Below are 276,236 nucleotides of genomic sequence, written 5' to 3'. Positions count from 1 at the left end.
CTGTTCCCGACTGCCATATGTTGCAGGTTTGGAGCTCAGTTAGAACTAAGCTGAAATACGCATTGTTTTACCCCACCAAGATCTTGGATACATTTTGGATACATCATCTTCATATTATAAGGATACCTTGTTCTTTTCAGCACTTTTCATCCAATGATCTCAAAGCATTTTGCAAAAGTGAGTAAGCATTATGAGCCAATATTACAGAAATACATAGGTTATGTGACTTACCCTTGGTAAGCTAGAAGCACTGGGAATGGAACCAGTGATGCACTGGAGGGAGCTTGTCCTAACTCCTTGTTAAAATTCCAGTCCCCAAATGATCAAGATAGTTATAGCATGGTGGGATTGGGGAGATTTCTCATGCGATGGAGCTCTTCCCTCTCTGGATACTACTAAAATATTCCTGCCTCAGATGATTTACTTCTGAGCCTCTAAAATACTCATAAAGAGCAAGATTTTTGCCTTTGGAATGCAGCAGTTTTCACTGCCAGGTATTTAAAAAACATTCCCTGAGGAGTCTATGTGCATCTTTCTTCTCCCCAATCTTAAATTGCAGAAGTCAATCAACATAATCAGTACACTTCTCAGAACAAAGCTATAAATGTTTCAGGCACTTTCCACTTAACACAGTGATTGCCATTAAAATCTTTACAGTTTTGCCTAATTAACATTACTTGATAGAGGGAATTCAATAGTAATGTTACTTGCAAATAGCAGTTGTACAGATTTTAATTGAGATGAGATCACAGTCTAAGCTTGCCAAATGGGTTTGCGCTATTCCTTTGGAGTGTTTTTGTTTGTCAAACTGAAGTGGGGTTCATCTTACTCCACAGACCTGTTCCTGGTGTGTTATTCAGAGTCTTCTGTTCAGTGACTAATGTTTCCCCCCTCCCCAGCTTTTTAGCCCTGCCGAGGAAACATAGCTGTGGGGGAGTGAGCTGGATTCTATGCCTTCTTGTGTGTCAAACAGAATTGCTTATTGTGTTCCAATTGGTTACATGTGTGCAAGTGAAGTCAGTGGGATTACACAGCTATTGCTAGGGGAATAATTTGGTTGGCAGAAACCTTATTACTAGTGATGATGGATCGATTGGAAAGAATGCAGCTTGGGTGCCAGAACCCAGGTGAGCTAGCAGGACTAACAAGTAGAAAAAGCAATCTCTGCTTGCAGATGGAACATATGTGGTACAGAAATCATTGGGAGACAGAAGAGAGGAAACCCCACCGTCACTTTTTTTTTTTTTTAACCTTTTCCAACTAGTACGACAATTCAAAAGATTGCAACCTGGTACCAGTGAAAAAGTTTGCAGTCTTCCCTTGTGGTGTCTGACAGTTTAGAGACGGCTGTATGTATGGTCTCACTTTTACCTGAAGATACAGTGGTTCCTGAGAGATGTCCACTTTTGCTGCTTTGTGCACCCTCTCTCCTACCCCATCAGTGAAGTCCCTTCCGTGTCTCAATGCGCTGCCAAGTTGCAAAGTCAGCCAACACCTATGCATTTAAAACTGAGCTATTTGTAGGTGAACACTGCAGTTTCAGTGAAGACAATGTGATGGGATTTTGCCTTCATAGCAGGGTGATCCAGTCAGTGGGGATTTGAAGGGAAGAGGTGGGATGTGGGTGGGTTTTTATATTATTCTGCTTTCTCGTGTTGTTGTTTGTTTTAAGAGTTAGCTTAGATAAAGCTAGTTAGGGTGGATCACTTGCCGCCTGTGGTTTTATGCTTGGATTTTCCTGGGAGACTAAGAAAATTAGATGCCCAGCTCCCATTGACATTTAGTGGATGTTGGGTGCCTAACTCCCTTGGGCTGCACAGCCTTATAATCTGCTTGACAGGAGGCAGTGTGTTCTAGTTAGTGCACTGGCCTGGGACTCATAAGAGTGAGGTTCAATTCCTAGCTCTGCCACTGGTTTGCTGGGTGACCTTGGACAAGTCACTTTCCCTCTCTGAACCTTGGTTTCCCCATCTGTAAAACTGGGATAATGATACTGATCTCCTTTGTAAAGCATTTTGGGATCTAGGGATGAAAAGTGCCATCTGTATAACAGCTGTGTCAGATTGTTGTTGTGTTTTGTTGGCCTCCCACTGTACAAACAGCCGCCACTAATGTAAGTGAGTTACCCTGGCTTTTCTCTGTACAGCTTCCGGGGGGATAGTGGCCTGCACTCACTATTTCCCCGGGGGGGAAGCACTGTGCATTCTTTATCCTCTGTATCCAGACTTATCCTCTTGGAGAGCCCCCACATGGCTCCAGCAGCCCCATCGTTCTGCTTAAAGCCTGGAGACTACTATCCTGAAGAGGGTCCCCTTGTGCCAAAGGCAAGTGGATGGGATCTCTTTGAGGGAGGCATTGCATTTCCATTTTCACAACAGTTTTAAAATACTTAGCATGAACTTGCTGTGGCTGCTAGTGAGCATTGTCATTTTACTGACTGTTTTCAACAGCAAACCCAGTCTAAGGGCAGTTCTATAGCAGTGGTTCTCAACCAGGGGGACACATACCCCTGGGGGTACTCAGAGGTCTTCCAGGGGGTACATCAACTCATCTAGATAGTTGCCTAGTTTTACAACAGGCTACATAAAAAGCACTAGTGAAGTCAGTACAAAGTCATATTTCATACAGACAATGAAGTTGTTTACGCTGAATTGTTTACGCTGCTCCATATACCCTACTCGGAAAAGTAAGTACAGTATTTATATTCCAACTGATTTATTTTATAACTATATGGTAAAAATGAGAAAGTCAGCAATTTTTTCAGTAAGAGTGTTCTGTGACACTTTTGTATTTTTATGTCTGATTTTGTAAGCAAGTAATTTTTAAGTGAGGTGAAACTTGGGGGTATGCAAGACAAATCGGACTCCTGAAAGAGGTACAGGAGTCTAAAAAGGTTGAGAGCCACTGCACTATAGCACCTCTTAGGGTATGTCTACACTACGGAATAAGGTCGAATTTATAGAAGTCGGTTTTTTAGAAATCAGTTTTATATATTCGAGTGTGTGTGTCCCCACAGAAAATGCTCTAAGTGCATTAAGTGCATTAACTCAGCGGAGTGCTTCCACAGTACCGAGGCTAGAGTCGACTTCCGGAGCGTTGCACTGTGGGTAGCTATCCCACAGTTCCCGCAGTCTCCGCTGCCCATTGGAATTCTGGGTTGAGATCCCAATGCCTGATGGGGCTAAAACATTGTCGTGGGTGGTTCTGGGTACATATCGTCAGGCCCCCGTTCCCTCCCTCCCTCCATGAAAGCAAGGGCAGACAATCGTTTCGCGCCTTTTTTCCTGAGTTACCTGTGCAGACGCCATACCACGGCAAGCATGGAGCCCGCTCAGGTAACCATCACCCTATGACTCCTGGGTGCTGGCAGACGCAGTACGGCATTGCTACACAGTAGCAGCAACCCCTTGCCTTCTGGCAGCAGATGGTACAGTACGACTGGTAGCCGTCATCGTCATGTCCGAGGTGCTCCTGACCACGTCGGCTGGGAGCGCCTGGACAGACATGGGCGCAGGGACTAAATTTGGAGTGACTTGACCAGGTCATTCTCTTTAGTCCTGCAGTCAGTCCTATTGAACCGTCTTATGGTGAGCAGGCAGGCGATACGGATTGCTAGCAGTCGTACTGTACCATCTTCTGCCGAGCAGCCATGAGATGTGGATGGCATGCAGTCCTTCTGCACCGTCTGCTGCCAGCCAAAGATGTAAAAGATAGATGGAGTGGATCAAAACAAGAAATAGACCAGATTTGTTTTGTACTCATTTGCCTCCTCCCCTGTCTAGGGGACTCATTCCTCTAGGTCACACTGCAGTCACTCACAGAGAAGGTGCAGCGAGGTAAATCTAGCCATGTATCAATCAGAGGCCAGGCTAACCTCCTTGTTCCAATAAGAATGATAACTTAGGTGCACCATTTCTTATTGGAACCCTCTGTGAAGTCCTGCCTGAAATACTCCTTGATGTAAAGACACCCCCTTTGTTGATTTTAGCTCCCTGAAGCCAACCCTGTAAGCCATGTCGTCAGTCACCCCTCCCTCCATCAGAGCAATGGCAGACAATCGTTCCGCGCCTTTTTTCTGTGCGGACGCCATACCAAGGCAAGCATGGAGGCCACTCAGCTCACTTTGGCAATTAGGAGCACATTAAACACCACACGCATTATCCAGCAGTATATGCAGCACCGGAACCTGGCAAAGCGATACCGGGCGAGGAGGCGACGTCAGCGCGGTCACGTGAGTGATCAGGACATGGACACAGATTTCTCTGAAAGCATGGGCCCTGCCAAGGCATGCATCATGGTGCTAATGGGGCAGGTTCATGCTGTGGAACGCCGATTCTGGGCTTGGGAAACAAGCACAGACTGGTGGGACCGCATAGTGTTGCAGGTCTGGGACGATTCCCAGTGGCTGCGAAACTTTCGCATGCATAAGGGCACTTTCATGGAACTTTGTGACTTGCTTTCCCCTGCCCTGAGGCGCATGAATACCAAGATGAGAGCAGCCCTCACAGTTGAGAAGCGAGTGACGATAGCCCTGTGGAAGCTTGCAACGCCAGACAGCTACCGGTCAGTTGGGAATCAATTTGGAGTGGGCAAATCTACTGTGGGGGCTGCTGTGATGCAAGTAGCCCACGCAATCAAAGATCTGCTGATATCAAGGGTAGTGACCCTGGGAAATGTGCAGGTCATAGTGGATGGCTTTGCTGCAATGGGATTCCCTAACTGTGGTGGGGCCATAGACAGAACCCATATCCCTATCTTGGCACCGGAGCACCAAGCCGCCGAGTACATAAACCGCAAGGGGTACTTTTCAATAGTGCTGCAAGCTCTGGTGGATCACAAGGGACGTTTCACCAACATCAACGTGGGATGGCCGGGAAAGGTGCATGACACTCGCATCTTCAGGAACTCTGGTCTGTTTCAAAAGCTGCAGGAAGGGACTTTATTCCCAGACCAGAAAATAACTGTTGGGGATGTTGAAATGCCTATATGTATCCTTGGGGACCCAGCCTACCCCTTAATGCCATGGCTCATGAAACCATATACAGGCAGCCTGGACAGTAGTCAGGAGCTGTTCAACTACAGGCTGAGCAAGTGCAGAATGGTGGTAGAATGTGCATTTGGACGTTTAAAGGCGCGCTGGCGCAGTTTACTGACTCGCTTAGACCTCAGCGAAACCAATATTCCCACTGTTATTACTGCTTGCTTGCTGTGTGCTCCACAATATCTGTGAGAGTAAGGGGGAGACGTTTATGGCGGGGTGGGAGGTTGAGGCAAATCGCCTGGCTGCTGGTTACGAGCAGCCAGACACCAGGGCAGTTAGAAGAGCACAGGAGGGCGTGGTACGCATCAGAGAAGCTTTGAAAACCAGTTTCATGACTGGCCAGGCTACAGTGTGAAAGTTCTGTTTGTTTCTCCTTGATGAAACCCCCCGCCCCTTGGTTCACTCTACTTCCCTGTAAGCTAACCACTCGCCCCTTCTCCCTTCAATCACTGCTTGCAGAGGCAATAAAGTCATTGTTGCTTCACATTCATGCATTCTTTATTCATTCATCACAGAAATAGGGGTTTCTATTTCTATTTAAGCACAGCACTTTAAAAGTTTACAACTTTAAAATTTATTGAATGACAGCCTTCTTTTTTTTGGGCAATTCTCTGTGGTGGAGTGGCTGGTTGGCCGGAGGCCCCCCCACCGCGTTCTTGGGCATCTGGGTGTGGAGGCTATGGAACTTGGGGAGGAGGGCGGTTGTGCTCCAGCTGCCTTTGCTGCAGCTCAACCATACACTGGAGCACACTGGTTTGGTCCCCAGCAGCCTCAGCATTGAATCCTGCCTTCTCTCATCACGCTGCCGCCACATTTGAGCTTCAGCCCTGTCTTCAGCCCGCCACTTACTCTCTTTAGCCCGCCACTTACTCTCTTCAGCCCGCCACCTCTCCTCCCGGTCATTTTGTGCTTTCCTGCACTCTGACATTATTTGCCTCCACGCATTCGTCTGTACTCTGTCAGTGTGGGAGGACAGTATGAGCTCGGAGAACATTTAATCACGAGTGCGGTTTTTTTTCTTTCTAAGCTTCACTATCCTCTGGGAAGGAGAAGATCCTGTGATCATTGAAACACATGCAGCTGGTGGAGAAAAAAAAAAGGGACAGCAGTATTTAAAAAGACATATTTTATAAAACAGTGGCTACACTCTTTCAGGGTAAACCTTGCTGTTAACATTACATATATAGCACATGTGCTTTCGTTACAAGGTCGCATTTTGCCTCCCCCCACCGCGTGACTACCCCCTCAACCTTCCCCCCTCCCTGTGACTAACAGCGGGGAACATTTCTTTTTAGCCACAGGCAAACAGCCCAGCAGGAATGGGTTCCTCTGAGTGTCCCCTGAAGAAAAGCACTCTATTTCAACCAGGTGACCATGAATTATATCTCACTCTCCTGAGGATAACACAGAGAGATAAAGAACGGATGTTGTTTGAATGCCAGCAAACATACACTGCAATGCTTTGTTGTACAATGATTCCCGAGTACGTGTTACTGGCCTGGAGTGGTAAAGTGTCCTACCATGAAGGACGCAATAAGGCTGCCCTCCCCAGAAACCTTTTGCAAAGGCTTTAGGACTACATCTAGGAGAACCGCGAATGCCAGGGCAAAGTAATCCTTTCACATGCTTGCTTTTAAACCATGTATAGTATTTTAAAAGGTACACTCACCAGAGGTCCCTTCTCCGCTTGCTGGGTCCAGGAGGCAGCCTTGGGTGGGTTCGGGGGGTACTGGCTCCAGGTCCAGGGTGAGAAACAGTTCCTGGCTGTCTGGAAAACCGGTTTCTCCGCTTGCTTGCTGTGAGCTATCTACAACCTCCTCCTCCTCATCATCTTCTTCGTCCCCAAAACCTGCTTCCGTATTGCCTCCATCTCCATTGAAGGAGTCAAACAACACGGCTGGGGTAGTGGTGGCTGAACCCCCTAAAATGGCATGCAGCTCATCATAGAAGCGGCATGTTTGGGGCTCTGACCCGGAGCGGCCGTTCGCCTCTCTGGTTTTCTGGTAGGCTTGCCTCAGCTCCTTCAGTTTCACGCGGCACTGCTTCGGGTCCCTGTTATGTCCTCTGTCCTTCATGCCCTGGGAGATTTTGACAAAGGTTTTGGCATTTTGAAAACTGGAACGGAGTTCTGATAGCACGGATTCCTCTCCCCAAACAGCGATCAGATCCCGTACCTCCCGTTCGGTCCATGCTGGAGCTCTTTTGCTATTCTGGGACTCCATCATGGTCACCTGTGCTGATGACCTCTGCATGGTCACCTGCAGCTTGCCACACTGGCCAAACAGGAAATGAGATTCAAAAGTTCGCGGTTCTTTTCCTGTCTACCTGGCCAGTGCATCTGAGTTGAGAGTGCTGTCCAGAGCGGTCACAATGGAGCACTCTGGGATAGCTCCCGGAGGCCAATACCATCGAATTGTGTCCACAGTACCCCAAATTCGAGCCGGCAAGGTCGATTTAAGCGCTAATCCACTTGTCAGGGGTGGAGTAAGGAAATCGATTTTAAGAGCCCTTTAAGTCGAAATAAAGGGCTTCATTGTGTGGACGGGTGCAGGTTTACTTCGATTTAACGCTGCTAAATTCGACCTAAAGTCCTAGTGTAGACCAGGGCTTAGGAAAGGAAGAGGGGAAGTTGGGGCGGGAGGAGCTCTTTTCTTCAAACCATTGTTGCCTTATCTAAAAATTGAAACAGTTGCACTGTCTATAAAACATGGATTATTGGACAATTTCATGGTTTGTATGCTGATAAGCTGTTTGTGATTCTTGAGCCTCAGGCTGTCACAATGGCACTTTCCTTCTTCACAGTAAATGTTGTTTTCATTGATGCTACATCAATACTCCTTTGTAAGCAGTTGCAATGATTACAGTCTCACACTTATTTTTTAAGCCCACTTGCAAGTATTGAAACTTTTTGCTGATCATTTTTTTATTAGAGTTAAGGCTGACTGCTATACCCTCTGCAGTGGGCTACCAAAAAGACAGATCCAGCAGAAGCAGCTCTTACAGTGCATGGTAGCTCTGTGGTTGGGGTAAGCAAGATATATTTGCTTTAGCAGGATAAGCATGGTTTAATACTCAAAACTGGGATCAGGAACCTGAGTTCTGTTCCTAGCTCTGTCATTGACTCTGTGTAGCAATAATGGAAATCAATTAAACCCTTCTATAAAGGGGGATGCTTTCCTAGCTCAGACAGACAAAGAGTTAATGTGACCATTATTGCAGTTACATAACATATATGCTTGCGTGTACCAAAAATTCAAAGCAACCTTTCGAAGGTATCTGCCTTTAAGCAGGTCATGCTGAGGAACAGGGTTTTGACTGCTTCTGCATTTGGTCAGAGAGTAGTTCCTAAAGTTTCTCTGGGACTGGGGTTAAAGAAGCCACCCCAAATGTTTATCTCAGAAGATCTGCAACTCAGATCCTATGGAGAGCTGCATGAGCAGATCAGATGTACGTTAATTGAGGCATCTTTTACTTCATGAGTTAGGAAGGGCAGGTTAGTTTACAGATATTGTCATGCTGGAAGTTGTTAATGGCTGCCAGCAAGCATGTGTTTGACCTGTGGGGAATCACAGACATCGTTAAAGCTGATGAACATCCTAGCCACCCTTAATTCAGGGTAAATGGAAGACTCTATTAAACTCCTTTATGGAGTAAGATAGCTGAAACAATAGAAACTGCTACAAAAGGTGCTGGGTCACAGGATGGCCTGAGCAAGAACTAACTCTGGAGAATAGGAGGTGTTTCCCTGGGGACTAGTAGCAAGCGCAGTGGATGGGTCACTGATGGGTTGGAGCTGTGTTACTCCTGGGGAAATTCTGTGCCAAAAAATTAAAAATTCTGCTAAAAAAAAAATCCTGCATACAATATTTTAAAATTCTGCAAATTTTTTTTGTCAAAATAACACTACATAATCACACCAGTTTCAATTATTTTGGTAATTTATTTCAAAATACCTGTCAGCAAGTATGTGTGTAACAATACAGACACACACAAAATTTCCCCCGGAGTAGAAAGTTAAAGAAACCCCTATGACAACCCATTTCCTGTTTCTCTGCCCTCTCCCCCCCTCAGAGCCCAGCCGCAGGGTTCCCCCTTGCCCAAACACATGTCCCCTCCCCTACCAGAGCCCAGACATCGCCCGCCCTAGCCCAGACATCCACCCCTGTACCCCTCAGAGCCCAGGGATCCAGAGGGAGAAATAGCCTGATGCTTGGTCCCAGGCTTGCATGGAGTTTCCTGCATGTCTGCTGTCTCCTTCCCTCAGGGTGCTTGGGGAACTGTAGCTGCTGGAAACCCTCTAACTCCCTCCCACTCCCCCCAGCAGTGTCTTCTATGTGCGAGCGGGGCTCTGCTGGGTCATGGTGGCCAGCAGCACTGCAGCCCATTTTGAGGGTGGGGGGAGAATTCTGCACGCAAAACATTAATTTCTACAAATTTCTGCATTGCGCAATGGCACAGAATTCCCCCAGGAATAGTGTGTGTGTCTGATACAACAGTGATGAGTGCAGTATAAGAACTTGAATAGAATAGAATAGAATAGATCAGTGGTTCTCAAACTTCATTGCACTGTGACCCCTTCTCACAACAAAAATTACTACATGACCCCAGGATGGGGGACCAAAGCCTGAGCCTGCCTGAGCCCTGCCACTCTGAATGGGGGCGGGGGCAAAGCCAAAACTCGAGCCCCACCACCCTAGGTGTGTGTGGGGCAAAGCTGAAGCCCAAGTGCTTCAACCACAGGCAGGGGGTCGGTACCCTGAGCCGCACCACCCAGGGCTGAAGCTGAAGCCTGAGCCCCACCACCCAAGGCTGAAGCTCTCAGGCTTTGGCTTCGGTTCCAGGTGGTAGGGCTCGAACTTCGGCCCTGGACACTAGCTAGTCTAGACACCAGCCCTGGTGACCCCACTAAAATGAGGCAGCAACCCACTTTGGTGTCCCAGCCCACAGTATGAGAACCCCTGGAACAGATTAAACAGAAAGCCCGAGAAGCAGCTGTGCGTATGGCCCTGAGAGGGAGCGCTAGGGCACAGGAGTGGCTGGAAAGGCAGTTTGGAAACTGTAAGCAAGGAAGCTCGCTGCTGTTGTTTGTTCCTATTGCATTCAGGGAAACAAGACTTTGAGTACATTCTTTGTAAATAAACAGGATTGCACTTAAAAAAAACCCCTGACTGTTATCGATTTCGCCTTCTAACTGAAACAGTCCAGCAGGGCCCTGAATATTGGCCAGCTGTTCAAGCCAAGGAGCAACAATACCCACAGAGAGAGTCACACACATTTTTTTTAGCATCTAGATGGAAAATAATGGAATCTGCTTTCACTATCTGGGACTGACTCTGAGCTGTGATAAGGACTCTTTGTGTCTGTTCTGTTCCAGAGACAGACAAATCATGATTCTCTTAGTCAGGGCCATTCTTCTTTAGACCTCCTTTAACGGCAGCCTCAAGTTAAACCCAGTCACTATTTTCTGAATTAGCTTATTGTACAGCTGTCCAAATCAGCTATAGATAGACTTTGCTGTGGTGCTTTGTAGACTCTAATAGGGCAGTATTTTATCCTTGTTTTACACATGGGGGTGAGGGGTGGAGGGAATAGGAAAATGAGGTACAGAGAATCCTTGCCCAAACATGGGGTTTGTAGCAGAGCCCGGAATAAAGCTCAGATCTGCTGCGTTCCAGTTAGTAGAGTTTTAACCATCTGTGTTGAAAGATGAAATATAAAGCAGAAATGCACATGTAATTCTATTTCTAGTATAGGTGTAATCGAGAAAAGCTCAGCAATATAGGGCTCTGGAGTGCTAGTATCCTTGGGTTCATCTAACACCTTAATTCATATTAAATGCCATTTTAAAATGCTGTTAGGTGCACCTCAACCTTTGTCCAGAAGAAAGAGATTCCACCCACTGTAGTCTGTCCAGTCAGCAGCGATCTGTTTTGGACAAGTCTGAACTCCGGACCATTACTGATTTTTATCTTCTGCTACTTCTGCTGCAATATTATGAAACTGCTGCACTGTTTGAAACCGCTAAGCAAGATATTACACTTGCAGAGCAGGTCCCGGTCAGGGCCGGCTCTAGGGTTTTTGCCACCCCAAGCAAAAAATTTGCCGCCCCAAGCTCCGAGAGCGCAACTGCCCAAGCCAAAAAAAAAAAGGGTGGCCGGATTGTGCCACCTCTGGAATTGTGCTGCCCCACGCACGTGCTTGCTTTGCTGGTGCCTAGAGCCGGCCCTGGGCCCGGTACAGTGAATGAGGACAGACAGCCTACTGTGAATCCTTTGAGACTGAAGGTCCCTGTTGCTGTGAAGAAACAGAGAGCTTGTATTCATAGGAGGAGCACACTGTTTCATTGTACTTACAATGGCATATCCAAGCCCATGCTCACATGAGTGAGTTATTGTCAGATTTTAAATTAACAGTTGTGCTTCATTAGTGCAAGGCTGATGTTAATACACCTTGTAGGTGATACCTGCTATATTCTTCTAGTAATGATTTCTAGCATTAGTCACAAAACCAGAGTAAAAGCACTTGGAAAACTTTTCAGAGGAACAGCCGTGTTAGTCTGTATTCGCAAAAAGAAAAGGAGTACTTGTGGCACCTTAGAGACTAACCAATTTATTTGAGCATGAGCTTTCGTGAGCTACAGCTCACTTCATCTGATGAAGTGAGCTGTAGCTCACGAAAGCTCATGCTCAAATAAATTGGTTAGTCTCGGTGAGCTGTAGCTCACGAAAGCTCATGCTCAAATAAATTGGTTAGTCTCTAAGGTGCCACAAGTACTCCTTTTCTTTTTGGAAAACTTTTGACATCGTGGAAATAAGGCTGTTTGCTAATGGTTGGCTGCTTTTAAAAAATATTTATGTTTAAAATACAGATACAGAATAGCAAACAGGATGGGGAGAATGTAGATTTTTATCAACTGTTTCATTTGTTTCTGTATTGCCTTGTTTTATTGTTGGCATAAATTTGATCCAGGCTGTGTGAGAAGAAAGTAAAATGCTGTAGGAAGGAATGAACTGCCACTAATCTTTAGAGACATGCAAAGAATTAGGAGCTTGTCAAGACATGTCTTTCCCTGAGGTGAAACTGTCACTTAAACCTACTCAATAATGTTTCAAATCTTCAAAAATAGAATCAACCCCCTCATCCCCTACCGCTTTACCCTTCTGCATCCCCCCATCCCCAACTTGTACTGTTGAAGGACTAATCCCCCTCCACATCCCTGCTATCTACCCTGCCCCTGGCATCCTCACTATGTATTATTAAAGCCCTTCCCTCCCCAGCCCCTTCCCCACTATGTATTGTTAAAGGCCTAAACATCTTGATTGCTTCATTTTCTGCACCCCTCAGCTAGCCCGTGGTGCTTCCTCCTTAGCCCACAACCCTTTGGGAAATGTTGGGGTAGCGGTAGATCTTAGTAATATACTTCTCCTTTCTTATATGCTTTAAAATATGTTACACATCAACATCATTAACTATCATTGATGGCATTTACATGAAAGAGGCAGGTTTCAGAGTAACAGCCGTGTTAGTCTGCATTCGCAAAAAGAAAAGGAGTACTTGTGGCACCTTAGAGACTAACCAATTTATTTGAGTATAAGCTTTCGTGAGCTACAGCTGACTTCATCGGATGCATACTGTGGAAACTGCAGAAGACATTATATACACAGAGACCATGAAACAATACCTCCTCCCACCCCACTCTCCTGCTGGTAATAGCTTATCTAAAGTGATCACTCTCCTTACAATGTGTATGATAATCAAGGTGGGCCATTTCCAGCACAAATCCAGGTTCTCTCACCCCCCACCCCTCCCCTCCAAAAACACACACACACAAACTCACTCTCCTGCTGGTAATAGCTCATCTAAAGTGACCACTCTCCCTACAATGTGCATGATAATCAAGGTGGGCCATTTCCAGCACAAATCCAGGTTTTCTCACCCCCCCCCCCCCCACACACATACACACACAAACTCACTCTCCTGCTGGTAATAGCTCATCCAAACTGACCACTCTCCTTACAATGTGCATGATTATCAAGGTGGGCCATTTCCAGCACAAATCCAGGGTTTAACAAGAACGTCTGGGGGGGGGGGGGGGCGGGTAGGAAAAAACAAGGAAAAAAACAATATGCAAGGTAGCCTATTTCCCCTTGTTTTCCCCTTGTGTGCACCCAGCTCCAGGAGGAGACACTGCTCTCCAGCAGCAACAGCTCCAATTCCACTGCCCCACGCTGGGCCTGGCTCCCCAAGTGGCAGGCCTACCTTTTTTGAAGATTCCTCTGCCGCCACTGGGTCACCTGAAGCTTGCCCTCCTCCCAGTAGCAGATTAGCCACTGAGCCAAAGGTGTGCCCAGGGGCTCCAGCCAATTGGGGGACCTTGGCAAAATGGGGACCCTGGCAAAATGGGCACCCTGACCCCACTCCCTGGCTGGAGCGCCGGGCTGGCTGATGGAGCTGGGCAAGCCCCTGACCGCACTCCCTGGCTGGAGCACCAGGCTGGTGGACAGAGCTGGGCAAGCCCCTGACCACACTCCCTGGCTGGAGCACTGGGCGGGTGGATGAAGCTGGGCAAGCCTCCACGCCCTGATCCAGCTCATGGCTGGAGCGCCGGGTAGAGCAGGGCAAGCTGGGGTCAGAACAGAGTCCGGGCTGGGGGCCTGGGTGCTAAATGGGCCACAGCCCAACCATGCCCACCCCTGGCTATGCCCCTGCTGTCCTCCCCCATTCTGGGGGGACCTGCAGTCCACTGTTCAGCCACTTCCCTTAGTGGCATCCAGCAAATTGTCTGGCCAGTTCCTCGTGGCCCTTGCTTCAGGGTCTAGCCAGGAGCTCTCTGGCTCCCCCAGTCCCTGCTCTGTCCTGGGTGCTGGCAGTTCTCTTAGCCCTCCAGAGACTACCCTCCTCTGCCCTGCAGCTCCTTTTTTATATGGGCCTGCTCGGTCCTGATTGGCAGCTCTCTTCAGCTCTTCAGCCCTTCTGTGATTGGCTGCGCCTTAGATCCCAGTATGGGGCAGGTGCCCCATCACAAGCTGGTTTTGTGAAAGCTAGTCTGGGAATGCCCACATGTGCTGCAGTCATTGCAGCTTGTGCTAGAGGGAGGAGTAAAAGCAACTCTAAGCAACTTCTTGATACCAATCCCTCATTCCTGAGCCAAACAGATGCCAAATTGGCCCCCAGACCAAGTTTGAAGGGACATCAGTAGGAAGGGTCCCAAAAGAATAGTTCTGCTGGCTGGGGATCAGGAGAACACATTGCATGGCAGCTCTACCCGCTCCAGCCCCTGTCACAACTCAAGAAGCCTCAACACACCTGCATCAAGAAGTGGCTGGTTGAGAGCTGGGGGAATCTTTAGTGCCCCCCGCTTTAAATACCTTTAAGGCTTGTTCTGGCAGTGCAAAGTGACCTTACAGATCAACCCCTGAGGCTGTAAGCCTGCTGGCACAGGGCCTTTTAGTATGTTTATTTGTCTGTACAATGCCTAGCACAACAAGGCCTTAGGATGCGGGATAGCAAGGCTATTTTCAAGCATCAGCTTTAAGCAGATTCTACTGGAAAGGTGTTCCATCACCTCTGGCTAAAGTCTGCTGGGAAATGCCATAATGTAACCATGTAATGCAACCTAGAACCCTGTATCAAACAGGCAATAACATTTTACCCTCCAGTGTGGTCAGTTCCCATTATTAAATATTGATAACGATTTTGTATGGGACTCTACATATAAAGTCTGTAAACTTTAAGCTAGGGTCAAATTGTATCAGCCAAATGTAGAAGAAGAGAATGAATAAGGAAAATTAAAGAGCAGAAACAGAGAAAGGCCAGGGTGAGACTTAAGAATAAATGTACTGTGTATTGAGTGCATTTATATTCTGACCTTTTCAAATGAGAGCTACATATGAGCAAAGTGGAGGAGTCAGCCAGGAGTGGTGCCTTGCAGTGGCAAGCAATGCTACAGAACTCTGTTTTGAGGCAGGATTTATAGAATGATGGAAAGACACTTGGCCCACTGAAAGAGTGAAATCAGGGCAAAGTCTGCCATGGAACTTCGATAGAAGTTAGACCAGACCCATAGAGGGCAGTTGACAAGACTAGAAGGAAGAGATTAAAGGAACAAGGTGAAGAGAGTGGGAAGAGCACAGGGTGTGAGGTAGAGAGTGACAGGAGAGGAAAAGAAGCTGTAGGCTGGGCAGAATTGTACAGAGCCTTAAATTAGGGCAATCTGATTTGTATATGGAAAGAGATGGAGTCTGGGGAGAGGTTGTAGAGAGACGGGGAGAGGGAAGGGTGCTCTGGTAAGAAGTGAGACAGAATGATTGCTTTTGCTGGGAAGAACTGATAAAAGGACTCAGTAGTCCAGAGGGAGTGTTCCCTGGTCTGTGTCAGGTTTTTGCTGTGGAGATGGGGAGGAAGGTGTGAATTTTAGATGATTTATAGAAGAAGTAGTAATAAAATGTATCAAGGGCTTGGAGGTGAAGAGAGAAAGAAAGGGAGTTGTCCAGAATAATCCTAACTTGTGAGATTGTATGACTGGGAGGATATGATACATGATAAAATGTTTATGAAGCCTGTGAGGAAAGGTTAAGAAAACAGAGCAGGTTTAGCCTTGAGAAAAGGAGACAGAGGGGGGACCTTCAAATATGTTAAGGAATGTTATAAAGAGGACAGTGATCAATTGTTCTCCATGTCCATTGAAGGGAGGACAAGAAGTAATAACCTATATCTCCCTTGCTGGGGATTTAGCTCATCTATTAGAAATACCTTTCTAACTATAAGAACAGGTAAGCACAGGAATAGGCTTCCAAGGGAGGTTGTGGAATCCCCATCATTGGAGGTTTTTAAGAACAGGTTAGACACACACCTGCCAGGGATGGTCTCGGTTTACTTGGTCTTGTCTCAGCACAGGGGGGATGGACTAGATGACCAAGGTCCATTTCAGCCCTACATTTCTCTGAGGCAGAACAAGGAAAGATGAGAAGTTCCATTTTGCTACCCTTAGTTCAAGGAAGGGGCAGGACATTCTTGAGGACATATTGGATGGTCAGAAAAATATGTGATGAGGCAAGGAGGGAGCAAGGGATGGTAGGGGGTGGATGAGATGGGGTAAAGTTGTCAAAGTAAGGGGTCTGAAGCAGACAAAGATCAAAGAGCTCAGTGGCAGATATATGAATAAAGGACAAATCAAGGGGCAGGATGGGGGAAGGAAGGAGAAGTTGGTGGAGAGCTCCTGCTGAACCCTGACAATTTTGCTTTAACTAAATTGAGCTTGAGCAGAAAAGAGGGAAGGGGCAGGAGTGGAAGGGAAATATGTCTTGAGTGGGCATGAAAAATCTGCTATGGATTAGAGTCATGAGTGGCTAAAGGCTTGGCTGTACCATTGCACTTGGCTGGCACACAAGTGAACAGTCCTTATTCCTACCTAGCATTACTTGGGATGGAATCTTTCCTCCTCTCTCATCCTGTGTCAGACAGCTGTGCTTTCACCATCCCTCAGATCATAATTCTACAATCCAGAGCCCAGTGCTCTGGATTAACACGTTTAAAGCAAGACAGCTCCCTCATGGAGACTCTTCAGTGTTGCTCAGTGCTGCAGAACTTATTCTTCCTCCCATCTGCCCCACAATCTCTCTTGAGAATTCTCTTTTCATTCCAGTGTATCTACCAGCTCTGCAGCTGTTCCTCTGGATTAGGATGGCACCTTCTTGGCCTCAATGGAACATAATCTGCATCCTGCCCACACATTGTTCCACTCCTGTTTCTGCCTTACTCCAGGCAATGAAATTTGAGTGTCCATTCCGTCTTCTTTGCACACCTGGATTTCCGCTTTCCAAATGTTAACAGATGGAGCCACTTTTTTCTGTAGCCTCTTAGATCCTTCATCAGTGAGGAATTCCTTACAGGCCTGGAAACTGATCTGCTACTGCGTTCCTCATTGAGAGATGCCTATTCATCTTAATCACAGAATTATTTAGTTACACTTACCTTCCATATATCTTCCCCCTTAATCCATCCAGGCTGAAGTTCCCTGCAGGTTCTTTCTGGAAATGAGCTAAATTGTTCAGCCACTTAGTTCAGCTTTTAGTTCATGTCTGATGTTCACATCCAAGTGGGAGGAAACGATCCGTTTTCTCCTCAAATTCTTTGAATGAAGCAATGCTAATCTTATACCAATTACAGTAATACTTGCTAACTGCAGGATCTTTCTCACCACTTGGACTCCTAAACATGGTTAGGTTTTCCTAGTCAAAATATTTAAAATAAAAACTAAACCCTCTGCACCTCCACCCCATTCGGTGCTCTGTTTCTGTAATAACTATTGCATTCCCTGTCACCTCATAATGGTAAAATAGTTCATGTAAGAATAGCTAGAAAGAGGGACCAGTAGTATAAGTATTATGCTTATAGAATAATTATTTTTTAACAGTGAGACCAGGCTCTCTTATTTAGTTGGAGTATTCTTTACTTGCATTAGAAAACTGTCAGTGGACACCACTTAAAAGTCCTTTTTTTTTTTTAAAGCAAAGAGTTTGTGGATCCAGTGGCATAAACATTCCTCCTTCCAAAAGGAAAATCTATAGCATGAGGATCTGCTAATGGAAAACCTTTAATATTCTTAAGGTTTACCACATCCCAGTCACTGCTCATTCAACCAATCACAACACAGTGCTGCAAAAAGAAAATGTTTATTACCAGGCAGCACCAGTCTATCAGTCATCTAACCAGCACCAGTTATCACCCTGTATCAGTGTCTGAGATTAATCCTAATTTGTTAGTCTCTAAGGTGCCACAAGTACTCTTTTTCTTTTTGTGGATACAGACTAACGCGGCTGCTACCCTGAAACCTTATTAACTTGTAATGCTCTGATGTTGTCCACCACACCAAATAGAAGATTTTGAGCTTTGCCTCTTACTGAATACAAAAAGGATTTAGATGAAAAGACTACATGAGACTTGCAAGATAATTCCTCTCTTCTTTGCTTCTGATAGATTAACTGCCATCATTAGAGAATCAGACATGGATTTTAAAAAAGTATTTTATTAAACACTTGGTAGGAATTGAGAAGTGCCCAGTTAGCCAAAACATATAAAATAATGCAAATGTTTCACAGATAGTGGCAGCAAGAGAAAAGACACCACGATTAGTGGCCTAAATAAGTATGATTATGGTTACACACTTCCATATTTGAAAACAGAGTTCAAAGGGCCAGATTTTTAAAGGTGTTTAGGCATTGCTCCATTCTTACTGTATTGAGTTTATGTATCATTGTGAGTCAAGGACTATATGTAATTCCTGGGGTTAGTAGCCACATAGATTTCCACTGCAGTGCTGTGATGAGTGCTGCATATGGGTCTCAAACTGTTTTGACAACTTCTTGATCTAGTGGACAGAATTAGGCAATTAAGATATAGTGTCATTGTTCCTCTCACCTTTCTCTTGCCACACAACACCCATAGTTACCACAATTGAATTGTCTTCAGCATCAGCCATGAAACCAGCAAGTGGCCCAATTGCCATACATGGGCTTGGGCTATTTATAATGACATTCTTCAGCTTAGCCAGCACTTCAGAATGGAGGAGCCTCTGTTTTGCTACCAATGAGAGCTTCCTGTGCATGCCAACACTCTGCCATCACCCTGAGCGTCATTTATCAACCTCTCTTCATTCCAGCCAGTAGCTCAAAAAATAAGGTTGTTTTAACCAGTTAAGTGCTATTGTTAGAAAAAGGCAATTTTCTTAAGTGCTTTATAAATAATGTTCTTTTGTTCTAATACTATAACAGTAGCCACGAGAACCTGTGTCACATAACAGAGATAGCAACCTTTGTGACCCTGACCCATGTTGGATGGCTGAATAAAGTTCAGGCTTGTACATCCAGACATCTTTATTACAAATTCTACTCTTTTTATTAATACAGCAAATAAGCTTTGTTTAATATAATTCATTCAAAATAAAACTATAGTTGTGAAGCCATTTGTAGAACATGTATATAGCTTCTTTCATCCCAGGAAGTTCAAAATATTTTGATATTTTAGGATCTACGGTACACTCTCCAAAAATGCAGTGGATTTCAAACCCGATAGTTTGCACCAGGGGGACGGAGTGGAGGAATAGGTGGGTGTTTAAAAACAACAAAAAACACTTGGGCAGCTGCTGCAACTGGACTTTTCTTTTCTCCACATCCATGCAGGCACGTGGGATGTGGGCATCTAACATTATCATAGATTTATAACTCCACAAGCCCAAGATATTAGAGAAAACTCTGCAGGGAAGAGACATGAGGCCTCATTAACAGATGCTCTCTCCTCCTTGGTATTACTGCAGCCCAGAAATTGGAGTGAAAACAGACTAGGCTCTTGCAGGCTGTCTGGCCTTACCGCTGAGTATGTCAGGAACCCATGGAAAAGACTCGCACAGCCTTCATCAAACAAAAGGGCCTACTTTAAATTGCATTTGAACAAACAGAGATCTAATTGTGTCACTTCATTTCCTTCTGTAGATATTGTGCATACTCTTAAAAACCTAAGAATACAAGAAAGTAAGTGACCTTGGATCCAAGTACATTACTACTAGAAATTACAAATTGGCTCAATAATGTTTTAAAAGACAGAGAGGAAAAAAATAGTAAAAGACATAACTGATTCTTTTATACAGTAGAAAAATAGGCCCAGACTCTGCCTTCCTTAATCCAAGCAAGCAGAGAGTTCACTGTGGAGGTCAGGCATATGATTTCCTTTCTTTACAGAAACATCAGAGTTTGTAGATGATAAAAGGCTGGACTGTAATGAAAACGGTAGGAAGAAATGGTTTCAGAGAACATACATGAGTTACCATGTAGTGATGTAATCTCCAGTTGGCTTTTTGTTTCCTGTCTAAAAAGTCCTTGTACAAACTTCCCGCAGAGATTGTAGTTATGCTGAGATTTGGGTGAACCCTTGTTAAAGAAGGTAATAGTCACCCTTCATTCAGGATAAATGTAAGGAGCAGTTAAACTCTTTTTTGGAGTAAGCTAGTTGAAACAATTGGAGCCACCACCCAAAACACAGGCCATGTGCAAAGCCAGTCAGGAGCTAGCTATGTTGGAGGAGGTGGTTCACTGGGGGCTGATTGGAAAATCAGGGAGCTGGGTATTGTTTTGGTGGAGCTATGTGAACAGGTTCAGTCAGAAATCCCACAGAAACAGATAGGGAAGTCAGCAGAAAGCCAAGAGAAGCACTTGTAGCATATATATATGAGAGACAGCTAGTTAGCTAGCTCGCTTGCTCGCTCTTGGGTAGAGTACTGCCTGGGAAAAATGGCTTAGAATTTTGAGCAAGGAAACTGTCTCCTGCTGTTTGAATCCTTCTGTGTTTAGGGAAATGGTACTTTGTACATTCTTTTTTTGTAAATAACAAAGGATTGCATCAAAGATACATGGCTCCCTCATCAATTTTTCTCCCAACAGAAACAGCCTGCAAACCCCTGAACATTGGCTAACCGCTTGAATCAAAAAGGGTAACGTTATAGTTAGTCTGATCCCAAATGGAAGAGGATTTCTGTGGTGGTCTAAAAATTATTTGTTAAGGTTTTCATTATTCTTCGAGATTAATTCGGCTCGGGCCAGAAAACTGTATGTCCCCTCCTGGGCAGGCATGTTTTCATGGGTTTGTGATATTGATGCATAATTTAATTCAGCAAGAAATCTAGTAGTAGGGAATGAGATTGAGGCATCTGGGACAGGGGATGTGTTCAGTGACAAATGGAAGATTGGTTGGAAGCATCTGGTGAAGGGACTGAGTCTTACAATGCTCCAGGACAGGTATGAGATAACTGGAGAGGCTTGGGGCCCAGAGGCTGCCATATCCTTTTTGGTTGTACTCAATCCGAATACAAACATAGCTGGGGTTATTTTGTTTCCTTTTCAGATAGCCCATCTGCTGGTGTTCTTCTTTGGAGAGGGCTCCTGTATAAAAGGTGAACCTAGTTATCATCTGTAACTGAAGATTTCTAATGTTATGACATTTTTCCATTATGTTCCTTTAGGCCCTATCAATCCACTAAGTACCATTGTGTTTTTCTACACAGCTCATCTGACCCATTTACAACAAACAAGGCTGGGGAGTATCCACAGAGCAGCTTTCCCCTGCCCCCCCAGCTCAGCTATGTATCTGCTATGTCTATACAACCACACCTGCCATGCTGCCTAATCCTATTTGAATGAGTGCTTTCTGGGAAAATCCAGGCAGCTATCCCATAATATGTCAGCAGGGCAACAGAGTGCCCATACAACATCCAACAGTGCTTGGGGCAGTGTGGAGAGGCAACCATGTCATGATGTACTTACAAAGACAGTTAAAGACTGTAGTGCAGACAGGACCTTACCCTTAGTTCCATCGGTCTTGAATTTGAACAAAGACTTCACCTTTATTTGTCACAACTTTATGCGTCATTTCTAACTTGGAAGTTACTTTGTGAGCTTTCCAGTGAAATCCTGGCTATGCTGAAGTTGACAACAAAATTCCCTTTGACTCCAATGGGGCCAGGATTTCACTGTTCATCTTTAAACTGGTGTCATGCATATGCCATCAGCTATGTTTTCAAAAATAGATGCCTTTAGGCTGATTGCAAAATGTTTCTGTGTGTCCTTCGATATGATCTTTCTCCTATGGACTAAACCTCCCTTCATCTATGAAACAAGAAGCTATGCTATAATTTATCATTAAACTCATTTTTCCCCTTATCCATCACTGGTTTGCTTTGGTCCTTTATGAAACATTGTGGCATCATTGCCACCAGACTGTTGGCTTGCACTGCTATGCCTTGCAACAGGCATGAGTTCTTTTCCTTTGGCCATATGTCCTCCCTTTGAAAACTGCTTACTTTCTGTGTGAATGGAAATTATTCCTTTTCTAAATCCTTGGACCAAGGGAAGTCTCTCCCGACCCCACACCCAATGAATTCCCACTGACAGAAGCCACTAGAGCAGACATGCAAAACAGGCTTACTTAAATTGGAAATAGCAAATCCTAAAATGCTGCGTGCTTTGGTTTATAGTGAATGGATCAGACAACCTGGTATAAACTGGTTTTACAATTCAACAATGCAATCAGTGACATAGTTATCAACTTTCCAAGGGATCTGCAGCATAGTTTCTTTTCAGTTTAGGTATCACTGATCCGCTGCCCACCCCGTAAAATCCCTGAACACCGCTTCCTACTCTTCTGTCTTTGTTACAATACAATTTCATACCAATAAGCTTTACCGTCTGTTCAATGAGTCCTACAGTAGGGTCATCCAACCCTGATTCAGCTCCTTTGGAAAAGAGTTTGGCAGTGGTTTCCAAATTTCATAAAAATTCAGCACTTCATCTCTCTCCAAAGCTGCATATTTATCCCTGTTCAGATCTCCACAAAGTTATTAGTGTGGGTGGATGTCTCCAAAGTCCAGGATTAGACATTTCCAGGCAGCAACAAGCCACATGCTGATGCCATTACCCAGATGCAAGAGTATAAACAGAAGGAATGTATGTTAATTTCAAAGCAATCAGAGCCCAATCCTGCAGCCCTTACTGGACAGCTCCAGAGCAACTTTTCATTGGGTTACAATTGATTGACATGTGACCCACCAATGCAGTCAGCTGGCTCTCTTTTTTGCATTTCAATTAACTTGGGTGTAAATTTGGAACAAACATTCTAGGCAAAGCTGGAGTAGTAACACATGGTTGGTGTGATGCAAAAGATCATCTAGGGCTCTTACATTTCAAATGCATCAGAAATGTTTTTAAGATCCAAAAATTTCCTGCTACATTAATCATGCACACTTTCATCTCTGCTCCTAGAGCTTCTCCGCTTGTCCCCGTCAATTGAAACAGACTTACTTAACTTTTTCATCTTCTAAAAATATTTATTTTTTTCTCTTAAAGATGTATTTAATTTCTGCCCCTGTTTATACTGTCATTGCTTCCCCTCATTTCCTCTCTCTTCTCTAATCTTTATCTTCTATCACCTTTTACTCCCCCTCCTTCATCCATTGATCCTCTCTGATCCACTTTCCCCTTCCTTTGGGTCTTCTCTCTGCTCCTTTTCTCTCTCCTTATCCCTTAAGCCTCTTTGAACAGAGCCAGGGGATTAGTCTTTTCACCTCACAATCAGTGCTGTGTTAAATGATTTTGCCACAACTGCAGCTATTGATGGCTGCTTGTTATGTAGGCCCATCTGCACTAGTGTGACATTTGCTACTCGTGGTCCTAAGCCAGAAGTGGGCAACCTGCAGCCTGCAGGCCGCATGCAGCCCGTCAGGGTAATCCGCGGACGGGCCATGAGGCAGTTTGTTTAACTGACCATCCCCAGGCATGCTGCCCACAGCTCCCAGTGGCCATGGTTCGCCGTTCCCGGCCAATGGGAACTGCGGGAAGCAGCAGCCAGCATGTCCCTGCAGCCCAGGCCACTTTCTGCAGCTCCCATTGGCCAGTTTCTCTGCAACTATGAGGATGAGAAACCAACTTTATATATATTTTTTTTTAATGAAAGCTGAGATTCTCCCTGAGGCCCATGGCTGTAGGAGCTGGGTCTTTAAGAAAAACAGCAAATATTGAAAGCCTCTTGATAAAATCTCAAAAGTTGTCAACACTCAACTTTGAAGAGAGTTTGAAGAGAGATGGGCTAGAAAGTCACACACTCAATCTTGGGCTTTGATTTGGGTGAGGGCCATCAAAGGGCTTTTCAGTCCCTCCCTCGTGGTCTGATTGATCTGACCGGGATCAAAACGCAGATGAAAAGTGTGCTTTGGGGGGAGCAAAAGTAACAGTGTGAATTTAGATCACCAGACCCATTTTCTTCCATGCTTCACTTGTTTAAGTTTCTGCTGCTGCAATTACATTGGAATTTTTCTGTCTTGTGGCCTGATCCAAAGCCCATTTGAGTCAATGAGACTCTTTTGACTGAGTTCAATGGACTTTGGATCAGATGCTAGGTGGGGAGGTGTTTCCTCTTAGTTCTACTTTAAAAGGAAATGTTAATAATTAAGGCCAGCTCTGTCGCTGACTTCATAAATGACTGACAAGATATTTTTTCATAAGGATGACATGACAAATCATGTGTGTGCAACTTTTCTGTATACATTGTTAATGAAAATCACAAGTTCTCAGTGACTAGGGCTGTTTCTTTCGTGCCTTGTTTACAAATTTAATGTGTAGGGTTGTGAAGCTGCATATCTGAGTGGCACACTTTAGTACAGACCCAAAATATTTACAAATGAAGGGCTCAAAGACCCACAGGTCCCTTCCAAATCCAGTCCTAATGCCTCTGGCTACTGTAGATTTTCAGCACTGGGAGACACTGTTCATGCCTCATTTAAGCAATAAGATAAGACAGACAATACATTTCACAAACAGCTGAAAATGTGACCTTATCTCTACTAGAGTCTCCCTCTCATCCATCTACCTGACATCCCTGAATGGGTCAAACATAAGTGTTAAAATGAACTGTGAGTGTCACCAACATAAAACCATTTTTAAGACAGGAGGTACAGTAGATATTTTGCTGTCAGCAGTGATGACTTTTCAGAACATTCTGGCTACCACTAGCACTCCCAGGAATGGGGCATTGCAATATCAGAAACACTAACGTAGTTAAAACCAAAATGACATTCTTGGTGCAATTGACTTCCAGAGGGAATAAGGCCACACTCTTCTAGTCTGGTTTGCCCATATTTTTTTAATACCCAAAGGTACCAGGTTAGCAGCTGTTTAGATTCCATCTTCTCGCTAATGTTAATGGTATTTGCATCAGCGTATAAAACAGAAATCTGTAACCCGGGATTCTCAAGCTGCATGCAGCTCTTTCAATGTGTCTGGCTCAGTGGAATGTTGGCAAATGGTCGAACACATTGTGTTTATAGCATCTGCTGGTATCTTTACTGTGTGCAACCAGCTGCTGAGATGTAATTCTTTATACAGCAAAACAAAACAAAGAAAACCTCAACCCAAAAGAACTTTACTATATATATATATATACATATATATATATATATATGTTAAAACATTGTAGTGATTTGTTTATCCTTTCAATTAATTCACAGAAACCTTTTAACACTCTACTTGAAATCAAACTCTATCTACATTTTAAAAAAGTGATAATGCAATTCTACTGGCACTAATGCATCTGTTCCATGCACAGGTGTAAGGCAGATGGTGGAAATAAGTGGTATTGCGCAAAAAAGAGATGTTTCAAACTCCTGATGTGAACAGAGCTTGGGTGGGAATGCACTGGTTTGACTCCAGCTTTTGATTCTAGGTGCAATGGATTTGATCTTAACCCAGCACCTATTTAGAGTATTTACATCACAATGAATCATTTGTTACAGTTGGGGTAGCTGCCAATTTCAGTTTAGAAGATACCCAGGAGAAGGTAAGTATGGAAACTGAATTGCTGTTTACCTGTTTCTCAAGTCTCAGCTATGGATGTTTTGCAGTAACTGGTGCTGCAGCTGACAATACAGCCATCTGGACTTCTGTTAATGACAAAATGTCATAGCAGTCCTCTCTATCCCCTTTTATCATAAAAAACACAGCCACCCCATCTATGTCTAAGTATAGGCCAGATCCTGCTTTTATTAAATCAATGGAAAATGTCAAGTTAAAAAAAAAAGAAGCAAAGCAGTTTTATTCAGCATGGTTTTGGTTAGCTGATTCTAGTGGAGTCTGAATGCAACTCGCTAAAGAAAATTACATGTATAAGCAGGCAAAGATGGCTTATGCAGTGGAGCTGCTGCTTTTGGACAATGAAGTTCCCAGCTGGAATGTCAGCTGTGATCATATTTAAGATAAACAAGCAGTGAATGGCCGGGGAATGGGGGAAAGACACAATTGAAGAAGACCTCATTTTTCAAAATGGCCACCGATTTTGAATGCCTATCAAAAAACATTTTGAGGACTGGAAAAGATGCCTCACCATGAGAGATGCAAGGTGACCAGTCTATTTAGCTTAGTTTTGAAGGAAAGCTTAATAGGTAACTTGATAATGGTATGTAAGTGTCTTCTTCTTCTTAGCATATGCGCAACATGCCTCAGATGGCATGTGACCAGAATACATCACCGAATTTGGTCTGTTGGTTAGATCATTTGTTTCCCTGGTTTGGGCCAGGTACAGATGGGGAGTGCTACATGAACTCTGATCCATGCCCACCCACATAAGTATCTACATGGTGAGATGATTTCTGAGATGATTGATTTTAATTCCCTGTAACCCAACCACATTCCCCCCTTCGAAATAAAGTAACTATTGTTTTGAAACCATGCATCCTTTCTAGTAGGAAAAGGCAATAGAACCTACATGGTGAGATGAAACCATGCATTCTTTCTTTATTAATTAAAAAAAAAATGAGATAACAGACAAGGTAGCCCGGGTGGGGTGGGGGAGGAGGGAAGGACAAGGCCACATTGCTTATTGTAGCCACACTACAAATCAAACCGTTTGAATGACGCATTCTTGGGCATCTGGGTGAGGACGCTATGGAACATGGGGAGGAGGGTAGGCGGTTATACAGTGGACGCAGCGAGGGTCTGTGCTCTTGTTGGATTTCCTGCAACTCCAACAGACACTTCATCATGTCTGTTTGCTACTGCATTAGCCTCAGCATTGCGTCCTGCCTCCGTTCTTCGTGCTCACTTAATTCTTTCCTGGCCTCTGCCACTGAATGCCTCCATGCATTAAGCTGTGCCCTATCAGTGCGGGAGGACTGCATGAGCTCGGAAAACATGTCATCCCGAGTACGGTTTTTTCGTCTTCTAATCTGCAATAACCTTAAGGACGGAGATGATAGGGGGAGCATAGAAACATTCTACGCGCTACGATTCGGGGGGACTGCATCGTCACCTGTGCTGCTGAGTGCTGCTGCGTTCACCACGCTGACCAAACAGGAAATGAAATTCAAAAGTTCCCTGGGCTTTTCCTGTGTACCTGGCTAGTGCATTGGAGTTGAAAGTGCTGTCCAGAGCGGTCACAATGGAGCACTCTGGGATAGCTCCTAGAGGCCAGTACCATCGATTTGCATCCGCAGTATCCCAAATTCGACCCAGCAAGGTTGATTTTAGTGCAACTCCCTCATCAAGAAGGAGTACAGAAGTTGATTTTAAGAGCCCTTTAGGTCAATGGAACAGAGTTGGTTGTGTGGACACAGTCATTTTTAAATTGACCTAACAAGATTAAATTCGACATAACCCTATAGTGTAGACGAGGCCTTAGAAATCTGTGTGTTTTCAGAGGTGCTGAGTACCTGCAACTCCCATTGACTTCAGTTATAGTTTTCTCTGCTCAATACCTCAAGTCTTTAGGCCCAAGGTCTCAAGCCAGTCATCCAAAATCAGTGGCCATTAGAAAACAATAATAATAATAATATTGGCCTAAAACCTCTTTAGACTCTATAGTGGTGCAGACAGAACACAAAATATTTGGGAGAAGCTGTCAGCTGGTGCAAAGCTGATGTTCTGGTTCATGCACCATTACATTCACCCCAAACTGATGCTCATATATCAGGGAAAGTGGTGTGTCAGGCAGGCGGCTGGATCATGCTGAGCATAGGTTATCCCCAACTAGTGTATGGCCCTGTTAGGCCCATTGACCATGAGCTTAGGTCAGAGCAGCTCTAGGCTGCTCTAACCCATGCCCTGAGAATCAGGGAGCCATAACCAGATCCCTGATGTCTTCATTTCTCCCACTTCCCTCTCCCTGTGCTAAATGTAAACTCTTCAAGGCAGAGAATCTGTGCCACAGATTTTATTCAGGCACTAAGTGAAGATGATGGATCTGGCAAAAGAGATCCATTTTTTCTCCATTGACAATATTTCCCAGATCACAGTTTCACAAATCAGGAGCATTTTAACCCCATTACTGCTAGTGATACCTTCTGACCTTTGAAGATGAATACAGTGAAAGTGTCTCTCAAAGTCTGGTTCTACAAATATGGTGGCTAATTGCTTCTCTTCAGTGACATGAGATTGTTCCTTTTTAAATGATTTCAGGAGCAGTAAAAGAAAAGGGGGCGTACCTTGCCTACAATAGTGCTGAGAAACATGCAGCTTGGGATACAATATTTCAGTCCTGCAGGGCAGGTGGCAGGTATGTCCTTCACAATGGACTGTCAGCGAGCCAAATTCTGTGCTCTATGAAATGGGTGTGCAATCAGACTAACTTCACTGACTTCCAGAGATTCCTTCCTATCTAACTGCAAGCAGAATTTGGCTCTGTACCATCATTTCTGGGGAGCATAAAGGGTAAAATATTACTTAACATTCTCAGATAAACTAAAACATTAATGACAGGTTTCAGAGTAGCAGCTGTGTTAGTCTGTATCCGCAAAAAGAACAGGAGTACTTGTGGCACCTTAGAGACTAACAAATTTATTTGAGCATAGGCTTTCGTGGGCTACAGCCCACTTCATTGGATGCATAGAATGGAACATATAGTAAGAAGATATATATACATACAGAGAAGGTGGAAGTTGCCATACAAACTGTAAGAGGCTAATTAATTAAAATGAGCTATTATCAGCAGGAGAAAAACAAAAACAAAAAAACCACTGGCCAAACCAGACAGTCTCTACGTGAAAGAATAAATGGACACAAATCTGACATCAGGAATCATAACATTCAAAAACCGGTAGGAGAACACTTCAATCTCTCTGGCCACTCAGTAAAAGACTTAAGGGTGGCAATTTTGCAACAGAAAAGCTTCAAAAACAGACTCCAATGAGAAACTGCTGAGCTTGAATTAATATGCAAACTAGATACCATTAACTTGGGTTTGAATAGAGCCTGGGAGTGGCTGGGTCATTACACATATTGAATCTATTTCCCCATGTTAAGTATCCTCACACCTTCTTGTCAACTGTCGAAATGGGCCATCTTGATTATCACCTACAAAAGTTTTTTCTCCTGCTGATAATAGCTCATCTTAATTAAATATCCTTTTACAGTTTGTATGGCAACTTCCACTTTCTCTGTATGTGTGTGTATATATATATATATATATACCCATATATATATCTATATATATATCTTCTTACTATATGTTCAATTCTATGCATCCGATGAAGTGGGCTGGAGCCCACGAAAGCTTATGCTCTAATAAATTTGTTAGTCTCTAAGGTGCCACAAGTACTCCTGTTCTTAAAACATTAATGTACATTTAAATATTCAAATACTTTACAAATCAATGTAATCAATCAATGTAATGTCATCACTCAAACACTTTTGCAAAATATGCATGTTAGTTAAATATGCATGCACAATTTTGAAAACTCATTACATTCACAGGTTGCAGTGGGCTAGAAAGCAGATACAGAGTTCAGTTGATCCATGTAAAAAATTGTGATTTTTTTTCAGGTGAAATTTTTGTTATTCTGTTCTAGATTATTTTGCAATTCATAAATTTAGTTTTTCATGAAACCTTAAAGCACTGGTCATTCACACACTCAAAGGATGCAAAATATTAAACCTGGTAAGTTTTGCTGTAATTTTTGTTAAGCGTTAGAACAGGGTCGAAGCAAACGTTTTGCTGCCAGGACGAAAAACATTTTTGGTGCCTCTTCCTGCCCCCTCCCAAAGCAGCTGAGCCACAAAAAAAAAACAAAAACCTGAGCTGCACAGCAATTCAGCACCCCGTGTGAGTTGGTGCCCAGGATGTCCACCCTGCTTACCTGCTTCTAAAACCGTCCCTAAATTTGCAAAAGGAATAATCAACAACTGGTGGAAGTCTGAAAAAGGAATTTGAAAAAGGAACAATCAACGATTGATGGAAGCCTGTCTAACTTAATACTTAAGGCTAAAATCAGATCTCACTTAAACCAGTTTAAATATAGAATCAGAGTACCAAAGGGTTAGAAGGGACTTCAAGGGTCATCTTGTCTAACCCATTACCAAGATGCAGGATTTTTTTTATATGAGCAATCCAAGACAGATGGCTATCCAGCTTCTTTTTTTAAAACCTTCAGTGAAGGAGCTTCCACAACCTCCTTAGGCAAACTGGTCAGAAGATCTCTGACGTGTTCTTTACTTATGCCTTCTCCTTTATTGTCTATGGTAACTTCGCTAGTCATCTGGTCATGTGTTATTTTTTGTGAGAAAACTGAAGCAAAGTTAGGCATTGAGCAACTCTGCCTTCCTATCATCTTCCATTACTAGCTCACCTTCTGCACTGAGTAGCAGACCCACACAATCTCTGATCTTTCTTTTTTGTCTGACGTATTTGACGAACCCATTCTTGTTGTCTCTAACCTTCCTTGCCAGCTGTAACTCATTCTTTGACTTGGCTTTCCTGATTTTGTCCCTGCATGCTCATGCGATTCCCATGTATACTTCATTGGTGACATGCCCTTCCTTCGATTCCCTATATGTATCCCTTTTTGGGTTATAGATAGCTAAAAAGCTCCTTGTGCAGCCACATTAGCCTCCTGTAGCTTTTTAAAAAAAATTTCCTCTGCATCGGAATAGCTTGATGTTGAGACTCTAGTACTACATCTTTTAGGAACTGCCAGCCCCCTTCGACTCCTTTTTTTCCTAATTGGTCTTTCCATGGGACCTTGCCTACTATTTCTCTGAGGTGGCTGAAATCCGCCTTTCAGAAGTCCAGTGTTCTTGTTTTGCTGTTCTCATGTCCTCCTTTCCATAGGATCTTGAATTCTATCAGTCAAGATCACTTCCTCCAAAGTTCATGACCACCTTCATGTTCACAACTAATTCATCCTTGTTGCTGAAAACCAGATCAAAAGGGATGATCCCCGAGTTGTTTCCTCTACTTTCTCAATCAGAAAGTTATCCCCTGCACATGCTAAGAATTTGTAGGACATATTATATTTTGCTGTAATAGTCTTCCAACGGATATCAGGGAAGTCAAAATCCCTCATTAATACTATCCCAAGTGTGTTAGCTAATCTTGTTACTTGCTTGTAGAATGACTCATCCACTTCCTCTTCCTGATTTGGTGATCTATAATAGACCTCCATCATAACATTGCTACTGTTCTTTTCCCTTTTTATCTTTACCCAGAGACTCTCAGTAGGTCAATTGCTCACTTCCTCTTGGACCTCAGAGCAAGAATATACATTCTTGACAGACAGCTCAACACCTTCTCCTTTTCCCCATACCAATCCTTCTAGAACAATTTATATCCCTCAATGCTGGTACTCTAATCAGGGGAGTTGTTCCACCAAGTCTCAGAAATGCAGATTAAGTCAATTTTTTTCATATACCATGACTTCCAGTTCATCTTGCTTGTTCCCCATACTCCTTGCATTTGTATAAAGGCATCGAAGATATTTTGCAGACTGCCCTGTTACTTTTCTTCTCGACTTTGTAATGCAGCTGTGGTTTCTAGTCCCTTCTCCAGAAATTAACTCCTTCCCCTTGTCTTTGTTACTTGAGCCTAGATGCTCATTGGCCAGATTTTTGTCACCATCCCCCATAAGACCTAGTTTAAAGCCAATGTCCAAAAATGTTCTTCCCAGTATTTGGTAGATGGAGCCCATCCCAGCACACTAATCCTTTCCTGGAACATCAGCTCATTGTCAAAGAAGCCAAAGTCCTCTCTCGGACACCACCTGTGTAGCCACGCATTTACTTCCATGATTTGGTGGTCCCTGCCTGGGCCTTTTCCTTCAACAGGGATGATAAACGAGAACACCACTTGTACTCCAAACTCTTTTATCCTTCTTGCCAGAGCCACATAGTCTGCAATGATCTGCTCCAGGTTATTCTTTGCAATATTGTTGGTGCCCACATGGAGAAGTAGGAAGAAATAGCGGTCCAAGGGGTTGATGAGTCTCGGCAGACCCAGTTGCATCCTAAATTCTAGCTCCAAGCAAGCAGCACGCTTCTCAGGATTCCCGTTCTGGACAGCAGGTGGATGACAGTCCCCCTTAGAAGGGAGTCCCCAATAATCACCAAACTTCTTTTTCTCTTGGGAGCGGTGGTTGTAGACCCCCCCATCCCTAGGACAATGACATGCCTTCTGGTCTATCTGATCCCTCACCCTGGATGACTCTTCCAAGGCATTCGCAGCAGTAGTACCTGTGCAGAGAGCCTGAGACTGGTTGTTTACTTCTCTCTACACTGGGGGTATATTGGTTCTCCTCCGCCTTCTTCTGGATGTCAGACGCTGCCAGTTTTCTTCCCTATTCTTCAGTATCCTCTGCAATGCCCGCTCTGATTCTTTGGCATGCTGTGCCCGCAGTACCAAATCCTGACTTCATTTTCTTCATTTACTTCAAGTCTTCATTTTCTCTGAGGCAATGCAGGGTCAATACTTGTGTCTCTAACCCTTTAACCTTTTCTTCCAGTATGGAGACCAGCTTGTGCTTCGCACAGATGAAGTCACTTCTGTTCTCCGGGAGAAAGATAAACATGGCATATCCTGTGCAGGTCACGACAGCTATCCATATTTTGTTCCTTATAATGTATCCAGAGCCTCTTCAGATGATGTATTTACTGCTCTCAGAAGTCTGAAAGGCAAAATCTCTGTGGGGTTTATGGAGTAACTCAGCTTAAATCAGCATACATACCAAATAGATTTACACCAGCATGCCTGAGATAAGAAATAGGCCTCTAACCTTTAGATGTTAGAATGACAGATCAAAACAGTACTATTTGTGAAACTTTTGGGACCCAGTCAGGGGAGCTATAAAGGTAGCTCAGAGTCACCTTTTCCTCCCTGCATGAGCTCTGCTCAGCATGAGCTCAGTACAGCTCAGGATTGAGCCCAGGGTATCTAAAAGTTAACTTGGTTGACCTTTAGGTTCATAGATCCGCTATGAAACAGGGGACAGCTAAATTAAACTAAACAAAGTTTGGCCTGTACTAGTACAAAACCTATCAAACCATACAAAAACAAACTGCGTATTTTTGCATTTGCAGTATATCAATGTAATACTTTAACAGACAGCACTGTTGTCTAATGTTAATGGATAACTACTCAAACATTCAGCACTAAAACTTTAAAAACAAGCTACTTGGGGCTGACAGCACACATTAGGAGTAACTGAATTGAAGCCAATGAAATCACACCAGAGGTCAGACTGATTTAAGTGAGCAGAGGGTGAGGCCTTTTGTATGGTTTTGTTTGTATTTAAAAGGACAAGAGGCACTTTACAATGATGTATTGGTTGAGCTGGTTGGGAATTTTTTTCACTGGAAAATGCCAATTTGTCAAAAGTGAAAAGACTTGTGGAAGCGGAACAAATTTCCAGTTAGAAAAAATGACATGAAGCATTTCAGTAATGTTATTCTGTTTCAACATTTTTGGAATGTAATGCTTAGATATTTGTTTTGAAATTCTTTCTATTTCAATTTTTTTTTAAATTGAACATTAAATGTCAATATTGGAACAAAACATTAAATGTTATGGAAATGAAACATTTAAATCGCCTTGACACAAAAATGGCTTTGAACTTCATTTTGTGAGGAATTTTGAAAGTTTTGTGTTTGTCCCATTCCAGAAAAAAATTCAGACTTGTGAATTCCCCACAAAAAGATGCAATGCCACTCAGCTCTATTGTTGGAATCATGTAGTACTGTGCAACAGGGCCAGTTTGACCTAAACTCCTGCCCCCAGTTATGAGATGCAGCACCCCCAAGCCTCGCCTGAGCAGAAGATACTAATTGTGTCAAAGTAAAGAAGCACTTTTGGGATTTGTGACCAAAAGCATCCCTGTATTCACACCCTATTGTAATAATTTTTGTGCAAAATATGGCTTGTGAGGTATAATTTAAACATTAATAACACAATGATCATCAATATTCTTGTGTAACATATGTACAAAAAGCATATTAAGAGATATGAAAATAAGCTGAAATTATGACTACAGTGTGTTTGCCAGACAAGTCTAGTGAGGGGGCAAACAGATTTCTCAAAGACAAAGGACAGGCTGAGTCTTCTAGCCAGGTGTCATCAACATTGATTGGCAATCACCTGTCAAGTGGTCATTCTTTAGCAATGAAGGGGGGAAGGAGCAGATCGATCTGCATTTTAGCAAACAACAGCATGGAAGCTCTTTCACCAGGAGACTCCATATCTCTGCCCTTACAGCTGGAAGGAACTTTATCTAGGGGTAACCCTCAGGAAAATGCATTTTACACAGTGACTGGAGCATAAGACTGAGGGGCAAAAACACCCCAAGCTGTCTGTCTCTCTTTCACCTAAGAAGACAGAGGAACCAGCCCTTTGACTTTGGAAAGAGATTCTGACCTGAGAATTTGGTCAATGATGTTGCTGGGATACTGAGGAAAGGATTTTACCTTGAATCAAGTCTAGCTTGTTAAGTTTTAGCTACTATCTTTACTTTTCTTGTAACCATTTTTTACTTTAATACCATAAACTTGCACTCAATTAAAATCTATCTTTTGTAGTTAAACTTGTTTTATTTTCAGTCTAAACTGATCCAGTATTGTGTTTAAACTGAACTGTTTGTAACTCCAGTTAAAGTAGCAAACAGTTGCATATTGACCTTTTACAGGAGCAGCAAACCTTTAATATCTGAACTGTCCAGGAAAGGGCTGGGCAGTGTAGAACACACGTTTTTGGAAACAATATTCAGGCCTGGGAGTGTGTTGGGGGTCCCCCTGCAAGCGGTAATCAAGGCTGGTGGAAGCCAGAGTGTGACTGGAGTGTTGCTGACAGGCGGCTGGAGTCACAGTTGCTGGACCAGGGCTGCAGCTATACACAGACACTCAGGGTGTGACCTGCATACTGTTAGGCTGTTTGTGAGTGGCCCTGGTTGGGAGCTACAACAGCAAAGCATTGTTAGGCACCCAAGGTTGTGGTGACACAGCATCTTGGAATGTGAGAGATATGGACAAATGCCCACTAATACTGATATGAGGCTTCCCCCATCCCAAACCCTTATGTGGAAACCATAGATGGACCCTTTTATCCTAGGGACCAGTGACTCAGGAGACCGTGCCCTTGGAAGTGGTAATCCAGGGCCACTGGGAGGTGATGCAGTTCAGTATGATTTGTTCCCCACATTTCCCCTGATCCTTGGGGCCACATGGTTGGCAAAGCATGACCCCCACTTTCTCTGGTGGGAATGGAAAGTTAGATTTCTTTTTGAGCATTGCCAACAAGTCTGCCTATGTGTTGTCAAAGTTTGACTCAGACTCACAATTTATCAGACCACTCTGTTTTATTAGCAAAGCTGCTCTGCTAATACATTTAGAAGTGAGCCCCCCGAGTGGGGCTTGTGTCTTTTAATTTATACAGTTTTTTGGAGAACAAGTTACAGAGAAGTTACAGACAAAAGAAGAAAAAGATTTTAGTCACCACCCTTCGAGATCCCTGAGACCAGTCACGTATCTTCAATTACCTGCCACCCTTAACAATCTCCTTTAACAGCTTCCAGTTAACTTAACTAATTGCTCTTCACACCTTCCATTCTGATGCCTGCTTCTTAGACGTGCTGGCTCCGTCTTAATTGCTTCTCCATTCAAAAGCTAACTGTCCCTACGTGTGCTCCCTCAGATACTTTGTAACATGTTTTGGCATGCCCTCTCATATACAATGTATCCAGCATGTCCCCTTATACAATGTTATACTTCCACAGTGTCATCAGTGATGAGTCATTGGATCTGGGAGCCCACTCCACTTAGTGTCAAACCCACCCTTGACCAAATCCCAGATTGCAGCAGTTGGCGAGTGGGGGCCACCCCCAGCTTCAGCCCTCCTACATCCCTGATAAAAACATCATCTTAATCTTGGTGTTTATAAAAAAGAAATGCGGACATGCGACCTCCAGGCTGGGATTACAACCGGCCCATTGATCTGCAGCCCAGAGCAAAGGTCCCCTATGGTTGGATTTACACAATGTCTGAACTGGAACTGGCAGCCCTTCATGTGTACATCCAAGAAAATCTGGCTAAAGGCTTTATCTCTTAACATCCCGCACTGGGGTCCCAGTCCTTTTCGTGAGGCAAAAAGATGGGATGTTGTGCCTTTGTGTGGACTATTGGGCATTGTATCAGGTAATGATTCAGAACTGGTATCCCTTGTCCTTAACCTCAGAACTATTAGATTGTGTGTGAGCCACATGGATATTTATCAAACTGGACCTATCGGTGGGGAAAGCTACAACCTAGTGTATATCCAGGCAGGGGATGAGCAGAAGGCCACCTTTTGGACCCATTATGGACACTGAATACTTGGTGATGCCGTCAGACTGACTAATATCCCTGCAATCCTTCAACGCTTTGTTAATGATATGTTCAGGGACACTTTGGACCAGTATGTAGTTGTCTACCTCGACTATATACAAGTCTTTTCAGAAAAACATAAGCAGCACAAGTGAAAGGTTAAGTCTGTCCTGGAGAGGCTCTGACAGCATGGCCTGTTCACAAAATTAGAGAAATGTACCTTTGACCAAACCACCACAGAGTTTTTGGGGTACACCCTTTCCCCAGAAGACATTAAGACTGACCCATAAACGGTGGAACCATTTGCAACTTGGCAGTCACTTGGAGTACTCAGGAGGAGCAATGTTTTCTAGGCTTTGTAAATTTTTACTGGCATTTTATCCCAAATTTCTCAGGGCAAATAACCCCTGTGACAGCCCTCCTCCACAAAACCGCCAAATCTGTCTGGTTGCTTGAAGTCAGCATGCCTTTGAACAGCTCAAAGTTGCCTTAACCATTGCACTCATTCTGGTGCACCCAGACTCAGTTTGAGCATTTATTGTGGGGGCTGAAGCATCCAACATAGCCACTGGGGCTATGCTTTCCCAGAAACACGGACCCCAGAAATTGCTGTACCTGTGTGCTTACTATTCTTGTAAGCTCACTCCAGAGGAGCAAAATTTTGAGATCCTTGACAAATAATTGCTTGTGATCAAGACCGCATTTGAGGAGTGGTGCCATTACCTTGAGGGAACCCAATACACAGTGAAAGTGTACACAGATCACAAAAACATAGAGTATTTACACAAGACCAGGGCACTGAACCAACAACAGCTCAGGTGGGCCTTATTTTTCTCTCACTTTGATTTTATGATCACCTACCACCTGGGAACCGAAAACAGTAAGGCCGATGCTCTGTTCTGCAAGGGGGGATGTTACAAAGGAGAAGAAGGCACTAACCAGAAACAACCTTAGCTCCTCAAGCCTTGCAATTTCCTTAATGTCTCACTACATAAAGATCTGGTCACCACAATTCTGTCGGCTTTAGGGTATGACCTACTAGTCAAAGAGGTGACATACCCCCTAGAATGGTCAAGAACCAAGACCAAGAGGCAATATTTCAAGTGGGGTGGAATAATATATGGTGATGGTCACATGTATGTTTTGCCGGGGCATCCCTGGTTCGAGGTCCTGCAACTGTGTCATGACAACACCTTAGTAGGCCATTTTAGACACCTCAAAACCCATCTTCTAGACTCCTGCTTCTTTTTTATGTTGACACTTGTTATAAGGATCAAAGGGTGGAGATTTGCGGTTTTGGTAGGCTAAGAACCCAGGGTTGTTGGGGTGTTGGGGCTCTGGCACTCCCTTGTCACCCCCAGTGGAGCCAGACGAAGCAACACTTCATCAATCTTGGAAGGTCAGGCCCCATAGAAAGTCCTATTAGAACACCACAGGCATGCAGTTGCCTGATTGGCTTGCACCCACTACTTAAGCCAGGAAGTGACCCAGAAGGGCTGTCTGAGCAACCATGCAGACTGTTCTTGCCACATCAGACTGCAGTCTTGCCTGAATCCTGCAATCTGCTTCTAACTCCTTTTTTCCAGATCCTGCTCTGCTTCCATTCTTTTCATGGTTCTTGCCTCATTTCTGCCCTTGCTCTCAGTTCCTGCCTTGCTCCTGCTGCATGCCTGATCCTTGCCTTGTCTCTGGCTCCAGCCCCTACGCTCCAGTCCTGTCCATTGTCTTCCAATCCTGCCTCATCTTCTGGTTACCAACTCCAACTTGACTCCCAGCCACTTCTCCCAGCCCCTCCCAATAGGCCAGACCACCTACACCCTGGTTCCTAACACTAGCTATCTGTGCGCTGTACCAAGTTTCCATGCACTAAGTTGCTCAGCACCCTTGTGCCCCTAGAAACCCTGTCCAGGCTTTGCGCCACTGTCACCAGGTACTTCATTGTAGAACTCTCTGAATCCAATGGTTATATGCCAGCATTGATGGTCATGGATCAATTGATCAAGAGGGTACATTTTGTCCCTTGTGACCATTTGCTTTCCGCCAAGAAGGCTGCTCAGCTCCTAATGATTCAGGTCATCTGCCTCCATGGGCTTCCTGACAGTGTAGGTTCAGATTGAGGGCCACAGTTCATTTCATGCTTCTGGTGTGAGGCACTCTGATTACTAGATGTCCACGCCTGTGCCCCTTTCACATATTGCCCTCAGAGGGATGGCTGGACAGGGAGAGTGAATCAAATCTTAGAGCAATATCTAGAATGGTCTGTTAACTACCACCAACATGACCGGTCTATCCTCACCCTGAGTTTACACACAATAATGCCAGCCATGCTTCCACTGGGCAGAGCACATTTTTCCCAGTTAAGGGTTCCACCTGCTATTCCATCCTGTGCTGCTGATGGCCTCCCTGAACTCGGAAGCAGCCAACTTGGTTCAGCAGATTTACCATATTCAGGAAGAGGTAAGAGGCCACGTCAAGGATGCTAAGAAAGCTTACAAACTATACGCGGACCATAGAAGATAGGAGAGACCAACTTTTTCAGTGGGCCAGGAAAGATTGGCTATCTGCCAAAAATCTCCACACGAACAGGCCATCTCACAAATTAGACCATCAGTTCCTCAAACCTTATTGAATTTATCAGAAAATCAATCCCATTATGTTCAACCTCTCCTTACCTAGGTCTCTCAAGATGCATCCTGTCTTTCATGTTTCCCTCCTAAAGCCACACATGGAAAACCCATTCCCCAACAGGATGCAGCCACTGCTGCTGCTGGTTCCAGTTCAAGATCACAAAGAATATCACATCCAAGCCATACTGGACTCCAAATTGAAATGGGGCAGGCTGTGGAATTTCACAGATTGGGGAGGCTGTGGCCCCGAAAAGTGGTCCTGAGAACCTGCTAGTTATGTCCATACCTCTGAACTGGTGGATAATTTTTACAGGGCCCATCCAAACAAACCTGGTCCGGTGACACTTGAAGCAGTGGGGAGATGTAAGGATCCGGTGGGCTAGAACCCAGTCAGGGCTCTGGGTGACTGACACTTTCACCAGACCGCCATCTGGCAGCCACGGCACAGCCATGATCAATGCACAGTAAACCCTAGGAACCACAGAAAGACCCAATTGGCAGCACCTCCCGCACTTCATAATTTAAGCCTGGAGGGAGTTTCAGGAAGCTGTCTGTGCAACAAGGCACAGGTCCCTAGCCTGCTGAGGAGACAGACCTTGCCTTGTTCCTGCATTCTTGCTTGGTTCCAGCCCTGTCCCAGCCTTGCTGCTGCCCCAGACTCAGCTCTGCTATTGCTTTCCCTGACTCAGGTACCCCGGTTCTGACTCTTGGTTCCGATTTCTGGCTCTGACTCTTGTTTGACCTTTGGCTCAGGCATTTTGCCTCTGCCTCTGATTCTCAGCTCCATCACTACCTCGCATAAATCACTAATCTCTGTGGAAAGAGAATGCAAAACATATCCATTCTGATCTGGAAACATTTTACACCCGCTTTGCACAAAAGCAAATGTCACTAAAAGAGCCAAGACACTGGAAAATCAGTCCCTGTATGTGGCACCATTATTTGCATGTGTAACCCACTGGTCACCGAGAGTTACAAGTCCCCCTCAGTCTAATCCACTATCATGTGCACTCTTACTCTCATCAATAGCCAGCCCAGGAGCAGTTTCTAACTATACTGTGTATTTCTGAAATAGAAGACTGTGAACAATATTTGGTAACTTTTAGCATTGGGATGCTGAAAGGTAAAGATCGAAGGAAGGAGCCATCAGATAGTTGTAATAAGCACTGTAGAAACAGAATTGTTAAGCGTCTTGAATTTGAATGTAAAACCATATAATCTGTCACCTGAATGATAAATGCACTGCAGTATATATGAAAATATATTTTTAAATGTCTTAAATTATTGTTTTTATAAACATCATTATGCTCCATGAAATAAAGCACAGGACCAATCTTTTGGGAGTAAATAAACCTCTTTGCTCATCTGTAGCATTATAGGAGGCTAAGAGAGAGAAATCTTTTTATAAGCTGTTGCCCAATAAGTCATAATGTGTTAGAGCCATTGGCCCCAATCCAAGTCAAATGCACTGCTCCAGCCGTGCAAAGCAGTCCTAAAGCCTTTAAGAATTTCACTGAGTAGGTGGTGAATCCTTGGGGATTCCCCTGGCACATGGGAAACTCTGAGTCATATAGAGCAGCTGTATTTGCTTCTACACTGACCTCACCTGGTCCACTTTCTTGTAGTGAGGTGATGAAGAGGAAAGGACAATGTAACTGGCCATCATTACACTCTGTAGATCCCCAGCTGCAAAACAACTACTCATGAACAAAGGATAACTATCTTGAAGCTCCAGGACAATGCAGATTGGACCACCGTACTGGGGCCACAAAGGTAGCTTAAAAATACCTGTGATGGGTTATTCCCATCATCTGTTAGACGAGGGATTAAGCACCCATTAGTGTACCTGTGACTGATTGCTTCCTGGCCAGAGGAGATGGAGCTAGGTAAAGATAATTAGGTACCTGGGCTTTATAAGGAACTGATGGGAACTCAGCAGGGAGAGCTTGCAAAGGAGATAGCATTCTGCTATAGAGAGAAACTTCCCAGGGAGCAGGTCAATGGAGAACTCTGAGATGGGGCTTAAACAGACAAGAAGCTAACTAGGAGGATCCACAGGAAGTAGGTTAGTTTCCTGTAAGGGAGGCCCTGACCTGAGATGGGGGAAGACTTATGAATTCAGTAGAGAAGAGAAAAGCTAGAGGCCTGAGAACCAAAATAAGGCTGTGTTAAGCACAGACTGTGGGGAAGCAGCACAAGGAGGCATGGAGGTAAGGAAGCAGCCCAGGGAAACGCAGCATATTTGGAGAAGCAGACCTTGCTGCTTTCTACAGGGTCTCTGCGCTGGAACCCTGGGTTCCTCTACCAGCCCTCAAAGCAGGGGTATGCAAGTCCAACATAAGCAATATTAAGCCCAGGGAGTACCTGAAGACTGACACCCTCCCCCACCCCCAAAGGATGCGCTGAGGAGAGGCTGAAGGCTCTTTCATGTTGGACCTTCTTGTTCTCTTGGAAGGAGACTGAACTTTACATGACTTGGCTGGAGGACAGAGCCACAGAAGACCCAATGAGCGGCAGATGGCCTGCAAGAAGTGCCAAAGATGAAGTTCCCCTTGCAGCATTGCACCCTGACATCAGTGGGCTCTATGGGTGGTAAGTATTGTATGTTACAAAATCTTTGCCATCTCTCCTAGCCCTTAGCTGTGCTGAGCACAGCGTAGCTGGACTAGAGGATCTGTCCCACAGCCTTACTCTGTATAAGGTTTCTGTTTCTAGACTTCAGTACTCTTCTCCTCTGTTTTGTTATAAAGGTTTAGGGTGAAATCCTGGCTCTAAAGTCAGTGGAGCCAGGATTTCACCCCTATTGTTCCTCTGAGGTAGATCCAACACTAGAGCCTATTACAGTCTATCTTTGTGCACTGTTTCTGTCAAATTTAAATATTTCTAATTTAAATGTTCAACTTAATTCTTTTGTTGATCAGTAGTCCTATGAGGTATTAGTGAGTTCTGCAATTATTGATTGCTATTGTGTGAATTAATAAAGAGCCTTACTTACAACCTGGCTTTTCTGCTTTTGAGAGTTCAATTTTGGAGAATACTTTCTGGCTTCTTTACAGTGTGGCGACTGTAGGGAGTGAAGAAGATGAAAGCAGGAACTCAGTTCCATCTACTACAAGGAAAGAAAAAAAAAAAAAACCAAAGAGTACTCCTGTCTTTTTTTTTTTTTTTTTTTTTTCTGATACAGACTAACACGGCTACCACTCTGAAAGGGAAAACTATCACATCAAACAATAACTTTTTCAAGCCTTTTCTTAGCACAATAAGCAAAAAACGATCAAAAGTGTTAGCAAATACAGCAGAACCTGAGAAGTATGAACACCAGAGTTACAAACTGACCAGTCAACCACACACTTTGTTTGGAACCGGAAGTACAGAATCAGGCAGCAGTAGAGACCAAAAATAAAAAAAAATGCAAGTGTTGTACTGGTGTTAAACATAAACTACTAAAAAAATAAAAGGAAATCAGCATTTTTTCTTCTGCATAGTAAAATTTCAAAGCTGTATTGAGTCACTGTTCAGTTGTAAATGTTTGTTTGAAAGCACAACCATAATGTTTTGTTCAGAGTTGTGAACACCATTCCCGAGGTGTTCATAACTCTGAGGTTCTACTGTAATGCCTATATCAAATGCTTCACCTGTCACCGAAATGCAGTCTGTTCTGGGTTGGAATGTGGCAGCTGTTTAACAGTCAACACAACCACTTTAAGACAGGCAGTGATTTAAGAATACCATATCAAGTGGAAACCCAAGGGCAATTTTGCTTGGTAGAATTTAATTGTAACATGCCTTATACAAGAGAGGATACAGGACTCTTTTATAATACATAGTAAAGAGGATTCTTTATTGAGACCACTGGTCTCAGACAAGAGCATGTAGTTGTCTCTGACTCCCAGACTATTTCATTTCAGAGTGGTAGCTGTGTTAGTCTGTATTGTGGCACATTAGAGACTAACACGTTTATTTGAGCATAAGCTTTCGTGGGCTAAAGTCCACTTCATCAGATGCATGCAATGGAAAATACAGTAGGAAGATACATACCCACAGAACACATGAGAAAATGGGGGTTACCATACCAATTCTAATAAGAGTAATCGATTAAGGTGGAGAAAAAAAACTTTTGTAGTGATAATCAGGATGGCCCATTTCAAACAGTTGACAAGAAGGTGTGAATAACAGTAGGGGAAATTAGCATGGGGAAATAGTTTTTAGTTGATGTAATGACTCATCCATTCCTAGTGTTTATTCATACAGCACACACAAAGACACTAACCCAGGAACCTATCCTTGCAACCAAAGCCCGTTGCCAACTATGTCCACACATCTATTCAAGGGACATCATCATAGGACCTAATCACATCAGCCACACTATCAGAGGCTCATTCACCTGCACATCTACCAATGTGATATGTGCCAGCAATGCCCCTCTGCCATGTACATTTGCGTAGGGAGACTGTCTGGTTTGGCCAAAGACTAAATGGACACAAATCAGACGTCAAGAATTATAACATTCAAAAACCAGTAGGAGAACACTTCAGCCTCCCTGGACACTCAATTACAGACCTAAAAGTTGCAATTATTCAACAAAAAAACCCTTCAAAACCAGACTCCAACAAGAAACTGCAGAACTGGAGTTAATTTGCAAACTGGACACCATTAAATTGGCTTGAATAAAGACTGGGAGTGGATGAGTCATTACACCAACTAAAAACTATTTCCCCATGCTAATTTCCCCTACTGTTACTCACACCTTCTTGTCAACTGTTTGAAATGGGCCATCCTGATTATCACTACAAAAGTTTTTTTTTCTTCTGCTGATAATAGCCCACCTTAATCGATTACTCTTGTTAGAGTTGGTATGACAACCCCATTTTTTCGTGTGTGTGCATGTGTATATATAATATTCCTACTGTATTTTCCACTTCCTCAGATGTATGCAGTGGGCTTCGGCCCACGAAAGCTTATGCTCAAATAAATGTGTTAGTCTCTAAGGTGCCACATGTACTCCTCAGACTATTTAGTGCAGCTTGTGCTACATAGTGTCACTATACTGAATCTCCTGGACTAAGCAGTCATGGAAAGGCATGTTGACTGCAGTACAGTAACTACACATGCTGTGATTTGACCTAGACATCTGGATTACAATCCCTACTGTTGGGAAAACTAATCTAAAGCATACTGGTTCAGTCATTGCCTTGACAAACAAGGGCTGTGTTCACTTCTCAGAAGAACAAAGCTGTGAAGATGGTACAAGATAGAAAATGGTGGAAAGACTTCATTCAGCCCCATTGTCACTGCTGAGCTGACAGGTGAAATCAAAGAGCGTCTTGAAAAAAGTGAAGAGACATTTAATGACCACAAGTGCTCAGGACTCTAGTTTTAGGTCTTACCCAAAACTGAACAATTCCACCATGGTGCCTCCTGACACTATGTAGTGGTTTTGAGTTGGTAGCTGACTCAGAAGAAAGTGGTGTTTTAATAGGAGGCACTCAATTATTATCCCCTGCTGGCAACATGATGACATTGAGATAGGACTCCATTCAAGCTTCCAACCTGCTCATTGTGTGGTGAGATCTGACGAGCTCATAACACCAAAGCCACAGCAAACCTTGTTAGATGGAAGATATGAATCCATCTTGCTTTTCCATGTTTATATTTGTTTGATTATTAAGCAGCGACAAATTTCTCTTGCTTGACTTAAATCCTCCAGAGCATCTGAGATAGTTAATATCCTCTAACATTGTTCTAGTTTCATAACTTCATTGGTCCAGATCTAAATGTTCTTGATGGGACTCTCTTTTTTGTTTTTTTAATCTGAAACAAGTGATGTTAAAATGCCCCTAACAGAAGCATATAAATTTATCCTAGAAATGGGTGAGTTGTTCCAATAAAATAGAACTAACAGGTACATTCTCACAGAACATGAGTCCGACTTGAACTTGTACAAGGACTGAGAAGTTTAGTTTGTTTTGCTTGGCACTTTCATTCCTTGTGTGTTTCCTTAGTTTCATCTGGGATGGAAGTACCACTAGACATGTCGTCCCACTGTTCTGGACCTAAGATGAAAGCAGGGAATATTGGCTTCTAGCTAATACATTGTGATACCAGGTATTTTATATTGTGATAGTGCCATGGGGCACTGTACAGAAATCATACAAAGAAAGTCCCTGCTCCAAAGAGCTTACAGTCTAAATAGACAAGACAGCCTAGTGGTGTGGGAATGGGACAGACAGGCAAGCCAAGTGGTTTTAGTTCCATGTTATGTTTTTAATATAAAGCCCTTTTCTCTTCCCATATGCCCTGCTGCTCAATCTAAACACTTCCCCCCCCCCATCTTGCTAGCTGCCTCAGCTTCCCCTCTTCTGTACAGCAAGCCCTCCTTCCACCCTTCCCTCCTCTTCTCTCCCCCCCACCCAAAACAAACAAATCCAAAAACCCTGAGGGGTGAGTGTGAAAACCAAAAAAAAAAAAGAAAGAAACTAGCGCCTTCTGGTTGTCGGTCTTAATTCAACATTAAAAAGATGGGATAGGGCAGTAGCCTTCCTGATGGCTCTGTCCTGGAGTCTGACTTGAATTTAACCTAAAGGGCTAGAAGCCTCTACATAAGAGGCTGTACTTCCATAATTTCAGCATAAGTGAACCTCCTCACCTGCTTAGATTTGCCCATCACTGGCAACCTGAACCAGCCCCTGACTATAGCTGCACCTCTCCTCAGGAGCAATAAGTCTCACTTAGATGCACCTGGAGGCTTGTCTACATGGTGGGGTAATGGGGGCTAAGAGGTGTGATTTCTAAAGCACGCTAAGATGTTTCAGAGTAACAGCCGTGTTAGTCAGTATTCGCAAAAAGAAAAGGAGTACTTGTGGCACCTTAGAGACTAACCAATTTATTTGAGCATGAGCTTTCGATGAAGTGAGCTGTAGCTCACGAAAGCTCATGCTCAAATAAATTGGTTAGTCTCTAAGGTGCCACAAGTACTCCTTTTCTTTTTGCTAAGATGTTGTGCACTAATTGGTCTCTATAGACCCTGCTAGTGCACTTTTATGTAGTGCTGTTTGAAACATTACTATGTCAATGCATGCTAGGGAACCTTCAGAGTTCACACAGGGTCTATGTGGACTAATGAATTTGCAGCCCATTAGAGTGCTTTAGAAATCACAGCCCTGCAAAGTGCATTTACCCCACTGTGTAGACAAGCCCTGAGCAATGTTATGATTCCTGATGTGTGTGTCCCTTGAATAGATATGTGGACAGAGTTGGCACCGGCTAGTGACTTCTCGATACTCTTCTGGCTCTGTTAATCTGTTTCTTCACTTCACCAGATGGGTATTGGAGTTTTAAGAATGCTTGACAGAGATTCTGTAGTGTTTGTGCCTATCTGAGGGATCGGAGCAAATGCAGTTGTATCTTAGAGCTTAGCTGTAACAGAGCCAGAAGGGTACCGAGAAGGAACTGGCTTGGTGCCAACTCTGTCCACATATCTATTCAAGGGACACACATCAGGAATCATAACATTCAAAAACCAGTAGGAGAACACTTCAGTCTCTCTGGTCACTCAATAATGACCTAAAAGTGGCAATTCTTCAACCAAAAAAACCTTCAAAAACAGACTCCAATGTGAAGCTGCAGAACTGGAATTAATGTGCAAACTGGATACCATCAGATTAGGTCTGAATAGAGACTGGGAGTGGTTGGGTCATTACAAAACCTAAACTTAATTTCCCCAATACTAATTTCTCCCTCCTGTTACTCACACCTTCTTGTCAACTATCTGTAATGGGCCACTCTCTTACCACTTCAAAAGTTACTTTTCCTCCTGTGGTATTCTGCTGTTGATTGATTTATCTCATTAGGTCAGTCTAACGCTTGGTAAAGCAACCCACATCCTTTCATGTATTTATACCTGCTCCTGTATCTTTTACTTCATACATCTGATGAAGTGGGTTCTAGCCCACAAAAGCTTATGCCTAAATAAATCTGTTAGTCTGTAAGGTGCCACAAGGACTCCTCATTTTTGCTGATACAGACTAACACAGCTACCATTGAAACCTGTCAGTTAACATATTTGCTTCAAGGGCAATATAAATATTACAAAGATTAATCCTTTTCCAAGAGCAATCCAGCTGCAATAAACTATCTGCTCTTGAGGTCAGTTGGGGCTTTATCAACTGCTTCAGTAAGAGAGCTATACCCAAGTGTGCGTGCACACACTGGAATGTGTGAGGAAAATGAGTCAGATAAATCCAGCCTCTTCAGTTCCATTTTTATACCTATTTACTTGCTGAACTCTGACAGGCTGCTTAGTCCTGTATGGATCTGAATGGAGAAGTAATTTTAAATGTTCAGTGTTACAAATGTGTCTCCTTTGAAAGAGAGCCATTTCCAGCTGGCTTTTGTTCAAGAGACCCACCTTTCTAATGTTTTTGAGCATAGTGCAGTCTTTAGACTTTCTACCTATAAATATTAGTTGCCTCTTTCATCTTCATAAATTAAAAAAATTCCAGCTATCTACAACTACGAGCACTCTTAACAATCCCTCTCCTTTTCCTTTGTGCCCAGCAATGATTGCCACGGGGGTTTTGCAGTTGTACTGGAAGTCCAAAGAGACGTGTGGTGTCAGGGGACACCCTGAAGACACACTATTCATTACACAAACTCATTATCAAACAGAACAAGGAAACAAAAATACAACACACAGCTGCAACATTCCTATGTCTGATTATTCTCAGCCTCTTACCATACTTTAGACCAAGCACAGTCCTTCACCCTCTATTGTAGTCATGTTATTACCAGTCAAGGGCTTGAATACCACAGGGATAGATATTCACAGTATAAAACCTTAAAGAGGAAAAAAATGTATCTAGACTTATCAGTTTTCCTATCACTCACTTATGAGCACTCTTTGCACCCCTTTCCTGATGTGAGCCTGAGTCCAGGCCTTAGGTTGGATTTATGTTCAGACCCATTTGATTGCAAAATCCAGTCTGAATTAATATCAAATGCTTAAAATGGCTGCCCCTGTTCACATTCAGGAGCCATGTTGACCCTCTCCCCACTCCCTCCTGCCCTTTTAACTGGATGCAATCTAGAACTGGTTGGAAAAACTTTTGAAGTTCAAAAATTTGTGGTGGAAGGGAAAAAAGTTCCCATTTTCCCCCAAGCCTTTGCTGCCTGTGTCCTTCCAGTGCCTAGCTACTTCCTCCCTTCCTGTCCCTAACTATAAAGCAAAAGGGAAGAGGGCGAGCCTCCTTTACTTCATCCTTATCCGTATGCCGAGTCTCTTTCCCATCTTGTCCAGCTTTCGCCCTTGGCCTTCACTCCTCCATAGCAGTGCTCAATATCTGGATTGGCACTAGGTCTGTCAAGCACTTGTGACAGATAGATGGCACCCAACAATTCTGAAAAAAACAACTTGTCAAATCTGTAATGGATTTCCTAGATTTCTTTGCTGTTTTTCATTAATTACCATGGATATTTGCATTTCAACCAATTTTGCACACTCAAGGTTCATTTCCTTGTCTGATTTGATCCTGCAATGAAATCTTAATGGTAGAGTTGATATGTCTCTTGAAGGAGAGTGATTTCCAGCTCTCCTTCACAAAAAGACTGTCACAATCCTTTTTTTTTTTTTTTTATAGCTCTGCATTTCAAAAGATAATGGACCTTAGCCTAGGACTCTGGATCCATCTTTTATGCATAACCCTGCACCACTGATGCACTGGGGGACTTGACTAGGACCAGGACCAAGCCTTTTCTCAGGAAGTGTGCTGTGTGTGCTAGTGATCTTCGCAAGGCACTGGATGGGAGAAGAACTTGCCATCAACTCTGGAGTACCTGTGGTGGTGCAGCATGAGCCCCTGATCTGCCGACAGGAAGGCAGAGATGTGGATTGATCCATGTAGCCCTGGCCTCACCCCTGCTGTACCCCCAATCCTGTGACAATGAGGGCACTCTGATGGAATCAGGCTTTACCACACAAACCATGAGTATTTGCTGTGTACCCTTCACAAAATCCTAGCCTTGCCTCTGTGCAGTAGAACCCACCCTGGCTCAGCCATGCAGAGGCCCTTCATACTGCCAAGGAAGGAGCTGAAAACTAGAAAAATATCTCCCACTGTTTTGTTGTGTATAGGGTGGTGGGGTTTTTTTTGTTTGTTTTTTTCTTCCCAGCTTGGCTCCAGTACATGAATTCTGTCTGACATCTGGGGATCTAACATCATTAACTAAGCAATAAACTGCTGAGCCCTAGAACATGTTTAGCCTTTCAGATTAAGGGTTCTCCTATCACACCCTCTGCTTTCTAAGTAGTCTGCATCTTGATACCCTCCCCAGGAACAGTGGTGTTTAAGAGTGTCCTCCTTCCAAATTAGAGATGGGCTAAGTCAGACACTTGAAGTCAAACTCATTCATATAGTGAGGGGGACTGGGTTTCAGATTTGATTCCCTTCCTGTTTTGGCTCTGGGTCAGATCCTAGACTGGATGAGGTCTCTCTTCTGGTCCCAGTATTTTATGTGGCTAGCAGGAGAAACTTGTAAGATCTCACTGTCATGAGATCTATACTGAAGCCCTGATCTGGCCTTCAACCCAAATGATAGGCTCTGGATTAGATTTGGGCTAGCACCAAACCTACCCAGACCATCTCTAGCTGAGACATGGGAGGGTTTCCGGACTGGAAAACTATTTTGGAAATTGAAGAGCTTCTCTTCCATAAAGGAAGTACAGACTATACCTCTTAAATCTTTTCCTTTCTCATGCAGTTCCCTCCTCCATCACATATCTTTACTTTATCTGCCATAGTGGTGGGGCGGGGTGCCCAAATTCTAAGTGGAGCTTATGCTAACACTGTGGGTGATGGATTTCTTCTTCCTTTTCACCCTTGGATTCTTAGTCAGGAGCCAGTGTTAGAAATGTTTCCATGGGCAAATCAGAAAGCATTTCCTTTAAAAACAGAATCTAACTGCAGTTAGATTAATGAAAACCCAAACGCTGGGTGGTTTATGGAGCACACAAATGAAGCAGTCACATCCGAACATGTCAAGTGCGTTTTCAAAGTAGAGCAGAGGGTTTTAGCCACATGACTCCCCATTAAAGTTAATAGGAACTGCACAGCCAAATCCCTGCACGCTGCTTTGATAATGTAGTGGCAAATGTTTAAGATGTGCAGATTGAGTTGACATGGACTCTTATCTCTTCAGTGTTTCTACTGCCTCCTTCACTAGTATATTTATTGAAACACCATGTACTTGTCCCTTTCATTTTTGTTCAAATCCCATGGTGGTGTATATTCAATTAAACCAATCTGAAAATCAAATGACTAGAGATACAAGAGATGGGTGGTGGGGGGACATCTGCTGGGTTTACTACAGGCACCACACAGTTTTCAGCAGAGATTTCTGCACTGAGTAAATAAATCATCTCCATAAGCAAAATGCCCTTCTGGGCTGATTACTATCATTCTCTTAGTGGTTTGAGCATTGGCCTGCTGAACCCAGGGTTGTGAGTTCAATCCTTGAGGGGGCCATTTAGGGATCTGGGGTAAAAATTGGGGATTGGTCCTGCATTGAGCAGGGGGTTGGACTAGATGACCTCCTGAGGTCCCTTCCAACCCTGATATTCTATGATTCTTTGCCAGGATCTGCTAATGTATTCTGAAAACTGCTCTGAAATCCTTTCTGCAGAGGGCCAGATTCTGCAACCCATACTTATGTTAAGTAATCCCTTGCTCTAGTCCCACTGAAATCAGTGGGATTACTGTCAGAATAATGTGTACTCCCAGATTTGAACAGGGAGCCATACTCTGGTGCAGAGATATTACTGTAATTTTTAGTAACGCCCCTTTCAAGTCAACCACCTAACATAATACTAATAATGGCTGTTAGCTCTTTGGATACACAGTTCTGTCACTGGGCTTTTGCTTGTTTGACAATTTTACCCCAGGTGTTGATGTAAGCAGTGTCAGGATGAGCTCCACCCTGACATCTGGTGGTGAGGTGTGGCAAGTTGTGGAAAAGAACTTCAGGGGCCGATCTCATTTGCATAGGCACACCCACCCCGCCTAGAATGAGGCCATAGCTGCCCAAATGGTCACTTTGGCTGCTGTGGGATCCCCAGTGTCTCTGTTATTGGGGCAGGAAGAATAAATTGTTATTACGCTGATTATGGGAACTGTGCTTGGAACTGTACTTGGCCTTTTGTTATGATGGAGGGACTCACCATCAACTAAGTAGCACTCGCTAGGCAAGGGTCATGGGTTTTAAAACTCTGTGACTGGAGAGAGGTTGGGACAAGTATTAATACTTGGTGGCATGGGCCCCTTGGTGAGGGCCTTACATGTTAATTGTACTTCCTCCTCTCTCCACTGTGGAACATCAGAGCTAATTTTGATTCCATTAGGAGTCTAGTTACAGGCTGCTGAGCTCACTTTGGGCTAATAGTGCACCAGCACTGAGGCTCCCCTACTACAAGCTGAATTCACCAAAGAGCTGAACTGACTAAGAGCTGAAATCACTGAGTGTTGTGTTAAGTAGTGGGGGAGCCTGAAGATATATTGTGGAGCAGTTTGCGGGACGGCTGGAGTGCCTTGTGGACAGGCTGGTGGAGCAGTTCGTGGGACAGCGGGAGCTGCTTGTGGGCCGCAGAGCAGAGCGGAGCTGAGCGAAGGAGTTCGTGGGGCAGCTGGCAGAGCGGAGTGGAGTGGAGCAGAGGCCTATGGAGCTGTGGGGCGGTCAGCTTCAGATCATATAAGGTGCCTCTTACCCCCATCCCATCTCTACCCAGGTTGGGAGGTAAAGCTCCACAGATAAACTTTCGAACACTGGGGCTGCCCTGACCAGGGACAGAGACTTTTGGGTTATTGGACTTTTGGGACTTTGGGTGATTTGGGGTTGCCGGACTCAAGAACCAAAGGGAAAGGGGCATGCCCCAATTTGCTTGGGGTGGGTTTTTTGCTCATGGGTTGTGTTATGAATCCTGTTGGTGGTGTTTCCCCAACATAATGCCACATTGTTTCTCTCTGTTATTAAAAGGCTTTTTGCTACACTCAGACTATGTGCTTGCGAGAGGGGAAGTATTGCCTCTTGGAGGCGCCCAGTGGGGGTGGTATATATTTGTCCCAGGTCACTGAGTGGGGGCTTGAGCCGGTTTGCATTGTGTTATTGGAATGGATCCCCTAGATATTGAACCCGGCCCTTGTTGCTGCCAACTCTGACGGGCAGAAGGGTTACATTACTATAAAAAATCCTAGTTGCTTTTATAAACTAAAGATTTTATGTAATTGGAGTATAAGGAAACTTTTAGTATTGCTTAATTTGATAAGGGCAGCAATTTTTCTGTGTGTGACAAGCCTAGCTCCAGTCTTTTTTCCATGCCCTGCTTTTCGGGACCACTCTTCTTTTTAAGACCTAAAGTATTTTAAAACCCAAGATATGGTCATTTAACATGATACACTATACAGGGTGTTTGCAATGCAGCCTCATTTAAACGGATGCTAAAGCTTGCCATCTTGTGGTCTATATGATAACTGCTATCACTTCTGTGTTTTGAATATGTATTGACATTTTTACGCACCAGTGTAAGGAACTAATACTGGTGCCTTGAACTAGGACCAGCAGGAACATATTGTGCAAGTTTTCTCCACACAGCTATGCCAGTCCCTCTGTATCCTGTCCCCTGCTGTTAGTCCTTGGCCTACCTTGCCACCTATTGTACTAAATTGTGTAGTAGTATTTGATGGTGATCTCCTCTTCAATCCACGTTTTCTTGTGACCAGGTGCCTCGCTTCTGCACTGCTGCATTCCTTGTGCAGTCACATGTGTGCAAATTGACGCAAACTGCTACCAAACCCAGATGACTGCATTTTACACTGACTCTGCATAGATGCAGATGACTACCCAAAATGTAAAGCAGTGAAGAAGCAGTTCCCAGGTCACCATAAGTGCGAAGCAAGTATGCTAACGTATTGCACTGGATGCTACTATCTAGTGGATCAAAACTAAGCAAATTCTCACTGCTTATCGAAAACCTACTTCTCTAATTTTCTGGAGAAAGAGAGACATACATAAGTTTTTTAAAATGTAGTTTGAATCTTAAATACATCTATTATGATTTTTGCCTTGAAATTCCATATACCCCTGCATATGCCTGCAATGCTTTTTCTCTGCATCCTTTTTGGATTAAGGCAGGGGTTCACTGAAACTGAGGATGTAGCACTGGGAGGTGGAGGGGTGGAGTGTTTGTCTCTCAAAGTTGGAAACCCTTTTTGAAAGGTAGGAAAATAAGCTGCAGCAGCAAATTAATGAACTAAATTAAAATATGTATTAAAGACCTTAGGTACCCAATCTTACAATACGTATAAGAAAAATTGTAAGGATTTTTTTTTTTATAACTTCGGTCAAAGACTTGCGGGTCACCTTCCCTCCAATCACGGGATCTTTAGTTGGGCAGATTGGAAAAAATGGGGCAAGTCACAATGGATCAAGTAAAGATATGCCTTTGTGCACAAAATAGAACCATGGGCTGCATGTGGCACACTGCAGCCTATAATGCCTTGACAAATCACATCTGGCACTTGGAAAATGACCCTGCCTCCTTCTGCAACTCTTTCAGTGTCTATGGCAATGAAGAGTGTCATGGATCATGTAAGCAACCCAGCTTTCTGAGGCTACTCTTACTGTAGTGTGGAGATGCTGCCAAGAGATCAAATCTTATTCGAGGCTTATTACATGTACGGGTGAATCCGCTAGATGGAAAAGACAAGGGAAAGAGAGGGACACAGGTAAAATAAAAATTATGTCATCATTCCCATCTTCCAAGCTTTCAAACTCAGTATAATCTTTGGTTCATCTTTCTCCTTCCCTCTTTATATTCAGTCTGTCTGATTAAGGCTTGTCACTTCTTATCTTCCTCTTGAACATCAACAAATATGCCCTTTCCTGACCACTCTTTCTGTTAAGTCCCTTGTCCTTGCTCTGGTTAGCAAATGCTTCTTTCTAGCTCCTCTTCCTCTTTCCAGTCTAGTCAAAACACAGCTGCTAAAGCCATCTTTCTCCTGCCACTCAGTGCACACCCGCTGCCTCAAATCCCTTCCTGTCTCATACTACATTAAATCTGAGGTCCTTCTGATCACCTTAAAGCTTCACCCCGCACACCTCCCGCCCTGATGTCATTTCCTTCTGCTCTCTCGCTCACTATTTACTCCTCCCATACATGTCACCACCTCTTAATTCTTTCTTGCACTCTTGCTTTTGCATGGAGCAATCACCCAATTCCTGTCTCTGTCTTCCCCTCCCAATCCATTTCTTTCTCTTCCTTCAGATCCTGGGTTCTGTTCCTGGCTCTGCCACTGGCTTGCTGACCTTGAACAAGTCATTTCCCCTCCTGTTAAAAAATGGAGATAATGATACAGACCACCTCTGTAAGATGCTTTAAGAACTGCATATGAAAAGTGCTCTGTAAGAGCTAGGTGGTGGAATTTTATTTATTTCTATTAAAATCCACCTTTGCCAAGCAGCCTTTCTTCTCCTCTTCATCTATAAGCTCTCCTTACTTGGGCTGTTCTCCCAGGTCTAGTCTTGTACTTGTTTGTTGTATTTATCTTAGTTTGTAAATTCCTTTGGGCAGGGGATGTGCCAAGCACCTTGAACATTTACTGTGCTAAATAGATTAATTTCAATAACAAATTTGTGAGATTGACCAGAAATTCCCTCATCTTTGGGGGGAAAGAAAAATCATCTAGGCTGGATATTTCTGAAACAGAAAGCAAGCTGAGAACTAACCAAACTGCTGCTAGGGTGCTACCACTTGCATTAACAAAATCCAGGATTTCTGGCTCTCTATTTTTAATGCACTCACCAGCATGGTATGTGACTGCATGTATCAATCTGTACATGAAATGTGACTTCTCAACCCTGTGTTCACTCCTTCAGATCATGCTGCCTCCCACAATGGTGGTTATGTCTCATCTGGAATGCCAGTCAGTACACATAGTTTTCAGCTCTTAAGGTAAGCTTGACCAAAAAATATTTTTGTGAGAAAAAGAAGGTGCTTTATTAGCTAGTTTGGATCATATAAATGAATTATTGTTTAAATTATTTCCTCACAACTATAGTCATCTCAAATTTTATTCAGATGGTGAATTTATTAGTTATTATATTATTACTTAATATAAAAAAGTAGCAAAGAAAATTCTGACAGACAATCCAGTAGAAGATCACAGGTGCAATCTTTGGGCAATACAGAATAAAATATAGGCCTGCTACATAAACTTGAAGGGATACAGTCAAAGTAATTTTCATACCTTCTAGATCGGGGTAGGCCACCTATGGCACGCGTGCCAAAGGTGGCATGTGAGTTGATTTTCAGTGGCACTCACACTGCCCTGTCCTCGCCACCGGTCCGGGGGGCTCTGCATTTTAATATAATTTTTTAAATGACGCTTCTTAAACATTTTAAAAACCTTATTTACTTTACATACAACAATAGTTTAGTGTTATATTATAGACTTATAGAAAGAGACCACCTAAAAATGTTAAAATGTATTACTGGCATGCGAAACCTTAAATTAGAGTGAATAAATGAAGACTTGGCACACCACTTCTGAAAGAAAAGGAGTACTAGTGGCACCTTAGAGACTAACCAATTTATCTGAGAGTGATCAAATACCCAGCTGGTAATAGCTCATCTTAAGTGATCGCTCTCCTTACAGTGTGTATGATAACACCCATTTTTTCATGTTGTGTGTGTATATAAATCTCCTCACTGTATTTTCCACTGAATGCATCTGATGAAGTGAGCTGTAGCTCATGAAAGCTTATGCTCAAATAAATTGGTTAGTCTCTAAGGTGCCACTAGTACTCCTTTTCTTTTTGTGAATACAGACTAACACGGCTGCTACTCTGAAACATGTCACTTCTGAAAGGTTGCCGACCCCTATTTTAGAAAAAAGGTTTTCATATGGTTAGCATGAATTGCCCCAAAAACTTGAAAACTGCAATCTCCTTTTCCCCAACACAATACACATCTTTGACACTGGCAGATTGCTCGTGACTTCTGAACTCTTGGTGTTTCTTAATTATTTGTATTACAGAGGTGCCTAGAGGCCCAACTGAGATCAGAGCCTCTGGGCTAAATGTTGTACATACACATAGTAAGAGACAACCTCGGCACTGAAGAACTTACTATAGGTTTTTCTTTTGAAACAAGAGTATGGCTCTCTTTCTTTTTTTTTTTTTTTTTTTTTTAAAGCAAAACCAACCCCCTCCCATGTAATTCTTTATAAATAATCATACTTTGATCTGGCAAACAAAGTAAGAATGTTAATCATACTTTGGTCCATACCAAACTTGTGGTGTATCTGTAAATCTACAAACAGGTTAATTGATAAATATTTACATTCACTCTACAGCACTAACAGTAAATATTTTATCTAGATGATAAAGAACATCCTTTAAAAAAGGAAGGCACACTGACATGTATATTACAAACAGATATAAAAATTAATTTAAAAATAATGCACAAGTTGAATATAGATCAGTGGTTTTTAAACTTTTTTCATTTACGGACCCCTAAAAAATTTCAAATGGAGGTGCGGGACCCTTTGGAAATTCAACCTGTAGTCCGTGAACCCCTTCCATGGAAATCTAAGACTGAAAACTGACTGAACAGAATTAAACGATAAATGTTGTTGCACGTGCTTGCCATGGCATCTATCGCAGCGTGAGAAAGGGCGTTAAACTGTGGGCTTCTATGTTAATGACAACACTTCCGGGTTTTGACCTGTAGGTGGGGGTATTCACATACTTTTGATTGATCAGAAAAATGGAATGCCTTTTCTGTGACCTGAAATGTTATTTTCATAGTCACCTTTCATAGACCCCTTAGATATAGTCTGCGGACCCCTGAGGTCCGTGGACCACAGGTTGAAAATCACTGCTATAGATCATTCTATTCATTCAGGCATCTATCCTGTGCTAATCACTATGGAATAGATATGCCTTTCATTACAGTATATTAAAAGAAATATATACAAGTTACCAAATCACATTGTTTTCATAAGGGGGCAAGAGAAGATATTCAGAGCTTGAGTTAAAATTAAAACAGCTAGAAAGGGCAGTGAGTCTCAGATGGTCAATGCCAATTTAAAGGGATCAGTAAATGTTACCTATGTTGAATTAATAAAATAAAAGATCTGCAGCCTCCAGTAACCAAACACAAAAGACAAAGTGACTGCTTCCTAAATATTAGCTTAGTCTAATATTGGGTATAATACAGTATTGCTAGACTGAGCTCTAATGTATTTCTGAGGTTAAGGGCCAGATGCTCAGTTACGGCTTGAGTCTGCAAAATTCTTTGCTCTCTGGTCCTGCTCCAGCAAAGCATATGCGCAAAACGTAACATTTTGCCAGCTGAGTACCAGGCACCTGGGGCTTTTGATCCCTGGGAAGGATTAGGGGGCAGACTGGAATTGTGGTATAAGTAAATTCAATTAATATATCCATTTTAAAGATCAGCATTGTTAACTCTGAAACCTAAAGATGACAATTTAAATGTCAACATTGTTCATTATTTCAGTCTATTAAAATGAATGGGGCAGTTGAGACTTGTCATAGCTGTTGTTTCAAGCTGCCTGTAGACTCTGGCAGTCACCACAGTTTAATGTTAGTACACGTTTTCAAGGTTATATTTGTTACTAACTGGGCTAGAAATATACATACTCCTATATCAGTGGTTCTCAAACTTAAACAACCCGTGAACCCCTTTCACTAAAATGTGAAAACTTGTGAATGAATAAAAATGAATATTTCCAGGGCTTTAAATGTAAATCTCCTCAGCATGATGCTAACAACCAACAAACTAGAAAATGAAAAGATTCACTTACCTCTCACTGAAGCAAAACAGCACTCCAGAGAAAATGACTTGGTATTAAATTAGTGAGACATCTTATCGCTGCTACACTGACTATAACGTAGTCAATGGTTCTGGCTGGTTTGGCGCACAAACACCTTTTCTTCCACCACTAGGGCCATCCCTAGGGGAGTGCCCCATGAGGGACAAATTAGCCTGGACCACCCCCTACATATAGCATGGCCCACCGCTCACTATGCCACTCATGCCACCCAACTTCCCCTGCCTGACAAGGACAGGGGTCTGAGCTGCCACCTGCATGCCTGGGGTCCCAGCTGCCTCACTGCCCGCAACAGGGCTCGGGCTGCTGGCCCTAACTGTCCGGCCCCAAGCTCCATGGGGCTCAGGCTGCCAGCCCCAACTGCCGTGGGCTCAGGCTGCCAGCCGCTCCGCTGACTGGGGCTCGGCTGCACACTCCGTGGGGCTCGAATGGCTCACCCCAACTGCCCGGCCCCATGCTGCATAGGGCTTGGGCTGCCGGCGCCTCCGCTGACCGGGACTCGACTGCCCTCTCAGCACTCCACAGGGCTCGGGCTGTCTGCTCTGCAACTGGGTCCCACCTGCTGCCTCCTATGCCTGAGGTCCTCTGGCTGTCATTAAAGAAATTTTTCTGGCAAACCCCCTGTAACATTGTGTAAACCCCCAGGGGGCAAACCCCAGTTTGGGACCCACTGACCTATACAAATGAAAGATTAGATTCTGAAGTACAGTTCCACAGTGGGGATGGGTTCTGCTTCTGATGTGAACTATGGAGGGCCCTGGTTATAAGGATAGCCTTGTGGTTCTCTGTGGTGAAAAATCAACACCCCTGAGAGATGTACCTGCACTGACCTAACTCCCAGTGTAGATGTCTCTTAATCAACAGAAAAATTCTTCCATTAGTCTCGTTATCGCCTCCCTCCCGTTGGCATAGGTAGTGTCTATACTGAAGCACTGCAGCGGCGTAACTGCACCCTAGACTTGATTTTTGAGGGAAGCTGAGCACCCTCAAACTCCTGTTGACTACAGTGGGAACTACAGGTGTTCAGTACCCTTCAGGATCATGCCCTTGTTTAGGCAGAACACTGTTATGTGTGGGAGGTAGATTTGTGTCATTCTTGTTATTTGTATATACTGCTTTATAAAATACATCATTCATCCCCACCCCAACTCCAAGCATGCTGGAAAATGGTTTCAGAGGGCTCTGGTATCTGTATTTGTTGTACCCCTTACAGCAGAGGTCCCCAAACTGTGGGGCGTGCCCCCCAGGTCAGCCCCCATAGGGGTGGGAAGGGAGCACCACCCAGTTCTGCTGTGGACCCACCCCCAGCCGCAGCCCCTGACCACAGCTCCGTTCCCGGCCCTGGCCCTACTCTCAGACCCACCCCCAGCTTCAGCCTTAGCTTTAGCCCCCTTACCCCGGTCTGTGTCCCTCCCCCGCCCCAGTACTGTGGCCCTGCTCCTGGCCCCGGCTCTTGGGGGGAGGGGCGTGAACAGGAGTAAGGGGGGGCGTGACCCTCAAAAGTTTGGGGATCACTGCCTTAGAGGCTCAGTCCAGAGTTCCTGGAGCTGGAAAACTCCAAATGGGGGTTACATTTGCTGCCGGATTTAAATTCAGTTTGCTAGGGAGAACATGGGGTCTTGCTTTACCCCACTCTCTAAGCAGACAAATCCTTGTCTTACAAGTGCGGTTTAGAGATTGGGGAATGGACTCAGGATGTGTAAGAATTATACATGAACAGGTCAAGTAATATAATTTGCCCTACTCAAATACTCCTATTGGTTATCCCCAAAGCATTGCTTCAGCCATCATGAGCATCAATGGGCTTGGCTACACGTGCGAGTTAGAGTGCGTTAAAGCAGCCCCGGGCTCACTATCTCACTACCCATCCACACTGGCAAGGCACGTAGAGCGCTCCTGGTACTCCACCTCGGCGAGAAGATTAACGCTTGTTGCGCCTTGGCTGAAACGCCTGGGTGTCAGTGAACGAGGTGTTGCTTTACTGTGCTCTGATCAGCCTCCGGAAACATCCCATAATCCCCTTAAGTCAAGTGGCCACTCATCTCATTGTTTTGAACTTGCTGTAGGAATGCGGATATGCCCTTTCAAAGTTCCATTTCTGACAGCCGACATGCTTATCTGTTCCAAGACAAATCAACCATTACTGTGGAATGCTGTGTGAGAGAGAGAGGCGGAGCGGAGGGGAGGAGGGTCTGCTGCTGTCTGAACTTACAAGACAGCATGCTGACATGCTCTCAGCCCCCCCAAAACCCACTCTTTTTCCCCCCACATACACACAACACACTCCCTGTCACACTCCACTCTATCCCACTCCCACCCCCATTTGAAAAGCATGTTGCAGCCACTTGCATGCTGGGATAGCTACCACAATGCATTGTTCTCTGTGGCCATTGCAAAAGCTGCTAATGTGGCTACGCCAGTGCACTTGTAGCTGTCAGTGTGGACAGATTGCAGCGCTTTCCCTACTGCGCTCTCCGAAGGCTGGTTTAACTCAAAGTGCTCTACCTCTGCAAGTGTAGCCATGCCGTATGAAAGGCTATGTACAGGAAAGATATGTTCCAACTCTCTAGTGCTGCAAGGTTTTCAGATGCCTCTGCTAGTTATGTGAAAACATGTCCGGCTGGTTCTGAGTGGGAATTACCTCACTGTAATAGCCTTAATTCATCACCCACGTGGCAGTGTGGTGGTTGGATGGCTGCTCTGAGGAGGAGGTCCAGATTGGTGTGAAGGGGAATAATCTTGCTCCTGTTTAAATCAGTAGGAGGAGGATTGGCTCAGACTGACCTGGAATCTTAGATACTGCATATACCTTGGTGTAGATAGCCCGGCTGGGGTCCGTGAGGATGGAGTGAAGTTCCCTGGGGATGCCCAGGTAGCAGGAGTTTGAGGGCGAGTGCTCCCAGCACCTTCCTCAACATTGAAATCTCTACCCGGTGTCACAAGGGGAACCGTGCAGAGTTTCTCAAGTCTTCAATCCCTTCCCATGTAGTTTTCTGTGGGAGGGTGGGGTACAGTCCTTGGATAATGTGGTCCTGGGAAAAGGAGCAGTTCAAGCAAATTTGGATCCCCCTGCAAAGCTAGTGGATTCAGATCTGCAGCTGCAAGGGTTATGATCCAGACCAGCTGCCATTCCATGCCATATGGCTGCAGGGGGAGACATGGCTGGGTGGATCTATGGAGTTGAGGGGGAGGGGATAGGTAATATGCTCAAAATGGCATGGGGAGGAATGGTGTGGAGCAAGAGAATAAGGGCTATATTCCGCTTCCCTATTAAACAGAAGAGGGTAACCACCACTGATGTGTCCCACCCGGGTCTGGGAAAGACATGCCGATTCCTAAGGGAGCCCACACAGCTCTCAGCATTAAATAAACTCCTGCTCCACATCATGCAGCACCTATTGAAGTGGAAGTAGTGAACAGCACAACAACACAGGCGGACTCGGTGACCCGAGAGTCTGAAGCATCCTTATCTGGAAAACTAACTCACTAGCCCTACTGCAACTAAAAACCAAAAGTGGTCTAGGGAGAAGAACATATCATAACTGAAATAAAAAATGAGGGATTTTTCCTAATCTGAATACACTAACATGGATTAATAAATAAACCAATAACACAGCAGATCCTATCTTGTTAGCAAGGGAAAAGATCAAGAGTGGTCAAGGCAGGGTTTGCACATGAGACTCTTACAAAGCCATTTGTGAAACTGAGAGCAAAGTTCATGTTTGTTCACCTATCAAGCATATATTGCATATGTATCTCAGTTATTGTAAAACAATGATATTTCACTTCAGTTTCAATACATAAACAACAGCACAACAAAGCCATTGACTCTCTAAATAGTCTACCTATCAAATGTCAATTTAATTTTTTTAATTAAAGGGCTATCAAATGATTAAAAAAATCAATTGTGATTAATAGCACTGTTAATAATGGAATACCATTTATTTAAATATTTTTGGATGTTTTCTACATTTTCAAATATATTGATTTCACTTACAACACAGAATACAAAGTGTATAGTGCTCACTTTATATTTATTTTTTATTACAAATATTTGCACTGTAAATAACAAAAGAAATAGTATTTTTCAATTCACCAACAAGTACTGTAATGCAATCTCTTTATCATGAAAGTTGAACTTACAAATGTAGAATTATGTGCAAAAAATAACTGCATTGTTTTATTTTTCAATGTAAAGCTTCAAAGCCTATAAGTCCACTCAGTCCTACTTCAGCCAATCACTCAGACAACCAAATGTGGTTACAATTTACAGGAGATAATGCTGCCCGCTTCTTGTTTACAATGTCACCTGAAAGGGAGAACAGGCATTTGCATGGCACTGTTGTAGCCGGCGTTGCAAGGTATTTACGTGCCAGATGCACTAAAAATTCATATATCTCTTCATGCTTCACTCATCATTCCAGAGAACATGCGTCCATGCTGATGACGGGTTCTGCTCAGTAACGATCCAAAGCAGTGCAGACCGACGCATGTTCATTTTCATCATCCGAGTCAGATGCCACCAGCAGAAGGTTGATTTTCTTTTTTGGTGGTTCGAGTTCTGTAGTTTCCGCATTATGGAGTGTTGCTCTTTTAAGACTTCTGAAAACATGCTCCACACCCCACGCCTCTCAGATTTTGGAAGGCTTTTCAGATTCTTAAATCTTGGGTCGAGTGCTGTAGATATCTTTAGAAATCTCACATTGGAATCTTCTTTGCATTTTGTCAAATCTGCAGTGAAAGTATTCTTAAAACGAACATGTGCTGGGTTATCATCCGAGACTGCAATAACATAAAATATATGGTAGGATGTGTGTAAAACACAGAGCAGGAGACATACAATTCTCCCCCAAGGAGTTCAGTCATAAATTTAATTAACGCATTATTTTTAAACAAGCATCATCAGCATGGAAGCATGTCCTCTGGAAAGGTGGCAGAAGCATGAAGGAGCATACAAATGTTTAGCATATCTGGCACGTAAATACCATACAACGCCGACTACAAAAGTGCCATGCAAGTGCCTGTTCTCACTTTCAGGTGACGTTTTAAATAAGAAGCAGGCAGCAGCATCTCCTGTAAATGTAAACAAACTTGTTTGTCTTAACGTTTGGCTGAACAAGAAGTAGGACTGAGTGGACTTGTAGGTTCTAAAGATTTACATTGTTTTGTTTTTGAGAGCAGTTATGTAACAACAAAAAAATCCGCATTTGTAAATTCAACTTTCATGATAAAGAGATTACACTACAGTGCTTGTATGAGGTTAATTGAAAAATACTATTTATTTTATAATTTTTACAATGCAAATATTTGTAATAAAAATAATATAAAGTGAGCACTGTACACTTTGTATTCTGTGGAGTAACAGAAATTAATATATTTTAAAATGTAGAAAAACATCCAAAAATATTTAATAAATTTCAATTGGTATTCTATGGTTAACAGTGTGATTCATCATGATTAACTTTTTAAATTGCAATTAATTCTTTTGAGTTAATCACGTGAGTTAACTGCGATTAATTGACACTCTAGTAATTACGAATTTTGAGGAAACATTCATTTTTCTGCTTGTTTTTTACCTTAAGAATACTAGGGAAGTCAAATATGATTCCCCCTTTCTTGTTTTTGTTTTTGATATGAGCTTTCTCTGGCTTTTTGATGGAGTAGAAATGTTGAATCTTTATCAAAGACATCTTTTCTCCTAAGAGTTTCCCAAGCATCTGAGTTAAATATGTTAACAAAAATAAGGAAAAAACATTTCACAAAGTCTGAATGAAAGTTGCTTCCCCTCACAATTCATCAGGTTTCATTTTTAATTATTTAATAATGTTGCTAGTTCTCTCCCTGCAGAAAAATTGTGCAAACAAGACCTGCATTTTTTAAAAAGGCAGAACCCTTAACCATCCTTTGCCTTGGCTCCCAATGTCCTTAAACAAACCTCTCAGGTCTTCATACATCATAAAAGGGGGAAATGGTACAAGCTTATTCCCCTCTGCGGATCTCCTTAAGAACCAATGAAAGGTTAACTGGAAAGCTATGTCTATCACCAATGGTTTGGTTTTTTTAATTAAAAATTGCAGCTGATTAAAAGCCTGCTCTTACATTCTAGAGCTTTACAGCCTACAAACCTCTGCCTCTCCTCCACCTATGTTAGTGGCAGTGGAAAAAATACTTAAAGTAGGCCCTGTTATGGCATCTTATTGCTGCTGATGACCTGGACTGTGGCCTGAAATTACTGTACTGCTTGTATCAAATTGAAACACAAAAAAACTGTGCTGAAGTTCTATTCGGATTCTAATTAAATGGATCAAAGTTACAGAAGAGATTCATCCAGGAAAGCTCTTGGCTTTTATTTTCTTCCCCCCCACTTCCTCAATTTTAGTGTATATTAGTCAGCATCCAGCCTTCTCCAGCTACAACCAATTGTTTACCCTTCAGCTCTAAGCAAATGTAGTTGCTGCTGGCTACCATAGCAACATTAGCTTAGATTTCACTGCTGCTGTCCCTATTCAATATTATTTCTTTTTCATAACTAATTTCAGAACTGCTGGTGCCCAAATACCAGGGAAGGGTTCATGACTGACCGGGGTTTTAAGTATCTATCCAGTCAAAAATATCAATAATTATCATCAGAAAATGAGGAAAGAAAAGAGTTTGCTGGCAGAAACCAGACCAGACCGACAAACTGTGAAGGAATTTAAACATGATTTCCTTAGATAGAAAAGAGGATTATTCATACTGGGCAGGTCCTATCTACCAGGAGGGCCAGCTCAGGAGGGAGATGGGAGAGCTCTTCCAAGTATGCCCAGCTTGCCTAGTGCTATATTTTTGTCAGATCCCAAAAGCGAAGCAGAGTTTGGCCTGGGGTGGGAGGACTCCAAGGAAAATTTAGGGGCTAGATGAAGTGGAGTGGGTGAGTCAAAAAATGACACTCCTCCTTCTTTGTCAGTACTGGACAGGAGTTGCGTTGGAGGTGGTATGTTTGAGACACAAAACTGAGCTTCTAGCCATCTGTGGTCATTTAATATTCCAATATTAATAAAGTTCCTAGTGTCCCAGCTAAATTCCAGTGCAGCCTTTCTTCCTATTAAACTGTAGGTCTTCATGTGAACATAGTACTCTTTTAAAATTCACATAATTGTGCAGTGTGCTGTGATGTCGAGGGGTGTCGCTGTGCTCTGTAAGGCTGTGTCCACCACTGGCCTTTTTCTTACATTCAAAAGCTATGAATACTGTGTATTACTGTATTGTATATATGAGGAAAACTATGGGGAGATAAGGATCAAGGGAGATAAGAACAAACCAACAAATGCTACATCCCATCCTGAACAAGCAAATAATTAAAAATAATTTAAAAGTCATAATTTTTAAAAAGTGGCCTTTGCTGTACCCTGCTTAGGCTGCAGCAAAGGCTCATGTCACTCCCTGACATGATTATGAGAGTGGGACTACCAATGAATTGCTCTGCAGTGACTGCCACCCTCCTGTCTTAATGGGTGGGACTGGGAGACTTGATTGGATCTGCAGGGTTCAGGAAAGTCTCACACTGGGGTGGGGGATGGAGTGGGAATTGTATGCAGGGCCTACTAGTGGGTGCTTTGCCACCGACTGGCCAGCCAGAAGGAGATGGGATTCAGCTTGGCTCCTTGCTCCCCACTATCATTAATTTAAACCCTTGCCTGGGTTTTTCTGAGTACTCTTGCTCCATTTTAGCTGATTGGGTGAACGATCAATTAATCAAGGTGGCTCATACAATCTATTAATCATTTATTCGCTAATGGTCCCAGCACTGAACTCTTGATTGCATGGTCTGTTGTCCTTTTAGCCCCCATCCTAGTTTGGGTGGGCTGTACCATTTTCTTTCTCCTTTTGTCTTGGAGCTGAAGGAATTCTGCAGAAGGTAAAATGAGCATGGAATTAAACAAGCACCTTCACTCACTTCCAAAGGTACAGTTTGGATTTCAGTGGGCAGGTGAATACCTCCATTTTGGCTACACTTAGGAAAGCTTGGTGCTGCTGTGGTCAAACCACCAATCCTTCTTAATAAAGTTTCTCATGCACAAACAGTCAAGTCAAAATGAACCTTCCTTTTAACCTGGAAGGTTAAATGAATCCTGTCTGACTGTGTGCATGGTAGAGGGGCTTAGGTCTAAACCCAGGGTAAGAGCCCAGATTATCTCTGCAGGGTAGACTTACTCCAGAATCAGTGATGCCAACTCTTACAATGTTCTCACAAGTCTTGTAATATTTGGTATATTCCTTTAAACCCCATCTCCTGGACTCATGCCAATAATTGAGAATGTCAGCTCTTTTTTTTAAAGTACATTTTTAGCCCTTATGGTTGTGGAGAAAAGCTTGAAAACATGTCCCTGGTGTATCCTTAAAAAAAAATTTTTTTTTAAATGAAGGTAAATGAAAAGAGACCAAAATGTATTGTGGATTTTTTAATTTTGTGATTCTTAAGCCAATCTCAAGATTTTCGGGGTCCTGACTTGTAGTTTTTGAATGCTTGGGGTGGACAGTACTGTATTTTGGCACAGGCATGCGGTCTCCACTGCCGTCTTCGTGGAGGAGATACATCACAATGCAAAGCTAGTAAGAAAAGGGTAGGAAGAAGCTCCTTTTGCATATCCACTCATCACCATTGAACAAGATTCATGTTGAGCTGGCCCTCTGAACTTTGGTGAGTGGTCGGAATTATGTATCTGTTACCCCAGTTTCACTCTGGTACAACCAGGGCCGGCTCCAGGCACCAGCGAAGAAAGCAGGTGCCTGAGGCGGCCAATAGAAAGGGGCGGCACGTCCGGGTCTTTGGCGGCAATTCGGCAGGCCCTGCAGTCCCTCTTTTCCTCTTCGGCGGCTGTTCAACCAGGCTTGGTTTGTTTGTTTTTTTCCTTCACCGCTTGGGGTGGCAAACAAGCTGGAGCGGGCCCTGGGTACAACTCCATTGGCTCAAATATCTCAGGACCCATATTTCATTTCATGGAATGAATCAAAGGTAATTTCATTATGTATGTCAGCACCAAAACTGATATCCTACAAATGAATCCACAGAGGAGCTTTAGTCACGCTGATCCCAACACTTGCAACATAACATAACCCATATTAGACAGAATATCTGGACAACTTCTATATGAGCTGCTAACTCCTCTGATTCCCAAGCATTCTATCACTTAGGGTTGCAATGTGGTAATGGTATTAAGAGTGTATGTAGTATATTTTTTCTGCATCTGTTCTCATACACCTCTTGGTTGACTAAAATTGGAAGTGGCTTCTCATTTAGTACTGTGGTTTTAGCACCCAGGTGTGTCCCATGTTTAAACCAAAATGCATAAGGTTTCTGATTACTTTATAAGAATAAGCCTAAGGCAAATAAATCTCTGTAAAACTAGTGGAGCAAAACATCCCGTTTGACAGAGATGATCTGGATCCATTACTTCTTTCATGCTGACATTCCTATCTGCTTCAAACAGCTGCCCTGCTGAGGAGATGCTATATAGCTGTTTATAACCACTCCCCCGATCCTCTCTGTTCAGCTCACTCAAATACCTTTCACAGCTAAGTTGTAGCAGTGATAGTTTGGTATAGACCGCAGTATATTTAAACCATGCTCTACCAGGCATGCAACAATTACACTACCAAAAAAGGGTCCTATTGGATTATATAAAGATAGCTGCCTGCTAGATCATTTTGGGCTACTCCGAGAGAGCGACTTAATCAAGGCTATAACCAGGTATGTGCCAGTCACAGAAGATTTACAGAAATCTTGGACCTTCCATCTCACTTTAAATAAAGTATAATAATATCTCACAGCAGGCTCTACCCCCTTAGCTAGTTTACTCTGTCTGCCTTTTGATATACTGCTGGGTTATTTTTGACATGTCCAATATTAAATTAGTAACAGAGATTTTATCTCTTTTCTTTTCCAGCTGTTCAGAAACATCACGGCAAGCAGACTTCAGTTTCTTGTCCCTAGTCAGATGACAAATTACATTTCTTCCTTTTGCCAGCTACTTAATCAGCTACTGGAGAGAAGAAAATAAAAATGGCGTCTGAGTGATTTGATTTATAATGACTCTCTTCTCAGTGGAGTTCATTCTCTTCTTATACTTTACTTCATCCAGAGACGTTGGGGAGTTTTACTCTATTTGCCTGAACCCAAACCTTGTACTTTGGAGATATTTGAACCTGAATCCAAATTTGACAGAAGCCTCAGGTCACTATAATGAGATGCACCATGCCCCTGTATCTGATTTTCTTCCCCCACCCCCAGCTCCTAGGTCCAAACCTAACAGCTTTGGTCCATTTCTCTTTTTCATGCCTCCTTTTTCAAAATGAAGAGACAGTGTCAAGAACTGTTTCCAATCACACTGAGGTTGCTTTCAGAACATGCAGTGCAGGTTGTGCTCATCTTGTGCACAGTGGAATAAGGTCAGTGCTTTATAGCAGAAGGAATCGTAAGCTAGCTGGAAGAGTTTGCCATTGTCTGAAGATCTGTCCCTGTGACAATGAGACAGCAGGCCATTAATGGCTCTTTCTATCCCCAAGAATTTCTAGGATGGATTAATCGATGGAAAAAGGGCTTTAGCAGCCAGGATCCCTAGTGATTCCTGCTGCTTCAGTGGGAGTGGTTTCAGTAACACCAACTTCAAGTGCTCAGAGATCATGAGTCAGGCCCCCAAAATCAGGAGATTGGCTTAAAAAATATGAGATTTTTAGACAGTTGCATTCTGGGTTTTGAGCCTTTAGGGTTCATGTTTTTCAAGCTTTTCTCCGCAACTGAGACCATGTATACCCTAGAGAGCTTACAGCAGCATTGCTGTACCGATGCAGCTGTGCTGCTGTAAGATCTCCCGAGTAGCTGCTTTAAGCTGATGGGAGAGTTTTCCTGTTGATGTAATTAAGCCACCCCCAAATGAGCGGCGGTAGCTATGTCAGTGGGAGAAGCTCTCCTGCTGACATAGTGCTGTTGACACCAGCGCTTCTGTTGCTGTAACTTGTGTCACTCGGTGTGTGTTTTTACACACCCCTGAGCGACATAAGTTATACTGACAAAAGTGCTAGTGTAGACATAGCCTGAGGGCCAGAACCTTTTTTTTTTTTTTTAATTTAAATGAAGGCTGTGGTTGTCACCTAATCAAATGACTCCAGGACCTGGGGCTTTAAGAAAATTGCTAAGTATGATAGCTCCCATTGTTCATCTTGTTTCATGGGCTGTCAGAGGGGAGCAAGCTGTGTGCAGTACTGACATTCCTCTGGAGGCATGGTCCAGCAGGGGAAGGAAGCTGGACATTGGGTTCCATTTCTCCCTGAGGAATTTTTTAAAGATCATAATTTGATTATTCCTATTCAAGCTTTCACAGAGTAAGGCTATGGCTGTTGACACCAATACTGCTCCGAAGTGATGGCATTGTTTTAAACTTACCACATATCACAAGCAACAACATCTGCAACAGATTTTATTTTTAAACCTAAAGCGAAGAAGAAATATAGTGAACTGAGCAGTAAAATTCGGATATGGTTCTAGACTTTCTCGAAATCATGGGGTATTTGGATCAGAAGTTCCATTTCAGAACTGCTGCTAAGAAAGGTCATGTGGCCGTGAAGACTAGGGAAGCAGTAAATAAATTGTGACTGAGCTTGTGATTTTTGTTTGTTACTTAAGTACTTTGGCCCAGAGTCTGTCCTCTGTAAAGTCTGCTCTGGGCCAAGCCCCCTGATACATCAAGACCAGCGGCAGATGGCTGAGAACACTTTGGAAAATCCCAAATGAGTCTCTTAACCATGTCCTTGACTAGCTGTCTGTGAAAACTCTGTCCCTAGAGCACACAGCACTCTGTTCTGAAAATCCCCACAGCCCCCAAACATACACAGAGCTGCAGCTGTAGCTACTTGTGCCTGCACAAGCTTTTTCAAATTCTGGCATAATGACTAAGGACATAATCCCACTCCCACAGAAGTCAGTGGAAGACTTTCCCTTGAATTTAATAGGAGATGGACTGGGACCTTACAGTGCAACAATGAGTTACGCCTTTAACAGGAAGAACAGAAATAATAACAAAACAAAGCAATTCTCTTGCAACATTTTTGTAATCTTGACTTCACCACTTCAGTGTTGCATGAACATAGGTTGGGTTTTGGGTTTTTGTTTTGCTTTTAATTTCATTGCTAGGTTTTTGTTTTAATTTTTTTAAAAGAAAAGAATAATTCTAGAGCTATTTGGAGCTCACAAGTTCTGCTGGCTTCATACCAGAGGCTGTCAGTGCTATCCACCAGAACAAGTCTGCAGACCTGCAGTGTGTATGAACTCTGTTAGCAACACCATTGGAACCGGTAAGTTCTTTGAACCGATCTTTGTATGCTTAACTTGTGCAAACCTGCACAGTGTGCATCACTTCTGAAGAGTACTGTGCGACTGCAGACTTTGGAATTGATCATAGATATCTTTGTACCATACACAGATGGGTGTGTAAGCTTGGTTCAAAGAATTTACAAGCTGCAGTGGTGAAGCCAAAAGATCTCATATGCAGCACAGGGATGCATTGCAGCCCTGCTCCAGATCAAAGCTCCCTTCTATGGTCATGGCCAGTTAAAATGTTTTAAAAGGTATTAAACACTGCTTTAAAATGTGTGTGTTAGTGGGTTGGTAAATATGACCTGCTTTTCTAGTCTAGACATAGTTTGTGTATATATGTGAGTGTATGCATGTGCTGGCTGAAAGACCAATATTCACACACTGGAGTGACTAACATGTTATAATTTAGATACAATACTCTACTTTTTTAAACAAGTGCCCTTGTCCATTTGTTACTAAGTATTTGTGAGGGGTGTTGTTATCTCTTTTTTTATCTACACCCTCACTATTTTCTCTAACAACCCTGCATAGATTAGATGACCGTAAATCTTTTCCAGCTCCAGTTTCTCTGACTGTGAACTTGGTTTGCCTAAGGTTGCCTGGCCTCTCCTAAAGGAAGCCATCTGACAACTTGGAACTCACTTTTCATCCATTCAGCGCTTCCCTGCTGTGTCTTGATTAGTGTTAGACTGTGCTACAACAGGGGAGCCCGTCCCTGGTTTGATGGCATTTATGAAACTGCAAAAAGCAGCATCTCCTTATTCACTGTTGATTATCTTAATTGCTTCTTAAGTGAACTGGCCTGTCCTTCACTATGGGTTATCCTTTAAGATTTTAACTCTTTGTTGGGAGATTGCTTCCTAATCTAAAATGAACAAACTCTCTGTTTCTTCCACAACACTGAGTCTGTCTCCACTTTTAAGGAATAAACCCTACATATCTTGTGCTCTGGTGCACAAGGAATGCAGGATCAGATCCTAGATCATGAATCGCATGGAGTAAGGGTTTGTGTATGCTACAGCAGCACAGCTATGGAACTGCAGCTGTACCATTGTGGTGGCATAGCTTAGTCATGTCTTACATCAATGGAAGTTCAGAACAGTTGTTCTGTCAATATAGTTAATCAACCTCTCTGTGAGAAGTGTCAGCTAGGTCAATGAAAGAATCCTTTAGTTAACTAGCCACATGTACACTGGGGGCTAGGTTGACCTAACTGTGGTGCTCGTTGTGTGAAATTTTTCACAGCCCTGAGTGACTTAGCTAGGTTGATCTAATTTTTAAGCGTAGACCAGGTCACCAACTAGTTAGTTGCCACTACCACTCCTATGACCTATGATAAGAGAGGCTTTCATAAACATTATCAAAGCAGTTTGGGAATGACATAATCATCTCAATAACCTCTTCAGCCTGTTGGTCTAGATAAAGTTGTATCAGCAATCCTGGCAGTTGGTTTATAAAGCAGGATAAGGGCAATCCATATTCAAGAGATACTCGAACAAAACCATGGAAAACCTGGCTTGCTGTTGTGGGCCTCCTGGTGTTTTCTATAGGTGATTTGTTACTTCTGTTTTATATACCACCTGTCTTGCCATCATATATATTATTACTGTGTTGTTTGGTTGATTACCAAATAGCACATTGGATAGGGCACTCACCTGGGATATGGGTCTTTGACAGACATTGTACCAGGGTCAGGAACCTGGGTCTCCCAAGTGAGCGGGCTATGCAGTCATTCTCACTCATTCTCTGGCCCAATGACTATTTAAGTGTTTCATACAAAGTGGAACAGTTTCAATAGAGTTATGGAGAGAGTCCAGCCCCCCAAAATAGCCTATAATCCAGTGATTAGAAGAGTAACCTGCAAAGTAGGAGGCCTGGGTTCAAGTCCCTCTTCCATATCAGGTGACTTAAACATCCATTGTGAGTGCTCTGACCACTGGGCTATTGGGTAAAGTGCTCCATCACCCTCCCATCACTGTGATAAAGGAATGACTTGGCTTGGGCACCCAACTCCAGGGGAGGGTTCATGACTGTGAATCCCAAGCAGAGGGGAGCACCTCCTATTAGGTACCTAACTTGTTTTGAGGGTGGGGCTTTTCCCATTGGCTAGTTTAGGTGGTTCCCCACACAAATTGTTGGCTTTTGTGAATCTCATTCTTAGGAGTCTAACTCTTCCCATGCATTTTATAGGGAGTTTAGGCACCTAAACCACAGGTATGGATTCCACTGTGTAGCAGAGCACCTAAGTTAGGTGTTGTGCAGCGCTGAGTCTAAGTTCTCTTTGTGGATCTAGTCCAATAGTTTCTGATGAGTCCCTTAAAAGTGTCCTAGGTTTCAGCACCCATTGAATGGGGTGATATACTGGTGAACTACTAATCAGAAATAACCACTTCTGCCAACTCTTACTTATCATGATATAACTAAAGATGAAGTTCTGTTTGATGACAAGGATCATAAGTGAATACAGAGATCAATTTATGGGACTTTCAGCTGTGCTTGGCAATGGGACACTAAAAACATGTGTTCGAAGCCTTAGACCCTAAATATTTTGCTCCTGTAAATGTTACCAATGAGAGATCTAGTGCATGTTTAAATGCCAAATGATAGAAGCAGTAGCCAAAGAAAGCACCTTCTTTAGCCAAGTTGGAATGGGAATGGGCATGACTAAGCCAAAAGGACTAGAGGTAAACAAACAGTGCATGCTGAGTTGGAATTGGACAGTGCACAGAATATACACCTTCAGGAACAAACAAGGCGAGGCTGACCACATCCCTAAGTACCACAGAGCCCCATAAAGCAATGGGTTTCGTTCTGCTCTTCAAAAGCATTCTGTTGATGTAGGATGTCCTCTGAAAACTCCATGTAAAGGAAAACAGTGTCCTGTTAATTTTACACTGCAAGCTGCTGATGGAGAAGAAGTTTGTAAGTGCAGAATTTTGCTATATAGTGAGTCTTGCCCTATTACTTTTAGCAGATATTAAGTTAGTTCTAAGCGATCAGATCCCTAGTATTATAGACTAGTTGTTTCCAATGGTAAAAAGTTTGTTACTGTTTTCATTATAACCCCATATTTTCAGCAGCATATACTGTGACTCAACTGTATGAATTCTCGTACCCAGCGGGGGAACAATTTTAATCATTTATTTTTTGACATAATTTCAATAAATTACATTTGGCTGTTCCTGCATAACACCAAGAACATAAAAAAGAGAAGGTGTATAGCTTTGTAGAGAAAACTTCTATAGTTATAGAACTTGAATGCATTTTGGGGAGTGTTTTCGTAAAAACAAAATATGGTCTGTGATGAGTCTATAAAGCAAAGCAAGTGTTATTTTAAAAAATGGAATGAAAATGACAGTTATTCTGCTAATGTTATGAGAACATGGTTTTGCTTAATTTAATAATAAGTGCCATTTTTGCAAAGCAAAGGTGAATTAAGAACAATCACAGATTATCGTTATTATTTATTTATTATTTGGAGTCTAATTCTGCCCCCATGCTCAGATTGAATTGTTCCTTACTCCTCAAGTAGTTCCACTGAAATCAGTGGCACTACTCACATAAGTAAAGCTACTCAGATGGATAAGTGCTTGCAGTATCAGGGTCTAAGATACTATTCAACATGAGCAAAGGTGGCAAAATCAGCCCCTATATATTTGTATTACCATCTACCTTAGGACCCCATTGTGCTTCATAAACCCTATATGAAGACAGTGGCCCAGATCCTCAAAGTTATTTGTGGGAGTCAGGCATCTTTTGAGGTTCTGGGCCTGCCCTGAAAGCTCCTCAGTGCTTTTGGGGCCTGATGAATATTATAACATTTTAAATTTGAAACAATATTGAGAAAACATTGGGAACTAATAAAAACTGTGGAAGCACAGACACCTCACCTGATTTAATAAAGTTTGTTATTCTTGAATGGCCTGATCCTGCTTCTGTTAAATTCTATGGAATTTTTGTCATTTGTTTCAGAGGGACCAGAGCTGGGCCCATATAGTAACAATTAAGGATAATACACGTTAGAAATGCTAAATATTAATAGTGGGAAAATTTGGAAACATTTCTTCTCCACTATTATAACTCCACCAGTTCTTGTGTATGCAAAACTTCCACTAATTTCATTGAGGATTATAAATCTATAAGCCGGGGATCCAGCAAATATATGTGAAAAGGGGCAGGGCTGGATTAACCTTTGGTGAGCTCAGCGCCAAACATGTGGGCTCCCCCATGGGGGCAATGGAGTATGGCGCAGGGAGGGGGGGGGGGTCGGTCCCCAGAGCGAGGGGCCAGTCAGGGGCAATATGGCATGGCAAGGGCAGCCTCGCTCCACCCAGCGCAAAGGCACTATTTACAAACCAGCAGTTGTCAGAAGCAGAGTGGTCAGCCCAGCCCTGTCCTGCCAGCGTGCCCCTTCCCCTCAGGGGTGGGCCCATGCCATGCCACACAGCCCAACACCAGAACACACATACACCCCCGATTCCCTATGGCCAAAGCCCTCCCTCCCCCCCGGACCCTGCCACAAATGCCCAGCACAACACCACAACTGTCCAGCACCCCGCACAGAACCTCCACTCCCTGGTGCCCCAACACACAGATCTTCCCCGCCCCCTCACAGCCCAGCACCCTCTCCAGGCCCTCTAGAGACCCACTCCCCCAAGCCCTGCCTCCCGGCCCCATTCACCGGCCCTGCTGGGAGGTAACTGTGTTTGCCGGGCTGAACTGCCAGTGCAGCCAGAGCTGGACACGGGGTGGGGAATCACTCCAGCCCCTCGGAAGTGGCGCGATCAGCCAGGCCAGGGCCTGCCCCTGCCGGGCTCCATCAGGACCCATTTGTCTGGAGGGGTCCAACTAAGCCCCCCACACTGCCCTCCCCCAACCGGCCGAGACTGGCCAGGCTTCTCCGGGGAAACAGGTGGGGCCCCACAGGCCTGCAGCTGGAGGTGCAGTGGGGTCCGGCCAGGGGGAAGAGAGAAGCTGGCAGGGAGGCCATGGGGTGGAGAGGAGCCCTTGGCCAGCTGCCAGGCAGGTCAAGAGGAAAAAATGGTGGGTGGGGGTGGGGAGCCAGTGCAAGCGGAGGAGGCTAGGGCCCCTTCTGAGCATAGGCCCAGCTCCATGGAGCCCCTGGCGCCATTGTAAACCCGGCACTGAAAAGAGGTGTGATCCTGCACTTGTTCTGCACATGAAGTCAATACAGTTTTGCACGTGAAAATACTACAGGATTGTGGACGTGATGCCACAGCAAAATGTAAGTAGTGACATCCTGTTTGAAGTTGTTTTCTAGGGGTTATATAGCTCTAAGCAATATAACAGCTGCAGTAAAATTAGTGGGGCTGTTCTGAACTCATTGAATGGGAATTTTAGTACCCCTTTCACATCTATATACCATTATTAAACCCTTAGGAATGCAAACATTCTGTAGGAGAAAGTGATGTACAGAACACTGTGTGGGAAAAAAAGGATTATCTTCAAGGGACATTGTCAAGGTTGAGAGATACAGAATTTAATCTTGCCTTTTATTCTCTCTTTGTGATTGAAAAGTCCATGTACACACACTGCAAATTTACAGAACCTTTCATCAAAGGATCTACAAAATTATTATCATTATCCCCATTTTACTAGCGAGGAAAATGAGGCATGGAGAGATTGTGAGTTTGCCTAGGATCACAAAGCAAATAAGTGGCAGACTCCGGAACACATCTCCTGACTCCAAGCCATTTTCTCTGGCCACTGAATACATGGGTGATTTGTGATTTTTTAACATAGGTTTCAATGCTGTTTTTTCTAAGGAAAGAAAAAAAAAAAATAATAATCAAATATGTAATAACAGCTGAGCACTTTTGATCAACCCTAATGCAATAATAAGTCACATCAATAGAGGAAAAACTTTCAGGAGTCAAAATTTAGTTTCAAATTTCTAGGGAGTTATCGATAATGATGTGTAGAAAGTTATACTCAAAGGAACGATAAATACCATACCTGTATATGGCTTATGCTGAGATTCATTCACCTACATATTTCTTTCTTCCACTCTACTATTCACTATAAAATCAGCTGGATGTAAATGACATGTGATCTAGTTACACTAGATAGCAAGCCAGAAACCGCTGAGTTCTAATTCTGGTTCTAACACCAATTCCTTACTTGGCTTTGAATAAGTCACTTAACCTCAGTTTTCCCCTGCAATGGTGTAGCTGTGAAAATAGAAGTGGGTAAGCTGACCAAAGGAGAAGTGGGTACATTGTTTACTCTCGACTATAGGACTGTTTCCCGCACAGTTGTGCTGTGTGGATTAGCTGGTTATCAATGTCTGTGAACCTCCAGTCAATCTACTAAAAGCCAAAAGTGAATGGAAACTCCATCATGCAAAATTTTTCTTACTAGCTGCAGTTCCCACTTTTCATAGGAAATCTCTTGAAACCTGTCATTCGGCAGAAGTGGTTTTTAATCCAAGACTATTACCCTGTTTATTACAAGCACGTTAAGCTCTTCAACCAAGATTTTGAAAAACAAGTTCCTGAAGTTAGGCTCCTAAATAAGTAGCCAGATTTTCAAAAGTGCTGAGTAGCCAACAGCTCCCGTGGAACCTCGCTGGGAGCTACTGAACTCTTGGAGACACTGGGTGCTTTTGAAAATGTGGCTATTTACTTTGGTGCCTAAATATGGATGTAGGAGCCTAACTTTAGGTTATTTTTGAAAATTATCTGTGCTGGAGTTGTATTTTCTCATCTGGGACGTGCGCACACAACCTACTTGAATATCACACCCTGCAATATTTGGCAGTGTATTATGGAAAATTACTGGCTTTTACCTGAAATCTAGACTTACCTGTATTGATTTTAAAGGCATTATTAGCAATTTCTCTATTAAAACATATTTGGTTCCAGTCAGAGTACAGGGAAATGGGCTGAACACAAAGGAACTACATAGGGAAAGGAAGGACAAAATCGTTCTCCCAGCTATGGGCCAAGCCATGGAACACCTCTGCAGCCTTTCTGCCCTTGTCTAAACTTGGAAAATTGGAACCTGAATTTCTCCACCAGTGCAGCCCTAATGGTAGTAGGTATAGTGTAGACAGGGCTCAGACTTTTTTTTAATCACTGTGACAGGTTAGACAGCACAGTGGTAAAAACCCCTGAATCCTGTCTACCCTACAACTTACCCATCACCCATTCTATGACCCATGAAGAATCAGAGGCCTGAATTTTCCCACTGTAGACAGCCTCAGAGGTTGCCTCTATAGGTCCGCATATACAATAGACCTGCTGCTTCTGTTCTAGGGCCTGGTCTACATTTAAAACTTATACCAATGTAGCTATGTCAGTCAGAGGTGTGAAAAACACCTTTCTCCCCACCAGGAACATGGCTGTAACAACAAAATCGACATAGCTAATGTTGTTTAGGGACATGGTGTTTCGTTCCTACACTGACACAAAAAAAACCCCCTTCTATTGAAGTACGCTGTGTTTAAATTGGGAGTTATGCCGGTATAGTCTCAGTAGTGTAGACATATTCATTGCCTGGATTTTGGCCAGTGGATCTATGTAGTTGTTTTAAAACCCTATATACTTCTCTTAGCAACAGAATCATGTTAGCTATGACTGAACTAGGGCTAGGAAGATACATGGAGTGCAAAAAGGAGGATAGTAGTGTTTGGGGCATTCCTGCCATTTTGTCTGCTCCGAGTCTTTCAGATTTGTTTAATACTTTGTATTTTGTTTCCCCCTTCACTTTCAAGTGCTTCACTGGTATTAATTAAGTGTAGCTAAGATCAACATCTAGTTCATTTAGGTTTGTGTTTTAAAGAGTTAACCCTGTCTACACTACAAACTTCTGTCAGTATAACGAGGTCGCTCAGGGGTGTGGGAAGTCCACACCCCCCTGAGCGACCTAGTTATACTGACCTAATCCCTGGTGGAGACAGTGTTATGTTACTGGGAGTGCTTTTCCTTTTGACATAGCTACCACCCCTCGGGAAGGTGGATTAACTACGCCAACAGGAGAAGCTAAGGGCATGTCTACACTGGCAGTTACAGTGCCAGCAGTTACAGCGCCGCTCAGAGAGCGCAAAAGGAAAACCTTTTGTTGTGTGTATACACTGACAGCTGCCTGCGCAATAGCGTGTTCACACTTGCGGCACTTGCAGTGGTGCACTCTGGGCAGCTAACCCACAGAGCACCTCTTTCTCTTTTGCTGCTAAGACTTATGGGAAGGCGGAGGGGGTCGTGGGGCATCCTGGGTCATGTCCCAATGCCCCGTGATGCATTGCTTCACATCCCGGCAATCCCTGTGCTTTCATCCACATTTGGCGCCATCTTTCAACGGTTTGTGTACTGCACACCCTGCCTCTTCGGGCTGCAGGAGTGGATCCTGAACTGCTGACCAGTATGCTGCTCGCTCTGACCAACACGTTACAAATGGCAGTGGAGTTATTCCTTAAACTACAAAGGCAAGAGGAGTGTGACGTTGATCTCGCCATGCAGAGTAGCTACGACACTAGATTGCTTGTGGCATTCATGGCGGTGCTGACCACAGTGGAATGACGTTTTTGGGTCGGGAAACAAGCACTGAGTGGTGGGGTCACGTCTGGGATGATGAGAGTGGCTGCAGAACTTTCGCATGAGGAAAGCCACATTCATGGGACTGTGTGATGAGCTCGCCCCAGCCCTGTGGCGCAAGGACATGAGAATGAGAGCTGCCCTGTCACTGGAGAAGAGCATGGTGAGTACACTGTGGAAGCTGGCTACTCCAAACTGCTACCGATTGGTCGCTAACCAGTTCGAAGTGGGAAATTCGACCGTTAGAGTTGTGTTGATGGACTTGTGCAGGGCCATTAATCGCATCCTGCTCCAAAAGATCATGACTCTGGGCAACATGCATGACATTGTGGATGATTTTGCACAAATGGGCTTCCCTAATTGCAGAGGGGCGATAGATGTCATGCATATTCCAATTCTGGCACCAGACAACCTAGCCACTGAGTACATTAATTGCAAGGGATATTTCTCAATGGTTCTCCAGGCGCTTGTGGATCACAGTGGGCATTTCACGTACATTAACACAGGCTGGTCCGGAAAGGTGCACGATGCACGCATCTTTCAGAACACTGGCCTGTTCAAGAAGCTCCAAGCGGGGACCTTCTTCCTGGACCAGAACATCACCGTAGGGGAAGTCGAAATGCCTATTGTGATCCTCGGAGACCCCGCCTACCCCTTAACGCCATGGCTTATGAAGCCATACACGGGGCAACTTGACAGCAGCAAGGAGCGGTTCAACAACAGGTTGAGCAAGTGCAGAATATTGAGTGTGCATTTGATTGTTTAAAAGCCCGCTGGTGATGCCTGTATGGGAATTGGGCCGATGACAATATTCCTATGCTTATAGCCACATGCTGTACGCTCCATAATATTTGTGAAGGGAAGGGTGAAGGCTTCACTCAGGGCTGGACCAGAGAGGCTCAGCGCCTGGAGGCTGAGTTTGAACAGCCAGAGATCAGGGCTATTAGAGGGGCACAGTGCGGGGCCATAAGTGTCAGGGATGCCTTGAGGCAGCAATTTGAAGCTGAAAGCCACTAATATTTGCTGCTATGCTCAGGATTGCAGTGCTTGTAATGCTAGGAGGTGATTGGTGCACATGATGCAATAAGGGGGTTTAATATAATTGTATGTTGCTTTGCAGTGCTCTTTTTGCTCTCACTTAATAGAATAAAGATTGCTTTCAAAATAACACAATTCTTTTATTAAAAGACAACAACCAGAGGAGAGAGTCAAACAACAAAAATACATCAGCAGGGTGAGGAATGGGGGAAGAGAAGGTCTCCAGAGGAGGAGTGGTCCCAGGATGGCTACAGATTTGTGTATGTCCAGGGATAACACCCAACCTTCTCCTTTGGAGCACAATGCAGCGGGTGCTGTATTTCAGCAGGGCCAAACCGCAGAGGGATGGGTGTGGAGTGCAGTGGGTTGTGGGAGTACACACTGCCGGACTGTGAGGAGGGAGGAGTGGAATGCTGTGGGTAGAGAGTGGAGCCAGGAAGTTGATAACAGTGTGTTGGCGGTGTGTGTGTGTGGGAGGCACATGGGAAAGAGTTTTGTGACAGTGGCTGCAGGGAAGGGCGGGCGCGGAGTTGCTCAGTTTGAAGAGCTAGTATCTCCTGGAGCGTGTCTACTTGGCGCTCCATAACATTTATGAGCCGCTCCATGGCTTCATTCTGGTGTGCCACGTTCTCCTTTGGGTCCCTCTTCTCGTTGTCCTGCCACTCCTTCAATTCCTGTTTCTCAGCAGCGGAGTGCATCATAACCTCATGCAGAAGGTCCTCCTTAGTTCTTCGTGGCTGCTTTCTAATTCTGCACAGCCGTTCTACCACCGATAAGGGAGGCTGGCCTCCCAAGGTCATCTCTGTGAAGTTTAAATGCATCATTTTACAGAAGCAGTATTGTTTGCAACATACACAACACTGATTCAGTGCTTTAAAACACAGGCAGTACTCACACACCTGTCACTAACTGGCTGACCCCAGGCAAGCACACAAGAGCCACAAGCCCCCCAAAATGGTGAGTAGCTGCAGGGGCAGGGTGAATCACTCTTCTCGGACCCTGCTGTATGCTGGGCATGTGGCTCTTGGGGAGAGCTAGCACTGTATGGGGGGGGGGGGGGCTTTGATAATCATTCCTGTCTCCACACTTTCCACAGGGTGTGATCATTATGGAAGATATCTCACTGCTGAGGGTGAGCAGGGAATCAAAGGAGGATCTTCTCCAAGCCTGTGGCTTCCGCCCTGGCCCCTATGTGGCTCACCTGTGTGCAGCAATGGTCGTCCCCCCCTCCCCCGCCCCCCGTGATGGCACAGTGGCATGGGAAAGTTACTGTTAATGGGGCAAGAAACAAAGCAGCTCTGCCAAGGAACCTGCAGCGGCGGATTGCCCAGTATCTCCAAGAGAGTTTCCTGGAGATCTCTGAGGGAGATTCCCATGAAGTGAGGGAGTCTATCAACAGCTTGTTCCACCACTCAGACTAGGCATGTGGTGGGAGACAAGCCTGCTTTCTGCAACTCTCCTGCCCCCAACAAATCGCTTTAGCAATTCCCCAAATCAGATCCACTTACCAGGGGCCTCCTCTCCACTTTGTGCTTCACCAAGATCCGACTGCTGTGACTGGCTAGGCTCCTCCGGGGTAGAAAAGAGTTCCTGACTGCATGCATCTCTGGCCCCTGAGCCATCCTCTGCCTCTGGGACCCCCTTCCCCTCTTCATCCAAGATTTCCTCCTCCTGGCTTGGTCCACTCTCGACTAGCACATGAGCCAATGAAGTATCCACAGGGGCCTTCGCAGTGGAGGTGGGGTCGCCACCGAGTATCATGTCCAGCTTTTTGTAGAACTGGCAGCTCGTGGTAGGCGTTCCGCAGCTCTTTCACTTTTACCCTACACTGCAGTGTGTCCCAGTCATGGCCCCTTTCTGTCATGCATCGTGAAATCTGTCCCTAGGTATCATAATTCCTATGGCTGGAGCGCAGCTGGGACTGGACAGCCTCCTCTCCCCAAATTCCCGATCAGGTCCAGCAGCTTGGCATTGCTCCAAGCGGGGAATCACCTGGTGCGTGGAGCAGGCATGGCCACCTGGAAAGATGCGCTAAGACCACTGCATGCATCACCGAGCAAACAGGAAGGGGACTTCCAAATTTGCAAAGGAATGTACGGGGTGGGGATGACTGTTGGTCACCTGAGGGCAGTAGAGTTCAAATCAATGACCAGAGAGGTGAGAACAGGCATTGTGGGACACCTCCTGGAGGCCAATCGCAGCGCTGTAATCGCCATGGTGTCTACACTGGCACTGCAGCGCTGTAGCCTACGCCTCTCGTCGGGGTGGTTTTTTTAGAGTGCTACAACTGCACAGTTTCTGCGCACTAAGTGGCTTGGCAGCATGTACACCTCGGGAGTTACAGGGCAGAAACCCGTTTTACTGTACAGAAACTTGCCAGTGTAGACGGGGCCTAAGCGTTACAGCTGCACTGGTGCAGCTGCACCGCTGCAGTGCTATAAGTGTAGACAAGCCCTTAGTTAGTCAGAGATCTCCCAGTACAGATACTGATCTGTGCTTAACATGTAGGCCTGGTCTAGGCTCAGATTTTGCACCAATTAAATCAGTAGCAAAACTGATTTAGTTAAATTGGTGCCACCCATTGGTGTGGACACAGTTGTATCAATATAAAGGTATTTATATTGTTGTAGTTTGAGCCTGACCTACATTGGTGTAAAAACTGAGCATAGACCAGGCCATGTGAACAAGTAATCCTTGGCATCATTAAGTTATGTGTTTTTCTCCTCTTTGGATTAACACTCTTACTTGAAGAGTTCTCAGAGGATTATGAATAATAAAAACAGACCTGGTGACATGATACATCATAGTTTCCTCGCATTTTAATTTTCCAAATTGTGCAAGCATGTGTAGTGCGTGTGAGTTCATGCTGCCTCGCTGGGGGTTAATCCACTTAAACATTCAGGGAAATTAGCTATAATGTTTTGTCTGACATTTGTTTGCATGTCAGAGGATTTTCTATACCAGCTTCTACATAATTCAGGTTTTGTGGGCCTCACTACTGAGCATAAAAGCACCTTTCTCCAGAGTCTGCTGCAATTTAAAGTGAATTAAAATAAGTTATCTGATGTTTACAGAAACAGATCAAAGTATATTATTATTTATAGAAAGAAACATTAAGGACTCATTTCAGAAATTAAAACTGGTTACTGTTCTGTAACCATAGTAAAAGTATCTTTGTTATTTGTTACAGAGCAGGTCGAACTATTGAGTATGAATTGTATTTGTTATGAAGTAAGCCTCATGGTTTAGTGAACCATTAACAAAACTGAGCTCAATTCTCTTTGTATTAGTTATCCATATGTGTATTCGCTGGATAGTTTGGACAATTATTTTTCAGACTATGGGTAATTTGCAAACTTTTCACTTTGACAATTCAATATCTGTATTGTGTGGTTGGTCACCTAAATAAATGTTAGTGTTTCCACTCTGTGGGTGACAAACATTTTAAATGGGAGAATAATTTACAAATAAATAACACACTTCTGCTACAAATACTCGTGAATAATATTCATGCTAAAATTCATCTAACTTTCATGATTCATGTGAGTATTCAGTGATTGTAAAACTACCCAGAAATGACATAAACCCAGAAACCAAACTTGTCTTTTTTATTTACAAAAATATCCATGAATCAATTTATTTTCCTATTCAGTCACTTCAGTGCATTACCATGAGGCAGACATATGGATCAACTGATTGGATGAATTAAACTAGGATCCTCTATGATCTTACTAAAGAACAACATAACTGCCAGAATCTCCAGCATAACTGTTGGTAGAATATTTTGTTGTTATAAATACATTTAATTCTGTGGTGAAGTTCATTATATATGTTTTATTAATATTTATTAATTTATTTTTCATGTCTACAGTGACAAGATGGAAGAAACTAAGAAATAATTTGCCAGCAACAGATGACAGTCAAAAGATGAATCCAACTTTTGCATATTTCATTCTTTAGTACAGAGATTATGAAAACAGAAAACAATCAACAAAGTGGCTCATATTATTCTTATGATTGTGTCTACTTACCGCTAATCGAAAACATTATACTGCACATTTTATAATGGTATGATTTTTAGTTGATCGTTGCCTGTTAAAGCAATTAGTTGTGAGATTCCAGAGAGAGTCCAGATGAGCAATTTTTTTCATTAGCACCAAAACCTCTTCCCCATCCTGAGTTTGTAAACTGCCTCTTGTGATGAGCCCCAGATGTTGCATTTTCCTACTTTCCAAACTGTCTCCTGAACTACAGCCAACATTTCCATTTTGCTCTACAAATTCCATCTTTATTTGATTACTCTCCCATATATCAAATCTAAGTTTAATAAAAAACATTTTTTATTGAGGAAATATCACTGAGACCTTGTCTATACTAGAAAGGGTTTGCTGGTATAGCAATATAGTGGTACAGCTATGTTGGTAAAACTCTCCAGTGTGGGTGCAGCTTAATGTGGCCAACTGGTATAGCTTATGCCAGTTTTCTGAGCAAAATAAGTTATGCCAGCACAGGAACTTTTTTGCTGGCACAACTGTGTTTGCCCTAGAGCTTCTGCCAGAGTGACTATGTTGGTTAGGGATGTGTTGTTTTCACACTCCTGACATAGCTAGGCCAGCAAAATGTTAAGTGTAGAATGGCCATGAGTAACAATATTAGGGGCCAGATTCTGCTTTTAATTTATGTGGTTGTATCTCCCTGAGATGAACCTGGGTAACAGAGCAGCCTATGGAATTGTCTATTAGATTCTTCCAGGTATAAACTCATACCTGAAAGAATCTGAGTGCAGAGCAATATGACAAGCTTTTGTCAGCATAGTTAAATTGGTCAGGGTTGTGACAAGGTGGAATTGTCATGCCAGCGAAAGCTGCTAGTGTGGATATAGATATACTGGCAATTTTATCTTTTGCCAATTATAGCTTGTTTTGCTCAGTGGGACTGGAATAAGCTAGACTGCCAAAATTGTTTTTGCTGGTCTAAGCTGTGTCCACATGTGGAGCGCTTCGCCAGTATAATATACAAGTATAGGTATAATGGCAAAGCACTCTTAAGGTATGTCTACACTCCAAAGAAAAACCTGTGACACCAAGTCTTGGAGTCTGAGTCAATTGATTCAGGCTTGCAAGGCTCAGGCTGTGGGGCTAAAAAGAGCAGTGCAGACATTCGGGCTTAGATTGGAGCCTGGGCTCTGGAACCCTCCCCACTCCCCGAGTTTCAGAGCCCAGGCTCCAGCTCAAGCCCAGATATCTTCACTGCAATTTTAGCCTTGCAGCCTGAGTCCATTGACCCAGGCTCTGAGAGTTGGTGTTGCAGGTTTTTCTTTGCAGTTTAGACATACCCTTAGTGTAGACCTGACCTAACATGTTGAGACTTTATATTGAATGTAGAAAAAGAGAGAAAATGTGGCACCTGATGTTTCTTGGCTAAATCTAATGTAATAGAGGTGCAGACACTATTTCCTTAACCTGTATATTATATAATTTTAACATTAGCTTTAATAAAATTTTTAAATCAGTTCAGAGCCAGTCCAAGGCATGTTGAGTAACCAGCTGAATAGTCCTGCCCTCCTTCCCCACACTTTGTGGGTATTACCTCCTAACATGCTCCTATGTCCTCCCCCTCCATCCTGAGCGATGAATTGGGGGAGGGACCATCCTTTTCTGTTTCCTAATGACAAAACCTTCTAGATTTCCCTGTCATATGCTAAAGCTCCTGGCTCCCAAGTAGTAACAACCAACCAAGTGTACTACTCAAAAATGACATCCTATACCCCCATAAATATATCCTGTTCTTTGTGGCAGTTATCCTGAGTTTACCATACATCTTGCCTCACGCATGGCCCTATAAACTTTACTGCACATCCTGCACCAAATTATCTGATGTGTCTTTTATGGGGGGCTGTAACCTGTGCTTGCCAGTGGAACAGACTCATTGGTCTAGTGATTCTTTCCCCAATTATAGCTCAGCTCCCCAAGCCCATTGCACAGTACCTTTAATAGGGATGCAGGCGTACCTGAGGGCAGAAATTGGCCAAATGTTCCTAAGTTAGTTCACAGAAACATGGACGAATGCTGACTTTGTACCCTCACCTTCCCTCTTGTCCCTCCTCCTCACCCACTGCCTCCTGAATGTCAAGAAATGCAGCTCTGAATGCACAATTTCAACGCATCCTGTGATTTAGGATAGTTGCATGTACTATGTATTATTTCTTCCGTTCAATTTGCAGTACATTTTGCGGGAGCCAGAGAGGAGCAGGATCTTTAACAGGGGCAAGAGGAGCAGAAAGGAATCCAAAGCTGAAGGAGTAAAGGGAAACAAGATCTGTGATGACACTGTCTGTACTGTTGGGGCTCATTGCCTCAAAAGTTTTCTACTTGTCTCTCTGGTATGAATACTTGTGACACCTTAGAGACTAACCAATTTATTTGAGCATAAGCTTTTGTGAGCTACATCGTGAGCATCTGATGAAGTGAGCTGTAGCTCACGAAAGCTTATGCTCAAATAAATTGGTTAGTCTCTAAGGTGCCACAAGTACTCCTTTTCTTTTTGCGAATACAGACTAACACGGTTGCTACTCTGAAACCTGTCATCTGGTATGAATGTGCATGAGCACAACAGAATATCTCTGGCAGCTCCCTGGTGTGAGTGTGTACTCTCGAGCTATCAGGTGCCCCTGACCTGCTCTCTGGTGGAGGTGCTGTCGGAGCAGTTCTATGGGTGCCCTCTCTGGGGACTTGTCTGTAGCCAAAGTTGCATCTGTGTAACATTAAATCAGTTTTTAAGAGATGTAGTTAAACTGGAGCAAAACACAGTGTGGTTGTGTGGCCAGCTCTTGCCATTTCAGGCTGAGTCATGGAATAGTTGGCGCTTTGCTTAAAGTCACGGCTCCTGGAGTCCTGGCAATACACCTCCACTTTTAAAAAAGCGGGTTTCTAGCCCTCCTGATTGCAGAGGAAAGCTGGAGCGTGTGACCAAAGTGCATCCTAATGGCTCAGACATGGGAGGCCGCTAAAGTTATTACTTTTCAAGTCAATGTCATGACTTCTGGTGGGGGTCTGACTCAACGCTTCTGACTGCTGGGGGCTGGCAGGGGCACTCTTAAACCAGGCGGCGCCGCCTATGGCTGCAGGCGGGCTGCATTAAACTCAATCCACATCAGCCGGGTTTACACCGCATTCCGCGTCTGCCCTGGGGCCGGCACCGGCGACTTTACACTCACCCGGGGCGCGGAGGGGCCGGCCGGGCGCCGGGCTGCGAACATGGCCGGGCAGGGTGCGCCGCGCCGGCCGGCCGGCAGGGGGCGAGGCGGGGCAGCGCGCCGGGCTGGAGCCGGGAGGAAATGATGTGCCTGGTTATTAATTACAGCGCCGGGCGTCCATTGGCAGAGCGGGGAGCAGCCACTTCCTCCTCCCACTCCCGCCGCAGGAGCCGCATCCCGGCCCCTCCTGCCGCCGCGGGGAACTTTGGCTCTCCGGCGTCTCGTCCCTCTGTGCGCTTCCCCCGTCGTCGTCCGCCGCCGAGTCCCCGCGGGCAGGGCTGGGGGGATGCGGCCGGGCTTGGCCCAGGGGAAGCGCCGTGATTAGAGCGCAGCGGCGCGGGGAGGTCTCGCCGCCGCCCCATGGCGAGGGCTGCCCGCCTCTAGCGCCCCGGGCCCGCCGCCGCCCCGCGCCTCCTCCCTCCGCGCTGCCATGAGACGGTGAGTGGCCTGGGCGGCCTCGCGCTGCGGCGGGCGGCCCTGCGGAGCCCCCTGGGCCGGGCGCTGCCTCTGGCGGTGGGGGTCCTGCCCGGCGCGGGAGGGGACGCGCTGCCTGCGGCGGCTCGGTCCTGCCTGCAGTGGGGCCCGGCGGGGAAGTCCTGGCTCCCTGCAGTGCGTGCAGGGGCGTCGGTGCGGGCACCTCGCTACCTACCTCCGCCTGGGAGGCGCCTTCGGGGGCGCTGGCAGCCAAAACATGACATCTGCCCTCTGCTCGCCGCGGCCCTACGTGTCTCCCTCCGCGGGGAGTTCTCGGGCCCGGCTCGGCAGGAAAGAGCCAGGAAACTCCTCTCCGAGCTCCCTGCCTTGCGAGCTGCCGTTTGGATAGCTTCAAAGGCAGGAATGTGGGATTCATCGTCTTCCGATGCCCACAAGGCAAATGTGGTTACAGATGCTACATGTTACTTTGCCAAGTTTAAACCCTTCCCTCTGCGCTGTAACCATAACAGTAAAAAGAGAAGCTTGGGAATCTTTAAATGGGTGAAGGGCGGAGGGGGGGGGGATGATCTGGGTAGATGAATGCTGCGTTTAAATGGAGGAATTGCTATTTTCAGTGGTTCTGCTGTCACTGCTTTAAGCCCAAAAACACTTTGTAGAAAGGCTGGAGTTCCCACTAGTTTTCAAGCTTCTTTTGTAATGTAGAAATGATTGGTGAACAAGACTGACACTTTCTTGTTTGGTTTCAGTTGCCTCATGCTGATTGATAAACATTACAATGAGTATCACACATAAAAAGCCATTAATTTAGGCCTTTGAAGAATGCAGCTATCTTTTGGGGTCTGGTTTCTTAAGTCTCTTTCCTGTTAGAAGAAAAGTAGTACTTGTGGCACCTTAGAGACTAACAAATTAGCAATATTAAAACTCTGCTAGCAGAGTTTTAAAACATATGAGCAAAAAATAGAACTTGTTTCAAAATTGCTTTTCTATACCCTTTATAAATATTTTAAAATATTTATCAAACATGATTTAAAGTACACAACTGTTTTTCCAAAACATAGTCCAAATGTTACAAAGCTGTTCCTGTCATGTGCTCACTACGAATAATCAAGACTCCCTTTCCAAATGCATTGAAGTCATAGGATCAACTTGAAAATGGTTGAGGTATGGTATTTCATGGTGGAAAAACCCTGCAAGATAAATATCTATTACCAGGACTTTTGGGATGCGTGCTGATAACTTAAATCAAAACAAACTGAAAATATCACAGTTCAGAAATGTAGAACGTGTCCTGTTGAGTGTTCCACACAGGTGTGTGGGAGATAGATACAGCCTTGATTCCTGGTCTCTCTCAAACTAGCAAGTGCTTTTGATTTAGTCTGCTCAGCTCTGTGAGACAAGGGTGACTTGTATTGCTCAACAGCAATCCCATTAGCCTGATGGAGAGTGGTATTAACACAGTCTAAGGAGTCTTGTCTGGTCTATTCTTCAGCCTTGAGAAAATTATCTTACAGTCATCTTTCTCCTTCTCCCCCAAGCCCCCAACTCTGAAAATTGTGGAGAAATTGGTATTTTAAAAATGAGGAAGGAAAATGTCTCAATTGTTGGGAATGTGAATAATTATACCGCTCAGGGGAAGGAAAAAGTTAAGTGAAATAAACTACATGTGTGTGTTTTTTTTTTTTTTTTTAAAAAAGGTCACTTTTCTAGCCTTATCCACTTAGGATAGGCATAATAATAGCAAACTGTCTCAATCTGGAGATTGCAGGGGGAGGAGGGGATGCTCTTGCTAATAATCCAGTCCCAATGACTCTGCCTTTTTAAGAGAAGAATACTAGATATCAATTTCCACCCTATTTCTCTTACAGCTCTTGTTGTTTAGTATTTATATACAAACAACCATATCTTTGAATCACTGACTCTAGAAGAAATTTTCTGAACTATATACAATGCAGTCATCATGGGAGATGTTTATAATGGTTAATATTTTTCTCATTCTCTAGTATATGAGAAAGAAGGCAACAGCGAAAGCCGGTGTAGCAAAAGCCAGTTTAGAGAAGGCTGAAGTTTTGACAGGAAACTGATGAAGTCACGGGGCCAAAAATCCTGTGTGCATTTGAATCTCTTGAGGCCACTTCATTCATTTCCTGATTTGCTGGTGTTTAGTCAATGCATTTGTGGGAGACTAAATCAAACCACCTATTTTATGTGGTATTAATGGGCTCATATCTATATATTAACGATCCTAAAGATTTTTTATTAACACTCATTGCTTTGTGAAATTTAGGGCATAAGCATGGTGTTAGCCTTTCCAATAACATAATTTGTAGCAATGCTCTGTGGAGGTCAAAAATGATCTATTTCAGAGGTTTTCAAACTGTGGTCCACAGACAGTTCGCACTAAGGTACGTGCCTGGGTGTCCGTACACAAGAGAACGAAGGGCCACTCACCTAATTAGTGGAGCTGTGCAGGCGTGATTCCACTAATTAGGTGCCTGGACCCTGGAGAAGACACACATGTAAGGTGAGGTGGTGGCCTTGGTGGGGGGGGGAATAGGAGGGTAGGTGGGAGGGGCAATGGGATGAGAAGAGGGGGTGGGGAAAACTGGGACGTGTGGGGCTGTGGCAGCCAGAAAAAGGTGACTTTCCCCAGCTCCGGGACTGTGACTGCCGGGAAGAGGAAGCCCTCTTTTCCAGCCCTAGCTTGGGGGCTGCTGCTTTGGGGGAGAGAGGGAGTGACCCTCCCCCACTTCCCAGCCCAGCGGGCTGCCATGGTGGGGGACAGAGGGCACATCCATCAAATTAGAAAGGTAAGGTACTGATATTAAAATGAGTTGTGCCCTTTTATTTGTAGAACACAAAAATGTTTAAGATTTTTTTGTATAGCGCTCTTATCTAAAGCGCTTTACAATAGTTAGCTAACAGTACAAAGAACATTTGGAAAGATCATTAAGTGGTCTGCCAAGACCCTCAGCAATTTTCAAGTGGCCCGTCAGTTTTGAGAACCACTGATCTATTTACAGCAGTACCTTTTTATAGTAAACTGGAAGAAGAATGCTTCACTTTCTTTTGACTTCATGCCTCCAGGGACATACCCTGCTTAAACCTACTGAAGACTGTAGGCTTGTACAGTTATCGCTGAGGGCATAATCTGTCCTAGAGAACCTTTTGTTGTTTCAGAGTAGCAGCTGTGTTAGTCTGTATTCGCAAAAAGAAAAGGCGTCCTTGTGGCACCTTAGAGACTAACAAATTTATTTGAGCATAAGCTTACGTGAGCTACAGCTCACTTCATCGGATGCATTCAGTGGAAAATACAGTGGGGAGATTTATATACATAGAGAACATGAAACAATGGGTGTTACCATACATGCTGTAACCAGAGTGATCACTTAAGGTGAGCTATTACCAGCGGAGGGGAGGGGGCGAAGGAGGAACGGGACACCTTTTTGTAGTGATAATCAAGGTGGGCCATTTCCAGCAGTTGACAATGGCTCACCTTGATTATCACTACAAAAGGTCCCTCCCACCCCACTCCTGCTGGTAATAGCTCACCTTAATACCAGAGGTGGGCAAACTACAGCCTGTGGGACCGTCCTGCCTGGCCCCTGAGCTCCTGGCCCCAGAGGCTAGCCCCCGGCCCCTCCCCCGCAGCCACTCAGGCAGCACTCTGGGCGACAGGGCTGCACGCTCATGCAGGGCAGCGTATCTGGCTCTGGCCGCAGTGCGGCTGCCAGACATGCTGCTCTGAGCAGCATGGTAAGGGGGCTGGGGCACAGGGTCCCGGGGAGCTGTCAGGGGATGGGGAACAGGGAGTGGTTGGATAGGGCAGAGGTTCTGGGGGGGACAGGGTACGGGGGGGTTAGATAGGGGTTGGGTCCTGGGGGGCGGTTAGGGGTGGGGGACCTGGGAGGGGGCGGTCAGGGGACAAGGAGCGGGGTGGGGTTGGATGGGTGGGAAGTTCTGAGGGGGGCAGTCAGGGGGTGGGAAGTAGTGGGAGCCTTCTATATCTGGCCCTCCATACAGTTTCGCACCCCAGTGTGGCCCTTGGGCCAAAAAGTTTGCCCACCCCTGCCTTATGCTTCTTATCCATGGAGGCCATAGTGACCATATCAAATAATTTATAAATACCCTCCAAGTGCCATCTGTAAAGGTCTAATGTTTGAGAATAATGCCCTTCCCAAGAAGGATATGCAATTGAAGGCAGTAAAAAGGCAAAGCACCCAAATGAAGCTGCTTATAAATGCATTGCTGCTTCCTTGGATGGTTCGAACATATTTTTGGATATTACAGATTAGAGCCTATTTTTTAGACCAGATTCTCCAAAATGAAAGTAACCCACCTCATCCCCTACATTTTAACAAACAGTGATGTGTTCCATACTGTTGTTTTGAGTCCCTTGGCCCCCACCTCAATATTCCTTCTTAATATGAAAAAAGAAAAGGAGTACTTGTGGCACCTTAGAGACATAAATTGGTTGGTCTCTAAGGTGCCACAAGTACTCCTTTTCTTTTTGCGAATACAGACTAACACGGCTGTTATTCTGAAACCTGTTAATATGAAAAACGCTTCTGTCTTGTGTTATAATTAACTTAGTAAAGGGCACTTGGCATGCCATATACTTTGGGAATTGCCTGTTGACCCAGATGGCCAAAGATTTATGGGTAATCCTTGCTTGTAGTTCTTCCCACTACTCATATGCCCTTTTGTAACCTAATGACAAAGTGGTCTTTTCCCCTCTGTCTCCATTTCAGGACATGCTTCAAGGCATACTGCAGTGACTCAGATAATTTCTGCAGCCATTTCACTTTATACATCATCAGCCTTTATGTGATGAATCGTAGTCCGTCCAAAAATATAAAAGGTGGGGCTGTTTATTTAAAAAAAGAATGCCTGGGGGAAAGGGACCATTTATCTGTGTCTAATTATAATTCATGTAAATATAACACATTTCAAAGTTAGAAGCAGAGAAATGGAAATCCTGTTTGGATATTATTGATGGTGGCAGTACCAGTCGCTTTCAGTTGTATCAGCTGCTCTGTTTTACAGGGAGATCCAGTGGCAGTCACCTTGTATTTTCACTCAGTTCTTTATAAATAGACATGGCAGAACTTGATTTTTATTTTTTAAAACAATTTTGATGGATAATATTGATGGTTTTTAAGCACTCTTGCAGTTTTTTATCAGTTTTAAATCTTCACAGTTGCCCACAATTTTGCCTTTTTTTAGGTTTTTATTGACTTAAATTTTGGCAGTTGTGTGAAGTTATGGAGAGGAGTGGTGGTCAGACAATTTATTTAATGGTGTTAGACATTGAGACTCAAAGCTTTAATGGTTAAAACACAAATTGTCAACATCACATGCCCAAATATATGAAATAAATAGCCTTAAATCATACTCCTAAGTTCTCAAGCAACATTTGTCTGTCTTTGCCTATCTGTAAATTTCAACTATAATTGTGGGAACACTTTTTTCATTGTGTGTGGTGAAATCAGCACTTACTGACATAAGTCTAATTCTTCCAAGCCTGTTTATAATGTACTTACAACAGTCATCGTTAACATCTTTCTAGTTTTGCTTTTGTGAGAAATGAATGTAACCGTCATATTTCATAGAATATCAGGGTTGGAAGGGACCTCAGGAAGTCATCTAGTCCAACCCCCTGCTCAAAGCAGGACCAATCCCCAACTAAATCATCCCAGCCAGGGCTTTGTCAAGCCTGACCTTAAAAACTTCTAAGGAAGGAGATTCCACCACCTCCCTAGGTAATGCATTCCAGTGTTTCACCACCCTCCTAGTGAAAAAGTTTTTCCTAATATCCAACCTAAACCTCCCCCACTGCAACTTGAGACCATTACTCCTCGTTCTGTCATCTGCCACCACTGAGAACAGTCTAGATCCATCCTCTTTGGAACCCCCTTTCAGGTAGTTGAAAGAAGCTATCAAATCCTCCCTCATTCTTCTTTTCCGCAGACTAAACAATCCCAGTTCCCTCAGCCTCTCCTCATAAGTCATGTGTTCCAGTCCACTAATCATTTTTGTTGCCCTCCGCTGGACGTTTTCCAATTTTTCCCCATCCTTCTTGTAGTGTGAGGCCCAAAACTGGACACAGTACTCCAGATGAGGCCTCGCTAATATCGAATAGAGGGGAACGATCATGTCCCTCGATCTGCTGGCAATGCCCCTACTTACACATCCCAAAATGCCATTGGCCTTCTTGGCAACAAGGGCACACTGTCGACTCATATCCAGCTTCTTGTCCACTGTCACCCCTAGGTCCTTTTCTGCAGAACTGCTGCCGAGCCATTCAGTCCCTAGTTTGTAGGGGTGCATTGGATTCTTCCGTCCTAAGTGCAGGACTCTGCACTTGTCTTTGTTGAACCTCATCAGATTTCTTTTGGCCCAATCCTCTAATTTGTCTAGGTCCCTCTGTATCCTATCCCTACCCTCCAGCGTATCTACCTCTCCTCCCAGTTTAGTGTCATCTGCAAACTTGCTGAGGGTGCAATCCACACCATCCTCCAGATCATTTATGAAGATATTGAACAAAACGGGCCCCAGGACCGATCCTTGGGGCACTCCACTTGATACCGGCTGCCAGCTAGACATGGAGCCATTGATCACTACCTGTTGAGCCCAACAATCTAGCCAGCTTTCTACCCACCTTATAGTCCATTCATCCAGCCCATACTACTTTAACTTGCTGGCAAGAATACTGTGGGAGACAGTGTCAAAAGCTTTGCTAAAGTCAAGGAATAACACGTCCACTGCTTTCCCTTCATCCACAGAACCAGTTATCTCGTCATAGAAGGCAATTAGATTAGTCAGGCATGACTTTCCCTTGGTGAATCCATGCTGACTGTTCCTGATCACTTTCCTCTCCTCTAAGTGCTTCAGAATTGATTCCTTGAGGCCTGTTCCATGATTTTTCCAGGGATTTTTCCTTCATTTTTTGTAAGGAATATAGATAGCAGCATATTGGTTGCTTTGCCTTTGTAAATGAATCATGTTACCTAGTGTTTGTTACTTAGTATATGGAATATTGTAGTCACATTCATTACTTACAAAGGGGTTTGTAACAGTTTTAATGGTGACCACAGAAGTTCAGTCTGTGTCTCTGCAGACCTTCCTCAGAGCATTTTCAGCTATATTATTTCCTGAAGCTAGTTATTAACAAACTTCCACTTAATACAAAACACATTCCTCCTATTTGTGTATCAACTATAATTCTTGATGTTCTGATGACTGTCTGTTGCTGTTTAGCCTGATATGGGGGGAGGGATAGCACAGTGGTTGGAGCACTGGCCTGCTAAACCCAGGGTTGTGAGTTCAATCCTTGAGGGGGCCATTTAGGGATCTGGGGCAAAAAATGGGGATTGGTCCTGCTTTGAGCAGGGGGTTGGACTAGATGACCTCCTGTGGTCCCTTCCGACCCTAATATTCTATGTCAAGTTGGGTAAGATTTGTTTTTTTTTCTTTTTTCCAGGCTGTCTGTCCATCCAAGTTAAGGTAACCAGGTGCTTTTAAGAAGTAGAGCAGGTCTCCACTTCCTCATTCTTAGCAGCTAAGGTACTCTTGGAGGTAGGAGGAGATGGAAAACCCTCTTCTCCCTTTCAGCAGGAACAGTGGCAACTTAGAGTGGAGCTTAAATTTTATGTGAAGTTGATGTAGGAGCAGGATCTAAGGACAGGATCCTTGTAGAAATCCCTGGATCCTTTCTCTTTCCTAGCAGCTTGACATTAGAAGTGGGGTTCCTGTAACCTGTGCTTGTAGATCTACCTCTGTCTAACAAATATCTGGTAAAAACGTAATTCACTTCAGTCTACACAGCAAGAAAGAGCTGTGTTTTAACCTTGTGGTGGGAATTGTGGTGGGACTGGGTACCCAGACAATGCTTAATGTGGATCCTATCCTGCCAACCCTTAAGCATGTGATAACTAATGGGGATTCTGCTAGGCTTTTGGTGTGTTTTGACTGGGAGTTAAAGGCGTGGTGTTCTAAAACAGTACTGTAGACAAGGCGGTGTAGATCTTAACACAGTTTAAGAACATGTTAGGATGAGTTATCCAATATCTCCTAAAACCATAATTTTAAATCCTACTCTAGACAAGCCCTTAGTGTGTAGCTGGGGTCTTAATCTTTCTGTGCTTCAGTCTACCACATCTGTAAATAGTGATGATGCTTCCAGGCACGTTGGAAGGCGTAATTTCCAAACGCTTGTAAAGTGCTTTGAGATCCTCAGATGGAAGGAGCTATATAAACACACAGTTTTGTTGTTAAATTTAATAGAAATGCTTTAAAGAAATACCCAAGTGAATTTTTATTACATGTAAACTATTCCCCTGTAATATTTGCAACCATTAAATAGCAACACAGTCTTAGAATAATATTTTCAAAAGTACGTAAGGTGACTTAGGGGCCCAAGTCCCTGAAGTGACTAAGGGTATGTCTACACTGTAGAGGAAAAACCTGTGGCACCAAGTCTCAGAACCGAGGTCAGTTTACTTTGGTTTGCGGGGTACGGGCTGCAGGACTAAAAATAGCGCTGTAGGCTCTGATGCCTGGTAAGGGGAAATGATCTCGGAGCTCGGGTTCCAGCCCGAGCAGGAACATATACGCTGCTATTTTTGGTCCTGCAGCCTGAGCCCAAGTCAGTTGATCCTTGCTCTGAGACTCAGTGCTGTGGGTTTTTCTTTGCAGTGTAGACATACCTTTAGGCTCCGAAGGCCCATTGACTTTCAGTGTATGTTTTTGCAAGTGCTACCCTGTATTACATAAGAATCAAAATGAACTGAGTGGAATCACAAAGATGACACTGTTTTTTTTTATTGGATAAGCTGAGTGAGATGATATTATAGAAGATGAAAGAGATTAAGTCAGATAACATGAAGATATGACTAATATGTGTAAGATATATATATATATATATATATATAAATTTTATAAATCTGTTACCCATTTAGCAGTGGGTTTAAATATGCTGACTCAGATAGAAAGCCAAAATCAGAAATGACCAACGATTCATCAGCTAGTGTATGAAGGATATCAAGTGCTGCATCTCATTATCATAGCTATTAGGGGGGAGCGTTTTCAACCTCTGATTTGGAGTTTCATTTCAGATTAGATTCATCTTAACCCTTTGCTAGTCCTCCACTTTAACTGCTGTGCTACTGTTACCTGTTAACATTTCACTGAAGTCAATGGAGCATTGGGGTATGCATGGCAGCTGAGCAGTGCATTGGAACTAGGCATTGTACCTGCTATTGGTCAGAACCAGCCTTAAATAATCTTTGCTGGCCCTGCCAAACGGTTACCAACTCCAAAAAATCCTGACTCATCCACTGTAATCACATCCTATTCTGCATTAGTGTAAATGAACAACACTGTCAATCTTCATAAATAATTAGGGTATCCATGGGTCTCTGAAATTAGAAATGTCTGTTTTTCAGGACCTACCCTCGCTAGTCTTACACCAGTGTTTAGTCTAGTACGCTTTAGCTGACTGGTCACCTGAAGGATGTGCTAGCCAAGTGTCCTTGTGAAGCAGACATCAGGCTGGATGAACATGTATCTTCCTTGGGGGCAAGTGCTAGGTCTGTCATAAAATTATGTTTCTGCCCTGTTCTCCACAGTGTCTTCTGGGATAAGTCTGCCCAAGGACTGTTAACAAGAGTTAACATTATGCAGTATCCATCTATCAAGTACAAATATGTTAGTTGACAAACTTGTGGCTTTCCGTAGGGCTCAGCATCCCTACTGTCCTTTTTTCTGCATTTATTATTTAGGTTTGCCTATCTACGTTGCTCAGGGATATGAAAAAATTCACACTCCTGAACACTGTAGTTAAGGCAAGGTGTAGATGTGACTAGATGGAATTCTTCCATCGACTAGCTACCAGAGCTTGGGTTTACATAAAATGGATGGGGGGGAAAAAACCCCTTACATAAACGTAGGAAGTGTCTACGCTATGGTACTACAGTGGCATAGTTGTGGCGAATTCTGTAATGTAGACTGCCTTTGGGGGTTTGGCTAGACCAGTGGTTCCCAAACTGGGGTGTGCAAAATGTTACAGGGGGAACATTCTCGGGGGAAAAAATTCCCTAATGGTGGAAAGAGCTGTCCGTAGGGACCCTGGGCAGCACAGGGCCAGCAGCCTGGAGCCCCTGGACTTCCAAGAGCTAAGCAGATCAAAGCAAGCGTATCTATCACACTGAGGAGATTTAAACATCAAGACTCCTTATGAGAAATGGAAAGGGAGGTGGATTTTTTTTTGCTGTTTTTAAAATTAAATAGGCAAGTATTGTGTTTTAAAATTATTATGAAGAACAAGTTTAAGCTTTGTTGTAACCTGAGTTATTTGCCTGGACTGCTCAAGACCTGACTGCTTGTGTAGGAGGGACTCTTTGAGTTGGCTTCTTAAATACCTTCATGCTGTTTCACATCTGATACTCTTTGATGAAATATAGAAGCCTTCTCTTATAACAGGCTTATTCAAAGTGATACAAGCTATGAAAGTAAGATCTTGGAAGAGTGTTGCCTTTTTCATAATGTAATACAAATACTGTAATGATTAATAATAGTGTGTAATCATGTATTTTTTTTATATTTCCAAGATCACTGCTTTTTATAACTTATACTAAGGTAAAGGAGAAAATTCCTGGAAGTATTCCTTTTGGGGGGGGGGGGGGGGTTGTGAGACTTGACATTTTAGTGAAAGGGGTTCACAGGTTGTTAAAGTTTGCGAACCACTGGTCTAGACTGAGGAAAATTATCTACCCCATGTTGTCAAAGCACAATTTAATCTTGTACTTCTGCAAGGGGTGACTGCAAACAGCTAAACGCAGCTTGCCTTGTCTGTGCTTGTGCAAAGTGGTGATAGGTGCATGTTTTTAAATTATGTATTTTCCCAGTCTAGGCAAACCAATAGTCAGATCCTGTGGCATCAGGCTCTGGACACTACTACAACACTATTGTTCCTGTCCTGGCATATAAAAGAGGATTTGAGACGATGGCTAAGAGGGCGAGACTCAGGCCAAGTCTACTCTCAGAAATTAGGTATATCTGTCAGTATATCTGTCGGGTGTGAAAAATCAACACCCTGGATGGACACAGTTCAATTGACCTATTCCCTGGTGTAAACAGCACCAAGCTGATGGGAGAAGTCTCCTGTTGAGATAGCTACCACCTCTTGGGGAGGTTGGGTAGTATGCTAATGGGAGAAGGTTGGCGTAGGTAGCATCTTCAGTCAGGTGTGACAGTGGCACTTTTAGTGCAGACGTGCCCATGTTTCTGAAGTGCTAATTGGCACAGAGCCTAGCTACTGAGTATGGCATGAGTCTGGTAGCAAGTTTGAGATCTGGAATCGGTGGCTTTTTACTTGTGTGTTTTGAGCTCCTTCTAGTGGGGAATGTTTCCTTTTTTTACCCTATCCAGACTGAAAACAAACTTGGTTAAGAAGGAGGAAGAGGAGTCTGGTTTAGGTATTGGGGAGATAGTGGTGGGAGGAGCATGCAATCACCACTTTCTTAATAGAGTTCATTAACAACATACCTCTCTATTCTAGGCTTATTTTCTGAATTAAGAAGCTAACTGGGGTTGGTAAAGTTGTTCAAGTTAATCTGATACCTTCGGCTTCCTCCAGCCACCGCGCTGCGCTTCCCTTCTTCCCCCCCTCCACCCCCTTTTCGTTCTACCCTGTCTCTTGCCCTCTTTGGGTGTGGGAGGAAGGGAGGTGGACCTGCTTTTGCAGACTGCTTGAGAGGAAGAGAGGGTGCTGTGACTCCTAACAATACAAGAATTCTCCACCCTGGTGATCTAAGCAGGACCAAATGAGTGAGGAAGGGCAGATCCTTCAGCACTCTGAAGGTACAGAAAGGGGGTGAGTAGAGGTACTAAGGCCCTCTCTTAGGTATTTCAGTGCAGTTGGAGCCAGCTGCCATACCCCTCTGGGGTCAGACATTTCTTGCTTTGGCTATGAACCTTAGTAGCTTGTTAAAAGGCAAACTGCAGAGGAGGGTCCAAGAGGCAGGTAGATCAGGCACCCGTTCTTCTAATTGGAGCTCTTTTTTTTTTTTTTTTGACTGGCAAGTATCCTGCAGCTAGTGAAGCAGGTGGGTAGCTGCTGCTGTTTGTACAAATGAACAGGAGACTACTAATGGCTCTCTTTTGAAGTCATGCAAGCTGCTGATCAGCAGTAGGGGGAGAAGTCGGGGGTTTCACTTACCTCAGCAAACCATCAAATCCTGTGCTAGATCAGTGGTTCTCAAACTTGTACTGGTGACCCCTTTCACATAGCAAGCCTCTGAGTGTGACTCCTCTTCACCCCCTCTCCTCCCCTCCCCCCCCAAAATTAAAACCACTTTTAAAATTATATTTAATACCATTATAAATGCTGGAGGCAAAGCTGCGTTTGGGGTGGAGGTTGACCACTTGTGACCTGCCATGTAATAACCTTGTGACTCCCTGAGGAGTCCTGACCCCCAGTCTCAGAACCCCTGGTCTAGATGATCCTCTGAACACTAGCTTAAGGAAGGCATATAGTTACCTTCAGCAGTATAGGCTGTGGGTGTACTGATCTTCCTGGCCACTTCTCACTAGGGAAACTTCTCAAAAATTGTCTTTGGCTTCCTTTCCATTTAAGAGTCTTGTTCTTTAGTCTCATGGAACAGATCCTGAAGCTATATGTAGCTTCTTGTTGGTGTTTCCAGTTACTCTGTCTTTGTTGTAGTGGGATCCTCTTTCCCATGTTGTACAAGCTTGAACATGAAACTCTCAAGGATTTGAAAGTTCCACAAACCATAGCTTAGACATGATTGTTTTAAAGTCCCTGTTTTCTTTGTTTTTGTCAGAGGCACAGCTGGTATGTCTAGCAATCCATTCCTTGATATCAGTTGATATGGCTGTGTGCTACCTATACTATTGGGATTAGATCATTCTCTCCAATTTCAACTAATACTGAATAGAAATGGAAGGCAGAAGAGAGGCATGAGGGTCCCTAGGAAACAATTGTGAAATTAAAAAAAACTGCACATGTATTACTCTTTTCAGAACAGACTATGCTATTTAGAGTTCTTCACTGAATTATGAGACAATTTTACTGAAGCTTTTTTATGTGGGTGGCCTGGAACTACTAGATTGTTTTAAGACTGAATTTTTTTCTGTTAATTTTTTTTTCCGTGTAAATTAGAAGCTTAAAATATTGGGTGCTGGTAGAATTCTCACTTTACCATTAAAATTATCAATAAGACAGAAGATAAGCCACTAATGGAAGTATTAGTTTGGCAATAAAACTGGCAAATACAAAAAGAGAGTAGCTCAGATACTTTTTTTGGAATTGCAGATTTTTACCAGAATATATATTCTCTTCCTCACTATGCAGATGGTGGATTATTTCCTGTGTTAAGCATTTGGGAAGGGCTGATCAGATGATACATATATTACTTAACTGAGTCATGTGTTTAAGAAACTGCAAGTCTTACTGGAACTCTCTCCTGTTACAATTTATTGAGTGTCTGGACTGTGCCCACTTAAATACCTGATCATCAGTTTAAGTAAGGATAATTCTACAAAAGGATGATGTGGAGCATAGCAATAGAGTAGTTGGTGCCTTGTATGTATGTAGCATGGGTGATATTCTGGCCCCCCTGAATGGCAAATCTGCTAATGACTTCACTAGGCTCAGGATTTTACCATATGGAATTATATTTCTTTGGATATAAAAGCAGTTATACATGAGCACTAATCCAGGTCCTTCACTTCAAAAACTACCGTGGGTGACTGAGTTACATTGGGGTAGGGCCTCCAACATTGCTAAAACAGACTGGTTTTGGTTGTGTGGACAAGACCAAACTCTCTATTGATCATGCTACAGCCTGAGACTTGACAAGGGTGCAGTATGATTTGGTAGCATGTTACTGGGGCCATTGGTCTCGTAAAATGCTTGTATTGTAGGTGGGTCCTTATTCTCTCCCATCTTACCTAAACAAAATTTACAGCTTGTAGTTCACTAGACAGGGTACTAAATTGGGCAATTCATATCTATTTTGGAATTGAATTATGGTCTGATTCTCACATTAAAGAACTTGCTTTAATTTTACTTTAAACTCTGTTACCCTGTAACTTTAGCCATACATCAGATGTAGTATTAGTCATTTGAAAAAAAAATGTTTTGTTAGATTTGTTAAGTAAAATATTGCTTGTGGTTTTGACAAATGATTATAAATGATGGAAGAATACACGAAAGCTGTTGAAGTATGCACTGAAAGAAAATACCTCCTGTGAAGTTGTTTGTAGTGATTTAGGGTATTCGTAGGGGTGCTGTATTAACTGATTGTAAAATAATAGGCAGCATAAGGTATGCCTAAATTAATCAACTATAACACAAGTATTCTAGATTTCCTTTGTATAATTTTTTTTCATACAGCTAAAATTTTTGTCCAGACCCATATCCTTTCACTGAACATTATCTAAGCACAGTTTTTTGTACTGCTCCATCATTTCTGCTTGCCCCCTGGTATAAAATTATATCTGTTACAGAGGTGCTTACTCTTGTATAACTAGTGGGAATAGCTCAAATAGGCTGATCCCTAGGGTAAAGAAGAAATGCTTGTAACCTGGAATAAACATGGGGGTTGCCTCTCTAGCTTCTCCTAAGGGTATGTCTTCACTGCAGAGTTCACCTGGGCTCTTACCTAGATGTTACCCCGACTACTCTCCGATCCACACACCCAAGTTCAGTGGTGCTTTCAAACTAGGCTAGCTGGCTTGTCCGGAGGTATGGGTTAGAGCGCAGGTGCCACTTTACTCGGGCTAGTCACGTCAGTGCTGATAGTCTTCCAATGCTTTCCCACAATTCCCCCTTGGGACCATAAGATCAGACTAGTTCTCCCAGTTCACCCGGCAAGAATCAGTGGCTCAGCTGACTGCAGGACAAAGAACCATGGGATGTGTCCCCAGAAATGCTAGCAACACACACAGTGCAGCACCAGTGAGGATGCATTAACTGATGTAAGGGGTTTGCAGTGTTGCTGCTCATATCCAGACTAGGCTAACTCAGGTACTGCTCACCTGGCAGGGAAGATATCCTTTAGTACCTCAAGTTCAGTCGCAATCACCAAGCAGCGTGAAGGCAAGCCCTTGGAGTTTATCCATTGGCTTCCCATTTTCTATCACATCAGGTGCTGCTTTCAAGGCCCTTCACAGCTCTGAATAACTGCTCTCATATATTGTCCCTCCAACTTCAGCCTTGACTATCCCTACCCCTTTTTTTGCACTTGTGTTTGCTAGCTAGCCTTTTTATTTTTAAACCTCTAGTTAACAACTTTGTCAGTGAACTTGAGATACTTGGTTCATTTGTGAAGTCTGGTTTGGACGCTCCTCATGTATGTTCCAAGTTGTAAATATTTGTCCTTTACTTCAGCCTATGGTAATGCAAATTAATAACATGTTCTAACTTAACTGGTAGGATATTTGTTCCATTTTGGCTAGACTCAATGCAGACATGTAAAACTCCATGTTCATACCTCTGGTAGAAAGCTGCATATAATACTCCTGGGGGAATTCTGCACCAAAACTCAGTGCACAATATTTTAAAATTCTGTGTATTTTATTTGTCAAAAACCACAATATAATCTCACTAGTTTCAACTATTTTGGTAATTTATTTCTAAATACCTGTCAGCAAGTATGTCTGTGACAATACAGACAACAAAAATATTCAGGAAAATGTTTTTGACAAATAGATTCCTGACTAGGCATATCAATACAGAACTTTGAGTAATACATTTTTGTATTGTAATTGAAATGAATTGCCTACACCCCTCAGCAACAGTTCAAAGGATTGGGGGAGTCAGAGGTGATGGAGGAGCTGAGGGAGAGGGAAGTAATTGCTGGGAAGGAGCTTGGGAGTGGACCTGGCAGGTAGTTGGGTGTAGGTGGGAGAAGTATGAAACTGTTTGTTTTTTTGGGAGTGGGGATTGTTAAGGAGTTGGAGCCTCCCCCATACAGACCCCTAGCCTCTCCCATTCAGGCTGGCTGCTCCAGTCCATGAGCCAGCCGCCCTCTCTCCCTGTGCCACATCCACCTTTTAGTGGGCGAAAGGTGTAACTGCAGCTTCCCTTCACTTCTCTGTCAGAATCAATTATTCTCCAGGAGGAAAAAAAAATCTGTAGAGGACATTAATTCTGCCCTTTAGCAGTGGTGCGGAATTCCTTCAGGAGTAATATAATTATTCTGCCAGACCTATGCTAAAATCTGAGGCACCCAGCATGCATTCATTTTACCTCTCTTTCACTCTCACATACATATTTATTGTGTCCAAAATGACTTTCTGGAGAATGATTGATTGCATCAATGTAACCAGTTCAAAACTATGAAATAAAGCTCCCTTATGTTAAAATATCTTTCTGACAACGGTATGGTATTTCTGTGCTTTGTACATAAATGGTAATTTGTAGGAGAAAAGTATTTCTGCCTTTTTAATTAGAATTGGCTCCTCAATGATTGTTTTATACATTATTTTCCAAGAACTATGTATTACTCTAATGTAGAGTCCAAGGGTCTAAGAAGAGATTTTACTTCTCCAATGGTAGGAGAAGCAGCATGCAGTCCCTGGCCAAAGACTAAACTGACTTGCAGAGTTGCCAGAGTCCTGGGCACCTGCCTGGTGAGAAGTTAAATGTGCAGGGAGATAGCAAAGCTCAGTCTTTCCTTGTTTGGTTTGGTTGCCACTCAATGTGCAGTGGCATCTGAAAAAGCTAACAATGTTGGGAATCCATGGTATGCCCACATCTTGAAGACTGAGTGCAGATGTGGTGACCACATCTCAAAAAAGATATATTGGATTTGGAAAAGGGCAACAAAAATGATTAGGGGTCTGGAACAGCTTCTGTATGAGGAGAGATTAATAAGATTGGGACTTTTCAGTCAGGAAAAGAGATGATTTGGGGGCGATATATAGAGGCCTAAAATCATGACTGGTATGGAAAAAGCAAATATGAGAAGGAGTAAATAATACTTCCTTAACCCAAGAACTAGGGGTCACCAAATGAAATTAATAGGCAGCAGGTTTAAAACAAACAAAAGGAAGTATTTCTGCACACAACACATAGTCAACCTGTGGAACACTTTGCCAGAGGATGTGGTGAAGGCCAAGACTATAACAGGGTTCAAAAAAGAACTAGATAAGTCATGGAGGATAGATCCATCAACGGCTATTAGCTGGAAATGGGTTGCAGGGGATGGATCACTTGATGATTACCTGTTCTGTTCATTCCCTCTGGGGCACCTGGCATTGGCCACTGTTGGAAGACAGAATACTGGGCTATATGGACCTGTGGTCTGACCCAGTATGGCCATTCTTACGTTTAGCTTACTTTGCATTCAAAGTGCCAAAGCTAAATTAAAAAAAACCCTCTTATACTGAAGAAAGGAAACCTCCACACAGGAAGTTTTATCAGTAGAATTTTTTTGATTTTACAGTCACATCTTAGCTTATGCCAGTATGAGTTTCCCTGTAGATGAGCGCTGACAATGATCTGCTGTGTGACTTTGCACGAGTCACTAAGGGTCAGTCCTACATGGGGAACTTGTCCGCATAGCTATGGTAGAATAGGCTAGTCTGGAAAAGCTCTCCATGTTGACATTCTATTCCAGAATAAAAATCACTGTTCCAATTAATCTGCACCGTAATTCCTGAATAAGTGTGTCGACGCAAGGAGCCATTCCAGAATAGTTTGTCATATGGCTATGATTGTCATTTTCCCCATGTAGACAAGTCCTTGTTGTGTGTGTTTCTGTCTATCTGCAAATTGGGGCTAGTGATGTTTATAGTGTACTTTGAGAACTATAGATTCAGAGTGCTGTTCAGACGTGCAAAGTATTATCCTTTCTTACAAACTCGTCTTCACTCTCTGGTGAGTAATAGCTTGTTTGAATGTTCCTACTCACTTCCCCTTTTCTTCTGCAGGAGAAGCTCCTGTGGGAACTTCTAAAATTAGGCAGGCTGAGTGCAGCTAATTAACGGGACCATGTATTGAGCAATGCTTTCACACCACAGGGCTATACTGACTCAGACAACAAGTGGTCTTGCAGTGGGTATAGTACTCAAGGGTGACTTAAAAAAAAAAAGCGAGTGGGGGAAGAGAAGAAAAGAAAAATCAGTGAGATTACATTTACTTGGAGACGAAACTTGCTCTACAAACACTAGAAATCAGGAGGCACTTCCCCAATATCTGTAGGAGTGTTTGATGGGGTGTACCAGACCTTTGTGGTACCCTATTTTATTCCTCCTCAGGAAAGGAGCACTGAAGGTGGATCCCCCCAGAGAGACTGCATGGGAGCAGCCAATCCGAGCCCAACAGGCTCAGATAAAAGGAACTGCAGCGCCTTTTTCAGTTCAGTTCCTGGCTGGGACCAGTGGGATGAGGAAGGGTGTTCCTCTTCTCTGGACACAGGAGGGGACTGGCTGCATTTGCATAAGCTGTGGGACAGAGGACTTGAGAATTTTAACCTAAGCTAAAGGGTAAAGATAAAGGGGGCAGGTAGGAAGTGACCCAGAGAAGTTGCAGCAACTAACTGAAGGAAGTGGTACATGGCTGCTGTTTATAGTGCCCCTGGGCTGGAACCTGGACTTCCTAGGTTCCCCTGCTGGCATAGTTACCGACGACGGGAGAAGGGGACAAGGGTGGCTTAGAAGCCTGAGCAAAGGGCTGAATTTAAAGGGCCCAGAGCCATGGCTGAAGACTGATGAGAGCAGACAACTTTTTTGGACTCTTTTACTACCCCAGAAGGGGTTCGTTTTAACTGTGACACTTAGTCAGAGGGCTGAGCTCGGGGGGAGGGATAGCTCAGTGGTTTGAGCATTGGCCTGCTAAACCCAGGGTTGTGAGTTCAATCCTTGAGGGGGCCATTTAGGGATCTGGGGCAAAAATTGGGGACTGGTCCTGCTTTGAGCAGGGGGTTGGACTAGATTATCTCCTGAGGTCCCTTCCAACCCCGATATTCTATGAAAACCCACCAAACAAAGTTGACAACCTTTAGGGGGTGCAAGGAGCAGGGAAAGACATGCAGTAGGAGGCACTTCAGGTGAGTGCTCCATTTACTGGAGGCAGTTCAGCAATTAATCCTTTCTGTATTTTATTTAAAATTAAAAGCTTGTTGGTTCATGCTAAAACCCTTTGCAGTTGCTTGTGGAAAAGAATATTGTATCAGTCTTTTCTACAGTTGTGCAGTAGGAGACCTAATCATTGGCTAGAAAAGAGTGACTATGGGATGAAACATCCAAAGGGAAGAAGCTATAGGGGAAAAAAAAGAGTATGATAGATAATTTGCTTTTGAAGTGTAATAGATATTTTTTCTCTTTTTGCAGGCTGATGGTCCATAATGATACTAGGCCCACTATAAATACAGCGAAACCCTGCTATTGCGCAATAGTTGGGGTCCAAAAAATTTGATCGTGATAAATGGGGGGTTGCTTTATAGTAGGGTTATGAAAATTTACCATTTTGAGCCTGTCAGTTTAAGTCTTGTAAAAAAAAAAACAACAAAACTGTTATCCCAGCGTGTGTTAAACACAAAAATAGTAATTTAATTACATGTACATGAAAGAAACGTGAAATTGACTATACTAATCATTGTGCAGAGTGCAAAGTCAGTCTGGTTGCATGACTCCATAGCGTTTTTTAAGAAGTGATTGAAATTTAAAATTATCTAGTGTGGTCTACTTATTTGCTGCATACTGTTGGCTTCTAGCAAAGTCAAGAATGCTTCTGAGTTGGAGGATTTTGACGCTGTCCACATCTTGAGTTTCCAGCCACCTCAAACTGGCTTCTAGTTGCTTTACTGCCTCGGACACTTTTGGTGGGGGAGTTCAGGTGCCATCATCATTGTCATCGTCATTAGCGCCATTGGTTTTGGGCTCTGGTGGTGCAGCTTCATTCTTCCTGCTAACATTTGCAACAATTTCATCATCTGAGCTGTGTTCCTATTATGGGGCAGATGTCATCTGCTGAAAACCAGTTGAGGATATCATGATGACTGTGCTTATATTGTCTGAGTGCTTCTTTGGCTAAACGTACGTTGTCTTCAATGAATCTTGTAAATTCAGGCTTGTTGTCGTTACCATCATCATGTGTAGATGACGGAAAAGCTGGACCAAGACCCTTTATTCAGCATCGTTCAAAGCAATGTGCAGAGTTAGCATCCCAGGCTTTCCTGCGGAGGTGACAGACTTCTTTCAAGTTGAGTGACACCAGTGATGTGTCGACGGAGGAGTTGTTAGCCACTACCATCCGCTTGATCATTTCGTGATGACAGTTTTGCTTAAATACCGATATGCCTTGGTCCAGTGGCTGGATTTCTGACGTAGCATTCTTCGGGAGATAAGAGACTTACTTACAAGATTTTCCTCTGGGGGGTGGGCCGGGCAGTTATCCAGCGGGAGGAGAGCTTTTTCCTCCTGCTTGAGTTTTCACAAATGAGCCCAAATGGCTGGCACAAGTTTTATGGAACTAGTCTTCAAATATGGAGCTATTCATCCATGTGTTCTTGCTGTTAATGTATTCAAAGGGAAGGGCCTTCATATTAACATGATGAAAACATTTGCACTGCGGAGAGCTCACTTTTTCCGATCATCAGAGGTCTGACTTTGTGGCTGCCAGACTTGTTGATGCAAAACAAGAGAGTGATTTGGTCCTTCGTCTGCTTAAAGCCTTCTCATTTGTGACTATCAGCCCTGGTTGCAAGGGTGCGATCGGGTAACATTTTAAAACATAAACCAGTCTTGTCGCAGTTGTAAACTTGATCGGCTGTGTAGCAACCTTCCTCCAGCAACTTTTTTAAGCTCCATTGGGTAGGAATCGGCAGCATCTTTATCAGCTGAGCGGATTTCCCCAGACACAAGAACTTGGCTTATAGCGTGCCTTTTCTTGAATCTGTCCAGTCAGCCATCACTCACCTTAAATTTGGATTCATTTCCATTGGTAAGGTGATCAAATTTCTCTGCTTGAGCTTTCTGAATAGGGCCAGAAATGGGAACTCCTGAGTGAGCCTGGACAAACCATTGGTACAAGGCTGAATCTAGGCTTTTGTCATTAACAAACTTGACCTTTTTACGCTGTAAACCAGTTTCCTCTTCAAGAATGCAGGGTAGGCTATGGAGCTTTTCTTCTTTTTTCCAGCCTCGCAGAGTGGACTCGCTAATTCCTAGATCTCTAGCAAGCTGAGTTTGTTGTTTGCCCTTCTTTAGTTGATCCAGGGCATACAATTTCTCTTGGGCAGAAAACGACTTGCATTTGTGAACTGGAACAGAAAAATGTTTTTTAAAATATAAGAGATTAATAACAAGTTCATAGACAAACACCATACACATGTACAACCAGAGAACGAAGTGCAATGGGCCTGCAATGGCCACGAGTCAGTTTATCCTATAAGACCAGAAGAACGTGGTTTATTTATAAATGTCGTAAAAATATTCTGGCAAAAGGCAAACAGTATTATGCCTTAAAGGGGAGCCAACTTATGATCGCGTTATATCCGAATTCACATTCTCGTGGGGTGTGCTATTGCGAGGTTTCACTGTAATTTAAATTCTTGTGTCATAGTATTGGTTGAAGCTAGTTCAATTTCTCCAGTGTAAACAAGTGCTCAATTTGGTAGAGTAGCTTTGCCTAGTCTAGGTTTCAGAGTAGCAGCCGTGTTAGTCTGTATTCGCAAAAAGAAAAGGAGTCCTAGTGGCACCTTAGAGACTAACCAATTTATTTGAGCATAAGCTTTCGTGAGCTACAGCTCACTTCATCGGATGCATGCCTAGTCTAGGTTCTTACATCATGCTTTGTTACTCTTAATCACTCCTGCAGTACTCAGACCTCTTTTTTTTTCTTCAGTCTCAAGTTTGGGCGTCAACTGTGCTACTTCAGTGGCTGATTGTGCACCTCATGTCAAGTTAATGCAATAAAATAGGAATGTAGCTTAATGGATAGAAAGGGAATGCAATGTTGAGGTTCAGAATAACTTACTTGCCTTTCCCACACACGGTATTTATTCGTTTGATTATTAGGTTATTAAACTTGTAAGAAAAACTAATGTTGTTCTGTGAGGTTTCCCTCTTTCATTCCTTGACTCTTTTGTGGCTTTATGCAAATAAGTTACATATTTAAGGTAAAGTTTTGGTGTCTTTGCATTTATTGCCATTTCTCATAAAGCAACTTGGGGGTTTGCCCAGGCCTGTTAGAATTTAAATAGTTTTGGCTTATCTTTGAAATTGGGCTCTGAGCAGTGGAGTGGATGGGGTTGGAAGGGGTGGGTTAATACCTAGCTGTTCTGCAAGGTTGGGTAACATGGCTGTAGCACATCAGTGAACGAAGTAGATGAGGGCAGGAGAAAAACTTAATTTGCACATTTTGGAGAACAGCAGGATTGCCAGGTCATTATTTTATTGTGAATTTTGTGGTATTTATGCTCTTTTCTCGCTCCCCCCCCCCCCCGGCTCCCCCAAACGCAGCTGCTGGAATTGAGAGATTTATTTCTTAAAAGTAGGTTTTTAGTCGTCTTGGTGGTAAAGAAAAGCTGGGAAACACGAAGCAAGTGACCCTAAGGCCCAGTAACCAGAAAACAAATTAAAAATACTCAAAATGTATTAAAAAATCTCATGACTTTTGGGGCCCAACTCATGATTTTCTTTCATGCTTGGATTTGGAATTTGGCAATACCAAGAGTTTGCTGTTTGGCACCAAATGTCTTATTTAGATACTCCCACCCTAAGCTATAACTGCACACAGGCATGGTTAGAGACATTTATGTTTTAACTGGTTTCTTTTTTATTATTGCAAGTGTGGAGGGACAGAAAGTTACTACAGAACAATGTTAAGGGGCTGAAGGCTAATGTGAAAGCTGTGATGTGCTGCCCCCATGAACCTGGGGAAGGGGAAGAGGGTCCCTGTCTAACTGTACTTGCACGTGGTTAACTATTGAGTGAGTCTGGCTCTTAAGCTTTGCTTATTCTACAATTATAATAGAGTTGGGGGACCCTGATCAGGTTTTAGCATAAACCTCGCCAAAACACATAGAGTAGATGGGCTCAGTGTCTAGCATAAAGTCTGATTAAAGACACGTGATAAATGGCTCTATGTTGCAACCTGTTTAGGGGTCAGCTCTTAACTGTCCCTTCTGCATTATGGGTGCTACAGCAGTTCAGCTGCAGCACCATAATATAGGTGCACACCACAGTGACCAAAGAAGTTTTTCCATTGCTGCAGTAACTCCACCTCCCTGACCAAAGCTAGCTAAAAGCATTCTTCCGTCAACCTAGCTGCATCTAGGCTGGCATAGCTGTTGTGCTTAGGGTGTGGATTCTTCACACCCTTGAGCACCGTAGTTATGTTGGCTTAACTCATAGTTACAGTTCTGGTATAGCAGTGGCCTCAGTCTCCTTCTATAGACTGTCCTAACAACCACCCTGTGCAGGCTAGGGAACTGCAGTAGGTTGGTATTGCAGAGCGTGCAGGACTTTGGGATCTGCTAAAATTCTTACATGATAGTTGAGTGTGCACAGAAATGATTTTTTCCCCTGATTATCTATGGATGTTGATCCTTTTTTTCCTACCCCTAAAAATCAATGTTAAACAAAAAAGGGCTGACTGGGTACCTGTAAACTTGAGATCACTTTCCTCAGTCGTTTGAGTTCTCTGGTGACTCTTAAAATGCTGAAAGTGTATTTCACCCCTAAACAAATGATTGCAAAAATTCTTCCAAAAAAAGTTCGGGCTCTGGACTCAGGCCAGACTTGATGTTTCAGCCCCAAAGGTTAGTGTCACACAATACGTTAAATGGTGGGTTCTAATGAAAGTCCTGACATAGCTTGAACTAGCTATAGCCATAAAAGCTTTAATGTGCTGGCACATATACAATATGACATATGTTTACCCTCAATTTTTGTAAGATACTTGCTTTGAGAAGTGTCCTATTGATTTTACTGTAGCTCATAGGCAGCAGTATTTGCTTCATTGGAACAAGTTTACAAATGAAGAACCACTTGGTTCTTTTCATTTGCATATTTGAGTTTAATTGTCCTTTGCAGGGCCACACAAATTCTGTGTGCTGTGTTCCAGAGAGCTCAGAGCTGCAGTGTCACTGGAATTCTTACTTTGTTTTTGTTTACTGTTTACATTCTGAAAGGGTCATTACATTACATTACATACTATTTACATTCAGATAGGATTCACAATATTATGTTGGTTAGAAGCTTTATTTTTCAGAGAGGTTGTTTAAAGCTTCTCCTTTCAGTTACACTGCCTATTAAAACCCACTAATCCCAGTTAATATTAAAAATAGCGTTGATCACAAGTTGGTAAAGTTTTATAAACTTTACCTGAAATGTCCTTGGCGTTACACCTTAGGGTTTGTTTACACTACTGCTTATGGCGATGTAAATTCCATCATTTGGGCGGGGAGGGACCTTTTTACACCCCTGAGTGATGTAAATTAATAGACTTAGGGCTTGTCTACACTTACATTTTATAGCGCTCTAACTTGCTGGCTCAGGGGTGTGAAAAATCACCCCGCTGACTGCAGCAAGTCTGAGCGCTTTAAAGGTGGAGGTGGATTACTAGGAGCACTGGGAGAGCTCTCTCCCAGCACTCACGCAGGACCACACTTCAAAGTTTCCAGTGTAGCCATGTTCTTAAAAAACAGTGTGGACACCGCCTTATGTCAATGGGAGATGTTGTCCCACCAACATAGCTTCTGCCTCTTGTTGAGGTGGAGTAATTATGCTGACGGGAGCGCTTTCCCATTGGCATAGCGCAGGGGTTCTCAAACTGTGGGTCGGGACCCCTCGGGGTCACGATGTTATTACATGGGGGGTCGCGAGCTGTCAACCTTCACCCTAAACCCCGCTTTGCCTCCAGCATTTATAATGGTGTTAAATATATTAAAAAAAATTTAATTTATAAGGGGGGGGTCACGCTCAGACTTGCTATGTGAAAGGGGTCACCAGTAAAAAAAATTTGAGAGCCACTGGCCTAGCGCATCAGTGCAGCTGTGCCAACGTAGCACGAAAAAGTAGTGTAGATTTTACATTAACTTCCCTAAAGTTATTTCTTCACTTTTAATAACAACATGAAACATACAGAATGTTTAATGTTAATTTACAGTCCTTTGCCTTACAGTAGACTAACAATCAAGTAAACTACTTGATTTGGTATAGTAGATAAACGCCGAAAGAAAGTCGGGGAACTTTCGTAGTTAACAAGGAATTGTCGGTTACTTTAATATCAGTAATAAAGTAAAAATAGATGTTCTTGTACAGTATACTGAAATATTTCTTCACACAGTTTTGAAGTACATATAATGGCAAACCTTGTGTGAAAGAGACTACTGGTTCTGTTGTTCTTAAACAATCCTCTTCAAAAATTTAGTCTCCTATACTTGGGATTAAGCATAAACAATAGACTGTGTGCTGTATAAACATTCTCCGTATAAATCATGGAAAATCAGTGTTAAAGAAACATTAAAAGGTTGATTTAACTGTGATTGCTTTGTAGTGTAAGTTTAAAATTAATCCTTAATTTGTATCACAAATTTCTAGGAAAACAGATGATTATTCTGATCAGTTTTGACACATGGGATTTTAACCCCTTAATTGACTGACCCAAAGAGACTTTTAAAAGTAACTTACTCTGACTGTATCTCTTTACTTAAATTTTGACATGTTGAAATCATTTTAATGGTGAAGAATAAACTAAGTTTACATGCTCGTCTCACTATATATTCTGTTCACTTTCTGGTTTTCACATGCTACCATAGTACTACAATGGTTTGATTGGAAGGAAATATGGGGAATTGTTTAACTACTATTACCAGGAGAACCAAACTGTTCATTAAATATAAATGTGAAACCTATTCCAGAAACATTATTTTTAAGAAGGCTGGGTAAAGTTTAGAATAGTGTTTGCTAAACTTTTAAATTCCATTTAATCTTTCTCTGAATCAGCTTAATTTTGACATTACTAATAAGAGATGTTCTCAAAGTTAGCTGCTTAATACTTCAAATAAAGTCTACTCTGTATTTCCTTTTCTTTGCCTAGTTCACTTCAGCTGTACTATAGAGCAGTGGTTCTCAACCTTTCCAGACTATTGTACTCCTATCAGGAGTCTGATTTGTCTTGCATACCCTCAGGTTTCACCTCACTTAAAAACTATTTGCTTACAAAATCAGACATAAAAATACAAAAGTATCACAATACACTGTTACTGAAAAATTGCTTGCTTTGTCATTTTTTACCATAATAAAATAGATCAATTTGAATATAAATATTGTACTTTTCAGTGTATATAGAGCAGTATAAACAAGTCATTGTCTGAAATTTTAGTTCGTACTGACTTTACTAATGCTTTTTATGTAACCTGTTGTAAAACTAGGCAAATATCTAGAGGAGTTGGTGTGCCCCCAGCAGACCTCTGCCTACCCCCAAGGGTTACGTGCAGTGGTGAGCTGGAGCCGGTTCGCACGAACCGGTTGTTAAATTTTGAAGCAGTTTTAGAACTGGTTGTTAACCCACTTCCCTGCAGGGGGTGCTGAGGCTTTGATGGGCTCTGGCTGAGAAGTGATGTAATTCCTCCTCTGGCCGCCAGGGGCGCTGTGCTGCGGGAGCCATGTGGGCTGCCCCCTGGCCCTGGGCATGAGCTCTGTTGCTGCTCCCCTGGCCCTGGGGCTCCTGCTGCTGCCTGGTGGGTCCCTGGCTGCTCTGCTGGGCCTGGGCTGCATCCTGCTGCTTGGGCTGTTCCGAGCCACTTTCCCTGTGAGTACCCACCACCCTGCCTGCAGCCAGCCCGTCTCCAGCCCCTGCCGCGCGCACCCGCCCTGCTCGAAGCTAGCCAGCCCCACACCCCCTGTCTCCAGCCAACCCTGCACCCCCCTGCCCTGCCTGCAGCCAGCCCCTACCTCCCCTTGCCTGTCAGCCCCTGCCCTGCCTCCAGCCAGCCCCACACCCCCTTACCTCCAGCCAACCCCGCATCCTCCTGTCTCCAGCCAGCTCCGCACCCCCTGCCTCCAGCTAGCCCTGCCCTACGCCCCTGTCTGCAGCTGGCCCCACGTCCACTGGTGCCCTGCAGTTTCCAGGGCAGTAACCCTGCACACCTGCTTCAATGAGGGGGGCAGGGAGCAGCTGGGACCCACACGTGCACACCCTAGGGTGACAAATCAGGACAAGGGGGTGGGGAGTAATAGGACCCTAAAAAGAGAGAGACTCCAAAATCGGGACTGTCCCTATAAAATCTGGACATCTGGTCACCCTAGCACACCCCCAGGGAGTGGCGGGGACCCACACATGTGAATCGGAGCTCATTTCTAGTTCAGGCCCATCTTTTTAAAAAAGAACTTACATCCGTATTTTCCCGGACATGTCATACTTTTTGGTTCTTAAATCGCCGTTCCGGGATTTTTAAAATTTTTAAATTTTAAGAATTCCTCCTGGGAAAATATGGACGTATGGTAACCCTACTGGTACAAAAAATATATACTGTGGCACATCCCATAAATCAGAACTTTTTATAGGGAACAGGTTGTTAAGATTTTGGCAGCTCATCGCTGGGTACGTGTACTCCTGGTCGAGAACCACTGCTATAGAGAAGTGCCCCTTCAGTGCTCCACTGGTTGACCAACACCTGGCTCTGTACCCTATTCAAGTAAAGTGGCTACAGCAGAGGGAGTCAAAAAGAATGTTGCTCCCTCCATGGCAAATTGATGTAGCACTAATTTATGCAAAGTGCCCCCGTGCAATGGTAAGAGATGTATTAGAATTGTGTGCAGTGGGTGACATTCTATTCTAAATGGGCACTGCTGCTGTTCACTTTATTTTGATCATTCCTGCGCTACCCTGACCTGAGTAAAAATTCTTCAGATAAATAAGCAAATAAAACCTATGAGTCTATATAGTCCACTTACTCTTACTAGCATCAAAAGAAAATACAGGCTTTGAATCTGAATTTTACACATTTCATTTTATGAAAATGATCAGGTGCATGAAGTGCTGAGCTATGATGGGTTAAAATGCCACTTAAGGTACAGCTCCCCGACCCTGGATGCTGCTGCAGCAACAGGCAGGGACTGTAAAAGCCTGGAACCATCTGATGGAGCATTCCCCCTAGTATAGGCATTATGTAAGGTAGTCAGCAGCTGTCCTATGAAGCTTTCCCTGTCAAGCCCTGGTGTAGGGGGAAGGACTGACTGGGGTGGGAATGTAATGTCTAGCACTATGAGGATTCTGGGCCCTGTTGCTGCCCTCATGTAGTTCAGGTTGAGCTTCCATAATGATCCATAAGCAGGGATCATTTTAGCTCTTGGAGTAGACCAGAATGGGGAGAGCCCAGAGGTGGTACAAAAGTGGCATAATGCCACCTTTTTATTCCCACCTTCCTCTGGGCTGAAAGGTTGGTACTCCTGCCTCTGAGAGGTGCGACTACAACTCGTACAGACGTACCTAGCTAGCTCAATAGCTCAAATAACAATTGCATGAAACTGTGGCAGCACAAGCAAGCCACTTGAGTACATAATCAGGGTCCTGGGTGGGTTCGCACAGCTCCTTTGCTGCAGCATCACTGCTACTGTTACTTGGGTATGTCTACCCAGGCTGCAGTCAATTTCTGGTTGCAGTATATACAACCCTGTAAGGCTCGGTGACGAATCTCCCCTGAGCTTGTGCTTGTTAACGCCTTAGTAGTTTCGCTGGTGGGAATGCTAATACACAGACAGCTGTTGGCATTTAAGTAAATACAGTCTAGACTTGCTCTGAGACAGATTGCACAATGTGGTAAAATGCTGGAGATCAGCCTGAACTAGCACTCCCATTAATGCAGGTGCACTTGTGGTAAGGGCATAGGAAATCTTATGGAAGGAGAAGAGGACAGCAGTTGTTCTGCACTCTACCCTTTCATCCACAGCTGGGATGGGTGTAGGCTTTGTGATGCAAATTAAAAATTCAGACAGCAATATTAGGAGAAGTGAGAGGGTGAGGCAGCTAGTTGGTTGGACTAATGCCCCTTGCAGGGGGATTTGGAAGGAAGCTGACAATCACAACCCAGAAGTGTGGGACCCTTTGCAGCAACATGCTTCACACCAGCCTATGGCCTGCCCTGCCAAGATCTGTTACCAGTGTAAGATTTTATTATTTAGAGCCATACTAGCAATGTAAGTTTTTAAGCTCCTGAAATAGTAGGCATTAGAAGCTAACACTAAAAGGCTCTTCCCTTAAAAATGCAGGTGCTGTGTTGTTAATTGTTTAACATAGGTATTGGGATGTTACTTACAGGACACAGCCAGGCTGGGTCCTGTTGTGCTAGGCACTTACAAACACATCAGAAAGGACAGTTCCTACCTTTGTGTATCCCTAAACTGGTTGGCAAGTAGCCTGAATCTGACTCTGAAACACTGGGGGAAGGAGAATTATAAATTAATAAGTGAGATTTGACTTCAACTCCTTCAGGCCTGATCTTTATCCCATTGGGACTGATGGGGAGTTTTGCACCTGACTCCTGTGGAAGTGGGATGGGGCATTAACTGGAAGGCAGTACCACTGCTTGTGTGTTTTATGTAGTACTCACAAATAGAACAAGTTGAAACAAAGGATGAGATGGTTGCAAGATAGAGCACTTATTAATGCTGCCATGGTTGTTCAATCTTTTTTTTTGTCATCTCTTCCCAAAATTGTTAAACTATTAAGCTCACATTATTCAGCAGATAACTTGTCATATTATTCAGCCAGCTCCCCAGGCTGGATAAAAGTTAATTAAGTAACTTATTTGATGCAGGAGTGCAATCAATGAATAACGTTAAAAGGAAATAACTCCTTTAGTCAGCTGTAATCTTCAGCCTCTGCTTGAGAGGTCCCCATCTTTAGAATACCAGAGTCTTTCCTGACTGGCCTGAGATGCGCTGGCAGAGTTGGGTGGGATCCCAAGTCTGGAAGAGCAGGGGGCGTTGCATGACACATTACGCTCTGCACTGGCAGAGCTGCATGAGTGGGGGAAACTATCAGGGAGTTCTCCTCATGCTGTAATGGATTTAGCTAGTGCTCTAAGTTCTGCAACTTCGTGTGTACCCATTTAAGAGTGATATTAAAATAAAAATGGCTACTTAAAATGCAAGGTACTTCCTAAGTAACTGTTGAGTAGTGAGGAGGCTACAGATTAAATATTTGATAGACTGTTGGGTTTCTTTGCCTTATACAACATAAAGCAGTCATTCCTTAAGCATCACAAACAGAAAAACTATGTATGTTTCCAATATCAAATTATCATTTGGGTGTATGCAGTTGTTGGTTCCCAGACTGAAGCTGGCACAAGACACTTCTTCAGAGCTCACAGTCACTGCAGAGAGGCTTTGGTAAGATAGTTGTACTATATAATGGTTGGCATCCTGTCCTTCCATTGGATTGTGTTTAACAGGAACTCTTTTAATTGGTTTCCACTGTCATTCTGTTAAAACTCTATTGCTAGACATAGACATTCTTGACATACGTTTGTTCTTGAAAACATACACTCTGTGCTGCTTTGGTCATTAGATTCATTTTATGTGATTGTCAGCTTAAAAAACCTCCAAACCCCTACATTTGGCAGCCTTTCAACAGCAAAGCTGCTTCCTGCAGCCTAGGACTATAAACTGTATAATTTGTCCATGGAGGCCTATGCATTACAGAAATGAAAATTCTTTCTCTGACAGCATTCATTGCTTAGTACACAGCAATTTGGCTGTTAGAAACAGCTGGTACAGTAGGATGGGACAATAGGAAGGGGAGAGAAGGAAGTACTTACTCAGAGCACCAACTGAGACGATCAAGTTACACAGTCTGTCATTAACAGAGGACACCATGTTCTAAGATATAGCTTCATGTCTGAGCAGGAGTCTGGCTCAGACAGTAGGTGTTTTACTAAACAATTGAAGAAAAATCTTTACTCTGCAGCGATTGCCCAATGCTGGCTTTCTTCAATGTTAAGTTGGGCTAAGTGTGTCCTCTGTTAGATGGAGCTATGCATTAAAGTACCTAATCTAGGGAAGTGTTTAAAAAAAAAAAAAAAAAAAAGTGTCTTGCTGTCCCCCCTCTTTCTTATATGTGAGGTGGGGTGGGGGATTGGTCAAACACTTGTGAAAGTATTGCTCAGAGGGCTTGTTCCAGCCCACAGTTCTCTTCAGTCTGGTTGCTGGTTAAGAAATTGACTATCTACTAATTAAATACTAAGTTAAACAGGTGATGATGGAAAAACAAGTGTTTTATAAAAACGAGGAGTCGGTGCATCTGAAGAAGTGGGGTTTTTTTACCCATGAAAGCTTATGCCCAAATAAATCTGTTAGTCTTTAAGGTGCCACCGGACTCCTCGTTGTTTTTGTGGTTAAAGACTAACACGGCTACCCCTCTGATACTTGGCACCATGCAAGTGTTTTATGTGGCATGCCTGTCTCCAGTAGGTCTTTCTTCCAAAAAAACAGAGTGGTGCTGTTTGGTACATGCTTGAATTCTGTGTCTCCAGCGTGGCTTTGTGTTTCCTCTGTATTGATTTTCATGATTCATTGAACATGAGTTAAGCAAAAAGCATACTTAAATAATGCTGGAGACAGCTGTCTGTTAAAGTAGGAGATCTACTCATGGTGTAATGGCGCCAGATTTTTCTTCCATTATTTTCTCCAGTAAGGTACACAATAATAATATTTCCCTAAAAGCTTTTTCATTTCCTCTTAAGTCTCTGGTGTCTTACCTTAAAATATACTATGTTTCAAAGAACTCATATGTACTACAAACTTTAGTATGATTTCTGTTCCTGAAGACCTAACTACTGTATTTCTGTGATGATCTATCTCTTCTAATTATTTTAGTTGGAAAGATTTTTGTGGGTTTGAGTCCTTATCAAAAATGTGCAGAGGGAAGAAGGAAAAAAGATTTATATTTTTAAAAGCTGATTAGCTAGCAGAACTGTTGAAAATGTACATATGGAGAATTTTAGATAAAAGCAGAAACTTATAATGGTCTGGAAGCTGCTATGTGGTTTTTTTTGGTTTGTTTTTTGTTTGTTTTTAATCTGTTTGTTTGCCTTTATACAACAGAAGCTGAAATTCCAGATGTTGTTTTGGATTAAAGATAGTGAATGGAAAAATAAGCTTTCTTAATGATGATAACAGAGTCAGACTGGCTGGTTCTGTACTGACAGGAATATGGAGAGATAAAAACTCCATTAATGGTGCATGCACTGCTGAAGAAGCCAATAAAACAATGCCGTCTTCACTGGAAAAAAGCCTCCATATTGGCAATGTTCAGTGCCAACTGCAGGAGGAGGCAGCTGCAGACAAACAAAAGTATCAAAATAAAAACTGTTAAATGATTTGGGGGGACTGGGTTTTTTGTTTGAGTTTTTTCTTCTCTTGCAGTTAAAGGTTACTGATCAATACTTCATGGAAAGAGAACAGGATCTTAAAATGCTTTAGCCATGAATAGAGTTTGTGGTGGGAAGGAGCAGGGGACAGAGGATGGGGAGAAGTTAATAAATCTGTCTCTGAAAGGGGTCAAGTGGCTTCTTGGTGGCTTACCACTCTGAAGGCACCTAAGATAATTCTCAGAAACTAACTGCTTACCATCACTTCTGTTGGTGTGTAGAATGCCTTTTTTAAAAAAAAAAAACAAAAAACTGTTTTCTACAATCCATGAGGAAGATTTGTTTTTAAATAATGTGTTCTGCTCATTTCATCCTCTTGATCTCAGTTGCATCCTTCTCCTGGGTCCTGGCAAATCTTACTAACAATGAATGTAGGCTTTCCATTCAGTGGAATGCCCTCCCCATCCAGTATCTGATAACATACTGTGCTATTTAACTGCTTCAGGCCTCTAACAAAACCCTCATTCTCCAGCTTCTCTGACCTTGGAGTGCAGCTGTTGTAAGGTAGTTACTTCAGCTATGCTGATTCATGGCATAGTACTAATAGTTACAGGAGGCAATATCAACCATCCTCATGTAGTGTGGAGCTAAGCCATTGCTGATCACCAGGGATTCTAGTTTTAAGTGATACACCCCCCTCCCAAAAAAAAATTCTCCGATTTAAAAAGCAAAGCAAACAAAAAAAAGAAAACCCCATAAAAATCTGCAATTTAAAATGAAACTCAACTTTAGTTTCCATAGCCACAGTATATATAGTTATCAGCTGAACGCAATTTTTTATTGATATACTGTAGAACCCTGTTTATCCAAGCCTCCATTATCTGGCTCTCCATATTAACTGAACTACTGGCTGCAGCTGACTGTCCAAGCCCCTCACCCTGTCTTAAAATAAGGGGGAGAAAGCTCTTTGCCAATTCTTTGAATTTTTGATACCCCCCCCAATCCCAGTCCCAATTAGATTGGATAAATGGGGTTCAGCTGTAAACTTAGTGTATTAAAAAATCAGTCACAAGAGGGGGAGGTTGCGCGCATTAAATAAGTGTCACTGGTATTTTCAGTAAAATTTAGTTTATTTTATTTTTTCACTTGTAAAAACTTAGATTCTCTGTAAAAACATACATTTTGCAATTTTCTGTGGCAAATGGATTTCTAGGATCCCTGCTGATCACTCAGGATCTAAAGCCATGTCTTTGTGACTGACTGACTGCTATTGCTTGAAATGGGGGTAAACTTCCTCAGGGCAAATAAAGGCTTTCTTTGTCTATGGTAATGGCTTGCACCAGTGTAGCTATGCTAGCCCTGCATTTCTGGCTGCAAATTTCCACTGCAAACAAGGCCTTATTCCCTGTCTACATTAGGGGATCTTTAGTGTCCTCCCTCCCCGCTTTCTCTGTCTGCCCCCCCCCCCCCCGGCCCCAATGTGGCTTATCAAGGCTTTTGCCATTTTTCTCTGGACCTTGCTCCTGCCGTTGATCTGGTTTGTACTCTGACTCTCAATTTCTTGCTCCGTTTAAGTTGAGTATTGGTTTACTTCATGCCCCTTCTAGGATGGGCTTTGCTAAGCTTATGTCTATGAGAGGCTTTCCCTGCCCCATGGGCTGTGGTTGAGATCATAGAATATCTGGGTTGGAAGGGACCTCAAGAGGTCATCTAGTCCAACCCCCTGCTCAAAGCAGGACCAGTCCCCCAACTAAATCATCCCAGCCAGGGCTTTGTCAAGCCTGACCTTGGGAAAAACTCTAAGGAAGGAGATTCTACCACCTCCCTAGGTAACCCATTCCAGTGTTTCACCACCCTCCTAGTGAAAAAGTTTTTCCTAGCATCCAGCCTAGACCTCCCCCACTGCAACTTGAGACCATTACTCCTGTTCTGTCATCTGCTACCACTGGGAACAGTCTAGATCCATGCTCTTTGGAATCCTCTTTCAGGTAGTTGAAAACAGCTATCAAATCCCCCCTCATTCTTCTCTTCTGCAGACTAAACAATCCCAGTTCCCTGAGCCTCTCCTCATAAGTCATGTGCTTCAGCCCCTAATCATTTTTGTTGCCCTCTGTTGGACTCTTTCCAGTTTTTCCACATCCTTGTAGTGCGAGGCCCAAAACTGGACACAGTACTCCAGATGAGGCCTCACCAATGTCGAATAGAGGGGAACGATCATGTCCCTCGATCTGCTGGCAATGCACCTACTTATACAGCCCAAAATGCCGTTTGCCTTCTTGGCAACAAGGGCACACGGTCGACTCATATCCAGCTTCTCGTCCACTGTAACCCCTAGGTCCTTTTCTGCAGAACTGCTGCCTAGCCATTCGGTCCCTAGTCTGTAGCAGTGCATGAGATTCTTCCATCCTAAGTGCATGACTCTGCATTTGTCTTTGTTGAACCTCATCAGATTTCTTTTGGCCCAATCCTCTAATTTGTCTAGGTCCCTCTGTATCCTATCCCTACCCTCCAGCGTATCTGCCTCTTCTCCCAGTTTAGTGTCATTTGCAAACTTGCTGAGGGTGCAGTCCACGCCATTCTCCAGACTATTAATGAAAATATTGAGCAAAACTGGCCCCAAGACTGACCCTTGGGGCACTCCGCTTGATACCGGCTGCTAGCTAGACATGGAGCCATTGATCATTACCCTTTGAGCCCGACAATCTAGTCAGCTTTCTATCCACCTTATAGTCCATTCATCCAGCCCATACTACTTTAACTTGCTGGCAAGAATACTGTGGGAGAATTCCTTGTGCTAAAGTCAAGGAATAACACATTCACTGCTTTCCCCTCATCCCCAGAGCCAGTTACCTTGTCATAGGAGGCAATCAGGTTAGTCAGGCATGACTTGCCCTTGGTGAATCCATGCTGACTGTTCCTGATCACTTTCCTCTCCTCTAAGTGCTTCAGAATGGATTCCTTGAGGACCTGCTCCATGATTTTTCCAGGGACTGAAGTGAGGCTGACTGGCCTGTAGTTCCCAGGATCCTCCTCCTTCCCTTTTTTAAAGATGGGCACTACATTAGCCTTTTTCTAGTCTTCCGGGACCTCCCCTGATCGCCATGAGTTTTCAAAGATCATGGCCAATAGCTCTGCAATCACATCTGCCAACTTGTTTAGCACGCTCGGATGCAGTGCATCCGGTCCCATGGGCTTGTGCTCGTCCAGCTTTTCTGAATAGTCCTGAGCCACTTCTTTCTCTACAGAGGGCTGGTCGTCCTCTCCCCATGCTGTGCTGCCCAGTGCAGCAGTCTGGGAGCTGACCTTATTCAATGCTTTTTTTGCCTCTGTCTTCATGAACATGTTAGCTTTTTCCACATCCTCTGTCACTAGGTTGCCTCCCTCATTCAGTAAGGGGCCCGCACTTTCCGTGACTTTCTTCTTGTTGCTAACATACCTGAAGAAACTCTTCTTGTTACTCTTAACATCTCTTGCTCGCTGCAACTCCAGGTGTGATTTGGCCTTCCTGATTTCACTCCTGCATGCATGAGCAATAGTTTTATACTCCTCCCTGGTCATTTGTCCAATCTTCCACTACTTGTAAGCTTCTTTTTTGTATTTAAGATCAGCAAGGATTTCACTGTTAAGCCAAGCTGGTTGCCTGCCATATTTACTGTTCTTTCTACACATTGGGATGGTTTGTTTCAGTAACCTCAATAAGGATTCTTTAAAATACAGCCAGTGATCTTTACGGAGGAATTCATCTCCAGCCCTGCACATGCTGGTGTAGCCCCATTTTGAGGGAGTAGGGTACTCCTTTGAGGGAATTACAGACTAAAAGGCTGACAGTCCTGACACAGCTGGGGCAAAGTGGAGGGTATAGAAGGAGCTGGGAAAGAGTTCCCTTATTTTATCACCTGTTTATCATGTGCGCTGCATTACATTCTTTCCCTCTATTGCCTGGAGGTGGCAGTGGGACCACGATGCCCCTGTTGCTGATGTTTCAGTTCCCCCCCAAGTATTTTTTGCCCCTTCTAGCCTGTTTAGCTGCAGTTCCTCTCTGAGAATTAACTTAGGTGTCTCAGTTCATTTTCTACATTGCAGCTTCCTGGACCTTTACGCTGACTCAGCTCTCCTCCAGCTGAGGTTTTTCCTGCCTAGCTTGCACCTCCATAGACCAGTGTAGTTTCTTGTCTGCTACTGAGTCAGAATAAGACTTGGGCTCTTGTGGAGATGGGTTACCTGTCTTGCCAATGACTGAGAGATCTAGGTCATGTCCGTCTGTCCCCCAACACACACAGTAAGTGCAAGAAGAAACTGGAGTGTCAAACTCATTCTGCCAGAGGACTGGATTAATCTTCTAAGTGTAGTGGGGTGAAGCGTACGTTTAGGGCTACATACATATTCTTAGTGAAACTTCCTCTGATCTCATTAGACTTGCACAAAGACCATTGCTAGAGTATGGCCTTTTATATAATACTGTAACTTTATAATTTTTATATGTCTTATTTGTTAGTACCTTTATAGTGGCATTCAGTATCACGGATTGGGAAAGTAAGCTTACCTTTCAGCTTTTTCTCCCTTTTTTCTCTTATCTTCCACAATCTGTTTCTTTTCTCTGTCCTTTCTGTATCACTGTAGGCTTCTCCCCATTCCTTATCTCTGTGCTGATCATTTTAGTGGATGAATTAATGCTGAAAGCATAATCAGGCTTTAGTTACTTTACTGAGGGAGTTTTGATAGGAGATACGAGTTCAGAACCCCTCAAACTATTGCTGTCTTCCTGAGTCTGCAGACAGACAAACACTGCATTGGTTTACACCTGGTTTGGAAGGCTTTCTTCACAACTGTCACTGCTAGAAACTTAATACTTAAAGTGAAAGTGTATATTCTGGTAAGGTGGGTCACATAAATATATCACAAAAAGAAAAGGAGGACTTGTGGCACCGCAGAGACTAACCAATTTATTTGAGCATAAGCTTTCGTGAGCGACAGCTCACTTCATTGGATGCATCCGATGAAGTGAGCTGTCGCTCACGAAAGCTTATGCTCAAATAAATTGGTTAGTCTCTGAGGTGCCACAAGTCCTCCTTTTCTTTTTGCGAATACAGACTAACACGGCTGTTACTCTGAAACCTATAAATATATCACGTTAGCCTGGTGTTTGACTCCCTCTACTAGAAAAGACAATTTTCACAGGTGAAGAATGATGTATTCTTCTGTTTTGGAAGAATCCCCTCTTGTAAATTACAATGTTTGTTTGGTCACTTCACCCACTTCTTTACTTTTCCATAGAATCTTATGGTTTTCAGTCAGTCTTTTAAGGCTGTTTTGGAAAGAAACTACTTACAGGATTTAAAGAAGATTCTGATGGGTTTATGGGTCTTACCTTACCGTAAAGATCAATAGCTAAGCTACTGCTTTAGAATATCCATGATCTATGAATTATTTGTCATCTTAAAACTGAGTGACCTTAAAATATTCTAGAAATGATAAGTAGTCTTTGTTTCTAAACATAAAAGTAGATACGATTTAAGCTGTGTGTGGTGTAGTGTTTTTTTTTTTCCTTTTTCTTTTCTTTTTCTTTGCTATTTAGCTGCATCCAGGGCCAAGCAAACTTTGCAAAATCTCATTGGGGGAAGGAAGTATGTGGCATGGCGGAGTGGGGGGACGAGTTCCCTTGAAGTATTCTTGGATATGCTGTAGTTCAGCAAATCTACGAAGGTGTTTATTGTGTTACAAGATGGTGGTCCCTAGTCCTATTGTACCATAGTTTGACCTTGCCTGTACCTAAGATCCTACAAGTTTGGTGACCAGGTTTGTTCCTGGCCAAACAGGCAAAACCAAATGTAGTCAAGGCTCTGTCTGTGGTATTGTAATACAGTCTTCTGAGAACTAAACTTGCTTGTGTAGCTGGATCCTTCTCCTTTGCCTGGATAACTAATTGCATTCAGCTGTTTGCCTTTCAAGAGGGTAGTTAAGGAAAGAATTTAATGAAAACTCCTTAAATGACACACACATCCTAATGTTTGTGTGTAGACCAGCAGGAGAGCGAGAGAGAGGATTTTTAATCAGATTGTTTTTTTAAAAAAAAAAAAAGTCTTTTAAACCAACATCTACTAAATTTCTATGACTGGCTGCTCTTTTGGAGGAAAGGGGGAAAGTTTAATCTGTTGACCTTCCCCACCCCCTGGCCTCCAAACTCTTCCTACCTCAGAGCAACACCCCCCCTCCCCCCCCCCCCCCCCCGCAAAACCACAGCCTTTCTAGCCTTAACCATCATAAAGAAGCTAAGAAGGGTGATCAGCCCAATTTAAAAACTGCCTTCAAGTTGCCTTCTTGAAAAACACACAAATATGTGGCTTGTTCCCTCACATTTGTAGAGGGCCAACTGTCCAGGGATATTGTTGATGACTTGAAGCTGTGATCTTCCTTTTCTGCTTTCATCCTAACTAACTTGTGTGGAGTCCCTTTGGACATCTTACTCTCCTGCCCTGCTCATATTTGTTTGGTGAATATATTTTAATGAACAGCTGTGCATGTGTTGAGTCACATTGCAATTATCTGATTCTGCCATAGCAGTGAGATGGGCAAAAACATGTTTCAATCTGAGTTGCTGGAAAATTCCATTAATCGCATTCTAGTTAGGAGGCTTGGGATGAGGGGAACAAAGCAAAGTGTGTTTGTATATTAAGTATTTATTATAGTTCTCTTTCCTCCCCCACCTCTTGATTTAGTGGGTAATGTGATTTGCTGTTAACATTATAGACCCTGGGAAAATAATTACAGAGGTTCAGCTTTACCCTGGCAGGTAAAATGGTGCTGGGATTATTGATGTGCAAATGAAGTTAGTTACTTGTGGTAGAGCATTTAAATAGATAAGGGGTCACTGAAAAAGTTCTGTCTATAATGACAGTGCTTGCAATAGCATTCCATGAATTCATTTACTAGGTATTCAGTTTGAAATGCTCCAACCTGATAATATCACAGGCTGAAAATAAGAAACATTTGCACCTTCTAAGTTCCATGCATGTGTGAAAACACAGAACTAACCACTAGTGAGACTGTATTTAATTAGTACATTTAGCAGTCTGTAGAATCTAGACTAGCTTGCTCTTCTCTTTCTCTCACCGCCCCCTCCCCCACTTGGTGATAGAGGCTCATTTTGAACTATGGGTCTCTAAATAGTATTTAATTATTAGTCAGATTTTGGGGGCATAGAACTACTCTCCTACACTTTTGATAGATGAGCAACTCCCCCCTGCTTTTGCTTAGACTAGGATAAAAGGTGTATCTTTAAAATGTATTAGCCATGACATTTTTAACTAACACATTTCAAAAGAAAAGGAGGACTTGTGGCATCTTGGAGACTAACCAATTTATTTGAGCATAAGCTTTCGTGAGCTACAGCTCACTTCATAGGACGCATACTGTGGAAAATACAGAAGATGTTTGTTTTTATACACACAAACCATGAAAAAATGGGTGATTATCACTACAAAAGGTTTTCTCTGCCCCCCCACCCCACTCTCCTGCTGGTAATGCATCCGATGAAGTGAGCTGTAGCTCACAAAAGCTTATGCTCAAATAAATTGGTTAGTCTCTAAGGTGCCACAAGTACTCCTTTTCTTTTTGCGAATACAGACTAACACGGCTGTTACTCTGAAACCTGACATTTCAAAAGGTGATTCTGTGAAGAGGTGGTGAATCAATGTTAAAATCCAACTTTCCCTGTCCATGCAAAAATTTTCAAGTTTTAGTTAAAATGTTGAATGAATGTTTTAAAAATACATCTTTCCCGAGTAAAAAGAAAAGGAGGATATGTGGTACCTTCGAGACTAACAAATTTATTTGAGCATAAGCTTTCGTGAGCTACAGCTCACTTCACCTGAATGCATCCAATGAAGTGAGCTGTAGCTCACAAAAGCTTATGCTCAAATAAATTTGTTAGTCTCGAAGGTACCACAAGTCCTCCTTTTCTTTTTGCGGATACAGACTAACACGGGTGCTACTCTGAAATCTTTCCCTAGTGTTCGCAAAAACAAAAGGAGTACTTGTGGCACCTTAGAGACTAACTAATTTATTTGAGCATAAGCTTTCTTGAGCTACAGCTCACTTCATTGGATGCATACTGTGGAAACTACAGAAGACATTATATACACAGAGACCATGAAACAATACTTCCTCTCACCCCTCTCTCCTGCTGGTAATAGCTTATCTAAAGTGATCACTCTCCTTACAATGTGTATGATAATCAAGGTGGGCCATTTCCAGCATAAATCCAAGTTTAACCAGAACGTCTGAGGGGGGGCGGGAGGGTAGGAAAAAACAAGGGGAAATAGGCTACCTTGCATAATGACTTAGCCACTCCCAGTCTCTATTTAAGCCTAAATTAATAGTATCCAATTTGCAAATGAATTCCAATCCAGCAGTTTCTTGCTGGAGTCTGGATTTGAAGTTTTTTTGTTGTAAGATAGCGACCTTCATGTCTGTAATTGCGTGACCAGAGAGATTGAAGTGTTCTCCGACTGGTTTATGAATGTTATAATTCTTGACATCTGATTTGTGTCCATTTATTCTTTTACGTAGAGACTGTCCTGTTTGACCAATGTACATGGCAGAGGGGCATTGCTGGCACATGATGGCATATATCACATTGGTGGATGTGCAGGTGAACGAGCCTCTGATAGTGTGGCTGATGTGATTAGGCCCTGTGATGGTGTCCCCTGAATAGATATGTGGGCACAGTTGTCAACGGGCTTTGTTGCAAGGATAGGTTCCTGGGTTAGTGGTTCTGTTGTGTGGTATGTGGTTGCTGGTGAGTATTTGCTTCAGGTTGGGGGGCTGTCTGTAAGCAAGGACTGGCCTGTCTCCCAAGATTTGTGAGAGTGTTGGGTCATCCTTCAGGATAGGTTGTAGATCCTTAATAATGCGTTGGAGGGGTTTTAGTTGGGGGCTGAAGGTGACGGCTAGTGGCGTTCTGTTGTTTTCTTTGTTAGGCCTGTCCTGTAGTAGGTGACTTCTGGGAACTCTTCTGGCTCTGTCAATCTGTTTCTTCACTTCTGCAGGTGGATGTTGTAGTTGTAAGAAGGCTTGATAGAGATCTTGTAGGTGTTTGTCTCTGTCTGAGGGGTTGGAGCAAATGCGGTTGTATCGCAGAGCTTGGCTGTAGACGATGGATCGTGTGGTGTGGTCAGGGTGAAAGCTGGAGGCATGTAGGTGGGAATAGCAGTCAGTAGGTTTCCGGTATCGGGTGGTGTTTGTGACCATTGTTTCTTAGCACTGTAGTGTCCAGGAAGTGGATCTCTTGTGTGGACTGGACCAGGCTGAGGTTGATGGTGGGATGGAAATTGTTGAAATCATGGTGGAATTCCTCAAGAGCTTCTTTTCCATGGGTCCAGATGATGATGTCATCAATATAGCGCAAGTATAGCGTTAGGGGATGAGAGCTGAGGAAGCGTTGTTCTAAGTCAGCCATAAAAATGTTGGCATACTGTGGGGCCATGCGGGTACCCATAGCAGTGCCGCTGATCTGAAGGTATACATTGTCCCCAAATGTGAAATAGTTATGGGTGAGGACAAAGTCACAAAGTTCAGCCACCAGGTTTGCTGTGACATTATCGGGGATAGTGTTCCTGACGGCTTATAGTCCATCTTTGTGTGGAATGTTGGTGTAGAGGGCTTCTACATCCATAGTGGCCAGGATGGTGTTATCAGGAAGATCATCGATGGATTGTAGTTTCCTCAGGAAGTCAGTGGTGTCTCAAAGGTAGCTGGGAGTGCTGGTAGCGTAGGGCCTGAGGGGGGAGTCTACATAGCCAGACAATCCTGCTGTCAGGGTGCCAATGCCTGAGATGATGGGGCGCCCAGGATTTCCAGGTTTATGGATCTTGGGTAGTAGATAGAATATCCCAGGTCAGGGTTCCAGGGGTGTGTCTGTGCGGATTTGATCTTGTGCTTTTTCAGGAAGTTTCTTGAGCAAATGCTGTAGTTGCTTTTGGTAACTCTCAGTGGGATCAGAGGGTAATGGCTTGTAGAAAGTGGTGTTGGAGAGCTGCCGAGCAGCCTCTTGTTCATATTCCGATCTGTTCATGACGACAACAGCACCTCCTTTGTCAGCCTTTTTGATTATGATGTCAGAGTTGTTGCTGAGGCTGTGGATGGCATTGTGTTCTGCACGGCTGAGGTTATGGGGCAAGTGATGCTGCTTTTCCACAATTTCAGCCCGTGCACGTCGACGGAAGCACTCTATGTAGAAGTCCAGTCTGCTTTTCGACCTTCAGGAGGAGTCCACCTAGAATCCTTCTTTTTGTAATGTTGGTAGGGAGGCCTCTGTGGATTAGTATGTTGTTCAGAGGTATTTTGGAAATATTCCTTGAGTCGGAGACGTCGAAAATAGGATTCTAGGTCACCACAGAACTGTATCATGTTCGTGGGGGTGGAGGGGCAGAAGGAGAGGCCCCGAGATAGGACAGCTGCTTCTGCTGGGCTGAGAGTATAGTTGGATAGGTTAATGATATTGCTGGGTGGGTTGAGGGAACCATTGTTGTGGCCCCTTGTAGCATGTAGTAGTTTAGAAAGTTTAGTGTCCTTTTTCTTTTGTAGAGAAGCAAAGTATGCGTTGTAAATGGCTTGTCTAGTTTTAGTAAATTCCAGCCATGAGGAAGTTTGTGTGGAAGGTTGTTTTTTTTATGAGAGTATCCATTTTTGAGAGCTCATTCTTAATCTTTCCCTGTTTGCTGTAGAGGATGTTGATCAGGTGATTCTGCAGTTTCTCTGAGAGCATGTGGCACAAGCTGTCAGCATACTCTGTGTGGTATGTAGATTGTAATGGATTTTTTACCTTCAGTCCTTTTGGTACGATGTCCATCTGTTTGCATTTGGAAAGGAAGATGATGTCTGTCTGTATCTGTACAAGTTTTTTCATGCAGTTGATAGATTTCCACTCCATACGGCTAAATGCAGTGCCTTGCATAATGACATAGTGTGATAATACAATGTGGATACAGTGTGCATGATAATCAAGATGGGCCATCCCTAGTGTTGTCATATGTTGACATTGGTCCTCTATCTACATTATAACTTCTAATCAGGTCTTGAACGCAGTAGAATATGGGTTAAAATACAGATCCATCATGCAGCATAGGTGGGGCTATCCTCTGCTTTTATGGTGTACAAAAATCATCATACAGCCTTCAAGTTCTGTAGGGCTGGAAGCACAACACAAGTACACTTTTTAAAACATGGGCCCGTACTGTGCTGTATTATGTTCCCCCAGTATGGTGAAATTACAGTGCAGAGACAGGACCTTTGTCAGACTTTGCTTGCAACCATTATTCTAAACATCCTCTAAAATGGGTTCTCAAACTGGGGGTCGGGACCCCTCATGGGGTCATGAGGTTATTGCATGGGGAGTCATGAGATGTCAGCCTCTACCCCAAACCCCACTTTGCATCCAGCATTTATAATGGTGTTAAATATGTGTTTTTAATGTATAAGGGCGGGGGGGGGGTAGGGGGTCGCACTCAGGCTTGCTATTTGAACGGGATTACCAGTACAAAAGTTTAAGAACCACTGCTCTAAAACTAGCCCAAAACTCTTAATGGTATGTTTTGATTTGCAAGAACAAAATACTGTTTGATCTTTAATGGTCTTGTAAAGTTACAAGAACTAGTTTGTCAGGAAAATTCTTGCAATGTCTTTTCTGAAGCAAATCCATTTCAGGGAGGGCAGCTTCTTGGAAAGGGGAATGCAGAAGTACCTCATCATCTAGAAAATTCCTTCTTCTGTCTTTATTTATGGCTGCGAAGTATAAACACCATCTAGTTTAAGTGTTCAAGTAATTTGGTGGTCAGAATATCAGCATCTGCATATTCATCCTTAATGGTATTTAGCAGGCTTAATTTAAAAAAAAGAAATTCTACAAGCTAAAGAATGTTGTTCTGTCATCAAAACAGACACATTTTCATGTAAAGACTAATAAATATTCCACTTTTATATTCTGACAAGCCCTGTGTTCTTTTCTGTAGGGAAGCAAGTTAAGATTAGAGTTTCTCTTCCCTCGTCATCTGTCACTTTGTAGCACACACCTTTAATGTGACTTAAACACTTTTTTAATAACTAATTTTGAAAAGCCTACAGACTAACAGATTTATTTGGGCATAAGCTTTCGTGGGTAAAAAACCCCAGTTCTTCAGATGCATGAAGTCGCTCCATGCATCTGAAGAATTGGGGTTTTTTACCCACAAAAGCTTATGTCTAAATAAATCTGTTAGCCTTAAAGGTGCCACCGGACTCCTAGTTTTTGTGGATACATGGCTACCCCTCTGATACTTGTTTATCCCTGAATCTGGTTGAACAAATACTAAAGGTATTTAGAGCTAATATTACACAAGTAGAAAAGGAGTACTTGTGGCACCTTAGAGACTAACAAATTTATTTGAGCATAAGCTCTCATGAGCTACAGTTCACTTCATCAGATGCATTCAGTGGGGAGATTTATATACATAGAGAACATGAAACAATGGGTGTTACCATACACCCTGTAAGGAGAGTGATCAGGAAAGGTGAGCTCTTGCCAGCAGGAGAGCAGGGGGAGGGGGACCTTTTGTAGTGATAATCAAGGTGGACCATTTCCAGCAGTTGACAAGAACCTTTGAGGAACAGTAGGGGATGGAGGGGGGGAATAAACATGGGGAAATAGTTTTACTTTGTGTAATGACCCATCCACTCCCAGTCTCTATTCAAGCCTAAGTTAATTGTATCCAGTTTGCAAATTAATTCTAATTCAGCAGTCTCTCATGGGAGTCTGTTTTTGAAGTATTTTTTGTTGAAGAATTGCCACTTTTAGGTCTGTAATCGAGTGACCAAAGAGACTGAAGTGTTCTCCGTCTGGTTTTTGAATGTTATAATTCTTGATGTCTGATTTGTGTCGATTTATTCTTTTACGTAGAGACTGTCCAGTTTGGCCAATGTACATGGCAGAGGGGCATTGCTGGCACATGATGGCATATATCACATTGGTAGATGTGCAGGTGAACGAGCCCCTGATGGCATCGCTAATGTGATTAGGTCCTATGATGGTGTCACTTGAATAAATATGTTTACTAAGTTGGCATCAGGCTTTGTTGCAAGACTAGGTTTTTGGGTTAGTGTTTTTGTTGTGTGGTGTGTGGTTGCCGGTGAGTATTTGCTTCAGGTTAGGGGGCTGTCTGTAAGCGAGGACTGGTCTATCTCCCAAGATATGTGAGAGTGAGGGATCATTTTTCAGGATAGGCTGTAGATCTTTGATGTGCTGGAGAGGTTTTAGTTGGGGGCTGAAGGTGACAGCGTGTGGTGTTCTGTAATTCTCTTTGTTGAGCCTGTCCTGTAGTAGGTAACTTCTGGGTACTCTTCTGGCTCTGTCAATCTGTTTCTTCACTTCAGCAGGTGGGTATTGTAGTTGTAAGAACACTTGATAGAGATCTTGCTGGGGTTTGTCTTCTGTCTGAGGGGTTGGAGCAAATGCGGTTGTATCTTAGAGCTTGGCTGTACACAATGGATCGTGTGGTGTGGTCTGGATGAAAGCTAGAGGCATGTAGGTAATATAGCAGTCCATAGGTTTCTGGTGTAGGGTGATGTTTATGTGACCATCCCTTATTAGCACCATAGTGTCCAGGAAGTGGATCTGTTGTGTGGACTGGTCCAGGCTGAGGTTGATGGTGGGATGGAAATTGTTGAAATCATGGTGGAATTCCTCAAGGGTTTCTTCTCCATGGGTCCAGATGATGAAGATGTCATCAATATAGCGCAAGTATAGCGTTAGGGGATGAGAACTGAGGAAGCGTTGTTCTAAGTCAGCCATAAAAATGTTGGCATACTGTGGGGCCATGCGGGTACCCATAGCAGTGCTGCTGATTTGAAGGTATAGATTGTTCCCAAATGTGAAATAGTTATGGGTGAGGACAAAGTCACAAAGTTCAGCCACCAGGTTTGCCATGACATTATCGGGGATAGTGTTCCTGATGGCTTGTAGTCCATCTTTGTGTGGAATGTTGGTGTAGAGGGCGTCTACATCCATAGTGGCCAGGATGGTGTTTTCAGGAAGATCACTGATGGATTGTAGTTTCCTCGGGAAGTCAGTGGTGTCTCGAAGATAGCTGGGAGTGCTGGTAGCGTCGGACTTGAGGAGAGAGCCTATGTAGCCAGACAGTTCTGCTGTCAGGGTGCCAATACCTGAGATGATGGGACGTCCAGGATTTCCAGTTTTATGGATCTTGGGTAACAGAATATCCCAGGTCAGGGTTCCGGGGGTGTGTCTGTGCGGATTTGTTCTTGTGCTTTTTCAAGGAGTTTCTTGAGCAAATGCTGTAGTTGCTTTTGGTAACCCTCAGTGGGATCAGAGGGTAATGGCTTGTAGAAAGTGGTGTTGGAGAACTGCCGAGCAGCCTCTTGCTCATATTCCGACCTATTTATGACGACGAGAGCACCTCCTTTGTCAGCCTTTTTGATTATGATGTCAGAGTTGTTTCTGAGGCTGTGGGTGGCATTGTGTTCTGCACGGCTGAGGTTATAGGGCAAGTGATGCTGCTTTTCCACAATTTCAGCCCGTGCACGTCGACGGAAGCACTCTATGTAGAAGTCCAGTCTGTTGTTTCGACCGTCGGGAGGAGTCCACCCAGAATCCTTCTTTTTGTACACAAGTATAAACCTCATTAAAAGTATTTGCTACACACACAAGGTCACTTCCCAAAGTTAAAATCTTTACTATTTGCCTCTTAAAATAATGTCTGTCTGTCTGTCTCTTTCCACACAACTCCTTGGTTGTCATAACAATCTGACTTGTGATTGGCTTTTGTTTACAGTTGTGCCACTAACAATGGTCAAGCTAAGCTTTCTCTTAAAATAAGTAAGCCCTCCTTTCCCTGAAGCTCTGTGCTGCGATCTTAAGCAGCAGGGCCAGGATATTGCAGACACTTGTGATTGGATCAGAAGCATTATAGTAGGTGAGTTCAATATCTGGCATATTTGCAGGATTGGGCCCTATGTTTTCCTCTTCTGTAACAGAATCTTCATTCTAAACTGGTTCTGGTGTTAATTAAAATGCCTCTGATTATGGAGGTGTATTGATATGAGCAATGGTTTGGCGTGGCTTCAGCAGAATTCAGGATTACCCAAACCAGTTTAAAAATATACTGTTGAGATTATTTTTAAAAAGGGGAAAAGTATTCAAGAAGGAGCTCTGTCTTGCAGTAGCAGCATATCTCCAGCATGCCTGTTGGCTTCAGCAAGCAGGCTGCAATCCTCCCCTTCCCTAGGAGCATAAAAGTGTAACCCAGTAACATTTTGAATATTAAATAAGGATATTTACATTAATGAGCTGCTGAAATATGTGGGAAGCAGCAATAATGTGTGTACTTATTGTTAAATGTCTTGCTTAATTGATGTTTAGTTTGTGTGCCTGGGGTAAATTGATAAGATGCACAAAGCCAGTGCATACTCAAGTTGTTGAGCCTAACTTTCTCATGCAATTACTTGTGAATGTTTGTTATTTGTCAATACAAATGATAGATCAGTATCTATGTGGCTGTTTTGCATACATAGAATTGTGCACAGTTTTTAAATGTTCAGGGGTGATGTCACCAGTGAACCAGATTTCAGAGTAACAGCCGTGTTAGTCTGTATTCGCAAAAAGAAAAGGAGTACTTGTGGCACCTTAGAGACTAACCAATTTATTTGAGCATGAGCTTTCGTGAGCTACACTAAGGGTATGTCTTCGCTGCCCATGTTACAGTGCTTTATCAGAGAGCTCTCCCAGCGATTAAAAAAAAACCACCCCGAATGAGCGCTCCTGGCGATAGTGCTGTCGATGAGCTAGTCTACACTGGCAATGCTAAAGCGCTTTAATATGCTCTAAAACCCACCTCATTGAGAGGCATAGCTCCCAGCGCTGTTGCATTGTCTACACTGGCACTTTACAGTGCTGAAACTTGCTGCGTTCGGGGGGTGGTTTTTCACACCCCGAGCGAGAAAGTTGCAGCGCTGTAAATTGCCAGTGTAGACAAGCCCTGTACTGGCGCTTTTCAGCACTAAAACTTCTGTTGGGGGCGGGGGGGGGAATGTTTTCACACCACTGAACGATGTTTTAGCGCTAAAAGTGGCTGTGTAGACACAGCCTTAGTTATTGAATGAGCATTTTTAAGAAACATTATTTTGTGTGAAAGGAAGAAGGCTCTTCAGCCTCTTCCTCTTTCATCATAGTGCTGTATTAGGCCTTGAGGTCAGTAAAAATGCAGTGAACTTGGCTACTGTTTGAGTGGAGTATGGCTTTGGCTTCTGTGAAAGGCAGTAAACCATATATAGTAACATACAGAGAGGCTTAAAAGGCACAAGTAGAGTGTAATGTGTCTTGACTCTTTGAAAGGGCTTGAAGAAAATTCTTTGACAATTCCTCACCTACTATCCTGGGTGAAAAGTACCTGCACTGCCAAACCCCCCCCCCCCCCCCAACCTTTCTCCACAGGCTGTACCTATTTAACTTGCCACATCTTCACTGTTCTATAAACTGTGTAACTTACCCCACACCCAATATAAAATCCTGAAGCTGCACATACCAGTTAATGAATGGTAGGCTCCCTGAATAAATGAGTTTTTGGGCTTTCCCCTTTGTGGGGAGAGGTGGGAATTGGGCCCAAGCCTCTTACAAGACTCCTCCTGGGTCTGCTCTTCTCCTGGACACACTTGAGACTCCTCTTAAAGGAGCTTCACTGACATTATTCCCTGCCCACCTCTTCCCCCTTCATATGGAAAGCAATTAGTGCTGCCTGTTCAGCTTTGTTCCTTTGGAGCCTCCCTCACCTCAAAAAAGGAGGGGCGGGAGAGGAAAGAGCCAGGGGTTCTCTGCCTCCATTCAGTCCACTTACCCGGGCAGAATTTCTCCTGTGTGAGTAGGTTGTTCCAAGCCCTGTAGTTGATACTTACTTGTTCCCTCACATTATAATTTCTCTAATCAGTATGTGAGCTGTGAGTGACGACATAGACAATAAATGTATGCTAGCTTGATGCCAACAGGGAGACCAAATGAGATTTTATTCCTGTAATTGACTATTCTACTCTGGGTGGGTGGGTGAGTTTTTGTTCTTCTTCTTCTTCTTTTTTGTTTTAAAGCTAGAACAGCTATGGAAATCAAAGTTTTTCATAAGTCAGACTAACTTTTATTAAACTTGTTGGATTTGTTTAGTGGATGACATCTTGGTCCAGGAGTTAGTGCTCTTCTCTTTGGTGTCTCTGCTATTGACAGGCCGGACAGGAACCCAACACATCAAAACTTCGCAATGCCTACATTCTTGGTGCATCTCAGACTGAGGCTTCCTGTCTTTCAGACTGTTTCTGCTGGGCTGAGATGTTGGTACTCTACTGATGGGTGCTTATACGCATACACATGCATGTGCCAAATGCAGTGTGAGCGTGACTGACTTTCATGTCCTATCTTACTGATGTAGGTAAGGGGATGGGTATTTTCCCCCAGGTCAGAGAACCCACAAGTGCAATTCTTCTGACTCTGGCCTGGCCTGTTAAAAAGTTAGGTCGAGCCAGCTATGTTGCTCAGGGGGTATGAAAAATCCACACCCTGAGTCATGTAGTTCAGCTGACCTAACTGCCAGTGTAGACGGCACCAGAGAAATGGAAGAGACACTGCCTCTGCTTGGGGAGGTGAATCGCCTACGCTGATGGGAGAACCCCTTCCCTCCATGTAGGTAGTATCTGCACTCAGTCAGGCACTACAGCAGCTCAGCTGTAGCCTTTCAAGTGTAGCCTAGACAAGCCCTTTGAAGGCCTTGGTTTTGTGTATTGTTTGGGGGAATATGTGTGTAAGGTCACATGATCCTCAAACCCATCTGTAATTATTCCCCTATAACGGCAGGGTGAGGACAAAGCTTATGTAAATACTGGTTTTAATTGCTGATGAGCTCAGCTGATGTGCACCTATCATGGAAGGTAGAATTACAAATCAATACTCTCTTTAAAAAAAAAAAAAATCTTAGGTACATGCAAAATATGTGCAGCCCTTGGGGTCTTTGTCAGCTGCCACAAGCGGTGTCAGTATTTCAGAATATCTGTGCTCCTGATCTCTTCAGAATGCTTTGAACTTGTTTAATGGGTGTGTTCATGTCTGTGCCATATTAAGATTGAAATATAGTTTCTAATTTCTTCATTAATTGGACCTGCCTTGCTTTCATTTGGACCATTCCATGGGGGTTCAGAATGTGTGTAAGTGATGTTCATGGCCCAGTTACAGAAACAGTGCAACACACTACTTCCAAGAAGTTGTGTTACTGTCAATGCCACCTTAGATTTTAAGAGTACCTGGTTCTCTCTTTACAGCTTCCTGATTGTAATCACCAGTGGAGCTGCAGGACTGAGGAATTCTGGGTCCTGCGTAGTCAGGCCATAAAGTGATATATTGAGAGGAGATCAGTGGAGTTTCCTACAAAGAATAGGATAATGGTTATGTATACTTTCGTGCAGTGAAAATATGAGAATCCTAAAATCTGTTTGCCATATTGGATTAGTACCCAGGCATTTAGATGGTTCAGAATGCTATCCCTTTTACAGTGCTTTATGAACACCAGTCTTAATTTTCTGAACTTGCTGTACACTTGCTCTTTCTGAATCTGTTCTCTGTCCCCAGTTTAGAACTAAAAGCTTACTTTCTATTAAGCCACTGGTCTGGAATTTGAGTTCCTTTTTGCAATGAGACTCTCACATACTGTCTTGGGATGCTAGTTAGCTTTTTAATATGCATAAAGTTTGCAATTTTAGTAAATATTTGAATTTGTAAGTTTGACTTTTTTAAAAAAAAAAAATCCTCTGTTTGTATTTAACTTTCCCAGTGTCCCATAGCAGCTTTAAATTTAGTTTGTTCATGAACAATCTGCTTCTTTGTACTTGACTTGGATGTGTATTTCCAGAAGTAATACTGTAACCCAGTGTGTTTTTACTACCCTCTAGTGGTGATAGTAGCTGTAGTAATTCTTAGTACAGAAAATGCCTGTTGAATGGCAGTAGCCAGATTCATTAAAAGAAAGTTGGGGAGGGGGAATACTGTCTGGGTATGGAATTGGAAATAAAGCTTGATGCGTTATTAGCTTCACACCAAAGTCTCTGTCAAAAATTAATGTGAAACCCCAGCAAACACAGGTGTATGATATGCCACTTGCTATTTTTATTTACTTTATTTTATTTTAATATTATTTATTATTTTATTTATTTACCTTTATTTTTAATCCATCTTTCACAGACTCTCTTGTTTTGCTTTTTGTTTTTTCCCTTGGCAATGAAAGACTTTGCTAGTTGGTTTTATTTTTGTTTCTCTTTAGTTTGTGTCTCATGTAGACAATACACAATCCTACATGCTTATAGTGCAATGCTTTACATCTGAATTGTCAGCCTTCCAAAGGAATGTTTTTACATCCAAACACTTTCCTTTGCATTTTACAAAAGTAAACCTTTCTCTTCCTGAAACTTTAACAAAAATGGAATTTGACCCCAAATTCAATACAAGAATGATCCTTTAATACAAATCACTAATTAAATGGGCAAAATTTCACCTGGGTGTCTCCAAATGTAGGTTTGACATGCATTTTGTTTTTAAAAACCTGATATTAATGGAACTTGTTCTTATTTATTTTTAATTCTAAACAGGTTTTAAAAACAAACATTACTGTGCTGTGTTGGCAACTAAAACTTTGAAGTATTGTGTTAATGAAGAACAGCCTGAAAGTGAAATTGATTAGAAACCTGTCTACCAAGCCTCTCCACTGTCCTTGCGTGCTTTAAAAGGAAGGACTTCACCGTGAGGCTTAGAAACTCCAGACATCCTCTCAAACCAATTGTTTACAAACAAGATTACTCCCCCACTGTCCCACACAAATATTCAAACCAAAATGTGTGAACTAACAAGATGTGGGCCACTTTTTGTTACATCCCATCACCTGTCTATTTAGGCCCTGGTCCTGCAAAATAGTTCTAGAGTTGTGGGCCATTGCATTTTTGGCAGAGTTCCATTAACTTCAGTATGATTGAATCCCTGGATAGAAGGGTTCATAGTTCAGATCTGGGGCTTGTATGGTAACCTTTTACAGATGGGATCTTGTTCCCCTGTGCAGCTTAGCACTTGCACACTTCTGGCACTATGTAAAGTGAGCACCTTCATTACCTGAAGCTGAGAGAGAAGGAACCACCTCTCCCCCCCGAACAAAAAGCGTTAAATGATGAAAAGCATATCCGATTTAAAATATGAAGTTTTAATTATCTTGGGTGTTTATGTAGGCAAGAACATTCCCATTTGACCTTCTCACAGTATAACTTTAGGAATGTGCCCATGTTTATATAGCACTTTGAAGTTCTAATAAAGCACTATGGAAGTCTTAATTAGCGTTATCAGTTTCTCTACAAGGATTTCATTGTACTATTGCAATCTTCTGTGATTTATACCTGAGTATTGTAGTGCTTCTTTTAGAATATTTGTTAGTCATTGTTTAAAAAAAACCAACAACACCAAAAAACCCCCCACAAAATATACAAGACATAGTTTTCACTATGTCCAAAGAGTTCTAGTTATGTGGGTTGTGGTGGTGGGTTTTTTAAAACACCATAAGAATGGCTATAGTGGGTCAGACCACTTGTCTATCTAGCTCCGTATCCAGTCTCTGACAGTTCAGATGCTACACAGAGAATGAACAGAACAGGGCAATTTTGAGTGATCTATCTGTTATCCAGATCCAGCCTCTGGCAGTCAAAGGTTTCGGGACACCAGGAACATGGGGTTGCATCCCTATTCATCTTCATTAATAGCCATTGATGAACCTAACCTCCATGAATTTATATAATTTTTCTTTTTTTGGGGGGGAGGGGGTACTTCTGGCGTTCACAATGTGCTCTGGCAGTGAGTTCTACAGGTTTGCTGTGGGTTTTGTGAAGAAGTACTTCCTTATGTTTGTTTTAAATTTGATGCCTGTTAATTTCTTTGGGTATCCTCTAGTTCTTGTGTTATGTGAAGGGGTAAATAACACTTCCTGATTCATTTCCTTGATACCATTCATGATTTTATAGACCTCTGTCATATCCCCCTTTAATCATTTATTTTCTAAGCTGTATAGCCCCAGCCTTTGTAATCTCTCCTCACATGGGAGAAGTTCTACCCCTTATTATTTTAGTTGCCATTTTTGGCATCTTTTCCAATTCTAATACCTTCTTTTAAGATGAGGCAACCAGAGCGGTACACAGTATTCAACTTGTGGGCATCCCATGGATTATGATATTTACTGTTGTCTTATGTATCCCTTTTCTAATTGTTCCTAATGTTAGCTTTTTTTTGACTCCCACTGCACAGTAAGCAGATGGTTTTAAGAGAACTATCTACGATGACTCCAAGATCTTTCCTGAGAGCTAATAGATAATTTCGATCCCCATCTTTTTGCATGTAAAGTTGGGATTATGTTTTCCAGTGTGTGTTACTTTGCATTTATCAACATTGAATTTAATCTCTTCTGTTTCCCAGTGACCCAGTTTAGTGAGGTCTTCACAGTCAGCTTTGGACTTAACTATCTTGAGTAATTGTATCCTCTGCAAATTTTACCACCTCATTGTTAAGGCTACGTTTTAGTCACGGGTATTTTTAGTAAAAGTCATGGACAGGTCACAGGCCGTAAAGAGAAATTCACGGGCCCGTGGCCTGTCCATGACTTTTACTAAAAATACCCACCCGGACTAAAACTTAGGTGGAGAGGGCCCACAGGTGATCGGTTCCGGAGGCACTGTGGGTGTTGGGGGATGTGGCCCGGGACCCACACTGGTGCTGCCGGGGGGGGGGGGGGGGGAGAAGAGGAGGGGAGGTTGGCAGGGCTGGCAGGGGTTTCCTACCCAGCTCCCCATCCGTGTAGCTTCTCAGTGGCAGGGGCCAGGGCAGGCTCTGTGCTGCTTCTGCCACAAGCGCCTGGGAACCACAGCCAATGGGAGCTGCGGGGGCGGGCAGCATGTGGAGTAGAGACCCCCCTCTGCCACCTATGAACTGCAGGGGGGCCATGCCAGTGGGAGCTGGGGAGCCCCCCCCGAGGTAAATGCCCCCAGTCCCCAAACTCCTGCCCCTAGCCCTGAGCCCCCTGCCACGCACCCAAACTGCTGCTGCTGGCACCAGTCGCTGCAAAAGTGACAGACTCGCAGCCTTACTCATTGTTCATCCCCCCCCCCCCCCCCCGATCATTGATGAATATATTGGACTACTACTGATCCTTGCAGGATCCTACTATTCACCTCTCTCCATTGTGAAAACTGGCCATTTATTCCTGCCCTTTATTTCCTATCTTTTTTTAACCAGCTACTGATCCATGAGGGGACCTTCCTTCTAATCCCATGATTTAAGGATACAATTTAGTCACGTGCGGCACCTCCAACCCCGCTGCAACCAGGGCTGTGTGCAGGATTTTGCCCCCTCCGCCCCCCAGCTTGTCAGTCTCCCCCACCGTGGGGCTCCAACTGTCATTCCTCCCCCCACTTCAGCCCTCCCCTCTGCTTATTTTTAATAAAAGTCACAGACAGGTCACGGGCTTCCATGCATTTTTGTTTGCCTGCAACCTGTCTGTGACTTTCACTAAAAATAACTGACACAATCTTATCGTTACCCATGATTGTTTAGTTTGCTTAAGAGCCTTTTATGAGGGACCTTGTCAAAGGCTTTCTGAAAGACCAAGCACGCTGTATCGGACTCGATCACCGTTCTCCATATGCTTGTTGACTTTTTCAAAGAATTCTAATAGATTGGTGAGGCATGCTTTCCCTTTGTAAAAGTCCTGTTGACTCTTCCACAATAGATCATATTTATCTGTGTCTGATCATTTTGTTCTTTACTATAGCTTCAACCAATTTGCCTGGTACTGAAGTTAAGCTTACTGGCCTGTAATTGCCAGAATCCCCTCTAGAGCCTTTTCTAAAAATCAGTGTTTCATTGGCCATTCTCCAGTCATCTGGTACAGAGGCCAATTTAAGATATAGGCTACGTACCCATGTTCTGAAATTTCATATTTGATTTTCTTTCAGAACTCTTGAGTGAACATTGTCTGGTCCTGGTGACTTATTACTGAATGGGTTCATGTCCAATCTATTTGACAAAAATCCAATAGATTATGGAAAAAACATGGGCTTGGAAATTTGTGTTTACTTAGTGCAGTGTGTCATCCTCTTCAGAAAAAGAGAGCATATATTAGGTAGAATATGGTAAGCATTTTCAGTGACCGTAACTCAGACGTGCTGGAATTGGTTTGTTTGCCTGGGTTTGTGGTAGGCTGATCACCTAGCAAATACCGAGACAATAGAGCACTGGCTTACATGTAATCCTGTTGGAGCAGTGGGAGTCAGCTTTGATGTTTGTTAATAAAAGGTGCAGTTTATTGGTCGTAACTGCATTTAAAAAAAAAAAAAAACCAAAAACCACAACTATGTCTGATTCCTGCAGGTGAGCAGTCAGGGCTGTTTTCCTTCAGTTCTCTACACTTTCTGACGCAGGAACAGTAGTTCCTTTGTTAGGTTTATCTCTGCAGCAGGAAATGTTTAATCTAAAACTTCGAGTGGCCAGGATGTCGCTGGAAAATCAAAGCTGAGAAGTCAGTCAGCTAGCTGGATATGGGATTGTGTGGCTGAGGTGCTTATCGGACAATAAGTCTCAAATGACAGATCATTTGAACGAAAAACAGCATTGAGCTGCTCTGAGGCTACGCATCTTGGACTGCTGCCACTTCTTTCCCCCTCTGCCTTACTCCTTGCTTTTCCAGCCTACACATCAGAAGATTGCTCATATACCAAAATGCAGAGGATTGTCTTTCTTTTATAACCAGTTATATCCTAATCACGGTCTGTTTTTGATGGATACGTTTCTGTTGAGGTAAGAGGTAATCTGTAGAACCTCCCTCATTGTTTTGATCATTGGCATCTGATTGTGGAGCAGATTTATAAATGAGTTTCTTTCTAAGTTTATTTTTAACTAGCTGAATTAACAGGCAACAGCAGATACTTCATTCTCTGAGCAAAATGGCAACCAGCAAGGGATCTTGACATCTCTTCCAAAGTTTTTGGCAGGCTTTCAACTATATAAATACAGTATGTTGGCTGGAGCTGGATAACCACATACCGTGCAAGAACAGATCTCTGGTTCTCTTGCTTACTGGAGTCTAATTTTATTATTTGGAATTTGTTTTTTGTTCTTACTGGAGCAAAGACAAATCTTTATAGAGAACAAACTTTTTTTGCCAAGGCTTTTGATGATTTTTTTTTTTTTTGGTAGCCGTGTTGATGGTTTGCTTCTCAAAGTCCTTTTCTCTCTCTCTCTCTCTCCCTCTCCATCTTTCAAAGGAAAATTAGAGTTGCATTAAGGGCTGAGGCTCACGCTCGAGCTCTCTGCCCTCTGCCTTATGATCATAGGCATAGTAGGAAATCCAGTTGTTGTGGAGTAACTCAGTTGTGAAGCACTGAGGGCCACAGTAGTAATTTGTCAGAAGCTCAAGGGCTGCACCTCGTCTGCACTAGGCATAGAATTTAATTGTCAGATATACACAGGTTTTTTTAGAATGCTATAAGTGTACACAGCACTTCACAGGGCATATAGGCAAAATATTATTTGAGGCTTTCAGGAGAAGGAATGCCATGGGAATTGTTGCAAAGAAGCAGAACCTAGGGTTCTTGGTGTCTGCTTTCCCCATGAGATAACTACATTATAAAATGAAGATTAGAATGCTGTGTGACTGACCTTTTTGTTCAGATTTATAATACAAAATGCCCATTTTTAAATAAGCGCGTCCAAAGAGGTTTGTATAAATAGGTGTCCTCAAACAGATCTCTGAATGTTGGTCAGTCAGCAAGCTTTTATTTTTTAAATTTTATTTCATTTAATTGGAAAGCAGTGAGACCTAGTGGATGGTGACCTGGGTTCTGTTCCTGGCTCTGACACTGGCCTACTGGGTCAACTTGAGCAAGTCACTTCACTTCTCAGTGTTTGTTTCCATGTGTAAAATGGCAAGATTGATACTTACCTCCTTTTTTGAAGTGCTTTGAGGTACATAGTTGAAAGTTGTTATATTACTTATGAGATCAACTGGTTCTTCTGACCTCCTTTTTTTGGGCTCATCTGAAAATGACTCTCTAAACAGCATGATGGCCTGGGGATGAAAAACTGATCAGATGAATTTTTCAAACCGGATCCATTCACCATTAGGGAAGAAACTGTCATTTATGTTTCCTGAACATTTATTGTCCCTCTGTTTGCAGCTAAACACTACTGAAGCATAAACAGTGAATGTGGACCAATATTGACTACCACTAAGTTCTTAACATCATCCAGGCCAACGCTTACCAAAGAGAGGAACAAACACGGGAAAAGTTCGGTTTCTCTTCAGTTTTTCAAGAAACTGCCCAACTATTAAGTGCGTGTTTTGAAGGGGTGCATGAGGGAGGGATAAAATAACTTGCTGTCTTCCAGTTGTCCCCTTTTCTTTTTGTATCTTATGTTTCTTCAGTATCTCTTTTGTTAGTCTGCAAAATGCCTTTCATGTTCTTATTTCTAATGTCTTAACCCACTCTTTCCTCAAGAATGTTCCCCTTTTCCTCATTTTGTTGATGATCTCCCATTTAACTTCCTCCTTCAGTGTTTGTTTTCTTTACTTTCTTCCTCTGTTTCCATGACTGTCTGACGGCCTTCGGGATGTGGGTCTGTGCATGTCCCATCTTCTAACGGAGGCTGAGTGTGAATTTGAGAGTTCACGCCCTTCAGATATAGGGTAACTCCCAACCCTGAACTAATAGTAGCCTCCAGGGTTTCTGGCTTAACCAACTCCATGTGGTGTAGCAGCATCACTAGAATCAATTTTTTTCTGTCTGTGCATTTGAACCTTTGGTCTCCTGAAAGAGGCATGTGTACTGTACCACCTTTGTCCAGGCGTGCAGAAATTTATCTGGGTGTGGTCATCAAGAGAAGACTTGCTTAAGACGTCAGTTCAGATGAGACCCAGTGATGGAATGGTAGGGGAAGAGTGTTCTAGTCACATCCATCAATCTGCACAAACTTTTTTATGTCAAAAGTCCCTTCCAGCTATTTCAAAAGGCTGAAATTTTTAAGATTTGTTGGCTGTCTTCTGAGTCAGCTTTCTGCCAGGTAAAGCTTCCCTGTACCATACCCTACTTTTATTTCTGCATTAAGTCACTAGCAGCCTGGCTTAAAAAAGGCATGTTTTTCATGAGAGAGAAGTGAAGGTACTGAGTCTTCCAAATTTGATCCACCCAAACAAAAACCATTTCCAAGAAACTGAATAGGGACTATAACACTCCTCTATTAGGATAGTGCTAATCATTCTCTCCCTTGAAGAGAATAACTTGTCTTTAAACAAGCTATTGCCTCCATTTTTTATTCGAAGTGTATGAAGTTTGTTAATGCCAGAGATTTAGCATTGGAAAGAAAGGAGACCATTTTGATGGAAAACACAAGTGATTGCTATGGAATAGGTGGTTTTCTCAGAAACCTGTTAATATATTTCTTTGCAGTGACAGTCTGATCTTATTTTCATGTGTGTGAGGAGGGAAACCACCAATTTGTGTGGAAAAACTAATGAAATACAGGCAATCTAATGAATTCACTTGTATCTAGAAACTATGCACATGCTGGAAATATCCCTTAGTTCTCTCACTAGATGCAATTGTTTTAATGTTTAGTAGCAGAGGAATAGTGTTGGGGTCACTGGAATGGAACCTTTCACAAATAATGCAGAATACAACTGGAAATTTAATTACTAAGAATAGTCGCACAACTATGGAGTGCCCTCTTCCCTTCTAGCAACTTTCTCTGTTTTAAAGAAAATCTAATATAGTGGAATTTGTCCACCAGTGTTCTATGTCTGTCTGCATTGGCAGGCAGTGCCCTTCTCCTGATACCTCTTCCACTTAAAAAGATTTGTAGTGTGTATTAAGTTCACAGTAACTTTTTTTCCTTTTAAATCTTTCTTGTTTGGTTTGAAAGCCCAGAAATTCAATTGTGTGCCAGACAAGATTTGCTTTCAAGAGTTTGAATCTGCTTAGCTAAAACAGTATTGGAACAGGCTTTATACCCCGTAGCCTGGTCCTTGAGTAGGTGTTGTACCTGCAGTACAATACAAAATGCTAATTCTGTGAATCCCCTTCTCCCTCCTCATGTAAGAATTGCTGTGGAATTTGGAGGAAAGTAAGTATATATGTGAGAGGGGTGGGGTGCATGTGTGTATGTGTGTGTGGTGTTTTTTGGTTCTAAAAAAAAAAAAAACCACAAACAACCAACCCAGACTTGCTGGCTGAGTTGTGTACATTGACCAATTTTATAAGTTTACAAACTGGGCTTTTGTTAATTTGAGTTGTGTAATGTTTGTTTTTCTTTGTTTGTTTTTTTTTTAAAGTCTGCTATAAGAAAACCCAACTGCTTAACTGTTGAAGTACACTTATTTTCCCTTTTGCTCTTTCTGCAGATCTACAATGATAGATGGAGTTATGATTCTTTCTCTGCTGCTACTGGCTTTTCCATCACCCAGTCTGGAAGGTAAGTAATGTGAATTACAGTGGATAGTGCAGCAGCTGTTAACTCCTGAAGAACCAGACTCAAATACAGCTTTAACTTTGAATCTGGTCCTAGTCTACTTTAGTGCAGTGTTCTAACCCTATACATTGACAGTTGACAAATTCTTCTTGCGAGTGATGTTTGCTTAATATTTCAGTTGGGCATTCATAGATAAGGAGATGTGTGAGGTCTTCTCTGCTGGAGGTGCCCGGTGCTCACTCAAATGAGGGTGGAAAAGCCTCAGTAGTTCAGATGAAGGTCTGTTAACCTCTGGACAAATGCTGCTCTTCTCCCTCTTACCTGAGTCGAGCACTGTTGCTCCTGTGTGTGTTTGATTACTAATGTCTTGACCCACTATTAGGTGTGCAAATTCTTCAGTTTTAACTGTACCAGTTGTTGTCCAAAGTAATTTAGAACAGTGCACCTGGAGATGCATGTACTTCACTCTTCTCTTTTTTTAATTAAAAAAGATTTTTATTTTGGAAACCTAAAAACATCTGAGAATCTCTATCCGTAACTTTCTCTGCACACCCTACTGACAGGTAGGGGTGGGTTTTGTGTAAATAATGCAGGGCAAGGTGAATGTAGTGTCCAATCCAAAGCAAAGAGGAGAGGGGGAAAAAGGTGGGTAAGTGGCTGTAAACGCTAAGCCTATCAATAATACAAGTAGTTTGTAGTTTTAACATGACTCTCTCCTTTTCTAATAAAAATCTACATTTCAAGCCTAAAATGTCTTGATGGTGTCACTTCAACAAAAGTATAATGAAGTCTTCTGCAAGGGAAGAGTTAAATCCGTAATGGGGCTCTCCCTTTTTTCTGGAAATTGCTGCTGTGCTGATCCTAAGTGTCATGTGACCACATGCATGGTGTGAGAGGCATAGCTGGCTTCTGGGGTGAATTTAGAGTTACGCATTTGGAAGATTGTATATCCTGATTGTTCATCACCCTATGTAAATTGAGCATTTACACATGCAAGCCACTTTGTTTTGTGTTCAACTGAAACGTTGAGGTAAACTTGTCCCATAAATTTTCAAAAAGAGTGTGTCTAGTAACTCTCTGTCTCTCTTGTAGTGGAGTTACAGGTGGTGTAGCATGTGCAGAAAATTAGTCCTGCATTTTTCTTTTCCCCACCACCCTTTCTCTTCCCCACCTCCCATGGCTGATTTTTGTTCTCTGTATGCTGGATGACTGTTGGGATGATATACTGCTTTATTTTTTTCCTGACTTAAACTAATAGTAAAAGTGGTCTTGCTTTTTTTCTTAAGTTCTGATGTAAACAAATATGGAAGAATGTTCAACAAAAAAGCTTAGTGGAACCCATGATGCATCTTGGTTTGTATCTGTATGCTCATGTAGATATCTGATCTTGCAGCGGCCAGGGATTCAATGTTCTCATGAGAATTAACCACTTTGTTTCTGAACACTTTGGGTGGGGTGGAGGTTATGGGGGGCTGGATGGGGGCGAGGCCACGCCTCACTGTTTGTGGAGGCATAGCCTCCCACAGCCTTCCCTACCTGGTCCTCCGTACAATTTCTGTACCCGATGTGGCTCTAGGGCCAAAAGGTTTGCCCATCCCGATCTAGCCCATATCCTGTCTTCCAGCAGTGGCCAATGCCAGATGCATCAGAGGGAATTAACAGGGAATGGTCCAACCCCTTGTTGTTCAGTTCCAGCCAGGGCGGATTTGATTTAAATCACTAGTCAGGAAGACTTGATTTAATCATGGATTTCTACAAAAAGTGCATTCTTGTTGGTTGTTATAACCTTTAATACATATTCTTCACAACTCAGAGACAGATGCGTAGGTTTTCATTTTTAGAAGGTACACACTATACATTTTTAAAGTGATTTATTTTGAAAACTTTTCAGATTAGTTTTACAGTTATATCAGAAAATGATTGTTTGGTTATTGCATTTACCAAAAGTAATTGAAGCAGATAGTTCACTTCCAATGTCTTCATAAATATCTCCAATTCAACAGGTTAATCATTAATATTTGGAGGATTTTCTTGCCATGCTGTCTTAAGAGAACAACATCACCAGACAGACGTTTAAATTGTTTTATTTAACTAAAACAACAATGTTACGTATTCTGGATTTTTTTTCTTCAACAGCAAACATATTTTAACAAAACAAGCCTATGAATTTTTGAATTTAGTTAAACATTCAAGTTTTTAAAAAAAATTTTTAACTACAATAGTTAAATGATTTTTTTTTTAAATTAAATCGACAGTGTCAGCCAGGTCAACATGAGGAACTTAAAATATTGGCTTCTGCAGCTAACTCAGTCATCCTCACCTTCATTTTCCTGTTTGTTCATAATCTGGAAAAGAAAAACAAGCTTTCTTGCTTTTTCAGGTCCCAAACGATTTCTCAATTTGGAATGAATTAGTCCAAAGGAAGAATATTTTCTTCCTACGCTGGCAGAAGAAGCTACTGCTGTTAAAAATGAGATTATCGCTTCAGCAGTTTCTGAATCCAAGTGCTTGACTTCCACCAGTTCGTTGGTGTGACTTTCTTTAAAATATCATCAGCAAACATATATTTCTTGAATGGTCACCCTTAGCTCTGAAGTTTATTATATCTGGCATTATGGAGGGATGTTTGCTGGATGTCCATGTCTTAGCCAACTCCTCTTCTTCAGCAGTTAAGTTTGACCCTGATACCAAGTATTGAGCTGTGAGGTAGTGCTTGTCCCATTTGTTTTTTTTTTTAATGCTTGTAATTTAACTCTGTCATTGCGTATTTCTCTTTTTAAGATCTCACTCAGTTCTTTTCAAATTTCAACAGCGTCAGCAATAAAACAGCTATTTCCCTGCATTTTGTTCAAGGCTACAGAAATAGGCTTCAGGGTACTCAGCATCTGTTCAACATTTCTCTTAAGCCCAGTGTTGAGAACTTTGGCTGTGACAGTGCCATCTATTTTTTTTTTTCACAATTTTGTTCACAAACTGTCATCAGATTAAGCCAGTTCTTGATACAGTGCTCAAAACAGTCCACCTGAGTTCCATCGCAGGTCTTGTGGGAGAGTTAGCTTTGTTCCTCCCACTTTTTTTCAGAGCAGCTGCTGCAAAGTGGTTGCTACGGAAGTATTTTGCAATTTCAACAAGATAAGCCTTTATTTCTGGAACACTGAAGTCTTTGGCTAGGAGGTGTATCAAATGAGCACTGCAACCGTATGTTGTTAGCTTGGGGGACTCCACTTTCTTCTAAATAATTTCTTCTCATCTTGGTTACGTTTCCAGCATTTCTGTGACCAAGCTACGTACTAGACATTTGAATTTTTTTCCACAGTTTGTTACAGTTTTTACTACTGCTACTTGTAAGTATTCTGCTGTGTGTGCATTTCCTGATGTATCAATTCTTTCTGTAAGAAAGACATTCCCTTCTTCTGTTATCACATAAGCACATACAATAGGGTCATTTGGACATTGCTCAACCTATCAAGACTTAGGTTAACAATTTTACCCTCTAAACCTTTTGCACACTGTTCCATTACTCTTTCATACACTTTATCCAGCAATTTGCTTGCGACATCTGCTCTGTTGGGTGGACTGTATCCCACCTGGTCTTAATGACTGAACCATGTTAATGAACTGTGAGTTCTCAATCATACGGAAAGGAGAGTTTGTTGCATAAACAAACTGGGAAGTTTTTTTTATCCATTACCTCTTTTTGTAATCTGCTGGTTCTTATGACAAACTTATCTATGATTGTTTCTGGATGATGGAGTGTGTGTGTGTGTGTGTGTGTTTTTCTCTTTTTGCTACAGGTGATATACTGTGGCTATGTGACATACATGATGTGACTGAAACACTGTCATTGGCAGATAACTCTGAAACTATAGAAAACGATGGTGATCTTGAAGGTGGATAGTCTTCAGAATCCTGATGCATCCGATGAAGTGAGCTGTAGCTCACAAAAGTTTATGCTCAAATAAATTGGTTAGTCTCTAAGGTGCCACAAGTACTCCTTTTCTTTTTGAGAATCCTGTATGTTCAGGATGGATTCTCCTAAACAAAATAAGTCAATGCAGTTATTTAATTATTACCACCACACTACACATTTAGTATTACTCATTGCATTCATTGACACTCTATACTACTTTAAAGATGAAATAGTACAAGGAAGATCTGGCTATTTCAGCTATTTGTTTTATATCACAACTGCATCTAAAATGATAGTACCATAGAGTAACAACTATACTTTTTGCTCAAACATCAGAATTCAAGAATAGTCCAGAAGGAAGACAGGCAGTCCTTAAGAAGTATGAAATAAAAAAGTTTACCACCTGAAGATCCTGCACGTTGAGACATGTTCCTTTCATCATCTTCAACGCAGCTTCCTCCTAAGAAGGAACACTTCTCATGATGTAGTTTCCTTCAGGCAACCAGGCCTTGCATTTCTTTGTTGCACTGTTTGCATTTTGCACGCATGCCTGTCTTACCCACAGGTAGAGGAACTTCATTAAAATATTCCCAAATTGCATCTCTTTTATGGCCTGCTGATATTATAGGTTTTCCCTTCTAGTGAGAGAATGGTATGGTAGATCTCAAATCAATGAAGGCTACTCTCAGAAAGACCTCATTCTTCTGGAATATACTGCTCAAACAGTTTCACTTTCGTTTCTGTTGCCTGTCCCTCCCTTCTCACATTTATCTCCAGACTTCTTCTCCTTGTCAGATCTATTCCTCCCCCAACAATCTTCTATTCATTGAACTTTTTGAAACTTTGCACTTTTAGAGAGAGGTAAGGGATTGACTGTGTACACATATTTGCAGAGGGACATTAGGGTTGAGTCTGTTATTTTTCACCTATATATTATTTTATTTTAAAACATTTGTGCTGTTAAGCATGTTATCTCTGGGTACAAAAATTCACAGTTTGAGAACTGCAAGACTAAGCATCTCTGGTATCTTCTAGACTGAGCACTGATTGGGTAGATAGAAAGATTAATCTAAATCTATACAGAAGCCCCTGGAACTCCATAAGATTGGGTCCCTAATCCATGAACTATTGGAATTTATTTACAAAATTTTTCTTAAACATTACATGAATATATTGTCACATAATTTAGAATTTATAATCCCTATTCCATGATGAGATACATTATAGCTCAAAGATATCTTAATTAAAACTATCTTTAGATTGCTTTTTGACGGGAGGGGGGGTGAACCTTTTTATCAAAAAAATCCAATTTAAATAGAATTTTTTTTTTTAATCATGGATTTGTATCCACCCTGGTTCCAGCATTTGGCAGTCAGAGGCTTAGGGACATGATGGTGTTGCATCCCTGCCCATCTTAGCTAATAGCCATTGATGCACTTAACCTCCATGAATTTACCCAATTCATTTTGAACCCAGTTATACTTTTGGCCTTAACAACATCCTCTGACAACGAGTTCCACAGGTTGACTGAATGTTGTGTGGAGAAGTACTTGTTTTAAACCTGCTACCTATTATTAAGTTCATTGGATGACTCCTGGTTCTTGGGTAATGTGAAGGGATAATTAATACTTCCTTATTCATTTTCTCCACACCATTCATGATTTGGTAGACCTCTATCATATCTCCTTTGGTTGTCTCTTCCAAGCTGAATAGTTCCAGTCTTCTTAACCTCTCCTCATATGGAAGTATTCCGTACTCCTAATAATTTTTGCCTTTCACTGCATCTTTCCCCCCCAGTTCTAACATACCTTTTTAAGAGATGGGGTAACCAAAACTGCATGTAGTGTTCAAGGTGGGGGCATATCATGGATTTATATAGTGACATTGATACTTACTTTCTTTTAATCAATCTCTCCCCTTAGGGTTCCTAACATTTGGGTCTTGTCTCCCCCTCCCCCCCTTTTGGGAGGGGGGGTTTGACTGCTGGTGCACATTGAGTGGATGTTTTCAGAGAACTATCTTCATTGACTCCCAGATCTTTCTCAAATGTTAACGGCTAATGTAGACTCCATTATTTTATATGTATAGTTGGGATCATGTTTTCCGATGTGCATTACTTTGCGTTCATCAACCTTGAGTTTCAGCTGCTATTTTGTGTCCCAGTCATCCAGTTTTGTGAGATCCCTTTGTAACTCCTCAGTAAACGTTGGACTTAATACGAAATTACCAAGATAGTTATCTGCAAACTTCACCCCTCACTGTTTACCCCCTTTTCCAGATCATTGATGAATATGTTGAACAACTACTGATCCCTGGAACACTGTTGTTCACCTCTCTCTGTTACGAAAAATGACCATTTATTCCTAGCCTTTGTTTCCTATATTTTAACTAATTACTGATCCTGGGAGGACCCTCTCTTATTTCATGGCTGCTTACTTAGCTTAAGAAGCTTTTGGTGAGGGACCTTGTCAAAGGGTTTCTAAAAATCCAAGTGAACTATACCCACTGGATCACCCTTGTCCATATGTTTGTTTGACCGCCTCAAAGAATTCTAAGAGATTGGTGAGTCATGAGGTAGAGGCTTGTGTCTGCGGGGTGGGCTGTTGAGGGGCAGTACTGCAGTGGAATCTCCAGGAGAAATTCTGGCTACTCAGCTGAAGTTTCTCCAGGGGGACCACAAGCAGCAGCTCTATCTGTTACTAACCATCTGCACTTCTCCAGCTTTCTGGAGAGACGGAGTTGTGGTGCCATTCAAACTCTAGTCCTTTGGAGAGGCTAATACCACTGGTGGTACTAGATGGAGCAGTAACTCTGCTCCCCACCTGGACTGTAGTTGGCCTCTACTTTACGGCTCAAGGGTAGCAGAAGCTCCTTGTAATTTCCTTAGTCCGCTTTCCACATACGTGCCTTGGGCCACAATTTGGTGCAGAACTGCTAGAACTGAATGCCTGAGTTCTGGGGCAAAAATTCCCTTTACTCCTGTCTGCCTTCTAATTTTGAATGGATATTAAGTCTGCTACTAGGCCACAGAACACTTTTTTTTTTTTTAATTGGGGTTTGCTGGAGTGGGTTAGCTTAGTTCTGCCCCTTAATCTAAATCTACAAAACTGCACTACTTCATGTTTGGCAGGAGAACATCCTCAGGTTTTGCAGCAGAGCTGGCCAGCTTTCTAGTGGCAATACCCTTGATCATAACTCCAGTGCAGCTGTAGCCTGATTCTTAAGGTGCCATTAAGCCCTGCTGTTAAAGAATAGCAGGGTAGGGTCATGTGCATGCTTCATACAAGGTCCATATTTAATATTCAAGATCTATATTTTATGCGTAGGACCAAAACAAGGTCTCTCGACATGAGTTTCTTATTAAAAGAAATGCTCAATGACCTGGAGTAGCTTCATTATACTCTTAACCATCACTTTGCGATCAAGAAAGGTGTGAGTGAAACTGGTAGTAGACTTTAATTTTTGGGCCTGATTTTGAATAGTCCATCTGATGCTGTAGCAGTGCTTCAAGAGGCAAGAGTGCGTTTGTAAGTTAGTAGTTAGAAAAGCATACAAGAAATTTCCTATGCCCTTAACCATGAATTTTAAAGGTAGAACATTATGTCTGAGTCAGAGGATGAAGATGCTAATTTAAAATTAAGTTTAGGCTTGCTGTTGGTACTGTGATGGACAGTTTTGTCAGGGTGATAGTATGTGGTACTGAATTTACCTACATCATGTGCTGTATTTTGCAATAGTTAGGGTCCTTTGTTTTCAGTTTTTATTTGATTTAATTTTTCCCAATAATTTATTGGTGTTTATTACTACAACAAAAACAGGTGAAAATCAGTGAAAAAAATTAACAATTTTTTCTGTGTAAATATTGGGGTTGATTTTGGTGGGCAGAAGGATGGGGAAAAAGTATTTGGTAGGTTAATGCTTTGATGAATGGAATTCAATGAGATTTGCTACGGAACTAAAACAGAACTCAAAACACAGTGCCAACTCTAAGTTTAAGAAAACACTATATCTCTAATCCCCAAACAAAACTTTTCATTTGAATAAACAGTTTATGGTTGTAGACTTAAAACTATTACCCTATAAATATTTACATTTAATAAATGAGCCACACAATTTGCAGTGCATGCACTCAACTTCATCCCTTTCTCCTGCTTTTGTTTTAAAAAATCTTCCTTTTGTTTTGAAACGTTTTCTGATACAGATTTTCATTTTCTTCCCATTGTAGTGTCAGATCTTTAAACTATTATCTGTTAACACCTTAAAATGTGTACGTGGTGGGCATCAGATTCATCAGTACATTCAGATGTACTTCAGAGTTTCCGTGCGTGCCTGTTTGTGTGTAGCTTTGAGGCTAATACATAGCATTACTTCAACAGGCAGCTTTGCATATACATACAGACTAATGTATTATTGTAATACATATCTCATGCAATGTACTGTGTTAGAAAAATACAAGTTATTTTTATGTGTTTGATATAAAAGTAGGGTGAAAATAGGGGGAAAACTGAATAATACTTCTTGTAAAACTCAGGATTTGTTCAGTAAAAATCGGTTTAAACGGAGAACAAAGGGGTTTAGTTATACTTGACCTTTTTGGGGAAAGGAAGAAGTGGTATGGGAGAGTCTCATGTTTCCTGAAAGATGCCCACAAAACATAGAGAAGGTATAAATATATGAACTTCTTGACTTTTCTCCCTGTGTTTTCTTTTTTTTAGTTCCTCCTCTCACTCAGGTTTTCTTCATGAGAACTAAACTAGAATTTTATGGGAGCTAAATTAATCAATTGAGATTGACTTTTTGTGGTGGTGGTGAAGAGTGGCTAGACGTATCTGAATTGGAACAGGTAGAGCCCACCTGAGCCTAAACATTACTGTTGGATTCTAGGAGTTCTGTGACCACTTGATGAAGTGCACGTTGTGTTTTCCAAGGGTGGGGAATCCCATTTTACAACATAAATACAAATCTACTTTTTTGCCTACATGGCTATCTGAGAAAACTGTGGCTGCTTTAAAATATTTAATGGTATGTCTTACCCTTTCTGTAAACGGAGGTCCTGTTGAGTTGACCAAGAAATGAAGGGTATTGCTACACTGCAATGAAAACCCAGGGTTAGTGGGACTTGAGTTAGCTAACCCTGGGTTAGAAAACCCAGCGCTTGAGCGTCTGTGCTGATTTTTAACCTTAGGTTAAGATTTTTCTAACCTGGGCTTGAACCTGGGGCTGTGGTGTCCACAGTGCAGCTTGAAGACCTGAGTCAAACCAGCTCATATCCCAGACTCCCTAGCGGCCGCCTGGAATGTGGGAGCTCAGGCCCTCAGCTCAGGGTGGTGCACTGTGAGGGAAAACTTGACTGCCCACCCTGCACATCTCAGGAAGTTTGAACAGCTGGCCCATACAGCTTGCCAATCAATATGGAGGAGGAACCTTTTCAAGAAGTTCTCTTGCTTGCTCTGTCACTCCTGTATCAGGAAACAGGCAGCACTTCTGTGTGATGCTGGTGGATGTTTCGATGGCATTTTCTGACCCACCGAAAGTACCTGACACAGCTTATGGAAGAGGAGAGAATGAGGAGTACCCAGGCAAAATCGACTTGAATGGGTTGATGCTGTGCATTACACTTGGTACAGCCGCTGATGCCCCCTTCACAGACTGCTTCTGGAGCAGGGTCACAAGCACAGACTGGCGATCTCACATAATCGTGCAGACCTGGAATGACCAGCAGCGGGTCCAGAACTTTTTCTCATTAAGGAAGCTATATTTGCAGAGCTTTGTGAGCAGCTTGCCCGAACCCGCCAATAATAAAGATACACAAATGAGGGTACCCTTGCTGTTCCAGAAGTGGGTTGCTATAGCAACCCTGGAAGCTGGCTATGCCAGACTGCTGTAGGTCTGTTGCAAACCAGTTTGTTACTGGAAAGTCGACTGTTGGTAAAGTAGAGGCGGAGGTTTGAGGCAGTCAGGTATGTGGTTTACTCCAAGTGGCAGTCATAAAAGATATTCCTGAGGTAGTTCCTGGCTTTGAGAGAATGGGGTTTTCAAACTGTGCTGGGGCCATTGGTGGGACTGATGCCCATAGTTTGCCCTCCTTGAGGAGCACATGTACATAAACTGCAAAGGGCGCAACTTCATTGTTATACAGGCTCTCGTGCACCACCAAAGTCGACTTATGAATGTCAGCGTAGCCTGCAATAGGGAAGTTCACAACGCCAGTGCTTTTGGCAAACAGGTCTACAAGATTCCTTAATGGGCTGGGACACTATCCCACCAAGTGACATTGTCATAGACTGAGTTCCTGTTCTGGGGGACCCCACATACCCTGTTTTGCCTTGGCTTATGAAACAGTACCCTGGTGTCAGAGGCCCTGGCAAAAGATGGTTTAATTATATTCTCAGCAGGTGTAGAATGGTGGTTGAATGTCTTTTGGCAGATTGAAATCCTGTTGGAGATTTTTACAGACATGTTTGAATGTCAATGTCATCAAGTGCTATCTGCCTTACTGTGGCTTTCTGTGCTCTTCACTATCTTTGTGAAGTTGGACGTGGTCCATTTTCCCCTTGAATGGCCTTATGGCAGCGTGGGGCTACTGAATCAGTACGTTCCGCCGGAAAGTGCAGCTACCACGGCTGGAGCTGCTGCACCAAGGCAGCGACAGTCAGGGATGCTTTGTGCTCCCACATTATGGGCTTGCATGGCCCAGTGGAAGAGTGGGGGAAATAGTACCTCTGTGAATCTGCTTTGCGAGGGATGAGGGGGAAAGGAGATAGTTGGTTTGGGAGAGGGCTTGATTGCTATGCAGTGTACTTATGAATAATGATTTATGAAATGGATATGATTTACAGTAAACATTCATCTAAGGAAGTTACTGAAGAGTAGACTTCTGTACCTAATTGTACAGCAGAATAGTGTTTGCTTACTAATTCCTAATTGTTCCTGATCATGTGTTTACCTGTTACAATCTGTATTTGAATGTTGAGAATCAGTGATAGCAATAAACTTTTGATGACAAACAGCTTTATTGATAGACATATTAAAACAGTACAGTAACTCCTCACTTAGTCATCCCGGTTAATGTTACGTTGCTGATCAATTAGGGAACATGCTCATTTAAAGTTGCGCAATGCTCTCTTACAACGTTGTTTGGCAGCCGGCTGCTTTGTCCGCTGTTTGCAGGAAGAGCAGCCCATTGGAGCTAGCTGGTGGGGGCTGGGAACCAGGGTGGACAGGCAGCCCCCCATTAGCTCCCTGCTCCCCTAGGTTCCCTGTGTGGCAGCCGCCCAGCGGGCTATCGGTTGCTGGCAATTCAGTGTCCCTCCCCCCACTGCCATGTGCTGCTCCTGCCCTCTGCCTTGGAGCTGCTCCCGGGAGCCTCCTGCTTGCTGGGGGGGGGGGGGGAAGAAGAGGGAAGTGGGGGGCTAATGTCAGGGTGTCCCCCTGCTCCTGCCCCCCCACTTACCCCTTCTCCATATAGAGCAGGGTGGGAACACGAGCTTGCTGGCCGCAGCTGCTGTCTCAGCTTCCTGATCTAATTAAAGGATCAGTGTACCTAAAGGGCAGTGCACCCCTCTCTTCCCCCTCCCCCCCCCGCCATACACAGGGTGTGTGTCTCTGTCTGCCATGCTGTCTCCCCTCCCTCCATTCGTCCTGTCTTGTAGAGTGTGAGGCTACACTAACAATATGTTAACCCTTGAGGACTCTGCTGAATGCTAGTTCATCATTTAGCAGTAAGGCATTCCCTGGGAAATATCCCACCCTCTAACTTCACCACCTCAACCAAGCTTCACAGTCATTGCTGTGTACAGTATTAAATTGTTTGTTTAACCCCCCCTATTTACATTAATTCTTATGGGGAAATTGGATTTGCTTAATATCATTTTGCTTAAAGTCACATTTTTCAGGAACCTAACTGCAACGTTAAGCGAGGAGTTACTATACAACATTCACCCTTTGCCAGGCAGGCCAGCAGCCATTACGACATCAAAACTCTAGTTACAACAGAATCTTTCCAAAACAAAATAAATGCATGAACAAATGGAAAGAGTGGAAACCATGTACAAGACAGAAGCCCTCTACCATTGCATGTCCCCTGCTCCCACCCCTTGTTTCATTGTTTCCTGCTCACTTGGTGCCAGGAGAGAGGGGTGGAGGCATACACAGGGAAGGGGGTCAAGATAGTGGACTGCATGGGGCTAAGTTGCCCTGCCCAGCTGCTCGTGGGGCCCGATTTCATGGGTCACCTAGCCATGCAGTTTTTCAAGCTGTTTCTAGACTGCATCCGATGGTATGATTTAGGAGACTCAGGCTGTTGTGTGGGAGAGACGGCAGGAGCCTGTGCTCATGCAGCCATGATTCGCATCAGCTGCTCTGACAATCCTCTGCTGAGGACTGTCCTCCTGCCTTAGTCACCATTCCTTTTCCAGGAACTGTGAAACCCTGTCCTCGCTTTCTAGTCAGCTGTCCTCTTGCTTCTTGGCAAGCCTTTTTCTCTAGCCTTCAGTCCCTCAGTTTCTGGTACTGCACCTGCTTGTTGGCCCACTCCAGGACTTGAACTGTAAGTTCATCATGGAAACGCTTCCTCTTGGACCGGTCCATGAAGGCACGTTGGGCCAGGCTTGTACTGAAGTGTGGGTGAGCTGTGGCAGTCCTGCGGCTCGCTGAGGTCGAGAGGCCGGAACAGTACAAGACAGAGGGTTATGATCTCAACTAGCCCAGTGCAGGAGCACAGAGAAAATTCATGTGGAATTTCAAGACCTAAAATGTTACTTTTTCTAATCTGAAATTCAGTATATTGTGAAAGGGATGTTTCAGTCCACAAAAGCTCCCTGGACACAGCCTGGTTAATCACCGTAAAAGAAATGTAGAGACAATAGTAAGTTAAAAATTCAAAACTGTTTGTTTTTTTGTTTTCTAAAAACGGCAAAACTACTTGGGGGGATGGGAGGCAGTCAGTGGCTGTGCTACAAAAGCTTTTTTTAAAACCATGTAGGTCTCTCACATTTTGGAGGACATAATATTTTTTGTGGTGCCTGATTGGCAAAGGGAGAAGTTGTTTCAAGCTGTTGGTGGGGAACCTGCAGTTAATGCAACAGAAGCATTCAAACGTCTGGGGACTGAACAGCATGTCTGAGTGGAGTGGGCTGGCCAGCTATTGAAGTTGCCCTGGAAAATATGCCCTTCCCCCCGCAATATTACTACCTATTTGGTTCCTGCTTCAGGAAAAGTGCGCAGCTATCAGTACCCAGAATTGGGTCAGAATTCACAAAGGAGTCAGCAGGGTGCTGGTGTTAGCTTCCACATGGCTTATCTAGTTATGGCTGCATGCAAACATGCAGAACTCTACCGCTTTCTTCCTCCCTGCCCCCAGCATATTTCTGGACAAAAATTCAAACATCAGTCATCTTTTGGACAAATTATTTTGTTGCCTATTAATTACCTCTAACTGACATGGAATAGATTTGAAAATGGAACATTTTTTCTCCTTACAAGCATGGGAATGCAAGGTTATTTTTAAGAAAAGAATGCCCTAGCAAGGCATTCTTTACTTTTTGCATTTCCTGGCTACCATTTTGATAGCTGCTGACATACAATCCGTGGATACACTCTGCTAGCCTGGGCTTCTCATATTTTTGTAGTGATTCTTAGAGCAGAAGTCCCTGCTATTACTGTATAATAAACAATAAAATGAAACCAGAAACTTACCAGGCTCAGGAACAACTTCTCTCTGTTCTGTGTCTGCTACAGGCATCACAGCAGCCTTTACCTGTGGGCGGGGGGGGAGAAAGACCGCTAATTTTCTGCTGCTGCTCCTGCTCCAAAGCCTGCTCTAAGACCAGCAACAGAGTGACTTCATGGTCCTCACTCTGTGCCTGCTGGTTCCCATCAGTCTTCATGCTGGAGTCTGGGACCAGCAGGGCCCCATCCCAACTGACCAGGTCATCATGCACCACAGCTGACTCCTTGCTGGATGCAGTGCCCAGCACCTGTTCAAACTCCTCCTAAAATGGGCACTATGTCAGTGAGTTGCCTGAGGTACCATTCTGGTCCCGGGCTTTCCAGTTCTCTTTCTAAGTTCACTTAATCCATTCCCTGCACTGGCCACTGGTCCAGTAAATTTGCAAAGCTGCCAACTTCTTCACTATTTGCTGGTATGCATGGTAGTTCCTGGTTCTCTTACTAAAGTTCACAGTTCTGCTGGCACCAGAGACTATCAAAATCTGGCTGTGCTCCTATGACCATGAAGCTGTAAGCTGTGCAAAAGGTTGGTTATGTTCAATCTCCATTGCAAAAACAGAAAGCTTTCTGATGGTGTGTTTGAAGGTCGTGGTCAGAAGTCAATGGAAGGGCTAACACTGACTTACTGAGCTGCTGCTGTATGCCAAGGAGGAGTTGCTTCCATTTTCACTGGTTCAGTTGGAGATTCTTGTGATAGAGAGGACAACGGAAGTTGGCCCATGGGATTGAGACACTTCTGATGGACTCCCAGGACCAAAGTCAAGTGGGGCTGCCTGTACCCTGCAAAGCAACAGGGCTTGAACCCAGGGTCATGACTTGACTCTGGCTCAGACCCTTCAGGGTCCTGGAACCCTGGATCTGAGCCTTGGGTTACCGTGATTTGTGTAGAGAGGGAAGAGGCTTGAGCCTAGGCCTGGCTTAAGTTGCAGCATAGTCATACCCTTAGAGTCTCAGGTAATGCACGGAGATTACATTGCTTAGAAGAAAAACTGAGTTAATACAGACCAACTGTGGCCAGAATGTCACTGGAGACTTTTGCAATTTAGTTATTGAACATAGTCATTATTTATATAAAATGAGGCTCTTAGATGTGGAAAAAAGGCTAGCAATCTGATCCATGAGCCACTCTTCTGTCTCTATTGAGTTAAGTGCATTTGGGGAAAATGTGGAGCATCTCTCTCTCCTCCTCCTCCCCTCCCCGTCACATCTTTGCTCTCTCCTCTCTACAGAAGTGTAGCTCTGGGAGAGTCCCATGAAAGGCCCATCTACCACAGCCAGCCTTAAGTGAAATCTCCACTAGAAAGAGGTTGGAGCCCATGCTTTGAGGCTCCTAAGCAGAGCAGCGTGCCTGGAGGGTGAGGCCACTCTTCACTTGATCTCCCACTCTAGCAGTTGGACTAGAATGGGAGGTGGTTTGAGGCCCATTTCCAGTGGTTCTGGCATTGGGGGGTGGGGTGGGGTGGTGGTGCGCTCTTACTCTTTTTGGGGACTAAAAATCCTAAGACTTGTGTTTGAAATATTGCTCCTCAATACGTGCCCCTACCCCTGTTTGTAAAGTGGAGATAATGATACGGACCTCACTTTTTAAGTGCTTGGAGTTCTACAGATGAAAAGTGCTACCTAAGAGCTAGGTGTTATTTTATTCCCTCATTGAGGTAGAAAATAAGATTAGGCCTAAAGAGCTGTGGCTTGATGCTGGGGAGTTCTAAGAGTTTTTTGGTAAACTAATAACTCCTGTATAAAGTAAACAGCATATGCATTATCATGGCAGTCATACTGTGGTGTGGCTTGCGTTACTGCAATTGCTCAGAAAGAGGAAAATAAACTCAGGATAGCTATCTCTAAAACTTGTGGACCTTTTTGTTGGACTGCAATCATAGGAGGCATCCCTGGTTACACAGGAGTGAAGAAGGACACAGTCTTCATCTCATCTAAAGTTAAATAAAACTTTCTAATTCTAGTTGTTTCTCTCATGTCTTCTTTTCTTTGACTTGTGACGAATCTGGTCAGTTCTTCTTGGTCATTTTACAAGACAATTTGATTGGCTGTTATCATTTACTGCCCTAGGGAGAGTCCTGTATCCTTTACGTTGTTAGATTAACACTTTTCATCCCCGTAGATATTTCAACAATTCCAAGACATCTCAAACTTCTATAAAAGCACTGATGAGGCTTATTATAACTTGTTGGTTTGTCTGGCCCTGCTGTTGTCCTGTTGAAGAAAATAACTTGCTCAACAGTGCTGGCAATCTCAACCTCTAGTGGCAAGTGGCAAGCCTGCAAAGATATCAACCCTAATGTTGGTGGTGATGCTCCTTTATCTCAAGTGATTTGAGCTCTGTGGATTTGAAGGTTGAATTCTATTTGGTGTATCTGTGGTGTGACAAAGTTCCTCCCCTGCCTTGGTGGGTCCTGCTCTTATTGGTGGATTTTCTCGCCTCAGAGGTTCACGGCAGCCCTCAGTTTGGCCACTTTTGTGGCTGAAATCTGCCGCTCACTCAATTAGCCTCATCACTGGCCAGCATGAGGAAAAAAAGAACAATCCGTGCAGTCTCTGCTGATCCACCTAGTGGATTGAGGAACAGACCAGAGACCTTCCCCTTTGGTGGAACCCACAGTCCAGTTCAACTCCTCTGGTATCAAGTAGGAAGTTGGGAGGATGGAGGTTTGGGGGGAACCCGGGCTTGCCCTCTACTCCGGGTTCCAGCCCAGGGCCCTGTGGATTGCAGCTATCTACAGTGGCTCCTGTAACAGCTGGATGACAGCTGCAACTCCCTGGGCTACTTCCCCATGGCCTCCTCCCAACACTCCAGTCTCACCACAGGACCTTCCTCCTGATGTCTGATGATGCTTGTACTTCTCAGTCTTCCAGTCGTACACCTTCTCACTCTCAGCGTCTTGCGCCTCTTGCTCCCAGCTCCTTGCACGCACACCACAAACTGAAGTGAGCTGCTTTTTAAACCCAGGTGCCCTGATTAGCCTGCCTTAAATGATTCTAGCGGCTTCTTCGTTGGCTGCAGGTGTTCTAATCAGCCTGTCTGCCTTAATTGTTTCCAGAAAGTTCCTGATTGTTCTGGAACCTTCCCTGTTACCTTACCTAGGGAAAAGGGACCTACTTAAGCTGGGGCTAATATATCTGCGTTCTATCACTCTCCTGTAGCCATCTGGCCTGACCCTGTCACAATGGTTAGCTGATAATCATAGTGTACAGTATGCAGTCATGGATTCATTACAGCTTCCTGCTGCATTACTATGGACAGACAAATGAATGTACGAGTGCATGTTTGTGTTTTCCCTTCTGGAGGGAAAAGCCTTCTGTCCTTTCTTGTACTGTAGATTTGATTTTTCTCATTTTACCCCACTCCTTTGCTGAAGAAAGATCACCATAGAATACTTTAGGAACATAGCTTTTTACAAATAATCTGCTCTTAATTAGTTCAATGTCCTGAAGAAAACTAGTTTTTCTGCCATTCTACACTCATTCTGTTACCGTTTTTCATTCCAGCAGCATGTATGAGTTTACTTCCTATATCCCCTCTCCTTGGGCTTCACACGTTTCCTTTTGCTTTTATCTCCGAAGTGAAATGCCACTGTTGGGTATACTTGGAATGGCAATATGCTTGGACACAATCTCTGGAAGGAAATGTATTTGAAATTTAATATTGTTAAAGCTACTGTTCAAAAGAAATTTATTGTTATTATAAAGTTGTAGCTTCAGAACTGAAACACTGCAAATAAAGGAACCAAAGGAAATTAGAGACTTTCCAGTTACTATTACAATGAATTGCTTTTAGATCTGGTTCCTGCAGTGATTTCTGCTATTAATCCAGTGACCGTAGTCTATTGTGACACTTCCTGGGGATTGCAAGGCACCTTTTCATCATAGGGAAGCCTTTTCTGAGCCCTCCAGAGGTGGTGAACCACCGGCCATGGGCAGCACAAGCAGTCCCCTCTTAGCCTATGCAGGCTCTGCTTGTCCCTCTGCAGGCTAGTACCAACCACCAAGCATCTGCCTGCAGTATCCAGTTCTTGATCCACTGGGCACAGTCAGAATTCCCAGATACTCTACTCCCAAAGGAACAGTACACCCCAGCTTACCAGTTACACCCTAGAACACAGCTTTGCTTAACATGGCGGCACTTAGATTATTTTCGAGACGAGGCAGGACCAGTATAAGTTTATTGAACAGAGATTCAAATGACAGCAGCCAGAACTATTGGAAAAGGGTTACATAGACAATAAAATTATAACATACATACTAGAGTCTAGACTTAACTAACAAGATAGCCTGCTGTCTAATGAAGTTCATCTTACCCAAAGTTCTTCTCCCAGCATTTAAGAGCCCTGCTGGCTGTGATGGTTTTTTTTTCTTTTTCATGAAACAAACCCATTATTCACTTATCTTTCTAGGTGAAGGCGCCAGAGTGAGTCTCTGTACCTACAGCTGTAGTCCAAAAATCCATTTTCATCTAATGGAAACAGGATAACCTCAACCCTGTTTTCCTGCCTAGAGTCTCCCCAGGGGAATTTGCAATCACTTGATTAGCACTGTGCTCAGGCAGACATTCCAGTAGACAGACCGACAAACATCTCTGCCCAAAATACTAGTTTATCAACTTCTGGTGGCTGGCCTGAACTCAAACCTGAAAACATGATTCTGTGTGAGTGTATATATGCATCTTGTGATGATTATCATGACCAATGTGACACAGGCTTTCTGTAGAGACGGTGCATGACTCTTTGAACTAATATGCCCCAGGGATGGGTTATTCTTGCAACCATTGTGCACCACCGTGCCCTGTGCTGCTTGGCTCCAGAAGGCCCCGGATAACAACCATCTCTCTAGCTTAGCCCGTTTGTCCAAGCCAAACTTAAGATTTTTCGTAAACTTTGAAATTATAGCAATTCATCAGTAAGAGAAGTGTGCCCAGTGGCTATCCTAGCACTCCCTGGATGCAGAGGTGAATCCAACCTCTCTATAGTGATTTTAAAGAGAGAGCTCCCACAAATTCAGAAACATGCATATTATGTATTTTCAGTAGTGAGGTATGTATGTGTTAAGTGCTTTCCAAAAATAAACATAAGAGGGCATTGTGAGCTCTATGAGGCACATACTATCTCAAAGATGGAAATTGGGTACAACCTACAAAGTAAAGTGGTCAGTTTAGTAATAGCACATTATTTCATGTGAACTAACATAATGAATATTTTGGGATGGCCGTCCTTAGATTATCCTAAATATTCAATCAAGCTGTAACCAGCCAGCTGGCGTCCTGTAGGCATCTCCATACAAATGGGTTTCTTAGATGAATGTGAATTCAGAGGGGTAGTGGCCTTGTGAAACCGCTCGCCAAGAATGTTCCATGAAGTAATAGATTAAAAGAAATAGGAATATCTTTCTATTGGTATAAAGACTTGAATATCCTAATTCTTGTTCCATATGAATAGGTTGTTAATTCACACTAATAACGGGATGTCCCTTGTGAATCATTGAATTTTGCAAGTTTGGAACGTAAGTGATCAAACTAAAATTAATTAGTTTGACAATTGTTGCTTAGCTCTAATTTTTAATACTGTGTAATCAACTAATATACTGTGTGTATAAAAATTATAACTTGCACACATAACTGAGAACTTGCTGCAAGTCTCTGCTAGAATATCTTTAAATGTGGCAAGTCAGAAAATTTGGGGCACATCATAAAGTGAGTGCACAGACTGTAAGTATTGCTGTGTGTTTTTGTATGTTTTACTTAACATAGTATGCGAGTGTATTGGGATAAGGATGGTTAGGTGATAGAAATACTTTAACATTGGCTTCTTGCCTCATACCTTGCCTAAATTCTGCATGTAGCTTGTTCTGACTACATTCCACGACTCACATTGTTTCTTGCTGTGTGGAGGTGCTGTTCATACTTTCTGCATATTTTAGACAATGCATCTCTGAGTTTTGAGTGGCTTTCAACACTTTTCACTATTCAGGCCCTGGTCTTTTCTGTAGCTGAGCAGTGCTGGGGATGAATGTCCACTGAGCACTAGGCTGTAACCCTTAAACTTCCAGAGGGGACAGATCCTGAAGTACTAAGCAACTTCTCGCCCTTTTGTCTTATACTTGGCTTATCTAGAGAGAGGGGCAGAGGGGCACAGTTTTGGAACTCAGACTAACATTCTGTTGAGATTTAAATTACGTAAGTTTATAGAAAACGTTTTGGGTTACTGGAGGATTTATTGGTATTTGATCTTGGCTGAATCTGGGAAATCTCTTCCCATGACTCTGTGTGTGTGTGTGTGTGTGTGTGTGTGTTAAATGCCTTTTCCTGTTTGCCTCTCCTGTGTCCCCAGTATAAAATGTTACCAGCAAAATTCAGTGCTGACAATACCCACCCTCCTCCACACTACGTCATAAGAAACTGCCAGATTTTTGGATTTACCAACACTTTTAAAATACGAATTTTGGAGTTCACATTCCTGAGCTCCTGGAATCTGACCTGTTTGGTTTGTGTAGGTCTTCTCAATCAGTGGGCTTGTTGAGGTGTCTGTGGTACTCTCTCGGCTGGTGGTCTGCTCAAGTTGGAATAATGTGGTGCGCTGCTCTTCACTTTGCAGTAAGCTGCTGGTGTTGTAGTATCAATACTTGATTTTGTTCAGACCGAAAAAAAGAAGTTTGAGGCTGCAGAAGCAGTGGTGGAGGAGTGTTGGCAGGTCGCCATACAATCACCTGGTCTATCTCACTAGCCCACCAGCGAATTAGGGAACCCACAAACAGGGGTGAAATTAAAATTGAGCTCTTACCGGGTATACAGGGCCAGGTTCTCCTCTTCCCCTGCCCCCTCCTTCCCCCCCAGAAGGGGCAGGGCCTTGGGCGGAAGGGGTGGGGCTGGGGTCAGCGTCCCACAGCCAGCCCATCTGCGCTGCCTGGCCCGTGCTGCCCGGGGCGCCAGCGGCAATTTAAAGGGCCTGGGGCTCTTTAAATTGCGGCCCCGGGGCAGCTCCTACCTTTTCTCCCCCCACCCCCGTTGGTGGCCGGGGGGAGGGGGGCAACGACATAAGCAGGGTTCTTTGCCACGGCAACGCTATAACATCGCTGCCCCTTTTGTGCAGCCCCCTCCCCCCCCCAATAGGCGGCCCTGCCGGTACACACATGGCAGGGCTGCAGATGGAGGGGCACAAAAGGGGCAGCGACATTAAAGCGCTGCCACGGCAGCACTTCAAAGTCAGCAGTACAGGCTGGTACTGGCAGCTAATTTTTACCGGTACACCGGCCCATACCGCCTTACTTTCACCCCGCCTACAAAGTAAGCAATGGTGAGACCTGGATATAGGGTATATTAGCCTCATAAGAGAGACTTTTATTTACTGTAGGCCTGAGTGTGCTGTAGCTTTTCCATGAGAGAAGAGGTGGCTATTTCATGCAAAATTTATTTTTCAACTATGAAAGTCTGCAGAAAACTCATACTAGTCTGGTCTTGATGCAAATAACTTATATTGTGCTATGGTATCAGCATGTCGGCACTGAATAAATCAAGATACCAAGAAGATCTGAATCACTTACTTAAATGTGACCAGACAGTGTTATAAAGTATAAAGAGGGAATTTCCTTAAGTCAACAAAGCAGCTATTTCTTTTATTGCTCGTTAATTGAAATGACTGTTACTGCAACCTATGGACTTCCTACTTGGCTTTGTCCTGGCAGGCCACTGTTTGTAAAATACTAACATCAGAGGTCTGGTGTTTTATGTTCTGCTCTGGGTGGAAGGAGACTTCAGTTAAAGAAAATGTTCATGAGGACTGAAACACTGCTGATCTGGGTGCCTGATTAAATCATTGCTGATTCAAGTGCCTGCTGGTGATGGGTATTCTCCCCAGGAGCACAGGTATACAGTTTCTACTCTCTTCAACTAAGGCAGACTACAACTAAGGGTATGGCTACACTTGCAGCTGTAGAGCGCTTTGAGTTAAACCTGCCTTCGGAGAGCGCAGTAGGGAAAGCGCTGCAGTCTGTCCACACTGACAGCTGCAAGTGCACTGGCGAGGCCACATTTGCAGCGCTTGCAGCGGCATTGGGAGTGATGCATTATGGGCACCTATCCCAAAGAGCACCTCTTCCCATTCTTGTGCTGTGCCTTGTGGAAAGGGGGGGGGTGTGGGGCATTCTGGGTCCTGTCCCAACATCCAGTGACGCATCGTTTCGCATCCCAGCGATCCTGTGCTTCCGCCCACATTTGGCGCCATCTTTCAATGTTTTTTGTTCTGCGCGCTCTGTCTTCCCTTTTGGTCTGTGGGAATGGAGCCCAAACTGCTGAGGAGTATGCTGACTAGTCTCGCCAGCACATCACGTTTGACAGTTGAGTTATTCCTTATGATCCAAAGTGACGGTGAGGGCTCAGACGATGATATTGACTCAAGTAACGCATATGACATGAGTTTGCTTGTGGCATTCACAGACATGTTCACCACTGTGGAACGCCACTTTTGGGCTCAGGAAACAAGCGCTGAGTGGTGGGATCACATTATCATGCAAGTCCTGGGATGACGAGCAGTGGCTGGCTGCAGAATTTTCAGGTGGGAAAAGCCACTTTTATGGGACTGTGTGAGGAGCTTGCCCCCAGCCTGTGGAGCAAGGACACAAGATTGAGAGCTGCCCTGATGGTGAAAAAGCAGGTGGCTATTGCAGTCTGGAAGCTGGCAACTCCAGACAGCTACCAATCGGTCGCTAACCAGTTTGGAGTGGGAAAGTGGACCGCTGAAATCATTTTGATGCAAGTTTGCAGGGCCATTAATCGCATCCTGCTCAGAAGAACCGTGACTCCGACTCTTGTGGGTGGCTTTGGACAAATGGGTTTCCCTAACTGCGGAGGCGCGATAGATGATGCACATATTCCAATTCTGGCACCAGCCCACCGAGCCTCCAAGTATGTTAATCGGAAGGGGTGTTTCTCTCTGGTTCTCCAGGTGCTTGTGGATCACCATTGGTGTTTCATTGACATTAACGCAGGATGGCCCGGAAAGATGCATGACACACGCATCTTTCGGAACACTGGCCTGTTGAGGAAGCTACAAGCTGGGACTTTTTTCCCAAACCAGATCCCAAACCGCAGGGGAAGTTGAAACGTCCATCGTAATCCTTGGAGACCCCGCTTACCCTTTAATGCTGTGGTTCATGAAACCCTACACAGGGAACCTTGACAGCAGCAAGCAGAGGTTCAACAACAGGCTGAGCCGGTGCAGAATGACTGTGGAGTGTGCTTTTTGGCGGTTTAAAGGGCCACTGGCACTCTCTGTATGGGAAGCTGGACCTGGCCGAAGACCGCATCCTCACGGTTATATCCGCTTGCTGTAGCCTCCATAACATTTGTGAAAGGAAGGGTGAACGATTCATTCAGGCATGGAACTCGGAGGTTCAGCACCTGGAGGCTGAATTTGAGCAGCCAGAGAGCAGGGCTATTAGAGTATTAGGGATGCCTTGAGGGAGCAATTTGAGGCTGAAAGCCATGAGTAATGTCTGCTGCCCTACACAGGAGTGAAATGCGGTGGTTCCAGTGTTAGTAGGAATCTGTGTTTGCTACGCTGACTTGCAGTGCCTGTTTCTTTCCTGGGCTAAGGTATCTTTTAGTTTATGCAATAATAAAGAATGTTTTCAAAGCCAAAAAAATCCATTTATTGAAAAGAAAATTCATTTATTGAAAAGAAACACAACTGCTTGGGAAACAGAAAGGGCAAGGGGGTGGGTGGGGAATGGTACAATCACAGATTTGCGTATGTCCTGTTATACTCAGCCTTCCTGTCTGGAGTGCTGTACTTCAGGATGGCTATACTGCGTGGTGATGGGGGTTGAGTACAGTGGGTAAGGGTCATAGTTTTTAGGGCTGGGTGGTGAAGCTACAGGTGTTGGAGGCAGCTGGTGGTGATAAGAACCCGGATGTTGGGGAAAGCGTGTTGGAGGTGACATGGGGGCTCAAGGGAAAGAGTTTTGGGACAAGGGCTGCAGGGGTGGGGGGGCGGGGGCGGTAGTGCTCCACCTGCATGGCTATGGATAGAGTCCACCTGGCGCTCCATTATGCTTATCAGCCGCTCCATGCTTTGCTGCCGGAGCACCGCCCTTTTGTGCCGGCACTCCTCATTCTGCTGGCGGATCCTCCTTTCACTGTCCTGCCACTCCCGCACTTTTCAATTTTTCATTACTTGAATGCTGCATTACTTCATGTAACATGTTTTTCTTGCATCTACGTGGCCTCTTTCTGATTTTTGAAGTCTTTCGGCCAGGGACGGCTGAGATCTCAAGGTTGCGTCTCTAAAGGCAAAATGCAACACTTGACAGATGCAGCATTTTTCACTGCACAGGCAGAGCAATGATTCCCCCATACTTAAGGGCAAGAACAGTCTACACAATAGCATAATTTGCCCGTCCCAAAGCGAGCGTACACAACCAACGGGAGCCTCAAAATGGTGAGTAAGCACAGGGTCAAGCATGACTGATTGGTTTACGGCTGTACTGTCCTCTGGGTTTCTGTGCTTTGGGGAGAGCCAACAGCGGCAGGGGGCCCCTATACTGAACACTGTCCCCACATTTTCCACAGGAGTTCATCCTGGAAGTTATCTTGTTGCTGAGGTTGACCTGGGAAGCAAGGGAGGGTCTTCTGCTGCAATGTGGCTTCCGCCCTGGCCCATACGCAGCTTACCTGTGTGCAGCAATGGTCCCCCTGCCCCTCACGGCACAGTGGCGCGGACAAATTAACCTTACTGGGAAAAGTACCACAGCGGCTCTCCCGAGAAACCTGTGCAAGCGCATTGCCCAAGTTCTGGCTGAGACCTTTGACCTAGGGATGTCTTCCTCTGCCTCAGCACCCTCGCTCCCGCTTTGGTGCTCCTCCTCTTGCCTTGTTGAACTGGGCTCTGAAGTGTCCATGGTGGTACTCAGAGTGGAGGTAGGGTCGCCCCCAAGTATCACGTCCAGCTCTTTGTAGGCACGGCAGGTCGCAGGGCCAGCACCGGAGCGGCAGTTTGCCTGGCGCACTTTGCGGTAGGTATTCTGCAGCTCCTTCACTGTAATCCTGCACTGCAGTGCGTCCCAGTCATGGCCCCTTTCCATCATGTCCCTTGATATCTGCCCGAATGTATCGTAATTCCTATGGTTGGCGCGCAGCTGGGACTGGACAGCTTCCTCCCCCCAAACACTGATGAGGTCCAGCATCTTGCCGTTGCTCCATACTGGCGATCGCCTGGCGCTGGAGATTCACTGAGAGCACTCCACTCCTGGCTGAGCAAACAGGAAGGGATTTTTAAAATTCCCAGAGAATTTAAAGGGCGGGTCTGACAGTCAGCTACCTGAGGGCAGCGCAGTTGAGTTCAAAGTGGTGCCCAGAGTGGCTAGAACAGGCATTGTGGGACACTTCCGGAGGCCGATCAGAGCACAGTAACAGACCAGGCTGTTCACACTGGTGCCACAGCGCTCCAGCGGGGACGAACAAAACGTTATTCCACTCACCAAGGTGGAGTACCAGGAGCACTCTAGCCGCGGAGTCAGGGTGGACGGGTAGTGAGCTAGGGCTCCTTTAATGTGCTCTAACTCGCAAGTGTAGCCAAGCCCTAAGAAGACATGTGTGACATGTGAATGTTTGGTTCTGGCTGAGTAGAATCCTCACCAGACACTTGAACCCTTAACCTCATCCTTGGCTTTAAGTTTTACAGTTCTTACCAGATTTTATTCCATGTGATACTGACTCCAGAAATCTGCTAACATCTTCTCCTTTTAAGAAACAAAGTGCCACACACAATTAGCGTAATTTGTTTGATAGGGCAATGTTGTTCTTTAAAAAGGCATGCCTATTTGTACATTCTTGAGGGCAGTGATTTGAAGACTCGAGATTTGGAGTAGCTATTGCTTTTCCATTTGTGATACAAAAATGAAAATCCTAATTTTGATTTTAGTGCCAAAAAACCCCAAACTGAGGGTTCCTTATTTTCAGTTGGCAGACGGTAGTGATAGGAACATGTCATATCGTCAGTAGATATTTTGGGAGCATCTACCATGCTTCTGCTTAGAAACTTCTCTGGTGTACATAGAAAAGTGGGAAAGAGAATGTAAATATGAGATGAATTAACACAAATGAATGTGAATGAGTATACGTAGATATGTACATAATGATGGGCCATAGCATAAAAATTATACCCTCCTTCACCAACTCTCCAAAATTGTTTTTTCTTAGTTATTCCTGCCCACCATGATGTATGCTGTGTATTATGCCAAAACACCCCAATACTACCATCATGGCTTCATCACAAACAGGCTTGGTGCTGCTTTCACAAGGAGAATAAGTCAATAACTTATTTTTCTAAATGTAGTTAAAGTAACTCTGTCAGAGTCATTGGAAGAAATGTTCTTCAACAGTTGCGTCTCTCCTTCCCAATGCTTTCTTGTCTTTTTTTTAAATAACTACCTAGACTTGAGTGTTGTCTTTCCTTGGATGGCCAATGTTTGGAGTGAACAGGAGCAGCATTCCAGCACTGCTGGATTTTAAAAGGCAATTCTGGAAAGTGACTCTGTAAGGATGAGATCATGGGCCTCCATGTTTACACAGTAACTCTTTTTTTTTTCTTTTTTTTAACAGTGAGACTCTTGAACATATAGGGATTTTTCTCTATCATTTTAAATAAGTGAGGGGGAAGTTTTATAAACAACGTAAGAAGGAAAGCAGAATGAGGAGGCATGGTTTGATCGGTTTCTAATGCTCCCATCTTCTTCACCACCTCCCTTGCTTTTTCTTTTTGTACACTGATGATTCAAGGTCCAAATCAAAAAGCTCCTGTCTAAGTTGTGGCTTTCAGCTATGTATGTACCCCCTGCAGGCTGTGAAAAATATATATTTGGACATTAAAAATGGGTATTTATTCAAATGGGGTGCTTTGAAGTGGAAATGCAGGTACAAACTAGTTGCTCATAAATGGACATCTTAATAAATTGGGTCTGTTGACATCTTTAGGTCCCACTTAGTGTGACTAGCACTAATTTCTATTCAGGTGACTTCCTTCTTAAACAGAAAGTGAGTTAGCTGTTGTTTAATTCAGTAGACGCTATATCTTCTGCATGTAACTGAAATTAAATAAGAGCATATGCTGATGTCCCCTCAATTCTCCCCCTCTGCAGATGATGAGCCGAAGCTAAATATGGTCCACTATGAGTGTGTGTGTGAAGGCATGTCCTGTGGGAATGGAGATCGCTGCCAGGGCCAGCAGTGCTTTGCCTCCCTGAGCATAAATGATGGCACTAAAGTTTACCAGAAAGGCTGCTTCCAAGTCTATGAACAGGGGAAAATGACATGCAAAACACCCCCGTCTCCTGACCAAGCTGTCGAGTGCTGTCAGGGATATTTGTGCAACATGAATATCACAGCACAATTGCCTACTAAAGGTGAAAGGTTAATTTTAAAATAGCTATTTTATAATAAGTCTCGAGTTGGGCGTTTGCCTGTTAATGTTGTTTTCACCTAGTGCAAACTAAGGTTTGGGCATAAGTCTTTTGCCACTTGAACCAGAGGGGACTGAAAATGGGTGTGGTTGGGGTCTGCAAGCTGCATGATCAGAGTGTCACTGATTGCTGCTGAATATTGGGGACTGAGGTGAACAAAACAGTAAGTTTTGACTCTGGGTTACTGACTTTGAGAGAGCTCTCTGAAGCCAGCTGTGATTCTGAATTTCAAAAACTTGACTGGATTTTACCATGGATGGGATTGCCATAAAAGATTTGGTACTGGTGGCGGTGGGCTGTGAATGTAAACTTATATGAAGTAGCTTGGACTGTCCTGTGATCGGTATTTAGTTCAGTTGACTACAAATGAAAATGTAAGCATAATTTCTTTTGTCTTTAAACTACTATCTGTGGGAGTTCTTAACCTCCTTTCTCTTTCCTGTTTTCTTACCAAGGGCAAACCCTCCAGGGAGAAGCTGTGGGTTACAGCATGGAAATGCTAGTCATTGTTATACTGGCTCCGGTGATCATGCTGATAATATTTTCAACGCTAGCTGTGCTGATTATTCGAAAAATACAGCAAAACCACATGGAAAGGCTCAATGCTAGGGATGCAGAGTATGGCACAATTGAGGGACTCATTGCATCAAATGTTGGAGACAGTACGTTGGCAGTAAGTAATCTTTTGTATATGGTAGGAATTGCTTAACCTCTGTCTCAATTTCTTTCTCTGGTCAGGTCTACACTAGAAACTTGTGCTGGTATAGCAATGTTGGGGGGGGTTATTTTTGGGGGGCTAGACGAGGAGCGACATTTCTATATCAGCAAAAGTCTGTGTGTGTGTGTATACAGATACACTGGGATAAAAAAGATTTGACTGGTATAGAATATTTTGCTCAGCGAACTGGTATAAGCACTTTTTTGCTGGTATAATTTGCATCTACACCACGAGAGTTTGCTGGTGCAGCAATACCAACAAACCTTTCTAGATGTGGTGTGACAGGAGAGTAACTCAGGTTGCCTTACAAGGGTGTTGTACCTTTAAGCTTCACATGAAAAGGGCAAATATGCATTTGTGTCCATGATGTATAACTGTCTTGAAAGGTAGTTGGGTGGGGATGTTTTTTTAATGGCTCCACAATCATATTTATTTAGGAATTTCACATCTTGTCTCCCCTATGTTTGCTGAAGAATTTCTGGATAACTGGAGAATGAGTAAGGTTTTTTTTTTTGGACCGGAGAAGAGGCTGAAACCTTAGTAAATGAGAGGGAGGGGGGACTTTGTGGTAAGCAGGTTAATTGTAATCCTGCTTTATTTTTTGTATTAATTTTTGTCAACACTTACTCAGTCTCCTCTTAAACAAAAAACAAACACCCACCTCATTTGGAAAGTTCTTTCTGTTTAAATATTCAAACAACGCCAACAACTTGAAGCCTGAGAGAGTGACCGCAACTGGGAAGACAAGATTTGATATACCTGAAATTTCTAAAGATAAATACAAAGAAGATAAATTACTTTTTCTGATTTTAAAAAAAAAAATCTTAGGTTTTTTACATGTATTACAAGGTAACAAACAAACTAACTTTTCCTCGGTGTTGGCATTACAACCTGAATGTTAAAAGCTATGGAAAGGTTTAAAGAATGACTTGAGAGAGGAAACAGCTGAAGAACACCAGAATATTAAGATTAATATGTACTTCGACCTAGTATTTCCTTTCTGTATTTTGGGAGACCTACTCTGTTTGGCTTTTCTCCCCTGGACTGGCAGAAGATGGACACTTGGCTTTTGCAGGTGGAGAGAAATAAGTTGGTAGTTGTATGCTTTTTTTTTTTTTTTTTTAAGGTGCCCCATCTCCAACTAATGGAGCATTGCTGACTGCTTCAAGAATTTCTTCCCACTTCTCTTTGCCTGAAAGTTGGTGGATACCATGCAGGCCTAGTTGTTCGGTTTAGTAAAGCAAAGATGCTTGGGAACGGTCAAGTGTGGAAATCCATACTCCGGGAGCTGTGAAATGATGCTTGCATTTAAACAAGTTGGAGATTATAAAGTGAGATGCTTCTAAAACCTGTTCTTGTGGATTGGTGCTGGGTTGATGGACTCAGAAACCTGACCTTCAGGAAAGTTGTTACTTGGCTAAACATTTTCCTAGGTTTGTGAGGTGACCACCAAATGGCACCATTGTCAGGCAGATTCCTTGATTGGGAGGAGGAGCAGGTTCGAACCCAAAGAGCCAATCCTGCCTCTTTTTACTGTCAGGCATCCCTACCTTGTCCCTACCCTGCAGCACAGAAACCAAGTTAGGAGTAGGTAGCAAAAATCTGGAGGGCATCCTAGTGCAGGAGAGAATCTAGTCTGTATCTCAGAATGACTCAATGTTGACCTAGAGGCTGGTGGAAGAGGTGAGACTTCCAGCTAAGGGGGAGCAGCTCATCTAGAGCTTGTTGAGAGGAAGAGCTAAACTTGCCTCCTGTCCTGTAGCTTGAAATACTCAAGACAAACTTACTAAAGTTTTCCTGGCTGTAGAACAGGTGTGGCACAAGCTGTGGCATTTGAAGCTTCCCCATAATGCTCTGCTTCAGCTCTGCCCTGTAAAAACCACATCTATTGGCCATTCTTGGTACCTGTTCTGTCCTCTCCTCTCCCCTTCCCCCACCCACCCCCGAGTCAGGTGCTGGCATAGGAGACAGAGGGCATGGCTGCACTGGAAACTTCAAAGCGCTGTCGCAGGGGCCCTCTCGTGGCAGCGCTTTGCAGTGCGAGTGTGGTCGCGTGCGAGTGCCAGGAGAGAGCTCTCCCAGCGCTCCTGGTAATCCACCTCCCATGAGGGAATTAGCTCTGAGCACAGGGAGCGCGGCTCAGAGCCTGTCTATACTAGTGCTTTAAAGCGCTCAGACTTGCTGCGCTCGGGGGTGATTTTTACACCCTGGAGCCACCAAGTTAGAGCGCTATAAAATGTAAGTGTAGACAAGCCCAGAGATAGGAGCAAATGGGGGTAGAAGGCAGTGAGGTGGGAGATAAGAACTGGGGTGGGGAAGAGGATAGGATCTGTGGAGAAGAGGGAGGATAAGGGCCAGAAAGCTCTCTAAACTAGAGAACCCTCCCCAACAGAACCTGGAATAAAACCTGTTGTTCCTGAGTCTCCATATTTGTTTGTTGTCTCACAAATAGGTGTGAAATCCACTGGTAGAGTGTTTCCATCTCCCTCTAATGTCAGGTCCACATAGAAGCTAATAGTCTCCTACTGCTACCAGGTATCAGTTAGCTCAAGTGGTAGAACTGTGGATCAACTGAGCCCAACCTTGCACTTGACCCATATGGGGGTCAGTATGGCTCCACATGATCAAATTAATTTTTTTATATTTAGATTTTTTTATAAATATAATTTCCTACATCAAAAGAATGTCAGCTTGAGAAGTCAAGCACTACAGAAGTTAGGAAATGCCAGAGTGAAGGTTGTCATGTGCAACTTTTATTCAGCCCCCTTGTGTGTATGTATTAGGTTTGGCAGAATTCAGTTTTTAATAATTTAAACTGATAATATTGGTTTTCATTTTAAAGCATTAAAATTGTCATAGTTATAGGCAATTATTGGAAGGGAGGGTCAGACAATTATTTGACAGTAGGTGTTGAGATTCAAAAAGTTAAAGCTTTATAAAATGCTAAAGCACAGATTGTCAATATCACATGTCAAAATATACAAAGTAAATAATCCTTAAATCAAGAAATCATACCTGTCTTTACCATTCACTCGCTAGTCCATTTACAGAGCCTCATGCAAAAGTCTAAATTTCTGAATTTTGACTCCAATGCTCAAGCAGCTTTTTTCTTTCTTTGCCTATTTGTAAATTTCTACTATTATTGATTAATTTTTTGGGGGGTGTGTGTGTTAGTCAATGTTTGCTGACACAAATTAATCTAATCCAGGGGTTCTCAAACTTCATTGCACCATGACCCCCTTCTGACAGAAAATTACTACACAACCCCAGGAGGGGGGACTGAAGATTGAGCCCACCCGAGTCCCACTGCCCCAGGCGAAGGGAGTGGGGGGTGGGGGCAAAGCAAATGCCTAAGGGTCCCGGGGCCCCAGCAAGTCTAATGTCAGCCCTGGCCACCCCATTAAAATGGGTTTGTGACCCAGTTTGAGAACCGCTCATCTAATCCTTCCAACCCTAATTATTATTGTCTTTTAATAACCTGATCACACCTTAGGCACAGACTCCATGGGTGCTCCGGGGCTGGAGCATCAACGTGGAGGTAAGAAAATGGTGGGTGCTGAGCAGTGTTCCCTCTACATTTTTACATCCACGTGTGGAATGAATTTTGTTGTGCCACATATCCCCTTTGTATTGGTGCACATAACAAAATGCATGTAGTGGGAGTGGGGCCAAGGGGTTTGGACTGTGGGAGGGGGCTCTGGGCTGGGGTGGTGGTGGTGAGGGCTCTGGCTGGGGGTGCAGGCTTTGGGGTGGGGCTGGGGATGACAGGTTCAGGGTGTGGGAGGTGGCTCAGGGCTGGGGCAGAGGGTTGGGGTGTGGGCCCTGGGATGGGGCTGGGGATTAGGGGTTTGGGGGTGCAGGCTGCCCCCAGCTGCAGTGGGGAGAGGACTCCCTCTAGCCCTCTCTCTCTCTCTCTCACCACAGCAGCTCGGGGCCGTGGGAGAGGCACCTCTCCCTGACTGCAGCAGTTCCAACGCGGCTGGGCTGAGGGAGGGGCTTTCCTCCCCTGCAGCTCTGGCAGGCCTGGGCCAGGCCGCGGCAGGTCCAGGGTAGGTCCGTGCTGGGGACAGTGCGGGGAGAAGGGGCTCTCCCCCGGCCGGGGCAGGTCCATGCAGGGGGAAAGGCATTTCTCCTCACCACAGCCCTGAGCCCCTGCGCAGGGATTAATAGGCAGCCGCGCAGCTTAGAGGGAACTTAGGTGCTGAGCATTCACTGACAGCCCCCCATCAGCTCCCTCCGGGGGCCCCGCAGATCAGAACCTCCCCCTTCCTCCCCATGGCTCCTGCCGGCCGTATCAGCTGTTTCGTGGCACACAAGAGGCTCTGGGGGAAAGCGGGGAGGAGCGATCATGCGGCATGCTTGGGGGAGGGGCCAGAATTGGGTGGGAAGAGGTGGGGTGAGGCCTTTGGGGAGGGGGTGGAGTGGGGGCGGAGCCTGGAGCAGAGCTGGGGGTCAAGCACCCCCGGCACTTTGGAAAGTCAGCGCTTGTGGATCACATGCTGTTTTCTAGAAGACTAATTCTGTCCCTCATGTGTGTGTTAAATAAATAAGTAGCGGTGTGACAGATGGGCGAGTAATAGGTTTTGAGCATGTGAGCTTTTGTTGATGACAAAAAATGCAGCCGCTCCCCTGCATCCCATCCCTATTTTTTTTTTTAAAGTGTAGTTTACTTAGAAAACTGACATTCAAAAAGTCTCATTTTGGAATGTTCACGTGCTGCCACCCTGTGGAATACTCACAGGTTTTTAATAACAAACAGATCTTGGGTTTTAATGTGCAAGAACAACTTTGGTGCTTGCTTTGGTCCCTGTGGCTTAAATTCCATTTAAAATTAGTAGGCCTTCAACGTGTTTTTAAGTGCTTTGTTGAATAGGAACGGTTCTGTTGAACTGGCGCCTTTGTGCTAGAGCTTGACTTATCTACTCTCACAAGTTGTACAGCTCTAACGATACCTCATAGTTAAAGTGGTGCAACCCCCTAGCGTGGACTCAGTTTTTCTAGAAGAAAGGATAACTTATTCCTATATGGGAAGGATTGCACTGGTATAACTGCATCTACTCTAAGAGGGGTCGTACTGCTGTGTAACTATTTCAACAAAAAATCAACTCCTGAACTGGAAAGTTAAACCAGTACAAAATCTGAATGTGGACCAGGTCTTGGAAGAAAACAAACTTCTACAGCAGGTGTATATTTTCCTCTTTCAGGTTTTTCATTTCTATTGAAATTTAATCTTTCTTTAGTTTTGACTGGTAAATGAAAAGTTTTAAGTTCTAAAGATCTCTTTAAAAATGTAAGATTCCCTTTAGGGATTCTTAAAGCAAATTTTTATTTTTAGTTTTTTTTAAATGGTGATGTATCAACTATTAGTTAGGGGTAAACTCCTGTCTCTGTGATTAGCAAGGCCACATTTACAGCAGTGTGCAATTCTGGTAACCTTTTATGAAAAGAATATGCTAATACTGCAATTTGAAAAGGTAAAGCAAAAGCTTATGTAGATTTTTAAAACACTGCATTTTTAGCAAAAAGAACAAGGAGTACTTGTGACACCTTAGAGACTAACAAATTTAGTAGTCTCTAAGGAGCCACAAGTACTCCTCATTCTTTTTGCTGATTCAGAGTGGTAGCCGTGTTAGTCTGTAGCTGTATTTTTACTTTCCCATAATCATATAGGGAGTTGAAGGGTCTTAAATTTGGAAAGGTCAAAGAAATGAAGCCTCTATCATTTGGAAGGAAATCCTCCTGTGAGGCATAGAAAGTTCTAACACAAAGAATAAAGCGGATATAAGGTCATTTGAGATCGACAAATATAGGATTGAGGGGGCACAAGCTAAGCAAAGGCAGCGCAGAATGTTAAAATAATTTAGGTAGAATTTCATTACAGAGTAGCCATCATTCAGCAAACAAACTCCCAAGGGCAGTTGTAGGAGCAGTAAATGTCAATCACTTTTTCATTACAAAAAAAAAATATTTGGAGGAAAATGGTGTTGTGGCAGGTACAATTGCTAACTAAAAAGTAGGAACAGACTTGAGAGGCCTCTTTTCTCTTGCGTTGTGTGAAGAAAACTTCTGACAGTGGGTTGCAATAGAAAATGACTGTATATGTAAAATTTGTATCTTTTTTCCCCAGCCTCTATTTATAGCTTGTGGTCTAAGACTGTAAACTCCTCAGGGCAGGGTGTCTGCCTATCTGCACCATGTCTAGCACAATGTGGTCCTGATGCTAATCAGGTTTCAGGGTGCTACCCTAATAATCCTTAAGATCAATATTGTGTGAACAAGTGGGAACATGTACATTGTATTTGGATAAAAAAAATCTACGTACTCTACATTTCTCAAATGTTTCCTCTCCCCTTTTAAATAGGACTTATTGGACCATTCCTGTACATCTGGAAGTGGCTCTGGTCTTCCTTTCCTGGTACAAAGAACAGTGGCTCGTCAGATTACGCTCTTAGAGTGTGTAGGTTAGTAAAACTCTCTTGTTTGTATATCTAATATCAAGTCCTGGTACCACTTGAGGTTGAGCTCTAACCTCCATTCAAACAGCCTCTTTCTCTTCTCAGTACTCAAAATGTTTTCAAATAATTTCTATTAAGTGGAGTTCTCCATGCTTCTGCCAGTGGATGAAATTTTTTGGGGAAAGTTTGATGAAAAATACTTTCACCTTTTGCATAGTGTGTGCTCTGTGGTCCAATATCTGCATAGCTCTATCAGCTAAAGCTAGAAAGGAGAGAGGTCAAATATAGCTTTCAAAGTGATCAGCAAAACAAGCCAAATAAGCTAAATTTGAAGGGGACATTTAAATCCTTTTTTAAAATATGAATATATGGTGTTTGAAAGCATCTAGATATGAAGAATACTGCTTACTCGGCGGGTGTTCAGATAACTAAAAGTTTTTAAAATTGAATTATAGTTAAGGGGTAAAAACAAATTGCATGAGAATGTAGCTAATTATAGTGTACCCAGGTGCATTATTACAAGTATTGTAAACTGGAGTAATAGGAATAGGATGAAATTTAATAGTGAGAAGTGTAAGGTCATGCATTTAGGGATTAATAACAAGAATTTTAGTTATAAGCTAGGGACGCATCAACTAGAAGTAACGGAGGAGGAAAAGGACCTTGGAGTATTGGTTGATCATAGGATGACTATGAGCTGCCAATGTGATATGGCTGTGAAAAAAGCTAATGTCATCTTGGGATGCATCAGGAGAGGTATTTCCAGTAGGGATAAGGAGGTTTTAGTACCATTATATAAGGCACTGGTGAGACCTCACCTGGAATACTGTGTGCAGTTCTGGTCTCCCATGTTTAAGAAGGATGAATTCAAACTGGAACAGGTACAGAGAAGGGCTACTAGGATGATCCGAGGAATGGAAAACTTGTCTTATGAAAGGAGACTCAGGGAGCTTGGCTTGTTTAGCCTAACTAAAAGAAGGTTGAGGGGAGATATGATTGCTCTCTATAAATATATCAGAGGGATAAATACCAGAGAGGGAGAGGAATTATTTAAACTCAGTACCAATGTGGACACAAGAACAAATGGATATAAACTGGCCACTAGGAAATTTAGATTAGAAATTAGACGAAGGTTTCTAACCATCAGAGGAGTGAAGTTTTGGAATAGCCTTCCGAGGGAAGTAGTGGGGACAAAAGATCTATCTTGCTTTAAGATTAAACTCGATAAGTTTATGGAGGAGATGGTATGATGGGATAACATGGTTTTGGTAATTAAATATTCATGGTAAATAGGCCCAATGGCCTGTGATGGGTTTTTAGATGGGGTAAGATCCAAGTTACCCGGGAAGGAATTTTCTGTAGTATCTGGCTGATGAATCTTGCCCATATGCTCAGGGTTTAGCTGATCGCCATATTTGGGGTCGGGAAGGAATTTTCCTCCAGGGCAGATTGGAAGGCCCTGGAGGTTTTTCGCCTTCCTCTGTAGCATGGGGCACGGGTCACTTGCTGGAGGATTCTCTGCTCCTTGAGGTCTTCAAACTACAATTTGGGGACTTCAATAGCACAGATATAGATGTGAGGTCTTTTTTAGGAGTGGTGGGTGAAATTCTGTGGCCTGCATTGTGCAGGAGGTCAGACTAGATGATCATAATGGTCCCTTCTGGCCTAAATATCTATGAATCTATGAATCTATGATTTTCTTTAGACTCCTAGACTGTATGGTGAGAAGGGATCATCTAGTCTTACCTACTGCATATTGAAGGCCACAGAACCTCACCCATCCACTCCTGTAACAGACCCCTAACCTCTGACTAAGTTTCTGAAGTCCTCAAATCATAATTTAAAGACTTCAAGTTACAGAGAGTCCACCGTTTACACTAGCTTAAACCTGCAAATGACCCATGCTACACAGGAAGATGAAAACCCCCAGGGCCTCTGCCAGTCTGACTTTGTGCAAAATTCCTTCCCAACCCCAAATATGGCAGTCACTTGGACCTGGAGCATGTTGGCAACAGCCAGACACCTGGGAAGGAATTCTCTGTAGAAACTCAGAGCCCTCCCTTCTTGCCACCCAGCACTCTTCTTTTTGAAGGAAGGTAACAAGATGATTTTTTTTTTCATTGTTGAAAAACATTTACCTCTACAATGTGTTTTCATTTTAACTCAAGACATAAGCAATTATATCCTTTTAAAATAACAAGTTGGAGAAGGAAAAAATTCTCTTTCCATAAAGTGACTTAATGTTTTTATTTTTAAACACTAGGAAAAGGAAATAAATCCATGTGCCTCTTTTTTTCTCTCTTGCAAAGAAAGAAACCAGGAAATTGGGTGGCCTGCCTATGCAGTAGGTCAGATGAGATGTTCATGATGTCCCCTTTTGGTCTTAAATTCTATGAATCTCTGAATGAATCTGTTTCCTCCACCTTTTTGTTTAGATTTTACTTTATTGGAGCAAGAATATAAAGTCATTTTCCTATGCTGGTAATAGTTGCTGGGTCCTTTCTTCTATTTCTGTGCTCATTGGCTCAGGCTGGGAAGAGTAAGTTCAGTTATCTACAGCCACATTAGGCCTTCGTGTTCTATAACTACCCAGTGGAGATCCATTGATGATAACCTAGGTGTGTTCCTCATGGAACTCAAGATAGGCTAGCTACAGGCCTCCAGCATCAGTCAGTTATCTCGTCTGCTACCATAGGTCTGCTGGTCTAAACACAGGATTTTGTACAGCTCTTTATCTGTTTGCTTGAAACCAGTTACAAACTCCCTAGTGTGGATGTAGTTGCACCAGTATAAAATGTGCTTTTGTCAGTATAGCTTATTCCTCTGGATCACAATCCACACTGATAGTTGTACTAATTTTGTTTTTTCTTTCAAGAAAAATAAAGGAAAAATCTTATCCCAGCCAAAACACTTAAATCAGTATGAGTGTGTTGACTAGCCTTAATGATATTAGTGCTGCTGTCTGTCTGTCCTTGGTATGGAATGTATTAAGTAGTGACAAACATTCATACTTGTGTCAAAAGCACATGTGAGGTTTTTTTCTTCAGTTTGTATTAACCAGGAGTGTTAGGATACACATGATGATCTTACATGGTCTCTGGTCTGCAGATAGTAACGTCCCGTGTGTGTTTGGAACTGAGCCTGCTCTTAAGTTAGCTCAAGTTGGCGGTGTTTAGATAGGAAGGCTAAATAGCACTGCCAGTGAAAGCCCGTGGGCAGGAAATCCCTTCTGTGTGACAGCACTGCAACATCAGGGTCTGATATCTCTTTACACTTGATTACACCTGTTGTTGAATCGATGTGCCAACCCCTCCCCCTCCCCCCACCCTTGAACGTTGGGGCAGCAATACATTGCACTGAAATTGAGGCTGACTTATTTAGATCATGTAAATCACTATACAGTAGTGAAAACTAGAACTATCAGAACATTTTACCACTTGGGCTCTGCTGTGTGGCACTCTACTGCTAATGCATTGTCATGAGCAGACAATGTGAGCAAATCTCTACACTCAATACTAGAGACTGGTGGTGACTGGGGAAGCAGGGACCCAGTGGGGTGAGGAGCTGAGTGGGTGGACATGGAAACAGGGACCTAGAGTTGGGGGAATGGAGATTTGGTGGGGGCTGGGACACAGAGGTGTAGAAATGATTGAGATGGGAAGGCAAAGTGGGGACCCAGGGGAGGGATTGGGAGAGGAATATGGGGACCCACATACCCTGTCATGTTGGAGGGTGGAGAATGGGAACGATGGGATGGAAGACACAGAGACCAAGGCATGAGCAAATGGGTGGGTGGAGTTCCTGGGAGTCCCTGAAATAGAGGGGATGGGAGGGTGGGCCTGGCCCTCAGCAGGGATTTATTTATTTATTTATATCGCTGGAGTGCATAGGCATCCTAGTTATGGATTGGGGTGCGTGTGTTTACCTTTGCAGTCTTTATGTTGTGTTTAATGTAGGCTTGTGCATTTAATTTGTTAAAGTAGCATTTCAGAGAGAGCAAGGAGCTGCAGGCAGTGCAGCTTGTTATCTTTCAAAATTGTTTTATTTAGACTGGATTGACTTGAGATCTATTTATGCTAACTTCTAATTCACTGACACTAATGAACAATGTTGGTCAAAATACCGTTTTGCTTTTTGTCAGGAAAAGGCCGATATGGAGAGGTCTGGAGGGGTCAGTGGCAAGGAGAAAATGTTGCAGTGAAGATCTTTTCTTCACGAGATGAAAAATCCTGGTTCAGGGAAACTGAATTGTACAACACTGTGTTACTGCGGCATGAAAATATTTTAGGTAAGTAGAACAATCGCAACCATTATACTAAAGCAGGGATACTAGGAAACTGCATTAACTGTGAACAGTAATGTTGCGTGCGCCTCAATTTTCTAAGTGCCCCTCAAAATCCAGGGTTTGGTACATGCTTTTAGGAAAATGGAGGGGAGACACCCTTATGGGAATAAGGGAGGGATTTATAGGCTGATCCTTGAAATCAAAGGCCCATGATCAGAGTGTCATTGCCTTAATGCAAAAACAAGCTAGTGAGAAGCAGGCAGTGTGGCTATCAGCTGATTGCTGTCAGGAAAAAGAAAGGTGGTGTGCAGCCTGAGTCTGTAGTACTCCCTCAGCCTGTGGGAGGGGGTGTGTGTCGCTATTCCCCGTGGGGGGGGGTAGTTTTACACACACGCGCACACACACACGTTGCAGTGTGACCAAAGGCGAGAACCAGACAATTTTGAGAGTTGTGAGACAGCTGCCCAATGTCGTTGTATTGGATCCAGGCCCAATGTTGTTTTAATCTACGTAGGCGTAATGGGGTAGGAAGAAAGAGGGGAAAAACTCTGTTTTTACTGTGGCATACTTAATGTGCTTTTTAGATTTAAGTATAAGGATTCCTTTAGACTTTATGGAGTTCACAGAAATGAGTTGCCTATGTAAGGAAAAAGACGTTACTACGAAGATGTAGTACCAAACTTTAGGAAATATTTTCGTGGTGTCTGGGTAAAGTATGTCAGGGGTGGGGTAATTGGGATTTACCAGTTCTTAAAAATACCTTTATATTCTTGGTGTAAATGGCATTTGAAATTAACGTTTACTAAGCCTACAAACTCTATCAGCAACACAAGAGCTTGCACTAATGCAGGGAGGAGATCATGAGCTGGTCTGGTTATATCCTGGTACTGAGAGATTAATGAAGATGATTGTGAACAGGACAGGTTGGTTCTGCCTCTCCTTGCTCACTTAAATAAAATGTTCCTACCTTTGCACCTTAAAACATGCTAAAACTTCACTGGTTTTAGGATTACAGTTGCAAACAGGCTACTTGCCATGGCCTGACAATCAGCTGCGCTTCCGTTTCCTTGCTGATATTCCTGCTATTTCTACTATCTTCCCTCCTCATGTGTATTTGAGAAACGCCTGTCTTTTTGGTTCAAGCTCGGGCACACGATCAGATGTTTCATATCCTTCTGACCATTGCTGTGAAACAGCTTCTGACCTCTGAGTTGTTAGTTTTCCTTTCATGCTCTTAACTTTTTTTGTAGGGATCTTGTGTTGTATGAACTTAATAAATCTGCTTTAAAGTCAGACTTTAATTAGAGTTGTCCTTTATGAAGTAGCCCATTTTTCCTGTATATAAATATGTACCCATTCTTTCCTAACGATATTGAATACTGAGACCCTGTATCACTTTCTCTCTCTCAACTGTACCTGTTGCAACACACTCTCTGTTTGGAGCTAGAAGCCTAAGAAAATGCTTTTTCTTCTCTAATTTTGTTACACTTGAATGTATTGAACCACAGTTGCATTTTTTTAATTTAGGTAGTACTTTTTCTTTCCTAGTCTCCGCCTTTTCACTGGTGCATCATTCTGAAAAATGAAAAGCAGTAGTCTGTTTACTACTCGGTGACTTTTCCCTTACCCATAACCTGTCTCACTTTAAGTTATTTTATGAAGGCTCTTTCTTGTTCCTTTCCTGTTAGAGAATGCCCTTCTGGCTCCATGGATCAGCCTCCAAGATGTTTGTCAAATGTTTCCTGAAACAGTTTCCTCTGCTGTTACAAAAATAATATTGTGGCCTCCAGAAATGTGAAATCTTGAGCTTCTCTTCCTGAGAGTATACTGAGTTGGCTGAAATATTACCCTTTCCCAATGTTCTGCTGTTTGACTGAGTAAAATCATGTCAGTCTTAGCAGATTAATGTGAAATTTGCTGGTTATTCCTTGGATTTTTTTTTTTTTTAAGGCACAATGTCAAATGTCATCATATTGACAAGAAATTAGAATTTTAAAGGGAAAAGCGTGTGGGGGGGGAAGGGTGGGAAGTGCATTTGTTTTGTTTGGGTGTGCCCTGTGCTTTATCCCGGTGGGCTTTTATTTAAAAGAAACAACTTTATTCCCAAGTGAATAGAAACAAACTTCTATTGCTTTGACCAAAACTATTCAGGTCACTAGTTTGTAGACTGTACAGTAAATACAAGAGCAGCTCCCTCTCTTTCACCTCTGGATCTTGGGTTTGATTTTGATCTAGGACACCTCTGGGGGTCTTGGTTCTCTGTTTACAAAATAAATTGTTCTCAATTTACTTTCTAGAAAGGATCAAGAAATCCAGCCATAGTTAGTTGTTGTCTTTCCACCTCGCTCTACCTCTGAGGTACCTTGCATAATAGCTGTTGTCATCCAGTGTTTGGTAGGGGGAAAAGTGATCTGACTAAAGATGCTTGACTAGGTCTTGCTAAATTCCACTTGGCAATCGGCCACCTTCTTTTGTCCACCAATCCTGTGGATGCAATTTAGAGCATCTTGGGTTTGGTGCCTAGAGCAGCTTGATGCAGCCTCAGGGAGGATCTTCTAATTTGTTTTGCTTCAGCAATTCCCAAGTGGCATTTCCAGCTACTGGAGAGCAAGCTGTTTGTTGCTTAGCCCAGAAGAGACCAAAGCCAAGGTGGTGATGGTAGCTTTAAGGAAATATCTTGATTTGAGGGTGTACTCCCTGGCTACTATGTGCTCATGATATGATTAGACCAAGAGTTGCTCACAGAGTATAAAGTAGTTATTGTTACTCTCTGCTTGCCTTCCCCAACCCCCCATATATATACTTGGCCAGGAAGGTGTGTTTTTTTCTTTTCGGAGGGACTTCACTCGTGTTAATGCCTTTGTCATTCAAATTAGGATATTATAGCACTCTACATGGGGATACATCTTAAATCTGATCATTAAACTGGTGCAAAATATGGCTGCTTGCTGTGACAGGGTCATGCCAGAAGGCTACAGGAGAGTGATTTTTTTGTTTGTTTTGTTTTTGTTTCCCACATTTATTGGAAAAGTGACAGCACAGCAATGGGTTCAGATAGCTCCTCTTGGTGTTTTGAAGTTCATTCCCACAGTGGGCTGCGTGACCTGCAGGTTGGACAGACTGCCAAAGTCCAGCAGCTTCAGCATTTCCTTAGTATCTGGGTCAGCTTCAGTGATCTCCTGGTCAAGGGCAGAGAGCTCAGAGACATAGTTATCCCTCCTCTCTCTCCTCTTCCTGCAGTTTGATGGAGATACCTCTGACAGTCCCCCTCTGAATACGCTTCATCGGATGGGTGACATACCCAGCTATCTTGTTGTGCAGTTTCTTGCTAGGGATGATAGAAGGCAGATATATTAGCCCCAGGTTAAGTAGGTCCCTTTTCCCTAGGTAAGGTAACAGGGAAGGTTCCAGAACAATCAGGAGCCTTCTGGAGACAATTAAGACAGGCTGATTGGAACACCTGCAGCCAATCAAGAAGCTGCTAGAATCATTTAAGGCAGGCTAATCAGGGCACCTGGGTTTAAAAAGGAACTCACTTCAGTTTGTGGTGTGCGTGCGAGAAGCTGGGAGCAAGAGGCGCAAGAAGCTGAGAGTGAGAAGGCATACGATTGGAAGACTGAGAAGTACAAGCATTACCAGGCATCAGGAGGAAGGTCTTGTGGTGAGAATAAAGAAGGTGTTGGGAGGAGGCCATGGGGAAGTAGCCCAGGGAGTTGTAGCTGTCATCCAGCTGTTACAGGAGCCACTGTAGACAGCTGCAATCCACAGGGCCCTGGGCTGGAACCCGGAGTAGAGGGCGGGCCCGGTTTCCCCCATCCCTCTATCCCCCCCCAACTCCCTACTTGATACCAGAGGAGTTGACTTGGACTGTGGGTTCCACCAGAGGGGAAGGTCTCTGGCCTGTTCCCCGATCCACTAGGTGGATCAGCAGAGACTGCAGGGATTGTTCTTCTTTTCCCCATGCTGGCCAGTGATGAGGCTAACTGAGTGAGTGGCAGATTTGAGCCACAAAAGTGGCCAAACTGTGGGCTGCCGTGAACCTCTGAGGCAAGAAAGTCCGCCAATAAGAGCAGGACCCACCAAGGCAGAGGAGGAACTTTGTTACATTGCTTCCTGAGCACAATAGCTCACCTGGAACACCCATTTTCTGTGATCTGCTCTGGCTGCTTGTTGGCCTCAAGTAGAGTGTGTTGTTTTTGACCAATAAAGATTTAGATGGCCTGTGACCTGCCTATTTGAGGGACTGCTTCTCTCCCAATGCCACGGTGTTGGAGTTGCAGTGATGCTCAAACTGGAGCTCCCTTCCTTAAAGTGAAGAAAGTTGCTGGCAGGCCACTCAATTCTGGTTTCATTCCTCACTGTGACCCAAAATAGCTCAAATCATTGGACCTCAAATGCATTTTGCAGGGCTTGCCTGTTCTCGCAGGCATTTGGGGAAGGTTTAAGATACAGAGTGAATGATGGGGCTTTGAAGTGGAATGTGGTATCAGTTGGTTCGTTCGATTATGGCTGCATTTCGGGTCAGGCTGATTGGTGGGGGTGAGCATGTATTGTATGTTATATTTTTTAATTGAGTTCAAGGTGGCTAGAGCTAGGAGTATTCACTTTATTTAGAGTGCCAAAACTAATTCTGTATAGTGACTTGGTTTTCATTACAGTAGAAGGCAAATACTGAGTTATTTTAATTATTGGGAAACAGTTTAATAATTCGTATTTAAAACTGATTTGCTTAATTAACCAACATCCAAATAAAGGACATTGTTTAACATGAAATTTTAAACTGTGGATTTTAGTTGTTAAAAAGCTTGTTTGGTTTTGACCCGTAACTTGCAATTTTATCTTGTTGTAGTCATTCAAATGAAGGTATGATGCATTTTTGTGAATATATTTTAGTTGCATTTTATGCAATTTAAGACTGCTCCCTCATCTTAGTATTTATCATCTACACAGTGGCCTTTCACAAGTATGATTATATTTCGGTTCAGTTTTAAATTATAAGTTGTTGATGATGATATTTTACCTCTTGATGTAGACTTGACATCTGTGTATGCTAATTTTGTTGTCTCTTTGCTTTTCTCCTCTCAGGTTTTATTGCATCAGATATGACTTCTAGAAACTCTAGCACCCAGTTGTGGTTAATTACACACTATCATGAAATGGGATCTCTGTACGACTATCTACAGCTCACTACGTTAGACACTGTCAGCTGCCTACGAATAGTCCTGTCCATAGCCAGTGGCCTTGCACACTTGCATATAGAGATATTTGGGACCCAGGGGAAGCCTGCCATTTCCCATCGGGACTTGAAGAGCAAAAATATCCTTGTTAAAAAAAATGGGCAGTGCTGCATAGCAGATTTAGGTGAGTTTCAGTTTCCAAACAACACAAACTGCATGTTCCATAACTAACCAAATATAGTAGATAAATTTTAAGGTACTTTGAGCAATTTGTAACTTTCTTGGAAGTTAAGGCAGCCACTAGGGGGCACTTACAAGGTACTATCCTGTTGTTCCAGCTGAATAAACTTAGTACCACTTCTGATTTCAGAAACAGATGTTACATTTTGGATCATTCTCAGACCAGGCTTCATCAATAAATAACACTTCACAGTTTCATTAATAATGTCTAGTCTATAGCATTTTAGAGGCTTTATGGATAATATTTAGGATCCAATTAACTTTTTTTCCCTCTCTAAATGTTAAATTAATGAACTTTTTCCAGTCTTCCATTTCAAAAGGAAAGGGGGGCAATTTAGGGCTTGATCCAACTCTGATTTGGAGTCAGTGGGAGTTGGGTTGAACTGGGCTCTTACTAATAATGCACTTATTGTTCCAAATGTTTTTACTTAAATCTTAAAATCCTACTAAATTTTTGCCTGTAAAACTTATTGTACAAAATATAACACTTAACTCCCTGGCACCTATAGGCCTGATCCAGCATTCCCTGAAGTCAGTGGGACTTTCACCATTGATAGTGAGCACAGAACCAAGCTTTTATTGAGTTACTTGTATTTTTAAAAAAAATGAAATACAATTTCTAGGCCGGGGGATGCAGAGGGATGATTAAAGCAACATGACTGGTTAATGTACAAGGCATTATGGTGCGATGCTTCTGTTATCTGTGCAAAGGGAAGAAAAAAGTGATAGACTAGTTGTTTTAAGACATGTTGAATGTAAGGAAATAATTGGCTGGATTTAAAAACATTGTGTGACTTGATTCTGAGATTTTCTTTGTGCATAATTCCCATTAACATCACTGGGTCTTATGACTGTGACGCACATTGAGATCTGACCGTATCCCACGTAAATGGTGTTCAGCATAAATGCAGGTGCTCCCATAATAAGTAACAATCTAGCTGTATCTCTGCTGAGGGGACAGCTCCTCAGAGTCCACAGAGGGAATCTCAAACAGGAAATGGATATTTTATTTAGTGAAATAAGTAATACACATCTTTAAATTCTGTTTTGTAGAGTTCATTTTTAAGCTGATACTTAATCATCACCAGAAGGGGGCAGCATTTATTTCACTATTGAGTCAGCACCACAGAAGTGAAATGAAACCTTTTTGCAGTGGTATCTGGAGACCTCAGTGGTATAGTAGAGGGGTGTATGTTACACAGGTAGGAGCAGAAGTATTTGCTGCTGTTCGACTAATTTTGCCAGTGGGAAAAATAAATGGCCTTTTTGAATATGAAAATCTTGGCCACCTATTTATGGAGCACTCTTCTTCCTTCATTATCTCTAATGGGGATTAACCAAAACAGCGGTTTCCTCTACAGGTTGTATTGAGTCCTTTTGTGCATGGTTGGCCTGTCTTCATTTTCTTCTGATCTGATTTTTCTTTCATTCCTCTCCTTTCCAACACTGATGTCTCTCTCTGTGCCTACCTTTTTAGCAACAGTGTGTGTAGAAAGAACTATAGTGAAGTGTAGCTTCTGATGGCTAGAGAGGTGCAGTTAAGAACCAAGTGGTTATGCATTGTATTACCATCCAAGTCACTGCTCTGGATCTGCCAGTGCATCCAGTTAAGAAATTCCTTAATTGTATAAACTAAAAGAAAAATTTGCTCCTGAGGGAATTTTGTGCCAAAAAATTAAAATATTCTGTGCACAATATTTTAAAATTCTGCAAAGTTCTGCATATTTTAATTGCCAAAATAAACACGATATCATCACACCATTTTCAGTTATTTTGGTAATTTATTTCAAAATTCTTGTCCGCAAATAATTGAAAATGGTGTGATGATATTGTGTTATTTTGGCAATTAAAATATGCAGAACTTTGCAGAAGTTAAATGTCTTTTTTAATTTATTTATTTATTTATTTATTTTTGGTGCAGAATTCCCTCAGAAGTACCAAGGTTCTGTGTGGTGCAGTCTGGGTGTGGGCAGCCTGGTGTGGGGTCTGGGTGCAGAGTGGAATCTGGATGCACAGGGGTTTGGTATGGGGGTCTGGGTGCCAGGGGAATAGGATCCTGCAAGGGGAGGCATGGTGAAGGTGGTTAGGACTCAGTGGGTGGGTGGGGGTGCTGGGGGGTTAAGGTGCAGCTGGTTGGGGCTCAATGTGGTGGAGGTCCGAGTATGGAGGGCTCCTAATGCCAGGGGTGAGGCTCAGCAGGGTGAGGGCTTGGGGGGGGGGGGGTTCAATGGGGAGGCTCTGGGTGCAGGGGGCTCCTGATACAGGAGGGGGTTGGGGGGGGAGTGTCACTGTACAGGGAGCTGCTCCCCGTCTGCCCAACTCCCATGCAGCCAAAACACCTTTCTCTCCTCCCTCTCTCCCCCCAACCCCAAAATGGTGCAAACTTTCTTCAGCTGCGGACGTTTTCTGGGGCTTATCTGACCCAGCCCTAGCTGCTCTGTGATTTTACCTCTTCCCCCTGCTGCCTGAACAGTCTGAGCTGCTGGGGAGGGGTGAGTGAGTACTGGTGCAGCTTCTCTTTGCTTCCCCACAGAAACCATTTTCTGCAAGGAAGCAAAGGGATTCTGTGTGAGGGGCGGACACTTTTCTGCATGTCGCAGTTGCACAGAATTTTCCCAGGAGTAAAAATTGTGTACATGTAATTGTGTACACACACACCCTTGCTCTCATTTTTCAGTGTGACTGAAAAACTCTGAAAACTGTCTCAAAGCTGAACAGCTCTGTTTATAGAACAGTTGTAGCAGAGACGATATCTGTGCAGTCTTCCCTACGTTGGTGTCGCTGGCGGGATCACTTCTTCATTGTTGTTCAGTCCTTATCTTTCCTGATGAAAGTGTCTTCAAGAGTGCTCGTTTTCTGCTGGTTATGCCTGCCCTCTAAGATCTGGATGGGGAACTAATAAATTCATTGCCAAATGGCAGTTTGATGGTAACAAGTTTCAGTTGCTACTAATCTAGGCTGGACATGAACTAGAAGTTTAGGGAGGAAAGTCCTTTGAAATTAAAGCTTTGAATGTTTTGGAACTAGGTAATGAAATACCTAGCTTGCAGGTTTTTTACAATTGTAGCAAACAGCCTCATACTTCCTGTATAGATAATCCCTTTTTTAATAAAGAAACCCAAGTGTGTATGTGGTGGCTTCACTTTAATGAATGTCTGTATTCAAGTTACTGGATTTAGGAAAATTGTAGTTTGTAGTTAGTTTGGGAGAACTATAAAAGCTTTGTAGAAGAGAGCAGAAGACTTGCATATAGTACAGGACACAGAATAGTGCAGTGAATGTCACTGTTTTGAAACAAGTACTGACCTTCCTAGAGAAGATGCAAAAATGCTAAGGAAATTGAGGAGGTTATAACATAACTACTCAAGCAATGTTTAGTATGGAATATCTGTATGGAAGCCATTAATGATCCCAATAGTGATGTAAAATAAGACTTTTTTTCTTGTCCAAAACCAAGAAGCTGCATCAGTTCTAACTCTTCCCATCTTTCCTTTAAATGTTTCCTGTCAAAATCAGTAGTCTGGCACTAATTGAGACCCTGCGTAGCACTTGGGTTCACCTAGGTTTCTTGAAGTGGAAGGCAAGTACACTTAAAACGGTGAAACATCTGGTCTCTAAATACCACCTACAGTACAGAGACCATCATATTAAGGATCTGGTTGCAACACTTTCTCATTTTGTAGTGTAGAAAAACACTAACTTGAGTCTTAAGCCCTTGACCTGTCATTCAACTGAACCTTATATAAGAGAAACCTGTATTTTGTCCAGTTTGGATAGTGTTATAACAGCAAATTCCCCCAAAGTACTGACATGTTCAAAGTTTGTCAGGAAAATTGCTCTGTAAAATTTGTCTTTCTATCTGAAAAGGGGAATGTATACTTAAGGACTGGAGGTGCCTTTATCTGATTAAAAGACTTAGTGTATTATCGTCCTTAGCCAGTGTATTATCGTCCTTAGCCAGTGAGGGGGTTAACAGATTGCACATTTCAAGTTCTGTGCAAGTTCTTGTAGGAACTCCAAATTGATTGGAAGTGCACTTAAACAGCAGAAAAATGTTTTTTTTCCAAATCCTTGTTACTGTGGAAAAAAGACCGTGTTTTGAAGGAATATTCAGGAATCCAGTAATCCTGTGACTTAATCTTCTATGGGTCTGCTGTTAAAGCGTTATCAAGTTGTCTTAAATAAGCTTGTGTTAAATTTAAGTATGAGATGTTGTTAAGGGAGTCAGGAAGAGTCTGTCTTCTGTTTTATTGCTTAATGTTGTCCTGCACTTGTCACTGTTTACTTTGGAGTGACTGCCTGTTTACCATGGTAAAATGGGTTGTGTTTCCAAATTTACTATAATTTAGTCTTTCACATAATGTTCTTTACTTAAATGTTTGGAGATCAGCATAAACCAGGTTGAGTGGTTCTCATCTCAGGCCCCTTTGATGATGTTTACTTTCTGACCTACATATGTGTTGCTGTTTTTCAGCTTTATTTTTTACTCCAGTATACATATTGGTCATGCAGTATTTTTTCCTCTCTCTGCAAAGAAAGCTCTCTTCCCCCTCAGTTTCGATGTATCCGCCTACCCAAAAGTTCCATAAATACATTTGGACTCGGGGCAGAATTGTTTTCTTTTTAAATAAGATTCCTGGCTGCCTGGTTATACGTGTAGAGAGTAACGGTGACATCCAGTGGCTGTCAAACACTTAATCCCTGGAATGATAAAATTTTATAACAGTGCAATACACATGTTTAATAGTAATCTTGTAAGAGATAGTTGGTCTAAGTCTATGGCCAAACAGGCTATTTTTGATATTTGGCAGCTAGTTTGGAGCTGACACAGCTGCTCTTTGGACAATTGAACCCTGTCTGTTGCTTGTTTTTAAGAAACCTCTGTGGTCCTTGGAATATGTACCAACTTCTGTATACAGTTCAAGTCTCTAACTGCATGTGCTACTAGAGTTCGTTTTTTTTTTTTAAATGATTTAACAGCAACTCTGCTTTCTTTGTTTCAGGTCTTGCAGTTATGCATTCCCAAAGCACTAATCAGTTGGATGTGGGGAACAACCCCCGTGTGGGTACCAAGCGCTACATGGCACCTGAAGTCTTAGATGAAACCATTCAAGTGGACTGCTTTGACTCTTATAAAAGGGTTGACATCTGGGCTTTTGGACTAGTCCTCTGGGAAGTAGCTAGACGTATGGTTAGCAATGGTGAGTATTTGAGGATTTCTTTTTAGGACTCATACCTCTGCTTTTTCAAGAGAGGTAGGGAAACAGTAAAAGCATCTGCCATTCTAGTGCACGCTTTCCTGTTGAACTAAGTGGGCAACGTGAAAATACTGTACCTCTGAAGTGTTCGTATTCCGGATGCTTAGGCTGAACTCTCACCCACTTTGAAGGACTTAAGTTGTCTCATATCTGATGTGCAAAGTGCTTTCGCCAACTTCGGATGGGATATGGTGAAAAGCAACCCTTGTTGAATTCCAAATTGAAGATGGTTTGTGTATGATTTTAACTATTATACTGAAATGTTAATGCCGAGAGGTGTTCTGATGTCCTGAGAGGATAACTCTACTCTGCTCCCCATGCTGGAGCCCATTCAAACATGTATAGTTCCTTGAGGTATTTAAGTGAGAACTTCTAGGGAACCCAAAGGACAATATAGAGAAGGGAAGTGATATGTGTTCTGGGGTATGCTTGCTGTATATCAGGCTAAACACATTGCACTCTTAAAGAATAGAGCAGGGATCGCTTTGGTGTCTCAAGAGCTGGCTTTTGAATCATGAAGTGATGTGGTTGTGGCCTTATAGCAGTGGTTCTCAGCTTGCTACCTGTGGGCTGCTTGTGGCCCAGTCAGCACACAGCTACTGCCCATGTGACTTCCTCAGGGCCATACAGGTAGTATATCTAGTGTGTGGATGTGGCCCACCTAACAGAGCTGCATATGCAGCCCACAGTGGAAAATAGGTTGAGAACCATTGCCTTAGAAGTAAGGTATGTCTTCTCTCCAGTAAGATGAGTTGAGGTAGCTACAAGGGATGGTTAAATAGAGAAGTGAAAAAATGTTATTGAAGAAATTGTTGTGAACAAATTCTCTGTGTGGATATAAAATTATCATCAGTTTTTTTGGTTAATATTTTATTGGTGAACTTTTTAAAAAGGGAGTAAAAAAGATTGAGAGACTATTTCTCAATACTTGGAAACTCAGGGTTGCAATTTGTCACTTGAGTGCCTTGAGATTTGATCTGTAACAATGAGCTTGTGTTGAGATTTAGATTCTGAACTTTATCTGAAATTGCATATTTTTCTTTCTAAACACTGAGCACTGTGGAAAGGAAACCTAATTACCAGTTGTCCTAATGAGAGTTCTGTTGGATGGGTGGTGGTTTAACCAACTGTGCAATAGGTAACTGAACCCAAGTCCACAAGGGAAATTAAGATGAGAACAAAATGTGTGCTTCAGTATAACTGACTGACTGCCATTCATAGCTATGATTAACAGGACTGGTGGTAGTTAATGGGGTGCCTGTATATCTTCACATTGCACAATAGGTTTCAGAGTAACAGCCGTGTTAGTCTGTATTCGCAAAAAGAAAAGGAGTACTTGTGGCACCTTAGAGACTAACCAATTTATTTGAGCATAAGCTTTCGTGAGTTACAGCTCACTTCATTGGATGCATACTGTGGAAACACAGTATGCATCCGATGAAGTGAGCTGTAGCTCACAAAAGCTTATGGAAACACAGTATGCATCCGATGAAGTGAGCTGTAGCTCACAAAAGCTTATGCTCAAATAAATTGGTTAGTCTCTAAGGTGCCACAAATACTCCTTTTCACATTGCACAATAGTTTGTCTCGAAACTGTCCGCCTATAGCACAATGAAACTTTTCATACCAATTTTCAATTAAGACATTTATAGTTTCAACTAAATATGGAACTTTTTTTAGCTAGCTGTGAGAAGTTTGTTCTTCAAGTGTTGGTCCCTCTGTGCATTACACATGTGGGTACTCATGGACACCATACTCCTGAGTCTGGAGACTTTAACAAGCAATGTCCTTTGTCCCACATATGCGCATTAGATCTCCTCGTGCTCCCGAGTTGAGGATATAAGTAGTAGTGTGGGTCAACACCCTCTCAGTTCCTTATTACCTCTGCATGGTCTGAGTCGGAATCCAGTGTCATCCTTTCAGAAAACTTGTAAATAGTTCTTTAGGTTAGTGTAGTTTGCTTTCCCCAGGCTGGAGACGCCTTCCCCATAGTCAGGGACCATGCCCAGACTCCCCATCTTCAAAACAGTATCTCCTGCCTTAGTCACTGACAGAAAAGGAATTAATACCAGCTCTGTCCCGACCGTCTAGGTGAGACACATGTTTCAATGACATGCAGCATTTGTCGCTTGTTTCCACCAAGAACTCACACAGCTCATGAGTTTCACCTTAGACTTGATGGAGAAGGCTCTAAAGCCCCTTTCTGATCTGGCCCAGGAAGACCCCCTTGTACATCGGCCTCATCAAACAAGCAGCACCCCTGTGTGTATGTGCTTAGAAGTGGAACCCTCAGTGTCTAAGCCCAAAGACGCACTCTCCAAGGCTTCTCATAAGAGTAAGGGATGCTCTCATGGGCACAAGGACAGATCGCTGTTGAGGACTGTCTGTAAGAGACACACTCCTTCCCTGAGCCCATCAAGGTCAGGTGAGCCCATACACACAGACCCTAAAGAACTGATTCTGCCAAAAAACCATCAGGGTGGAGGGTTCGGTGCGTAGGGAGAAGGATCCTGTTCCGTTGGTGATTCGAGTTCTGAAGCACAAGGGCCGTTGTTCTCCAGTCCCTTCCACAAGTGTAGCTTCAGACTCTGCGATAGTGATACAGCCGCCTGAAGAACACCCCACATGGGGTGCACAGATGGTGCCAACCATCAGAACACCCTGCACATGGGGTGCACAGAGACCTATATAGCACCAGAGGATATCTTCCTCCCCCACCCACAGTCTCCCCTCTTCTCTAGCTTGGCCCTTCTGAGGGACATTACTATACCAGAAGACTATATTGCTTTGTTGTCCCAGGAGCGGTCTTTCTTACAACTATCAAGCAGGATTACCCCGGTACTGATGGCTCTGACATTACAGAAGGAGCAGTTTTTGGATTTGGACAAATCTGATGAGCTGGCCCCTCCTTCATCGTCACAGAGACCTAAGCCTGGGTAGGCAATCAAGGACTTACGGTTGCTACCCTTATGAGCACCTTGGGACCAATGGTTCCCCATGCCATGGGATCCCCTTCAAACAGTTGGCCCCTCTTTCTGGCCCTGTTGGGGACTATGGGATCCCTATACCAGATGTCCAGCACCCACCTAGGAGTCTTTGCACTCTTTCTCCTTGCACCAACAACCAGTTCCATTGGTGTGTGAGATGGAGGAAGATGCTGTACCAGAACCACAGGTACTGATGTCTCCATTTCCATAAGCAATAACAGGACTTACCACAAAGAGTGGCCAGTGGTCTCCAGATATCACTGGAGGAAGCCCGAGACTCATCATCGCCTGTTGAACATTCTGCAGCCTCAGGCCCCAGTAAGGTGGCTCTCCCAGTTAACAAGGCCATCTTGAAACCAATGAGATTGGTCTGGCACATCCCTCAGCATCCTATGTGCTCTTTTCTACCCCCTCCCCCACACACACCTAAAAGGGCTGAGAAGTGCTATTTCATTTTGGCAAAGGGAGCTGAATTCCTGTTCTCCCACCCTGCTCCCAACTCCCTGGTGGTACAGGCTGCTATGGAACATATAGGTCTCAATACCTAAGGACCACCCCATCAGACCAGGGCTCCAAGAAACTGACCCTCCTGGGGAGAAAGATCTCTGCAGGCTTGTGATTCTGCATGACCAATTACCAGGCCCTGCTAGCCAAGTATGATTAACTACTCTAGGCTGGCAGCCTTTTAGAACAAACTTTTCTGTGAGGACAGAGCCAAGCTTTTCTCCCTTCTGGAGGAGGGCAAGCTGGTGGCAAAAACAGTTCTTCAGGCTGCAGCAGATGTAGCATCCAGAAGCTTAGCCACTGGTATTGTGATGAGGAGGGATTCATGGTTTCAATCCTCTGGCTTCCCCAGAGAGGTGGAGAATACTATCCAAGATTTTCCCTTTGAGTCCAGCCTCTTTAACGAGAAGATTGATGAGACTCTCCACTTGTTAAAGGACTCAGCTCAGGGTATTCCCTCTGCTCCCTGGGGATCTGCACATGGGTCTCAAGGACAAACAAGAAGGCAGACCTTTAAATCAAGACCACCTCCACCTCCTACTTGTGCATTCTGCTGTCAGAATCCGTGGGGCCTTTCTGTAATAGACAGAAGACTCAGAAGCCCTGCTTTTTATCCCCCTCTACTACTGCAACCTGTTCCCAGCCTGTGGTTAGGAGCCACTTTTGATGGTGAGCGGGTCTCGACTAAAACATCTCTGATGTCACCTGCCCCTTCTGTCACCTTTTTGGAGGCCGTCTCACTGTTTTGCCTGCAACTGGGAGCTAATTATGATGCATAATTTCCAAGACATAACCATCCATTAGGGATACTCCCATAGAGTTAATCTCCTTCCCTCCCTGCAAACACCCTTCCTGACCCTGTTAGAGAGCTTATTCCTTCACTCTCTCACTTCCCTGGTCCTTCTCGCATGAACAGAGAGCAACAATACCCGAAGTCCGAAGGTGCAAACAATTAGATGTTTATTGGGGTGAACTTCCAGCAAGCTTAAATACAAGTTCCTTTTTCCTTATTTTCGAATCCCAACTTACTTCCTGTTTGCCCCTAATTTATATAGTAATATTCTTAGCTATACCTTAACCAATCATTCTTCTGAAATTTAACTAACCAATCCTAACATATTGTAACATAATTAGCAAACCAATTATATCCCACCACCTTAATTAGTTTACACCCAGCAAAATTAATTATACAGCAGACAGAAACAATCACAGAACAGACAGAGACCATGCCAATAAACAATAGCAAAGTGGGAACTATAATGACAAAACAATACAGAAGTGAGGATTTCACAACTACATCTATAAAGACATAAGAAGAAAAGGAGTACTTGTGGCACCTTAGAGACTAACCAATTTATTTGAGCATGAGCTTTCGTGAGCTACAGCTCACTTCATCAGATGTATACCGTGGAAACTGCAGCAGACTTTATATACACACAGAGAATATGAAACAATACCTCCTCCCACCCCACTGTCCTGCTGGTAATAGCTTATCTAAAGTGATCAACAGGTGGGCCATTTCCAGCACAAATCCAGGTTTTCTCACCCTCCACCCCCCCACACAAATTCACTCTCCTGCTGGTGCTAGCCCATCCAAAGTGACAACTCTTTACATAATCAAGTCGGGCTATTTCCTGCATAGATCCAGGTTTTCTCACATCCCCCCACCCCCATACACACACAAACTCACTCTCCTGCTGGTAATAGCTCATCTAAACTGACCACTCTCCAAGTTTAAATCCAAGTTAAACCAGAACATCTGGGGGGGGGGGGGGGTAGGAAAAAACAAGAGGAAACAGGCTACCTTGCATAATGACTTAGCCACTCCCAGTCTCTATTTAAGCCTAAATTAATAGTATCCAATTTGCAAATGAATTCCAATTCAGCAGTTTCTCGCTGGAGTCTGGATTTGAAGTTTTTTTGTTTTAAGATAGCGACCTTCATGTCTGTGATTGGTGCTGGAAATGGCCCACCTGTTGATCACTTTAGATAAGCTATTACCAGCAGGACAGTGGGGTGGGAGGAGGTATTGTTTCATATTCTCTGTGTGTATATAAAGTCTGCTGCAGTTTCCACGGTATACATCTGATGAAGTGAGCTGTAGCTCACGAAAGCTCATGCTCAAATAAATTGGTTAGTCTCTAAGGTGCCACAAGTACTCCTTTTCTTTTTGCGAATACAGACTAACACGGCTGTTCCTCTGAAAAAAGACATAAGAGTTTCCCAGCTGTGTCTATTGATAAGTGAGTTCTTACCAGACAGAAAACTATCAACCTCAATTTCCTTTTACATCTTCTAGGCACTTCCCTTTCTCTGGAGGTGATAGGCACTATCAGGACAGGATTGTATTCCTAACAGCCCAGTAGCACCTTCTTTCAATGTGACTGGTTTGGAATGTGAGGATGTGACCGGTCGCTTCCCAGCTTATGGCTGCCTCTGTCGCTTAGCCAAAGGCCTTAGCCTAAGAACAGGGCCTCAGACTGTCACAGTAAGAGAAGGACCTTACACTGGCAGACAGTGATTTTGATTCTTTCTTTTATACCTCCAACTAGCCAAGTGATAAGAATACACCTAAATTCTTAAAAGTACAGGCCTTTACAGACAGCCACTCTCAAGGCAATTCTTCAACAGGAAACAAACTCCTCATTACACTGAGGCGCCCGCCTCCGTCTCAAGGATGAGGGTTCTATTGTCTGTATTTCCTAGTCCCCAAAAAGGACAGTGTGTAGAGACTGGATATTTGGCAACTCAACATCTTTGTTTGGAAATCGGAATTCAGGATGGTCATGTTGGTGTCAGTAATCCCCTCTCTCCAAGAAGGGATGTGGTTCATGGCTCTCAGCTCTTGACATAGGAACCTCCTGTGGAAGGGGTGAACACCTATGGCTTATCATGGGCCGGAAGCACTTACAATTCTGGGTCCTCCCCTTTGGACTAGTGACAGCACCCAGAATGTTTGCAAAAGTTTTCTCTGTGGTGGCAAACCAGATGAGAAGTCAGAGCCACACATTCTTTCCCTATCTCAATGACTGACTAGCTCCTGGTAGGTCACTCTCAACAGGAGATCAGATCAGCTAGTCAATACCTCATTCAAAGCCCTGGGGGCCTGCTTGAACAGAGAAGTCCACTTTATCCCCTACAAGGACAACAAACTTTATTGAGGCAACGTTGGACTCTGTTTCTGCAAGAGCCTTCCTCCCTGTAGAAAGGTTTTAGACAATGCACAACCTAGTTTCTTTGATTTCCCACAGACCAATGACTACCACGTGGATGTGCCTGTCACTGTTAAGTCATATGGCAGTGTGTACTTGTCTGCCCCCCCCCCCTCCTTTTTCAGGCTTTATCTGCATTGCCTGCCTGGCTCACTTTGGTCTACTCACCTAACAAAGACCACATTAACTCCTGGATCATCAGCTCCTTCACCTAAGTGGTCAAACAGAGACAGGGTTCCCTTTGCCACTCCCAGCATCGCTATTATAAGTGATGCATCCCTTCTGAGGTGGGTGCTCAACTGAACAGTCTCACTGCACAGGGCATATAGACCACGCAGGAGGCCAGCCTACAGATCAACATCCTAGAGCTGCGGGTAGTTGACCTTTGCATGCAAAGGCCTTCCTTCCTCTCACTCGCACCCTCCACATCCACATAATGTCAGATAATATCACCACTGTCTACATAAACAGGGAGGAGTGAGATCTCTGCTGCTTTGTCTGAAGGGAGGCAGGCTTTGGAACTGGTGCGTCAGTCACAACATCACCATCTAGGTGATCTATCTCCTGGGTATCCACAACTCCTTAGCAGACAACCTCAGCAGGCATTTTGTGGTGGACCATGAGTCGGGAAATCCACAACTCCATTCTGACAGACATCTTCATGTGCTGGGGCACACCTCTATGCGGGATCTCTTTGCATCATAAACAAACAAGAAATTCCCTATGTATTGTTCCAGGGGAGCTATAGGTCATGACTCCCAAGGCAATGCTCTCCTATTGTTGTGGATGAGCAGTTTCAGATATGCCTTTCCTCCCATTTTCCTGCTTTTACAGATGCTGAGAAAGATGCATCATGACAGAGCCAATGTCTTCATTCTCCTAGCACACTACTGGCATAGATAGTTTTGGTTCCCAGAACTTCTGACTATGTTAGTCCACCCTCCAATCAAGATCCAGACCTTCACAGAACTCCTGACACAGGACAGGGGCAGGTCAAACACCCCAACCTGGGCTTTCTCCACTTTATGGGCTAGTGTTTGGATGAGCATCTGAGGCAGATTGTTCTTGTTTATTCCCGGTCCAGACTGTATATAACAGGTTCCGGTCAATTCTTTCCTACTCCGGGTATCTGGCTAAATGGAAATGTTTCTCCACCTGGATACAGCACAATCAGTCTTACAAGTCCACCCAGCAGCTGTTAGTGGTGCCCACCCCCACCACAGTAGATGCGTGCTCTGTTTTATCTACCCAACTATGACACTATTCCTGAAGGGCCTCATCAAGGCCTTTTCCGGCAGTCACTAAATCCACATCACTATGGGATCTGAACCTTGAGCTGTCGTAGCTTAGAAGACCTCCATTTGAACTTTTAGCAGCATGTTCCATGTCTCACTTCTCCTTGAAGGTGGCATTTCTAGTGGCCATCACTTCGGCCAGGAGGATCAACAAACTTGGAGCACTCGTGGCAGATTTCTTCCCCCCTCATCCCCTTTACACAAGGACAAAGTATCCTTTCACCTTCATCCTAAATTTCTACCCAGGGTTGTTGCAGAATTCTACCTTAGCCAATGTATTCAGTTACCTGTCCTTTTTCCAAAACCCCCATGCTTCCAAAGAGAAGAAACTTTTGCTCCTTCAATGTCAGGTGTGTATTGGCCTTTTACTTGCAAAGAAGTAAGACAATCAGTCTCCAAGACTTTTTGACACAATTGTAGAGAGATCCCATAGTCAAGCTATATCCTCTCAGAGGATTTCTAAGGGTATGTCTATACTACGGAATAAGGTCGAATTTACAGAAGTCAGTTTTTTAGAAATCGGTTTTATATATTCGAGTGTGTGTGTCCCCACAGAAAATGCTCTAAGTGCATTAAGTGCATTAACTCAGCGGAGTGCTTCCACAGTACCGAGGCTAGAGTCCACTTCCGGAGCGTTGCACTGTGGGTAGCTATCCCACAGTTCCCGCAGTCTCCGCTGCCCATTGGAATTCTGGGTTGAGATCCCAATGCCTGATGGGGCTAAAACATTGTCGCGGGTGGTTCTGGGTACATATCGTCAGGCCCCCGTTCCCTCCCTCCCTCCCTCCGTGAAAGCAAGGGCAGACAATCATTTCACACCTTTTTTCCTGAGTTACCTGTGCAGACGCCATACCACGGCAAGCATGGAGCCCGCTCAGGTAACCGTCACCATATGTCTCCTGGGCGCTGGCAGACGCAGTACGGCATTGCTACACAGTAGCAGCAACCCCTTGCCTTGTGGCAGCAGACGGTACAGTATGACGGGTAGCCGTCATCGTCATGTCCGAGGTGCTCCTGGCCACGTCGGCTGGGAGCGCCTGGGCAGACATGGGCGCAGGGACTAAATTTGGAGTGACTTGACCAGGTCATTCTCTTTAGTCCTGCAGTCAGTCCTATTGAACCGTCTTATGGTGAGCAGGCAGGCGATACGGATTGCTAGTTGTACTGTACCATCTTCTGCCGGGCAGGCAAGAGATGAGGATGGCTAGCAGTCGTACTGTACCATCTTCTGCCGAGCAGCCATGAGATGTGGATGGCATGCAGTCCTTCTGCACCGTCTGCTGCCAGCCAAAGATGTAAAAGATAGATGGAGTGGATCAAAACAAGAAATAGACCAGATTTGTTTTGTACTCATTTGCCTCCTCCCCTGTCTAGGGGACTCATTCCTCTAGGTCACACTGCAGTCACTCTCAGAGAAGGTGCAGCGAGGTAAATCTAGCCATGTATCAATCAGAGGCCAGGCTAATCTCCTTGTTCCAATAAGAACAATAACTTAGGTGCACCATTTCTTATTGGAACCCTCCATGAAGTCCTGCCTGAAATACTCCTTGATGTAAAGACACCCCCTTTGTTGATTTTAGCTCCCTGAAGCCAACCCGTAAGCCGTGTCATCAGTCGCCCCTCCCTCCGTCAGAGCAACGGCAGACAATCATTCCGCGCCTTTTTTCAGTGCGGACGCCATACCAAGGCAAGCATGGAGGCCGCTCAGCTCACTTTGGCAATTAGGAGCACATTAAACACCACACGCATTATCCAGCAGTATATGCAGCACCAGAACCTGGCAAAGCGATACCGGGCGAGGAGGCGACGTCAGCGCGGTCACGTGAGTGATCAGGACATGTACACAGATTTCTCTGAAAGCATGGGCCCTGCCAATGCATGCATCATGGTGCTAATGGGGCAGGTTCATGCTGTGGAACGCCGATTCTGGGCTCGGGAAACAAGCACAGACTGGTGGGACCGCATAGTGTTGCAGGTCTCGGACGATTCCCAGTGGCTGCGAAACTTTCGCATGCGTAAGGGCACTTTCATGGAACTTTGTGACTTGCTTTCCCCTGCCCTGAGACGCATGAATACCAAGATGAGAGCAGCCCTCACAGTTGAGAAGCGAGTGGCGATAGCTCTGTGGAAGCTTGCAACGCCAGATAGCTACCGGTCAGTTGGGAATCAATTTGGAGTGGGCAAATCTACTGTTGGGGCTGCTGTGATGCAAGTAGCCCATGCAATCAAAGATCTTCTGATATCAAGGGTAGTGACCCTGGGAAATGTGCAGGTCATAGTGGATGGCTTTGCTGCAGTGGGATTCCCTAACTGTGGTGGGGCCATAGATGGAACCCATATCCCTATCTTGGCACCGGAGCACCAAGCTGGTGAGTACATAAACTGCAAGGGGTACTTTTCAATAGTGCTGCAAGCTCTGGTGGATCACAAGGGACATTTCACCAACATTAACGTGGGATGGGCGGGAAAGGTACATGACGCTCGATTCTTCAGGAACTCTGGTCTGTTTCAAAAGCTGCAGGAAGGGACTTTATTCCCAGACCAGAAAATAACTGTTGGGGATGTTGAAATGCCTATATGTATCCTTGGGGACCCAGCCTACCCCTTAATGCCATGGCTCATGAAGCCGTACACAGGCAGCCTGGACAATAGTCAGGAGCTGTTCAACTACAGGCTGAGCAAGTGCAGAATGGTGGTAGAATGTGCATTTGGACGTTTAAAGGCGCGCTGGTGCAGTTTACTGACTTGTTTAGACCTCAGCGAAACCAATATTCCCACTGTTATTACTGCTTGCTGTGTGCTCCATAATATCTGTGAGCGTAAAGGGGAGACGTTTATGGCGGGGTGGGAGGTTGAGGCAAATCGCCTGGCTGCTGGTTACGCGCAGCCAGACACCAGGGCAGTTAGAAGAGCACAGGAGGGCGCGGTATGCATCAGAGAAGCTTTGAAAACCAGTTTCATGACTGGCCAGGCTACGGTGTGAAAGTTCTGTTTGTTTCTCCTTTATGAAACCCCCCGCCCCTTGGTTCACTCTACTTCCCTGTAAGCTAACCACCCTCCCCTCCTCCCTTCAATCACCGCTTGCAGAGGCAGTAAAGTCATTGTTGCTTCACATTCATGCATTCTTTATTCATTCATCACACAAATAGGGGGATGACTACCAAGGTAGCCTAGGAGGGGTGGTGGAGGAGGGAAGGAAAATGCCACACAGCACTTTAAGCATAGCACTTTAAAAGTTTACAACTTTAAAATTTATTGAATGCCAGCCTTCTTTTTTTGTGCAATCCTCTGTGGTGGAGTGGCTGGTTGGCCGGAGGCCCCCCCCACCGCGTTCTTGGGCGTTTGGGTGTGGAGGCTATGGAACTTGGGGAGGAGGGCGGTTGGTTACACAGGAGCTGTAGTGGCAGTCTGTGCTCCAGCTGCCTTTGCTGCAGCTCAACCATACACTGGAGCATACTGGTTTGGTCCCCAGCAGCCTCAACATTGAATCCTGCCTCCTCTCATCACGCTGCCGCCACATTTGAGCTTCAGCCCTCTCTTCAGCCCGCCACTTACTCTCTTCAGCCCGCCCCTTACTCTCTTCAGCCCGCCATCTCTCCTCCCAGTCATTTTGTGCTTTCCTGCACTCTGACATTATTTGCCTCCACGCATTCGTCTGTTCTCTGTCAGTGTGGGAGGACAGCATGAGCTCGGAGAACATTTCATCGCGAGTGCGTTTTTTTTTCTTTCTAAGCTTCACTAGCCTCTGGGAAGGAGAAGATCCTGTGATCATTGAAACACATGCAGCTGGTGGAGAAAAAAAAAAGGGACAGCAGTATTTAAAAAGACACATTTTATAAAACAGTGGCTACACTCTTTCAGGGTAAACCTTGCTGTTAACATTACATACATAGCACATGTGCTTTCCTTACAAGGTCGCATTTTGCCTCCCCCCACCGCGTGGCTACCCCCTCAACCTTCCCCCCTCCCTGTGGCTAACAGCGGGGAACATTTCTGTTTAGCCACAGGCAAACAGCCCAGCAGGAATGGGCTCCTCTGAGTGTCCCCTGAAGAAAAGCACTCTATTTCAACCAGGTGACCATGAATTATATCTCACTCTCCTGAGGATAACACAGAGAGATAAAGAACGGATGTTGTTTGAATGCCAGCAAACATACACTGCAATGCTTTGTTGTACAATGATTCCCGAGTACGTGTTACTGTCCTGGAGTGGTAAAGTGTCCTACCATGAAGGACGCAATAAGGCTGCCCTCCCCAGAAACCTTTTGCAAAGGCTTTGGGAGTACATCCAGGAGAACCGCGAATGCCAGGGCAAAGTAATCCTTTCACATGCTTGCTTTTAAACCATGTATGGTATTTTAAAAGGTACACTCACCCGAGGTCCCTTCTCCGCCTGCTGGGTCCAGGAAGCAGCCTTGGGTGGGTTCGGGGGGTACTGGCTCCAGGTCCAGGGTGAGAAACAGTTCCTGGCTGTCGGGAAAACCGGTTTCTCCGCTTGCTTGCTGTGAGCTATGTACCACCTCATCATCTTCTTCTTCTTCTTCTTCTTCTTCTTCTTCTTCGTCCCCAAAACCTGCTTCCGTATTGCCTCCATCTCCATTGAAGGAGTCAAACAACACGGCTGGGGTAGTGGTGGCTGAACCCCCTAAAATGGCATGCAGCTCATCATAGAAGCGGCATATTTGGGGCTCTGACCCGGAGCGGCCGTTCGCCTCTCTGGTTTTCTGGTAGGCTTGCCTAAGCTCCTTCAGTTTCACGCGGCACTGCTTCGGGTCCCTGTTATGACCTCTGTCCTTCATGCCCTGGGAGATTTTGACAAAGGTTTTGGCATTTCGAAAACTGGAACGGAGTTCTGATAGCACAGATTCCTCTCCCCATACAGCGATCAGATCCCGTACCTCCCGTTCGGTCCATGCTGGAGCTCTTTTGCGATTCTGGGACTCCATCATGGTCACCTCTGCTGATGAGCTCTGCATGGTCACCTGCAGCTTGCCACGCTGGCCAAACAGGAAATGAGATTCAAAAGTTCGCAGTTCTTTTCCTGTCTACCTAGCCAGTGCATCTGAGTTGAGAGTGCTGTCCAGAGCGGTCGCAATGGAGCACTCTGGGATAGCTCCCGGAGGCCAATACCGTCGAATTGTGTCCACAGTACCCCAAATCTGAGCCGGCAAGGCCAATTTAAGCGCTAATCCACTTGTCAGGGGTGGAGTAAGGAAATCGATTTCAAGAGCCCTTTAAGTCAAAATAAAGGGCTTCATCATGTGGACGTGTGCAGGTTTACATCGATTTAATGCTGCTAAATTCGACCTAAAGTCCTAGTGTAGACCAGGGCTAAGTGGTTTTCTGGCTGCATTATAGAATACTACAGACTAGCTTGCATCCTGCCTTCTGATGGTATATTGACCCACTCTACGAGAGTGCAGGCTGCTACCAGGTGGCATCCCTGAAGGAGGTCCCTATGCAGAGCTGTCACCGGCAGCGTCTTATATGTTTGCTTAGGCACTGTGTGCTAGTCCAAGCCTCTGCTGCAGGTGCAGCAGTGGGATCTGTGGTGCTGCATGTATGGTGGATTCCTCGCACCTACCTCCAATCTGATAACTGCTTGTCAATCTCCTATGTGTGGAATACACATAGGGACCAGCACTTGAAGTGGAGGTTATTTACTGTAAATGGAGCTTCTTCGAAATGTGTGATCCCTATCTGTATTCCACTACCCACCCTCCGTTCCCTCTGAGGGCTGCAGATGTGATTGGATTCGCAGTAAGAGGAGGAACTGAGAGGGTATTGATCTGTACTGCTTCTTATACCCTTGCTTGGGAGCATGAGGAGATCTACTACTGCTTATGTGCGGGCCAATGGACACTGCTGTTAAGATCACTGGACTCAGATGCATGGGGCACATGTGTACTCATGTATGGAGTACATATAGGGCCCACACATCTCGAAGAACCTCGAGTTCTAGTAAGCAACCTCTACTTTGAAGTTTTGTCTGAACTCTTCCTTGCCATCTTAATTCTAACCTGGCTTAATTGGTTACGTTGGTATTTTTTAGGTTCATAGACCTTCGTGTTGTATTATATATTAAGTGTTTAAATTTGAAAAATTACTAGTTTCTATTGAGTATTATTACACTATTACTATACACTATTACTTCCCATCTGAGTAGAATGTTGGTCTGTATTACAGTAGCTCCTGTTTCCAGTGCCATAAGTAATTCCTCTCATTTTTATGTTTTTAAATGTTAAACATCAAGGAGGAAATTTTTATTCCTGTCTCATAGTAACCGTGGAAGTCGCTGTCAGGTGGTCAATCAAATGATGTAGCTGGATTTGTAAAAGAGCTTATGTAGGGTATGTCTACACTTCAAGCTGGGAGTATGATTCCTGGTTCAAGGAAACATACTTGGGCTAGCTCTCATTGAGCTAGCGCTCTAAAAATATAGTACAACTGTGGAGGAGCGAGCTTCAAGATGAGTGAGCCATCTTGCGTATGTAGCTATGGTCTCAGATGAGCACGTACATGGTGGCTGGCCCATCCTGCAGCTCGCACTGCTGCAGCTAGAGGTGTGAATCACATCCCACACTCAGCGTATAGATAATCTCCTAGTTCAGTGGTTCCCAAACTTTCACAACCTGTGAGTCCCTTTCACTAAGATGTCAAGTCTCATGAACCCCCTCCTAAAAATGAATATTTCCAGGGATTTTCTCTTTTCCTGAAATATAAATTATAAAAGCTTGGAAACATGATGTTTGTTTTTATGACATGCTTATTACACACTATTATTATTTATCATTAAAGTATTTTTATTACATTATGAAAAAGGCAACACTCTTGCAAGATCTCACTTTCATAGCTTGTATCACTTTGAATAAGCCTGTTATAAGACAAGGATCCTAGGTTTCATCAAGGAGTATCAGATGTGAAACAGCATGAAGGTATTTAAGAAGCCAACTCAGAGTTCCTCCTACACAAGCAGTCAGGTCTTGAGCAGTCCAGGCAAACCACGCATGTTACAACAAAGCTTAAACTTGTTCTTCATAATAATTTTAAAAACAACACTAGCTGCCTATTTAATTTTAAAAACCGCAAAAAATATCCACCTCCCTTTCCATTTCTTATAAGGAGTCTTGACGTTTAAATCTCCTCAGTGTGATAGATACGCTTGCTTTGATCTGCTTAGTTCTTGGAAGTCCAGGGGCTCCGGGCTTCTGGCCCCGTGCTGCCCGCAGTCCCTAGGGACAGCTCTTTCCACCATTAGGGAACTTTTCCCCGAGAACCCCCTGTAACATTTCACGCATCTGATTTCTGATGATTTCTAATACTATAGTCTTGTTGACCATCAGTGCTAATTGTGACATACTGTAACTGAAAGAGAATTTAGACTCTATACCTGTTTTCACAATCCAGGCAGCTTTGTCTCATATTTTTCTACAAAGATCTGCCTATTAACTAATGAATTACATTGTATTTCATACAGTCATTATATACATTGTGACAGGGTCGGGCCAGATGGCTATAGGAGAGTAATTTTTTTTTTTTGAATCAGAAAAAATTTTTTTTATTTGCATAACACTTACAAAGAATTACCAAAAAGGAAAAAACAAAACTATGCAACAAAACAAAAGGAAACGCAAGGTATAACGCAGCAGCCTTCAGGAGGGAGAAGTGTTCAGGCTAGCCTGGGCCCAGAGCGGGGGGGCTTCCTTGACACTCACGGTCTTCCACCCCCTCGAGTTACCTAGTGCCACGCCCAGTGTCATTGATTTTCCTCTCCTGAGAGTGCCCGACAAGATGGGCACGGCTGCAGGGTGGACAGTTTGGGGGGGAGGGGGGACGTACACCCACGTGTGATAGGACCCCTCCTAGGTGACGGTGATGATGGTATCCACAGCAGCAATGGCTGGGGCTGGGGTCTCTTGCTCTTCCCCTCAATCAAAGGGTCAGACGGAGGGAACTGGATGGGGCCACCGAGCAGAGAACCTCGGACAGCGCCCACTGCTCCTCGAAGGCGTTAAGGGAGTCGGTGGATGCCGCCCAGAGGAACTCCGCCCGGATACTTGAATGTACTGAGGATCGGAAAACGGCCCTCAGTCGCAGGACGCTTCATTGGCCAACCTCCTCTCTCTGGTTTTATAGATGGCTGTTTTAACTAGGGCTAGGAGAAGGTTAACCAGGAGATCCCGCGACTTTGTGGGGCCACGGATGGGGAGTGTGTAAATAAAAAGGTGAGGGGAAAAGTGCAGCCAAAAGCGTAATAAAATATTTGTGAGGAGCCGGAAAAGGGGCTGCAGCCTGGCAGACTCTAAATATACGTGTGCCAGGGTTTCCCTCACGTTGCAAAAAGGGCAAGTATCCGGGATGGGGGTGAACCGCGTCAAAAACACACCCGTGCTCACAGTTCCGTGAAGGAGCCACCAAATAATGTTCCCGATGGGCCTTGGGACAAAGGTGGAATACAGGCTGGCCCACTGGGGCTGCTCACCCTCCAAAGGTGGCAGGAGGTCCCGCCACTTTGTATCGGGGCGGGACACCAGGGTGAGGGTGTGAAGCGTGAGTGTGTATAGATGTTTCCTTAGTGCAGTTTGGAAGCTGACCAGCTGCAGTTCATGCAGCCGGTTCGCAGTGAAGGGATGAGGGTTTTGTTGGGATCTACGGGGTAGGGGCCCAATTGAAAGGTCCAGTGGGCCTGGGGTACAGGGTGGGTGGGGTGTGCCCTCGCGCAGGGCTCGGCTGAGATAAGCCCGAGCAGCTGGCGTCAAAATGGCCTTCACCACCTGAAGTATGCGCCGGGGGTATGAGGTCTGGAGAACCCCATGCGCCGAGCGAGCGTCAGGGGATCCAGCCAGTCTCCCCGGTCATAGTCCAGGAGGTCTCCGACTCTCGTGACTTCTGCCAGGACCAAACTCTGGCGCACCGAGCGGGACTCCGCCACCTGCACACGGAGCTGGGGGTTGTGTAGCAGGGGCTCCGCGAGGAGATCCGCTCCCACGGTGGCCGCCGCGGACCTGGTTGTTGAAAAGCGTTTCCAGGTCCGGAGGAGGTCCTGGTAGAAGACCGGCAGCCCGGAGAGGTCTCGCGGAAAACCTCTCGGACAGAGATAAAAGAGCTGCCGTATCGGAGCCCTTGGAAGCGGCACAGGAAGGCGTGCGCTAGTATGCTGCACGTTGAACTACCTGCACTATAAAGGAGCCTCTGCAGGGCCTGGAGATGGAAGACACAGACCTGAGTGTGCAGACACTTCAGGCCCTGCCCTCCTTCCTTTAGGGGTAGATGAAGAACCCCAACAGGGGCCCAGTGTATTCCTGACCAAAAGAACTCCAGAATTGATGTCCGGAGGTTGGTCAGGAAACCCGGGGCCAGGACCAGGGTGTTGAGCCGCTACCAGAGCATGGACAGGACAAGTTGGTTAAGCACCAGCACTCTCCCTCGGAGGGAGAGACATTGGAGTAGCCTCGTCCATTTCCAGAGCCGCTCTCAACCCGCCTTCTAAATATTGCCAGTTCTCCGGCGGAGAAGGGTGCGTGGCAGAAAGGTAAACGCCTAGGTAGAGCAGCGGACCCGCACTCCACCAGATGGTCTGAAGCGCGGGTGGGAGGGAGCTCACCTGCCGCCAGTTCTCTACCGCCAAGCCAGAGCTCTTGACCCAGTTGACTCAGGCGGAGGAGGCTGCCGAATAGATGGCCTGGCAAGCCTCCACCCGCTCCAAGTCACCCGGGTTCTGGACCACGAGGAGCACGTCATCGGTGTACGCCGACAGGACCAGCCTCAGCTCTGGCTCCCGCAGCACCAACCCTGTCAACCTCCTTCGGAGGAGATAGAGGAAGGGCTCGATTGCCAGAGCGTACTGCTGGCCCGAGAGGGGGCACCCCTGCCTTACTCCTCGCCCGAAGCTGACCGGTTCGGTCAGGATCCAGTTGAGCCTGACCAGACACTCTGTGGAAGCGTACAGCACCCGGAGAAAACTCACAGACTGAGGTCCGAATCCAAACACCTGCAGAGTGCCCAGGAGGTACCCATGGTCCACTCTATCGAACGCCTTCTCCTGATCAAGAGACAGGAGGGCGAACGACAGACCGTTTCTACACCCGAGTTCCAAAAGGTCTCGGATTAGAAATAGATTGTCAAAAATGCTGCGGCCCGGGACAGTGTAGGTCTGGTCTGGGTGGATCACATCCACCATCACGGACCCTAGCCGCAGCGAGATTGCTTTCGCTACGATTTTGTAGTCCGCGCTAAGGAGCGAGACGGGGCGCCAATTTTGTAAATCACGGAGGTCCCCCTTCTTCGGCAACAAGGCAAGCACTGCTCGCCTGCACAAGAGGGAGGACCCCTCCCTGCAAGGACTCAGCCCAGACAGTGGCTAGGTCTGGGCCACGGATGTCCCAGAATGCGCGGTAGAACTCTACGGTTAGCCCGTCCATGCCGGAGATTTATTGGTGGGCATGCGACGGAGGGCTTCCGAGAACTTGGCCAGGGTGAGAGGCAGCTCTAGTCGGTCTTGGTCGCCCATGCTGACCGCAGGGAGTTCCTCCCAGAGCACCCTGCAAGCGCCAGGATTGGTCAGATCCGGGGAGAAAAGGCTTGTGTAGAAGTCACGGGCCCTCCCACACATCTCCACCGGATCTGTGAGGGAGGTGCTGTCTTCTGCTAGAAGGCAGGTGACGTGTTTCTTGGCCCCCCTCGTTTTCTCCAGGGCATAGAAGAAACGGGAGCCGCGATCCATCTCCCGAAGGAGGCGGATGAGGGATCGAACAAAGGCACCTCCGGCCTTTGTCCTCGAGGGCCCGGAGCTCCTCCCGCTTCTCCTGGCATGCTCCGCAGAGGAATGGGTCCTCGGTGCTGGTGGCCAGACGCCTCTCCATCTGTAAGACCTTCCTTTCCAACTGCTCTATCGCCGCATTTCTCTGTCGGTTGGTGCCCCGGGTGTAGTCATGGCAGAAGAGCTTGGCGCGCACCTTCCCTAGATCCCACCATTGCCGCGCTGAGGGAAAGGCAGGCCACTGCTCTCGCCAGGCCAGCCAGAACACCCGGAAGGACATCACAAAGCCCTCATCCTCCAACAGGCTGTTGTTAAAATGCCAATAGGCCGGCCCCGGCCTCTCTGTACGGAGGGAGGCTGTTATGGTGGCTAGATGATGGTCGGAAAATGGGGCAGGCCGAATGTTGGAGGAGTGGCTCGTGAAAGATGGAAACGGGATAAATAAGTACGGTCCAACCGAGAGTGGTGTGACCGATGGGCCTCCACCCGGACAAAGGTAAACGTGGAAGTGTCATCCGGGTGGTGGTCACGCCCAGACGTCCACTAGGGAGTGATGTTCGACTATTTCTCGGAGAACGTTCGCGGCGGCCGGGCTCAGCTCAGCCCCTGAGCGGTCCTGCTCCTCAAGGGTGGTGTTAAAGTCCCCTCCCCGGACTAGGCACTCGTGAGAATCTAGGGCGCTGAGGAAGGCGGACACCCGCTGATAGAATTGCGGCCGCTTCGGGCTCGTTGTTGGGGCATAGATGTTAATGAGGTTTATCACGAGCCCCTTAATACGGATCCGGAGATGCAGCAGGTGGCCCGGCACGGCCTCAGTGACCCCTAGCACCTCGGGCCGTAGGTCAGGGGAGAACAGGGTCGCCGCTCCAGCCTATCGAACCGTGAAATGGCTAAAGTAGACCCCGTCCCCCCACTCCAGCCGCCAGCTGTCCTCGGTGGTTGGATCCTTATGGGTCTCCTGCAGGAAAACCACAGAGTACCCCCCTCCCGAAGGAAAGAGAGCACCTGGGACCTGCGGAGAGCCATCCTACAGCCCCTGGTGTTCAAAGTTGCGATAATGAAAGGCGTCATGGGGAGGGCTGGGGGGGGGGGCGGGTTCCTTGTTGGCGGGGGTGTTCGCGGCCCCCGGCAGCTCGCGCAAAAATCCGTGACCCGTCCCGTAAGTGAATAATTTATCACGGAAGCTGCGGACCCGCCCGTAGGCCTCAGCACCTTGCCTTCCTGTCCCTCTACCCTCCCTTATAAGGGCCCTTGTGGCCTGGAGGATTTGGTTAAAGTCCCCCTATCGCTGGAGAGCTAGCTGTACCTTGTTGCAGGAGCCACGGGAGTCTTCTAAAAACTCCCGCAACGCTTTTCGCAGCTCATGGGGGGGTGGGGTTGCGATTTCTCAGTTATTCCCTGGTGGGGCTCTTGGTGCAGCCTCGTGGTCCGCTGAGGCGGGCAGGCAGGGTGCGGACCACCAACGGGGCGTCTGACAGGCCAAAGTTATTAGGTCCATCTCAAGCCTTGGGGTAGAAGAGGATGGCGGAGGGAAAATTGCAGCTCCTAATGGATTGCGGCAGGAAAATGCAAAGGCAGCTCCTTGGGGGGGATCCGCAAGAAAAGGGAAAGAAATAACTCCAGGGGTGGCAATAGCATTGCAAGAGGAGGTGAATTGGGCAGAGACGGGTGGGGGCAGAGGCAAGGCTCTGGGCTTCAGGAGGCAAGCAGCTGAGAGGTGGCGCCTCCCGAACAAATTTGAGGGTTAAGGGGGTGGGGAGGGGGCTCCCGGTGATGCTTTGGCGCAGGGTCTGTGGTGGATTTGGCAGCCACAGCATCAGGTGGTGGACTATCTTCTGTAGGGTGCCTGCCCGGGAAGGCGGTTGGGGGAGGGAGCATGGGGAAAGGGGGACTGGAGGTTGCCCAGATCGAGGCCAGCCAGCAGTAGGTCATCCTCTCCTTGGGTGACCGGGGTCAAACCTAGGGCCTCGATCTCCTCATACATGGAGGAGAGGTCGCCTTCCGCTACCCCAGGGGTCTCCCCTCTGGCACCCACTTTGATGGTTGCCTCGGGGTTTGCGGGGGGTTCGGTTGATATCCGGGCAGAAGGGGCTTCCTCAGGGGTCTTAGAGGGGAGGGTCTCCCGTGGAGGGGGGATCCTACCTTCCAGTGCTATCTTATCTTCCGTCCCCGACACCGGCGGCTGGATTTCACTCGTGGGCAGATTGGAAGGCTCAGTGTCAGTGCCTCCCTTCCTGGTCTTCCAGGGGACCTCCGCATCGGATGGGTAGAGCGGAGCTTGAGCCTTCTGCTTGCCTCGCTTTCCCTGGACTAGGGTCCATCCCTCCATAGCATCATCTGGGGGCTGGTTAGCAGGGGTTGTGTCGGGGGGCAGAGGCGATGGTTCAGGAACTCGGGGGGGTAACGGTGAGGCAGCATGAGGGAGGGAGGGTTCCCTTTGGGGCATCTTTGCTGCACCCTCTTCCATAGGCTCTGCCAGATTGTTAGCAGCGAGGGCGGGGCTCCCTCGCTCATCTGGGCGTTGTAGGGGAGGTGTCCCTTGGGCCAGGGTGGGAGTAGCGGTGGATCGAGCAGGAGGAGAGGTGGTTTCAGGTGCCGGACGGCCAGGGGCGTCAGCAACGACGGAGCCGATGCCCTGCCGGCTCTCGGGGGTCTCAGGTGCCCCTCCCCGCCGGGCCAAGGGGCAGTCTCTTTGGACATGCCCCGCTGATCGGCAGAGGTAGCACCGGGCCTCTCCTGTGGAGTAGTAGACCTGATAGCGGGCTCCCTGGTAGGGGACTAGGAAGGACCCCTCAAGCGCCTCTCCGTCACAAAGCTGCACTTGCCGGCGGAACGAGAGGATGTGACGGAGGGTGGGGCCCTTGCAGCCCAACGGGAGAGGGCTGATGACAGAGACGGGTTTCCCCAGGGTGGAGAGAGCGGATAACGGGGCGGCATTGGGTAGAAAAAGAGGGACGGAGGTCAGGACTAGGCGGATGTCCAGGTCCTCTAGCGGCTCCAGGGGGACGAACACCCCCCGCCACCGCCAGGCCCTTCTCCACTGCCTCCTGGGCTGCAGCTTCTGATGCTAAGGAAAAGACTACCTTCCCGTACATTTTGGAGGCCGCCACAATAGCCACAACACCCTTGCCAACGCCTGCACGTGTCTCTCCACGTGGGGCGAGGTGGGCACCAGGAGGCAACTGATACCGTGCTTCCTGGTCATGGTGGGAAAGGGGCCCCGGCCGCTATTGATGGTAGCGGAGGCGGTGGGTGGGTGAGATGATGAGGCGGCAGGCGGGGGGGCTGCCGCCGCCCGGGCATACACCCTGGGGGCCGGGGGAGGGACCAGCGGGGAGGGACGCCGTGGTCGATGACGGGGTCACAGCGGTGGGGGCAGCCCCTGCCATGGAGGGCCTGGTGGTTGTAGCAGGGCCCTTTCCGTTTCTCACACCCTGGCCTTTCTGGCCAACTGGGGGGCTTCTCCTGGAATCTGGAGGGGCGTGGATGTGGCAGCGGTGGTAGTCGCCCCGGTGCCTCCTGCTGCCGATGCCCCAGCGGGGGCGGTGGCAGGTGTTTTGGCAGCAGTGGTGGGGGGAGAGGCTTGGGGGTTGGGCAGGGGGGAGGGGCAGCTGAGGTTGTTAGAGGGGCCTCACCCCTCTCATTCCCCGCCATCGTGAGCAGGGAGAGATGGGGAGACACCAGAAGGAGGAGGGGGAATGGGGAAGCAGATTAACCACTTCTCCCTGTTGGGCTGCAGGCGGGGGGGCGGGGCAAATGGGTTGGACTGGACAGAGGGAGGAAATAGGAGTTGGGGTCAGGTAGTAGGGGCAAACTGTGGGGTGGACAGTCCGGGGCGGGGGGGATGTGAACCCACGCGCGTTTGTCCAAAGAGTCTCGTTTGGTCAGCTGTTGTTTCTGGTCCGGACGGTGAAATCAAGGCGAGCAGCTGAATCCAGAGGCAGATGGCAAGTTGCCAGCAGGGATGGACGGCGGGGGGGTTGTGACGGTTGTGGTGTTGGGGGGGCACCGATGGATCGGGGGCAGCTCCGTGCCACACCCCCTGCACCCTGAAAACGCAGTCAAGACACAATCAAAACTCCCCCCACACGAGAGTACAGTTCAAAAGTTACTCAGTCTTACGGCCCCCTCCACGATGGTTCGTAGCTTCCCTGGGCAGTTTTTCTGTCGGCTGCCTTCTCTTCCGGGTTTTGTAGCTTTAAACAGCGAGGTTTTCAGCAGGCCAGGAATGTCGGAGAGATAAGATGATTCTTCTCGGCCCTGTACAGGTCCACAAACAAACAGCAAAATGGTTAGGTCTGGGGGCTTCCACTCCCCTCCCCTCCTCCAGGGAGCGGGTCGGCAGTCCCCCCACCTGGGGGTTTCAGCCAGAGCAGTAGCAGCGTCCAAGGGCAGGCGTGGGGGGGTTGGCAGCTAGCAGGCAGCACTCAAATGGGAGCAGAAAAACAGCAAAAAAAAACCCCAAACAAAACGAAGAAAAAACGTCTGGCATGGTTGTGGGGGGAAGCTGAAGCAGGGGCAAAAGGTAAGAAAGCCCAGGCCAGTGGGCTATAGGAGAGGAGTAGAAAGCAGATAGATTAGTAGCAAGCTAAGGAGGTCCCTTTTCCCTGGGTAAGGGAGCAGGGAAGGTTCCAGAACAATGAGGAACCTTCTGGAGACAATTAAGACAGGCTGATTTGAACACCTGCAGCCAATCAAGAAGCTGCTAGAATCAATTAAGGCAGGCTGATCAGGGCACCCGGGTTCCAAAAAAGAGCTCACTTCAGTTTCTGGTGTGCGTGTGAGGAGCTGGGAGCAGGAGGCGCTAGGAGCTGAGAGTGAGAACGTGTACTGTTGGAGGCCTGAGGAGTACAAGCATTATCAGACACCAGGAGGAAGGTCCTATGGTCAGGATAAAGAAGGTGTTGGGAGGAGGCCATGGGGAAGTAGCCCAGGGAGTTGTAGCTGTCACACAGCTGTTCCAGGAGGCACTCTAGACAGCTGCATTCCACAGGGCCCTGGGCTAGAACTCGGAGTAGAGGGCGGGCCCGGGTTCCCCCCAAACCTCCCAACTCCTGGTCAGACACAGGAGGAGTCGACCTGGACTGTGGGTTCAGAAAAACGGCCAAACTGAGGGCTGCCAGGAAGCTCCAAGGTGAGCAAATCTGCCAATAAGTGCAAGACCCACCAAGGTAGAGCAGGAACTTTATCACAACATACATGTATGACAAGGTGACATTGTAGAAATGGTGATCAGGTGAAAAATACCATCTTGGATGCAAGCTTATCATTAATTCAATTATTGAAAAGCTGGCTTCTATATGGGAGCATTGAAGTATTTTCTAAGTTATGAAAGGGATACTTAAACTGTTTGGTAACTGGCATGGGTTTAGGGTTGTTTTCTTCTCTTGCAAGTGAGGAAGAGAGGGATATCATAGTTCACAGTAACAGCTCTGTTACGATAATGCGGACTAGAGGTTACGGTGGCTTGTTGACATAGTCTCACAGTTATTGTGGAGCCAACAGTAATCCCATAGGATCCATGAAGTTTGGCATGGTTGTTTAAAATATTTTTGACTTAACTGTTAGAATAAAGGCCAGATCTTGTTCCTTCTAGATTTAATATAGTCAACTATGACAATTAAAAGTAATTAGGCAATTTATTATACTCAACAATATATACCAGACCAAATGAAAATAGTAACTTAAAATAAATCCATGGTGTGTTTGAGGTGATAGAGGAAAGTTTCTATTAACATCCTAATGAGGTTTGGAAATGAAGCTGAAATTTAGATCAAACTTCAAATATAGATGCAATTCCCCTCCCTTTTTTCCCAAAGGTAGGCCTTAATGTGTGCCTTAGCTTGGTATTTCTGCATTGAGATGTTATAAAACTTCTCCCTCTTGTTCATTTTAACTCTGATGAAATGCTAGTTTTCACACTTGTCAACAGTTGAAGTATAGAAATAGGGATTCTTGAGAGGAAACATAAGGATGTATCCACTGACTACTCTAGACTAAGCCTTGTTCTGGAGCGACAGACTAGAGGATGTGGGGAATGGGGGAGAATATAAATATTGTGCTAAAAAAACTCCTATAAGATGGTGCTCAGCACTTCTGAAAATCAGATCCTTCTCAGGGTGACTATATGAAGTGCCCCAAATCACTAATAACGTCTGAAAATGTAGGTTAATATTACTTTACATTGCATATAATGGAATCTGCTCTTCTGTATGCATATCAAAGCTAATTTTGCAATTAAGTTTAGTTAAAATAGGCTGTTTCCTTTTCCATCTCTGCCATCTATTGTATCTTACACATTTATCTGTAGTTCAGTCATACGGTTACATTAATCATGTTGTAAAGTAGCTTACTTAAAGAGGGATAAACAAGATTTTACTCAAGTAAAATTGAATGAACCTATCAGAGTGGCTTATGAAGTAAACCAAGTTGCTTCAATATATAAAGTGGTTTCAGGATTTTCTGTGTCAAAGTCCGTTGAACTTTTTCTTGTTTTCCATACCTTGTCACACACAAACCTCAATGGACTTCTGTGCTTCCTGCTTTGGTTCTCCAGCTATTCCAGTCTATGCCACGCTGTTTCTTAGTCCTTTTTATAAAGCTAGTTTTTTTCTGTTACTTTTTTTCTATCTGTCTTGGTCATTCCCCTGGTGCTGTTGTGTCAGAGCATGCTCTGTATTTGTTTTAAAGCCCAATATATCAGTTAGTGGGGCTTTTTTATCTTTTCAGAGCTTGTCCACTTGGTTTTTGCATAGTTTCTTGCAACATGTGTTAAATCCTTATGCTTAACAATCTGTTCCACCTTGTATCTAGCTGTGACACTCTGATTCTCTTTTCCAGACTTGAAGAACAGCTCTGTATCTTGTCTGTGTGTATGTTTACACTGTAGTGAAAAACCTATAGCTGGCCTGTGCCAGCTGACTCTGGCTCTGCAAGCACAAGTTGGCTGGCAGGGGCCAACTGCAGGCATCTAGTTGTTCTGTAGACATACTCTCTGTAACTAACAGAAAATGGTCCAATAAAAAAATGTTACCTCACCTACTTTCCCTCTCATGGTTTTTGCCAGTTCTGATTCTTCTTTGACACCCTGTGCATATTCCACATGTGGGTACTCATGCGCAGCATATGCCTAAGTTCAGAGATTTTATTTAAGTACTGTCAAGCAAATTTTGAGGCTTCTAACATTTTGAAATTGAGCTTATGCTCCCCACTCACTTAGCCTTTTGATATCATATGACACCTGCTTTACAATAGGTCTTTAAGAAAGAGAACTACTTTATTGTGAGGTGGCAATGTGAGAGCATATAGAGACTTAAGTGCTTCTCATCTTCCTCCATGAGTCATGAAAACCAGTTATATTTGTGGTCAACCAATCAAAGCCAGCATACAGATCTTGATGTTTTCTGTTAGCATTTTGCTAACAAAAATCCCATTCCTCTTCAGAGTCAGTCAGTTCGTGTCAAGGAGTTAATGAATTCCCAAGGGATAAGAGGAGTTAAAAAGCCATTTTGATCATTTACACTTGCAGTAACAGTTGCAAACTCTGAGTTAAATATGTCCTGGGAGGAAATGCATAGGCAAAACTAGTACCCTTTAGTAGTAGTTTAGTTTAGCACTGAATTTACCTTTTTTGGGGGGAGGGGGTTGCTTGTCTGGAATAAATTACTGCTTTTTTGTTCGACATAGCCTTTAAAATGTGAGATGCAAGGTTTCCTGGTGGTTAGCTAATGTCTTTCACCAGCCAGCTACCGGCCATACATTTGTGAATCTCATAGATTCTCTGTCCCTTTGTTAATTTGGGAAGCAACGTGGTTTAGCCGGCTAAGCGTGTTCCCTTTTTTTTCAAGGAACTTTTTGAGTTCTAATCCTAGTTCTGCCACTGATTCACTGTGTGGTTTTGAGGAATTTCTCTATGCTCCAGTTTCTCCACTTGCAAAATGGGTCTGATGCTTGCCTACCTCGTGTCATACATACTGATTAACATATTGAAGATGTAAATCTTTGTGTGTGATAAGAATTAGTAGTTGTATGGATGTTGCAAGTGGTTAAATCATATAACCACGGCCTCAGTGCAGAAATGTCTTACTGATGAAGTCACTAAAACCCAGCAGCACAGTAATGTAATCTACGTCTGTTTTAGGTATTGTAGAAGACTATAAACCTCCATTCTATGATGTGGTTCCAAATGACCCTAGTTTTGAAGATATGAGAAAAGTGGTCTGTGTGGATCAGCAAAGGCCAAACGTTCCCAACAGATGGTTCTCAGACCCAGTAAGTATGGAAATCAGAGGTCATGTCTTGAAATGTCAGCTCATACCTTTTGCTCCTTTTGCAATAATCTTTTAGTGTAAACTGTTTTCAGCTGTTAATATTTTGTTTTTAGTTGAAATGGTCTGTATGTTTATTGCTAAGATAATTGCTTGCAAACATAGATGGCCAAATGTGCGCTGATTCCTGACTGTATGTTAAAGGAAAAACCACAGCGAACAAGTTCTCACCAGGTAAATTGAAACAATCTGATATAAATCCAGACTGATTTTAAAATAGCCACACCCACTGTGTGCCTCTTATTCTTGCTCTTCAGTAGAAAATCATGTGGGTGTTGAAGTAACCTATGTAAGGACATGAGGATCATAAATATGCCGATTTATGTCAAAACTTTGACTTTTCTCCTCTCCCCCAAAATAAGGGGCCATATCAATAAATATTTTTAACAGGTCAGACTAAAGTAGTAAGAGAGAAAATCTTGATTTTTCTTCACCAAAATCAATGTAATTGTGCCCTCAAATATCCTGTCAGCACTTGAGTAACTGGTTTGTCTGTTTCTGAATATATGGAATTATGGTTTAATCTCTGCAGTGTTTTATGTATATTTGAGTCACATTGTTGGCCATGGACAAATAAAATAAACATCAGCTATATATTACTTGAACTGTGCTGCCACATTAGACAGCTCTGTTTCCCAGATATACAAACTGCCCTAGGTATTTTAAAATTACAAATGGAAAATGCAAGTAATCTTTCAGTGCTTTCTATGTTTGTTATAGAAAACTTACTTTTTGTTGCATTATTTACAAATTTAGTAATACTATTTACACTATTTAGTAAAACTGTGTTTTTTAAACATTCAAATATAATTTTTATCTGACTGTTCCCTTTTAAATTGCACTGGTCAGGGCATCTTCTTGACACCCCCATCCCCTTTAAATACTGTTTCAATTTATTCAACAAATGAAACGGGGGGGAAACCCTGCAGAAATTTGAAGGGATGAAATCAATTTTTGGTATGCGTAAACCAAGTTGTAAATTTTTTTGTAAAGATTGGAGTATTAAGAAGGCAGTAAGGCCAATGAAACTTCAGTGAGCTTATGATCTGTGTGCTTATATACAACTGTCTTTTTTTTTTCTCTCTCTCTCTCTCTCTCTCTTCCAGACACTAACGGCTCTTGCCAAGCTGATGAAAGAATGCTGGTATCACAATCCATCGGCAAGACTAACAGCTCTGCGTATCAAAAAGACTTTGACCAAAATTGATAATTCCTTAGATAAACTGAAAGCTGACTGTTGATGTTCTTGTGGTGCTGTCAAGATGGAAGGCTTTTGTCCAGTTCAGAAATATTCTGGCCTGAAGAGGTCTAGGACTGGTCCCGAATGGCTTCTTAGAGGCAGACGTTCTTATTTAGCCATTCATTTGGGAAACAATGGAACCATACGAACCCTGCTCAGTGACTGTCGTGGGCATTTCACAAAGGGTCAAACTATAGAGACTTATGCTGGATGTACTGTTGCAAAGATAGTGGCCTGAAGGAAGACACAGAAATCCTAAAACAAGATCAGGGCATTAAACAATGGCTTTGAATAGCTTTTTATAGAGAGTCTCCTAGTCACTCCTGGGACAAACACATGGAAGTGGTAAATTTTAATCAGCAATATCGCCTGTGCTTCTCCTCTTTATTGCACTAGGAATTCTTTGCATTCCTTACTTGCACTGTTACTGTTAATTTTAAAGACGTGACTTGCCAAAAATGATTGGCTATGTCCCCCATTGATCTGTGTCTGAACAATAGGAAATCGATTTGATAAACTGAAAATGTAACAGTCAGATTTTAGCTGCATTTTACATGTGTACTGATGTTTACAATAATGCTGAACATTAGGAATTTCTCATTTATACAAAACTTGCAAATTATTTATTACTAATGCACTTGCTAGTTTTAAAAAACTGAATAAGTGCATAAAGTTAAAGCTTATTTTTATGTGGCCTCTTTCATTATTTCTTACACAGACGTTTTTGTAACACAGTATAATCTGAAACAGAAATTGCTTTCTGTATTATCATATTACAACCTGTTAGTCACATTTTAAATGCTTCACTTTTGTAGGTATGGTCTGTAACATAACTTCCGTTCAAATGTGGAACATATATTTAGCCACTACCCACACGACACCGCATCTAGTGTCTTACTGATCTAGAACATGAAAGCAATGTAGGACTTCAGTAGATTTTTAAGTCATGAATGCTGTGGGAAAATGCATTTTTTCTTCTAAGCTCTACATAATGTGCATTTAAACTCTTCCAGAAAAGCTATTTTGTTTTTAATCTACTTTTTCTATTTAGTAGTTATTTGTATAAATTAAATAGAATGTTTTCAAGTCAAATGAGTGTTTTTAGTTAATGCCTATTAGTAACTAGTTTCCAGTTTCTTGTATATTTCAGTGATCTTGCAAGCTTAAGAGAGCAGGTCCATGTCAATCCTTGTATGGGACATGTAGGTGCTGAGGCATATGTTGGCATTCTTCCCTTTTGAGTCAGTACTGAACCTGTACGGTTAACTAGTTGCCACGTCTCACCCAACAGAGATGGCTGAATTTCAGTGCCTGGCGAAGGCAACTCTGTATATGTGCTGCATATCAATCTGTAGGATCAAAGATGGAAGGAAGCCATGATTATTAGTTGTTACTACAAGATAAATAGCAATATAAGTGGTAATTTGAATATTCCATATCACTCAAACTGAAGAGTTATAGATGCCTGGTGCACAATCATTTCATATTGACCAAATGATTTGGGGAGATAATTCGGTTCTGTGTATTTACTGAAGACAGACACCTTTGGGAGGGAGATGGCTGACAACCGGAGGCTCCTTGACACCTGCCTGAAAGAACCACTGTGCTAGGAACCCCCAGAAACTGCACTGTGTGGTGCACAGGTGCTGTTGATTGATTCCCAATAAGGACTGCTGGGGGAACCTGTGCAAAGTCCACTCTTGCCTGGTGCTGTGGTTCTCCTGTGTCTGGGCCCCTCCACATCTTCAGAGCTGGGTGATTGTGCATTCTGGTGATTGTGCAAGTTTACAAGTCTTAATAAACTAGGAAAATGGTTGGCTCAGAATATCGTGACAATTTCTGTTCCTTTCTTGAGCCTTAGAACACACGTTTATGCAATGGTTTGACACATAATGATCCTAGAAGAATTAATATCAACTCAAATGTATTATTTTAACTAGTTAGCTCTTCTACTTTGCTGTGGCTGTGTGAGCAGAGACTCACTCGGCAGAGGGTCCATTCACTTGCAGCGAGACCCAGAGATACCAGCAGCAACTGAGGTTTAAGAACTTGGGTAAGGAACCATATTTTCATGTTTGTAATCCGCACTTAGTTCTATCCTATGGATCCATGGTCCTTGTGGAGATATCTGAGTGACAAAGTAATATAAATATGAACTATTAATAACAGTTCTCTTGCTGCTTAGTGTGATCCAGGTGCTGATGCTGCACTGCAGTGTGAAAGGTACATTGTATTTTAGTGAAGTCTCTCTCTCTGACTTAGTGGTTTCCTGCAGTTTGCTGCTGTTCAGCTTTTCCCCCTGCATCGCCTCCCTGCTGATGGAATCATAAGAGATAAATTTCATGTTTGAACTAAAGGAAACTAGTTACATTTGTGTTTTTTTCCTTGCTGCCACATTGTCAGTAGATTAAGTACCAGTGAGTTGTAGTTCGTTTCGTTTGTTTTTTCCCCTTCAATAGAAAAGGTAATTATGGGTTGATCTGGTCTTTAGGTCTTGTTAAACAAGTCGTCTTGTATGGTTACATCTTTATTTCCAAGCAAGTCCACTCTCTCTTTGCATCCCATAGAGCTACTGTCAACATGAAAAAGGAGTATATCAGGAAAAATCAGAATAGATGTTTGTGAAGCAAAAACTTCTTACTATATCCTCCCTCCCACTCCCCCTCCCCCATTCCATGAAGAGAAGCAGTCAGTACATGGAGCATCATGGCTTTGCCTGCTAGAAGGCAAGAGCTGTCAGGTGTGATGAATGTAGAAGCATCTCCCCACTTCCTTTGTTTTGTCTCCTGACCACGGAGCAGGAGTAGAAGTGCTCTCTCACTGTAGTCTCCATTTCCAACTCAAGAGGATTCAGCTACTAAGCAGCCAAAGCCAGGGACCCAGAAGTGTCTTCCTTCAGTCTTTCTTGGGGCTTTGCTTGGTTTGAAATGGGCTTTGCTGCAACTCTCCCAGCACTGCCGTAATCTCTCCTACATCCAGCCACCTTGCATCAACTCAGTTAAGAGCTGGTCAGTTCCTTTCTTCAAGGCTTACCCTCTGCTCCAGACATACTAGCTCCTTCCAGTGGTAGTACCACTCTCTTCTCAGTGGGACTGTGATTGCAACACCCTACCTGGTCTCATGGCAGGCCCTCTCCCGGATCCCCCATCTTGTCCCCTACTGTTAAGCTCCGCTTTTGTTGTCCATTTGAGCAGTGTACCTGCCATCAATGGATAACACAGTAACCCACTGACTGATTCACTTTCAGTTCCCAGCAGGCAAATGAAGTATCAAAAAGGTTCAGCCAGATCTGCCACTGAGAATTCCCATCATGTTAAACTGGTCGGAAAAATTTCACAACTACTGCCTGTAGTTAACTGACTCCAGAGCTTCGCAGATTGACATCCACTTCCGGTACTTAGGGAAGGCTGTGGTTTCACCTCTTCTTCCAACTCCTTTCCCTATTTCCCTGGTCTGTTGATGGTTCTCAGAACGCTCAAGGAAAAGTAGCTAGAAACAATTCCACCTGCTTCCTGGTGACCTTACTACACCATCTGTGATATCTGGATCTCATGATCTCAGCAGTGGGAGAATCCTGGGCGCACTTCTTCTCTTGGACTGTTTCTGGGGCCTATCCCATTCATTCGTTCCTGGCTAACTCACCTCTAATTACATCACACCTGGGAAAAGGCTTAATCAGAAAGTTTTCTGACACTTGGTTATGAACATTCTGAGTCTTGGATTTATTTTAATTTCTTCTGGCAAGAAGTTCAATAGTAAAGGCCCCATCCCAGGTATGCCTGGCTCCAGGACCTTGTAGTGTAAACCTGCAGTCCAGCTGTATCCTCACTGTGTGGAATGCAGTGGGAGGGTTTCAGTGTGTGAGGCAGTCTCAAGGAAGGGAGTTCCCATTAAGGACATAATAGGTTACCTAGTTCCCTACTGTTCTAGACCAGGAAAGGATGAAAGAAATGGAATTTTATGACCTGAGTAAGGACATCTCTGGAGACACAACTCTGTCTCTGAGGTAATGTTACCAGCGTTCTGGTCTGCAGACCCGGCACTGCTAGTTATTGAAGAGGAATGCTTGAGAGCTCATTATAAATGTAGAGTAGAATTTTCTTTTGTTGTGGCTTTATTAAACAATTTTAGACACCAAGATTAGGTTGGGCAGAGGAACATGCTGCCACACCTGATATTTATGAACGGCACCTTTGTTGTTACTGGCACGGTGCAGCCAGGTTTGTGCAATGACTTCCGCTCTCCCTAAACTACTGACAAAGATGAGTCACAACATCTTACTATCTGCTGGGGAAGTGCTGATTGCAAAAAATAAATCTGTTTCTTTGCACCATTGAGTCTTCAAGAAAGTGTTCATGTAAAAAATGGCATTTGTGGTTGGCTCCTTACTTTATTTTACTATAGTTCCTGATGCTGTTTGGATTATTAAACACTTAACTGTTGCGTGAGGAATCTCCTATTATCCACAATAGGATTCCTCAACACAGTGCAAGTTACTGGGCTGATTTTGGAAATTTGTGTTCTAATTTCCAAGGAGCTTTTCTTCCAGGCAGTGGTCTGAAATCCAGGACATTTATGTTCTAAACTTACTTTTGGATATGGACTTGCCGAGGAACTTTAAGTACGTAGGACTGGAAGGGTTATCTTTTCTAGTCCCCTTGCTATTTCAGTCAACCACAACATATAGTCCCACTCAAATTTATGCTCTGTTTTAAAACTAGTTTGGTGGTTTGCCCCCATTGCTCCTATTGGAAGTCTGTGCCAGAACCTCATTTCTTTGATTAGTAACTCTCAAATGTAATTGACTCACCTGACAAGAGCCATGTAAGCTAAAGAACAGCATTGGCCCAAGACCAAATGACTGATCTGGCCAGGAATTAGCTGAGGTTGGAAATTGAGTCACATTTCCCCAGCCTATAAAATAGGGATAATGAACTAAAGTTGTAATGTATTTGTAAAGTGCTAAGTAAGTGCAGTTATTAAAGCCAGCTACTGGTAGAGATGGGGGGAAAAAAGCACTGAGCATCCTGGCTCTCAGCCTGTGGTAATCCCTTAACCAGGAAGCTCTTTGGAAGTACCCATAGTTACTGCTTCTCTTTACATATCCAAATTCCCAGTGTGGATGTTTGAACAAAAATGGCATTTTGTGTTGACATCTTGATTGTGAAACAGTATCCGGAAATCTTCAGTGAAAATCTGAAGTTTCACAAAACTGCTTCAATTTTGAGGGTGTTGTAAACTCAAAGCAAACAAATGTCATTGGAAAAAAATTCAAAATTTATTTGGCCAGCTCTAGTAAATAACAATAGATCATTACTTTTCTGATCTAGTATCAGAATTGAAGCGGGGATCTACGCCATTCAGTAACATGGCCTGGAGGCAAGATTTCCTAGAAATTGAAGAAGGAACAGACCTACCATATTAAGTCACTACATCATCTGCCTGCTGAGTGCAGGATTTTGACTGTCTTTGGGTTATTTAACCACATTTTCAGGCACCTGTCTGCATGATCATGGAAGACGATCCACTGAATTCCATAACTGTTTTCCAAAGATTTATGTGGTTTCTTGATTTTATTTAAAAAAAAAAAGTAATTCTAGAGTTTCTAGAGGCTGTAGATGGAGGTAACAAAAGACATCCAGTTCCAAACAAATGCTGATCATGTTCCCTGCATGTTTACTGAATCAAGTGTTCTTCAACTTCACCCATAATACCTCCATATTTTAAAGAGATTGGGAATATTAATATATTATGACCTTACTGCAACAGATTATATTTTTATTACTATGTAGATGGCATTAGTCGCTCCATAGCTGAAATGGCATTATTTTTGTCCCTGCCAAATGTGTGTTCTGCACTTTGATATACGCCTGGGATCTTCGTTCAAATAAGAGATAGGACATGCTACTAAACTTCAGTAAGAGGAGAATGCCGTTTGTGTTTAAATAAAAACAACCAGGTACGCATTAGTAGTACTGTAAATATTCAATTAGCTATCTATGGAAACAAATTGTACTTGTTCCATCTGTCCTTTTAAGTTAATAGGATAAAGATTAAAAAAGGATAAGCATTAAAGAGAATAACGTTCTGTTCTAAATAGTTGATTGTTTTTAGTTCATAATATATTTCACTTAGATTAATACCTAGTATGCATGTTTGAAGGAGACTAGTGCTCTGTTCATGGTATCATTTTAGAGTTGTGGCAATGAACACTATAGTTAGGACTGAGAAGACGTTACTGTTAAAGTCCCATTTTTTCACTTGCTCATAACTTCTTCATAGTCTGTCTGGGCTGAAACTTTCTATGCTCAGTCTCTGCTCAAAATTGAATTGATCTGGGAAGATTGAGGGACATGGATGGAGCCATCTGAGACTCAGAAAAGAAGTAGGACTTTAACACCAGATTTTTTTCCCCCCTCAAAATAGGAAAGGACATGAAATTCAAATTTAGCATAGTATTAGTCCTCATTGAGAAAGGGAAAACCTAAGATATTAAAAGGTCTTAAAAAAAAAAAAAAGTTAAAGATTTAGTCAGATCTGTCCATCCATGCACAGTAGAAGAGTTTACATCTAGAATTTTGGTTTAGGTTAAAGTGTAAGTACAATGTATAAAATGTAGGGCATGTACTATACCATGACATTCATTCTTGTTTTGGAATAATACATTTGTCTCACCCACATCTAAAAAATCCTTTCAAAACCTCATCCGAAAACACATTGTGCACAGGCCAAAGAAATACCAGGAAAAACAAAGTTGTCTTAGTAGACAGAACAGTACATGGTGATGAAATCTGCTTAGTGTTGGATATAAACACTTGTAGAGCGATTCAAAATATATGTCTTAGCCAAAAGTGGGGCCTGGGAAATGCAGGGCTAGAAACTCTTATCCCTCTTGCAGATCTGGAAAATGCAACTTCTTGTAATTATGGAATTTTATTTCTCTAGGTCTCAGACTATTGGTACTAGAGCCTGATGAATCTCTCAACTTTGCGAAACCACAGTGGTGCACTTCTGACCTGCAAATAAGTACATTTAAGAAAGCTTAGAAGTCTTTTGAGGGGAGCAGAGGAGAGGTTGGCTACCTCTTACTGCTGACTCCTCTGTGGATTAATTTGTTTTGTAGGATCCTAACTCCCTAATGGTGTTAAACGCTGATGTTGTGTTGATGTTGCACCAATTCACAATTGTATTGCAACACTAACTCCATTCAGTGATGAAATGGCTCATTGGTTCTTTCTTACTGTGGGCTGGTGCGTGGGAGGGGAAGAAGAGAGGAAGGACTCTCCTTTGTCTCTCGTTGTGGTTTGGAAGGAGGATGTGTTCTTTCTGCTTCCTCTGGTTTCCTGAAGATCTATCTTCTCCAGCACCCTGTATTCTAGCCAACCCCCTTCCTGGTTGCTCCAGCTGTTGGGAACGAAGTGTGTGATCTCCATAGCTTTTTAAGGATCTGATCCAAAGCCCACTGATGTCCATGGGAAGCAGAGGCACAATAAGTTTTATTGGGACCCTGGACACAGAACATTTGGGCCACCCACACCTGGGGCCCCCAAATTGACAGGGCCCATGCCCAGGGGCCCTGTCAATCAGCCTGTGTGTTAATCCACTGCTGATGGGAAGCTTCGCATGGTCTTCGGTGTGTTCAGGATCAGGCCGTAATTCCCTGCCTTGCCTCATCTCAAATGTGGGGAGAAAACACAGCTCTCAGGCCTGCACCGAGTTTGCTCAATGTTTCCTGCACATTTGTAGATACCAAATGGGATCTGATCTCCTAATGTGTCTGTTTTCCCTTCCTGGATTTGAGTGAGCAGGAGCACTTATGTACAAATGTATGCGAGAGGCCCCCAAAAGCCATGTGGGAACTCAAGAACAGCAGGCTGAATATTCATGTAAGAGTATTCTCATGTTAGTCAAATGGGACCTCATTATAGATGGTTGGACACATCACTCAGATAACACAAGACACACCATTTATAGAATGCTGTACAGAAGCAGGAATAGGACAGCTGGAGTCATTCTCTGACTAAATAAAGTCCTCTCTAAGAGCTTCACTCGCCTACATTAGGTAATTTGTTTTTCTTATATTAGAAAATGTCAGACAAGAAGAAAGTGAAAGCTGTAATGGGCGGCCTCTCTGAAATGGAGAGATTAACAACCAAAAGGTTGCCAGAGTACAATGTTCAAAGTTGCAAAATGAGGAGGGGGGAAAAAAAAACATTTGCCTTTTGGCTTAGAGACTGTTTTTTCTTGTTATACTATTTGCTCTACATGGATCTTGCAATCTTTAATATTGCAAAACAGATTCTAAATGGTTTAATATTTGTCCTCTTGTTAGAAATTGTTTATCATTCAAACAGGAAAGCAGGGGGACAACTCTAAACACTTCCTGACAGCTATTGTAGCCACTGTTTATAAATTTTAAACAATATAATCCCTAATGTAGTGATTCACCAATAATTTGGCTAAAGGTCAGATGTTCATATTGCAAATAAGGTTTCTGGCTCTGAAATTATGATGAAGCCGGTGTATCATGTCTCTTGTGTTCACACTCTGGATGAATTTTAAATGAGTAATTACTATCTAAATTAATTAGAAGATAGACCGATAACTTTACAAGCAGGTCAAAGGTATGCTATCATCTTGAATTGTTCGAATAAATTCCATTTTCTTATGGAGCACTGTTTAAATACTTGGACCTCTGAAAGTTTGTTTAAAGGGTTTCTCTGCTACTCTGTGTTTTATAAGGCTCTTGGAATTAAATCAAAGTTGCTCAGGCCATCCCCTTCACTCCCTCCCCTTTGTATCTTTGCACATTTCTACCTGTTACCTTTTCAGTTTCAGTTTTGCTTTTACTGTAGCTGGCAAATATCTTCCAGAAAGGGGTGCTCAAAAAAATTAAAATAGCCATTAGGAACTTTCCAAAATAAATACACTGATAAATGTGTCTCATAGCAAGAGCAATCAATGTGTTACTCTCTTCTGTACATTCATTATACTCTTTACTACTAATTTATCATAATATATTCCAAAATCCATGGTTATTCCCATAAACTAAACTGAGTAACAGATGCATATCATGTGATGTTTACAGAAAGAGAAGCATATACATACCTGATTAGGAGACAGCATTTCAAGTACACCTCTATGGTATATATGAACTGCCATGCTGCATCAGAGCAGTGGTCCTTCTAGTTCAATATGCTATGTATGGTGGTGGTCAGTACTAGATGGTTCAAAAGAATGTACAGGAAACCTTGCAGTACACAATTATGGAAAACTGCCTGGGGAAACTTATTCCTAATCTCAATCACTTATTGTGCTTCAATGTTCAAAATGAGAAATTATATCACTTAATTTAAAAAAAAAAACTGTCAAATATCTGATGCTGTTTGAGTTTATATTTTCTAGACATTTTAAATTTTGTTGCTTTTCAGTTTCATTGAATGTCCCCTTCTTGAATTAAAGAAGTTCATTCAGGTATACTCGTATGCCAGCTATTGTGTTGTATACCTCTGTGTCCCCTTTTATTAGTCCTTGTCTTTACAGTCTCCCCTCAGATGGAAGTTTTCCCTTCTTTCTGATTATATTAATAGCCCTTCTTGAACGACACCTTCTATGTCTGAGGTCTTGTTTATGCTACCGGGGTAAAAAGAAAAGGAGGACTTGTGGCACCTTAGAGACTAACAAATTTATTTGAGCATAAGCTTTTGTGAGCTACAGCTCACTTCTTCGGACGCATTCAGTGGAAAATACAGTGGGGAGATTTATATACGCAGAGAACATGAAACAGTGGGTGTTACCATACATACTGTAATGAGAGTGATCAGGTAAGGTGAGCTGTTACCAGCAGGAGAGCGGGGGGGGGGGGGGGGGACCTTTTGAAGTGATAATCAAGGTGGGCCATTTCCAGCAGTTGACAAGAACGTCTGAGGAACAGCAGGGGGAGGGGAATAAACATGGGGAAATAGTTTTACTTTGTGTAATGACCCATCCGCTCCCAGTCTCTCTTCAAGCCTAAGTTAATTGTATCCAATTTGCAAATTAATTCCAATTCAGCAGTCTCTCGTTGTAGTCTGTTTATGAAGTTTTTTTGTTAAAGAATTGCCACTTTTAGGTCTGTAATTGAGTGACCAAAGAGATTGAAGTGTTCTCCGACTGGTTTTTGACTGTTATAATTCTTGACATCTGATTTGTGTCCATTTATTCTTTTACATAGAGACTGTCCAGTTTGGCCAATGTACATGGCAGAGGGGCATTGCTGGCACACGATGGCATATATCACATTGGTGGATGTGCAGGTGAACGAGCCTCTGATAGTGTGGCTGATGTGATTAGGCCCTATGATGGTGTCCCCTGAATAGATATGTGGGCACAGTTGGCAACAGGCTTTGTTGCAAGGATAGGTTCCTGGGTTAATGTTTTTGTTGTGTGGTGTGTGGTTGCTGGTGAGTATTTGCTTCAGGTTGGGGGGGCAGTCTGTAAGCAAGGACTGGCCTGTCTCCCAAGATCTGTGAGAGTGATGGGTCATCCTTCAGGATAAGTTGTAGATCCTTGATGATGCGTTGGAGAGGTTTTAGTTGGGGGCTGAAGGTGATGGCTAGTGGCGTTCTGTTATTTTCTTTGTTGGGCCTGTCCTGTAGTAGGTAACTTCTGGGTACTCTTCTGGCTCTGTCAATCTGTTTCTTCACTTCAGCAGGTGGGTATTGTAGTTGTAAGAAGGCTTGATAGAGATCTTGTAGGTGTTTGTCTCTGTCTGAGGGGTTGGAGCAAATGTGGTTGTATCGTAGAGCTTGGCTGTAGACACTGGATCGTGTGGTGTGGTCTGGGATGAAAGCTGGAGGCATGTAGATAGGCATAGCGGTCAGTAGGTTTCCGGTATGGGGTGGTGTTTATGTGACCATTGCTTATTAGCACTGTAGTGTCCAGGAAGTGGATCTCTTGTGTGGACTGGTCCAGGCTGAGGTTGATGGTGGGATGGAAATAAGTCGACCTAAATTACGCTACTCCAGCTATATGAGTAACACAACTGGAGTCAAGGTAGCTTAGGTAGACTTATCCCGGCGCTGCGTCGATATACCTTACTCTTCTTTGGGAGCTGGAATACCAGAATTGACCAGAGAGCACTCTGCCATCAATTTAGCAGGTCTTCACTGACCAGCTAAATCGACACCCCCTGCATCGATTGCAGTTGCATCGATCCCCCCGGTAGTGAAGATAAACCCTGAAATAAGGATTTTCAAATCTTTCTATATAGTCCCCATAGTTCGTCTAAATTGAAATTTCCCCTATCAGGTTAGTGCACGCTTTAAGGGTATGTCTATACTACCCACTGGATCAGCGGGCAGCGATCGATCCAGCGGGGGTTGATTTATCGCGTTTAGTCTAGTCGTGATAAATCTACCCCTGAGCGCTCTCCCATCAACTCCTGTACTGCGCCGCCGTGAGAGGCACAGGCAGAGTCGACGGGGGAGCGGCAGCAGTCGACTCACCATAGCGAAGACATAGCGGTGAGTAGGTCTAAGTACGTCGACTTCAGCTACGTTATTGATGTATCTGAAGTAGTGTAACTTAGATTGATTTCCCTCTCCCTGCCCTCCGTCCCCCACAGTGTAGACTAGGCCTAAGTGGATTCATGCAAAGGATACAGAGATGTTGAAAGCAGCACTTTCAGGTGAAGCTGGATGGGAACCTCTAAATGGCTCTGACAAAAATGAGTAGCCCTGAATAGTGGTTTTATTGTCTGTGGTGTCTGCTGTAAATTTTTATCCATGTGGACTGCCTTTTTTTTCCCTACAGCTGCTTAACATTTTACACTATTTCTGTTCTGTGTAGATTCTCATGTCATTCTTAGAGCGCCTTCCAGTAGTGCATTAAGTAACATGGCTAACATCTGTTGTGTGGTTCATTCATTGACTTACCCTCTCTCTATGGCGTGGGCAGGTGTTATGTGTACAGTATAGTGTGTTGGGTTTTGGTAGGGTTTTTAATATATACATCCTGCTACATTTTTAAGTAGGAGAAGGCAAGATCAACAAGGGGTACCTCACACTTGGAGCAGAAGGTGGTGAGTTTGTGACAGTGCTCAGTTCCCCCAAGTTCATGCCTCCATTCGGGATTGGCTGCCGAGAAAGCTGTCTCCTACACAGATGATCTTTTAAACTTGTGATAGAAAGTGTCATTGTGCCTGAGGAATGGAGTCCTTCTAGGAAGGGCACTTTAACACATTTCCATCTACTCCTGCTACCTTTCTCAGGTGGGACAGCAGTATCCTGTGGTCAACAGAATCCAATGTTGCAGAGCTCTCCAGGAGGATGAGAATGAGGCTTTTGTCCTCCATCCATTCAAATAAATTGTCAATCAGTGCAACTAAATTTCTTTTGGCCCTAAGTATATTTGATTCAGTTGAGTTTGTAGTTGGCCTTTTACTGGTTGCTTTGACTTTGCTCGGGAACAGATGTGATTTTTTTTTTTATAGTTTTTTCCCATTTTGGTTTTATTCACTAATCATGTTTATTTGCTGAGTTCAATTAAAAACTTCTAAAATGAAGATAGGAAAGCATTTGCCAATCATTACTCCTATTTCCAAAGTGTCTCAGATCCCTAGGATATGCTGTTTTTAGACCTAATGTGAATCATGCCATACATACTTTTACCTTGGGAATTAATTTGTTTTAATGGCCTGTTAAGGCTGATTCCCCTCTCTGGCACTTTGAGTGCAGACAGTGGGGGTCCACAAGGATTCTAAAAATTAATACTGGCCACTCCAGGCTAGTATTAAACTCCCAAAGTTACAACTTCTCTCTAACCTTGGATAGGTAGATGGTGCCACCACCCAAATGCAAAAAACCCCTTTGAACCTGGGAAGGCGCACTTGGGAATTCCTCCCTGTGGGGTTACCTCAAGCTCGTGCGCTCTCTCTCGCGCGCGCGCGTGTGTTCTCTCTCTTTCTCTCTCACACAGAAGAGCTGAGAAGGAAAACAAAGGAAGTCAGCAGTTGCCACCAGCTAATTAAACAACATATGCACAAACCTCTCAGGACACACAAACCCAATCCTGTTCTTAAAAAAAGGTAAATTTTATTAAAAACAAAGAAAATACATCTTGAACTTAGGCTATTGCTAGATTTAAAAAGAGCAAATATAACAATTAAACATCAAGAATGGTTTTCTTGAGGTTCAGCTTAATGGTTACAAGCAAAACAAAAGCATTTGGGGGTTAGCACAGAGGAATCCACAAGCCATAAAGAAATAAACTTAATTGTGTCTTCCAAGACATTTCCTGAGCTACTTACATATCTGGGGGTTTCAAATGAGTAGTTTCTAGGTATGATCTGGTGATTTTCATACCTGGCCCACAGCTTTTTACAGCATAGCTCCAGCCCTGTGTTTGCTCTGTCTCCTCTCTCTGGAGAACAGACAGGCAGACAAAGGGAAAGTTTTTTTCCCAATTTTAAAAAGTTCTAGCCCTCCCATTGTCTCTTAGGGTCAGGTGCCCACTCCCATCCTTTTACCCATGTGCTTTTTTTTAACCCTTTACAGGTAAAGCAAGTAGAGAACAGCTACTAACAGGGATTTTGTAGCTAGCTGGCTGGCCGGCTGTCCATAAAAGGGGGCTCCCCCCCCTTCATTTATCACAGGCCTCCAAGTGATTGGATTTTTTTTTTTTAAACACAAGAAATCTGGCACTTGGTATGTCGAAGGCCTGCAGAAGATGGAAGAGGCAAGATTAAGGATCATTCAGGAACCTAATACTACAAGGTGCTGATAATTGGATATGAGGGGTACTCGTTAGTCCACAGGATCATGTGCTAGAGTAGTTCCTGGTCATGTCGGGTGTGTTTTTTTAATTTTGCATCCTTTTCTCTTGGCCATGTGTTACACATAGGAGAGCCTGTTCCTGCAGTAAGGTCTGTTAAGGTGAACCTCTGCTCAAGTGAACCTCTGCTCCCATTCAGAATCCCCTTGACTTCAATTGGTTTCTGTGGCCGCTAGTGTCCATGGTAATGGACCCTGATGCAGGATTTGGGGCATGTGGGGTAAGAGAATGGTCTATATTTGTAATTGATACTTCTGCTTTAATAAAAGCAAAATTTAGAAAACTGCCCTCCTGTTCCCATAATGATAGCAGTGCGATCAAAAACTCTCAACTCTATATAGTTTCCGTTTTAGTTAGAGCTCAAAACCAGCTTGAGTTTAAAATGCAAGTTGGCAAGCAACGATGTTCTAATCTCTTCTTTGAAAACGAAAAAAAGGACAATGTCCATTATATGAACTTTGTAAAGAGACTTGTAACCGCTTTGGAAAGGGACTCAACTACATAGTCTAACAAACCTAGATCTCCTTCTAAATAGTTACTTAGGTTAGACTGGAGACACACCAGTAATGAAATAGAACTGAAGGAATAAGTGAGAGAAAGCAGAAGAGATTTATGATTTACTCAAAAGTTATACTTTGTGGGAGCTATGTCAGTAAGTGAGCTTCAAAACATCCTAAATGTGCTTAAAACTAGGCAGCTTTTATTACTCATGGATACTCTAAATGCCTAAATCCTGTTTGCCTTACTGAAATGAAACCCACTGAAGTTGGTGGGGGGGACAGACCCTGACCAAGCAATTTCTTCTTAATTCAGATAGGTTCAGTTCTGAATTTGTTGAAAATCATATATTAGAATAGACTACAGTAACTCCTCGCTTCACGTTGTAGTTATGTTCCTGAAAAATGCGAGTTTAAACGAAACTATGTTAAGCGACCCAATTTCCCCATAAGAATGAATGTAAATGGGGGGGGAGGGGGTTAGGTTCCAGGGAAACTTTTTTCACCAGACAAAAAACAATATTTTAAACAAACAATTTAATACTGTACACAGCAATGATGATTGTGAAACAGGAGGCTCCCGGGAGCAGCTCCAAGGCAGAGGGCAGGGACAGCACATGGCGGTGGGGGGAGGGACAGCTGAACTGCTGGCAACTGATGGGCTGCTGCCGCACAGGGAACTTAGGGGAGTGGGGAGCTGATGCAACGGGCTGTTCTTCCTGCAAGCAGTGGACAAAGCGGCGGCTGCCAAACAACGTTATAAGGGAGCATTGCGCAACTTTAAACGAGCATGCTCCCTAATTGATCAGCAATGTAACAATGTTAACCGGGACGACTTTAAGTGAGGCGTTACTGTACAAATGGAATAACATCATATGGAAAGGTGCATCTTGAAGATAAGTGATTGCTAGCATCAATGTTGAGTCATTCAATGGGAGCCTTATAAAAGTATATAATACTTGGCAGCATGTGCTGTGATAAGTTAAAAGTATATGGGAGCCTCTTCCCTATTAAGTGTGATGAACAAATAACTTGCTGACCATGTCACTCTTCATTTATCATAACAGTAAGATATTATAATAAAATCTAGCTCTAGGCAGGATATGTCCAAATATTCAGAAAAGCATTGTCAGATAGTTAAATATGGTACCCAACAATATATTTCAAGTGGTGTGGATTGGTCAATGTCAACATCGTTTCATATTGCTGCTCTCATATCTTCAGGTCTTAGGTAAAATAGTCTAGTTTGGGATCTAAATAAACAACAACAGTGCTTATTATAAGCAAGCTAATAATAGTTTGGATTTTTAAATTCTTTTTAATTGCTCTTAATGTGATTGTAAAAAAGTTGAACATTTACTTCTGTAAACCATATGCTAAGGAAGTGCTTTTTCACCCATCTATACACTGGGAGTAAATGTTTTTTAATGACATGATTTAACCCTTTCAATCAAAGATCTGAATTTAAAAGGAAGAGCCATTGAAAATAACCATTTAGCTTTTTGAAAAACTTGAAATTATTGTGATTCTTGAGCTATTTGATGGAATGAACCCTTGTGTGGCCAATGTCTCTCATTTTGAATTATGTGGTATTCATAGTTGCATATCTGAATATGGCTTGTTTTCTGTTTGTAAACTTCTCTCTATATTTCTTGTAATAATTCTTCTTTCCCCCACCTTCTAGCTTCCCTCCCTTCTTCTCCATTCTCCTTCATTTAAATCAAAAAATAAAATATCCAACATTGCATGTAATCAGTCCCCAAACAACTGTGCTTTGCTGAACCCTATTCCTCTCCACTCTTTCTATGAACACTTGGACGACTTCTCTTGCAATCCATAGGGATTCATTCTCCACCTCTTCATCCCCAAGAAGTCCCTTCTAGTTAATCTTTAGGTTTCTCCTCAGGTATCTGAGTTCTCTTATTCGGTTTCACTTCTGCCATTGCCAGTATGGTCTCTAGAGTTTTTTCCTATTCTCCTTTTCCTGAGTTTTACTGTCTGTCAGGACTTTTACAGTAGCTTAGCTTTAGTTACTACCTCTGGAATATTCTTTTGTATGGTTGAGTTTTGGGTTTCTATCCCAATTGACTGGAGTGTTCTTACCCCCATATTTATTGTCTCTTATGAGATAATACTGATTTTGAAAGCAGAAGAGGAGTTCGAATGGGGATCTCCATCTGTAGCTGATACGTGCCCTCCTGTAATTTCCGTCCGCTCTCTTCTCTTAAAAAAAAAAAAAAAAAAAAAAAATTAGGGCAGAGAGATCATGGAAAAATTGCAACTTGTGGTCTTACATTACGAGCACGGAATGCTCTCTAGCTTTTTTTATAACTAAACTTTCTGCTGATAATCATGAAACTTCACAGTTTGGTCTCTGGGCTATTGGCAGGCCTTGGGAGAAGGAGCTGCACTCTATGTAGTCTGTCAATTTTTATCTCTTCCGTACAGTTCGGCTGTAACAACTCCGCAATTAAGGTTTTTACATGCCAGACTGAGTTTCCTCCTGTAGCATTTTCAGACATTCCTTTAATTCTGATGTTGGGGAACTAGTAGAATAACATGGTTGTCTGAAGCCTGAGCTCTGACGGGATAGCAAAGTAATCTGCCTCCATCGACCCCACCTCCCTCCCTACACTCCCCTCCAAAATCAGAGCAGAGAGTTGCACAGGATGAATTCTCTTTTAAAAATCTGAAATTTAAAAAGATACCAAGAGGAGTGTGTCCTGCTCACAGCATAGAGACCTCTCAGACTCCAAGTAAACGTGGTAGCCAAATCAAGCAGAAAGGCCAGGACTGAAGAAAATCAAATAGCTACCAAAGCAGACATTTTGGGGCTGATCACTGAATTAAAGGCCATGAGACATGATCTGACGACCGAGCTTCTACCGTTAAAGGAAGTTACTGGCTTGGAAGAATGAGTCACTGTGCTAGAGACTGGCCTAAGAGAAGAAAGTGACAGAGAGAGAGAGGCAGAGCCACATGGCATTGATGGAGAAGAGAGAGAGAGAGGGAGATGCAGCTTAAATCCGTGCGGAGGAGACCAAAGCCCTGAGGTAAGTGGGACACCGGGAGGAAGCATGAGCAGGAGCATGTGAGAGGGGAGGGCTCCTGCCTCATACTGATAAAGAGGGGCGATCAGCAGGTTATCTCAAGTGCCTATACACAAATGCACGAAGCCTGGGAAACAAGCAGGGAGAACTGGAAGTTCTGGCAAAGTCAAGGAATTCTGATGTGATTGGAATAACAGAGACTTGGTGGGATAACTCACATGACTGGAGTACTGTCATGGATGGATATAAGCTGTTCAGGAAAGACAGGCAGGGCAGAAAAGGTGGGGAAGTTGCACTGTATGTAAGAGAGCAGTATGACTGCTCAGAGCTCAAGTATGAAACTGCAGAAAAACCTGAGAGTTTCTGGATTAAGTTTAGAAGTGTGAGCAACAAGGGTGATGTCGTGGTGGCAGTCTACTATAGACCACCGGATCAGGGGGATGAGGTGGACAAGGCTTTCTTCCGGCAACTCTCAGAAGTTACTAGATCGCACATCCTGGTTCTCATGGGAGACTTCAATCACTCTGATATCTGCTGAGAGAGCAATACAGCGGTGCACAGACAATCCAGGAAGTTTTTGGAAAATGTAGGGGACAATTTCTCGGTGCAAGTGCTGGAGGAACCAACTAGGGGCAGAGCTCTTCTTGACCTGCTGCTCACAAACCGGGAAGAATTAGTAGGGGAAGCAAAAGTGGGTAGGAACCTGGGAGGCAGTGACCATGAGATGGTCAAGTTCAGGATCCTGCCACAAGGAAGAAAGGAAAGCAGCAGAATACAGACCCTGGACTTCAGAAAAGCAGACTTTGACTCCCTCAAGGAACTGATGGGCAAGATCTCCTGGGAGAATAACATGAGGGGGAAAGAAGTCCAGGACAGCTGGCTGTATTTTAAAGAATCCTTATTGAGGTTACAGGGACAAACCATCCCGATGTGCAGAAAGAATAGTAAATATGGCAGGCAACCAGCTTGGCTTGACAGTGAAATCCTTGCTGATCTTAAATACAAAAAAGAAGCTTACAAGAAGTGAAAGGTTGGACAAATGACCAGGGATGAGTATAAAAATATTGCTTGGGCATGCAGGAGTGAAATCAGGAAGGCCAAATCACACCTGGAGTTGCAGCTAGCAAGAGATGTGAAGAGTAACAAGAAGGGTTTCTTCAGGTATGTTGGCAACAAGAAGAAAGTCAAGGAAAGTGCGGGCCCCTTACTGAATGAGGGAGGCAACCTAGTGACAGAGAATGTGGAAAAAGCTAACATACTCAATGCTTTTTTTGCCTCTGTCTTCATGAACGAGGTCAGCTCCCAGACTGCTGCACTGGGCAGCACAGCATGGGGAGGAGGTGACCAGCCCTCTGTGGAGAAAGAAGTGGTTCGGGACTATTTAGAAAAGCTGGACGTGCACAAGTCCATGGGGCCAGATGTGTTGCATCCAAAGGTGCTAAAGGAGTTGGCGAATGTAATTGCAGAGCCATTGGCCATTATCTTTGAAAACTCATGGCGATCCGGGGAAGCCCCGGACGACTGGAAAAAGGCTAATGTAGTGCCCATCTTTAAAAAAGGGAAGGAGGAGGATCCTGGGAACTACAGGCCAGTCAGCCTCACTTCAGTCCCTGGAAAAATCATGGAGCAGGTCCTCAAGGAATCCATTCTGAAGCACTTAGAGGAGAGGAAAGTGATCAGGAACAGTCAGCATGGATTCACCAAGGGCAAGTCATGCTTGACTAACCTGATTGCCTCCTATGACAAGGTAACTGGCTCTGGGGATGAGGGGAAAGCAGTGAATGTGTTATTCCTTGACTTTAGCAAAGCTTTTGACACTGTCTTCCACAGTATTCTTGTCAGCAAGTTAAAGAAGTATGGGCTGGATGAATGGACTATAAGGTGGATAGAAAGCTGGCTAGATTGTCAGGCTCAACGGGTAGTGATCAATGGCTCCATGTCTAGCTGGCAGTCGGTATCAAGTGGAGTGCCCCAAGGATCGATCCTAGGGCCGGTTTTGTTCAATATCTTCATAAATGATCTGGAGGATGGCGTGGATTGCACCCTCAGCAAGTTTGCAGATGACACTAAACTGGGAGGAGAGGTAGATATGCTGGAGGGTAGGGATAGGATACAGAGGGACCTAGACAAATTGGAGGATTGGGCCAAAAGAAATCTGATGAGGTTCAACAAGGAGAAGTGCAGAGTCCTGCACTTAGGACGGAAGAATCCAATGCACCGCTACAGACTAGGGACTGAATGGCTAGGCAGCAGTTCTGCAGAAAAGGACCTAGGGGTGACAGTGGACGAGAAGCTGGATATGAGTCAACAGTGTGCCCTTGTTGCCAAGAAGACCAATGGCATTTTGGGATGTATAACTAGGGGCATTGCCAGCAGATCGAGGGACGTAATCGTTCCCCTCTATTCGACACTGGTGAGGCCTCATCTGAAGTACTGTGTCCAGTTTTGGGCCCCACACTACAAGAAGGATATGTAAAAATTGGAAAGAGTCCAGCAGAGGGCAACAAAAATGATTAGGGGACTAGAACACATGAGTTATGAGGAGAGGCTGAGGGAACTGGGGATATTTAATCTACGGAAGAGAAGAATGAGGGGGGATTTGATAGCTGCTTTCAACTACCTGAAAGGGGGTTCCAAAGAGGATGGCTCTAGACTGTTCTCAGTGGTAGCAGATGACAGAACAAGGAGTAATGGTCTCAAATTGCAGTGGGGGAGATTTAGGTTGGATATTAGGAAAAACTTTTTCACTAGGAGGGTGGTGAAACACTGGAATGTGTTACCTAGGGAGGTGGTGGAATCTTCTTCCTTAGAAGTTTTTAAAGTCAGGCTTGACAAAGCCCTGGCTGGGATGATTTAATTGGGGATCGGTCCTGCTTTGAGCAGGGGGTTGGACTAGATGACCTCCTGAGGTCCCTTCCAACCCTGATATTCTATGATTCTAAATTGGATGATATAGAAAACAAACTAAGAAGGAATATCAGAATTAAGGAACTGCATGTATGAGATTTCTAATGCCCACGTAGAACAGATGGCACCTTGGGTTCAAGGCTTCAGCCAAAAATAAATAAATAACAAACAAGCCACTTTACATAATACATTCGACACTCTTTGCATATGTATATCTGGACACTCTTTCATATGTATATTTTTTTTATACAGGAAAATCCTTTCAGACCCCTTCCTCAGAGTCAGATTCCTACTGGAATCTTGATGACCCTATCTATCAATTAGGAATGAGATGAATTTGGCACTATACCCTGCTGAAGCTAGTTCACTGCTGTGGGCCTTCCAGTGTCAGTGAGATAGTAATAATACAGTGAATTATAGGGCTAAATTATGCCTGCCTCTGTTGTGGGGGGAGAGGGGTGCTAGAGGAGGAGAGAAGGTACAGGAGAGTTCTTCCTGCTGTATCCTCTGTCCTGTTGCCACTGTCATTGAGCCATGTCTGAAATAAGTTTGGGAGTTCCTCAGGACAGGGACCTCGTCTCTTATTTGTATTGGAATACAGACTTTCCCACTTTTGGGTGCTAGTAAAATTGAACAGATTATTTTGTTTCAGGCTTTGATTTAGGTAGGCAAAGGGGAAGGAGGTAATCCAAAACAACAAACTAATTATTAGAGCTGACCTTTTCTTTTTAAATGGATTAGTTTTCTATCAGACAATATACTTTTGTCAAAATTGAAAAGTTTCATGGGAATATACTGATTTTGATACTTTCAGTTGGGGGGGGGCAACTAACCAAATTGTTTCCACTTTATTGTATCACTTCAACAATGTTTTTTGTTTTGACTTTTATGTTCTATTATAAAATATATTTAAATATTTTTTATTTTATTATGTAATATTTTGTATTACGTTATGAAAACAAAATGTTTTTACCTTTATTCAAATGAAATAATTTAATTATTCTGAATCAATTTTTCAGAATATTCATTTTGTGGGAAGTTATGAAATTTTAGCTTTTAATTCTGATTCAGAGAAAAATAAACTTTTGAAATTTTGGAATTTGCAATGGAATGGGAATTCTGTTTTTGACCATTTCTACTAATGATCATAAATGTAGTAAATGTCTACATAATGCTTTACTAGGAAGACCAGCTCATGCTTCTTACAATTATGTCACCCTATGTCATAAAATAAGAGAATTTTCTTGTAAGTATCCAATACAGTAAAAAAAAAAAAAAAAAAAAAAAAAAAAGGCCAAGTCCTGAGTCCACAGGGGTGTGTCATTCCATTGTATAGCACCAGGAAATGCAGTTATCGGAGACTTTGAAATGTTAAACCTTTATGATTGAGTGTAGAATAAGCAAGAACAAGTGGCTAGTCGGCAGGAACCAATGCAGTCTGATATTGCGTTTTGTGGATTTTTTTAAAAAATAAATCCACAGTGTGGTGGAGAGGACAGAGGAGGACTTTTATTTTTGCACCTGTTATATTTTGTGTGGTTTCTCATGTTAAATCCCAGTAGCTTCTTCTATAAATTGTTTCTGATAACTGGTTCTGTCCTGCCTATAGTTCTTCATAGTTCTGCTCTCTGATCTGAATCTCCCATGATGCACCACATTCTCCCCTTTTGGGGAGGGAAAAGGGTGCATTATTGATCTTCCTGGCCAGAGACCGCAGCCCATTGAGGAGAACGGGAACATAAGGCACCCAAACTACAATTCCCATGAGACACCACAATGCTATTTTGACCCAAAGTATTTCAGCTTTGGGTTTTGTCCAGCCCCTCCCTGACACACACAGGCATATCATGTCTATATTTGCCACTGTCAAGATTTTTATTATTTGAAATCGTTAGTTATAGGGTGATAACACAAGAGTACCAGTGCATCACAATTCTCAGGTTGATCTGAGCAGTCCCAAAAAATAATCAGAAAATTTTAGGGATGGATATTATGATGGATGGAAAACCACTCCTGGAAGAAGGTCTCATTAAGCCTCCAAGTTTGGCAGTTGAAGTATGCAAGGTCTGGGCTAGTCCCCTGCTTTATGCATTAGAATACTTGGATACCTGTTCTTCAAGGACAAAGGAAGAAACTCTGATATCTTTTATTCCATGTATGAAAACAGATTCTAACGTCTTCTCATTTGCACCAACCAGGTGAAGGGAATTACTTTTAATTTCAAATCATCACAGTTCAAGGGAAAAACAGGAACAAGGAAGGAAGCATCAGTCCGCAATTTCACCACCATTTGGCAAAGCTGAGAGCTTTCTGGGGGACTGCCATGTTGCTTCATGATCCCTGTTGGTACAGAGACCTCCAATGAAACGAACACCTCTGATGACAATAGAAAGCAACCATGAATAAAAAGAAATTAAGGAGGGAAGCATTTTTCTGCTGTGCCCCTGGGATGAAAGTTAACAGCAGCTTGTGGGGACTGATTACAGAGCTTCTTTTGTTTTAGGAACTCTTGCATCCAAGTGGTGTTTTTTGCTATGGAATGGGAATTCTGGAACTAGCATCCAGCCTGCACTATTGCAGATACACATCCACAGAGGAAAGGCTTGGACAGTACAATAGTTCATGTGCAGTTAAGTCTTCGTAATATTAATTAAAGGACCTATGGTAGCTTAGGCTGGAGACATTGTACTCAAGGAGGGTAGAGAGACAGCTGAACACTGACCCAGTTTTTATTTTGCTGTCCTTGAGATGATCAGTCTAGCTTCACAACATAAATACAACAAATATCTTAAAATCTGCTTTAAATGAATGTTAAGGGTCAAACCTAACGCCGCCCCCCCCCAAAAGGAAACAAAATTCTGAGTTAAGCCTAACATAGTGACCATAACTTTATTCTGCTGTGCTTCTGTAATGTAACACGTGCAAGACGATCCACTGCCCTCAGAACCCCTGATTAAGGACCATCTGACTTGTAATTCTAGGGAACAACAAAGTTAATTAAGAATGGCATGGCAGTCTTGACCTCAAGAATTAATTGCTTTTGTTGCTTTTGTAGATTGTTGTTACAATCTAGATTTGTAAATTGGTTTTAATTAGCTTTTGACATATATTTCCTTGAGTGGGGGAAGTTTAGCATTCGCTTCTCATCCCCAATTCTCAACCCTCCATGATCTGCAAAGTCTGCAAAGCAGCAGTATACTTTACCAAATGTATAATATGCAGTGTATTGTGTGGAGAAATATATTAGAAGATGGCTTGCATGATATTTTGTGTACATGTAGAACTTGCTATCAAACAGTGAACACACTTTGAAGTGTGTAGTCCTTATTAATTTTCTCATGGAAGCTCTCTGGCTAACTTGACATATTTTATTTGCATGTTAATCAACTGTACAATAGCGTTTGGGGCATCTATCTTATATTTAAACTTAAAAACTGCTAAATTCTAACCCTTTTTGGGTTATTTTATTTCTTATATTTTAGTCTTTCTGCTATAGTATTAATGGAGTTTCTAACTTTCTAATTTGCCTAGCTGTTAACATTTGTGTAAAAGTAATCACATGGAAGTATTAAACCAGCATGTCTCAAATTAATATAACTTAGTTCAAGAATATAGATTTCTTCATGACAATACCATCCTATATCAGCCTGAAACAAAGGAAAAAAAGAATATTTTACTATCTGGTTACCACTTATTAAGTTCCTGACTCTAATAAGGATCTGTTTAACCCAACATTCTTTAATTATTTCAAACCACAGTGGTTGTTAAGCAAACAAGTCACACTGACCTTAAAGTAATTGTCTAAGAATGATTCTTACATTACACTTGTTTACTCATGGCTACTGAAAAGTCTTTTTTCTGAGGATTAAATGAATCTTTACCTGTTCAACATTTTAATTACTTTCACCATCTAAAAATGCTCTTAAGGAAAATATTAAAATGTTTATTTAAAGAAGTAAAAAGAGTGCCACCAAAAACACATGAAAGTTTGTGCATTTAAGGCCTTAACCTGGAAGGTGCAGCATGTTCTTCACTCCTTTTGCTAATAAAGGTACTGTATATAACCCATAACAAAATGGCTGAAAGTCCATGCAGTACTAAGGGCTTGGTGACAGAAACCATCAGCTCCCATTGGTTTGCCTTGGCTCTTAGTACTGTATGAACTTTAAACTACATACTCAATAGCTCTCTCCCTATGGTGGACTTTGATCAAGATTACTTAATGAGGATCAGCACAGTCGAATCAGTGAATTCTCTAGCTTAATTATATTTATCATTCATTTATTATGTACTGATATACACAAACAACTAATAGGAAAAGGCATAAGAGAGAGATATTTGGATTAATATTTCTTTCAGTTTTCATATTGTAGCAAAATATTGATTTTAATATTGTATTATATTGTGTGTGTGTGTGTGTGTGTGTATATATGGTATACTTTAATGTACTGAAACATTTTTCTGGGATTTCATATCTTTAGAAGATTTTGAAATTTTGCCTTTGTGTTTTGATACTGAAAGGATTATTTTCTGAAATGTCAGAATTTTCCACAGGATGGAAATTCCAGTTCCTGACCATCTCTACACGTAAAATTGTGCAGATGCACATGCTCTCATGTTAATCTGAAGGAACGTTTACCATTATCTCTTTACAAGGCATATTTGAAATGCCATTATGATCCCATATCATCTCCTGGGCAAGGAGATTTGAGTGAGGGTAGAATTGTGAATGCACTGAAATTTCTATTTTGCAGGGAAATCTGTTTTGAAATGTATTTTTATTCTGAATCAAAATGAAATGTTAAATTTCTCATGAAACAAAATTTTCAAATGTCTTTTGGATCAACATAAATGTGTTTCAATTTTGACTTTTTAATTTTTTAAAATAATATAAAATAAAATTTAATTTTGAAAGTCACTTTGAAATGAAAAATCAAAACATTCCATTCTGAAAATGTCTGGACCATTTTCACATTAATGAAACACTTTGTTTCAATATTTTTCTCAAATGAAATTTCATCAAAATTGACATGTTTGAGTAGAAAATTTAGATTTTCACAAAACACATTTTCCAAAGGAAAAATGTTTGGAAAATTTTCTGCTAGCTTTACTTAAGGGTATTGCCATTCAAAAGACTGCAGCGTAATGTGAATGATCACCTTCTTTCTTCCAGTTTAGATGTACTCACTGTTACATGTTAAAAAGTTGTCTCCTCCCTTTCCATCCCCAGAGAACTGACCAGTGAAGCTCCTGAGTCCAGAAGTGGCAGCGATAGGTATCTGCTTCTGCTTGTTCTCATCCTATCCTAGAGAATCCAACAGTGGGCTCAATGAGAGCCAGAAAAGGATAATTGATTTTTTCCTGTCTCCTCTATCTAATTGATTTCATAACCCATGAACTAGGAGGGTAAGTACTTGTTTTGTGTGTTTGCAAAAAAAGAAAAAAAAAGAAGAAGAAGAAAAGTGTCCTATATTTTCTCAACGGGAAACCAATAGGTTAAGTGACTTCCCCTATGCCGCACAGCAAAAGCAGTTGCAAAGTCAGGACTATGGCTTGTCTACCAGGGAAAGAGCACAGAATAGCTATAAAAATTATGTCAGAATAGAAAAGGGCAACGAGTGCCTTTGTCCTGTTTACCTGAATCCATGTTCAGAGTGGATTCAGTTAAACTGCAAAAAGGCCCTTGTATTGTGGAGTAAGTGGGAAGCTAGTGCAGAATAGCTATTGAGTTTTAAATTCACATCATAGTTTATTCTGCAAGAGCTTCCTCATGTAGATAAGCCCTTAGAATTCATGAGTTCCTGACTCCCCACACTTTACTAATCTGCTAGACTATATTGCCTCAAAAACATTTTTTCAATAAATACTGGGTGAAAAGAAGATCTAGAAAGGAAACCTTAATAAACCAGAATGGAGATAAAGCTGCAGTGGAAAGGGACTACAGATGATTAAGAGTTAATAAAGACCATGTCAGTGTAACTATGACTATACAGCTGGTAAAGGAATACTTGACAAATTACATATGTAAAGTCATCAGGTGCTCACTGGGATGCTTTCTGGGGTTTTAAGAGAACTAGCATAATAATTTTGAAATGTCATGTAGATAATTTTGAAATGTCATGTAGAACTGGCCAGGTACTAGAGGGCTGGAGGGAAAAAATGTTGTTAGCGTCAGTCTTTTAAAAATAGAAAAAAGAGCAGCTCTAGCAGTTACTATCCAGTAAATTTAATTTGAATCCCTAATTAAAATAATGGAACAAATATGAAAAGAAAAAACCCCTAAACATTTAGAGAACAATGAAACCATGAGCAATAGGTGGCATAAAAAACTCATAAAGCACACAAATTTGCTTTATTTGATTGAATCACAAAATTAGTGGGTAAGAGAGAGATTAACCATGGTGTGTCTAGAGATTAAAAAATTTGATGTAATTTGTCATGAAATCATATTGGATAAAATAATTACAACCAACCTGGGACCAGCTGACATCACATGGATTGAAATACATCTGAAGAGCTGTAAATAGAGTAAAAAGTCTGAGTGGTAGCCGTGTTAGTCTGGATCAGCAAAAACAACAAGGAGTATTTGTGGCAACTTAGAGACTAACAAATTTATTTGGGCATAAGCTTTCGTGGGCTAAAACCCACTTCATCAGATGCATGGAGTGGAAAATACAGGAGGCAGAATATAATATATATACACACACACACAGTACATGAAAAGATGGGATTGCCTTAAGTGGGTTTTATCCCACAAAAGCTTATGCTCAAATAAATTTGTTAGTCTCTAAGATGCCACAAGTACCCCTCATTGTTTAGAGTAAAAAGTGTTATCTAAGAAGGGATGTACAGTGAAGTGCTGCAGATACTGGTACTGGTGTGAGACTTAGTTTAATTAAGCATTTCTACTGAGCTGAAAGAAGTTACAGTTGCAAATGACCTATACTACATTATTAAGTGAAGACAGACAAATTGTTCAAAAAGCACTTTGAAATAGGGCAGAAATACAGACAAGAAATACAGAATAAGTTTGGGAAGAGATACTTAGAAACCAGTAATGCCAAAAAGAACTAGGGATGATAATGAATAGGAAATTGGATTAGGGCTGATGTTACGATCTTAAAACAAGTAAATCCAGACTCTTGTGTAGGAACAGGTACAACACTATTTTATCGACAGAGCTCCAGTAACCTGCTTCTCTGCTATTTCATGTACTGCTGACTTCACTAGCACTGCTGGGGCTCTCAGGTTATAAAAACATGGTGGCCTTAAGGAGAAATTACACTACAGCAAGTAACAACATATTGGGCGGGGGAGCCAGCACTGTTCTGGGATGCTTATACTGTCTTAGACCCAGGGAGATGGCAGTCCTCCTTTGTAGATCAGTGGTGAAACCACGCAAAAGACACTGCATACTGTTCTGGATACCACAATACCAGAAAGATATTGACAAATTGGAAGGTATTCAGGAAAGAATACTGAAAACTATTTAGGGGTGGAAAGATTCTGGTGTATTCGGAAAGCTTTAAAGTATAGCTTGGCTGAATGGTGACCAAAGGGAGGGTATGAAAACTATCAACATATTGCTGAAAGATGTAAATGCTCTGAGAAGGGAATAGATTGTTTAAGGCTGGTTTTAGGCTACTTTTATAGCTTAGAGCATACAGTTATAACTGGGTGAATTATTATTATTTTTTTTAGTTCAGTAGCCAAAGTGAGAAATCTGAACAAATGTCAGTTTAAGTGGAATGAAACATTCCATTCAACCTGACATTTTGTTTAATTTTCAGCTGTGGTTTTTTACCCTTCTTGTTTTTAGTTAAATCAGCTAAATTTCTAACCAAAATGTCATTCTAAAACAAAAAGATGAAATGTTTAATTTAGAAAATATGGAAACAAAACATTTCAACTTTATTGAAATTTCTCCCCCTTTTTTTTCAGCTAAAGCTCTTCACCAATTTTTGTTGTGTCCAGTTCCACATGTGGTAAGATGCAATTACATCTTGGTAGGATGTGGTGAAATTAGAAATGGAATTGAGCTGTGAAGTTTGGATCTGGATCTCAAGAATCCCAGATTTCAGCAAGCTTTGGACCTGTGGTTCTGTCTCAAGACCATCTCTAGATGAGACAAAATGAAATGAGATAAAAATAGCATGTGATTTAAAATAAGGAGAGATCATCACATGGTGAAGAAAACTTGTGATACCGAAAGCCTGATATGAGAATAGCATGGAATAATATTCATGCTGTAAGACCACCATTCCAATATTTGGCGTTATCAAATGCTACAACCTCACTTGGGCTTTTCAGTTTGCACCCAAAAGCCATGTTATTTTGTTACTCTGATGCCATGATGCTTATTTTTTTAACTACAAGATTCAATTATGCCCTAGTTTTGTACATCCAGTGTCTTATTTATTTTAATTAAATTAACTACGAGTAAAATTATTTCAGTCTAAACTGTCTTTATGTACTTTGATACTCCCAGTAAAGCAGATGTTACTTTTTTTTTTAACTTTTTTGTCTGCATAGGACCACATGATCATAAGATTTCTAAGGAATTTAACGAAATATATATGTCAACTGACTTTACTTTACCAGATATGAAACAATTTCCACAGATGTTTAAAATTAAGACCCATAGCTGTGATGTATATTCTTTTAGTGTAGCTCACATGCCTACTAGCATTTATTGTTCTGATTTTATACGGTCATTCCACACTGCCACTGATTTCTGAGGAGATTTAGCTGAAGCTAATGTATAATACCAATTATACAAAAGCACAGTTTCAAAGTTATCCTCTATGGAAATTCCTGTTTTATAATATGCCCACTCCTGTTCTCAAAGCAAGTGGATAACTAGCTAAATCTGGCAACCACTGCCCTTCTACTTGGCTTGCGCTTCCAGAACACAGACCCAATAGTCAAAGCCAAGGCTAAAAAACAACATGCATCTGCAGGACACTTGTCAAGCCTTTCTGTAAATCAGGTTGAATCCCCAGCAGCACATGCTGAGCAGGCAACCCGATGACTTCTTTCATGATGTTGCACTTGCTGGATCCAAGGCAGGAACTACAGGTAGCAGTGGCTAGAGGAAGGATGTCAGCAGCAGCAGCACCAGAGGGACTCAGCACTGGTGTCTGGCTCCCTCATCTCTCCTGCATCAGGCTTTACTAAGCTGTCCCTAAGCAAACACACCCAAGCCCAGCGGCTGCATCCACAGCATCCAGCCAAACCCCCAGTAGCAACAACCTGTAACCCACCCACCCACAACTTTACTTTATACCTGTGACCCACCCTGTAATCCCAGCAGCTCACCCGCATCATTCTCCCAGCACCACATCTTCTGCAGGCTCACCCACAACCTCTGCATCCCTCTTCGTAGCCAGCAAACCACCCCAGGCAACCCAGTACCCACAAGCAATCAACGAACACCCACCCCCTACAACTCCAGGCACTCCACCACTGCCACTTCCACCTTCACTGTCCCTAAGTGTCCCCCAGCCATCCTGCTACTGCCTTCCCACATCAGCCACCAGTTTTCTTCTAGTCACCCCAGCCATAGCTGCCATATTTTATACAGATGCATGCCGTATCCCTTGAGGCAGGGTGTGTTGACTATAAATGGAAGTCTGTTTTGTGCAAATTTATAAACCTACAAATTAACTCAAAATGACACATGGAGCTACATAAAACTTGATGGCTGTGCATATTTCAGAACACTAGCTGCAACTGATCTTGTGGCATGTAAACTATACCACCTTGGTCTAGGATACTTGTCAGTTAAGTTTGATAAACTGGGCTGGATTCCTCCTTGGTGATCCTGCTAAATCACAGTGTTGTAGGAAGCCCTGCTGGAGATTCAGTAGCTGGCCCGCTTTCTATTTGAGCTAATATAGGGTTAGGGGGCTCTGTGCTGTCAGAGACAATGTTTATAGAAAAGAAACAAAACAGAGGTTCCTAACAATTATGGCCACTAACTAATCTATGGTACTTTTCTCTGGTGACTTGGTCAAATTCTAATTTAAAAAAAAAAAAACAACTATTCAGCTTTCCTAGCTTCCTCTTCACCATTTCTTTTAGGTATGGTATTGTATGCTCTTCTTTCACAAACTTTGGTGTCATTTCAGTGCGCTGTTACACAGTTCCATGTTTCAATCCGCAGATGGCTACATTTCATTAGCCTGTAATATGATCTTTCTGCATAATTTGTATACATTGCATCTAGGTGGTGTTTTAGGATTCTTTGAGATGAAAAGGGGATATTTAAGCCTAAAATATTAGTATATTACTCAGTTAAGCTTTGCTTTAAAATGCTTTTTTTCCTTTTCATTTCTTTGTAGTTCTTATCTCACTAGCTGATTTACTGGAGGAGGTCCTATGGGTAAGTGTATTGTTTCCCCTTGAAGAACAATATTTCCTACTGATTACTCTAATGTGGATATCTTATGCCAGTGTTTGGCCTCTTAATAGTTGCTGTGGCAATGAGTATGATGATATAAAAACATGATTACAAGTAAATAGGTTATGACTGTGAGATAATTGTTTGTTTGTGCAAAAATATTTAATATCATAGGCCCAGATTGTCCCCTGGTGATCCGTGCAGGCTTGAGTCCACTGTCCACAGATCCCCCAGCTATGCAGAGGTGACTTAACCATGTCTGTGCTAATGTGTGTCTCTTGACTCTGCAGCAGGGTTTTTTTATGGGGAAGGGATGATCTGGCCTCTAATTTGTGGGAACACACGAAATGAAATTGACTTTTGTCCCTTAATGTTAATGTGAGTGTTAAATTAAGCTCCATTAAATAATAAAATGGCTTTGTAGGCACAGGGCTTACCAGGAAAAAAACATGTCTTCTTGCCCCTGGTAGGAGCCAGCAATCGCAGGTTGAGTACCTAGGGCATCCTGCCCCTCCAGCTAGAGCCCCTATCTGATACAGGCACAGCAGAAGAGAGTTTACTGAGTTTCCGGCTGTTCTAACCCCTTCACTGTAGTGGTGATCAATAAAATATTTTTTGTGAATATTTATAGAAACCGAATACAGCTTTAGAGCTGTTCAGTGTTTTCCTTAACTGTTACAGCGCTGAGCTTTGGGAGCTGTATCTCAGCTCATTTTGCAACAGAGCCCACTTCCACTCGCTGGAAGCCAATGACAAAGCCCCATGACTTCAGTAGTTAGCAGGAGTGGGCCCATAAAGTGGGGCATGGGAGATCCTCTTTATGTTTTTTCTTCAAGTTGCTTAACGATATAGTTTTTTTACAACTTAGGAAAGGGGCTGTTAAATCACTAGCACCTGTTGGTTTTTTGAAGCCAAGCCCCTAGATGCGTATGAGGGTGGAAGATCACTCTGCAAAGCCTAGAACCAGTACTAGTGTTTTATAAAAAGGGGGACGGGCATTTCCCCCTCCTAACAAAGTAGTGAGGGCTGCTAGCTAACGAGAGCAGACTACCCGCGGGCTAACCACACGTGCTGAACGACACCGGTCTGCCGGGCGATGGTCTCACCCACCCACCGTCTAAACGATCAAGCAGAGCTGCACGACGGAGACTAAATCTGAGCAGACTCTTCAGAGCCCGCCGCAAGCCGGTGTAAGAGATGCTCTGCCGGCAGCCCGGGCGGTGCAGCCCGCCAGCAGGACGCTCCCGGGGAGCCCCGCTGCGCCGGCAGTGCCGTGACCAGCGCCTGAACCCCTAGCGCAGCCCGGTGTAGGCGGGGCAGGCTGGGCGGGAAGGTGGGCCCGGGGCGGGGTGGAGCTGGCGGAGAAGCCCTCCCCCGGCTCAGGGTGCCGCGGCCAGTGGTGCCCGAGGAGCGCCAGGCGCACGGCTGGGAGTGGGGGGGGGGAGCGGGGGAGCCACCGCGACGAGCCCCGCTGCACCTGGCCGCTGCGGCGCCCTCAGCCCAGCACCGCGGCCATGCGGCGGGCGCTGCTGCTCCTGTCCGCCGCCGCCTCGCTCTGCTCAGGTACGTGGGCACGGACCGGGGCGGGAGGGTCCTGCAACCGCGCGGGGTCGGCGGCTCGGCTCGGCTCGGCTCGGCTCCAGGCGCGCTTCTGCCTCGCGCGCACGCGGAGCAGGGCTCGCGCCGCTGCACCCGCCACCGGTGACAAACCCGCCGTGGCCGTGGTGCGCTCCCCGCCGGCTCTGAGCCCCTGCCCGTGCCGCGCTGACGTGCAGCCACTCTTGTTTCGCGGGCAGATAAGACGCTCAATGCATTTTATTATTATCCTTGTCCGCATGTCTGCGCGCACCGGCGCGAGGTCGGTTAGGGAATAAGCTACGAACTGACGTGTTCAGTCCAGAACCCTTATGGTAACAGAGAAGTTTGCGCCCTGTGGCTTTAAGAACTGTTGCCTCGTGTGCAGGGATTTGCACGTGCCAAGGCACTGCCAGGGCGCCCCGCTTTTCAAAAGATGACTTGAAGCGAATTGTTTGTCCTGCCGATCAGAGTTTTTTGTGTGTATTTGTCTGGCTCCGCGCTGTGAACTTCAGGACATCACAAGTTTGCGACTCCTGGTGTGCGCCCACTTGGGATACTTTAGAGGTAAGGTTGCAAGATGTCACAGGTCTGTGTATGTATATTACGGCGCAATGTTTCAAAAGTTACTAGGGACTTTTGGGTGCCCAACCTGAGACATCTTGAAGAAGCCTGATATTCAAACTCAGCACTAGCGAAAAATCAGACCATGGGGTCAGTTGGGAATTAAAAAAAAAATATATATTAAGAATTTTCAAGTTGGGAATTAAATTTGGTAGTCACTTTTGAGAATTTGTGCATACTGTTTTCAGTATTTATCAGTTTTTCTCACTCTTTCAAATGTGGATTAGTACAGTTACTTAGAGTGGAGAAAAACATATTTAAATGACTTTTGTATTGCAGTGCAGGTTGCAGCAGATATGCACAAAGAACCTAATCCCCTATTCTATGTGAGCCAGAGTTCCTATTGACTTCAGAGAGAGGTTTGGATACAATACAAATGGGCCCAGTCTGTTCTCTAGGAATATTTCATACATTTTTTATTTAAGCACACAGAAAAATATATTGCCATCAGTTACAAAAGCTGGCTTTTCTCTTTCCAGTCACCTCTTGGATAGTAGTTTGTTAGGCTGATGTTCCTTATGTTACACAGTAAATGGAGACACATGGTTAGCAAATGAAAAGAAGCTCTTCATGGGCTCTTGATAAACAGCCCAGTAATTGAGTTTAAAAGAGCCCAGTAATTGAGTTTCTCTTTCTGTATGCTGGTATGCTTTTTAGTACTATAGTGAAATGAAATGTACTGTGCCTCACCTTTTGGGTTTTCCATTTTTGCTCAAGTTTTAATATTTGCCTGAACTTACTGTTCATCTAAGTATGGTATTGAATCATAAAAATTAGGGCAACGAAGGATTGTTCCCTATAGCATGTTTTTTCCTTTAAAACTAAAATGTCTCATTGTATGGCTTTCATCAGTTCCCTTGGGAAGACTATTCCACAGTCTAATAAATCTCACTAGTCTAGATTGCCATCTATATGGGGGAAGTCCCCATAATTTTCTGGACCCTTAAAGTTTAAACTTGTGGTGTTTCTTCCTAATCTTCCTTTCTGGGGACCTGATCAAGAGCTGTGCTTCCTGTCCAACTACTCTTTAGAGCATTGGTTCTCAAACTGTGGGTTGTGACCTCAAAGTGAGTTGTGACCCTGTTTTAATGGGGTCGCTAGGGCTGGCATTAGACTTGCTGGGACCTGGGGCCGAAGCCCGAGCCCCACCACGCGGGGCCAAAGGACAAGGGCTTCAGCCCTGCATGATGGGGCTCAGGGTCCAGGTCCTCCACCTGGGGCTTCTGCTTTTGGTCCCTCTTCTGGGGCGGTGGTGCTCAGGCTTTGGTGACCCTGCCTGGGGTGGCAGGGCTCAGGCAGGCTCAGGCTTCAATCCCCCCTCCTGGGGTTGTGTAATAATTTTTGTTGTCAGAAGGGGGTCATGGTGCAAGGAAGTTTGAGAACCCCTGCTTTAGAGGCTAGATTCTCAATGTAGGGAGCAGCGTCAGGATCATTTTGTGCTGCTGTACCTTTACAAGTTTGAGGTCAAAGAAGTGGCTGGATCTTTGAGGGAGTGGCCTTCGTTCTGCTTCAGGTATCCAGTCTTCACAATCACCAAGCCCTGATCCTGTGCACTTGGCAGAGACACCTCTATGGGTATGTCTACATTGCACTAAGAGCCAGCCCCCTAGCCCAGGTAGACATTCATGCTAATGGGGCTTGAGCTAACACATTAAAAATGGCCATGTGGATGTTGAGAGCTCAAGCTGCCACCAGAGCCACAAATCCACCCAACTGACCCCATGGTCTGAGCGCGGGTGATTAGCCCATCTCCACTGGAGCCGGAACATCCCTGCTGCTATTTTTAATTCCCACACAAATTTTAGCTCTGGCAGAGCTAACACAAATCTGTCTACCCAGGCTGGGAGGCTCCTCCTAGATGCAGGGTAGTCATACCCTGTGGGATCAGGAAGAATAATGCATGACACATGCTGCTGACCTGATGAACCTTCCCCCATCCTGTCTGTGTGCCTCCCACCTCAGGCTGGCCCTGTTTTAGATCCCCCTCAGACGGTGACACTGCGGGGAGCACTGAGAGCATCTATCATATTTTTTTTCTGATATTCAGCCTACCTCCTCCTCCTTGTACCCACTCATTGCCAACTTCCTATAATTCTTCTCCATCCATGGTATATACTTAAAAATGTGTTAGAAATGGTTAGCTACCTTCCCCTCTTCCTTCACGACCTGAATAGATGCTTAGTCTCTCCTCATAAATTAGCCTTTCCAGACTCTCTATTGGTCTTCTTTCAGCAAACTTTGGATTATCAGTATTTATTTTGGTGGGAGTTGGGGGTACGCAGCCTATTGCAGGATTGGGCCCAATATTTGTACATCAGATCAAAGTCAGCTACCTGTTAATATTTGGGGTTTATAGAGTGTCTGAGGCATGTAGTGTATGGCTTATATTACAGTACATGTTGGCAGTGCATGGGACTTAATTATAGAAGTGAATATAATGCATTTATTAAAAGGGATACATTAACCAGATATTTCCTTGCTTTTAAGAGTTTAAGTGCATGTGTAATCTACACAGCTGCTGGGTGTGGTGTTCTGTCACATCTAGTGACATTTAGAGAGAGAGATCAAATTAGTGTGCTCTACAGCCTTAGCTAACAGCGAGTTGGCTTTTAGCTCATGTGGTAGAGGTTCACGCATTAAGCTCCAGAGGTGCGGGGTTTGATCCTGCCTGCTGATTGAGGTCTGTTGGCATTACACATGCTCCCCTTAAGACGCATTGTTTTTTTAATTAAGTTTTTTTCTTTATAGGAATTAATAATAAAATGTGAAAACCACAAGATCATCCCTGTAGTTGTTATGAAAGGCATGGGTGTTTCTGTGGATGCCATTTTGTGTGTGTATATATGAGAAGGTGTGAGTGTAAAATAAACATACAGGAGCAGATCTTCAGTTGGTGTAATGGAGCTACATCAATTTACACAGCTGGAATCTGGTGCACAGTAATTGTCTAAAATATCTTTTTCTTCAGAATAGGTATGTTATTGGCTTTCTTTATGAGAGGACCAGAGGCAGGACAAGCTGCTGTTGAGAATAGTCAAATAAGAGACACATGTCAAAATACCAAAAGAGAAAATCTGTTTGTTATGAAAGAAGTAGCTATGTTGAAGCATTATCACATGACAATCTTTCTATGCCACATGATTGCAGTCATAGTGAGCTTCAAACACAGTGAATCTTGAGGCTGAATTCTCTGTCACACCCCTTGTGTTCTGAACAGAGTGTTACCAAGAAGTTGAATGATAAAATACAAGCTTAAAATATTGAACAAGGAGAAAATATTGTGTCATTTGATTAACAGACTGGTATATGTATGTACAGTGTGTGAACGAGCCTTTCATTCAGCTTGTTAATTACCTTGCACAATTAGTAATTTCTAACTTGTATTGTGCTTTTTTATATATGATACATGCACAGATATAGCTTACATATATATACACCCATATTTTTTTCCTGTCCATCTCTTTATGTACTTAGAGAGAAGGAAAGAAACTAAAGAACCAAGTAACTGAGCTATTCACACCATGTAATTTACTGTTAAAATCAGCTACTACCTTGAGGGCCTTAAAAGTGGTCAGTATAGTGCCAATCTTAATGATAATAATAATTGATAATTAATAAAAAGCTAAGATGAGCTAAGGACTATAGAGAGTTGGGCCTTACGTCAGTAAGAAAATAGTTGAGAAGATAGTTAACTCAAATTATAAGGGATTGTCTTTTTTCTTCTGTGTTGGTAAAGCATCTAACACATTGGGGTCCTGGTCCATGTTCTAGGGCCCCTAAGGGCTACAATAATACAAATAACACTGTGTCTAGATGAGAAATATGAGCATAATAAAAATGAATTAATATGGTCTTTGTAAGGGTAAATTTTGGCTCTTTGACCTATTAATTTCTGCAATCCGGTCTAACAAAATAGTAGATATGAGAACTGGAGGTACAATTTATTCTGACTTTTTTGAACAGGCCTTGGATAGTCGCTTGCAAGAGGTTGCTAAGGAAGCTTAGTATCCTTCCCCCCTACCCTCCCCCGCCCTCCAATTTGGATGCAGTTCTATTGATATAAAGGTGTTTATGCTGGAATAGCTATTCCTGTACGGAAAGAGGAATGAGGTATAGCACTGTAAGGCACCTTTGTACCCATATACCAGCTTTCTCCCAACGGCATAGAGCGGCTATATGGGAGACCTTACAGTGGTGCAGCTGAAGCAGTACAACTGTGCTGCTCTAGGGTCTGTAGTGTAGACATAGCTTTAGTACTAGAGTGTAAGAGGTAGACCTGTTGTGGAATAAAGCCTGTTTAAATGTTAGGAATCGGATTAGGAATAAATGGCTCCCAAGTCTGACTTTGGAGTAGATGTTAACAATAAGCATCTGAAGTAGCTCTACTGCTAACATTGGTGTCAAATATTTTTATTGACAGCTTGGAAGATCACAGATTTTTGTTTCTTTGAAACCTCTTGGAAAGCTCAATATTGGAGGCCATAAAGGCCATTTGGTGTTCTTGCAGGTCAATTCCTATGTTCCTGTGAGAGAGACTGCAAAGATGTATCATTAACTTCCAAGTTCCTTGATACAACACTGGGGCCCGGTCTACACTGCTGGTTAAGTCGATGCAAGTTACATCGCTCAGGGGTGTGAAAAAAATCACCCCTCTAAGCAATGTTTATATTGACCTAATGTGGTGTCTACACTGCGCTATGTCGGTGAGAGATGCTCTCCCATCGACTTAGCTCACACTTCTCAGGAGGTGAAGTACTGAAGTTGCCAGGAGAGTGCTCTGCTATCGACTTATTGCATCTTCACCAGACCTGCTAAATCGATGTGACTATATCAATCTCAGAAGTGCCGATTTAATTTAGCATGCCAGTGCAGACAAGCCCTGAGACATCAGACTCTGATGACAGCGTTGGAACTTCTAAAAGAAGGGCTGGAGCTGTCCTGTCAACAGGGATGAAAGTAAGTCTAGGGACTTACCAGTACGGGGCTGGGCTGGGGCCAGCTCTGGCCCCTGGAAGGGGCTGGGCTGGGGCCAGTCCTGGTCCACCCTGTACCGGCAAGTGCCTCCTTCCCCCTCCCCGAGGTTACAGCGGCAGCCGAGGGCTCTGGCAGCTGTTTAAAGGGCCTGGGGCAGTAGCGGCGGCCAGAGCCCTGGTCCCTTTAAATTGTCGCCGGAGCCCTGGGGAAGTGGTGGTGGGGCTCCGGGGACGATTTAAAGGGCCTAGGGCTCAGCCGCCACTACTGCCCCGGGCCCTTTAAATCCCCGCCCCAGCCCTGCCGCTGCTACCCCAAGGCTCCGGCAGTGGGGCTGTGGCAGCAGTTTAAAGGGCCAGGGGCTCCAGCCACTGCTGGGAGCCCCAGGCCCTTTAAATTGCACCTGGGGAAGCCAATCCACCCTGGTACTGGGGCGCACCGGCTTACTTTCACCTCTGCCTGTCAAGGAACTTCAATACTTGAGTCTGGTATAATAGTCTTCTCTGCTTGCTGTTGGCCTGGTGAGGGGGTAGAAATGCTACTATTGCCAACTGATAGAAATTCACCTTTATCTTAAAGGTAACCTGTATGGGGAAGGGAAAAGGTATCTTTTTTTTGTTTTGTTTTTCATTATGGTGTATAAAAAAGACCTGAAATGTGTATTTTTAAAGGTTTTGTTTTCTGCTTATTTTGTACATTAGAAATCAGATCTGATCTAGTCTGGAAGACTGATAACTGGAGAACTAGTGAAATGATGACATAAGAGCAAAGAGAATAAAAGCTGAGCAACTGAAAAAGGAAGAGATTTGCAGACACAGGCCATGATTTTTAAAGGTATTTAGGCGTTGCTGTGCTCAGTGTTTGCAACTCCTACCTGATTTAGGAGCCTAGCTTTTGTTTTTGATTTAGGCACTGGCCCCTAAGTGCCTAAAACCCTTTGATAATGACATTTAGATTCCTAAATCACTTAGGTGCTACAATGCTGAGCATGGCTATGTCTAGATACCTTTAAAAATTTGAGCTACATTGTCTAGAAGTCTTCACTTTTGTTTTAACAAAACAAACAATTTAGCATAGACAACTAAAACATCGAAGAACAAAAGCCTCTGTTAAGGATCCTGTCCTCCTACCCCTTAAACTGAGCTGTGAGAATTAACAATATACATAATCTGTGATCCCCCAACAAATCTTCCCTCAGAGCCAGTGAAGCCCAAAAATTGACATCTGATTGCTTCTAAAGAAGCATAAAAGGGCACAAATCCACCTTTTTAGAAGATTCTTGCAGACTACTGCTTTCATTTGTTGTTGTTTTTGTTCATGGTCAATTGTTGTTTTCTTCTTCTGCTTCAGGTGACAGATTTTTTTTTTTTCTTATTTAACTTTTCCATATACAGCTCTCGGCTGACTTCTTTCCTTGAATTTTTCTGTCTTTGATGTAAGCTTCTTCCAGAGGTATAAGTGTTTCTTTTCATTAGCTTAAGACTTCACTCTAGTACGAGCTCTATTTTTTGTGGTAGTAAGGGTGGATTTAATTTAAATCAAATTGATTGAAATCATGATTTAAATCATTCATCAGGAAGACTCTATTTAATTATGGTTTTCTACATAAAAGTGCATTCTTGTTGGTTGTTATAACCTTAATACATATTGTTCACAACTCATCTCAGAGATAGATGTAGGTTTCATTTTTAGAAGGTACACACTATACATTTTTAAACAGTGATTTATTTTGAAAGCTTTTCAGATTATTTTAATCTATATCAGAAAACAAATGGTTGTTTGGTTATTTCATTTACCAGAGGTAACTGAAGCAGATATTTATGAAGTCATTGGGAGGTGAACTATCTTCAATTCAACAGGTTAATCATTAATATTTGGAGGATTTTCTTGCCATGCTGTATTAGGAGGAGAGCAGCACCAGACAGACATTTAAATTGTTGTATTTAACTAAAACAACAACGTTAGGTATTCTGGATTTTTTTCTTCAACAGCAAACATAATATTTTAATTAAACAAGCATATATCCCTCACTTCTCACATTTATCTCCAGACTTCTTCCCCTTGTCCAGATCTATTCCGCCCCCAACAATCTTCTATTCATTGAACTTTTTGAAACTTTGCACTTTTAGAGAGAGGTAAGGGATTGACTGTGTGTACACAAACTTGCAGAGGGACAATAGAGTTGAGGTCTGTTATTTCTCACCTCTATATATTTATTTATTTTAAAACATTTTTGCTGTTAACAAGCATGTTACCTCTGGAGACACAAAACCACAGTTTGAGAACTGCAAAACTAAGCATCTCTGATGGTATCTTGAACACTGAGTCCCATTGGGTAGATAGAAAGATCAACCTTAATTATCTGGACAGAAGCCTGTGGAACCTCATAAGATTGGGTCCCTAATCCATGAACTATTGGATCTCATTTACAAAACTTTTCTTAAACATTACATGAATATATTGTCTCATATTATAGAATTAGAATTTATAATCCCTATTCCATGATGAGATATCTTTGAGCTATAATGTATCTTTAGATAGCTTTTTTTCCCTCAAGAAGCATTTTATCAAAAAAATCTGATTTTTTTAATTTAAAAAAAAATCATTGATTTTTATCCACCCTGGCTAGTACCGCTCTCCATCCAAGGGTATGTGCATTTCAGTCATGGATGTAGCTTGTGAAACACTGAGATCCTGCAGGATAAAAGATAAATGCAAATACAGTTTTTCATGATTAAACCATAAAAATTGGCTTCGCGGTGATTCATCTGCAGTTCAGTTTTCTGACTCAGATAGTTGAGCCTTTTGTCATAACCACCACTATCTCCTGTCTATTTTCTATAAGGAAGCTGATTTCTTCTAGGGAAAGCAATGCTTACCAGGATTCATGTCCTGGTCAATTCTTCCATGCACTCACTTTTGAAGTGTATAACCTAGAGGTGCACAAAAACATTGGAAAATTTTCCAAAGCATTTTTTTGCTGCTTCATTTCAGGCTATTTTGGGGGCTTCATATTTTGCTTTTATGCTACATTTGACAAACTAGCAAACACTTTTTATTCTCAGAAAACAGCATTCTTGCAATGGAAAGAAGCCCATTTAAAATTAAAATACATTGAATATGGCATGGGTTTTTTATTTTCAGAATTTTAAGTTACTACAAAAGAACTCAAATATTGAGCGTATTCATCTCTCATTGTGACTATTTCACACACCTTTTTATATAAGCCATTTTAAATTTTATTGAATTGATAAAATTTAGCTGCTTACCTGGTAGCATCTTGTTATAATCCTCCGTTATAATGTCTCTTCTCTTCTTCCCTTCAGTAGCTCTCTTTTCATGGATATATAGAGTTTTAAGGCCAGAAGGGACCATAAGATCATCTAGTTTGACTGGATCTAGTCATAGACCATTTCATTTCACATTGTTACCCCTGTATTAGGGTTGCCAGGTGTCCAGTTTTCAACTGGAATGCCTGGTCAAAAAGGGACCCTGGTGGCTCTGGTCAATATCGCTGACTGGGCCATTAAAAGTCTGGTCAGCAGCACAGGTAGGCTCCCTACCTGGCTCTGCGTGACTCCTGGGAAGCTGCCAGCATCTCCCTCTGCCTCCTAGGTGGAGGGACGGCCACAGGAGCTCTGCACTCTTCCCTTGCCCCCAGTGCCAGCTCAAGTGCTCCCATTGGCCAGGAACTATGGCCAATGGGAGATGGGGGCGGTGCCTGTAGATAGCCCCCAGCTAATTAGGCTGGCAGCTGTTTCCCCTTCGCCAATCAGGCACAAGTTTCTCTAGCCAGCCCCAATTTACCTCTCTTAATGGGAGTGGCATGACAGAGGGCTGGCTCAGGAGTCCCAGCACAGTGGCAGTGCAGAGAGCCATTTGGTTGTGCCTCTGTTTAGGAGCCAGAGGGAGATGCCAGAAGCTTCCTGGGAGCTGCCTGAGGTAAGCGCTGCCTGCAGCCCACATGCCCTCCTGCACCCCAGCCCCCTATGCCAGTCCTAAGCCCTCTCCTGCACCCCAAACCCCAGCCCCATCCCAGAGCTCACACCCCCAGCCAGAACCCTCACTCCCCCCCTGCACCCCAACCTCCTGCCCCATCCCAGATTCCCCTCCCACACCCTGAATCCCTCATTTCTGGCCCCACCCTGGAAACCCCAGCCCAGAGCCCGTACCCCCTCTGAAACCCCAACCCCCTGCCCCAGCCTGGAGCCCTCTCTTGCACCCCAAACCCCTCATCTCCAGCCACACCCCAGAGCCCGTACCCACAACCAGAGCCCTCACCACCTCTCCCCCCGCCCCCGCACTCCAGCTCTGCCTCAGCCCAGTGAAAATGAGTGAGCGAGCGAAGGTGGGGGAGAGCAAGTGATGGAGGAAGGGGGGTCTGGCCTCAGAAAAGGGGCAGGGACAGGTGTTTGGTTTTTTGCAAATAGAACGTTGGCAACCTTACCCTGTATTGAGCCCAGTACTTTGTGTTTGACTAAAACATATCTTCTAGAAAGGCATCCAGTCTTAATATGAAGATATCAAGAGATGGAGAATCCACCTCTTCCTATGCTAGTTTAGTTAATCACTCTCACCCTTAAAGCAGAAATAAGGCACACATTTTTAAATTTGTCTGGGCCCTGTGTCCAGTCATTGGTTCTTTCTTATGCCTTTCTCTGTTAGATTTTAAAAGAGCCTGTTAGTAACAGGTATTTTCTGCCTGTGAAGGTGCTTTTACACTCTGATCAAATTACCTCTCAATCTTTTTTTGATAAATTAAATAGATTGAGCTTTTTAAGTCTCTTGTTATAAGGCATTTTCTCCAGCCCCTAAATAATTTTTGTGGCCCTTGTTTGTTCCCGCTTCAGTGTTTCAATATCCTTTTCTGAAATGTGGACATCAGAACTGTATGGCACTATCTGTCTCACTAGTGCAGTACAGAGGTAAAATCAACTTCCTACTCATTTCTCTCTGTTTATTTATCCAAGGATTGTGTTAACCCTTTTTGCCACAGCATTGCACTGGGAACTAATGTTGAGTTGCTCATCAGCTATGACCCTTCAATCCTTTTCAGAGTTATCTCCATCTCCTCAATACATGAAGAGCACTTTACATTCATTTTAGGAGTTTTAAATCATCAATCATAGCTTCAAAAGCCAGATTTAAAAACTTCTTTTTACTTTTCAATCATGAAAACTTGTAGAATCTTGAAGAAAATACATAATGTGAGAAGAAAATTTAACTAGTTCTGCAATTTTATTTGACTTCTTTTCTTTTGTATGGTTATTTTTTGAGAGTCACATTCTTCCTGGTCCTTCAGCACGTGTGCAGTGATAGGGAACTGTGAAAGGGTGCTGCGCTGGGACTCCTGAGCCAGCCCTCTGTCATGCCACTCCCATTAAGAGAGGTAAATTGGGGCTGGCTAGAGAAACCTGTGCCTGATTGGCAAAGGGGAAACAGCTGCCAGCCTAATTAGCTGGGGGCTATCTACAGGCCTAGAGGAAGGAAGCAGGGAGGAAGCTAGAGAGTAGAAGGAGAGGGGTAGCTCAGCTTTCATTCTCTTTGTTCTTTTATGTCATCATTTCACTAGTTCTCCAGTTATCGGTCTTCCAGACTAGATCAGATCTGATTTCTAATGTACAAAATAAGCAGAAAACAAAACCTTTAAAAATACACATACATTTCAGGTCTTTTTTTATACACCATAATGAAAAACAAAACAAAAAAAAGATACCTTTTCCCTTCCCCATACAGGTTACCTTTAAGATAAAGGTGAATTTCTATCAGTTGGCAATAGTAGCATTTCTACCCCCTCACCAGGCCAACAGCAAGCAGAGAAGACTATTATACTAGACTCAAGTGTTGAAGTTGCTTGACAGGACAGCTCTAGCCCTTCTTTTAGAAGTTCCAATGCTGTCCTCAGAGTCTGATGTCTCAGGGCTTGTCTGCACTGGCATGCTAAATTAAATTGGCACTTCCTGTGTGCTGCCCCTTCTCCTCGAGACCCCGCCCCTGCACTACCCCTTTTCCCCAGCCCCCACCATTATTCTGCCTCTTCCCTGCAAGACCCCACCCCCCACTTGCTCCCTCCCCTCCCCCTCACTAGCCCTTGTGATATGGCTTGCTGCTGTGGGTGCGGACATATGTAAAAGATGGCTAGTGGATCATGGGTCAGATCGTAGGTTGATCCTGGTGGATGCTGTGGAAGTATAACATTGTATAAGTATAACATTGTATAAGGGGACATGCTGGATACATTGTATATGAGAGGGCATGCCAAAACATGTTACAAAGTATCTGAGGGAGCACATGTAGGGACAGTTAGCTTTTGAATGGAGAAGCAATTAAGATGGAGCCAGCACGTCTAAGAAGCAGGCATCAGAAGGGAAGGTGTGAAGGGCAATTAGTTAAGTTAACTGGAAGCTGTTAAAGGAGATTGTTAAGGGTGGCAGGTAATTGAAGATACGTGACTGGTCTCAGGGATCTCGAAGGGTGGTGACTAAAATCTTTTTCTTCTTTTGTCTGTAACTTCTCTGTAACTTGTTCTCCAAAAAACTGTATAAATTAAGAGACACAAGCCCCACTCGGAGGGCTCACTTCTAAATGTATTAGCAGAGCAGCTTTGCTAATAAAACAGAGTGGTCTGATAAATTGTGAGTCTGAGTCAAACTTTGACAATTGGGAGGTCTCACCGAGATGGCAAGCGGCTTCACTGAGGCTGTGTGATCCCTGACTGCCTTGCAGGACGATCGTGGCAGCCGGCGCCTGGACGCTTAGTCCAAGCAATCCTCCACAAGACAGAAAGGTACACAGCAGCAGCGCAGTCTACGCCATTGAACTTGTTGGTTCCCACTCTGTTCGGGTAGGGGTCTTTGGATCCAGCTTCTGGAATCAGACGTCTCAGGTAATTATTATTTTTGTGCTTTAACCGGTTTGAGGACTGTCTTGTCTTAGTGTCTATCCGTCTTCCCCGTGGTGTGTGTGTGTGAATCTGGGAGCCATCTCTGTCCGGAGACTGGCTGACCAAGGGGTCCCCGTCCCCACGGTCTGAATAAGTGGAATCTGCACAGCTGCAGCCGCACCACGCCTTGGGTATAACCCCTGGTGTGAAAGCAAGGGCAGTTGAGGCAGTAGCCTGTGGGCTCCTTTCTGTGTGTTGCACCGGGTACCGCTCTGCTGAGCCCGAATTTCCTTCTTGTGTGAGTGCTGTGTGAAGTCCTCCTGGATGGGTAATCAGAAGTCTAAGGTAGAACAGTTCCCTAAGGGAACTCCAGCTTATTTTATGTATTTTAGGAGGGGTCCGGACTCTTGTAGGTTTCTTGAAAAATGGTCCAAATTAGCTCTAGAGAACCCCAAATTACAGTGGCCACTGTTAGGTTCTTGGGACAAGGATCGAGTGGACACTTTAAAAAGCAAACTCATCCTCCCAAAAACCAAATTGGAGAGAGGAGAAGTAGACTGCTTCATGCAGTGGTGGGAAGAGGCAAATCGTAGATGGACTGAGTCAAAACTCACCTCTCTTAAAAATTCTATCAAAAAACTAACAGTTCAATTGGATGCAGTCTCTCCCACCACTAGTCCGAGCGCTCCCCTTTGCCCAGTCCTGTGCAATGATCCGGATCAAACCTGACCCCCACCATACTCCTGCGCAAATAAGAAATCAGAAAAGGAAAAATCTTCAGTGACTACAGATAATGAAAGTGAAGAAGATACCCTCATTGGCCTCGCAGCTCTGCAAAATATTATGAAGAAGAAATCCAAAGCAGACTGCAAAGATTCTCTTGACATTTCTTCTTGGAAAAGAGAACCTGATGGGAGGTTAATGAGACTCTGATCAAACTGTTGTGGCACCCTTACGAGTCCTTAAGATGGGAGAAAGTGAGTCCATATGGGATTATAAGCCCTGGACTCGTACGGAACTTTTATCTATAGTTAAAAGTTTTCCCAAACCACAGGAAAACTCTGTCAAATTTGCTGAGGAGTTTCTGTTAATCTGTGAAACCTATGAACCCTCTGAGACAGATCTCCTCCAACTGTGTAAATTGTTAGCTCCTGCCAGTTATTATGAAAAATGGTTGGCTGTCGCAGACTGGCCAGCTGAGGCATGCCACTCAACCATAAAAAGTACTGGCCCAGATTCGGCATACAGAGACCAGTGTATGGCTCTTTGGAAGCGCCTGTATCAAGCCATTCCCAAAGTGTGGTCTCCTAAAACAAACTGGACAGCAATACGTTGCTGTAAGCAAGGGCAAGGAGAAAGCCCAGGCGACTATAGGTCCCGGCTAACTGATATTTTCCTACAACATTCAGGAATACAAGAGCCCGATGTAAATGGGCAGGGGGCCTTGGCACATGCATTTGTTGATGGTCTTCTCCCTGCCACAGGCAGCATGTTAAAACGAATAAGTGTGGGATGGGAGACTGAAACCATGGACAAATTGCTGGCAGTAGCAGAGCATTGCCACCGCACTTTAAAAGGAAAGGAGGAACAGTCCTCCCAAAAGTTAATGGCTCTGCAGATACAGCATTATTCAGGACTAAGCAGACCACACCGGGGACAGGGACGGGGTTGCGGAAGGGGGCGGGGGGCTGGATTAACTGGGGTTTGTAACTACTGTAAACAGCCTGGACACTGGAAAAAAAGGGTGTCCAAGACGACCTAATAATTGTATGGGAAATCAAGTGAACCCCCCGCTGGTTCCTCCAGCTGATCCCCCCAACCCTATTTTTCACCCCAACAATGATGGGATGCTGGGGAACCTCACAAAGTTTTAGCTCCCTTATTACCTCTGTCCCCTACTGGAGAATGTGTCCTGACTGTAAATGATCTCTCTCTCCCTTTCCTTGTTGATACTGGAGCTTCTCTTTCTACAATCCGCACCACTGACTTGCCTGAGGTTCCCCGATCTGGAAAATCTGTGTCTGCTATTGGCATTACAGGGATCCCTACCTCTTTTCCCCTCTCTAAACCTTTGTCTGTTCAGGTCGGTCCCCTCTCTGAGGAGCATGCATTCCTCCTCTCTAATTCCACCCCTGCAAACCTTCTGGGACGGGACTTGCTATGCAAACTTGGCTGTTCTATTTACTGCTCCCCAGATGGTGTCTATCTGCAAATCCCTCAGTCTCCCTTATGTGATTCTGTAGCCTCCCTGCTGTCTGAAACTTCCCTCTCCACTCCAGTCCCTTGCTGTCCCTTAACTCCGTCCCTAGAGCACCTAATCTCTCAGGTTCCTTCCTCCCTATGGCCATCTCACCCATCTGAAGTGGGCCGATTAAATACTGACCCAGTTCGGATTACTGTAGACAATTCCAAACCTATGCCTCGCCTGTCTCAGTATCCTTTGAATCCTGAAGCAGAGGCTGGGATTGCTCCAGTTATATCTGCATTAAAAGAACAAGGAATTATTGTCCCTTGTTCCAGCCCCTGTAACACCCCTATCCTCCCAGTTCAAAAGGCTGATGGCAAATTGTGGCGATTTGTTCAAGACCTTCAAGCTATTAACCGTATTGTCATACCTTCTTTTCCAGTGGTTCCTAACCCTGCTACAATACTAGCGTCTATTCCTCCAAATGCAACCCACTCTACTGTTGCAGATTTGTGCTCCGCTTTCTTCTCTGTCCCAGTTCACTCTGAATCCCAGTATCTCTTTGCCTTCTCCTACAAGTGTCAGCAATATACATGGACTACCCTTCCCCAGGGTAAAAGAAGGGTATACAGAGAGTCCATCCTATTTTTCTCAAGCCCTAGCCAGGGATCTCGCTGATCTGGTTTTCCCATCAGGATCCACACTGATCCAATATGTGGACGACTTACTCCTGTGCTCCCCCTCTCTGTCTGCCTCAGAAACTGATTCACTAACACTTCGCACAGCTTTAGCAAACAAGGGTCATAAGGCTTCTCGCACAAAATTGCAGCTCTGCCAAACTTCTGTCACATACCTAGGCTTCCTTCTCTCCCAGGGCTCCTGTATACTCTATCCAGCCCGGGTACAAGCCATCCTTAGCTTTCCCCAGCCTTGCTCTCCACGCCAGGTCAGAAAATTCTTAGGCATGACAGGGTTCTGTAGGCAATGGATTCCTCAATATGCTTCTCTGGGTAAACCACTCCAAGAACTCACTCGATCCTCTGTACCTGACCCCATGCCATGGCCACTTGAAGCAAATGCTGCTTTCATCTCCCTTAAGCAGAATTTAGCCCCTGCCCCTGCCTTAGGGTTACCTAACTATGACAAGCCTTTTACCCTTTTCTGTCACGAACAATCTGCTTGTGCCCTCGGGGTTCTTACTCAGGAGCACGGTGACAGAAATCGCCCGGTGGCTTATTTTTCTGCAACCTTCGACCCTGTAGCCCAGGGTTTACCCCCTTGCCTACATGCTGTAGCTGCTGCAGCGCGCCTGGTCGAGATGTCTGAGTCCCTTGTCCTCTGCTCTCCTCTCACTTTCATGGTTCCCCATTCTGTGGAAACTCTCCTTCTGCAACGCAACACTGCTCCACCTCTCCTCTGCTCGCCTCACTAGGTATGAACTTTTGCTGCTTTCAGCCTCACATATCACTATTAAGCGCTGCTCCCGGTTAAACCCTGCTACCCTCCTTCCTTTACCTAGTGATGGTGAACCCCATGACTGCCTTGCAACTGTCTCTGCTATCACTGTCCCACACCCCGACCTTTCAGATGTACCTCTCCCTAACTCTGACCTGGTATTATTCACTGAGGGGTCCTGTTATAGAAATGACCAAGGCCACCTTCTTGCAGGGTACGCTGTGGTCTCTCTCTCTGAGACCATAGAAGCTGCACCCTTACCCTCTGTGACCTCTGCCCAGGTGGCTGAACTGATTGCTCTAACCCGTGCCTGCTTTCTAGCCGAGGGGCTCTCTGCCACTATTTTTACTGATTGTCGGTACGCCTTTGGGGTTGTGCATGACTTTGGCACCCTCTGGCAGGCTCGAGGTTTTCTTACCTCTACTGGTACCCCTATCATAGAATCATAGAATCATAGAATATAAGGGTTGGAAGGGACCCCAGAAGGTCATCTAGTCCAACCCCCTGCTCAAAGCAGGACCAATTCCCAGTTAAATCATCCCAGCCAGGGCTTTGTCAAGCCTGACCTTAAAAACCTCTAAGGAAGGAGATTCTACCACCTCCCTAGGTAACGCATTCCAGTGTTTCACCACCCTCATAGTGAAAAAGTTTTTCCTAATATCCAATCTAAACCTCCCCCACTGTAACTTGAGACCATTACTCCTCGTTCTGTCATCTGATACCATTGAGAACAGTCTAGAGCCATCCTCTTTGGAACCCCCTTTCAGGTAGTTGAAAGCAGCTATCAAATCCCCCCTCATTCTTCTCTTCTGCAGGCTAAACAATCCCAGCTCCCTCAGCCTCTCCTCATAACTCATATGTTCCAGACCCCTAATCATTTTTGTTGCCCTTCGCTGGACTCTCTCCAATTTATCCACATCCTTCTTGAAGTGTGGGGCCCAAAACTGGACACAGTACTCCAGATGAGGCCTCACCAATGTCGAATAGAGGGGAACGATCACGTCCCTCGATCTGCTCGCTATGCCCCTACTTATACATCCCAAAATGCCATTGGCCTTCTTGGCAACAAGGGCACACTGCTGACTCATATCCATCTTCTCGTCCACTGTCACCCCTAGGTCCTTTTCCGCAGAACTGCTGCCTAGCCATTCGGTCCCTAGTCTGTAGCTGTGCATTGGGTTCTTCCGTCCTAAGTGCAGGACCCTGCACTTATCCTTATTGAACCTCATCAGATTTCTTTTGGCCCAATCCTCCAATTTGTCTAGGTCCCTCTGTATCCTATCCCTCCCCTCCAGCGTATCTACCACTCCTCCCAGTTTAGTATCATCCGCAAATTTGCTGAGAGTGCAATCCACACCATCCTCCAGATCATTTATGAAGATATTGAACAAAACCGGCCCCAGGACCGACCCTTGGGGCACACCACTTGATACCGGCTGCCAACCAGACATGGAGCCATTGATCACTACCCGTTGAGCCCGACAATCTAGCCAGCTTTCTACCCACCTTGTAGTGCATTCATCCAGCCCATACTTCCTTAACTTGCTGACAAGAATACTGTGGGAGACCGTGTCAAAAGCTTTGCTAAAGTCAAGAAACAATACATCCACTGCTTTCCCTTCATCCACAGAACCAGTAATCTCATCATAGAAGGCGATTAGATTAGTCAGGCATGACCTTCCCTTGGTGAATCCATGCTGGGATCAAGAATGGCCCCTACATTGCCGCCCTCCTGTATGCAGTTTTACTACCGTCTGCCTTGGCAATTAAGTGTACTGGCCACTCAGTGGCAGACACCGAGGTGGCAAAAGGTAATGCACTTGCTGATGTTGCTGCAAAACATGCTGCCACTATAAAACCTTCACCAGAAGCGTTTCTTGGTCCCCTCTCTGTCTCTGTAACGCCACCATCCCTGTCTCATCTCGCTCAGCTCCAGGATTCTGCCCCAGAAACAGAGAGAGACTCCTGGAGTGCTTTGGGTTGCTCTTTGCATTCTGATTCCCTTTGGCGATCGCCCACCGGTACCTTTGTAGCCCCCCTCTCACTCTACCCATCTCTAGCCGCCCTGCTACATGGTGTTTCGCATGTCAGCAAGGAGGGGATGGTCTCTGCTATGAGTAAGGCGGGGTGGTGGGCTCCCCATTTCAGCTCCTTTGCAACCCGCCACTGTGCCGCTTGTGTTACTTGTCAAAGCCACAATGTAGGCAAATCTGTAAAAGTAACACAAGGGTTCTGGGGTTTGCCTAAAGCACCTTTCCTACACTGGCAACTTGATTTTGTACAAATGCCAAAGTGTCAGAAATATGAATTCATTTTAGTGATAATATGTCTGTTTTTGGGCTGGATTGAAGCCTTTCCCTGTCGCAAAGCTGATTCATTGTCCATTGCAAAATGTCTGTTAAACCACATTATCCCTACCAAGGGAATTCCTGCCACTTTGTCTAGTGACCGGGGAACACATTTTACTGGAAAAATTGTTCAACATCTAAACCAGGTATTACATGTCACCCACCTGTTGCACTGCCCTTACCATCCACAGAGTGCAGGGGCAGTTGAAAGGCGAAATGGTGTGCTTAAAAATAAGCTGGCAAAAATCTGTAGTTCCACAGGGTTAAACTGGCCAGCTGCTTTACCACTGGCCCTTATGGAAATTCGGTCATCCCCATCCCAGACACACAAATTGAGTCCATTTGAAATCATCATGGGACGCCTTATGCGAACAATGGCTACTATTACCCCAGCCCCAGACCTAAACCTAACTCACAGCACGCTCCTCCAGTACTGCAAAGGGTTAATGCAAGCTGTGAGCTCCTTCCATTCGCAGGTGCGAGCAGCTTGGCCGACGGAACCCACCTCTGCTGCCTGTCACACTCTTGAGCCTGGTGAGTGGGTCTGCCTGTGGCACTACCTTCGGAAGCACGCCTGGGAACCCCGGTGGAAGGGTCCATACCAGGTGCTGCTCACCACCCAGACAGCAGTGAAATTATCCGGCATCGCTGCATGGATCCACGTCTCACAGTGTAAGCCAGCACCACCTCAAGGGGACCAAGCACCTCTGCAA

At 43.7% G+C, this 276,236-nt stretch overlaps 1 protein-coding gene across 5 annotated transcripts; it reads left to right on the top strand.

Moving 5' to 3' along the window:
• The first annotated feature begins 87,028 nt into the window (after window positions 1-87,028).
• ACVR1 (activin A receptor type 1) lies at window positions 87,029-225,906 on the top strand. 5 transcript variants are annotated; one of them, XM_075117852.1, is made up of 11 exons: window positions 87,029-87,350; window positions 144,971-145,125; window positions 147,190-147,260; window positions 174,037-174,300; window positions 174,813-175,030; window positions 181,437-181,536; window positions 185,672-185,818; window positions 190,901-191,176; window positions 196,236-196,433; window positions 223,388-223,518; window positions 224,681-225,906. In XM_075117852.1, exons 3-11 carry the CDS (start codon window positions 147,197-147,199, stop codon window positions 224,813-224,815), a joined length of 1,533 nt encoding a protein of 510 aa, XP_074973953.1. In that variant the 5' UTR covers window positions 87,029-87,350; window positions 144,971-145,125; window positions 147,190-147,196; the 3' UTR covers window positions 224,816-225,906. The 5 variants fall into 5 exon arrangements, with proteins under 5 accessions (XP_074973953.1, XP_074973952.1, XP_074973951.1 ...); XM_075117851.1 differs by lacking the exon at window positions 144,971-145,125; XM_075117850.1 differs by lacking the exons at window positions 87,029-87,350; window positions 144,971-145,125 and adding an exon at window positions 143,557-143,591.
• Window positions 225,907-276,236: the final 50,330 nt, after the last annotated feature.

Source organism: Caretta caretta, chromosome 11, assembly GCF_965140235.1.
Source record: "Caretta caretta isolate rCarCar2 chromosome 11, rCarCar1.hap1, whole genome shotgun sequence".
Lineage (NCBI taxonomy): Eukaryota > Metazoa > Chordata > Testudines > Cheloniidae > Caretta > Caretta caretta.
The sequence above is the reverse complement of the archived record's forward strand: the minus strand, read 5'-3'. Positions and strand labels throughout refer to the sequence as shown.

Bases quoted from the DNA above. Each gene is read 5' to 3' on its own strand.
- ACVR1 (XM_075117850.1), top strand. From the start codon at position 143,572: ATGGATACGTTTCTGTTGAG. The intron at 143,592-147,189 runs GTAAGAGGTAAT...CTCTTTCTGCAG, and splicing joins ATGGATACGTTTCTGTTGAG to ATCTACAATGATAGATGGAG. The intron at 223,519-224,680 runs GTAAGTATGGAA...TCTCTCTTCCAG, and splicing joins ACAGATGGTTCTCAGACCCA to ACACTAACGGCTCTTGCCAA.